Below are 288358 nucleotides of genomic sequence, written 5' to 3'. Positions count from 1 at the left end.
CATCCTTTTTGGGCACCAACAACACTGGCACAGCACATGGGCTTAGGCTCTCTTGGACCCAGCCCTTCTCCAACAATTCTTTAACCTGAGACTCTATCTCCTTAGTCTCCTGAGGGTTAGTCCTATAGGCTGGCCTATTAGGAAGGCTTGCTCCTGGGACTAAATCTATTTGGTGTTCTATTCTCCTTAAAGGAGGTAGCCCAGGGGGTATCTCTTTGGGAAATATATCACCAAATTCATGTAAGAGTTCTTGGACCTTTGGGGGTAAGGTCTCAAATGTAGGAATTGTGGCAGTGCTAAGGGATGTTTCCCTTGATAGGAGAAGGTAGAAAGATTGTTTAAGAAGGAGTGCTCTTTTAATATCACCTTTTGTTGCAAAATGATTTTCCTTCTTAACAATCTTCTTGGAGGAATCCTTTCCCTCTTTTTCCTTCCCCCTGGCCTTTGAAGACAAGGCCTTACTATCCTTCTTTTTCTTTTGTTTTTCTAATTTTTCTTCCTCATCCCTCTTATCTTTCATAGTTAGTTGATCTTTGGCCACCTGTGAAGGTGTTTGAGGATGCAACACAAATTTAGTGCCAAGATGGGTGAGGGTAATCTCATTAGTTAGGCCATTATAAATGATCTTCCTATCAAATTGCCACGGCCTTCCTAAATGAATATGTCCTGCCTCCATGGGAACTATATCACAATTAACTTCATCCTTATATGTCCCAATGGAGAAAGGTACCTTCACTTGTTGGTTAACTATCATTTCCCCTTGCTCATTGAGCCATTGAAGTTTATAAGGTTTTGGGTGGGGAATGATAGTGAGGTTCAACTTGGAAACTAATCTTGTGCTACAATAGTTGCAACAAGATCCACTATCCACAATGAGAGAACAAGTTTTATCTAAAATTTTGCATCTTGTATGAAAGATGTTCTCTCTTTGGGATTGAGATAGATCACAAGATTGACCTCCAAGGAGCCTTCTAACAATTAAGAGGTCACTTTCTTCATGGGGGTAGACTTCCTCACTAGACTCTTCACCCCTTACTTCATCTTCACTCCCACTAGAGGAAGGGCAAGAAGTAGTCTCCTCTTGACTACTATAAATGTCTTGACCCCTCATGATCATGGTTTTCTTTGTGGGGCATTGAGAGGCAATGTGACCTCTCCCAAGACATTTGAAGCATTTAATGTTGCTAGTCCTTTCTTGGGAACTAGTCTTAGGGGTGTATTTCTCTATGGTCTTACCCTTATCTTCCTTGGGTTTTGAAGGTGCAGCCCCTAAAATTCCATGGGCTTGGTCCTTCCTTGGATAAGAGTGAGAGCCATAAGATTTTGAGGAAGGCTTTCTTTTAAGTTGTTGCTCCACTCTTATACAAAGTTGGACTAGCTCATCTAGGTCCCTATATGGAAGGAGTTCAACCTTGTCCCTGACTTCCATATTGAGCCCACTAAGGAACCTAGCTATGCTTATTCTTTCCTCCTCCCTAAGTCCAGCTCTTAAAAGGAGTAGTTCCATTTGTTGTCTATATTCTTCAACACTCATACTCCCTTGTCTAAGCCTTTGGAGCTTGTCCATAAGCTCCCTTTCATAGTAGGAGGGAATGTGCCTCTTCCTAAGGGAACTCTTAAGATCATTCCAATACTCTACTGGAGGATCCCCATGAATCCTTCGTTCTTTAACAAGGGAAGTCCACCAATAAAGGGCATACCCTTGAAAGCTAAGGGTAGCCAATGGAACTTTTCTCTCTTCGCTAATATGATGGCAAGCAAAGAGTTGTTCAACCTTCATTTCCCAATCTAAGTAGGCCTCAACATTATCTTTTCCGTGGAAATATGGGAGGCTAATGTTAACCTCTTGAGGCCTTCTATCCTTTTCTCTTCTTTGGGAGTGATGTTTAGTATGCGAACTATGACGCCCTCTATAATAGTCGCTAAGTTCTTCACTTAAACTCTTGCAAGAGTCATGACTACTATAGGAGGCATATTTTTCTCTTTTCATTTCTTTCATTATTTTTCTTCTTTCTTCGTCTCTTATTTTCTCTCTTTCATCTTGACTTATTTCTTCCACTCTTTTTTTACCTTTTTCTTTTCTCTCTTGTTTTTCTTTCCACAACTTAAGGGATCTCAACTCATCTAATATCTTATACAAGGGGTCCTTAGGAGTAGAACCCTCACCATTAACACTAGATGAAGAATGAAGACTCATGTTGGTTCCTAAGTTATGGCTCTTTCTTGTTGGGGGTTTGAAAACAAAAGGTAAAAGAAACTATGGTTGAAACTAGCCAAAATAACACTAAAAGAGGTGTGAAAGATAAGGTAAAAACTAATTGGTAAAAGGTAAGCTATCTAGGTGGTTTGACAATGAAGGGTAAAGGAAATAAGCTATGAAAATAAGCAAGAAATTAAAGTGCAAGAAATGCAAACTAGGCGGATCCTAAGAGTGTTTGGATGACCTCATTTAAGGTTCCCAACAAAACACTCACTATCCTAAGGGTAAATTGCCTAAAATTATTACACATAAATGGAAGTAGGGTGACCTAGCGGAGGCTCCCAACTTACTTCCAATGAAAGGCCTTTTTGTTACAAAATTTGAAAGCAAAGCAAATTGCCAATTACAAAATTACAAAGAAAAAAAGTCCTCAATTGTGGTGGCTATTCTCTCTTTAGTGTTTCACTCAATTTGGAGTGCTTCTTAGTCCAATAGCTCTTAAGGTGGTTGGCCCCTTGCTTCTTGACTCAAATTCTTCAAGATATGGCACCAATCCTCCTTTCCAATTCCCTATATGGCAACTCACAAGCAAGGAAACAAAGAGACAAGCAATAACCAAAGACCAAAAAAAATGAAATGAAAGATAAAGCAATAGAGTTTTAACAAGACAAATTTCCAAGGATTATTCAACAATTAAGCAATGAAAAGCACAAAAAAGCAAGCTAGGACTCAAAGAGAAACCTAGAATGGCTCTAGAGTAGAGTAGAAAAACTCTAAAAAAAAAGACTCAAGAAACCTCTAGTTTTGGCACTTGTTTTCACAATAATTTTCAATTGAAATTTCAGAACTAGGATTGGTATAAAATAGGCACCAATTATAGAACAAATTTTGAGCCAAAACAACAAGCACACTTTCCTTTCACCTTTTTTTTTCCTGGACACTGATTTTTCTGCGAACTTGTGCAATTTTTCTTATTTTTTCCTTTAATCCAAATCTCTTGGTTATTTTTTAATAATTTTTGTCCAGATGTCTAGAAAATTCAGTAAAAGTTTCAGCACAAAAAACATAGTGACCAATTCCCAGTAATTTATACAAGTTCATATGTTCAAGCTGCCGGCACCAGCGATTTCAACCTAGAAATCAAGAGTAGTGTTAATGTTGCTTAAGGCTTGGATAGTTAAAATTTGTGTTTGCTTATGCTCAATTATCTTGAATAACACAATTCAAGAGAGCTTAAGACTTATTTGATTCACAAGTCCAGCAAAAACTCAGCACCACAACTCAACTTCATCATAGGCATCATGTAGAAATCTTAGAAAACAAAAAAGAGTTCAAGAACAAGACTACTTCTAGGAATTGATTTAGAACATGTTATGAACTAAATAACATGCATGAATTAGACTCAAAATTCAAAAGATAGGCTAAGAATGACAAGAATACATGAAAAAATGTATCTAGAATTCAATAAACAAAATAAAAATTCAACACAAACTTAGAGCATAATGTGACAATTACTATGACTAAACAAGACTCTAAGACAACATGGATTAAGTGATTTACACTTAGATTTTTGTGTTTTTTTTTCTAATCAATATTTTGGAACAAAATTTAGATCTAAAGGTTCAGCACAAGAATATTATGAATGAAAATTGATAGAACCTAAAATCAACACAAAAACAAGATTCAAGAGTAGATCTACAAAATTTGAACCATAGAAATGCAAGAACAAGTGTAGATCTAAAATTTAATCGGTTTATTTTTTTAAAATCCACTCTAAACAGCACCAAACCACAAGAAAATGGAGGATATACATGGAGAATAAGATGAGGAACAAGGAATTAAAGAGAATTCACCGAACAAAAAGATAGAGGAAGCAAAAGAACATCACCTAGATGAAGATGCTCTGATACCACATGATGCAAGCTCCATTGGAGCTTGTAGGCCTAGGATCTTCTTCATCAATGGATTCCTTTGCTTCTTGGAAGATAAATGGCAGCGGAATGGAGAAGGAAGAGAGAGAGGAGACGCCACTTCAAGGAGAAGATGAGTCTAGAAGAAGCTCACCACCATAGGAGGCCATGGATAAGAGCTTGGAGGAAGAAGGAGATGAATGAAGGGAGAGGGAAAGAAGAGCACGAAATTTTGTGCTCAAAAAGAGCTCTGAAATCTGAAGTTAATATTCAAATGATCAAAGTTCAAAAAAAAAAATGCACACACATGACCTCTATTTATAGCCTAAGTGTCACACAAAATTGGAGGGAAATTCAAATTTCACTTGAATTTGAAATTGAATTTGTGGAGCCAAACTTTGGAGCCAAAATTTCACTAATTATGATTAGTGAATTTTAGTTATGGTTCAGCCCACTAATCCAAGATCAATTCCAAGATTCTCCACTAAGTGTGCTTAGGTGTCATGAGGCATGAAAAGCATGAAGGACATGCACAAAGTGTGACTATATGATGTGGCAATGGGGTGTAGTAAGCAAATGCTCACCTCCCCCTCTAAAATTTAATTGGATTGGGCTTCTACCAATTCAATTAAATTTATTTCCAACCACACACATCAAATATCCACTTAGTGTATGTGAAATTACAAAACTACCCCTAATACAAAAACTAGTCTAGGTGCCCAAAAATACAAGGGTTGAAAAATCCTATATTTCTAGGGTACCCTACCTACAATATGGAGCCCTAAATACAAGGACCAAATATAATGACATCCTAGTCTAATATGTACAAAGATAATTGGACCCAACCTTGGCCCATGGGCTCAGAAATCTACCCTAAGGTTCATGAGAACCCTAGGGCCTTCTTCAGCAGCTCTAACCCAATCTTCTTGGAGCCTCTTGCTCATGGTTCTAGTGATTGGTCCCTTCCTAGGGAGGATTGCATCAACATCTTTCATACAAAATGCAAAATTTTAGATAAAAATTGTTCTCTCATTGTGGACAGTGGATCTTGTAGCAATTGTTGTAGTACAAGATTAGTTTCCAAGTTGAACCTTACTATCATTCCCCACCCAAAACCTTATAAACTTCAATGGCTCAATGAGAAAGGGGAAATGATAGTTAACCAACAAGTGAAGGTACCTTTCTCCATTGGGACATATAAGGATGAAGTTAATTGTGATATAGTTCCCATGGAGGCAGGAAATATTCTTTTAGGAAGGTCGTGGCAATTTGATAGGAAGATCATTTACAATGGCCTAACTAATGAGATTACCCTCACTCATCTTGGCACTAAATTTGTGTTGCATCCTCAAACACCTTTATAGATGGCCAAAGATCAACTAACTATGAAAGATAAGAGGTATGAGGAAGAAAAACTAGAAAACCAAAAGAAAAAGAAGGATAGTAAGGCCTTGTCTTCAAAGGCCAAGGGGAATGAAAAAGAGGAAAAGGATTGCTCCAAGAAGATTGTTAAGAAGGAAAATCATTTTGCAACAAAATGTGATATAAAAAGAGCGCTCCTTCTTAAAAAATATTTCTACCTTCTCCTATCAAGGGAAACATCCCTTAGCACCGCCATACCTCTTAAGCTTGAGGTTATTCCTCAAGTAAAGGAGTTGTTGGATGAGGATTTGGTTTGTAAGAGCTTAAATCCTTGTGCTTTGTTTGTGCCCAAAATAAGTATTATGAGGCACCAAATCCCTATGATAGGTGGTATGATGAATGTGTTGAGTGGTGCAACCCTCTTTTGTAAAATCACTCATGCACCCAGCATCTTCATGATATGTGTACATAGGGACTCATTAGGTAGGTTTGTTCTTATTTTTTGTTTCAATACAAACTTAGGTGCTCATATGGGACACCCTAGGTTTGTCATAATATTTTATAGGAATAATCAACATGAAAATAAAGAAAAAGGTATGTTTTATTCCATTACTTTCCTTAACTTTTTAAATAGTGATCATAGGCTTCCCATGGACCCTAAGAGAATGAAGGTCATTCCTGAGTGGCCTACTCCACCATGTATAAGGGAAATTTGGGGCTTCAATGACTTAACAAACTTTTACAAAAGGTTTGTCCCATATTTTTCTATACTTGTAGCACCACTCATTGAGTTGGTGAGGAACTATGTTCTCTCATGGGAAGATGGTCAGGAAAAGGGTTTTCAGTCCTTACCCTACTCGAACATACCCAACATCACTAATACATATGTTTTTACTCTTTTTAGAAGTGTTGAGGAAATAATCCCTGAGTTTCAAGAACCTATGGATTTGAGGTCAAATCCTTTTCAAGGGGGAAGGAATGATGCAATCCTACCCTCCAAGGGCATTGGATAGAAGACTCCAAGAAGATTGGGTCAGAGATGCAAGAAAAAGCCCTAAGGTTCTCATCAGCCTTTGGGTAGATTTTGGGCCCATGGGATCAGTATGAGCTTGTCGCAACCTACCCTTTTACGGGCGAGCAAGGTGAGGCTCACAGGAGCGTCTTCCAAAGGAGGAAAATGCACGGAGTCGCCACCAACGTTTATTTGTGGAAAACGTCAGAAAAACTGAAGGAACCGGTCATGAAGAATATTCCAGATTTGGGAGTTGTATTTACGTTTGAGGAAGGTATTAGCACCTCTCACGTTTGTCCCAAAGGACAACAGCCTTAGATTAGGATTGTGTGAAATTATGTATCTAAACTTTTATTTCTTTTTTATTTTTGAGGTCGACAAAAGCGGGGCTCTTGCTCCTACGTACCCTCCATCCAAGACGAAATCAGACCTACATAGTTCTTTCTGAAGGGCGAATCAAGCGATTCTTTTTACTTGGAAGGTGGTCCTTTTAAGGTGTTGGACCTTAAAATGATCCATTTTTACTTGGTGAGAAGAATTGAGGTATCGAACCTTAAAATCCTTTTTAGTGATTTTTTGCAGACGAGCTTGACTTTGCGAGTTGATTTTAGCCTTAGTTTCACTTTAGTTATTAGTCAATTCAATTAAGAAAGAGAAATCCCAAAGAGAAACGTCTGATTGATTTTTTTGGTTCATTTAACTAAAAGATATTTTTTGATTATTATATTATTATTTTAGCTCTTTTTGGTTTCCAACGTGGTTACAGCATGATCGAACGATCGGATTTCATTTTAACAGAAATTAACGGATATTACAAATCAAATGATCGGTGGAAATTTATTTTATTTTTTGATTAGGCGAGAAAATGACTTAAGTAAATGACTAAAGCACGTCAAAAGGGGGTACGGAAAGTAAATGAAACGAGACTAAAAGTACGTGAAACAAATGGGGACCACCAAGGGTACATAGAATGAATTGAAAAGTTCGATTTCGGGAACTTACCAGTTGAAGACCGAAGAACGACGAAGAACGAACGACAAATGACGAAGAACGGTTGAAAATCTTCGCGAAATCACCCACGGAAACGTTACGGAAGCGCCTCCGCTTGAATTTTCTTCATGGAAACAATTTTCCTCACTAATTTTAAGTGATTACGAAGTACCAGAAGGGCTGAACCCCTTTCTCCTTCACTCCTCCCTCTGTTTATAGGAAAATAGGGGAGGAGCTTGCCACCCAGCTCGCCCAGGCGAGCCAGGTTGCTTCCTCCAGAAGCAACCGCCTTCTAGAGGAACATCCTGGAAGGCCCAAGTGAGCTTGGTTGCTATTTGCACCCCTTTTAACTAAATACACCCCCTTTGCTTTTTTTGTGATTCTTTTTCCGTAACTTTACGAAACTTTATGAATTTCGTAACGATACTTGTTTTCTTTCCATAAGGTTACAGAACCTTACGGGTCATATAATTACTCCTTTTTTAGCTTTCGGAATGTTACAGAAACTCACAGATTGCGTAACAATACTTCCTTTTGATTTCCGGCATGTTTCGGAATTTCAAGGATTGCGTAACAGTGCTTCCTTTTGATTTTCGGCATGTCTCGAAACTTCACGTATTGTGCAACAAAGGGTGCCAAGTACATCAAAGCGGTCAACCAAAGGTTGCATGCCATCAAACAATAGTCCCCAGACGAAATTAGGGTATGACAGTTGCCCCTCTTTACTTACCTTATATCGGAGATAAGAGGAAAGCAAAGATAAAACACTGATTTTGTCCGTCTTTGCCCTTTCCGTGATTAGTCTATGACGACTTCAGTCTCTCCTTCTTTCTCTACACAACACAAAACAAACACAAACAACAAAAAACACCAATAGCATAATATACACATATACACATGTTTGGCGAAGGAACCAATCGGGAAAATAGCAAAAAACCATATTTCCCAGTCACCGGAGGCTCCGTGCTTGATAACGGAGGACACATGAACAGCGCTAGGCAATCAATTCATGGGGCTCCGAATAGGAAAGTGGAGGATACACGAACAGCGCTAGGCAATCAATTCATGGGACTCCGAATAAGATTTGAGGGTGGAGGATAGACGAACAGCGCTAGGCAATCAATTCGTGGGGCTCCAAACTCGATGGTGGAGGATGCATGAATAGTGCTAGGCAATCAATTCATGGGGCTCCGGATAAGATTTGAGGGTGGAGGATAGACGAACAGCGCTAGGCAATCAATTCGTGGGGCTCCAGACTCGATGGTGGAGGATGCATGAATGAAAATCAATTCATGGGGCTCCAAATAAGATTTGAGGGTGGAGGATAGACGAACACTGCTAGGCAATCAATTCGTGGGGCTCCAGACTCGATGGTGGAGGATGCATGAATGACAATTGTCATACCCTAATTTCGTCCGGGGATTATTACTTGATGACATGCAACCTTTGGTTAGCTGCTTTGAGATACTTGGCGTCCTTTGTTGCACAATAAATGAAGTCCTGAGACGTGTCAGAAATCAAAAGGAAGCAGGCTTGCGCGATCCGTGAAATTCCGTGATGTGGCGGAAATCAAAAAGATGTGTTTTTGCGCGATCCGTGAGTTTCCGTAACTTCTTCGAAAGCTAAAAAAGAGTAAATACATAATCCGTAAGGATTCGTAACCTTGCGGAAGGAAAATAAGTATCGTTACGAAATTCGTAAAGTTTCGTAACGTTACGGAAAAAGAATTACCAAAAAAAATAGAAGGGGGGGTGCATTTAGTAAAAGGGGGGTACAAATAGCAATCTGGCCCACTTGGGCCTTCTAGATCCTTCCTCCAGAAGGCTGTTGCATCTGGAGGAAGCAACCTTGCTCGCCTGGGCGAGCTGAGCTCGCTTGGGCGAGCTGGGTGGCAAGCTCCTCCCCTATTTAGCTATAAATAGGGGGAGGAGTGAAGAAGAAAAGGGGTCAGCCTTCTTGGCACTTCTCTCTCTCTCGAAATTGCTGAGGAAAATTATTTTCGTGAAGAAAATCCAAGCCGAGGTGCTTCCGTAACGTTTCCGTGAGTAATTACGCGAAGATTCTTGGCCGTTCTTCAACATTCATCATTTGTTCTTCGTTTCCTTCAGTCTTCAACGGGTAAGTACCTCAAACCGAGCTTTTCAATTCATTCTATGTATCCGTGGTGGTCCACATTTTGTTTCATGTATTTTTATTCTTGTTTTCATTTGCTTTTTATACCACCTTTTGACGTGCTTAAGCCATTTATTTAAGTCATTTCTCGCTTAATCTAAAAATAAAATAAATTTCCACCGATCGTTTGAATTGTATCATCCGTTAATTTTGGTTAAAATGAATTCTGACCGTTCGGTCGTGCCGTAACCACGTTGGAAATAAAAAAAAAGGTAAAATAATAATATAATAATAAAAAAATACCTTTTAGTAAAGTAAAGCGAAAAATCAATCAGACGTTTTCTCTTTGGGATTTCTCATTCTTAATCGAATTGACTAATAACTAAAGTGAAACTAACGCTAAAATCAAACTCGCCTAGTCAAGCTCGCCCACAAAAATAGGTTTTTGAAAGTTTATCATTTCAGTTTCTTACTAAGTAAAAAGGATCATTTTTAAGGTCCAACGCCTTAAAATGATCACCCCTCAAGTAAAAAAATCAATCACTTGATTCACGCATAAAAAAGAACTACGTAGGTCTGATTTCCTCTCCAAAGGAGGGTACGTAGGAGCAAAAGCCCCGCTTTTGTCGACCTCAAAAATAAAAAAGAACTAAAAGTTAAGATAACACACTTTCCACAATTCTGAAAAATAGGCTGTTGTCCTTCGAGACAAACGTGAGAGGTGCTAATACCTTCCTCAAACGTAAATACAACTCCCGAACTTAGAATTTTCATTTTGACTGGTTTCCTTCGATTTTCCCGACGTTTTCCACAAATAAACGTTGGTGGCGACTCCGCGCATCTTTCTTCCTTTGGAAAGCGCACCCGGGAGCCTCGCCCTCGCTCGCCCGCGAAGGGCACGTTGCGACAGTTGGCGACTCCACTAGGGACTATTTTTGTGAGTTAGGCCTATTTTAAGGAATTGTGGATTTGTGAAACTTCGTGTGTGCATTTGTTGAACTGTGTAAAATGTAATTAACTGTTGTCTATTTCGCATTCTTTACACTGCATTCTAAGCACCCACGGGTTTGAGTAAAAAAGGGGCCCTATACCCTATACCCGGGTTCATGGGAATTTAAGGAGTGGAGGTGAATCTATCGTCATGCTAGGTCTCCGACTTGCTTGATAATAGTGAAACCTCGTCTAGAGCTTTCTCTCTTTATAATGTGTTGTCGCTGGTATTCCATACCGCCACAATATTATTATCTTGAGTGATGATTCCTCTAGAGAACGGCCGTGTGAGTTATAAATTGTTGGGAAGTAGTTATTAGAGACCCCTAGATATTATCCTATAGGTTCCCAAATAGGGGCAAAGAGCAAACACGCTCCGTGCCATTTGTTCTCATGCATCTTTTGATAAATAACACTAGTTATAGTTTTTGCTAGTGGTGTTTGGTTTCTTTAGAGTAATACGTAACCTTTTTAATGCTACGTCGAGGCGCCATCATGCCCGAACGTAGCATTAAAATTGGATCTCCGTGGTCTCGTATGTGTGAATTACCCTTTTGTGTTGTTTTCTTTTTATTTCATGCATACGCATTGCATCATTCGTGTCGGAGTCTTGATCCACCCCTTTTTTAGGTAAATGATGGGGACAAATCCAAACGGCAAAAGGTTTTATCAAGTCAAGGTTAAAGGTCTAGATGTCTCTAGTCTCAAGGAATTGGGACAATTGATGGGACCCCTCCAAAGGCAAGCCTTCCGCAAAGTTTACGGGAAGATTCTAGATTTGACCGTAGCGGAGGTATTTACGGAAGCTGTTGTATCCCTCGCCCAATACTATGACCATTCGTTGAGGTGTTTCACATTAGGGGACTTCCAAATGGTGCCAAGTATTGAAGAGTTTGAAGAGATATTAGGATGCCCTCTCGGGGGGGAGAAAACTGTATCTTTTCGCCGGCTTTCTTCCTTCCTTGAGCAAGATTGCAGCTGTGATTGGAGATTCAGCAAAAGAGTTGGATCGCATGAAGCAAATTCGCAATGGAATAGTGGGCCTGCCACGGAAATACTTGGAAGGCAAGGCAAGGGATATGGCGAGCCAAGAGAAGTGGGGCCCGTTTGCGGATATTTTAGCTTTGCTGATTTTTGGGGTTGTCCTCTTTCTGAACGTTGACGGTTTGGTAGACTTAGCTGCCATTGATGCTTTCCTCGCATGTCACCATAGCAAGGAAAGTCCAGTGGTGGCTATCTTGGCAGATTTGTTTGACACCTTTGACCGGAGGTGTGAGAAAAACAGTGCACGGATTGTCTGTTGTTTACCCGCTCTCTGTGTGTGGTTGATTTCACACCTATTCCGACAAGACACGAGACACCCGTGTCCGCTTCAAAGCTGTCGCTCATGCGCCAAAAAAGGAAGAGTCGATTGGGACCAACATTTGGCTGGGATAGGGGGCATCGCGATCAATTGGTTTCCTCATTGGAAGGAAGGCAAGGAAGGAGTTCTTTTCTCGTGTGGGGACTACCCTAATGTTCCACTCATAGGGACTAGGGGTTGTATTAATTATAATCCCGCACTCGCCATAAGACAGCTAGGGTATCCCATGAGGGGAGCGCCAACCGAAGAAAGTCTCTCGCCTTTCCTTGTGAGGGATCTAGGCGCGCAAGGTCTCAAGGTTATACAAAGAATCCACAAGGTGTGGAGGAGTCCGTTGAAGAAAGACAAGGAGCTTAGGGGCATCCGAAATGGCGTCATCGGAGGTTATCATGGATGGCTAAGAATTCATGCGCAAGGGTTAGATTGGCTCTCCAAATTGAAAGTTATCGATGAGGAGAACTTCAAATCTCCAGAGGAAGATGAAGAAGTCCAAGCTCTAAAATTAGAGCTAGGGAAGGCAAGACTCGCCAAGGAGAAGTTCAAATCAGCTGCTACACACATCCGGAAGGAGTGCACCGAGTTATAAGAGGAAAATGCGGCCACTGCAAGAGCCCTTGAACAAGAAACCAAAAGGGCCCGCAAGGAGGAATATGGCTGAGAGAAATTCCGAGGAGCATTGTGGGGTAGCAACAATGAGCTCAAGCTCCGAAGAGAGGAGAGAGATCGGTCACGGGTGCATGGCATGATCTTAAAAGAGGAGTTAGTTGCTTGCGCGAGGTCCAAAAGGAGTTTGGCTCAACACTTGGAAGCCACGGAGCAAAGCATGCTAGCTATCATAGGGCAATACAAGGAAGAGTTGAACCAGTCTGTGGCCCATGAACAAAAGCTAGTGGAGGATTTTGCACAAGTGTACGCCGAACAAGAAGCAAGAGGGAGAGTGATTGATGCATTGCATCAAGAAGTGACTATGTGGATGGATAGGTTCGCCTTGACCTTGAATGGAAGTCAAGACCTCCCGCGTCTATTAGCCAAAGCAAAAGCCATGGCCGAAGTGTGTACGACCCCCGAGGAGATTCATGGGCTAATCAATTACTGTCAACACATGATAGATTTGATGGCCCATATAATTAGGAATCGTTAGGTTCTCTTGTAACACCTTTGTATAATCTTGGCTAGATGAAAGCTTTGTTCTTTTTATAAAATAAGAAGTTCTGGACTCATTACGTTATCTAAAAACCTTGGGGTGGATCCAAGTGCTCCGATCATCCATTGGCATACTCATGTTTTGGTGGCATACTCACCGTTGTTTATTTCTTTAGGAATTTCATCATAACTAAGAAAACACCAAGGCACCCCTATAACACTCGATCCAGAAAAATGGATAATGAAGAGGGCGTGCAGGAACAGATGACGGCCGATCTATCGGCCTTAAAAGATCAAATGGCTTCCATCTCGGAGGTCATGTTAAAACTCCAGAAAACCATAAAGGATAAAGCCACTGCAACCGCCTCCAGTATAGTTAGGGAAGCGGAGCTGGTGCTGCAGCCCGCCTTGAATCCAGGCCTAGATAGAAACACGGTCGTGTTCGGTCGAAGGTATAGTCTACAAGCTTATCCTCATGGCCTGCCTCCGGACTTCACCCCCCGTGCCACCCCGGAAGATTTAAGCCAAGCCCCTACTTTCGAGGGGCAACTCCCACCTTATGAAGACTATCCCGGGCAAGACGATGGGGAAGGAGATACCCATCTTGGCCCCCTGCTCCACCTCAAAGATCCGTCCCCACATGAACTACCCCAACCGAACATAGTCCGCCATATCCCGGCCTCACCCACACCCGTAAAAGAATCTGTTCCCTTTATGGAAGATAAGGGAAAGATTGAGGCGCTTGAAGAGAGGTTAAGAGCAGTCGAGGGCCTTGGCAATTACCCATTCTCGGATTTGGCGGATTTATGTCTTGTGCCCAACATCGTCATCCCTCCCAAGTTCAAAGTACCAGACTTTGATAAGTACAAAGGGACGACATGTCCAAAAGGGCATCTCCGGATGTATTGCCGGAAGATGGGGGCGTATTCCGCGGACGAAAAGTTGTTGGTCCATTTCTTTCAAGACAGCTTGGCCGGAGCAGCAGTGGCTTGGTATACCAATCTGGAAGCTTCCCAGATCCGATCATGGAAGGACTTGGCAACTGCTTTCATTAGGCAATATCAGTACAATACGGACATGGCTCCCGATCGGAACCATCTTCAGGGTATGACTAAACGAGAGCATGAGTCCATTAAGGAATATGCCCAAAGATGGAGAGATCTCGCAGCCCAAGTCGTACCGCCCATGACGGAGAGGGAGATGATCACAATTATGGTAGATACGTTACCCACGTTCTACTACGAAAAGCTGATAGGCTACATGCCAGCTAACTTTGCGGATCTCGTCTTCGCCGGAGAAAGGATTGAATCCGGACTACGAAAAGGCAAGTTCGAATATGCTGCCAATATGGCCCCCAACAACAACAGAAGAGCCCCAGTAGTGGGCACGAGGAAAAAGGAAGGAGATGCCCACGTGGTCACCACCGCCCCAACATCGATGAAAGCACCCCAAAATATCCAAAGCTCATACCAGCCCAATCCCCCAAATTTTTTAATCCGAGCCGGGAATTCCCTCCCGACTCAAGTAAAAGGACCACCCGCAGCAGAAAGAGCACCGGCCCAACGCACAGCTCCAGCCGCACCCCGGCCAGTTAATAATACAGCCCCCGGCGCGACCTATAAATATGCACAGCACCCGCCCCCGAAAGACAACTTCCCTCCTATTCCCATGGCATACTCCGAGTTATGGCCTTCATTATTGGAGAATCATTTGGTGGTGGCCATACCCGGGAAGGTTCTCCAGCCACCCTACCCCAAGTGGTATGACCCGGGTGCCAAGTGTGTGTACCATAGTGGAGTTCCTGGACACAATATTGACTCCTGCATCCCGTTCAAGTATAAGGTGCAGCACCTGATTAGTGCCGGCTGGCTATCATTTCAGGAGGAAGGCCCAAATGTTAAAACCAACCCGCTAGCTAGTCATGGAGGGGCTAGCGTGAACGCCGTCAAAGAGGATGGGCCATCGCGGGCAAAGAAATTAGGAGACGTAGCTACTTCTACACGCTTCATCTATCAATCACTGCAAGCGGAGTGCATGGTCTCCCGTGGCGGAGGCGAAAGGGACGAATGTTTATTTCACCTCGGGGAGTTGCACGACATGGAAACCTGTCCCGCGGTAGCAGAATTGCTTCAGCGGCTCATGGACTGGGGGCAGCTTGAAGTGTCCATAGGAGGGAGGGAAGAACCACAAATTTGCATGCAGTCGGAAGAGAAGAAGGTTCCTCTAACCCCCAAGGCCCTAGTGATATGTTTTACTAGGAAGGGGACCGGCTCCACACCCATATACCCCCGAACGGCACCCAAGCCAACACCATTTGCATATCAAAGTAATATGGCCGTTCCGTGGAAGTATACCTCTCCCGCGTCCAGCGAAAGAATTACAACCGAAGTTGACTCCCTATCAGCTAAGGTAACCAACATCACCGGTCTCAGTGGCGTAACCCGCAGTGGTTGGGTGTTCGCTTCCCCTCACCCGGCGGAATTGCCCTCTAAAGGGAAAGCGCCCATGGTCCAAGAGCCCACAGATATAGCCACCCCCTCGAAAGAAGCAGATCCTCCAGTGGTAAGAGGGGCTGAAAAGAAAGAGGGACTTCAAGGAAAAACAGTGACTTTGGAAGAGGCCCATGAGTTCCTCCGCCTCATCTAACAAAGCGAGTTTAAGGTAGTCGAGCAACTGAATAAAACTCCAGCAAGGATCTCTTTGCTTGAACTACTCATAAACTCCGAGCCTCATCGTGCACTGTTGATGAAGGTCCTTAACGATGCCCATGTAGCACATGATATCTCAGTGGAGGGTTTCGAAGGCATCGTTAATCATATAACCACCAACAATTATATCGCGTTTGTGGAAGAAGAGATTCCCGTTGAGGGGAGAGGACACAACAAGGCTCTACATGTGTCGGTGAGATGTATGGACCACGTTGTCGCAAAGGTACTTATCGATAATGGATCGAGCTTAAATGTAATGCCGAAGACCACTTTGGAAAAGCTTCCTTTTAGTGCGTCACATTTAAAACCAAGCTCGATGGTGGTGCGAGCCTTTGATGGTACTCGGCGGGAAGTGATGGGGGAAATCAACATTCCCATTCAGATAGGCCCCCACACTTGCAACGTGGTGTTTCAAGTAATGGATATAAATCCCGCCTATAGCTGCCTCTTGGGAAGACCGTGGATTCATGCCCTGGGAGTGGTCCCTTCAACGCTTCATCAGAAATTGAAGTTCGCAGTGGGTGGACTTTTAGTGATAGTGTCGGGTGAAGAGGATATGTTAGTGAGCTGCCCCTCCTCCGTACCGTACGTAGAAGCGGCGGAAGAATCATTGGAAATGGCTTTCCAATCCTTTGAGGTGGTGAGCTGCGCCTCGGTGGAACCAAGTCCGTCGCTACCTTCTCTCTCCAACGCAGCCATAATGGTGGCACGTGTTATGCTCAGGAACGGATTTGAGCCCGGAATGGGTCTAGGCAAGGACTGCCTCGGGAATGCCGACGTGGTCGATATCAAGGGAAATACATACAAGTAGGGATTAGGGTACGAACCAGGGATGCCGGGGAGGAGGAACGTGCCGTCAAGATTTCGGGCGGATAGGGTATGGCCCGGCCGTATTAGCCAGTGTTTCACCAGCGCTGGAATGGTGTCCGAGGAGGAGGTGGCCGCAATAGAAGAGTTTCCTCAAGACCCACCAAGTTTTGTGCAACCATGCCACCCCGATTCCCAGGTGGGGAACTGGCGCGTGATAAGCCAGTCAAAAGTCTATACCGCTGATTCAATGTAATTAGAGCCTATAGATTTCCATTCTCTTTTGTTTTGTGAAACCTACCTTATTAAATAAACAAAGAGATCTTGTTTCATCTGTTCTTGCAGTACCACCCTTTCTCATATCATTTTGCATGTTTTTTGTTTCTTTTGTCTTGTTCGGTATAGATATGAGGGTCGATTCTTTGAGGATCCTAACAACGAGGGTTTGACAATCGATTTCGATCGAGATATAAGCCAAACGATAAACGAGGAAGAGGAAGAGGACGTCCTGTCACCAGAGTTGGAGAGGCTGGTCGCTCAGGAAGAACGTGAAATGAAGCCTCACCAAGAAGAAACTGAATTGGTAAACTTGGAGACCACGGAGGAAAACCCTTCTTGAAGAGTATCAAGATGTCTTTGCGTGGTCGTATCAAGACATGCCCGGTCTGGATTCCGACATTGTGCGGCATAAGTTGCCTTTGAATCCTGGGTCTTCCCCGGTTAAGCAAAAGTTACGAAGAATGAAACCTGAGATGTCCTTAAAAATTAAAGAAGAAGTAACGAAGCAGTTTGATGCAGGTTTCTTAGCTGTGGCGCGGTACCCGGAGTGGGTGGCCAACATTGTCCCAGTCCCGAAAAAGGACGGCAAGGTTCGAATGTGTGTAGACTACTGGGACTTGAACCGAGCCAGTCCTAAAGACAATTTTCCCCTGCCACACATTGATATATTCGTAGATAATACAGCCAAATTCGCCCTTTTCTCATTTATGGATGGTTTCTCGGGGTATAATCAAATAAAGATGGCACCCGAAGATGTAGAGAAGACCACTTTCATCACCCTATGGGGGACATTCTACTATAAAGTGATGGCCTTCGGGCTGAAAAATGCTGGGGCAACCTATCAGCATGCCATGGTGACGTTGTTCCATGATATGATGCATAAGGAAATAGAGGTCTACGTAGATGACATGATTGCCAAGTCTCGGACTGAGGACGAACACCTTGTCAATCTGCGTAAGCTGTTTGGAAGGTTGCGGAAATACCAATTAAAACTGAACCCAACCAAGTGCACCTTTGGGGTGAAGTCGGGGAAGCTGCTAGGATTTATCGTAAGTCAGAAAGGGATAGAGATAGATCCCGAGAAAGTGAAGGCCATCCTTGAAATGCCGGAACCACGCACGGAGAAGCAGGTTCGGGGATTTTTGGGCAGGTTGAATTATATCGCGAGATTTATCTTGCAACTCACCCCTACCTGTGAACCCATTTTTAAGCTTTTACGTAAGAACCAGGCGGTCCTGTGGAACAGTGACTGCCAAGAGGCCTTCGAGAAGATCAAACAGAGTCTCACGAATCCCCCAGTGCTCATGCCACCTGTAACAGGAAGACCTTTTTTCCTGTACATGATCATGTTGGACGAGTCTATGGGGTGCGTGTTGGGTCAGCATGATGATTCTGGGAAAAAGGAGCAAGCCATCTACTATCTGAGCAAGAAGTTTACCGCATGTGAGATGAATTACTCAATGCTGGAAAGGACGTGTTGTGCTCTGGTGTGGGCATCACATCGGCTTAGGAAGTACATGCTCAGCCACACCACGTGTCTTATTTCCAAAATGGATCCCGTGAAATACATCTTTCATAAACCGGCCCTCACGGGACGAATCGCTAGGTGGCAGGTACTGTTATCTGAATTCGATATCGTTCACGTCACCCAAAAAGCGGTAAAGGGAAGCGCTTTGGCGGATTATTTGGCCCAGCAACCCCTCCAGGATTATCGACCGATGCACCCCGAGTTCCCAGATGAAGATATCATGGCCCTGTTTGAAGAGAAGCGGACCCACGAGGACATAGACAAATGGATTGTTTGCTTCGATGGGGCATCCAATGCTTTGGGCCATGGAGTAGGGGCAGTCCTTGTATCCCCGGATGATCAGTGTATTCCTTTCACGACTAGGCTAGGTTTTGATTGTACCAACAATATGGCCGAGTACGAGGCATGCGCCCTCGGGGTTCAGGCGGCCATTGATTTTGATGTAAAACTACTCAAGGTGTATGGAGACTCAACTTTGGTGATACTCCAATTGAAAGGAGAATGGGAAACTAGGGATTCGAAGTTGATACCCTATCAAACTCACATCTTGAGGTTAGCCAAGTACTTTGACGACATTTCCTTCCACCACATACCTCGGGAAGAGAATCAAATGGCTGATGCACTAGCCAGCCTGGCATCCATGTTTCAACTTGCCCCACACGGGGATCTGTCGTACATCGAATTCAAATCTCAAGGCAGGCCGGCATATTGTTATGCAATAGAGGAAGAGCGGGATGGGAAATCGTGGTATTTCGACATCAAGCAGTATGTCGAGAACAAAGAATACCCACAAGGGATTTCTGACAATGACAAAAAGGCGTTGAGGAGATTGGCTACTGGTTTCTTTGTAAGTGGTACTATCCTATACAAACGAAACCACGACATGACCCTCCTACGATGCGTAGATGCCAAAGAGGCGAACTTCATGATTGAGGAGATCCACGAGGGTTCCTTTGGGACACATGCCAATGGGCATGCTATGGCCAGAAAAATCCTTAGGGCCGGTTATTATTGGCTCACTATGGAAAGCGATTGCTGCACTCATGTCAGGAAATGTCATAAATGTCAGGCATACGCGGACAATGTCAATGTTCCGCCACATCCTCTGAATGTTATGTCCGCCCCTTGGCCTTTTTCTATGTGGGGAATAGATGTCATTGGGGCCATCGAACCCAAAGCGTCGAATGGTCACCGCTTCATTCTTGTGGCGATAGATTACTTCACCAAATGGGTCGAAGCAGTTTCTTATACTAATGTCACAAGGAATGTGGTAGTTAGATTCATAAAGAAGGAGTTGATTTGTCGATACGGACTCCCCAGGAAGATCATTACTGACAATGGCACCAATCTGAACAATAAGATGATGCAGGAGATGTGCGAAGGCTTCAAGATCCAGCATCACAACTCTACCCCTTATCGGCCAAAGATGAATGGGGCTGTAGAGGCTGCAAATAAGAATATTAAGAAGATTGTTCAAAAAATGACAGTTTCATACAAAGATTGGCATGAGATGTTGCCTTTCGCCCTACACGGATACAGAACCTCGGTACGAACTTCTACTGGGGCAACGCCGTATTCCTTGGTTTATGGGATGGAAGCAGTGCTCCCATTTGAGGTAGAGGTTCCTTCTCAGAGGATAATGGCGGAGTCAGGCCTAGAAGAGTCAGAATGGGCTCAAGCACGCTACGACCAACTTAACCTTATTGAAGGTAAGCATTTGGCCGCCATGAGCCATGGGCGTTTGTATCAACGAAGGATAAAGAGCGCATTCGACAAGAAGGTACGCCCGCGCAAGTTCAACGAGGGGGACCTCGTGCTGAAGAAGATGTCCCACGCTGTTAAAGATAATCAAGGCAAGTGGGCCCCGAATTATGAAGCACCTTTCGTGGTGAAAAGAGCTTTTTCTGGGGGTGCTCTGATACTCACCCACATGGATGGCGAGGAATTGCCTTCGCCCGTGAACTCCGATGTAGTTAAACGATATTACGCTTGAAGTCTGGGGCAATCGAGGGGACCGTTGCAGTTTCTTTTAATTCTGAGTTTTTGTTCTTCTTGGTTTCCTCCAGGGATTCCCTTCCTCTGTATTTGTCTCGTTCTTTTAAAAGAAGAAAAGATGGGCGAGGTTTTTTTCCTCCCTTTGGTTTCAAACCTTGTGTTTTAGATTTGTTATAACTTGAGCCCTCTTCGCTCGGTGTATGGGGTGCCCCAAACACTTATTTAAAATTGAATCTAACCAGCCTTCAGTAAAATAAAATCATCGCATTAGAAACATTCATACATGCACATGCATATCTTGTGATAGCAAGGAGCAGAATTGTTTCAGGCCACGGTCAAAAGTCAAGACAAGTCAATGGCAGAAATCAACCAAGGTAAGACGATGACCGGTCACGATTGGTCGCATATCATTTGGCTCTTACTTGCAGGTACTTAGGGATGGAAGCGAATGAAGGATAGGATTGCGACCGACCAAGCGCCACCCCTTCCCGGCGCTAAACAAGCAGAGAACGTCGCTGCAAGGCAGCCCAGTATCCTTTGCGTTCGCAGTTTCTTTTACTATTGTTTGTTTTAAATAAGTAATCGACACCTAATTCTAATTTAAGTAGGTTCAAGTGGGCAAACGCTAACCCATAAGGAAGGAGAGGACATGGTTAATGTTCCCCTCAAAAAAAAAAATGTGGCAGGTTAGCTCGCCTGGGCGAGCAACCCCTGCATTCAAAATATAAAAACGAGGGAGGGGAACATTTTTGCATCCAAAAACTCCCCCCCCCGCCCCCTCATTCAAAAGAGAGGACTTACGAAGGCTTGCGGTTCTTGCTCCCTCAAGCCACTTTTGGTTGCCTTTTGATTTCATTTTTGGTGTTATTGTTCACTCCAACAAGTAAGTATTCAATCCTTGATGTTTTCAGCTTCCCATTGGTATATTTTCTTCATCTTTCGGTGCTTCAAATTGTGGGAATATGCTTGTATTTGTGGGGCAGCTTTGGTTTGTTTTTATGCTTGTTTTCTTGAATTGAGGATTTGAATGAGAAGGCCTTAGGCCTATGCTGTATTCCGAAGCAATGGGGCGTGTCACATTGTCCCCATCCTCTTGCAATTTGTGTCCAAACATGCGCTCACCAAGTGCTCGGTGAAATGCCCCAATGATGTATGAATATGATTTTGTAAAGTTGGGAGAGTGGGACTGTTTCTTATATGTAGGTACGACATATGAGATTCAAAATAGGTACCCAAATGCAATTCCGAGCTTAGGAACCCAAACTTGTAGCTTCAATGCAAGGAAACATGCTTATGGCTAGGAATCCAAAATTTGGTTTTAGAATTAGAAAAACATGAAAATTAGGACTTGCTTGTGAGAGTTTTTGCTCGATTTTGAGCTGCCCCATGTTTGATACTTTACATAGGGGTAGCGTGGAAAAAGCCTTGCAATAGTATGTATACATAGGTGAATATAAGGAGCATGAAATTCCTAGCAAAGTGTGAATGATTGTCTTCCTAAATGAATGTATGATAGCACGGAATTCCCTTTTGAATGCAAGTGTGTGCATAATGTAAATAGCTTGCCAATATGAATAAATGTGAATGAAACAATAAAAAAAATTGTATGATATATATTTCAAACATATGTAGGTAGTTTGTAAATAGCAAATGTTTAGGATATAAATTAGGTGTAAAGTTTGACGCAACACTTTGAGCATGAAAGTGTGTTTTCTTTTTCAGAATGTATATAGGTGTATGGCAGTTAGAATATGTTGGATGTTCTTGTATGTTGACATGAGTAATAGGATATTTTCTACAAATACGTATGTGCATGAATGGATCATATGAGTTTGGTCTAAATCAGAGGGATTAGCACGACATTTTTGCGTTAAAGATAAGCATTATCTTGTAAAACTAACTTCCAAATGTTTTGTTCTTGCAGGAGATGGCCCCAAGGAAACTTGCCTCAAAGAGATCCAGGAATGATAAAGCGGCCGAAGGAACCAGTTCCGCTCCCGAGTATGACAGTCATCGCTTTAGGAGCGCTGAACACCAGCAGCGCTTCGAGGCCATCAAGGGATGGTCATTTCTCCGGGAGCGACGCGTCCAGCTCAGGGACGATGAGTATACCGATTTCCAGGAGGAGATAGTTCGTCGGCGGTGGGCATCACTGGTCACCCCCATGGCCAAGTTCGATCCAGACATAGTCCTCGAATTTTATGCCAATGCTTGGCCTACAGAGGAGGGCGTGCGAGATATGAGGTCCTGGGTGAGGGGTCAGTGGATCCCGTTTGATGCAGATGCTATCGGCCAGTTCCTGGGATACCCTTTAGTGCTGGAAGAGGGCCAGGAGTGCGAGGATGGCCAGAGGAGGAACCAGTCTGATGGGTTCGATGAGGAGGCCATCGCCCAGTTGCTATGTATACCGGGGCAAGATTTTGCCCGGACTGCTGCCGCGAGACGGGTGCGGATCATGCACACCAACATGACCACCCTGACTTAGATCTGGATGACTTTGTTGCTCAGCAACATCCAGCCCAGCGACCATAATTCCGACCTCCCCCTGTCGAAGTGTCAGTTGGTGTACGCCATCCTGACGCGGATGAGCATTCACGTGGCTCAGTTAATCGCTGATGCCATCTATATATTTGCAGGTATGGCGCCTACCAGGCACCCTCTGGACCCGGATAAGTCCAACAGGGCCCTGGGTTTTCCCGCCTTGATCACAGGACTCTGCCAGTCGTTCGGAGTCCCTGTCGCACCTAGCAAGGTAATTCGGCCGCCCATCACCCGAGCTTTTATTGAGAAGTATTGCACGCAGAGACAGGCCCAGGGGGATGCTCCGCAGGCCGCAGACGCGCCGCCACCTCATCAGGCCGGTCCAGCCGGATCGTTTGATACGGAGCAGTATTTGCGGCATTTGGTTCGCCAGCAGGCGGCCAACCACCGGGCACATGTACAGACCAGTTCAGGGCAGAGGTCGCATGGCCTGGAGATTGGCCTGAGGCCCGGGCAGGAGAGGCACCAGCAGAGGCACCAACAGAGGCTCCCGACGAGGCAGATGAGGCCTGCGAGGACGAGGAGATGATCGATTTACTTGATTTCTTAGGAGGGAGCGGGGCCACATGATTAGGAGATCCCTTGATCCATATTTCTTTTTGTTTCTATTTTTCCAATTATATATTTTTGTTTGACTAAGGGACTAACGTTTGTTTCATGTTTTGACTTTTGTTTTGTACATACATATCATTTGAGTTGTAACGTCGGTGCTTGTTTCATTGTTGTCAATAGTGTTTGTTGAAATTCCGGAACCGTGTAGAGGTTTTCATTTAGGAACGTCGTCCTAAAAATAAAATGAACCAAAAATCCTAATAAAAAGAAAGAAGCGTTGTGAATAAAAGTCATGTTCATAAAGAAAAGAAAAAGGTTTTTATCTATACATGTATGTAAAAGGAAAATGTGTATAGAAGGTCTTTGTGTGTAAATGATGCGTGGAAAGGAATTCTTGTGTGTGTGAGCAACGAGTGTATATGAAGAAACTTTTGTGTGAACTATAAGTGTGTGTTGGGAAAAATGAAAAATATTTGAATGTAAATAGGGTTTGTATATAGACCGTGTGACGTAAAGAGAAGAGTTCTAATGCGTGTACAGAAAAAGTTTGTCATGTATAAAAATATAGATGTACAAAGAAAGGTTTTCCTCATAAAGGACCACAGGTGTATAGTTTTAGTGAACATATATAAAAAAAAAAAGTAAAGAGAAAGAAAGACCGCAAAGGTCGACATGTTATAGTTAAGAAGTATAAATCATTCGTAAAGAGCAAACGTATCTTCTGGAAACAAGGGACTGATGCTAAGAGTTTATTTTCCGGAATGAACTGAGATGAGGATGGATGAATTCATTGAACTGATGAAAGAACATAACTTGGAAACGTTGGGTCTGTCTGTGTAAATTCTCAACCGTAGTATCACAATGCCATAAACGGGATGCTTGAGGGCCCACCTGGCTGTAGCCATGACTAATTTTGCACGTTGTTTTCAAATCATCATTGTCACGCGTGCCTTATGGAACAATATGGAAGCTCGGCCCGAAATCGACACCTTGACACCCAAATTTGTTTCGCCCCAGATATCAAGATTGGGTTCACACGATAAAAGACCCCATTGAAAGACAACCTTAGACCTTTTTGAACCTTAGATCTTGAGTGATGATACCTCTAGAAAACAGCCATGTTAGATATAGATCATTGGGAGTAGTTATTAGAGACCCCTAGATATTATCCTATAGGTCCATAAAATAGGGGCACAGAGCAAACACGTTGCGTGCCATTTTTAACACTGCCATGCATGTAGACCTAAATGTCATGTACGCCTTTGCTGTATGATTATTTGTGGATATTGCCATGCTATGTGCATCCCTGTGTTATGCTTTTGCGCGTCTACATCATGTCGTCACGCACTCATTGTATGTTGGTCTCGTCTTTTGTCATGGGAAGCCGAAAGGTCCATATCACCTTCTTAACTGTACACATGAGGCACTACACCCCCAAGTGTCCAAGTAATAAGAGATAATTTTTCGGGCTCTCGTGTCCGTAAATACATTTATATCATGCATAAGCGTCTCTTCATGGCATCATAATGAACATATCGTTCATGCATTTGTCCGTTATCACATTCCAGCCTCACATTTTGCATGAGTCATTGCATCATCATGCATATGCGTTCAACTGTCTTTTTTTATCTACAAATTGCATACCTTTTGTTTTCATGTTTGCTCATACATGATCCTTGTGTTTTCCTCTACAAAACAAAAACAAAAAGAAAGGAAGCATGAAAATTCATGATGCATTCTTAGTTGCATGTGTTAGGTACCATGAGCCAACCATGTTGGGATCATAAACCCATTTCTAAAATATAAAAAAACACAAACAGCAAAACAAAATGATTGAGCATGGTACCTAATGCGTGGTTAACTAAGAAAGGATGTCTCTTCGGGCATCTCAATCTCATAATTACATTTTCCATGCATAGCATGCGTATTCCCGAGTCTTTCATCCCTATGAAATGTTGTTGAAGTATTGGCGATCAAAATTCCCATTCCCTAGGTTATGGGGTTGAACCAAGCTCATGCTTTTACGAAAAGGTTCATCGGGTCAAGTTGAAGTATGGAAGTAACCATCTTGCAAAAAATTGGGGCAAGGGATGGATCGTGTTACATCATTGCTTCGTCTACTGCAAAACACGTTTAGGATTGTTGATATCCTTGTTACTTCCAATTTCACCTTGACAAAGATGTCATGGACCATGTTGAAAATCTAAATTGATTCAACCCCATGTCCTGCGTAAAAATTCGCAATACTTCAAATGCATCATTCGCATACATCCATGCTTTTCATTGGTTGCATTGCTCATTGCATTCTTTCCTTGAAAAAAGAAAAAAAATGAACTTAATCATTGTTATAAAAAAGAAAAAAAAAACATGCTTTACGGTGCCCTTACCGAACCCGTGCTAGAGCTAGAGTAATGGGTAGAGCGGAGGGGGTACAAGAGAAGATGAAGGACGACATGGAGGCCATGAAAGAGCAAATGGCCACGATGATGGAGGCCATGATGAGCATGAGGAAGATAATGGAAGCCAATGCAGTTGTAGTTGCCGCTACCAGCGCTGTCACTAAGGTGAACTCGATGCCCCCGTCTGGCCTTAACCAAATGAATCATACAACCTTAGCTATGGTAGGCAAAGATTTGGGAAGTACGAATGGCCCCATGATGTGCAAATTCAAAACGAGCACGCCTTCCCGCCATATGGCTTGCCTCCCAACTTACACCAGCCAATGTGGCGTACACTCCCAATGAGAATGTCAATAACTCCACTCATATACTCATTAAGAGCCAACAACCTCAATCTGATCATGCACATGTCTCTTGACCCATGGGGGAGGCACATAAAATGCCCCACCACAATCTAGCCAACTTCGAGCCTTTCCTTGGATATGCCACTGAAGGGCAAGCAGTTGGTGATATACCCCTGCAAAACACTTTGTAGGGCCCTCAGTATCACCCACAACCACACCTCTTGCATTCCACAACAAGTAAAAACCCTCATGCTATGGAAGAAATGGGAAAGTTGGATCATCTAGAGGAAAGGCTCAGGGCCATTGAAGGAGGTGAAGATTATGCCTAGGAGAGTTGTTCCTAGTACCCAATATCATCACCCCTCCCAAGTTCAAGGTGCTGGACATTCACAAGTACAAGGGGACTACTTGCCCCAAGAACCATCTAAAGATGTATTGTCGGAAGATGGGGGCATACGTAAAAGATGAGGAATTGCTGATGCATTCCTTCCAAGAAAGTCTTACTGGGGTAGCTGTTACCTGGTACACTAACTTGGAACCTTCCCGAGTCCATGCTTGGAAGGACCTAATGGTTGCCTTCGTTAGGCAGTGTCAGTATAATGTCTTCGGATAGGATGCAACTACAAAACATGTGCAAAAAGGGGGCACGGATCTTTCAAAAGAATACGCCCAAAAGTGGAGAGACCTGGCAGCTCAAGTGGCACATCAATGACGGAGAAAAAAATGATGACAATGATAGTAGATACATTACTAGTATTCTACTATGAAAAGATGGTGGGCTACACACCTTCAAGCTTTGATGATTTAGTTTTCATCGACGAAAGGATCAAAGTGGGTCTAAAAAGAGGCAAATTTAATCATCTTGTTTGAATGAATGAGAAAAAACTGGGGCAAATGAAGAGGGTGAGAATGAAGGAGAAACCCATGCTGCAATTGTCATTCCTACATGGCCAAACTTCCCACCAAACCAACAATGTCATTACTCAACCAATAACAAACCTTCTCCTTACCCACCACCCAATTATCCACAAAGGCCATCCCTAAATCAACCACAAAGCCTGTCTACCGCACTTCCAATGACGAACACCACCTTTAGCACAAACCAAAACACCAACCAAGAAATGAATTTTGCAGCGAAAAAACCTGTAGAATTCACCCCAATTCTGGTGTCCTATGCTGACTTGCTCCCATATCTACTTGATAACTCAATGGTAGCCATAACCCCAGCCAAGGTTTATCAACCTCCATTTCTCTGAGAATACGACTCGAACGCAACATGTGCATATCATTGAGAAGCCCCGAGACATTCCATTGAGCATTGTAGGGCCCTGAAGCGTAAGGTGCAAGGTTTAATTGATGCGGGCTGGCTGAAATTTGAGGAGGATCGCATGTAAATCCTGACATTGACAAGAGATGCCACACATGGGGCAATTTTGAAAGTTGTTGTTAGATGTCTCTAATGACTCATCAGGATTTTCAAGTTTATACCATTATCGTAAACCACAATTACAATGCTAAACAAAATGGATAAATTTGATATCTTTGTCCCTCATCCTCTCACAAACGCATCTTTGCTTATTCAACTTTCACCGGAATGTGGGTGCAAGCCATTGGTCTATTTGCTCAAGCGACATGCGCTCCTGAGTGTTAACTTCCGAGACCGTTCAATAAGAGATTACTCGTCCTGCACGTTGGTGGGGGTGCCGTGAAACAATGAGTAAAGTTCAAAACAAATAAGTTTCAAAATAAAAAAAGGGTTCAAAAAGAAAAAGAAAAAAAAAAGCATTTGATTGACTATGTTTTCAAGACGTTCATGTGACCTCATTTTATCATTCCGGAAAGTTTGTCTTTTTAGAGAGAAGTAGTTATCAAGAATAGGATGTTGGACAAATGGCCTTAGTTATCTTAAGAAAGGGGGTTGAGTTAAGATACAAAGACTATTCCCCAATTAAACTTTCACTCTCTCTTTTTGGATTAACAATGCACCCTTAACATGAATTACTCAAAAGGCAATTCAAAATAAACTTCTCTAAAGCAAAAGATAAATAGCAATAAATAAAAGAAGTTTAAGGGAAGAGAGGAATGCAAACTTGATTTATACTGGTTCGGCCACTTCCCGTGCCTACGTCCAGTCCTCAAGCAGCCCACTTGAGATTTTCCACTCTCTTGGTAAAACTCCTTTTACAAAGTCTGAACCACACAGGGACAACCCTTCCCTTGTGTTCAGGAATCCTCTACAACAAGAGACCCACGGTCTCTTAATCCCTTTTCAGAAATAAGAAGAAGAGAAGAAGAAATCTCTCTTAAAAGAGATAGATTGTACAATGAAGATCAATCAAAATTCCTTATTGAATATGCAAGTGGTTGACCAAGGAATCTTTTTGAGAGGATAAGACATTTCAGTTCAGAAAAACTCTTAATCTTTTGAGAGGATAAAACTTTTTGGGCAATGAAAACTCTCTTTAAATTCGTGTTTCCAAGTCACCTTTGATGGCCATTCATAAACCATTTGAATAGATGTGACTCTTGGAAATTATTTTTTGAAAATCTCCTCTGGTAATCAATTACACATTATAAATTTTTGAATTTCTAGTGACTGTTATAAACATTTTCAGTTGCTGGTAATCGATTACCAGAGAGTAAATCTCAATTTAAAATGATTTAGATAGAATTATTTGGCCAAACCTTTTGATTTTTCAATTTGGAAACTTCTTCCTAAGATTCTAGAGATCAACTTGATCATATATCTTGATTTTCTTGGATTCTTGGATTCTTGTCTTGAATAAAACTTAGAAGCACTTGATCCTTTGGCATCATCAAAACATCAAACCATCTTGCTTCTACATAGGAGTCATTTGACTTAATCCATCAACTAAAAAAAATCCTTCAAACTATTTCTCGTCCTTGGAAAATTCTTTTTGCAAGAATCAACCGCTTCTTTCATTCTACGCTGCTACAAGGTTGTGAAAACAAAACAACGATGGATACCTTAGAGCCCTACACTGGGGCAATGAAAGGCACCATGCATAAACCTCAAGCGAACCTAAGGGAAGATTAGAAGTTCTCACCCAATGGGTTCCCAGCTACAAGGTCATGACGAAAGACAATCATTGGTACCTCAAAACCTTACACTGGGGCAATGAGGGGCACCGTGCATGAACCTCAAGCAAACCTAGAGGTAGATTAGAAGTTCTCACCCAATAGGTTCCCTGCTACAAGGTCATGACGAAAGACAATGATTGGTACCTCAAAGCCCTACGCTGGGGCAATGAGGGGCATCATGCATGGGCCTCAAGTGAACATAGGGGCAGATCAAAAGTTCTCACCCGTCGATGCTGTTAAACACAGAAAAAAAGGGGGGGGGGGGGACAAACCCTGGAATTTCAATGGATTGATTAAACGTCAAACGGCTCCATCGCCGTCACTCCAAAATGGTCAAGTGACTAAATCAAACAGAACATACACTCTGAGGGAATTCCCGGAGAGATTTGCAAAAGATAGGATAAGGTTGCATGGACTATCACCTCTTTCAAAAGGACAGTCAATCTATGTTTTCCAAAAAAAATCAAATCAAAATCAAAATCACAAAATAGGGAAAGAATGTCATGAACATTGTACAACTTTCCATTACATTGCATTGTTGCATATGAAGTTCGCATTTACCGCATTTCAAGTCAAAGGTTGCATGCATCTGCATCCCTAAAAATCATGTCAACTGCATAGATTTCCTACATCTAATCTTTTGAATTTGGGATGATCGACCCTCTCAATGAGTAGATCTCTTGCTTTCTCATAAAAGTGGACCCTTGGGTACTAGTACCTATCACCTTTAAAGGACTACATGTCCTCGCCTTCAAAAGGGTTGTACGCCTTCGCCATCAGAGGGCTACACGCCCTCACCTTCAGAGGGCTACACGCCCTTACCTTAAGAGGACTATACGTCCTCCCCTTGAGAGGACTACACGTCCTCACCTTTGGAGGGCTACATGCCCTCGCCTTTAGAGGACTACATGTCCTCGCCTTCAAAGGGTTGTACGCCTTCGCCATCAGAGGGCTACACGGCCTCACCTTTAGAGGACTGCACGTCCTCACCTTTAGAGGGCTACACGCCCTCGCCTTCAGAGGACTGCACGCCCTCGCCTTCAAAGGGCGACACGTCCTAAACTTCAGAGGGCTGCACGCCCTTGCCTATAGAAGACTACGTGTCCTCACTTTCAGTGGGCTCCATAGCCACACCTTAAGAGAATTTAAGGTCCTCTACCCTTAATTCTTAACCGAGACTTGCGCTCTAGGTTAAGGGATGAGTAGTTTCCTTTTATCAGTTCTTGCGCCACCCCCTGATATTGGAGGGTGACCAACTGTGCAAGCACAACCAGAGAGGGAGGCTATCACGCAGCTACTATGCATACCGGGGCAAGATTTCACCCGTGCCGCTGCAAAGAGACGAGTGCAGATCATGCGCACCAACATGACCACTCTTACACAAATATGGATGACATTGCTACTTAGCAACATTCCACCCGGAAATCGCAATGCCGAACTCCCCCTGCGGAAATATCAGTTGGTTTGTGTCGTTCCGACATAGGTAAGTATGCACATTGCTCAACTGATTTCTGATGTCATCTATTGTTTGCAGGGATCGCGCCCGCAAGACACCCCGTGGACCCGAAGAAGTCCAATAGGGTCCTAGGGTTTCCAGCCCTGATTACGGGCCTCTGTCAGTTCTACGGAGTGCCCGTCGCCCCCAGCAAGGTCATGCCATCATGACATAGGTAAGTATGCACATCGCTCAACTGATTTCTGATGTCATCTATTGTTTGCAGGGATCGTGCCCGCAAGACACCTAGTGGACCCTAAGAAGTCCAACAGGGTCTTGGAGTTGCCAGCTCTAATTACGGGCCTCTGTCAGATCTACGGAGTGCCTGTCGCCCCCAGCAAGGCCATCATGCCCCCTACTAATCGAGCTTTCATCAAGAAGTACTGCGCCCCCCGACAGGTGCAGGGCGAAACACCACAACAGCCTGGGGATGGCCGGCAGCGGGCAACAGACACACCGCCACCACCTCTAGAGTTCACCTCAGCTCATCCATAAAAAGGTTAGAGCGTTGCTTACGACACATGGCAGACCAATAGGTGACCAAGTCCAAAGCCAAAGGTAAGCAAAGTACTAGGTCCGTGACCGTCAAGTCATCATGCGTCCAGCTCAAGACGTTAATGAAGCGCTACTAGGAAGCAACCTAGTACCTTTTAAATCTTTGCTTGTTATTTGATCACTTTTATTTTTCAAGTCATAGTAGGACACACCTAGTTGCTCATGATCCTAGGAATTTAAATAAAACAAGCACAAGCTCGGAGGGTAGTCATACCTCACAAAATATATGTATGTGTGTTTAGGTAGTGAAAATACCTTAGATATGCATGTATGTAGCAAAAAAATACTTCACAAAATATATACATGTATGTTTAGGTAGCAAGATACCTTTGATACGCATGTATATAGCAAAAATACCTCACAAAAATATACATATGTTTAGGTAGAAAAATACCTCATGAAAAAGAAAAAAAACAAAAACAAACAAGAAAAAGAACAAAAAATATATCTTTTGGCTGAAAAGCCAACACGCTTTTGAAAAGAGATAACTTCTAGCTTTTCTTTGAAAATAATTTTACTGATCATAACCAGTTTCTGAAATAAAATGTGTGTAATACACCTGAAGGGTGAATGCTGTGAAAATTTTCCCGAACACCCAAAATGGACAAGGATGAATGCATGAATTGATAAAAGAACATATTTTGGAAACACTAGGTTGACTTAAATAGGGAAAATGAATCTTGAGCCCTAGTGTCACATAACCATAAAAACTTTATGCTTGAGTGTCTGCATGGGTGCATGCATGACCAGTTTTGCATAAAATTTCCTAATCATCATTGTTGCATGTGTATCATGGAAATAATGTGGGACATCCCCTTTATCCCCGAACCGCTGGCCAAACCCTGACATATATCATGACCAGGCATTCTACAAGCCTTGAGCCAAAATCGCAACTTATCATAAACCTTGACCCAAGGTGAGAATGTCAATCCTTTCCCTCGGAAGAAAACAAAAAAGGAAAATTCTCAATCAAAGAGTGGGAGAAAAAAAAAGAGAAAAGAGAAAGAAAATTCCAATCAAAGAGTGAGAGAAAGCAAAAAAGAAAGAAAGTTCCCGATCAAAGATCGGAAGAAAACAGAAGAAATATGCAGAAAGGTCTTTGGACCAGACAATATCTGATCAATACAGATTTGTCACCAAGTAAACAAGAAAAGAAAGGAAACCACGACCTAAAGTGGTCCTCTCCTTTTGATTGCCAACCAAAAATCCCGTGCGCTTGTGACTTTCTCGCCCCGCACTAAACAAAAACAGAAAAGGAAAAGGCAAAAACACTCAAAGCCAAATTCCCCACCAAAAAACCATTCCCAAGAAAAAGTCCTATTGATCCATGATCACGCATGTAATCTTTGATTTGATAGGAAATGGTTTGCAAAATCAAGTCATGACATATCTATGGTTCAGAATTAGGATAAAACACTTACCTGTGTGAGATTGATACACTTTGAGTGATTTTCTTTTATTTTTGTTGAACCCAGTGCTTCCTCTAAATGGTCATTTAGAAACGAAATCCTAACATCCAGAATCTCATTTATGGTTATAAGAAAATTTCATCAGCATACTCTCCTTCCCCAATAGACACGTTGTTTTTCATCAAAAAATCATATGTTGCTCTGATCAGTTGGAGGTTTTGTTTCATTACTAAAGCATGTTCGCATTTTAGTGAAGAAAACACCGAGACTATTTTTTAGTCTCACAGTTATCAAGAACTACGTAGGTCTGAGTTCCTCATCACAAATTGAGGATACGTAGGAGCAAAAGCCCTGCTTTTGTCGAGCACCCCACCTTTTGTTACCGTGACCCAAGAGTCTGGTGGCATGCAGAGCCACATGACTATGGGATCCCCAAATTCGTATGTTCCATCATTTATCATTTGTATGTTATCTTGTTTTTATAACTTGAGGGGCTAATGTTTGTTTTGTTTTTTCGATTGTCTTCTGTGCATACATTTTGTTTGGACTATTACGTTAGTGCTTACTTTATTGTCGATAATGTTTGTTGAATTTCCAGAACCTTGTAGAGTTTTCCTTTAGGAATGTCGTCCTAAAATAAAATGAACAAACATCATGATAACACCAAGAATTGAAAAAGAAAGAGGCATTGTGAACAAATGTCGTGTCTATATATAAAGAAAAGAAAAGAGTTTTTTACATGTAAAAAATGTATGGAAAGATTTTGTGTGTATGTAAATAAATTCTTGTGTGTGAGCAACGAGTATATATAAAGAAATTTTTGTATAAACCACGAGTGTATGTTGAAAACATGAAAAAGAAATCTTTGAACAGGAATAGAGTTTGTATATAGACTGTGTTGATATAAAGAGAAAGAGTTTTTAATGCGTGTGTATACAGAAATAGTTCGTCGTGTATAGGAATGTAGGTGTACAAAGAAAAGCTTTTCTCATAGATGGCGATGGATGTATAGTTTTTGCAAACGTAAAAAATGAAACAAAAAGAAAAAGAAAGAAAGACCATGAAGGTCGACATGTTATGGTCATAGGAAGCATAAATCATTCGTAGAGAGCAAACATATCTTTTGGAAACAAGAGACTGACGCTAAGAGTTTATTTTCCGGAATAACCAAGATGAGAATGGATGGATTCATTGAACCGATGAAAGAACATAATTTGGAAATATTGGGTCTACTTGTGTAAATCCCAAGCCTTAGTATCACAATGCCATAAATTGGATGCTTGAGTACCCACCTAACTGTAGCCATGACTAATTTTACACGTTGTTCCCAAATCATCATTGTTACACGTGCCTCGTGGAAATGATATGAAAATTCAACCCGAGACCGACGCCTTGACACACGAATTTGTTTTGCCCCAGATATCAAAATCGGGCTCGCACAATGAAAAGACCATGTTGAGACATAACCTTAAGCTACTTTGAATCTTGGCCCATGAAAAGAATCCTCATCCTTTCCCCCGAAGAAAAGGATAGCAGAATCTGCTCGAGGGAGAGTGAATAACGAATGCTAAAATCTGAATTCCCAATCAAAGATCGGAAAGGAAGAAATGAAAAGAAAGAAAAGAAAAGGAAAAGAAGGATTCCCGATCAAAGATCGAAAGAAAGTAAAAAGAAAAAGATTGAAGGAAAAATAGAATAATTCCCGATCAATGCAGGAAACCAGGAAAGAAAATAGAAGATCTTTTGACCAGATAAATTTTTTCGGTAGGGTAAATGACTGCCGGCAAAGGAAAACCCATTTTTGAAGTAGTTCTTCCTTTGGGATTGCCATTCAAAGTCGCTCTCGACTAGCGATATCCCGCCCCACATAAACAAAGAGGAAAAGACTGACACACCCAACTTCCTCTCCAAAAACACTACCCTCGAGAAAATCCTATTGATCCGTGATCGTGCGTGTGATCTTTTGGTTCGATAGGAAATCATGTGCAAAATAAATTCATGGTGTAGCTATGGTTTGGAATTAGGGTAAAACACTTACCTGTGTGAGTTTTTATACACTATGATTGATTTTTTATTCCCAGTTTCAGTTTGATCCGACATTTCCCCTGAATGTTCATTTAAAAGCTAAATGTTGACATCCTACCCTTCATTTTCGGATACAAGGAAAATTACATTTGGCATGGGTATATTGTTTCTCTAAAATATGGTGCTCTCGTGAATGATTTATTTTTCCTTGCTAAAGCATGTTCTCCTTTCAGGTGAAAGAACCCAGTGGACCATTCGGTCCTACCCTCAAATCCTATCCGGAGCCCCATGAATTGATTGTCATTCATGCATCCTCCACCATCGAGTCTGGAGCCCCATGAATTGATTGCCTAGCGCTGTTCGTCTATCCTCCACCCTCAAATCTTATCTGGAGCCCCATGAATTGATTGTCATTCATGTATCCTCCACCATCGAGTCTGGAGCCCCACGAATTAATTGCCTAGCGCTGTTCGTCTATCCTCCACCCTCAAATCTTATTCGGAGTCCCATGAATTGATTGCCTAGTGCTGTTGATGCGTCCTCCACCATCGAGTCTGGAGCCCCACAAATTGATTGCCTAGCGCTGTTCGTCTATCCTCCACCCTCAAATCTTATTCGGAGTCCCATGAATTGATTGCCTAGCGTTGTTCATGCGTCCTTCACCATCGAGTCTGGAGCCCCACGAATTGATTGCCTAACGCTATTCGTCTATCCTCCACCCTCAAATCTTATCCGGAGCCCCATGAATTGATTGTCATTCATGCGTCCTCCACCATCAAGTCCAGAGCCCCACAAATTGATTGCCTAGCGCTGTTCGTCTATCCTCCACCGTCCTATTCAGAGCCCCATGAATTGATTGTCTTGCGCTATTCATGTGTCCTCCATTATCAAGCGCAGAGCCTCCGGTGACTGGGAAATATGGTTTTTTGTTATTTTCCCGACTGGTTCCTTCGCCAAACATGTGTATATGTGTATATTATGTTATTGGTGTTTTTTTTGTTGTTTGTGTTTGTTTTGTGTTGTGCAGAGAAAGAAGAAGGAGAGACGGAAGTCGTCATAGACTAATCACGGAAAGGGCGAAGATGGACGAAATCAGTGTTTTATCTTTGCTTTCCTCTTATCTCTGATAAAAGGTAAGTAAAGAGGGGCAACTGCCATACCCTAATTTCTTCCGGGGACGACCATTGTTTGATGGCATGCAACCTTTGTTTGACCGCTTTGAGGTACTTGGCACCCTTTGTTGCACAATACGTGAAGTTCCGAGACATGCCAGAAATCGAAAGGAAGCATTGTTACGCAATCCGTGAAATTCTGTAACATGCCGGAAATCAAAAGGAAGTATTGTTACGCAATCTATGAGTTTCCATAACATTCCATAAAAAAGGAGTAATTACATGACCCGTAAGGTTCCGTAACCTTACGGAAAGAAAACAAGTATCATTACAAAATTCATAAAGTTTCGTAACGTTACGGAAAAAGAATCACCTAAAAAAGCAAAAGGGGGTGTATTTAGTAAAAAAATGGTGCAAATAGCAACCAGGCCCACTTGGGCCTTCCAGGATGTTCCTCCAGAAGGCGGTTGCTTCTGAAGGAAGCAACCTGGCTCGCCTGGGCGAGCTGGGTGGCAAGCTCCTCCCTTATTTTCCTATAAATAGAGGGAGGAGTGAAGGAGAAAGGGGTTCAGCCCTTCGGGTACTTCGTAATCACTTAAAATTAGTGAGGAAAATTATTTTCGTGAAGAAAATCCAAGCCGAGGCGCTTCTGTAACGTTTTCGTGGGTGATTTCACGAAGATTTTCAACCGTTCTTCGTCGTTCGTCGTTCGTTCTTCGTCGTTCTTCGGTCTTCAACCGGTAAGTTCCCGAAATCGAACTTTTCAATTCATTCTATGTACCCTTGGTGGTCCCCATTTGTTTCGCGTACTTTTATTCTCGTTTCATTTACTTTCTGTACCCCCTTTTGACGTGCTTTAGTCATTTACTTAAGTCATTTTCTTGTCTAATCAAAAAATAAAATAAATTTCCACCGATCATTTGAATTGTAATATCCGTTAATTTCTGTTAAAATGAAATCCGACCGTTCGGTCATGCCGTAATCACGTTGGAAACCAAAAAGAGGTAAAATAATAATATAATAATAAAAAAATATCGTTTAGTAAAATAAACCAAAAAAAATCAATCGGACGTTTCTCTTTGAGATTTCTCTTTCTTAATTGAATTGACTAATAACTAAAGTGAAACTAAGGCTAAAATCAACTCAAAAAGTGAAGCTCGTCCGCAAAAAAATAGTAAAAAGGATTTTAAGATTCGATACCTCAGTTTTTCACACCAAGTAAAAATGGATCATTTTAAGGTCCAACGCCTTAAAAGGACCACGTTCCAAGAAAAAAGAATTGCTTGATTCCCCCTTTAGAAAGAACTACGTAGGTCTGATTTCCTCTTCGATGGAGGGTACGTAGGAGCAAGAGCCCCGCTTTTGTCGACCTCAAAAATAAAAAAGAAATAAAAGTTTAGATACACAATTTCACACGATTCTAATTTAAGGTTGTTGTCCTTTGGGACAAACGTGAGAGGTGCTAATACCTTCCTCAAACGTAAATACAACTCCCGAATCTGGAATATTCTTCATGATCGGTTTCCTTCGGTTTTTCTGATATTTTCCACAAATAAACGTTGGTGGCGACTCCGCGAATTTTCTTCCTTTGGAAAACGTACCCGTGAGCCTCACCTCGCTCGCCCGCAAAAGGGCAGGTTGCGACAGCTATGGAGCCCACTGAAAGTAAGGACACATAGCTTTCTAAAGTCGGTGACGTGTCACCCTTTGAAGGTGAGGGTGTCCAGCCCACTAAAAGAGAGGGTGTGCAGCCCTCTGAAGGTGAGAACGTGCAACCCTCTAAAGGTGAGGATGTGTAGTCCTCTGAAGGTGAGGACGTGTAGTCCTCTGATGGCGAGGACGTGTAGTCCTCTAAAGGTGAGGACGTGTAGTCCTCTGAAGGTGAGGGCGTGTAACCCTCTGAAGGTGAGGACTTGTAGTCCTCTGAAGGTGAGGGTACTAGTACCCGAGGGCCCACCCTTATGAGAAAGCAAGAGATTGACTCATTGAGAGGGCCGGTCATTCCAAATTCAAAAGATTGGACATTAGATGTAGGAAATCTATGTAGTTAACATGAATTTTAGGGATGCAGATGCATGCAACCTTTGTTGTGAAATTTGGTAAATGCGGACTTCATATGAAACGATGCAATGTAATGGAAAGTTGTACAATGTTCATGACATTCTTTCCCTATTTTGTGATTTTGATTTTGATTTTTTTTTTTTTGGAAAACACAGATTGATTGTCCTTTTGAAAGAGGTGATAATTCACGCAACCTTATCCTATCTTTTGCAAATCTCTCCGAGAACTCCCTCAGAGTGTATGTTCTGTTTGATTTAGTCACTTGACCATTTTCGAGTGATGACAATGGAGCTTTTTGAAGTTTAATCAATCCATTGAAATGCCAGGGTTTGTCCCCCCTCTTTTTTTTGTTTAAAAACATCGACGGGTGAGAACTTTTGATTTGCCCCTAGGTTCGCTTAAGGCTCATGCACGATGCCCCTCATTGCCCCAGTGTAGGGCTTTGAGGTACCAATCGTTGTCTTTCGTCATGACCTTGTAGCAGGGAACCTATGGGGTAAGAACTTCTAATCTTCCCCTAGGTTTGCTTGAGGTTCATACACGGTGCCCCTCATTGCCCCAGTGTAAGGCTTTGAGGTACCAATTGTTGTCTTGTTTTCATAACCTCGTAGTAAGGAAGAATGAAAGAAGCAGTTGATTCTTGCAAAAATAATTTTCCAAGGACGAGAAATAGTTGAAGGATTTTTTAGTTGGTGGATTAAGTCAAATGACTCCCATGTAGAAGCAAGATGTTTTGATGTTTTGATGATGCCAAAGGATCAAGTGCTTCTAAGTTTTACTCAAGACAAGAATCCAAGAATCCAAGAAAATCAAGATATATGATCAAGTTGATCTGTAGAATCTTAGGAAGAAGTTTCCAATTGAAAAAGCAAAAGGTTTGGCCAAAGAATTCTATCTAAATCATTTTAAATTGAGATTTACTCTCTGGTAATTGATTACCCGTAGCTAAAAATGTTTATAACAGTCACTAGAAATTTGAATTCAAAATTTATAATGTGTAATTGATTACACATGGATGGTAATTGATTACCAGCAGTTTATTGAACGTTTTAATTCAAATTTTAAAGCATGTAATCGATTACACAAGTCTTGTAATCGATTACCAGAGGAGATTTTCAGAAAATAATTTCCAAGAGTCACATCTATTCAAATGGTTTATGAATGGCCATCAAGGGTCTATTTATATGTGACTTGGAAACACGAATTTAAAGGGAGTTTTCATTGCCCAAAAATTTTTATCCTCTCAAAAGATTAAGAGAGTTTTTCTGAACTGAAATGTCTTATCCTCTCAAAAAGATTCCTTGGTCAACCACTTGTATATTCAATAAGGAATTTTGATTGATCTTCATTGTACAATCTATTTCTTTTAAGATAGATTTCTTCTTCTCTTCTTCTTATTTCTGAAAAGGGATTAAGAGACCGTGGGTCTCTTGCTGTAGAGGATTCTTGAACACAAGGGAAGGGTTGTCCCTGTGTTGTTCAGACTTTGTAAAAGGAATTTTACAAAGAGAGTGGAAAATCTCAAGTGGGTTGCTTGAGGACTGGACGTAGGCATGGGAAGTGGCTGAACCAGTATAAATCAAGTTTGCATTCCTCTCTTCCCTTAAACTTCTTTTATTTATTGCTATTTATCTTTTGCTTTAAAGAAGTTTATTTTGAATTGTCTTTTGAGTAATTCATGTTAGGGGTGCATTGTTAATCCAAAAAGAGAGAGTGAAAGTTTAATTGGGGAATAGTCTTTGTATCTTAATTCAACCCTCCCCCCTTCTTAAGATAACTGAGGCCATTTGTCCAACATCCTATTCTTGATAACTCACTTCTCTCTAAAAAGACAAACTTTCTGGAATGATAAAATGAGGTCACATGAACATCTTAAAAACACAGTCAATCAAATGTTTTTTTTTTCTATTTTGAAACTTATTTGTTTTGAACTTTACTCGTTGTTTTACGGCACCCCCACCGATGTGCAAGATGAGTAATTTCTTATTGAACGGTCTTGGAAGTCAGCACTCAGGAGCGCTTGTCACTCGAGCAAACAAACCAATGGCTTGCACCCATATTCCAGTGGAAGCAAAGATGTAATTACGAGAGGATGAGGGACAAAGATGTCAGATTTATCCATTTTATTTAGCATTGTAACTATGGTTTACAATAAAGGGATAAACTTGAAGATCCTGATGAGTCATTAGAGACATCTAACAACAGCTTTCAAAATTGCCCCATGTGTGGTGTCGCTTGTCAGTGTTAGGATTCAACAAGTGATTCTCCTCAAATTCTCGCCAGCCCACATCAATTAGACCTTGCACCTTCAGGGCCCTACAATGCTCAATGGAACGCCCCGGGGCTCCTCCATGATATGCACATGTTGCGTTCAAGTCGTATCCTCGGAAAAATGGAGATTGAGGAAACCTAGCAGAGGTTATGGCTACCATTGAATTATCGAGTAGATATGAGAGCAAGTTTAGCATATGACACCGGAATTTGGGGTGAATCCTACAGGCTTTTTCGTTGCGAAATTCCTTCCTTGGTTGGTGTTTTGGTTTGTGCTAAAGGTGGTGTTTAGCATTGGTTGTGTGGTAGACAGGTTTTGTGGTTGATTTAGGGATGACTTTTGTGGATAATTGGGTGGTGGGGAAGGAGAAGGTTTGTTATTGGCTGAGTAACGACATTGTTGGGTTGGTGGGAAACTTCGCTGTATAGGAATGGCAGTCACAGCATGGGTCTCTCCCTCATTCTCACCCTCTTCATTTGCCCGTTTTTTTTTTTTTGCATTTATCAAAGCATGACGATCAGATTTGCCTCTTTTTAGACCCATTTCGATCATTTCATGCGTCTCCCCCATGGTTTAAGAGACATGTGCATGATCAATTTGGGGTTGTTGGCTCTCAATGGGTATAGGAGTGGAGTTATTGACATTCTCATTAGGAGTGTACGCCACATTGGGTGGCGTATAGTTGAGAGGCAATCCATATGGCGGGAAGGCGTGCTCGTTTTGAATTTGCACATCATGGGGGCCGCCCGTACTTCCTTAATCTTTGCCTACTATATCTGAGGTTGGATGATTCATTGGGTTGAGATCAGATGGGGGCATCGGGTTCACCTTAGCAACAGCCCTGGTAGCGGCAACTGCAACTGCATTGGCTTCCATTATCTTCTTCATGCTCATCATGGCCTCCATCATTGTGGCTATTTGTTCTTTCGTGGCCTCCATGTCGGCCTTCATCTGCTCTTGCACCTCCTCTACTTCACCCATTACTCTAGCTCTAGCACGGGTTTGGTAAGGGCGCAGTAAAGCGTGTTCTTTTCTTTTTCATAACAATGATTAAGTTCTTTTTTTTTAAGGAAAGAATGCGATGAGCAATGCAACCAATGAACAACATGGATGTATGCGAATGATGCACAGTTGAAGTATTGTGAATTTTTACGCAGGATATGGGGTTGAATCAATTTAGATTTTCAACATGGTCCATGACATCTTTGTCAAGGTGAAATTGGAAGTAACAAGGACATCGACAGTCCTAAATGTGTTTGGCAGTAGACAAAGCAACGATGTAACTCGATCCATCTTTTGCCTTAATTTTTTGCAAGATGGTTACTTCAATACTTCAACTTGACTTGATGAACCTTTTTCTAAAAGTACGAGCTTGGTTCAACCCCATAATCCAAGGAATAACAATTCTGATTGCCAATACTTCAACAATATTTCATAGAGATGAAAGACTCGGGAATACTTTAAGCTATGCATGGAAAATGTAATTATGAGATTGAGATGCCCGAAGAGACATCTTTTCTTAGTTAACCACACATTAGGTACCATGCTCAATCATTTTGTTTTGTAGTTTGTGTTTTTTATTTATTTTAGAAATGGGTTTATGATCCCAACATAGTTGGCTCATGGTACCTAACACATGCAACTAAGAATGCATCATGAATTTTCATGCTTCCCTTTTTTTCTTTTTGTTTTGTAGAGGAAAACACAAGGGTCATGTATAAGCAAACATGTAGAACAAAAAGTATGTTGAACGCGTATGCATGATGATGCAATGACTCATGAAAAATGTGAGTCTGAAATGTGATAATGGAAAAATGCAGGAACGATATGTTCATTATGATGCCGAAGAGATGTTTATGCAATGCATGATATGAATGCATTTACAGACACGAGAGCCCGGAAAATTATCTCTCCTTACTTTTGCATTTGGGGGCGCAGTGCCCTATGTGTGCAGCTAAGAAGACGATATGGATCTTCCGACTTCCCATGACAAAAGACGAGACCGACATACAACGCATGTGTGACGGCATGACGAAGATGCACAAAAGCGCGACAGGGGGATTTACACAGCATGGCAATATCCTCAAATAATCATACAACAAAGGCGTACATGACATTTAGGTTATATGCATGACAATGTTTAAAATGGCACGCAACGTGTTTGCTCCGTTCCCCTATTTGGGGACCTATAGGATAATATCTAGGGGTCTCTAATAACTACTCCCAACGATCCATATCTCACATGGCTGTTTTCTAGAGGTATCATCACTCAAGATAATAATATTGCGGTGGTATGGAATACCAGCGACAACAAATTATAAAGAGAGAAAGCTCTAGACGAGGTTTCACTATTATCAAGCAAGTCGGAGACCTAGCATGACCAAAGATTCACCTTCACTCCTTAGATTTCCATGAACCCGGGTATAGAGCCCCTTTTTACTCAAACCCGTGGGTGCTTAGAATGCGGTGTAAAAATGTGGAAAAGACAGCATTTATTATTTTTACACAGTTCAAGAAAAAGTGCACACACAAAGTTTCATAATTCCACACTTTCCTAAAATAGGCCTAACTCACAAAAACAGTTCCCAGCGGAGTCGCCAACTGTCGCAACCTACCCTTTTGAAGGCGAGCGAGGCAAGGCTCACGGGAGCGTGATGTGCCATCATTTTCTTCTATTTTCTAAACCCTTTTTGCAGCATTTTAATTACTGATTGGTCTTAATTGTCAATTAATCAGGCAGTTTTATTATTTGGGCTCATTTAGCTAATTTGATGTTTTAAATCTAATTTCAGGAATTAATGAAACATTGGGCTTAATCCGGATTTTGGTTATGGACTTGAAGAAGGCAAATAAAGCTGCGCTTACCTTAGTTAATTTCTAATTAGGAAATTTTGCAGTTTTATTTTATGTTGTTCAGTGTTTATTTCGTTTTAGGCTAGAGTATTGTAATAGGGCCCAGTGACTTTGAGTGACTCTTTTTAAATAGCAGCCTTGGGATTCGTGGAAGGCTATTCTGTGATGCTATTCATTATTCGGAGCTTTTGTTTTAGGGTTTTACGTTTTCTGCTTTGATGCTACTGTTCACGTAATGCAATTTTACATTTTCTGCTTCTAATTACAATTTCGTTCTTGTTTCTTCTTCTACTTTCAATTTCGTTTCTGTCCTATTTATGTTTCTGTTCATTTACATTTCTGTTCGTTTACGTTTCTGCTTCATGTTTCATTTACGTTTTCTGTTTCAATCTATGGAAGGCTAAATATTTTGGTGTTGTTTCCTTTTGAGGACGAAGCCCAGCTCTCTTTGAGGTTTCGTTTATAATGTGGTTTCCTGGCAGTTTTCCCTTCACCAGTTAACCCAAATTCGTGAACATTAATCAGTGCACGCTTCGTGTTCGATTAATTGCCTCTAAGCCTAACTTGTGTTCATGCTTAATGGACGAAGGGCTAACTGGTGTATGTGGTGTTTAATCACGTATTGACAACCCTAAGTTGATTTTCGCTTAGTAAATTGAAATAGGGTTGGATTAAGTGGTTAACTGTTAGGGACAAATTCTCCATGACCCAGGATAAGAGAATGGCTTCTGAATCAGAGGAAACAACCCGTTTTTAATATTAGTAGTTTCATATTCCAGTTTACTTATTCTGCTCTTTAGTCACAAAACAAACAAGCCCCCCCCCCAATCGTTACTGTTACTGTGCAAGTATATTATGAACATTTGGTTTGTCATTGCTCGTTGGGAAACGACCTAGGATCACTTCCTAGTTACTGCATTTTCATGTTTATTTGATTTGGGTACGGCCTCGATCAAATTTGGCGCCGTTGCCGGGGAGCAGTGTCCAAAGGTTCATAATAGCTAGCTAGTGTTGTGTGTTTAATCCTTTCGTGTTTTATGTTTAATTGTTAGTATTGTGTTAGTATGTGTGTTAGTGTTGTTTAGTGTCCGGGTATTTTGTTTAGTGTGTGTTCTATTTCAGTTTTCCCATTAAGCGTTTCCCCTGTTTCAGTCTTGGGTGTTTTGCTGTGAATAGTGTTTTGCGATGGACTTAACAACCACTTTTGCTTGCGGCAAAACAGAGTAGTAGTAGAAATCAAGTAGAGACGGATTTTAGCGACCACCCATGCTGAATTATTTGAGATTTTTTGTTTTAGTAGCTAGGGTTGTTATTTTTGGCTGAATTTTTTTGTGGTAACTTCTTTTAACCTATATTTTGTGGGGAAAATAGCTAGAGCCTTTAGTTTGGTCAGATTTGAAAGTTCCAAAAAAGTAGCAAATTTTGTGTTTGTCGAAACTTCAAACGGCCATAACTTTTGCTCTGGTTATCAGAATCGTAATTATTATATATGTATTTGGGGTAGAAAAAATTTCCTATGCCGTGGCAGCCCTCCGTAGGCCGGCTGAGGTCTCCATCGTCCAAAAATAGTGATTCTGTCAAAAGTTTTTTATTTTTCAAGTTTTATTCACTTATTTTTCTTAACCTACCATTTTTAGCTTCCATAGTTAGACTTTGAATTTTTGCCTGAAATTTTTTGTGCTATCTTCTCATCATTTTATAAGGTTGCTCACAAAATTTCAAGTCATTTGGATATCATTTGAGGGTAGCTGTAGTTCAAACCTGCACCTTTATTTACATGACAAGGCAACTAGTTGTGCATGCTGAATGTAGTGTATGACTAGAGGCAATCCATCTGACTTACAACCCTTTGACCCTGAGATAGATAGGACATTTCATAGATTTGTTAGGCATCATTTTATACCTTTTGATCATCCTGAGCATTCCATTACTGGTGAATCTGTGCATTCTGTTATTGGTGATTTTGAACATCCTAATTTGGAGCATTATAATTTTGAGCATTCTGATTCTGCACATTCTGAGAACATGGCACAACCTCCACCCCGTGAGAGGACTCTAAGGGAAATGGCTGCACCTGATTTCACCTACGAAAGCTTGTGCATCCAATACCCTGATGAGGATGTCCCATATGTTCTTAAAATTGGACTCATTCATTTGCTTCCAAAGTTTCATGGCCTTGCAGGTGAAGACCCACACAAACATTTGAAGGAATTTCATATTGTCTTCTCCACCATGAAAACCCCAGATGTCCAAGAGGATCACATATTTCTGAAGGCTTTTCCTCATTCATTAGAGGGAGTGGCAAAGGACTGGTTGTATTACCTTGCTCCAAGGTCCATCACGAGCTGGGATGACCTTTAGAGAGTATTCTTAGAAAAAAATTTCCCTACTTCCAGGACCATAGCCATCAGGAAAGATATCTCAGGTATTAGACAACTCAGTGGAAAGAGCCTGTATGAGTACTGGGAGCGATTTAAAAATCTATGTGCCAGTTGCCCTCACCATCAGATTTCGGAGCAGCTTCTTCTCCAATATTTTTATGAAGGACTCAGTAATATGGAGAGAAGTATGATAGATGCTGCCAGTGGTGGAGCCCTTGGAGACATGACTCCTGCTGAAGCCAAAAATTTAATTGAGAAGATGGCTTCCAACTCCCAGCAGTTTAGCGCCAGAAATGATGCCATAGTCATTAGAGGAGTGCATGAGGTAGCTACAAACTCAGCTGCATCATCTGAGACTAAGAAGCTTGAAGGAAAACTGGATGCATTGGTTAACTTGGTAACCCAGCTGGCCTTGAATCAGAAATCTGTACCTGTCGCAAGGGTTTGTGGTTTGTGCTCCTCTGCTGACCACCATACAAACCTTTGCCCTTCCATGCAGCAACCTGGAGCAATTGAGCAGCCTGAAGCTTATGCTGCAAACATTTACAATAGACCTCCTCAACCTCAGCAACAAAATCAACCTCAGCAGAACAATTATGACCTCTCCAGCAACAGATACAACCCTGGATGGAGGAATCACCCTAATCTCAGATGGTCCAGCCCTCAACAACAACAACAGCAACCTGCTCCTTCCTTCCAAAATGTTGCTGGCCCAAGCAGACCATACATTCCTCCACCAATCCAACAACAGCAACAACCCCAGAAATAGCCAACAGTTGAGGCCCCTCCACAACCTTCCCTCGAAGAACTTGTAAGGCAAATGACTATGCAAAACATGCAGTTTCAACAAGAGACCAGAGCTTCCATTCAGAGCTTGACTAATCAGATAGGACAATTAGCTACACAATTGAATCAACAACAGTCCCAGAATTCTGACAAGCTACCTTCTCAAGTTGTCCAAAATTCCAAAAATGTCAGTGCCATTTCATTACGGTCGGGAAAGCAGTGTCAAGGACCTCAACCCGTAGCACCTTCCTCATCTGAAAATGAACCTGCCAAACTTCACTCTACTCCAGAAAAAGGTGATGACAAAAATTTACCTAACAATTTCTGTGCAGGTGAATCTTCTTCCACAGGTAATTCTGATTTGCAGAAGCAGCACATTCCCCCTCTTCCATTCCCTCCAAGAGCATTTTCCAACAAAAAAATGGAAGATAAACATACCTCTGTTGGATGCAATAAAGCAAATTCCAAGATATGCTAAATTCTTGAAGGAGCTGTGCACTAATAAGCAGAAGCTTAAAGGAAGTGAACGAATTAGCATGGGCAGAAATGTCTCCACATTGATTGGTAAATCTGTTCCTCAAATTCCTGAAAAATGCAAAGATCCAGGTACATTCAGCATACCTTGTATTATAGGGAATAGTAAGTTTGACAATGCCATGCTAGATTTAGGAGCTTCTGTTAGTGTTATGCCTCTGTCTATTTTTAATTCTCTATCTCTAGGTCCCTTGCAGTCAACTGATGTGGTAATTCATTTAGCTAATAGAAGTGTTGCCTACCCTGTTGGTTTCATAGAAGATGTCTTAGTTAGAGTTGCTGAACTGATTTTCCCTGTTGATTTTTATATTTTGAATATGGAAGATGGATTTTCTCAAGGATCAGTTCCCATCATTCTACGCAGACCCTTTATGAAAACTGCTAGAACTAAGATAGATGTTTATGCAGGCACACTGTCCATGGAGTTTGGTGATATAACTATTCATTTTAATATTTTGGATGCTATGAAATACCCATCTGAAGATCTTTCTGTATTTCGTGCTGAAATAATTGACCATGTTGTTGATGAATACATGATTGATCTTTATTCTAATCTGCATGCCTCTCACTCTTCATGCATTGAGTCTGAAATTGTACTTGATCATATGTCTGAATTTGATGCTGAGAGTGAATCTGAGAGTGATATTGATTGCATGTCTGGTGGTGGTGTTTTACCTCTCGAGATTGATTTTATAGAGTCAGATAGGACTAACCATGTTTCAGGAAGTACACATACCTCTGACTTTCTTTATGAGGTAAAGGCTGAGAAACCATCTCCTTCTACCACTGTCCAGCCGACCACACCAGAATTGAAGCCTCTATCATCAAATTTAAAACACGCTTACTTCGATGATAGCAAGAGTTTTCCAGTGATTATATCTGCCTCCCTTGCTGATGAGCAAGAGGAGAAGTTGTTGTCAGTTCTCAAGAAGCATAAGAAGGCTATAGGCTGGACCCTGGCGAACATTCCTGGTATTAGCCCATCCACATGTATGCATCGAATAAATTTAGAGGATGGAGCTAAATCAGTAAGACTGCCACAGAGAAGACTCAACCCGGTGATTCTTGATGTAGTGAAGAAGGAGATAACCAAGCTTTTGCAAGCTGTAATCATTTATCCTATCTCCGACAACCAATGGGTGAGTCCCGTCCAGGTAGTCCCGAAGAAGACCGGCCTCACAGTGATAAAAAATGAGAAGGAGGAGCTGATTCCTACTCGGGTGCAGAACAGTTGGAGAGTCTGCATTGACTATAGGAGGCTGAACCAGGTTACCAAAAAGGACCATTTTCCCCTGCCATTCATTGACCAGATGCTTGAACGCCTGGCAGGTAAGTCCCACTACTGTTTCCTTGATGGGTTTTCTGGTTATATGCAAATTACTATTGCTCCTGAGGATCAGGAAAAGACCACATTCACCTGCCCTTTCAGCACTTTTGCCTATAGGAGGATGCCTTTCGGCCTATGCAATGCCTCTGGTACCTTCCAGCGGTGCATGATTAGTATTTTCAGTGATTTTTTAGAAAATTGCATAGAGGTGTTTATGGATGATTTCACTGTATATGGATCCTCTTTTGATGGTTGTTTGAATAGTTTGGAAAAAGTTTTGAATAGATGCATTGAAACTAACCTTGTTCTAAATTTTGAAAAATGTCATTTTATGGTTGAGCAAGGTATAGTTTTAGGCCACATTATTTCCGATAAGGGTATTGAAGTAGATCCTGCAAAAAATTATGTTATTTCACAATTGCCTTACCCCTCTTGTGTGCGAGAGGTGCGATCTTTTCTTGGTCATGCAGGATTCTACAGGCGCTTTATAAGGGATTTTAGCAAAGTAGCTCTTCCACTGTCCAACTTGTTGCAAAAGGAGGTGGAGTTTGACTTTAATGACAGATGCAAAGAGGCTTTTGATTGCCTCAAAAGAGCGCTGACTACCACCCCCATCATCCAGGCATCCGATTGGACAACCCCTTTTGAGCTTATGTGTGATGCATCAAATTATGCATTGGGGGCTATCCTTGCTCAGAAAATTGATAAATTGCCCAGGGTGATATATTATGCTTCTAGGACTTTAGATGCTGGCCAAGCGAATTATACTACTACTGAGAAAGAGCTTCTAGCCATAGTTTTTGCTCTTGAAAAATTTCGATCTTATTTGCTTGGTACCCGCATTATTGTTTATACTGACCATGCAGCTCTAAAGTACTTGTTGAAGAAGGCTGATTCTAAGCCTAGGTTGATCCGATGGATGCTCTAGCTCCAAGAGTTTGACTTGGAGATCCGTGATAGGAGCGCAGCACAAAATCTAGTTGCTGATCATTTAAGTCGGATCGAAAGTGTATCAAATGCGGATTCACCCATTCGGGATGATTTCCCGGATGATCATTTGTATATACTGTATAGTATTTCTGACTCTCTTTCTACTCCCTGGTTTGCCAACATTGTCAATTATTTAGTTGCCTCTGTTTTTCCTCCCTTAGCATCTAAGGCCCAAAAAGATAAAATTAAAAGTGATGCTAAGCATTTTATTTGGGATGACCCCTACTTATGGAAATTGTGCAGTGATCAGGTAATTAGACGATGCATTCCAGATCATGAGACTGACTCAGTCATGCAGTTCTATCATTCTTCCGCACCGAGAGGTCATCTGGGTGTTCAAAGGACAGCTCGCAAAGTGCTTGATTGTTGTTTTTATTGGCCCACCATCTTTAAAGATGCGTGGAAGATCTGCAGCACTTGTGAGCAGTGTCAGAGAGCAGGAAATACACTTACATGGCGACAACAAATGCCTCAGCAACCTATCCTATTCTGTGAGGTGTTTGATGTCTGGGGTATAGATTTCATGGGCCCTTTTCCTGTCTCTTTTGGTTATGTTTACATTCTCCTTGCAGTTGACTATGTTTCAAAATGGGTGGAAGCCAAACCTACTAGAACTAATGATGCTAAAGTTGTTGCAGACTTTGTCAGGTCTAATCTGTTTTGCAGGTTTGGAGTACCTAAAGCAATTGTTAGTGATCAAGGAACCCATTTTTGCAATAGGATAATGCATGCCCTGCTTAAAAAGTACGGGGTGGTACACAGGGTATCCACACCATACCACCCCTAGACCAATGGACAGGCTGAAATTTCTAACCGGGAAATCAAGAGAATTTTAGAGAAGATTGTGCAGCCAAGCAGGAAAGATTGGAGTACCAGGCTTGATGATGCTCTCTGGGCACATCGGACTGCCTACGAAGCACCCATAGGAATGTCTCCTTATCAGGTTGTCTTTGGAAAGGCATGTCATCTTCCAGTGGAAATTGAGCACAAAGCTTACTGGGCAGTGAAGACTTCCAACTTCTCTATGGATCAAGCTGGTGAGGAAAGAAAGTTGCAACTGAGTGAGTTAGATGAAATCCGCCTAGAAGCCTACGAGAATGCCAAGTTCTACAAAGAAAAGACCAAGAAGTTCCATGATAGCATGATAGTTAAGAAGGACTTCATGGTTGGGCAAAAAGTGTTATTGTATAATTCTAGGCTTGGACTCATGAGTGGTAAGTTGAGGTCTAAGTGGATTGGTCCTTCTGTTGTTACTAATGTTTTTCCTTATGGTACAGTTGAGATCAAAAGCGACTCCACAAACAAGAGCTTCAAGGTCAACGGACATCGACTTAAGCCATTCCTCACGAACCTTTCTTTAGTGGACGTAGTGGTGGAAGAGACTTCCTTACTCCACCCTACTCTTCCTCCACCATGACTTAGGGAGTTTTTCTTTTCCTATCTCCTTCTTTGCTTTTATTACACTTGTCCGATTCTATTTCATGATTTAATTGTTTTTAATCTTTTAATTGTGCTACATTGAGGACAATGTGTTGTTTAAGTATGGGGGGGGGGGAGTGTTCTTTGGTTTTGCTAGTTTTGTTGGTTTTGTTAATTTGTTAGTTGTGTTAATTTGTTAATGTTGTTAGTTTCGTCGGATTTTTAGTTTAATATTTTGGGTCAATTTTGTGTGCATGTACGACTTTGCATGTTTTTCTTTGAATTATAGGATATGTTCAAGAAATGGGTAATTGTTTTGAAAATAAAAGTTCTTGACATTTTGTGACTTGAAATCCTTGATTCTCCTCTACATGTCATGATAGTTTTGAAAGCTCAATTTGAAAGTGATGAGTTTACCTTTGTGAGAATTTGAGCCATCCATCATCATAATCATTTGGTGTGTTTTGCCCTATTGATTGCTTGCACAATAGCCTTGGCTTGATTCTTGTTGATGCTTCCTAATTCACATGTGTCGCAACCTACCCTTCGGCGGGAGGGCGACGCGTGACTCGCGGGATGCGTGTTCCACGAAAGGAATACGCGCGGAGTCGCCACCAACGTTTATTTGAGGAAAACGTCGGAAAAACCAGAAAAGACGCGATCTACGAACTTTTAAGTAAAAGGCTCAGGAGTTGTATTTACGCACGGGGAAGGTATTAGCACCCCACATGTCCGTCCCAAGGGACGGCAGCCTTTAATCGAATGTGCAAACATGACTTTGATTTTTACGTTCCCTTTTTATGTCTTTATATCCTTTATACCCTTTTTATATTTTTTCTCTTTTTGTGGTCGACAAGGGTGTTTCCCTGTGCTCCTACGTATTCCTCAATTGCGATGAGGAAATCAGACCTACGTAGTTCTTTCTTATGTGTGAATCAAGTGATTCTTTTTTACTTGAAAGGTGATCATTTTAAGGCGTTGGACCTTAAAAATGATCCATTTTACTTAGTAAGAAATTGAAATGATAAACTTCCAAAAACCTATTTTTGTGGACGAGCTTGACTAGGCGAGTTGATTTTAGCCTTAGTTTCACTTTAGTTATTAGTCAATTCGATTAAGAATGAGAAATCCCAAAGAGAAAACGTCCAATTGATTTTTCGCTTTATTTTACTAAAGGGGTATTTTTTTATTATTATATTATTATTTACTTCTTTTTTTGGTTTCCAACGTGGTTGCGGCACGACCGATCGGTCGGAATTCATTTCAACCAAAGTTAACGGATAATACAATTCAAACGATCGGTGGAAATTTATTTTATTTTTAGGTTAAGCGAGAAATGACTTAAATAAAATGGCTTAAGCATGTCAAAAGGGGGTATAAAAAGTGAATGAAACGAGAATAAAAATACATGAAACCAAATGTGGACCACCACGGGTACATAGAATGAATTGAAAAGCTTGGTTTGAGGTACTTACCCGTTGAAGACTGAAGAACGAATGAAGAACGTCGAAGAACGGTCGAAAACCTTCGCGAAATCACTCACGGAAATGTTACGGAAACGTTACGGAAGTGCCTCGGCTTGGATTTTCTTCACATAAACAATTTTCCTAAGCAAATTCGAAAGAGAGAGAAGTGCCAAAGGGGCTGAACCCTTTTCTACTTCACTTCTCCCCCTATTTATAGAAAATTGGGGGAGAAGCTTGCCACCCAGCTCGCCCAGGCGAGCAAGGTTGCTTCCTCCAGAAGCAACAGCCTTCTGGAGGAATCTTCTGGAGGGCCCAAGTAGGCCTGGTTGCTATTTGCACCCCCATTTTTACTAAGTACACCCCCTGCCTTTTTTGGTGATTCTTTTTTCGTAAAGTTACGGAAACTTACGAATTTCGTAACGATACTTGTTTTCTTTCCGTAATGTTACGGAACCTTGCGGATTACATAATCATCCCTTTTTTTGACTTACGGAATGTTACGGAACCTCACTAATTGTGCAACGATGCTTCCATTTGATTTTCGGTGTGTCACGGAACCTTACGGATTGTGCATCAATATTTTCTTTTGTTTTCCGGCATGTCCCGGAATTTCACAAATTGCCTAATGATGGGTGCCAAGCACCTCACGAGGACCAAACAAAAGTTGCATGTCATCAAGCAAATGTCCCCGGACGAAATTAGGGTATGACAGTTGCCCCTCTTTACTTGTCTTTTATTGGAGATAAAAGGGAAGTAAAGATAAGACACTAATTTCGTTCCTCTCGGTTGACGAGAGTCGCGGGTGACCATAAAATACCTCCGCATGTAAATGACTTGATGTCCCCGGGGGAACAAAAGGTGCAGAAGACGATGTCAGTCTCTGCATGCTATCAAGCGTTCTGTCTTACAGATAGCAAAAGAATGTTTATACGGATAACCACTCGGGTATTTCCGCCAGTCAGCGTGACTCAAATGTCAGTATGACAGATCTTGTGAGCGCGGAAGATGACGTAAATCTCCGCGTGTCAACAGGCTTGTCGACCGCGATTGACGAAGGGCGCAGAATGACCATAATTTGTCTCTGCGTGCCATCGGACACAACTGTGTCTGAATGGCAAAAAGGTGTGCAGAATGACCATAATTTGTCTCCGCATGTCATCGAGCCCGCCACCTCTGGATGACAAAAGGGCGGAGAATGACCATAATTTGTCTCTGCGTGCCATCGGACACAACTGTGTCTGAATGGCAAATATGTGTGCGGAATGACCATAATTTGTCTCCGCATGTCATCGGGCCTGCCGCCTCTGGATGACAAAAGGGCGCAGAATGACCATAATTTGTCTCTGCGTGCCATCGGACACAACTGTGTCTGAATGGCAAAAAGGTGTGCGGAATGACCATAATTTGTCTCCGCATGTCATCGGGCCCGCCGCCTCTGGATGACAAAAGGGCGCAGAATGACCATAATTTGTCTCTGCGTGCCATCGGACACAACTGTGTCTGAATGGCAAAAAGGTGTGCGGAATGACCATAATTTGTGTCCGCATGTCATCGGGCCCGCCGCCTCTAGATGACAAAAGGGCGTAGAATGACCATAATTTGTCTCTGCGTGCCATCGGATACAACTGTGTCTGAATGCCAAAAAGGTGTGTGGAATGACCATAATTTATCTCCGCATGTCATCGGGCCCGCCGCCTCTAGATGACAAAAGGGCGCAAACTGACCATAATTTGTCTCTGCGTGCCATCGGACACAACTGTGTCTGAATGGCAAAAAGGTGTGCGGAATGACCATAATTTGTCTCCGCATGTCATCGGGCCCGCCGCCTCTGGATGACAAAAGGGCGTAGAATGACCATAATTTGTCTCTACGTGCCATCGAACACAACTGTGTCTGAATGGCAAAAAGGTGTGCGGAATGACCATAATTTGTCTCTGCGTGCCATCGGACACAACTGTGTCTGAATGGCAAAAAGGTGTGCGGAATGACCATAATTTGTCTCCGCATGTCATCGGGCCCGCCGCCTCTGGATGACAAAGGGGCGCAGAATGACCATAATTTGTCTCTGCGTCCCATCGGACACAACGGTGTCTGAATGGAAAAAAGGTGTGCGGAATGACCATAATTTGTGTCCGCATGTCATTGGGCCCGCAGCCTCTGGATGACAAAAGGGCGCAGAATGACCATAATTTGTCTCTGCGTGCCATCGGACACAACTGTGTCTGAATGGCAAAAAGGTGTGCGGAATGACCATAATTTGTCTCCGCATGTCATCGGGCCCGCCGCCTCTGGATGACAAAAGGACGTAGAATGACCATAATTTGTCTCTGCGTGCCATCGGACACAACTGTGTCTGAATGGAAAAAAGGTGTCCAGAATGACCATAATTTGTCTACGCATGTCATCGGGTCCGCAGCCTCTGGATGACAAAAGGGCGCAGAATGACCATAATTTGTCTCTGCGTGCCATCAGACACAACTGTGTCTGAATGGCAAAAAGGTGTGCGTAATGACCATAATTTGTCTCCGCATATCATCGGGCCCGCGCCTCTGGATGACAAAAGGGCGCAGAATGACCATAATTTGTCTCTGCGTGCCATCGGACACAACTGTGTCTGAATGGCAAAAAGGTGTGCGGAATGACCATAATTTGTCTCCGCATGTCATCGGGCCCGCCGCCTCTGGATGACAAAAGGGTGTAGAATGACCATAATTTGTCTCTACGTGCCATCGGACACAACTGTGTCTGAATGGCAAAAAGGTGTGCGGAATGACCATAATTTGTCTCTGCATGTCATCGGGCCCGCCTCCTCTGGATGACAAAAGGGCGCAGAATGACCATAATTTGTCTCTGCGTGCCATCGGACACAACTGTGCCTGAATGGCAAAAGGGTGTGGGGAATGACCATAATTTGTCTCCGCATGTCACATGACCTCAGGTTCAGTATGACAGAGATTGTGGGTCGGCCGACAAAAGCAAGGCTCTTGCTCCTACGTATCCTCAATGAGGAACTCAGACCTACGTAGTTCCAGATAACTTGTGAGACTAGAAATAGTCTCGGTGTTTTCTTCGCTAAAATGCGAACATGCTTTAGTAAAGAGACAAAACTTCCAACTCTTCTCCTACCCTGGTTCCTCCCACTGTTCAGCCACCACCCACACCAGAGTTGAAGCCCTTACCAGCAACCCTCAAATATGCTGTCATACCCTAATTTCGTCCGGGGACCTTTGCTTGATGACATGCGACCTTTCTTTGGTCCTTGTGAGGTGCTTGGCATCCATCATTAGGCAATTTGTGAAATTCCAGGACATAACGAAAAAAACAAAAAAATATTGATGCACAATCCGTAAGTTTCCGTGACACACCGGAAATCAAATGGAAGCATCGTTGCATAATTAAGTGAGGTTCCGTAACATTCCGTAAGTCAAAAGGGGGATGATTATGTAATCCGCAAGGTTCTGTAACATTACGGAAAGAAAACAAGTATCGTTACGAAATTCGTAAGTTTCCGTAACTTTACGAAAAAAGAATCACCAAAAAAACAGCAGAGGGGGGTGTACTTAGTAAAAATGGGGGTGCAAATAGCACCCAAGCCCACTTGGGCCCTCCAGAATATTCCTCCAGAAGGCTGTTGCTTCTGGAGGAAGCAACCTGGCTCGCCTGGGTGAGCTGGGCGGCAACCACCTCCCCTATTTTGCTATAAATAGGGGAGGAAGTGAAGAAGAAAAGGGTTCAGCCCCTTAGGCACTTTTCTCTCTTTCGAATTTGCTTGGAAAAATTGTTTCCGTGAAGAAAATCTAAGCCGAGGCACTTCCGAAACGTTTCCATAACGTTTTCCGTGAAGAATTTCGCAAAGGTTTCAACCGTTCTTCGACGTTCTTCATTCGTTCTTCATCGTTCTTCGATCTTCAACGGGTAAGTACCTCGAACCAAGCTTTTCGATTCATTCTATGTACCCGTAGTGGTCCACATTGTGTTTCGTGCATTTTTATTCTCGTTTTGTTTACTTTTTATACCCCTTTTGACGTGCTTAAGCCATTTTACTTAAGTCATTTCTCGTTTAACTTAAAAATAAAATCAATTTCCACCGAACGTTTGAATTGTATTATCCGTTGACTTCGGTTAAAATAAATTCCGACCGTTCGGTCGTGCCGTAACCACGTCGGAAATCAAAAAGAGGTAAAAAATAATATAATAATAAAAAAAAACATCTTTTAGCCAAATAAAGCGGAAAATCAATCGGACGTTTTCTCTTTGGGATTTCTCATTCTTAATCGAATTGATTAATAACTAAAGTGAAACTAAGGCTAAAATCAACTCGCCTAGTCAAGCTCGTCCACAAAAATAGGCTTTTGAAGTTTGTCATTTCAATTTCTCACTAAGTGAAATGGATCATTTTTAAGGTCCAACGCCTTAAAATGATCACCACTTAAGTAAAAAAGAATCACTTGATAAGAAAGAACTACGTAGGTCTGATTTTCTCATCGCAAATTGAGGAATACGTAGGAGCAAAGGGAAACACCCTTGTCGACCACAAAAAAGGAAAAATATAAAAAGGGTATAAAGGATATAAGGACATAAAAGGGAACGTAAAAATCAAAGTCATGTTTGCACATTCGATTAAAGGCTGTCGTCCCTTGGGACGGACGTGTGGGGTGCTAATACCTTCCCCGTGCGTAAATACAACTCCCGAACCTTTCACTTAAAAGTTCGTAGATCGCGTCTTTTCCGGTTTTTCCGACATTTTTCTCAAATAAACGTTGGTGGTGACTCCGCGCGTATTCCTTTCGTGGAACACGCATCCCGCGAGTCTCGCGTCGCCCTCCCGCCGAAGGGTAGGTTGCGACAGTTGGCGACTCCACTGGGGACTGTTTTTTAGAGAGTTAGGCCATTTAATCTTGTGCAATGTTTTATCATGACTTTCTCCTTTGTTGGTTTCCCTTTATTTGTTTTATGTTCTTGTGTATATAAACTATTTGTTGCTTTTAGTGTGTTTTAGAATGTATGCATGAGGTAAATATTTATTCATTTGATGCATACAAACACTAACACTATTTGCACACACTGTGAGTGAAAAAGGGCCCTATACCCGGGTTCATGGGAACATAAGGAGTGGAGGTGAATCTGTGATCATGCTAGGTCTCCGACTTGCTTGATTACAGTGAACCCTCATCTAGAGCTTTTCTCTTTGAAAACTTATTGTTTCTAGTAGTCCCTACTGCTGCAATATGTTCTTCGAAGGGGATGATACCTCTAGAAACCATCAAGAGAGATATGATTACCTTGGGGATTATTACTAAAAGCCTAGTTAGCTCTTTCCCTTATAGGTCCCTTAAATAGGGGCACGGAGCAAACACGCTGCGTGCCATTTCTCACATTGCCATGCATAAGTATCATATACCCTTTTGCTTATATTTGTTTGTGAATATTGTCGTACTATGTACATCCCCGTGTTGTGCCTTTCGCATATGCATCATGCGTGGGTTTCGTCTTTGATCCCCTCACTTTAGCAAACCGACGGAGGGTCCGTGTCGCCTTCTTAAAAAACATACGTTGGGTGCCATGCTGCCCAAACGTTGTATCCAAGAAGGAAACAATTTCTCGGGCTCCTGTATTCGTAAATTGCATCTGTGTCATATGCATTTCTTCATGCATTCATCCATTCCACCCATGATAGATGTAGGAGTTTTGTTTCGCACTAGATTTTATTTCACTTTAGTAAAACATGGGATCAAGTCAAAAGCCTTCGCTTAAAAAGAGGTTCTATCAAGTCAAAATCAAGAGCTTAGAGGTCACCAGTTTACGAAAGTTGGGGCAATTAATGGGTCAACTTCAACGGCAAGCCTTCCGCAAAGCCTATGGTAAGATTTGGGACCTAGCTAGGGTAGAAGTCTCCATGGAACCGATTGCATCCCTTTCCCAGTATTATGACCAGCCCCTAAGGTGCTTCACATTTGAGGACTTCCAGCTAGTGCCGACTGTGAAAGAGTTTGAAGAAATCCTGGGATGCCCACTGGGAGGAAGGAAGCCATATCTTTTCTCTGGGTTCTATCCCTCCACGACAAGAGTTGCCAAGGTGGTGAAAATCTCAGCACAAGAGTTGGACCGTGTAAAGCAAAACAGGAATGGGGTAGTCGGAGTACCAAGGAAGTGTTTGGAGGAAAGGGCAAAGGCCTTGGCAAATCAAGGCGAATGGGCTTTCTTTTATTGACATCTTGGCGCTTTTGATCGTTGGAGTTGTCCTCTTTCCGAATATGGAAGGGTTAGTGGACCTAGCAGCGATTGACGCTTTCCTCGCCTTTCATCATGGCAAGGAAAGCCCGGGCGTCGCCATTTTGGCCATGTATGACACGTTCGACCGGGGATGTGAAAAGAGCGGCGCAAGAATTGTTTGTTGTGCACCAACTCTTGGCTAGCATGGAGGGGCGTCTGTTAAATGGTTCCCTCGCTAGAAGGAAGGAAGAATCAGGATTCTATCTTCATGCGAAGGATGTCCCATGAGAGGAGTGCCATCAGACGAAAGCATCACGCCTTTCATCGCACGAGGTTTCAGTGACCACAACGCGAGGGTACTCCAAGGAGTTCGCAAGGCATGGGATGCGGCGTGAAGAAAGGACAGAGAGCTTAGGGGAAGCAGTAATGGGATCATCGGCGGCTATCATAAGTGGCTGAGAGTCCGAACACAAGGACTGGATTGGCTCCCAAATCTAAATACTGTGAGAGACGATGAGGTTAAAGCTTCGGAAGAAAGTGATGAGGTACAAGCCCTAAAGGCAGAGCTTGAAAGAGCCCGAGTAGTCGAAGAGAAGTTCAAGTCCATAGCCATCAAAGTCTGAAAAGAGTATGATGAACTAAGGGACGTCAATATGGCCACCGCTGAAGCCTTGGAACGAGAAACCAAGAAGGCCCGAAAGGAAGAACACGTTCCAGCAAAGTTTTGAGGGGCTTTATAGGGCAGCAATAGTAAGCTCAAGCTCCGAAGAGGTGAAAGGAATCATCACGGGTCAAAGGCATGATCTTGAAGGACGAGCTAAAGGCTTACCTTAGGTCGAAAAGAAATTTGTCCCAACAGTTAAGCGAGATTGAAGGGAATATGTGGGCCGTCATCGATGAGTGCAAAGAGAAGCTAAATCTAGCGGCGACTCACGAGCAAAGGCTAGAGGATGAGTACGCCAAGATATCAGCAGAAAGCGAAGCAAGGGAGAGGGTAATTGATTCATGGCACCAAGAGGCAACAATGTGGACGGACCGATTTGCTCTTACTTTGAACAGGAGTCAAGAACTTCCCCGATTGCTAGCCAAGGCCAAAGCAATGGCGGACACCTACTCCGCCCCCAAGAAGATCCACGGACTTCTCAGCTATTGTCAACATATGATAGACTTAATGGACCATATGATTAGAAACCGCTAGGAAGTTTGTATTGTCGCTCAGATCTTGACTAGTTATAACTTTTTGAATAAAATGAGTTTATCCCACGTTTTTACTCCAAAAATCAGTGCGAATCAAGTCACTCCCGCATTTTATCTCTAGCATGCATTGTATGTTGGTCTCGTCCTTTGTCACGGGAAGCCGGAAGGTCCATATCACCTTCTTAATTGTACACATGGGGCACTGCGCCCCCAAATGCGCAAGTAAGAAGAGATAATTTTTCGGGCTCTCGTGTCCGTAAAATGCATTCATATCATGCATCACATAAGCATCTCTTCATAAACATCATAATGGACATATCCTGCATTTGTCCGTTATCATATTCCAGCCTCACATTTTGGATGAGTCATGGCATCATCATGCATATGCGTTCAACAAACTTTTTGATCTGCAAAATTGCATACCATTTGTTTTCATGTTTGCTCATCCTTGCGTTTTCCTCTACAAAACAAAAACAAAAAAGGGGGAAGCGTGAAACTTCACACTACATTCTTAGTTTCATGTGTTAGGCACCACGAGCCAACCATGTTGGGATCATAAACCCGTTTCACTTAAAAACAAAATAATTGAACATGGTACCTAATGCATGGTTAACTAGGAAATGGTGTTTCTTCGGGCATCTCAATTTCATAATTACATTTTCCGTGCATAAGCTTAAAGTATGCCCGAGTCATTCATCCCTATGAGATGTTGTTGAAGTATTGGCGATCAGAATTGCCATTCCTTGGATTACAGGGTTGAACCAAGCTCATGCTTTTACAAAAAGGTTCATCAAGTCAAGTTGAAATATGGAAGTAACCGTCTTGCAAAATTGGGGCAAAAGATGAATCGAGTCACATCACTGCTTCGTCTACTGCCAAACATATTTAGGATTATTGATGTCCTTGTTACTTCCAGTTTCACCTTGACAAAGATGTCATGGACCATGTTGAAAATCTAAATTGATTCAACCCCATATCCTGCGTAAAAATTCGCAATACTTCGACTGTACATCATTCGCATGCATCCATGCTTTTCATTGGTTGCATTGCTCATTGCATTCTTTCCTTGAAAAATAAAATAAAATGAACTTATAAAAAAGAAAAGGACACGCTTTACGGCGCCCTTACCAAACTCGTGCTAGAGCTAGAGTAATGGGTGAAGCAGAGGAGGTGCAAGAGAAGATGAAGGCCGAAAATGGAGGCCATAAAAGAGCAAATGGCCACAATGATGAAGGCCATGATGAGCGTGAAGAAGATAATGGAAGCCAATGCGGTTGCAATTGCCGCTACCAGCGTTGTTGCTAAGGTGAACCTGATGTCCCCATCCGGCATCAACCAAATGAATCATCCAACCTCAGATATGGTAGGCAAAGATTTGGGAAGTACGGGCAGCCCCCATAATGTACAAATTCAAAACGAGCACGCCTTCCCGCCATATGGCTTGCCTCTCAACTATACGCCACCCAAAGTGGCGTACACTCCCAATAAGAATGTCAATAACTCCACTCCTATACCCATTGAGAGCCAACAACCCCAAACTGATCATGCACATGTCTCTTAAACCGTGGGGGGGACACATGAAATTCCCCACCACAATCTAGCCGACTTCGAGCCTTGCCTCGGATATGCCACGGAAGGGCAAGCAGTTGGTGGTATACCCCTACAAAACCCTTTGGAAGGCCCTCAGTATCACCCACAACTACACCTCTTGCATTCCACGACAAGTAAAAACCCTCATGCTATGGCAGAAATGGGAAAGTTGGATCATCTAAAGGAAAGGCTCAGGGCCATTGAAGGAGGTGAAGATTATGCCTTTGCTAAGCTAGAAAAGTTGTTCCTAATACCCAAACATGGTCATTCCCAAGTTCAAGGTGCTGGACTTTGACAAGTACAAGGGGACTACTTGTCTCAAGAACCATCTAAAGATGTATTGTCAGAAGATGGGGGAATACGCAAAAGATGAGGAATTGCTGATACATTCCTTCCAAGAAAGTCTTACTGGGGTAGCTGTTACCTGGTACACTAACTTGGAACCTTCCCGAGTCCATTCTTGGAAGGACCTAATGGTTGCCTTTGTTAGGCAGTATCAGTACAATTTTGATATGGTTCCGGATAGGATGCAACTACAGAACATGTGCAAAAAGGGGGACGGATCTTTCAAAGAACACGCCCAAAAGGTGGAGGGATCTGGCGGCCCAGGTGGTACCCCCAATAATGGAAAGGGAGACGATGATCGTGATGGTAGACACATTATCGATACTCTACTATGAAAAAATGGTGGGCTGCGCACCCTCAAAGCTTTGCGGATTTGGTCTTCGCCAATGAAAGGATCAATGTGGGTCCGAAAAGAGGCAAATTTGATCATCCTACTAGGACGACTGAGAAAACTGGGGCAAATAAAGAGGGTGAGGATGAGGGAGAAACCCATGCTGTGACTGCCATTCCTGTACGGCCAAGTTTCCCACCAACCCAACAATATCTTTACTCAGCCAATAACAAACTTTCTCCTTACCCACCACCCAGTTATCCACAAAGGTCATCCCTAAATCTACCACAAAGTCTGTCTACCGCACTTCCAATGACGAACACCACCTTTAGCACAAACCAAAAACACCAACCAAGAAGTGAATTTTGCAGCGAGAAAGCCTGTAGAATTCACCCCAATTCCAGTGTCCTATGCTGACTTGCTCCCATATCTACTTGATAATTCAATGGTAGCCATAACCCTAGCCAAGGTTCATCAACCTCCATTTATCCGAGAATACGACTCGAACGCAACGTGTGCTTGTCACGGAGAAGCCCCGGGGCGTTCCATTGAGCATGGTAGGGCTCTGAAGCGTAAGGTGCAAGGTCTAATTGATGCGGGCTGGCTGAAATTTGAGGAGAATTGCGTGTAAATCCTGACATTGACAAGAGATGCCACACATGGGGCAATTTTGAAAGCTGTTATTAGGTGTCCCTAATGACTCATCAGGGTTTCCAAGTTTATGCCATTATTGTAAACCACAGCTACAATGTTAAATGAAATGGATAAAGTTGATATCTTTGTCCCTCATCCTCTCAAAAACGCATGTTTGCTTATTCAACTTTCACCGGAATGTGGGTGTAAGCCATTGGTCTGTTTGCTCAAGCAACCTGCGCTCCTGAGTGTTGACTTCCAAGACCGTTCAATCAGAGATTACTCATCTTGCACGTTGGTGGGGGTGCCGTAAAACAACGAGCAAAGTTCAAAACAAATAAGTTTCAAAATAAAAAATAAGTTTCAAAATAAAAGATAAAAAGGCATTTGATTGACTGTGCTTTCAAGTAAAAATATAGACGTTCATGTGACCTCATTTTGTCTTTTTAGAGAGAAGTGAGTTATCAAGAATAGGATGTTGGACAAATGGCCTCAGTTACCTTAAGAAAAAGGGGGGTTGAATTAAGATGCAAAGACTATTCCCCAATTGAACTATCAATCTCTCTTTTCGGATTAACAATGCACACAGGGATAACCCTTCCCTTGTGTTCAGGAATCCTCTACAACAAGAGACCCACGGTCTCTTAATCCCTTTTCAGAAATAAGAAGAAGAGAAGAAGAGGTCTCTCGTAAAAGAGGTAGATTGTAAAATGAAGATCAATCAAAAATTCCTTATTGAATAAGCAAGTGGTTGACCAAGGAATCTTTTTGAGAGGATAAGACATTTCAGTTCAGAAAAACTCTTGATCTTTCGAGAGGATAAAACTGTTTGGGCAATGAAAACTCTCTTTAAAACATTTGAATGGCCATTCATAAAACATTTGAATAGATATGTCTCTTGGAAATTATTTTCTGAAAATCCCCTCTGGTAATCAATTACAAGACTTATGTAATCGATTACAGGTTTTAAAAATTTGAATTAAAACATTTTCAAACTGCTAGTAATCGATTACCAGAGAGCAAATCTCAATTTGAAAGGATAGAATTCCTTGGTCAAACCTTTTGGTTCTTCAATTTGGAAACTTCTTCCTAAGATTCTAGAGATCAACTTGATCATATATCTTGATTTTCTTGGATTCTTGTCTTGAATAAAACTTGGAAGCACTTGATCCTTTGGCATCATCAAAACATAAAAACATCTTGCTTCTACATAGGAGTCATTTGACTTAATCCATCAACTAAAAAAAATCCTTCAACTATTTCTCGTCCTTGGAAAATTCTTTTTTGCAAGAATCAACTGCTTCTTTCATTCTTCCTCACTACGAGGTGGTGAAAACAAGACAACAATTGGTACCTCTAAGCCCTACACTGGGGCAACGAAAGGCACCATGCAAAAACCTCAAGCGAACCTAGGGGCAGTTTAGAAGTTTTCACCCAATAGGTTCCCAGCTACAAGGTCATGACGAAAGATAACAATTGGTACCTCAAAGCCTTACACTGGGGCAATGAGGGGCATCGTGCATGAGCCTCAAGTGAACATAGGGGCAGACCAAAAGTTCTCACCCGTCGATGTTTTTAAACAAAAAAAGGGGGGACAAACCCTAGGATTTCAATAGATTGATTAAACGTCAAACAGCTCTATCGCCATCACTCCAAAATGGTCAAGCTACAAGGTCATGACGAAAGATAACAATTGGTACCTCAAAGCCTTACACTGGGGCAATGAGGGGCATCGTGCATGAGCCTCAAGTGAACATAGGGGCAGACCAAAAGTTCTCACCCGTCGATGTTTTTAAACAAAAAAAGGGGGGACAAACCCTAGGATTTCAATAGATTGATTAAACGTCAAACAGCTCTATCGCCATCACTCCAAAATGGTCAAGTGACTAAATCAAACAGAACATACACTTTGAGGGGGTTCCCGGAGAGATTTGCAAAAGATAGGATAAGGTTGCATGCATTATCACCTCTTTCAAAAGGACAGTCAATCTGTGTTTTCCAAAAAAAATTAAACAAAAATCAAAATCACAAAACAAGGAAAGAATGACATGAACATTGTACAAACTTTCCATTTCATTGCATTATTTCATATGAAGTCCGCATTTACCAAATTTCACAACAAAGGTTGCATGCATCTGCATCCCTAAAAATCATGTTGACTACATAGATTCCCTACATCTAAATGTCCAAATCTTTTGAATTTAGGATGATCGGCTCTCTCGATGAGTCGATCCCTTGCTTTCTCATAAGGATGGACCCTTGGGTACTAGTACCCTCGTCTCCAGAGGACTATACGTCCTCGCCTTGAGAGGACTACACGTCCTCACCATCAGAGAGCTGCACGCCTTCACCTCCAGAGGACTATACGTCCTCGCCTTGAGAGGGCTACACGTCCTCACCTTGGGTACTAGTTACCCTCACCGTTAGAGGACTACACGTCCTCGCCTTGAGAGGACTACATGTCCTCGCCTTGAGAGGGCTACACGCCCTCACCTTGGGTACTAGTTACCCTCACCGTCAGAGGACTACACGTCCTCGCCTTGAGAGGACTACACGTCCTCACCACCAGAGGGCTGCACGCCCTCACCTCCAGAGGACTATACGTCCTCGCCTTGAGAGGACTACACGTCCTCACCATCAGAGGGTTGCACGCCCTCACCTCTAGAGGACTACATGTCCTCGCCTTGAGAGGACTACACGTCCTCGCCTTGAGAGGACTACACGTCCTCACCATCAGAGGGCTGCACGCCCTCACCTCCAGAGGACTACATGTCCTCGCCTTGAGAGGGCTACACGCCCTCACCTTGGGTACTAGTTACCCTCACCGTTGAGAGGACTACACGTCCTCGCCTTGAGAGGACTACACGTCCTCACCATCAGAGGGCTGCATACCCTCACCTCCAGAAGACTGCATGTCCTCACCTTCATAGGGCTACACGCCCTCGCCATCAAAGGACTGCATGTCCTCACCTTCGTAGGGCTACACGCCCTAACCTTCGGAGGGCTACACGCCCTCGCCATCAGAGGACTGCATGTCCTCGCCTTCAGAGGGCTACAAGCCCTCACCTTGAGAGGACTACGCGTCCTCGCCAACAGAGGGCTGCACGCCCTCACCTTGAGAGGATTACACGTCCTCGCCATCAGAGGGCTGCACGCCCTCACCTCCAAAGGACTACACATCTTCGCCTTGAAAGGGCTGCACGCCCTCACCTTTAGAGGGCTACGTGTCCTCATTTTCAGTGTGCTCCACATCCACACCTTAAGAGAATTTAAGGTCCTCTGCCCTTATATGCTTAACCGAGACTTGCACTCCCGGTTAAGGGGCCAGTAGTTTCCTTTTAACGATTCTTGGGCCACCCCCTGATATTGGAGGAGGGCCAACTGTGCGAGCACAACCAGAGAGGGAGGCTATTACACTGCTACTATGCATATCGGGGTAAGATTTCACCTGTGCCGCTGCAAGGAGACGAGTGTGGATCATGCGCACCAACATGACCACTCTTACATAGATATAGATGACATTGCTACTTAGCAATATTCTACCCAGCGACCGCAATGCCAATCTCCCCCTGCAAAAGTATCAGTTGGTCTGTGTCGTCCCGACATGGGTAAGTATGCATATGGTTCAACTGATTTCTGATACCATCTATTGTTTGCAGGGATCGCACCCACAAGACACCCAGTGGACCCGGAAAAGTCCAACAGGGCCCTGGGGTTTCCAGCTCTGGTTACGGGCCTCTATCAATCCTACAGGGTGCCCGTACCCCCCCGGCAAGGTCACGTCATCATAGATAAGTATGCACCTCCCCCAACTTATTTCTGATTTATCTATTGTTTGCAGGGATCGCGCCTGCAAGACACCCAGTGGACCCGAAGAAGTCCAACAGGGTCTTGGAGTTGTCAAGCTCTAATTACGGGTCTCTGTCAGTTCTACAGAGTACCTGTCACCTCCAGCAAGGGCATCAGGCCCCCTACTAATCGAGCTTTCATCAAGAAGTACTGCGTCTCCAGGAAGGCGCAGGGCGAAACACCACAGCAGCCTGGGGATGGCCGGCAGCGGGCAACAGACGCACCGCTATCACCTCTAGAGTTCACCTCAGCTCATCCACAAAAAGGTTAGAGCGTTGCTTACGACCCATGGCCGACCAATAAGTGACCAAGTCCAAAGCCAAAGGTAAGCAAAGTACTAGGTCAATGACCGACAAGTCATAAGGCGTCCAGCTCAAGACGTTAAAGAAGCGCTACTAGGAGGCAACCTAGTACCTTTTGAATCTATGCTTGTTATTTGATCACTTTTTATAGTAGGACGCACCTAGTTGCTCATGATCCTGGGAATTTAAATAAAACAAGTGCAAGCTCGGAAGGTAGTCATACCTCACAAAATATATATATGTATGTTTAGGTAGTGAAAATGCCTTAGATATGCATGTATGTAAACAAAAAAATACTTCACAAAATATATATATGTATGTTTAGGTAGAAAGATACCTTGGATATGCATGTATATAGCAAAAATACCTTACAAAACATATATAGATATGTTTAGGTAGCAAGATACCTTGGATATGCGTGTATATAGCAAAAATACCTCACAAAAATATACACATGTTTAGGTAGCAAAATACCTCATGAAAAAAAAAACAAACAAGAAAAAGAAATAAACAAATGATAAAAAAGGAAAAGAAAAATAAGTTGTTTAGCTGAAAAACCGATATGCTTTTGAAAAGAGATGACTTCCAACTTTTCTTTGAAAAAAATCACTGATCATAACTAGTTTTTAAAAATGTGTATACACCTGAAGGGTGAATGCTGTGAAATTTTCCCGAGTACCCAAGATGGACTAGGATGAATGCACAAATTGATAAAAGAACATATTTTGGAAACATTGGGTTGATTTAAAATAGAGGAAATGAATCCTGAGCCCTAGCATCACATGACCATAAAAATTTGACACTCGAGTGTCCACATAGGTGCATGCATGACCAGTTTTGCATGAAGTTTCCAAATCATCATTTTTGCATTTGTGTCATGGAAATAATGTGGGGCATCCCTTTTATCCTTGAACCAAACCAAACCCTGACATGTACCATGCCTAGCCATTCTACAAGTCTTGAGCCAAGATCCTGACTCACGATAAACCTTGACCCAGGGTGAGAATGTCAATCCTTACCCTCGGAAGCAAAAAAGAATAGAAGGGAAATTTCCAATCAAAGAAAAAGAGAAGGAAAATTTCCAATCAAAGGAAAAAAGGAAACAAGGAAATTCCCAATCAAAGAGAGGGAGAAAGAAAAAAGAAAAGAAAGAAAAGTTCCAACCAAAGAATGGGAGAAAGTAAAGAAAAAAAAGAAGAAAGCTCCTGGTCAAAGAAACCAGAAGAAATGTGCAGAGAGGTATTTAGACCGGACAATATCTGAACAATACAGAATTGTCACCAAAAAGAAGGAAAGGAAACCATGACCTAAAATGGTCTTCTCCCTTTAATTGCCAACCAAAATCAGTGCGCTAGCGACTTTTTCGCCCCACACTAAACAAAAACAGAAAAGGAAAAGGCAACAAAAAATCAAAAGCCAAAAACACACAAAAGCCGAAAAAACCATCAAGAAAACCCATTCCCAAGGGAAGTCCTATTGATCCATGATCACGCATGTAATTTTTGATTTGATAGGAAATAATTTGCAAAGTCAAGTCATGACATATCTATGGTTCGGAATTAGGATGAAACACTTACCTGTGCGAGATTGATACACTTTGAGTGATTTTCTTCTATTTTTGTCGAACCCAGTGTTTCCTCTAAATGTTCATTTAGAAACGAAATGCTAACATCCAAAATCTCATTTATGGTTATGGGGGGGTTTCATCAGCAGACTCTCCTTCCCCGGTAAACGCATTGTTTTTCACTCAAAAAAAAAAAGGAAGGAGCGTATGCTGCTCTAATCAGTTGGAATATTTATCTCTTTACTAAAGCATGTTGGCATTTTAGCGAAGAAAACACCGAGACTTTTTCAAGTCTCACAAGTTGTCCAGAACTACGTAGGTCTGAGTTCCTCATTGGAGGATACGTAGGAGCAAGAGCCTCGCTTTTGTCGACCGCACCGCTTTTTGTTACCATGATCCAAGAGCTGGTAACCCGCGGAGACACCTTACGGTTATCCGCACCTCGTCATTCAGTCACCCCAAGTGTGATTGACGAGCAGAGGCCAATATGGTCATCTGCGCCCTTTCCGGAGATGTCAGCATTTTCCGATGGAGACTTTTCAAGTCTCACAAATTATCCAGAACTACGTAGGTTTGAGTTCCTCATTGGAGGATACGTAGGAGCAAGAGCCTTGCTTTTGTCGGCCGCCCCATAATCTTTGTCATACTGACCCTGAGGTCATGTGACGTGCACCCTTGTATCATCCAGAGGCGGCGGGCCCGATGATACGCGGAGATACCTTACGGTTATCCGCACCCTTTTGTCATCCAGAGGCGGCGGGCCCGATGACAAGCAGAGACCAAGTTTGGTCATTCTGCACCCTTGTATCATCCAGAGGCGGCGGGCCCGATGATACGCGGAGATACCTTACGGTTATCCGCACCCTTTTGTCATCCAGAGGCGGCGGGCTCGATGACAAGCAGAGACCAAGTTTGGTCATTCTGCACCCTTGTATCATCCAGAGGCGGCGGGCCCGATGATACGCGGAGATACCTTACGGTTATCCGCACCCTTTTGTCATCCAGAGGCGGCGGGCCCGATGACAAGCAGAGACCAAGTTTGGTCATTCTGCACCCTTGTATCATCCAGAGGCGGCGGGCCCGATGATACGCGGAGATACCTTACGGTTATCCGCACCCTTTTGTCATCCAGAGGCGGCGGGCCCGATGACAAGCAGAGACCAAGTTTGGTCATTCTGCACCATTGTATCATCCAGAGGCGGCGGGCCCGATGACAAGCAGAGACAAAATTTGGTCATTCTGCACCCTTGTGTCATCCAGAGGCGGCGGGCCCGATGATACGCGGAAACACCCGAGTGGTTATCCGTATAAACATTCTTTTGCTATCTGTAAGACAGAACGCTTGATAGCATGCAGAGGCTGACATAGTCTTCTGCACCTTTTGTTCCTCTGGGAACAACAAGTCATTTACATGCGGAAATTTCATGGTCGCCCGCGACTCTCGTTAACCGAGAGGAGCGAAATTAGTGTCATACCCTAATTTTCGTCCGGGGACCTTTGCTTGATGACATGCGACCTTTCTTTGGTCCTTGTGAGGTGCTTGGCACCCATCATTAGGCGATTTGTGAAATTCCGGGAACGACAAGTCATGGTCACCCGCGACTCTCGTCAACCGAGAGGAGCGAAATTAGTGTCATACACCAATTTTCGTCCGGGGACCTTTGCTTGATGACATGCGACCTTTCTTTGGTCCTTGTGAGGTGCTTGGCATCCATCATTAGGCAATTTGTGAAAATCCGGGAACAACAAGTCATTTGCATGTGGAGATTTTATGGTCACCCGCGACTCTCGTCAAATCGAGAGGAACGAAATTAGTGTCTTATCTTTACTTTCCTTTTATCTCCAATAAAAGACAAGTAAAGAGGGGCAACTGTCATACCCTAATTTCGTCCGGGGACCTTTGCTTGATGACATGCGACCTTTCTTTGGTCCTTGTGAGGTGCTTGGCATCCATCATTAGGCAATTTGTGAAATTCCAGGACATGCCGAAAAAAACAAAAAAATATTGATGCACAATCCGTAAGTTTCCGTGACACACCGGAAATCAAATGGAAGCATCGTTGCATAATTAAGTGAGGTTCCGTAACATTCCGTAAGTCAAAAGGGGGATGATTATGTAATCCGCAAGGTTCCGTAACATTACGGAAAGAAAACAAGTATCGTTACGAAATTCGTAAGTTTCCGTAACTTTACGAAAAAAGAATCACCAAAAAAACAGCAGAGGGGGGTGTACTTAGTAAAAATGGGGGTGCAAATAGCATCCAGGCCCACTTGGGCCCTCCAGAATATTCCTCCAGAAGGCTGTTGCTTCTGGAGGAAGCAACCTGGCTCGCCTGGGCGAGCTGAGCTCGCCTGGGCGAGCTGGGCGGCAACCACCTCCCCTATTTTGCTATAAATAGGGGAGGAAGTGAAGAAGAAAAGGGTTCAGCCCCTTAGGCACTTTTCTCTCTTTCGAATTTGCTTGGAAAAATTGTTTCCGTGAAGAAAATCTAAGCCGAGGCGCTTCCGAAACGTTTCCATAACGTTTTCCGTGAAGAACTTCGCAAAGTTTTCAACCGTTCTTCGACGTTCTTCATTCGTTCTTCATCGTTCTTCGATCTTCAACGGGTAAGTACCTCGAACCAAGCTTTTCGATTCATTCTATGTACCCGTAGTGGTCCACATTGTGTTTCGTGCATTTTTATTCTCGTTTTGTTTACTTTTTATACCCCCTTTTGACGTGCTTAAGCCATTTTACTTAAGTCATTTCTCGTTTAACTTAAAAATAAAATCAATTTCCACCGAACGTTTGAATTGTATTATCCGTTGACTTCGGTTAAAATAAATTTCGACCGTTCGGTCGTGCCGTAACCACGTTGGAAATCAAAAAGAGGTAAAAAATAATATAATAATAAAAAAAAACATCTTTTAGCCAAATAAAGCGGAAAATCAATCGGACGTTTTCTCGTTGGGATTTCTCATTCTTAATCGAATTGATTAATAACTAAAGTGAAACTAAGGCTAAAATCAACTCGCCTAGTCAAGCTCGTCCACAAAAATAGGCTTTTGAAGTTTGTCATTTCAATTTCTCACTAAGTGAAATGGATCATTTTTAAGGTCCAACGCCTTAAAATGATCACCACTTAAGTAAAAAAGAATCACTTGATAAGAAAGAACTACGTAGGTCTGATTTTCTCATCGCAAATTGAGGAATACGTAGGAGCAAAGGGAAACACCCTTGTCGACCACAAAAAAGGAAAAATATAAAAAGGGTATAAAGGATATAAGGACATAAAAGGGAACGTAAAAATCAAAGTCATGTTTGCACATTCGATTAAAGGCTGCCGTCCCTTGGGACGGACGTGTGGGGTGCTAATACCTTCCCCGTGCGTAAATACAACTCCCGAACCTTTCACTTAAAAGTTCGTAGATCGCGTCTTTTCCGGTTTTTCCGACGTTTTCCTCAAATAAACGTTGGTGGCGACTCCGCGCGTATTCCTTTCGTGGAACACGCATCCCGCGAGTCTCGTGTCGCCCTCCCGCCGAAGGGTAGGTTGCGACAACCACAAATGAGATTTTGGATGTTTAGCATTTCGTTTCTAAATGACCATTTAGAGGAAACACTGGGTTCGACAAAAATAGAAGAAAATCACTCAGAGTATATCAATCTCACACAGGTAAGTGTTTCATCCTAATTCTGAACCATAGATATGTCATGACTTGACTTTGCAAATTATTTCCTATCAAATCAAAAATTACATGCGTGATCATGGATCAATAGGACTTCCCTTGGGAATGGGTTCTTCTGGTGGGTTTTTCGGCTTTTGATTGATCTGATTTTTTTTCTAGCTTTTGATTTTTTTGGCTTTTGATTTCTTTGGCTTTTTCCTTTTCTGTTCTTGTTTGACGCGAGGCGAACAAGTCACCGACGCACAGGATTTTGGTTGGCAATCAAAGGGAGAAGACCACTTTAGGTCATGGTTTCCTTTCCTTCCTTTTGTTCATTTGGTGACAATTCTGTATTGTTCAGATATTGTCTGGTCAAAAGACCTTTCTACACATTTCTTCTGCTTCTTTGATCAGGAACTTTCTTTCCTTCCTTTTACTTTCTCCCATTCTTTGGTTGGGAATTTTCTTTCTTTTCTTTTCGCTTTCTCCCACTCTTTGATTGGGAATTTCCTTTCCTCTTTTTTTTCTTTGATTGGAAATTTTCCTTCTCTTCTTTTTTGCTTCCGAGGGTAAGGATTTATGGTGAGTTAGGATTTTGGCTCAAGGCTCGTAGAACGGCTAGACATGATACATGTCAGGGTTTGGTTTGGTTCAAGGATAAAAAGGGATGCCCCACATTATTTCCATGACACAAAATGCGAAAATGATGATTTGGAAACTTTATGCAAAACTGGTCATGTATGCACCTATGTGGACACTCAAGTGTCAAATTTTTATGGTCATGTGATGCTAGGGCTCAGGATTCATTTCCTCTATTTTAGTCAACCCAATGTTTCCAAAATATGTTCTTTTATCCATTTGTGCATTCATCCGAGTCCATTTTGGGCGTCCGGGGAAATTTCACAGCGTTCATCCTTCGGGTGTACACACCTTTTTTCAAATACTAGCTATGATCGGCGAATTTTCCTTTCAATCAAAAGTCGGAAATCATCTCTTTCAAAAACATGTTTGGTTCTTTATCTTCTATTTTCCTTCTTTTTCTCCTTACTTGCTCTCTCTTTCCTCCTTTTTTTATTATTTTTATCATGATTTTTGTTTGTTTTATTTTTTTGGACGATGTTCCTAAACGAAAAACTCTACACGGTTCCAGAATTTCAAACATCATTGATAGTAATGATATAAACACTAATGCAACAATCCAAACAAAAATGTATGCGCTGTACAAATGACAATCGAAACAACAAAAACAAAAATTAGTCTCTCATAACATAAAAATGATAAAAGAAATATGAAAGAAAACATGAATCTGGGGATCTCCCAGTCATGTAGCTCCACTCCCTCCCAAGAAGTCAAGCAAATCAGCCATCTCCTCGCCCTCGTGGGCCTCCTCTCCATCGCCGGGAGCCTCTGGGGGCACCTCTCCTGCTTGGGCCTCGGGCCAATCCCCGGGCCATGCGACCTCTGCCCTGAACTGGTCTGGAGTAGGGCATGAAAAAGAAGCGAAGCCCTGACTCTGCATGCTGAGGCTCAGCTGGTAAAGACAATCATGGGTCTGTACATGTGCCCGGTGGTTGGCTGCCTGCTGGCGAACCAAATGCCGCAAATACCGCTCCGTATCAAACGATCCAGCCTGGCCCGCCTGATGAGGTGGCGGTGCGTCTGCGGCCTACGGAGCATCCCCCTGAGCCTGTCTCTGGGTGCAGTACTTCTCAATAAAAGCCCGGGTGATGGGTGGCCGAATCACCTTGGTAGGTGCAACGGGGACTCCAAACGACTGGCAGAGTCCTGTGATCAGCGCGGGAAATCCCAGGGCCCTGTTGGACTTATCTGGATCCAAAGGGTGCCTGGTAGGCGCTATACCTGCAAAAATATAGATGGCATCAGCGATTAACTGAGCCACATGGATTCTCATCCGTGTCAGGATGGCGTACACCAGCTGACACTTCGGCAGGGGGAGGTCGGAATTATGATCGGTGGGCAGGATGTTGCTGAGCAGCAAAGTCATCCATATCTGAGTCAGGGTGGTCATGTTGGTGCGCATGATCCGCACCCGCCTCCCGACAGCAGTCCGGGCAAAATCTTGCCCCGGTATACATAGCAACTGGGCGATGGCCTCCTCATCGAACCCATCAGACCGGTTCCTCCTCTGGCCATACTCGCACTCCTGGCCCTCTTCCAGCACTAACGGATATCCCTGGAGTTGGCCGATAGCATCTGCATCAAACGGGATCCACTGACCCCTCACCCAGGACCTCATGTCACGCACGCCCTCCTCTATTGGCCAAGCATTGGCATAAAATTCGAGGACTATTTCTGGATCGAACTTGGCCATGGGGGTAACCAGTGATGCCCACCGCCGGCGACCTATTTCTTCCTGGAAATCGGTATACTCATCGTCCCTGAGCTGGACGCGTCGCTCCCGGAGAAATGACCATCCCTTGATGGCCTCGAAGCGCTGCTGGTGTACAGCGCTCCTAAAGTGGTGACTGTCATACTCAGGAGCGGAACTAGTTCCTTCGGCCGCCTTATCCTTCCTGGACCTCTTTGAGGCAAGCTTCCTCGGGGCCATTTCCTGCGAAGGCAAACATTTGGAAAGTTAGTTTTACCAAGAAATGCTACTCTTAAAACAAAAATGGCATACAACCTCCTCCAATAAACACAAACATCAATGTAAATTTAGAGAAAACTCATGCACATACTTCCTTACGAACATTCACTCGCACAAGATATTCTTCTAACTAAGAAAAATGCACCCATGCACAATCAAGGCACCTTCGTTACCTAGATCACTTATATGTACTTCCAAGGCGTATTTGCTACCTACATCACATGCATTTCCTTTGCTAAATTTACATACATGCATACTCAAAGCACTTTGGCTATCAAAAATTGCATACGTGCACATTCTGGTATTTCTAATACCTATACATACACAAACTTCATGATGAATCTTGGCTACCTACACAATAAGGTGCTACATTTCATGCTTTATTCAAGTGTTTTTGCTACCTAAAGCCGCATGCAAATTCAAGTATATTTTCTTTTGTTGACTAAAATGGCATTCAAATTAAAAAGTATCTCTGTAAGGTATTTTCTTTACATAAAAAAGCAACATATATATATTTTTTGTGAGACATTTTGACTACCAAAAATTACATGTACATACATCCAAGTATTTTGCTACCACGCCCCAAAGTGTAAATTGCCAAAGGTATTTTGCTACCTATTCTAAACCTACACATTTATGATGAACAAAATTCCTAAACATCTAGGCGTAGGGAAATTATTGTAGCGTGGCTCATAGCTGATTGCTGGACAAAAAGGGTAACTTTACCTAATATGCACCCATTCTTGTGTTCTCTTGCATAAAAAACTTTGGTTCCTAGGCCTAGTATATATGGGGGGCAATTACTATAGCCCTTACGAAACCGAATACATGCCCCCAAAAAATAGAAAACATGTGCAGACCTAATTGTCCCATAGGTTATTTCCCTACAAAAATCACGCGCTAATGCCATTGAGGCATTTCACCGAACACTTGGCGGGCGCGCGTTTAGGCATCAATAGCAAGAGAATGGGGACAATGTGGCATGTCCCATTGCTTCAAAATGCATTATAGGCCTAGGGCCATCTCATACAAAACCCCAATTCAACCCAATCAGGCAAGAAAACAAACCAAAATTGCCCCACATATTTGAGCACATTCCCACAATTTAGAGCACCAAAAGGAGATCAAAATACACCAATGAAAAGCTAGAAAGCTTAGGGATGGAATACTTACTTGTTGGTGATGAATAAAAGCGCAAAACGGAATCGAAAAATGCAAAAAGTAGAGATCCTAGGGCTGCAAACTCGTAAATTCCGTGGGTATGGCTTTTGAATGGGGGGAAAAGAAGTTTTTGAATGCAAAAACGTCCCCCTTTCTTCGTTTTTTATATTTTGGTGTAGGGGTTGCTCGCCCAGGCGAGCTAACCTGCACTTTTTTTTTTTTTGAGAGGAACATTAACCATGTCCCCTCCTTCCTTATGGGTTAGCGTTTTGCCTATTTGAGCCTACTTAAGTTAGAATTAGGCGTTAATTACTTAAAAAAAAACAAACAATGGTAGTAAAATACTGCGAATTCAAAGGATACTGGGCTGTCTTGCAGCGACGTTCTCTGCTTGTTTAGCGCAGAGAAGGGGCAACGATCGGTCGGTCGTGACCCCACCCCCACTCGCATCCGTCCCTATGTACCTGCAAGTAAGAAACAACCAGGTGTGGCCAATCTTGACCGCGTCGTTGTCTTACCTTGATTGGTTTCTGCTGTTCATGTTTTGTCTCTACCCCAGAAGGTAGCTCAAGATGATCCTGCCCCTGCTTTACCACAACAATATGCATGCGTATGCGTATGCATGAATGTTTTCAAATGCAGCAAATTTTAGTGAAAGTTGGTTTAGGTTCAATTTAAATTAAGCGCTTGGGGCATCCCATGAACTGAGCGGAAGGGCTCAGGTGATCACAAATTAACGCAAGGTTTGAAACTAACGTGAGGACTAAAGCCTCAAACCTACGTTCACTTCTTTAAAAGATTGTAACGAGAGATACAGTAGACGGGGAATCCCTAGGGGAAATCTAGAAAACACATAAAGATAAAGAACATGCAACGACATCCTTAATTGCCCCAGATTCTAAGCATAATATCGCTTGACGACATCAGAATTCACGGGTGAAGGTAGCTCTTCGCCATCCATGTTGGTAAGCACCAGGGCTCCTCCGGAAAAAGCCCTCTTCACAACAAAAGGCCCTTCGTAGTTTGGGGCCCATTTTCCTCGATTGTCCTTGACAGCATGGGACATTTTCTTTAGCACAACGTCTCCCTCATGGAACTTGCGCAAGCGTACCTTCTTGTCGAATGCACTCTTCATTCTTTGCTGGTACAAGCGCCCATGACTCATGGCCGTTAAGCGCTTACCCTCAATGAGGTTGAGCTGGTCATAGCGCGTTTGAGCCCACTCTGATTCCTTTAATCCGGATTCTGCCAAGATCCTTAATTACGGGACTTCTACCTCAAACGGTAACACAGCCTCCATCCCATATACCAATGAGAACGGCGTTGCCCCAGTTGACGTTCGCACTGAAGTTCGGTAAACGTGTAACGCGAATGGGAGCATCTCGTGCCAATCTCTATACGACACGGTCATCTTTTGGATAATCTTTTTTATATTCTTATTGGCCGCTTCCACGGCTCCATTCATCTTTGGCCGGTAGGGCGTGGAATTGTGATGCTGGATTTTAAACTCCTCGCACATTTCCCCCATCATCTTGTTATTCAGGTTGGTGCCGTTGTCCGTGATAATCTTCCTTGGCAAACCATATCGGCAGATGATCTCTTTCTTAATGAACCTGACCACCACACCCCTCGTGACATTGGTGTAGGAGGCCGCCTCGACCCACTTGGTAAAATAATCTATCTCTACGAGGATGAAGCGATGACCATTCGAGGCCTTGGGCTCAATGGCCCCGATGACATCTATCCCCCACATGGAGAAAGGCCAAGGGGCGGACATGACATTCAGAGGATGCGGTGGAGCATTGACATTGTCTGCAAACACTTGACATTTGTGGCATTTCCTTACATGGACACAACAATCACTTTCCATGGTAAGCCAGTAATAACCTACTCTTAGGATCTTCCTGGCCATAGCATGCCCGTTGGCGTGCGTTCCAAACGAGCCCTCATGGACTTCCTCGATCATGTGATTCGCCTCCCTGGCATCCACGCATCGCAGGAGTGTCATGTCGTGGTTTCTCTTATACAGTATGTTTCCGCTCATGAAGAAGCCGGCCGCCAACCTTCTCAATGTCCTCTTATCATTGTCGGCAATCTCTGGCGGGTATTCTTTGCTTACGACATATCACTTGATGTCGAAATACCAAGGCTTACCGTCCTGTTCCTCTTCTACTTGGCAACAATGCGCGGGTTTGCCACGACACCAAAATTCAATGTATGGTAGGTCTCCGTGCGGCATTAGCTGGAACATAGACGCCAAAGTAGCAAGCGCATCCGCCATTTGATTTTCCTCGCGGGGAACATGATGGAAAGAGATCTCATCAAAGGTTTTAGCCAATTCCTTGAATAGGCTTTGTAGGGTATCAGCTTGGGATCTCTAGTTTCCCATTCCCCTCTCAGCTGATGGATTACCAACGCTGAGTCGTCGTATACCTTGAGTAGTTTGACATTGGAGTCAATCGCTGCCTGGACGGCCAGGGCACATGCTTCATATTCAGCCATGTTGTTGGTGCAGTCGAATCCTAATCTGGCTGTGAAAGGCACGCATTGATTGTCCGGAGAGACCAATACTGCTCCAACGCCATGGCCTAGAACATTCGACGCTCCGTCAAACCATACGGTCCATTTGTCCCGATCTTCGTCCAATTTTTCCTCAAACAAGGCCATGATGTCCTCATCCGGGAATTCGGGATGCATGGGCTGATAGTCGTTAAGAGGCTGCTGAGCCAAATAATCTGCTAAGGCGCTTCCTTTTATCGCCTTTTGGGTGACGTAAACTATATCAAACTCGGATAGCAGGACTTGCCACCGGGCGATTCGTCCCGTAAGAGCTGGCTTCTCAAAGATGTACTTAACTGGGTCCATCTTGGATATCAACCAGGTAGTATGGCTCAGCATGTACTGCCTTAGGCGATGGGATGCCCATACTAAAGCACAACACGTTCTTTCGAGCAAGGAGTAATTCATTTCACAAGTCGTGAACTTCTTACTTAGGTAGTAAACAGCGCGCTCTTTCTTTCCGGATTCGTCATGTTGCCCTAGCATACACCCCATTGACTCGTCCAAGATTGTCATGTACAAGATGAGAGGCCTTCCAGGTATTGGTGGCATAAGCACAGGGGGATTCATGAGGCACTTCTTGATCCTTCCGAAAGCCTCTTGGCAACCCTCATTCTAGCGGTCAGTTTGGTTTTTGCGTAAGAGTTTGAACAATGGCTCACAAATGGCGGTGAGCTGCGATATGAATCTGGCAATATAATTCAAGCGTCCCAGGAAACCTCGGACTTGTCTCTCAGTACGGGGTTTCGGCATCTCAAGGATGGCCTTCACCTTTTCGGGGTCTACCTCTATCCCTTTCTGGCTTACGATGAAACCAAGCAATTTCCCTGATTTGACCCCAAAGGTACACTTGGCGGGGTTCAACCTTAACTGATATTTCTTAAGCCTTTCGAACAACTTCCGCAAGTTGACAAGGTGTTCTTCCTCGGATTTAGATTTAGCAATTATGTCGTCCACGTAGACCTCGATCTCTTGATGCATCATATCAAGGAACAAAGCTACCATGGCCCGTTGATAAGTTGCCCCGGCATTCTTGAGTCCAAAGGACATCACCTTGTAACAGAATGTTCCCCACAGGGTGACAAAGGTAGTCTTTTCCATATCCTCTGGCGCCATCTTTATCTGATTGTAACCGGAGAAACCGTCCATGAAGGAAAATAAAGCGAAATTGGCCGTATTATCTACGAGGATATCAATGTGTGGCAAAGGAAAATTGTCCTTGGGACTGGCCCGATTCAGCTCCCGATAATCCACACACATTCGTACTTTCCCATCCTTCTTAGGGACCGGTACAATGTTGGCAACCCATTCTGGGTACCGAGCGACGGCCAGAAAACCAGCGTCAAATTGCTTCTTCACTTCTTCTTTTATCTTCAAGGATGTTTTGGGCTTCATCCTTCTCAGTTTCTGCTTTACCGGGGAACACTCGGGATTTAGAGGTAATCAGTGCTGTACAATGTCAGAACTCAAACCGGGCATATCTTGGTATGACCAAGCAAAGATGTCTTGGTAGTCCCTTAGCAGGATTATTAATTCTTCACGGATAGGTGCGGTAATACCCGTGCCTATCTTTACTTCCCTTTTTCCACTGCCAATTCCCAAGTCTACTAGTTCTGTTTCTTCTTGATGAGGCCCCATTTCTTGGTCCTCATGGGCGACCATCCTTTCTAATTCTGGGGGAAGTCCCACATCCTCGTTCCCTTCATCTTCCGTTTGATTCGTCTTTTGCTCGAAGTTGATAGGCGGGTCCCAGGTATTAGAACCTTCGAGGGACTTGTCATCGGATCTGCCGTTTTAAAAAGTAAAGAAGTAAACATGCAAATGGATGAGAATGGGTAGAGACATAGGAACAGATGAAGAAAGATCCTTGTATTATAAATTCAAAACAAAAGACACAAAGCCTTAACAAAAGAAACTCTAAAGCCTAGGCCTAACTATAGAGTTTTTAAAACCGTAAAGGTTTACATTATGCTCGTTGCGTAAATGTCGGGGCGTTCCTCCACTCGCCAATTTCCCAGCTGGAAATCAGGAGGGCATGGTCGTACCAAATCCAATGTACTCGGAACATCATCTTCGTATATCGCGACCACTTGACCTTCGTCCCCCAGACCCGCGCTTATAAAGCTTCTACTTATGTGGCAGGGCGGGCTTCCTTCACTTTCTTGTCTCAACCGTGAGCTTTGACTACCGCTCTTCCTTCTCGCAATGCTTCTCTTTATATCTGCCTGAGTGGGCTTATAGTCTAAACCATACTTCCCACGATTTCCTCTGGCATTTATCAGGCTAGTTATGCCGCCGTTGTCTTTTCCTAAACCCATTCCGGGTTCGTAACCGTTCCCCAACATAACTCGGGCCATCATTACTGCTGCATCGGACAGGCAAGGCTGCCCAGAGAAGGAGTCCACGGAGGAAATGCTTACCACCTCAAAAGACTGGAAAGCGGTTTCTAATGACTCCTTTGCGGCTTCCACATAAGGCATAGAGGATGGGCAGCTCACCAAGATGTCTTCCTCGCCTGATACGATGACCAGATGCCCTTCCACTACGAATTTCAACTTTTGGTGGAGTGTAGAGGGAACAACTCCCACTGAGTGGATCCACGGCACCCCAACAGACAGCTGTAGGGGGGGTTAATATCCATTATTTGGAAAGTAACTTGACAGGTGTGAGGGCCTATCTGTACTGGGAGATCGATCTCTCCCCTAACCTCTCGGCGGGTGCCGTCGAAGGCACGAACCACCATTGAACTCGGCTTTAAGTGGGAAGCATTGAATGGTAATTTCTCCAAAGTGCTCTTAGGCATCACGTTTAAACTGGAACCATTATCGATGAGCACTTTGGCTACGTTATGGTCCATACACTTGACTGATACGTGCAAAGCTTTATTATGCCCTCTCCCCTCGGCGGGGATTTCTTCTTCGGCGAAGGCGAGATAGTTGTTGGTAGTGATATTATTGACCAGCCCTCTGAAACCTTCTACCGAGATATCTTGGGCCACGTGGGCCTCGTTCAAAACCTTCACTAGCAGAGCCCAATGAGGCTCGGAGCTCATGAGTAACTCCAATAGCGAGACCCTGGCCGGGGTTTTGTTGAGCTGTTCGATAACCTTGAATTCGCTCTGCTGAATTATACGGAGGAACTCGCTGGCTTCCTCTAGTGATACCTCCTTTTTACCATCCTTTTTCTCTAGAAGACCTTTTGCCGGAATATCTTTATTCGAAGCGAGGGGTATTTCATCATCTTGTTCCTCCACCACCTTTGCTTTCCCCTTGACATTCGCGGGTTGGACTGGTAGATCCGGGGGTGCAAACACACGACCGCTACGGGTCACACCACTCAGTCCCATGATATTTGTTACCTTAGCCGACAACGAGCTGACGTCGGTGGCTTCTTCTTCCTTCCCCCTCGGAGGTGTATATCTCCATGGGACTGCGTGGCTATTTTGGTATGGGAAAGGAACAGGTTTAGCTGCTAAGGGGTGTCCGGGCTTTTGCGAAGCTGTGCCTTTGGTGAAGTATATCACCAAGGGTTTGGGCTTCGCAACACTGCTCCCATCCGTGGACTGCATGCATATATGCTGCTCCTCTCTTCCTTCACTGCTAACTTCCAGTCGACCTTGATCTATCATTCGCTGTAACAATTCCTCTACTCCCAAACACGTTTCCATGTCATGCCGCTCACCGGAATGCAGCAAACAGGAATCCTCCTTACACCCACTATGAGGAATCACACCTCCCTTTTGTAGGGCCTCAAAGATAAACCTCCTAGGAGTTGCCACATCCTTTAAAGGTTTAGACCTGCGCGGCCTATCGAACTCAACGGCATTAACCGCTCCCCCTCCATGATTGGCGAGCGGGTTGGTTTTCACATTGGGCCGATCCTCTTGGAAAGTCAGCCATCCAACATCTATCAAATGTTGGACCTTGTATTTAAAGGACAAGCATTTTTCAAGGGAATGCCCCGGGACACCCCCATGGTACTTGCAAGTTGCGTTAGGGTCATACCACTTTGGGAAAGGGGGTTGGAGGACCTTTTCGGGAGTTACCACGGCCAAATGGTTGGCGATGAGGGACGGCAAGAGGTCTTCGTACGTCATTGGGAGTGGGGTGAATTCTTGAAATGGCCTCGGAGAGAAGTTCCTTGTTGCGTTGGAATTACCGGCCGGGCGAGTTGTGTTCGGAGTTGGAACTTGGGGAACTTCCCTCTGGGTGGATGCCTTAGGCTGCACAGGTGCTGAACTAGAGGCGCTCCCGGTATGAGCCGAGAAGCTCGGGTGATGTTGCGCGTACTGATGGGTACCATAAGGTGTCTGCGGGGGTTTGACCCACGCGAGCGTTGAAGAGACAGCATGGGCATCTCCTTCCTTCCTTTTTGCCCCCGTTGTCCCGATTCTTTTGGCATTCGTACTCGTGGAGGAAACGTAATCGAACTTTCCTCTTTTCAACCCTACCTCGATTCTTTCCCCGGCGAACACTAGGTCCGCGAAGCTGGACGGCATGTAACCTACTAGCTTCTCATAGTAGAACACTGGCAAAATGTCTACCATCATGGTGATCATCTCCCTCTCAACCATGGGAGGAGCCACTTGTGCTGCCAGGTCTCTCCACCGCTGTGCGTATTCTTTAAAGGTTTCGCCCTCTTTCTTGAACATATTCTGCAGCTGAGTGCGATCGGGAGCCATATCGGAATTATACTGATATTGCCTTAGGAAGGCAGTAATCAGATCCTTCCAAGTACGGATACGGGAAGCTTCCAAATTAGTGTACCAAACTACCGCGGCTTCGGCCAAGCTATCTTGAAAAAAGTGTATTAATAGCTTCTCATCCTTAGAGTGTGCGCCCATCTTGCAACAGTACATCTTGAGATGGTTCTTGGGACAAGTCGTCCCTTTATACTTGTCGAAGTCCGGTACTTTGAACTTCGGGGGGATAACAACATCGGGTACTAAGCAAAGATCCGTCATGTCTGCGAACGGATAGTCCCCAAATCCTTCCATGGCTCTCAATCTCTCCTCGAGGAGATCAAGCTTCCTCCTTTCTTCAGTTGCCGGGGGCGGTCCTTCCATGGACAAAACTATTGGTTGTGTCGTGATGTTGGGCTGAGGCAACGTGCTGGGTGCCGGCCCTTCGGGGATCGGGGGATAGAACTTGACATCCCTTCGAGCATAGTCTTGAGGGTCTTCGTGGACCTGGTCGGGCTGTTGAGGAGGCTCTCTTTCAAGGACGGGAGAAGCAATATGGCCCGCATCGTCTTGTAGGACGGGTGGTGAGTAGTTGGGCGGCAATCCATAAGGGTAAGCCGCTAGGTTGTATCCCAGATGAGGGTTGCCGTCGTGCCCCAGCGTGTTCCTTCCCCGTCCTACTATGTTTGAGGGAGGATGGCGTGCGGTTGCCAAGAGAGTTGGGTCTGCTTCGGCAGCCGTACTGACAGCGGCAGCGGTGGCCACGTTTTTCTCCATGAGCTGCCTCATCCCTAACATGGCCTCCATCATGGAAGCCATCTGTTCTTTCAGAGTCGACATGTCGGCTTTCATCTGTTCCTGTGTCTCCTCTTGATCACCCATCGTTCTAGATTTGGATCTGGTGCGATAGGGATGCCTTGTGGCGCGTTTAGTTATGGTGTTTTTCCCTAAAAAACCAAACGTGAGGAGTGGGTAAAGAAAGAAAGAATGCATGCTAGAGATAAAATGCAGGAGTGATTTGATTCGCACAAGCTTTTTTGGAGTAGAAACATGGAACCAACTCATTTTATTTCAGAAAGTCGTATCTAGTCAAGGTCTGAGAGACCATACAAGTTTTCTAGCGATTTCTAATTATGTGGGCCATTAAGTCTATCATATGCTGACAATAGCCGAGAAGCCCATGAATTTCTTTGGGGGCGGAGTAGGTGTCCGCCATTGCCTTGGCCTTGGCTAACAATCGGGGAAGTTCTTGACTCCCGTTCAAGGTAAGAGCAAACCGATCCATCCACATGGTTGCCTCTTGGTGTAAAGAGTCGATCACCCTTCCTCTAGCCTCTTTTTCCGTGTATACTTGGGCATACTCGTCCGCGACCCTATGCTCGTGGGCTGTGGTTAGACCTAACTCTTCTTGGTACTTGGCGATGATAGCTAGCATGTTGGTCTCCGTCTCGCATAAACGTTGAGACAAGCTCCTTTTGGACCTTGAACAGGCAACTAACTCCTCTTTCAAAACCATGCTATGTGCTCGCCTTTCCTAACTCGCTTTTGAGAGCTTGGACTTCTTCGTCCTCTTCCGGTGCTTCGAAACTCTCTTCGCTGACGACTTTTAACTTGGCGAGCCAATCTAAACCTCGTATATGAACTTTCAGCCATTCATGGTAACCACCAATGATGCCATTACGAATGCCCCTAAGTTCTTGATCTTTCCTTAACGGGGTTTCCCATGCCTTATGGATTCTTTGTATAGCCTTGAAATTTTGCGCGCCGAAATCCCTCACAAGGAAAGGAGACATGCTTTCTTCCATCGGTGCTCCCCTCATGGGGTACCCTACTTGTCTTATAGCGAGCGCGGGATTGTAGTTAATACAACCCCTCGTCCCTATTAGCGGAATGTTTGGGTACCCTTTACATGAGAAAAGGACTCCCTCTTTTCCTTCCTTCCATCGGGGGAACCAATTGATTGTTCTACCTCCTACACCAGCCAAAAGTTGGTCCCAATTTATTCTCCTCTTTTCAGCACACGAGCGATGGCTTTGGAGCGGACTTGGATGCCTAGTGTCTTCCAGGAACAGGTGCGAAACCAACCAAACACAGAGAGCAGGCAAGCAACAGATGATCCGTGCGCTACTCTTCTCGCACCTTCGGTCAAATGTGTCAAATAAATCTACCAAGACAGCTACCACCGGACTTTCCTTGCTATGGTAGTATGCAAGGAAAGCGTCGATTGCTGCTAGGTCCACCAAACCATCTACGTTTGGAAAGAGGACGACCCCAAAAATTAGCAATGCTAACACATCCATAAACGGGACCCAATCTCCCTGATTGGCCATACCCCTCACCTTGTCTTCTAGGTACTTCCGTGGTAGGCCCGCTATGCCGTTTCGAGTCTGTTTTACGTGGTCCAAACCTCTTGCTGAATCCTTGACCATAGTTGCAATTCTGCTCAAAGAGGGGAGACAACCGGAGAAAAGATATGGTTTTCTTCCCCCGAGAGGACATCCTAGAATCTCCTCAAATTCTTCAATGGTCGGTACCAATTGGAAGTCTCCGAACGTGAAGCATCTCAAAGGCTGGTCATAGTATTGGGTGAGTGATGCAATGGCTTCTATGGATACCTTTGCTATGGTCAACTCTAAGATCTTTCCGTAAGTCTTGCGGAAGGCTTGCATTTGGAGAGGTTCCATCAACTGCCCTAATTCCTTGATGCTGGTGGTATCTAGGCCTTTAACCTTGACTTGGTAAAACCTCTTGCCGGTTTGATTTGTCCCCATGCTTACTAAAGTGAGACAAAAAGCTGGTGCAAATCAAAACTCCAATATCTCATGGGTGGAATGGATGAATGCATGAAGGAATGCATATGACACAGATGTAAAGAATGCGGGTGCCCGGGACATTGTCTCCTTCTTAGACACAACGTCTAGGGGTAGCAAAGTGCCCCAACATATGTATTTAAAACGGTGACCCGGACCCTCCGTTGATTTGTCTATAGAGGGGATCAAGACAGAACCCGTATGCGATGCATATGCAAAAGGCGCAATGCGGGAATGTACATAGTATGAAAATATTCACTGAACATAAGCAAAAGGGTATATGATACTTATGCATGGCAGTGTGAAAAATGGCACGCAGCGTGTTTGCTCCGTGCCCCTATTTAAGGGACCTACAAGGGAGAGAGCTAACTAGACATTTAGTGATAACCCCCAAGGTAGTCATATCTCTCTTGATGGTTTGTAGAGGTATTATCCCCTTCGAAGAACATACAGCAGCAGTAGGGACTACTAGCAACAATATGTTTTCAAAGAGAAAAACTCTAGATGAGGGTTCACTGTAATCAAGCAAGTCGGAGACCTAGCATGATCACAGATTCACCTCCACTCCTTATGCTCCTATGAACCTGGGTATAGGGCCCTTTTTCAACTCACAGTGTGTGCAAATAGTGTTGGTGTTTGTGTGCATCAAATGAATAAATATTTACCTCATGCATACATTTTAAAACGCACTAAAAGCAACAAAGAGTTTATATACACAAGAACATAAGACAAATAAAGGGAAACCAACAAAGGAGAAAGTCACGGTAAAACATTGCACAAGATTTAAATGGCCTAACTCTCTAAAAACTAGTCCCCAGTGGAGTCGCCAACTGTCGCAACCTACCCTTCGGCGGGAGGGTGACGCGTGACTCGCGGGATGCGTGTTCCACGAAAGGAATACGCGCGGAGTTGCCACCAACGTTTATTTGAGGAAAACGTCGGAAAAACCGGAAAAGACGCGATCTACGAACTTTTAAGTGAAAGGCTCGGGAGTTGTATTTACGCACGGGGAAGGTATTAGCACCCCACATGTCCGTCCCAAGGGACGACAGCCTTTAATCGAATGTGCAAACATGACTTTGATTTTTATGTTCCCTTTTTATGTCTTTATATCCTTTATACCCTTTTTATATTTTTTCTCTTTTTGTGGTCGACAAGGGTGTTTCCCTTTGCTCCTACGTATTCCTCAATTGCGATGAGGAAATCAGACCTACGTAGTTCTTTCTTATGTGTGAATCAAGTGATTCTTTTTTACTTGAAAGGTGATCATTTTAAGGCGTTGGACCTTAAAAATGATCCATTTTACTTAGTAAGAAATTGAAATGATAAACTTCCAAAAACCTATTTTTGTGGACGAGCTTGACTAGGCGAGTTGATTTTAGCCTTAGTTTCACTTTAGTTATTAGTCAATTCGATTAAGAATGAGAAATCCCAAAGAGAAAACGTCCAATTGATTTTTCGCTTTATTTTACTAAAGGGGTATTTTTTTTATTTTTTTATTATTATATTATTATTTACCTCTTTTTTTGGTTTCCAACGTGGTTGCGGCACGACCGATCGGTCGGAATTCATTTCAACCAAAGTTAACGGATAATACAATTCAAACGATCGGTGGAAATTTATTTTATTTTTAGGTTAAGCGAGAAATGACTTAAATAAAATGGCTTAAGCATGTCAAAAGGGGGTATAAAAAGTGAATGAAACGAGAATAAAAATACATGAAACCAAATGTGGACCACCACGGGTACATAGAATGAATTGAAAAGCCTGGTTTGAGGTACTTACCCGTTGAAGACTGAAGAACGATGAAGAACGAATGAAGAACGTCGAAGAACGGTCGAAAACCTTCGCGAAATCACTCACGGAAATGTTACGGAAGCGCCTCGGCTTGGATTTTCTTGACGGAAACAATTTTCCTAAGCAAATTCGAAAGAGAGAGAAGTGCCAAAGGGGCTGAACCCTTTTCTACTTCACTTCTCCCCCTATTTATAGAAAATTGGGGGAGAAGCTTGCCACCCAGCTCGCCCAGGCGAGCAGGGCTGCTTCCTCCAGAAGCAACAGCCTTCTGGAGGAATCTTCTGGAGGGCCCAAGTGGGCCTGGTTGCTATTTGCACCCCCATTTTTACTAAGTACACCCCCTGCCTTTTTTGGTGATTCTTTTTTCGTAAAGTTACGGAAACTTACGAATTTCGTAACGATACTTGTTTTCTTTCCGTAATGTTACGGAACTTTGCGGATTACATAATCATCCCCCTTTTGACTTACGGAATGTTACGGAACCTCACTAATTGTGCAACGATGCTTCCATTTGATTTTCGGTGTGTCACGGAACCTTACGGATTGTGCATCAATATTTTCTTTTGTTTTCCGGCATGTCCCGGAATTTCACAAATTGCCTAATGATGGGTGCCAAGCACCTCACGAGGACCAAACAAAAGTTGCATGTCATCGAGCAAAGGTCCCCGGACGAAATTAGGGTATGACAGTTGCCCCTCTTTACTTGTCTTTTATTGGAGATAAAAGGAAAGTAAAGATAAGACACTAATTTCGTTCCTCTCGATTTGGCGAGAGTCGCGGGGGACCATAAAATCTCCACATGCAAATGACTTGTTGTTCCCAAAATATCACAAATTGCCTAATGATGGGTGCCGAGCACCTCACAAGGACCAAAGAATGGTCGCTTGTCATCAAGCAAAGGTCCCAAAAATCAGTGTATGACACTAATTTCGTTCCTCTCGGTTGACGAGAGTCGCGGGTGACCATGACTTGTCGCTCCTAGAATTTCATAAATTGCCTAATGATGGGTGCCAAGCACCTCACAAGGACCAAAGAATGGTCACATGTCATCAAGCAAAGGTCCCCGAAAATCAGTGTATGACACTAATTTCGCTCCTCTCGGTTGACGAGAGTCGCGGGCGACCATGAAATTTCCGCATGTAAATGACTTTGTTGTTCCCGGAGGAACAAAAGGTGCAGAAGACTGTGTCAGCCCCTGCATGCTATCAAGCGTTCTGTCTTACAGATAGCAAAAGAATGGGTGCGAATAACCATAAGGTATCTCCGCGTATCATGGGTGCAGAATGACCAAACTTGGTCTCTGCTTGTCATCGGGCCCGCCGCCTCTGGATGACAAAAGGGTGCGAATAACCATAAGGTATCTCCGCGTATCATGGGTGCAGAATGACCAAACTTGGTCTCTGCGTGCCATCGGACACGACTGTGTCTGAATGGCAAAGGGGTGCGGATAACCGTAAGGTATCTCCGCGTATCATGGGTGCAGAATGACCAAACTTGGTCTCTGCTTGTCATCGGGCCCGCCGCCTCTGGATGACAAAAAGGGTGCGAATAACCATAAGGTATCTCCGCGTATCATGGGTGCAGAATGACCAAACTTGGTCTCTGCTTGTCATCGGGCCCGCCGCCTCTGGATGACAAAAGGGTACGAATAACCATAAGGTATCTCCGCGTATCATGGGTGCAGAATGACCAAACTTGGTCTCTGCTTGTCATCGGGCCCGCCGCCTCTGGATGACAAAAGGGTGCGAATAACCATAAGGTATCTCCGCGTATCATGGGTGCAGAATGACCAAACTTGGTCTCTGCTTGTCATCGGGCCCGCCGCCTCTGGATGACAAAAGGGTGCGAATAACCATAAGGTATCTCCGCGTATCATGGGTGCAGAATGACCAAACTTGGTCTCTGCTTGTCATCGGGCCCGCCGCCTCTGGATGACAAAAGGGTGCGGATAACCGTAAGGTATCTCCGCGTATCATGGGTGCAGAATGACCAAACTTGGTCTCTGCTTGTCATCGGGCCCGCTGCCTCTGGATGCCAAAAGGGTGCGGATAACCGTAAGGTATCTCCGCGTATCATGGGTGCAGAATGACCAAACTTGGTCTCTGCTTGTCATCGGGCCCGCCGCCTCTGGATGACTAAAAGGGTGCGAATAACCGTAAGGTATCTCCGCGTATCATGGGTGCAGAATGACCAAACTTGGTCTCTGCTTGTCATCGGGCCCGCCGCCTCTGGATGACAAAAGGGTGCGAATAACCATAAGGTATCTCCGCGTATCATGGGTGCAGAATGACCAAACTTGGTCTCTGCTTGTCATCGGGCCCGCCGCCCTCTGGATGACAAAAGGGTGCGAATAACCATAAGGTATCTCCGCGTATCATGGGTGCAGAATGACCAAACTTGGTCTCTGCTTGTCATCGGGCCCGCCGCCTCTGGATGACAAAAGGGTGCGAATAACCATAAGGTATCTCCGCGTATCATGGGGTGCAGAATGACCAAACTTTGGTCTCTGCTTGTCATCGGGCCCGCCGCCTCTGGATGACAAAAGGGTGCGGATAACCGTAAGGTATCTCCGCGTATCATGGGTGCAGAATGACCAAACTTGGTCTCTGCTTGTCATCGGGCCCGCTGCCTCTGGATGCCAAAAGGGTGCGGATAACCGTAAGGTATCTCCGCGTATCATGGGTGCAGAATGACCAAACTTGGTCTCTGCTTGTCATCGGGCCCGCCGCCTCTGGATGACAAAAGGGTGCGAATAACCATAAGGTATCTCCGCGTATCATGGGTGCAGAATGACCAAACTTGGTCTCTGCTTGTCATCGAGGCCGCCGCCTCTGGATGACTAAAGGGTGCGAATAACCGTAAGGTATCTCCGCGTATCATGGGTGCAGAATGACCAAACTTGGTCTCTGCTTGTCATCGGGCCCGCCGCCTCTGGATGACAAAAGGGTGCGAATAACCATAAGGTATCTCCGCGTATCATGGGTGCAGAATGACCAAACTTGGTCTCTGCTTGTCATCGGGCCCGCCGCCTCTGGATGACAAAAGGGTGCGAATAACCATAAGGTATCTCCGCGTATCATGGGTGCAGAATGACCAAACTTGGTCTCTGCTTGTCATCGGGCCCGCCGCCTCTGGATGACAAAAGGGTGCGAATAACCATAAGGTATCTCCGCGTATCATGGGTGCAGAATGACCAAACTTGGTCTCTGCTTGTCATCGGGCCCGCCGCCTCTGGATGACAAAAGGGTGCGCGTCACATGACCTCAGGGTCAGTATGACAAAGATTATGGGGCGGCCGACAAAAGCAAAGCTCTTGCTCCTACGTATCCTCCAATGAGGAACTCAGACCTACGTAGTTCTGGATAACTTGTGAGACTTGAAAAAGTCTCGATGTTTTCTCCACTAAAATGCAAACATGCTTTAGCAAAGAGACAAATATTCCAACTGATTTAGAGCAGCATATGCTTTTTTGAGTGACAAACAATGCGCCTACCAGGGAAGGAGAGTCTGCTGATGGGATCCCCCATAACCATAAATGAGATCTTGGATGTTAGCATTTCGTTTCTAAATGACCATTTAGAGGAAACACTGGGTTCGACAAAAATAGAAGAAATCCACTCAAAGTGTATCAATCTCGCACAGGTAAGTGTTTCATCCTAATTCCGAACCATAGATATGTCATGACTTGACTTTGCAAATTATTTCCTATCAAATCAAAAATTACATGCGTGATCATGGATCAATAGGGCTTCCCTTGGGAATGGGTTTTTTTGGTGGTTTCTTCTTTCGGTTTTTGTGTGTTTTTGGCTTTTTCTTTTTCTGTTTTTTGTTTAGTGCGGGGCGAGAAAAAAAAGGGTCGCTAGCGCACGGGATTTTGGTTGGTAATTAAAGGGAGAAGACCATTTTAGGTCGTGGTTTCCTTTCCTTCTTTTTTGTTCATTTGGCGACAATTCTGTATTGTTCAGATATTGTCTGGTCAAAAGACCTTTCTGCACATTTCTTCTGGTTTCTTTGACCAGGAGCTTCCTTCTTTTTTACTTTCTCCCATTCTTTGGTTGGGAATTTTCTTTCTTTTCTTTTTTCTTTCTCCCACTCTTTGATTGGGAATTTCCTTTCTTTTTCTTTTTGCTTTCTCCCACTCTTTGATTGGGAATTTCCTTTCTTTTCTTTTTGCTTTCACTTTGATTGGGAATTTCCTTTCCTTCCTTTTTTGCTTCCGAGGGTAAGGTTTATGGTGAGTCAGGATTTTGGCTCAAGGCTTGTAGAATGGCTAGACATGATACATGTCAGGGTTTGGTTTGGTTCAAGGATAAAAAGGGATGCCCCACATTATTTCCATAACACAAATGCAAAAATGATGATTTGGAAATTTTATGCAAAACTGGTCATGCATGCACCTATGCGGACACTCAAGTGTCAAATTTTTATGGTCATGTGATGCTAGGGCTCAGGATTCATTTCCTCTATTTTAAATCAACCCAATGTTTCCAAAATATGTTCTTTTATCAATTTGTGCATTCATCCGAGTCCATTTTGGGCGTCTGGGAAAATCTTACAGCATTCACCCTTCAGGTGTATACCCATTTTTTCAAAAACTAGTTATGATCAGTGAATTTTTTTTCAAAGAAAAGTTGGAAATCATCTCTTTTCAAAAGCATGTCGGTTTTTAGCTAGACAACTTATTTTTCTTTTTTCTCCTTCTTTTTTTTTTTTTTTTTATCATTATCATTTGTTTATTTCTTTTTCTTGTTTGTTTTTTTTTTCCCCCCCTTTTTTTTTTTTCATGAGGTATTTTTCTATATACATGCATATCCAAGGTATCTTGCTACCTAAACATACATATATATGTTTTGTAAGGTATTTTTGCTATATGCATGCATATCCAAGGTATCTTTCTACCTAAACATACATATATATTTTGTGAAGTATTTTTTGTTTACATACATGCATATCTAAGGTATCTTTCTACCTAAACATACATATATATATTTTGTGAAGTGTTTTTTGTTTACATACATGCATATCTAAGGTATTTTTCTACCTAAACATACATATATATATTTTGTGAAGTGTTTTTTTGTTTACATACATGCATATCTAAGGTATTTTCACTACCTAAACATACATATATATGTTTTGTAAGGTATGACTACCTTCCGAGCTTGCTTGTTTTATTTAAATTCCCAGGATCATGAGCAACTAGGTGCGTCCTACTATGAAAAGTGATCAAATAACAAGCATAGATTCAAAAGGTACTAGGTTGCCTCCTAGTAGCGCTTCTTTAACGTCTTTAGCTGGACGCGTTATGACTTGTCAGTCACTGACCTAGTACTTTGCTTACCTTTGGCTTTGGACTTGGTTGCCTATTGGTCGGCCATGTGTCGTAGGCAACGCTCTAACCTTTTTATGGATGAGCTGAGGTGAACTTTAGAGGTGGTGGCGGTGTGTCTATTGCCTGCTACCGGCCATCCCAATGCTGCTGTGGTGTTTCGCCCTGCGCCTGCCTAGGGACGCAGTACTTCTTGATGAAAGCTTGATCAGTAGGGGGCCTGATGCCCTTGCTGGAGGTTACAGGTACTCTGTAGAACTATGATGACATAACCTTGCCGGGGGGTACGGGCATCCTGTAGGACTGATAGAGGCCCGTAACCAGAGCTGGAAACCCCAGGGCCCTGTTGGACTTTTCCGGGTCCACTGGGTGTCTTGTGGGTGCAATCCCTGCAAACAATAGATGGTATCAGAAATCAGTTGAACTATATGCATACTTACCCATGTCGGGACGACACAGACCAACTGATACTTTTGCAGGGGGAGATTGGTGTTGCGGTCGCTGGGCAGAATGTTGCTAAGTAGCAATGTCATCTATATCTATGTAAGAGTGGTCATGTTGGTGCGCATGATCCGCACTCGTCTCTTTGCAGCGGCACGGGTGAAATCTTGCCCCAGTATGCATAGTAGCAGTGTGATAGCCTCCCTCTCTAGTTGTGCTCGCACAGTTGGCCCTCCTCCAATATCAGGGGGTGGCCCAGGAACCGTTAAAAGGAAACTACTGGTCCCTTAACCGGGAGTGCAAGTCTCGGTTAAGCATTTAAGGACAGAGGACCTTAAATTATCTTAAGGTGTGGATATGGAGCCCACTGAAAGTGAGGACGCGTAGTCCTCTAAAGGCGAGGGCGTGTAGCCCTCTGAAGTTCAGGACGTGTCGCCTTTCGAAGGCGAGGGAGTGTAGTCCTATGATGGCAAGGACGTACAATCCTCTGAAGGTGAGGGCATGCCCCCCCTTTGAAAATGGGGAACATGTAGTCCTCTGATGGCGAGGACGTGTAGTCCTCTAAAGGTGAGGACGTGTAGTCCTCTGAAGGTGAGGGCATGTAGCCCTACAAAGGTGAAGGCACATGACCCTTTGACGGCGAGGACGTGTAGTCCTCTGAAGTTGAAGGTACATGACCCTTTGAAGGCGAGGACGTGTAGTCCTCTCAACGGTGAGGGTAACTAGTACCCAAGGTGAGGGCGTGTAGCCCTCTCAAGGCGAGGACATGTAGTCCTCTGGAGGTGAGGGCATGCAGCCCTCTGATGGTGAGGACGTGTAGTCCTCTCAAAGCGAGGACGTGTAGTCCTCTCAACGGTGAGGGTAACTAGTACCCAAGGTGAGGGCGTGTAGCCCTCTCAAGGCGAGGACATGTAGTCCTCTGGAGGTGAGGGCGTGCAGCCCTCTGATGGTGAGGACGTGTAGTCCTCTCAAGGCGAGGACGTGTAATCCTCTCAACGGTGAGGGTAACTAGTACCCAAGGTGAGGGCGTGTAGCCCTCTCAAGGCGAGGACATGTAGTCCTCTGGAGGTAAGGGCGTGCAGCCCTCTCAAGGCGAGGACATGTAGTCCTCTGGAGGTGAGGGCGTGCAGCCCTCTGATGGTGAGGACGTGTAGTCCTCTCAAGGCGAGGACGTTTAGTCCTCTCAAGGTGAGGGCGTGCAGCCCTCTGTTGGCGAGGACGTGTAGTCCTCTAAAAGTGATAGGTACAAGTACCCAAGGGTCCACCCTTATGAGAAAGCAAGAGATCGACTCATCGAGAGGGCCGGTCATCCCAAATCCACAAGATTTGGACATTAGAGGTAGGAAATCCATGCAGTTAACATGATTTTTAGGGATGCAAATGCATGCAACCTTTGTTGTGAAATTTGGGTAAATGCGGACTTTATATGAAACAATGCAATGTAATGGAAAGTTGTACAATGTTCATGGCATTCTTTCCCTATTTTGTGATTTTGATGTTGATTTGATTTTTTTTGGAAAACATAGATTGACTGTCCTTTTGAAAGAGGTGATAATTCATGCGACCTCATCCTATCTTTTTTGCAAATCTCTCCGGGAACTCCCTCAGAGTGTGTGTTTTGTTTGATTTAGTCACTTGACCATTTTGGAGTGACGGCAATGGAGTCGTTTGATGTTCGATCAATCCATTGAAATCCTAGGGTTTGTCCCCCTTTTGATCGGCCCCTATGTTCACTTGAGGCTCATGCACGGTGCCCCTCATTGCCCCAGTGTAAGGCTTTGAGGTATCAATCGTTGCCTTTCGTCATGACCTTGTAGGAGGCAACCTATTGGGTGAGAGCTTCTAATCTGCCCCTAGGTTCGCTTGAGGTTTTTGCATGGTGCCTTTCGTTGCCCCAGTGTAGGGCTTAGAGGTACCAAGTGTTGTCTTGTTTTCACGACCTCGTAGTGAGGAAGAATGAAAGAAGCAGTTGATTCTTGCAAAAAGAATTTTCCAAGGACGAGAAATAGTTGAAGGATCTTTCAGTTGATGGATTAAGTCAAATGACTCCTATGTAGAAGCAAGATGTTTTGATGTCTTGATGATGCTAAAGGATCAAATGCTTCTAAGTTTTATTCAAGACAAGAATCCAAGATATATGATCAATTTGATCTCTAGAATCATAGGAAGAAGTTTCCAAATTGAAAAACAAAAGGTTTGACCAAAGAATTCTATCATTTCAATTTGAGATTTGTTCTCTGGTACTCGATTACCAGCAGTTGAAAATGTTTTAATTCAAATTTTTAAAACCTGTAATCGTTTACATAAGTCTTGTAATTGATTACCAGAGGGGATTTTCAGAAAATAATTTCCAAGAGACATATCTATTCAAATGTTTTATGAATGGCCATTCAAATGTTTTAAAGAGAGTTTTCATTGCCCAAACAGTTTTATCCTCTCGAAAGATCAAGAGTTTTTCTGAACTGAAATGTCTTATCCTCTCAAAAAGATTCCTTGGTCATCCACTTGCTTATTCAATAAGGAATTTTTGATTGATCTTCATTTTACAATCTACCTCTTTTACGAGAGACCTCTTCTTCTCTTCTTCTTATTTCTGAAAAGGGATTAAGAGACCGTGGGTCTCTTGTTGTAGGGGATTCTTGAACACAAGGGAAGGGTTGTCCCTATGTGCATTGTTAATCCGAAAAGAGAGAGTGAAAGTTTAATTGGGGAATAATATTCGTATCTTAATTCAATCCCCTCTTCTTCTCAAGGTAACTGAGGCCATTTGTCCAACATCCTATTCTTGATAATTCACTTCTCTCTAAAAAGACAAACTTTCCAGGATGATAAAATGAGGTCACATGAACGTCTTGAAAGCACAGTCAATCAAATGTTTTTTTTTTTTTTTTTTTTTTTTGAACACTTTTATTTTATTTTATTTTGAAACTTGTTTGTTTTGAACTTTACTCGTTTTTTTTTTTTTACGGCACCCCCACCAACGTGCAAGACGAGTAATCTCTGATTGAACAGTCTTGGAAGTCAACACTCAGGAGCGCAGGTCGCTTGAGCAAACAGACCAATGGCTTGCACCCACATTCCGATGAAAGTTGAATAAGCAAACATGCGTTTGTGAGAGGATGAGGGACAAAGATATCAACTTTATCCATTTCATTTAACATTGTAGCTGTGGTTTACAATAATGGCATAAACTTGGAAACCCTGATGAGTCATAACAACAGCTTTCAAAATTGCCCCATGTGTGGCATCTCTTGTCAATGTCAGGATTTACACGCAATTCTCCTCAAATTTCAGCCAGCCCGCATCAATTAGACCTTGCACCTTACGCTTCAGAGCCCTACAATGCTCAATGGAACGCCTCAGGGCTTCTCCGTGACAAGCACACGTTGCGTTCGAGTCGTATTCTCAGAGAAATGGAGGTTGATGAACCTTGGCTAGGGTTATGGCTACCATTGAATTATCAAGTAGATATGGGAGCAAGTCAGCATAGGACACTGGAATTGGGGTGAATTCTACAAGCTTTCTCGCTGCAAAATTCACTTCTTGGTTGGTGTTTTTGGTTTGTGCTAAAGGTGGTGTTCGTCCTTGGAAGTGCGGTAGACAGACTTTGTGGTAGATTTAGGGATGGCCTTTGTGGATAACTGGGTGGTGGGTAAGGAGAAAGTTTGTTATTGGCTGAGTAAAGATATTGGTGGGAAATTTGGCCGTACAGGAATGGCAGTCACAGCATGGGTTTCTCCCTCATCCTCACCCTCTTTATTTGCCCCAGTTTTCTCAGTCGTCCTAGTAGGATGATCAAATTTGCCTCTTTTCGGATCCACTTCGATCTTTTTGCTGGCGAAGACCAAATCTGTAAAACTTGAAGGTGTGTAACCCACCATCTTTCCATAGTAGAGTATCGATAATGTGTCTACCATCACGATTATCGTCTCCCTTTCCATCATTGGGGGTACCACTTGGGCCGCCAGATCCCTCCACCTTTTGGGCGTGTTCTTTGAAAGATCCGTCCCCCTTTTTGCACATGTTCTGTAGTTGCATCCTATTCAGAACCATATCAAAATTGTACTGATACTGCCTAACACAGGCAACCATTAGGTCCTTCCAAGAATGGACTCGGGAAGGTTCCAAGTTAGTGTACCAGGTAACAGCTACCCCAGTAAGACTTTCTTGGAAGGAATGTATCAGCAATTCCCCATCTTTTGCGTATTCCCCCATCTTCTGACAATACATCTTTAGATGGTTCTTGAGACAAGTAGTCCCCTTGTACTTGTCAAAGTCCAGCACCTTGAACTTGGGAATGACTATGTTTGGGTATTAGGAACAACTTTTCTAGGTTAGCAAAGGCATAATCTTCACCTCCTTCAATGGCCCTGAGCCTTTCCTTTAGATGATCCGCCTTTCCCTTTTCGGCCATAGCAGGAGGGGCTCTTCCCACCGCAAAATGAAATGGTTGTGGTTGTGGGCGAAACTGAGGGCCCTCCAAAGTGTTTTCAAAGGGTATACCACCAACTGCTTGCCCTTCAGTGGCATATCCGAGCCAAGGCTCGAAGTCAGCTAGATTGTGGTGGGGAATTTCATGTGTCTCCCCCATGGTTTGAGAGATATGTGCCTGATGAGGTTATTGGTTCTCAATGAGTATCGGAGTGGAGTTATTGAGATTTTTATTGAGAGTGTATGCCACATTGGGTGGTGTATAGTTGGGAGGCAAGCCATATGATGGGAAGGCGTACTCGTTTTGAATTTGCACATCATGGGGTCATCCGTACTTCCCAAATCTTTGCCTACCATATTTGAGGTTGGATGATTCATTTGCTTGAGGCCAGATGGGAGCATCGGGTTCACCTTAGCGACAGCGCTAATAGCGACAACTATAACCGCATTGGCTTCCATTATCTTCTTCACGCTAATCATGGCCTCCATCATTGTGGCCATTTTCTCTTTAATGGCCTCCATGTCGGCCTTCGTCTTCTCTTGTACCTCCTCTGCTTCACCCATTACTCTAGCTCTAGCACGAGTTCGGTAAGGGCGCCGTAAAGCGTGTCCTTTTCTTTTTGATAAGTTCATTTTATTTTATTTTATTTTATTTTTCAAGGAAAGAATGCAATGAGCAATGCAACCAATGAAAAGCATGGATGCATGCGAATGATGTACAGTCGAAGTATTGCGAATTTTTACGCAGGATATGGGGTTGAATCAATTTAGATTTCCAACATGGTCCATGACATCTTTGTCAAGGTGAAACTGGAAGTAACAAGGACATCAACAATCCTAAATATGTTTGGCAGTAGACGAAGCAGTGATGTGACTCGATTCATCTTTTGCCCCAATTTTGCAAGACGGTTACTTCCATATTTCAACTTGACTTGATGAACCTTTTTGTAAAAGCATGAGCTTGGTTCAACCCTATAATCCAAGGAATGGCAATTCTGATCGCCAATACTTCAACAACATCTCATAGGGATGAATGACTCGGGCATACTTTAAGCTTATGCATGGAAAATGTAATTATGAAATTGAGATGCCCGAAGAAACACCATTTCCTAGTTAACCATGCATTAGGTACCATGTTCAATTATTTTGTTTTTAAGTGAAACGGGTTTATGATCCCAACATGGTTGGCTCGTGGTGCCTAACACATGAAACTAAGAATGTAGTGTGAAGTTTCACGTTTCCCCCTTTTTTTGTTTTTGTTTTGTAGAGGAAAACGCAAGGATGAGCAAACATGAAAACAAATGGTATGCAATTTTGCAGATCAAAAAGTTTGTTGAACGCATATGCATGATGATGCCATGACTCAGGCAAAATGTGAGGCTGGAATATGATAACGGACAAATGCAGGATATGTCCATTATGATGTTATGAAGAGATGCTTATGCGATGCATGATATGAATGCATTTTACGGACACGAGAGCCCGGAAAATTATCTCTTCTTACTTGCGCATTTGGGGGCGCAGTGCCCCATGTGTACAATTAAGAAGGTGATATGGACCTTCCGGCTTCCCGTGACAAAGGGCAAGACCAACATACAATGCATGCTAGAGATAAAATGCGGGAGTGACTTGATTCGCACTGATTTTTGGAATAAAAACGTGGGATAAAGTCATTTTATTCAAAAAGTTATAACTAGTCAAGATCTGAGCGACAATACAAACTTCCTAGCGGTTTCTAATCATATGGTCCATTAAGTCTATCATATGCTGAAAATAGCTGAGAAGTCTGTGGATCTCCTCGGGGGCGGAGTAGGTGTCCGCCACTGCTTTGGCCTTGGCTAGCAATGGGGGAAGTTCTTGACTCCTGTTCAAAGTAAGAGCAAATCGGTCCGTCCACATTGTTGCCTCTTGGTGCAATGAATCAATTACCCTTTCCCTTGCTTTCCTTTCTGCTGATATCTTGGCGTACTCATCCTCTAGCCTTTGCTCGTGAGTCGCCGCTAGATTTAGCTTCTCTTTGCACTTATCGATGATGGCCCACATATTCCCTTCAGTCTCGCTTAACTGTTGGGACAAATTTCTTTTCGACCTAAGGCAAACCTTTAGCTCGTCCTTCAAGATCATGCCTTTGACCCGTGATGATTCCTTTCACCTCTTCGGAGCTTGAGCTCACTATTGCTGCCCTATAAAGCCCCTCAAAACTCTGCTGGCACGTGTTCTTCCTTTTGGGCCTTCTTGGTTTCTCGTTCCAAGGCATCAGCGGTGGCCATATTGACGTCCCTTAGTTCATCATACTCTTTTCAGACTTCGATGGCTATGGACTTGAACTTCTCTTCGACTACTCGGGCTCTTTCAAGCTCTGCCTTTAGGGCTTGTACCTCATCACTTTCTTCCGAAGCTTTAACCTCATCGTCCCTCACAGTCTTTAGATTTGGGAGCCAATCCAATCCTTGTGTTCGGACTCTCAGCCACTTATGATAGCCGCCGATGATCCCATTACTGCTTCCCCTAAGCTCTCTGTCCTTTCTTCACGCCGCATCCCATGCCTTGCGAACTCCTTGGAGTACCCTCGCGTTGTGGTCACTAAAACCCCGTGCGATGAAAGGCGTGATGCTTTCGTCTAATGGCGCTCCTCTCATGGGGTAGCCAAGCTGTCTTATGGTGAGAACGGGATTATAATTAATACAACCCCTTGTTCCCATCAAGGGAACATTTGGACATCCTTCGCATGAAGATAGAATCCTGATTCTTCCTTCCTTCTAGCGAGGGAACCAATTAACAGACGCCTCCCCATGCTAGCCAAGAGTTGGTCCCAATTCGCCTTTCCTTTTTCGACGCACGAGCGGTAACCTTGTAGCGGATAGACGGGCCTACCTTCTTGGAGAAAAAGGTGTGAAACCAGCCCCACATAGAGAGCTGGAGTACAGCAAACAATCCTTGCATTGCTTTCTTCACATCTTCGGTCGAAGGTGTCATATAGGTCGGCTAGCATAGCGACAACCGGACTTTCCTTTATGATAGGCGAGAAAAACGTCGATCGCTGCCAGGTCCACCAACCCATCCACATTTGGAAAGAGGACTCCCTCGAAAATCAACAGTGTGAGAATATCTATGAATGGGGTCCACTCGCCTTTATCTGCCAAGATTCTTGCTTTTACCTCCAAATATTTTCTCGGTATTCCGACCACCCCATTTTCGACTTGCCTTTGGCGGTCTAATTCCTACGCCGAGATTTGGACTTTTTTAGAAATTCTGGCCAATGAGGGGTAGAACCCTGAGAAGAGGTATGGTTTCCTTCCCCCTAGAGGACATCCTAGGATCTCTTCAAATTCTTCCACCATTGGTGATAGCTGGAAGTCCCCAAAGATGAAGCACCTCAACGGCTGATCATAATACTGGGCGAGGGAGGCAATTGGTTCCATGGAGACTTCTACCCTAGCTAGGTCCCAAATGCTTACCATAGGCTTTGCGGAAGGCTTGCCGTTGAAGTTGACCCATTAATTGCCCCAACTTTCGTAAACTGGTGACCTCTAAGCTCTTGATTTTGACTTGATAAAACCTCTTTTTAAGCGAAGGCTTTTGACTTGATCCCATGTTTTACTAAAGTGAAATAAAATCTAGTGCGAATCAAAACTCCGACATCTATCATGGGTGGAATGGATGAATGCATGAAGAAATGCATATGACACAGATGCAATTTACGAATACGGGAGCCCGAGAAATTGTTTCCTTCTTGGATACAACGTTTGGGCAGCATGACACCCAATGTATGTTTTTTAAGAAGGCGACACGGACCCTCCGTCGGTTTGCTAAAGTGAGGGGATCAAAGACGAAACCCACGCATGATGCATATGCGAAAGGCACAACACGGGGATGTACATAGTACGACAATATTCACAAACAAATATAAGCAAACGGGTATATGATACTTATGCATGGCAGTGTGAAAAATGGCACGCAGCGTGTTTGCTCCGTGCCCCTATTTAAGGGACCTATAAGGGAGAGAACTAACTAGGCTTTTAGCAATAATCCCCAAGGTAGTCATATCTCTCTTGATGGTTTCTAGAGGTATCATCCCCTTCGAAGAACATATTGCAGCAGTAGGGACTACTAGCAACAATAAGTTTTCAAAGAGAAAAGCTCTAGATGAGGGTTCACTGTAATCAAGCAAGTCGGAGACCTAGCATGATCACGGATTCACCTCCACTCCTTATGTTCCCACGAACCCGGGTATAGGGCCCTTTTTCAACTCACCGTGTGTGCAAATAGTGTTAGTGTTTGTGTGCATCAAATGAATAAATATTTACCTCATGCATACAAAAAAAATGCACTAAAAGCATCAAAGAGTTATATATACAAGAACATAATAAGGGGAAGCCAACAAAGGAGTAAGTCATGGCAAAATTTGCACAAGATTAAATGGCCTAACTCTCTAAAAATAGTCCCCAGTGGAGTCGCCAACTGTCGCAACCTACCCTTCGGCGGGAGAGCGACGCGTGACTCGCGGGATGCGTGTTCCACGAAAGGAATACGCGCGGAGTCGCCACCAACGTTTATTTGAGGAAAACGTCGGAAAAACCGGAAAAGACGCGATCTACGAACTTTTTAGTGAAAGGTTCGGGAGTTGTATTTACGCACAGGGAAGGTATTAGCACCCCACACGCCCGTCCCAAGGGACGGCAGCCTTTAATCGAATGTGCAAACATGACTTTGATTTTTATGTTCCCTTTTATGTTCTTATATCCTTTATACCCTTTTTATATTTTTTTTCTTTTTTGTGGTCGACAAGGGTGTTTCCCTTTGCTCCTACGTATTCCTCAATTTGGGATGAGAAAATCAGACCTACGTAGTTCTTTTTTATCAAGTGATTCTTTTTTACTTAAGTGGTGATCATTTTAAGGCATTGGACCTTAAAAATGATCCATTTTACTTAGTGAGGAAATGAAAGGACGAACTTCAAAAGCCTATTTTTTATGGACGAGCTTGACTAGGCGAATTGATTTTAGCCTTAGTTTCACTTTAGTTATTAATCAATTCGGTTAAGAATGAGAAATCCCAAAGAGAAAACGTCCGATTGATTTTCCGCTTTATTTTACTAAAAGATGTCTTTTTGATTATTATATTATTTTTTACCTCTTTTTGATTTCCAACGTGGTTACGGCACGACCGAACGGTCGGAATTTATTTTAACCGAAGTTAATGGATAATACAATTCAAACGTTCGGTGGAAATTTATTTTATTTTTAGTTTAAGCGAGAAATGACTTAAGTAAAATGGCTTAAGCACGTCAACAGGGGGTATAAAAAGTAAACAAAACGAGAATAAAAATGCACGAAACACAATGTGGACCACTACGGGTACATAGAATGAATCGAAAAGCTTGGTTCGAGGTACTTACCCGTTGAAGATCGAAGAACGATGAAGAACGAATGAAGAACGTCGAAGAACGGTTGAAACCTTTGCGAGATTCCTCACGGAAAACGTTACGGAAACGTTTCGGAAGCGCCTCGGCTTAGATTTTCTTCACGGAAACAATTTTTCCAAGCAAATTCGAAAGAGAGAGAAGTGCCTAAGGGGCTGGACCCCTTCCTTCTTCATTTCCTCCCCTATTTATAGCAAAATAGGGGAGGTGGTTGCCGCCCAGCTCGCCCAGGCGAGCAGGGTTGCTTCCTCCAGAAGCAACCGCCTTCTGGAGGAATCTTCTGGAGGGCCCAAATGGGCCTGGGTGCTATTTGCACCCCCATTTTTACTAAGTACACCCCCCTCTGCTTTTTTTTGGTGATTCTTTTTTCGTAAAGTTACGGAAACTTACGAATTTCGTAACGATACTTGTTTTCTTTCCGTAATGTTACGGAACTTTGCGGATTACATAATCATCCCCCTTTTGACTTACGGAATGTTACGGAACCTCACTTAATTATGCAACGATGCTTCCATTTGATTTCCGATGTGTCACGGAAACTTACGGATTGTGCATCAATATTTTTTTGGTTTTCCGGCATGTCCTGAAATTTCACAAATTGCCTAATGATGGGTGTCAAGCACCTCACGAGGACCAAAGAATGGTCGCACGTCATCGAGCAAAGGTTCCCGGACGAAATTAGGGTATGACACTACACATTTGGTGAGGATGCCGTGAACATTTTTGTGGATGAGCAGAGGTGAACTCTAGAGGTGATGGCGGTGCGTCTGTTGCCCGCTGCCGGCCATCCCCAGGCTGCTGTGGTGTTTCGCCCTGCGCCTGCCTGGAGACGCAGTACTTCTTGATGAAAGCTCGATTAGTAGGGGGCCTGATGCCCTTGCTGGAGGTGGCAAGTACTCCGTAGAACTGACAGAGACCCGTAATTAGAGCTTGACAACTCCAAGACCCTGTTGAACTTCTTCGGGTCCACTGGGTGTCTTGCAGGCGCGATCCCTGCAAACAATAGATGAAATCAGAAATCAGTTGAGCGATGTGCATACTTACCTATGATGACGTGACCTTGCCCGGGGGGGGGGTACGGGCACCCTGTAGGACTGATAGAGGCCCGTAACCAGAGCTGGAAACCCCAGGGCCCTGCTGGACTTTTCTGGGTCCACTGGGTGTCTTGTGGGTGCGATCCCTGCAAATAGTAGATGGCATTAGAAATTAGTTGGAGATCGGCATACCTACCTATGTCGGGACGGCACAGACCAACTGATACTTCCGCAGGGGGAGATCGGCATTACGATCACTGGGCAGAATGTTGCTAAGTAACAACGTCATTTATATCTGTGTAAAAGTGGTCATGTTGGTGCGCATGATCCACACTCGTCTCTTTGCAGCGGCCCGGGTGAAATCTTGCCCCGGTATGCATAGTAGCTGCGTGATAGCCTCCCTCTCTGGTTGTGCTTGCACAGTTGGTCACCCTCGAATATTAAGGGGTGGCCCAGGAACCGTTAAAAGGAAACTACTGGTCCCTTAATCGGGAGTGCAAGTCTCGGTTAAGCATTTAAGGATAGAGGACCTTAAATTCTCTTAAGGTGCGGATGTGGAGCACACTGAAAATGAGGACACGTAGCCCTCTAGAGGTGAGGGCGTGCAGCCCTCTCAAGGCGAGGATGTGTAGTCCTCTGGAGGTGAGGGCGTGTAGTCCTCTCAAGGTGAGGGCGTGCAACCCTCTGTTGGCGAGGACGTGTAGTCCTCTAAAGGTGAGGGCGTGTAGCCCTACGAAGGTGAGGACATGCAGTCCTCTGATGGCGAGGGCGTGTAGCCCTCTGAAGGTGAGGACATGCAGTCCTCTGATGGCGAGGGCGTGTAGTCCTCTCAAGGTGAGGGCGTGCAGCCCTCTGTTGGCGAGGACGTGTAGTCCTCTAAAGGTGAGGACAGGCAGTCCTCTGATGGCGAGGGCGTGTAGCCCTCTGAAGGTGAGGACGTGTGGTCCTCTGAAGGTGAGGGCGTGTAGCCCTACGAAGGTGAGGACATGCAGTCCTCTGATGGCGAGGACATGTAGTCCTCTGGAGGTGAGGGTACTAGTACCTAAGGGTTCACCCTTATGAGAAAGTAAGAGATTGACTCATCGAGAGGGTCGGTCATCCCAAATCCACACGACTGGATATTAGATGTAGGAAATCTATGCAATTAACATGATTTTTTAGGGATGCAGATGCATGCAACTTTTGTCTTGAAATGCGGTAAATGCAGACTTCATATGAAACAATGCAATGTAATGGAAAGTTTGTACAACGTTCATGACATTCTTTCCCTGTTTTGTGATTTTGATTTTGATTTAATTTTTTGGAAAACACAGATTGACTGTCCTTTTGAAAGAGGTGATAGTCCATGTAACCTTATCCTATCTTTTGCAAATCTCTCCGAGAACTCCCTCAGAGTGTGTGTTCTGTTTGATTTAGTCATTTGACCATTTTGGAGTGACGGCAATGGAGTCGTTTGATGTTTAATCAATCCATTGAAATTCCAGGGTTTGTCCCCTCTTTTTTTTTTGTTGAAAACATCGATGGGTGAGAACTTTTGATCTGCCCCTATGTTCACTTAAGGCTCATGCACGATGCCCCTCATTGCCCCAGTGTAAGGCTTTGAGGTACCAATTGTTATCTTTCGTCATGACCTTGTAGCTGGGAACCTATTGGGTGAAAACTTCTAATTTGCCCCTAGGTTCGCTTGAGGTTTTTGCATGGTGCCTTTCGTTGCCCCAGTGTAGGGCTTAGAGGTACCAATTGTTGTCTTGTTTTCACAACCTCGTAGTGAGGAAGAATGAAAGAAGCAGTTGATTTTTGCAAAAAGAATTTTCCAAGGACGAGAAATAGCTGAAGAATTTTTTTCAATTGATGGATTAAGTCAAATGACTCCTATGCAGAAGCAAGATGTCTTGATGATGCCAAAGGATCAAGTGCTTCTAAGTTTATTCAAGACAAGAATCCAAGAAAATCAAGATATATGATCAAGTTGATCTCTAGAATCTTTAGGAAGAAGTTTCCAAATTGAAAACAAACAAAAGGTTTGACCAAAGAATTCTATCATTTCAAATTGAGATTTGCTCTCTGGTAATCGATTACCAGCAGCTGAAAATGTTTATTCAAATTTTTAAAACCTGTAATCGTTTACACAAGTCTTGTAATCGATTACCAGAGAGGATTTTCGGAAAATAATTTCCAAGAGTCACATTTATTCAAATGGTTTATGAATGGGCATCAAAGGTGGCTTGGAAGCACGAATTTAAAGAGAGTTTTCATTGCCCACAAAGTTTATCCTCTCAAAAGATTTCTTGGTCAACCACTTGCATATTCAATAAGGAATTTTGATTGATCTTCATTGTACAATCATCTCTTTTAAGAAAGATTTCTTCTTCTTATTTCTGAAAAGGGATTAAGAGATCGTGGGTCTCTTGTTGTAGAGGATTCCTGAACACAAGGGAAGGGTTGTCCCTGTGTGGTTCAGACTTTCTAAAAGGAGTTTTACAAAGAGAGTGGAAAATCTCAAGTGGGTTGCTTGAGGACTGGACGTAGGCGCGGGAAGTGGCCGAACCAGTATAAATCAAGTTTGAATTCCTCTCTTCCTTTAAACTTCTTTTATTTATTGCTATTTATCTTTTGCTTTAAAGAAGTTTATTTTGAATTGTCTTTTGAGTAATTCATGTTAAGGGTGCATTGTTAATCCAAAAAGAAAGAGTGATAGTTCAATTGGGGAATAGTCTTTGCATCTTAATTCAACCCCCCATTTCTTAATATAACTGAGGCCATTTGTCCAACATCCTATTCTTGACAACTCGCTTTCCGGAATGATAAAATGAGGTCACATGAACGTCTATATTTTTACTTGAAAACACAGTCAACCAAATGCCCCCTCTTTTTTTTTTTTTTTTACTTTACTCGTCGTTTTACGACACCCCCACCAACGTGCAAGATGAGTAATCTCTGATTGAACGGTCTTGGAAGTCAACACTCAGGAGCGCAGGTTGCTTGAGCAAACAGACCAATGGCTTACACTCACATTCCGGTGGAAGTTGAATAAGCAAAGATGTGTTTGTGAGAGGATGTCCATTTTATCCATATCATTTAGCATTGTAACTGTGGTTTATGGCATAAACTTGGAAATCCTGATGAGTCATAACAACAGCTTCCAGAATTGCCCCATGTATGGTGTTGTTTGTCAATGTTAGGATTCAACAAGCGATTCTCCTCAAATTTCAGCCAGCCCGTATCAATTAGACTTCACACTTTATGCTTCGGGGTCATACAATGCTCAATGGAATGCCCCGGGGCTCCTCCATGATAAGCACACGTTGCGTTCGAGTCGTATCCTCAGAAAAATGGAGGTTGAGGTTATGGCTACCATTGAATTATTGAGTGTATATGGGATCAAGTTTAGCATATGACAACGGAATTTGGGGTGAACCCTACAGGCTTTTTGCTGCAAAATTCCTTTTTGTTGGTGTTTTTTGGTTTGTGCTAAAGGTGGTCTTCGTCATTGGAAGTGCGGTAGACAGGCTTTGTGGTTGATTTAGGGATGGCCTTTGTGGATAACTGGGCGGTGGGTAAGGAGGAGGTTTGTTATTGGCTGAGTAATGACATTGTTGGGTTGGTGGGAAACTTGGTCGTATAGGAATGGCAGTCACAGCATGGGTTTCTCCCTCTTTCTCACCCTCTTCATTTGCCCCAGTTTTCTCATTCGTCCAAGCAGGATGACTAAATTTGCCTTTTTTCAGACCCACATTGATCCTTTCACTGGCAAAGACCAAATCCTCAAAGCTTTGAAGGTGCGTAGCCGACCATTTTCCATAGTAGAATACTGGTAATGTGTCTACTATCATTGTCATCGTTTTTTTGTCATTGAGGTGCCACTTTGAGCTGCCAGGTTCTCCACCTTTGGGCGTATTCTTTGAAAGATTTGTGCCCCCTTTTTGCACATGTTTTGTAGTTGCATCCTATCCGAAGACATTATACTGACACTGCCTAACGAAGGCAACCACTAGGTCCTTCCAAGAATGGACTCGGGAAGGTTCCAAGTTAGTGTACTAGGTAACAGCTACCCAGTAAGACTTTCTTGGAAGGAATGTATCAGTAATTCCTTATCTTTTGCGCATGCCCCCATCTTCCGATAATACATCTTTAGATGGTTCTTGGGGCAAGTAGTCCCCTTGTACTTGTCAAAGTCCAGCACCTTGAACTTGGGAGGGGTGATGATATTGGGTTCTAGGAACAACTCTTTTAGGTTAGCAAAGGCATAATCTTCACCTCTTTTAGGAACAACTCTTTTAGGTTTTTACTTCTTGTGGAATGCAAGAGGTGTAGCTGGGGGTGATACTGAGGGCCTTCCGAAGTGTTTTCAAGGGGTATACCACCAACTGCTTGCCCTTCAGTGGCATATCCGAGCCAAGGCTCGAAGTCGGCTAGATTGTGGTGGGGAATTTCATGTGTCTCTTCCACGGTTTAAGAGACATGTGCATGATCAGTTTGGGGTTGCTGGCTCTCAATGGGTATAGGAGTGGAGTTATTGACATTCTTATTGGGAGTGTACGCCACATTGGGTGGCGTATAGTTGAGAGGCAAGCCATATGGCGGGAAGGCGTGCTCGTTTTGAATTTGCAATTCATGGGGGCCGCCCGTACTTCCCAAATCTTTGCCTACCATATCTGAGGTTGGATGATTCATTTGGTTGATGCCGGATGGGGACGTCGGGTTCACCTTAGCAACAACGCTGGTAGCGGCAATTGCAACCGCATTGGCTTCCATTATCTTCTTCACGCTCATCATGGCCTCCATCATTGTGGCCATTTTCTCTTTAATGGCCTCCATGTCGGCCTTCATCTTCTCTTGTATCTCCTCTACTTCACCCATTACTCTAGCTCTAGCACAAGTTCGGTGAGGGCACCGTAAAGCATGTGGTTTTTTTCTTTTTTATAACAATGATTAAGTTCTCTTTTTTTTTTTTCAAGGAAAGAATGTAATGAGCAATGCAACCAATGAAAAGTATGGATGTATGCGAATGATGCATAGTTGAAGTATTGCGAATTTTTACGCAGGACATGGGGTTGAATCAATTTAAATTTTCAACATGGTCCATGACATCTTTGTCAAGGTGAAGCTGGAAGTAACAAAGATATCAACAATCCTAAACGTGTTTGGCAGTAGACGAAGCAATGATGTAACACGATCCATCTTTTGCCCCAATTTTTGCAAGATGGTCACTTCCATGCTTCAACTTGACTCGATGAACCTTTTCGTAAAAGCAGGAGCTTGGTTCAACCCCATATCCCAGGGAATGGCAATTTTGATCGCCAATACTTCAACAACATTTCATAGGGATGAAAGACTCGAGAATACGCATGCTATGCATGGAAAATGTAATTATCAGATTGAGATGCCTGAAGAAACATCCTTTCTTAGTTAAACATGCATTAGGTACCATGTTCAATCATTTTGTTTTTAAGTGAAATGGGTTTATGATCCCAACATGGTTGGCTCATGGTACCGAATATATGAAACTAAGAATGCAACGTGAATTTTCGTACTTCCCTTTTTTTTGTTTTTGTTTTGTAGAGGAAAATACAAGGATCATGTATGAGCAAACAAAAAGTATGTTGAACGCATATGATGATGCAATGACTCATGCAAAATGGGAATGTGATAACGGACAAATGCAGGAATGATATGTTCATTATGATGCTGAAGAGATGTTTATGCGGTGCATGATATAAATGCATTTTACGGACACGAGAGCCCGGAAAATTATCTCTTCTTACTTGCGCATTTGGGGGCGCAGTTCCCCATGTGTTCAATTAAGAAGGTGATATGGACCTTCCGGCTTCCCGTGACAAAGGACGAGACCAACATATAATGCATGCTAGAGATAAAATGCGGGAGTGACTTGATTCGCATTGATTTTTGGAGTAAAAACGTGGGATAAACTCATCTTATTCAAAAAGTTATAACTAGTCAAGATCTGAGCGACAATACAAACTTCCTAGCGGTTTCTAATCATATGGTCCCTTAAGTCTATCATATGCTGACAATAGCTGAGAAGTCTGTGGATCTCCTCGGGGGCGGAGTAGGTGTCCGCCACTGCTTTGGCCTTGGCTAGCAATCGGGGAAGTTCTTGACTTCTGTTCAAACTAAGAGCAAATCGGTCCATCCACATTGTTGCCTCTTGGTGCAATGAATCAATTACCCTTTCCCTTGCTTCCCTTTCTGCTGATATCTTGGCGTACTCATCCTCTAGCCTTTGCTCGTGAGTCGCCGCTAGATTTAGCTTCTCTTTGCACTCATCGATGATGGCCCACATATTCCCTTCAGTCTCGCTTAACTGTTGGGACAAATTTCTTTTCGACCTAAGGCAAACCTTTAGCTCGTCCTTCAAGATCATTCCTTTGACCCGTGATGATTCCTTTCACCTCTTCGGAGCTTGAGCTCACTATTGCTTCCCTATAAAGCCCCTCAAAACTTTGCTTTGGTCGTGTTCTTCCTTTCGGGCCTTCTTGGTTTCTCGTTCCAAGGCTTCAGCGGTGGCCATATTGACGTCCCTTAGTTCATCATACTCTTTTCAGACTTTGATGGCTATGGACTTGAACTTCTCTTCGACTACCCGGGCTCTTTCAAGCTCTGCCTTTAGGGCTTGTACCTCATCACTTTCTTCCGAAGCTTTAACCTCATCGTCTCTCACAGTCTTTAGATTTGGGAGCCAATCCAATCCTTGTGTTCGGACTCTCAGCCACTTATGATAGCCGCCAATGATCCCATTACTGCTTCCCCTAAGCTCTCTGTCCTTTCTTTATGCCGCATCCCATGCCTTGCGAACTCCTTGGAGTACCCTCGCGTTGTGGTCACTGAAATCCCGTGCGATGAAAGGCGTGATGCTTTCGTCTGATGGCACTCCTCTCATGGGGTAGCCAAGCTGTCTTATGGCGAGGACGGGATTATAATTAATACAACCCCTTGTTCCCATCAAGGGAACATTTGGACATCCTTCACATGAAGATAGAATCCTGATTCTTCCTTCCTTCTAGCGAGGGAACCAATTAACAGACGCCCCTCCATGCTAGCCAAGAGTTGGTCCCAATTCGCCTTTCCTTTTTCGACGCACGAGCGGTGACCTTGTAGTGGATAGACGGGCCTACCTTCTTGGAGAAAAGGGTGTGAAACCAGCCACACATAGAGAGCCAGTGCACAACAAACAATTCTTGCGCCGCTCTTTTCACATCCCCGGTCGAACGTGTCATACATGGCCAAAATGGCGACGACCAGGCTTTCCTCGCCATGATGAAAGGTGAGGAAAGCGTCAATCACTGCTAGGTCCACTAACCCTTCCATATTCGGAAAGAGGACAACTCCAAAGATCAAAAGTGCCAAGATGTCAATAAAAGAAAGCCCATTCGCCTTGATTTTCCAAGGCCTTTGCCCTTTCCTCCAAACACTTCCTTGATACTCCGACTACCCCATTCCTATTTTGCTTTACCTGGTTCAACTCTTGTGCTGAGATTTTCACTACATTGGCAACTCTTGTCGTGGAGGGATAGAACCCAGAGAAAAGATATGGCTTCCTTCCTCCCAGTGGGCATCCCAGGATTTCTTCAAACTCTTTCACAGTCGGCACTAGCTGGAAGTCCTCGAATGTGAAGCACCTTAGGGGCTGGTCATAATACTGGGAAAGGGATGCAATCGGTTCCATGGAGACTTCTACCCTAGCTAGGTCCCAAATCTTACCATAGGCTTTGCGGAAGGCTTGCTGTTGAAGTTGACCCATTAATTGCCCCAACTCTCGTAAACTAGTGACCTCTAAGCTCTTGATTTTGACTTGATAGAACCTCTTTTTAAGCGAAGGCTTTTGACTTGATCCCATGTTTTACTAAAGTGAAATAAAATCTAGTCCGAATCAAAACTCCGACATCTATCATGGGTGGAATGGATGAATGCATGAAGAAATGCATATGACACAGATGCAATTTACGAATACGGGAGCCCGAGAAATTGTTTCCTTCTTGGATACAACGTTTGGGCAGCATGGCACCCAACGTATGTTTTTTTAAGAAGGCGACACGGACCCTTCGTCGGTTTGCTAAAGTGAGGGGATCAAAGACGAAACCCACGCATGATGCATATGCGAAAGGCACAACACGGGGATGTACATAGTACGACAATATTCACAAACAAATATAAGCAAAAGGGTATATGATACTTATGCATGGCAGTGTGAAAAATGGCACGCAGCGTGTTTGCTCCGTGCCCCTATTTAAGGGACCTATAAGGGAGAGAGCTAACTAGGCTTTTAGTGATAACCCCCAAGGTAGTCATATCTCTCTTGATGGTTTCTAGAGGTATCATCCCCTTCGAAGAACATACTGCAGCAGTAAGGACTACTAGCAACAATATGTTTTCAAAGAGAAAAACTCTAGATGAGGGTTCACTGTAATCAAGCAAGTCGGAGACCTAGCATGATCACGGATTCACCTCCACTCCTTATGTTCCCACGAACCCGGGTATAGGGCCCTTTTTCAACTCACCGTGTGTGCAAATAGTGTTAGTGTTTGTGTGCATTAAATGAATAAATATTTACCTCATGCATACAAAAATGCACTAAAAGCATCAAAGAGTTAAATATACAAGAACATAATAAAGGGAAACCAACAAAGGAGTAAGTCATGGCAAAACTTTGCACAAGATTAAATGGCCTAACTCTCTAAAAACATTCCCCAGTGGAGTCGCCAACTGTCGCAACCTACCCTTCGGCGGGAGGGCGACGCGTGACTCGCGGGATGCGTTTTCCACGAAAGGAATATGCGCGGAGCCGCCACCAACGTTTATTTGAGGAAAACGTCAGAAAAACCGTAAAAGACGTGATCTACGAACTTTTAAGTGAAAGGTTCGGGAGTTGTATTTATGCACGGGGAAGGTATTAGCACCCCACACGTCCGTCCCAAGGGACGACAGCCTTTAATCGAATGTGCAAACATGACCTTGATTTTTATGTTCCCTTTTTATGTCTTTATATCCTTTATACCTTTTTTATATTTTTTTTCTCTTTTTGTGGTCGACAAGGGTGTTTCCCTTAGCTCCTACGTATTCCTCAATTGCGATGAGGAAATCAGACCTACGTAGTTCTTTCTTATCAAGTGATTCTTTTTTACTTAAAAGGTGATCATTTTAAGGCGTTGGACCTTGAAAATGATCCATTTTACTTAGTAAGAAATTGAAATGATAAACTTCAAAAACCTATTTTTATGGACGAGCTTGACTAGGCGAGTTGATTTTAGCCTTAGTTTCACTTTAGTTATTAGTCAATTCAATTAAGAATGAGAAATCCCAAAGAGAAAATGTCCAATTGATTTTTCGTTTTATTTTACTAAAAGACGTTTTTTGATTATTATATTATTATTTTACCTCTTTTTTGATTTCCAACGTGGTTACGGCACGACCGAACGGTCGGAATTCATTTTAACCGAAGTTAACGGATAATACAATTCAAACGATCGGTGGAAATTTATTTTATTTTTAGGATAAGCGAGAAATGACTTAAATAAAATGGCTTAAGCACGTCAAAAGGGGGTATAAAAAGTAAATGAAACAAGAATAAAAAACACGAAACACAATGTGGACCACCACGGGTACATAGAATGAATCGAAAAGCTTGGTTCGAGGTACTTACCCGTTGAAGATCGAAGAATGATGAAGAACGAATGAAGAACATCAAAGAACGGTCGAAACCTTCACGAAATTCCTCACGGAAATGTTACGGAAACGTTTCGGAAGCGCCTCGGCTTGGATTTTCTTCACGGAAACAATTTTTCCAAGCAAATTCGAAAGAGAGAGAAGTGCCTAAGGGGCTGAACCCCTTTTCACTTCACTTCTCCCCCTATTTATAGAAAATTGGGGGAGAAGCTTGCCACCCAGCTCGCCCAGGCGAGCAGGGTTGCTTCCTCCAGAAGCAACAGCCTTCTGGAGGAATCTTCTGGAGGGCCCAAGTGGGCCTGGTTGCTATTTGCACCCCCATTTTTACTAAGTACACCCCCCTCTGCTTTTTTTGGTGATTCTTTTTTCGTAAAGTTACGGAAACTTACGAATTTCGTAACGATACTGGTTTGCTTTCCGTAATGTTACGGAACCTTGTGGATTATGCATCAATATTTTCTTTTGTTTTCCGGCATGTCCCGAAATTTCACAAATTGCCTAACGATGGGTGCCAAGCACCTCACAAGGACCAAACAAAAGTTGTATGTCATCAAGCAAAGGTCCCCGGACGAAATTAGGGTATGACACAGATGAAACAAGATCTCTTTGTTTATTGGTAGGTTTCACAAAACAAAAGAGAACGGAAGTCTATAGGTTCTAATTACATTGAATCAGCGGTATAGACCTCTGATTGGCTTATCACGTGCCAGTTCCCCACTTAGGAATCGGGATGGCATGGTTGCACGAAATTTGGCGGGTCTTGAGCGAACTCCTCTCCTACTGCGGCCACTTCTTCCTCGGACACCATTCCGGCACTGGTGAAAGATTGGCTCAGACGGTCGGGCCATGCTCTGTCTGCCCGAAATCTTGACGGCACATTCCTCCTCCCCGACATCCCGGGTTCATACCCCAATCCATACTTGTACGGATTTCCCTTAACATCGACTACGTCGGCATTCTCGAGGCCGTCTTTGCCTAGACCCATTCCGGACTCAAATCCGTTCCTGAGCATAACTCGGGCCACCATTATGGCCGCGTTGGAGAGAGAAGGTAGCAACGGACTTGGTTCCACAGAGGCGCAGCTCACCACCTCGAAGGATTGGAAAGCCGTTTCCAATGATTCTTCCGCCGATTCTACGTATGGTGCGGAGGAGGGGCAGCTCACCAACATATCCTCTTCACCCGATACTATCACCAAAAGTCCACCCACTGCGAACTTCAATTTCTGGTGAAGCGTTGAAGGGACCACTCCCAGTGCATGAATCCAAGGTCTCCCCAAGAGACAACTATAGGTGGGATTTATGTCCATTACTTGAAACACCACATTGCAAGTGTGAGGGCCTATTTGAATGGGAATGTCGATTTCCCCCATCACTTCCCGCCGAGTACCATCAAAGGCTCGTACCACCATCGAGCTCGGTTTTAAACGTGACGCACTAAAAGGAAGCTTTTCCACCGCGGGACAGGTTTCCATGTTGTGTGACTCCCCGAGGTGAAACAAACATTCATCCCTTTCGTCTCCACCACGGGAGACCATGCACGCCGCTTGCAGTGATTGGTAGATGAAGCGTCTAGAAGTAGCCACCTCTCCTAATCTCTTTGCCTGCGATGGCTCATCCTCTTCAACGGCATTCACACTAGCCCCTCCATGACTAGCTAGCGGGTTGGTTTTAACATTTGGGCCTTCCTCTTGAAACGATAGCCAGCCAGCACTAATCAGGTGCTGCACCTTATACTTGAATGGGATGCAAGAGTCAATGTTGTGTCTGGGAGCTCCACTATGGTATGCACACTTGGCACCCGGGCCGTACCACTTGGGGTAGGGTGGCTGGAAGACCTTTCCGGGTATGGCCACCACCAAATGATTCTCCAATAATGAAGGCCACAACTCGGAGTATGCCATGGGAATAGGAGAGAAGTTATCTTTCGGGGGTGGGTGTTGTGCATATTTATAGCTCGCGCCGGGGGCTGTACTATTGACTGGCCGGGGAACGACTGGAGCTGTGTGTTGGGCCGGTGCTCTTTCTGCTGCGGGCGGTCCTTTTACTTGAGTCGGGAGGGAATTCCCGGCTCGGATTGAAAAATTCGGGGGGTTAGGCTGGTATGAGCTTTGGATATTTTAGGGTGCTTTCATCCATGTTGGGGCGGTGGTGACCGCGTGGGTATCTCCTTCTTTTTTCCTCATGCCCACCACTGGGGCTCTTCTGTTGTTATTGGGGGCCGTGTTGGAGGCATATTCGAACTTGCCTTTTCTCAGTCCAGATTCAATTCTTTCTCCGGCGAAGATGAGATTCGCAAAGTTAGCTGGCATATAGCCTATCAGCTTTTCATAGTAGAACGTAGGCAACGTATCTACCATGATTGTGATCATCTCCCTCTCCGTCATCGGCGGGACGACTTGGGCTGCGAGATCCTTCCACCTTTGGGCATATTCCTTAATGGACTCATGTTCTCACTTGGTCATACTCTGAAGCTGGTTCCGATCGGGAGCCATATCCGTATTGTATTGGTACTGCCTAATGAAGGAAGTCGCCAAGTCTTTCCATGATCGGATCTGGGAAGCTTCCAGATTGGTATACCATGCCACAGCCGCTCCGGCCAAGCTGTCTTGAAAGAAATGGACCAACAGCTTTTCGTCCGCAGAATATGCCCCCATCTTTCGACAATACATCCGAAGATGCCCTTTCAGACATGTCGTCCCTTTGTACTTATTGAAATCCGGTACTTTGAACTTGGGAGGGATGACGATGTTAGGCACGAGACATAGGTCCGCTAAATCCGAGAACGGGTAATTGCCGAGGCCCTCTACTGCTCTTAGCCTCTCTTCAAGCGCATCAATCTTTCCCTAATCTTCTATGAAGGGAACAGATTCTTTTACGGGTGCGGGTGAAGATGGGACATGGCGGACTATGTTTGGTTGAGGTAATTCATGGGGGGATGGATCCTTGAGGGGAAGCCGCGGGCCTAGATGGGTATCTTCTTCGTCGTCTTCTTGCAGGGGGTAATCGACATAAGGAGGAAGTTGCCCCTCGAAGGTAGGGGCTTGGCTCACATCTTCCGGAGCGGCACGGGGAGTGAAGTCCGGAGGCAAGCCATAAGGGTAAGCTTGTGGACTGTACCTCCGACCGAACACCGTCGGGTTTCTATCTCGGCCTAAGTTTATCGTGGGCTGCAGCACTGGTTCCGCTTCCCTAACTGCATTGGAGGCGGTTGCCGTGGCATTATCCTCTAGAGTTTTATGGAGTTTTAGCATGGCCTGCTTGATAGAAGCCATTTGATCTTTTAAGGCCGATAGATCGGCCTTCATCTGCTCTTGCATGCCCTCTTCATTATCCATTTTTCTGGATCAAGTGTTATAGGGGTGCCTTTGTGCTTTCTTAGTTATGGTGAATTCCCTAAAGAAACAAACAACGGTGAGCATGCCACCAAAACATGAATATGAAAATGAATGATCGGAGCACTTGGATCCACCCCAAGGTTTTTTAGATAACGTGATGAGTTCAGAATTTCTCATTTTATAAAAAGAACAAAGTTTTCATCTATCCAAGATTATACAAAGGTGTTACAAGAGAACCTAACGGTTTCTAATTATATGGGCCATCAAATCTATCATGTGTTGACAGTAATTGATTAGCCCATGAATCTCCTCGGGGGCTGTACACACTTCGGCCATGGCTTTTGCTTTGGCTAATACTCACGGGAGGTCTTGACTTCCATTCAAGGTCAAGGCGAACCTATCCATCCACATAGTCGCTTCTTGATGCAATGCATCAATCACCCTCCCTCTTGCTCCTTTTTCGGCGTACACTTGTGCAAAATCCTCCACTAGCTTTTGTTCATGGGTCACAGACTGGTTCAACTCTTCCTTGTACTGCCCTATGATAGCTAGCATGCTTTGCTCTATGGCTTCCAAGTGTTGAGCCAAACTCCTCTTGGACCTTGCACAAGCAGCTAACTCTTCTTTTAAGATCATGCCATGCACCCGTGACCGGTCTCTATCCTCTCTTCGGAGCTTCAGCTCATTGTTGCTACCCCACAAAGCTCCTCGGAATTTCTCTCGACCATGTTCCTCCTTGCGGGCCCTTTTGGTTTCTTGTTCAAGGGCTCTTGCAGTGGCTGCGTTTTCCTCTCGTAACTCGGTGCACTCCTTCTGGATGTGTGTAGCAGCTGACTTGAATTTTTCTTTGGCGAGTCTTTCCTTCCCTAGCTCTAATTTTAGAGCTTGGACTTCCTCATCTTCCTCCGGAGCTTCGAAGTTCTCCTCATCGATAACCTTTAATTTGGATAGCCAATCTAATCCTCGCGTGTGAACTCTTAGCCATCCATGATAACCACCGATGACGCCATTACGGATGCCTCTAAGCTCCTTGTCTTTCCTCAACGGACTTCTCCACGCCTTGTGGACTCTTTGTATCACCTTGAGACTTTGCGCGCCTAAATCCCTCACAAGGAAAGGCGAGAGACTTTCTTCTGTTGGCGCTCCCCTCATGGGGTACCCTAGTTGTCTTATGGCAAGTGCGGGATTATAGTTAATACAACCCCTCGTCCCTATCAATGGAACATTAGGGTAGTCCCCACACGAGAAAAGAACTCCCTCCTTGCCTTCCTTCCATCGAGGAAACCAATTGATTGCGCTGCCTCCTATCCTAGCCAAGTGTTGGTCCCAATCGACTCTTCTTTTTTCGACACACGAGCGATAACTTTGAGGCAGACATGGGTGTCTTATGTCTTGTTCGAATAGGTGCGAAACCAACCACACACAGAGAGCGGGTAAGCAACATACAATCCGTGCGCTGTTTTTCTCGCACCTTCGGTCAAAGGTATTAAATAAGTCCGCCAAGATAGCCACCACTGGACTTTCCTTGCTATGGTGATATGCAAGGAAAGCATCAATCGCGGCTAAGTCCACCAAACCGTCCACGTTCGGAAAGAGGACAACCCCAAAAATCAACAAAGCTAGTATATCCGCAAACAGGCCCCACTTCTCTTGGCTCACCATATCCCTTGCCTTGCCTTCCAAGTATTTCCGTGGCAGGCCTACTACGCCGTTGCGAGTTTGCTTCATGCGATCCAACTCTTTTGCCGAATCCCCGACCACAGCTGCAATCTTGCTCAAGGAGGGAAGAAACCCAGAGAAAAGATACGGTTTTCTTCCCCTAAGAGGGCATCCTAGTATTTCCTCAAACTCTTCAATAGTCGGTACCATTTGGAAGTCCCCAAACGTGAAGCACCTCAACGGCTGGTCATAGTATTGGGCGAGGGATACGACAGCTTCCGTAAATACCTCCGCTGCGGTCAAATCTAGAATCTTTCCGTACACTTTGTGGAAGGCTTGCCTTTGGAGAGGTCCCATCAATCGACCCAATTCCTTGAGGCTGGTGACATCTAGACTCTTAACCTTGACTTGATAAAACCTTTTGTCGTTTTGATTTGTCGCCATCATTTACCTAAAAAAGGGGTGGATCAAGACTCCGACATGAATGATGCAATGCGTATGCATGAAATGGAAAGAAAACAAAACAAAGGGATAATTCACATATACGAGACCGCAGAGATCCAATTTCAATGCTACGTTTTGGGCATGATGGCGCCTCAACGTAGTATTAAAAAAAGTTACGTATTACTCTAAAGAAACCAAACATCACTAGCAAAACTATAAGCTAGTGCTATTTACCAAAAAATGCATGAGACCGAAATGGCACGGAGCGTGTTTGCTCTTTGCCCCTATTTGGGAACCTATAGGACAATATCTAGGGGTCTCTAACAACTATTCCCCAACAATTCATAACTCACACGGCTGTTTTCTAGAGGTATCATCACTCAAGATAATAATATTGTGGCGGTATGGAATACCAGCGACAACACATTATAAAGAGAGAAAGCTCTAGACGAGGTTTCACTATTATCAAGCAAGTCGAAGACCTAGCATGATGATAGATTCACCTCCACTCCTTAAATTCCCATGAATCCGGGTGTAGGGCCCCTTTTTTACTCAAACCCGTGGGTGCTTAGTGTAAAAATGTGGAAAACACAACAGTTATTACATTTTACACAGTTTAATAAATGCACACACAAGGTTTCATAATTCCATAATTCCTTTAGAATAGGCCTAACTCACAAGAAGATCCCCAGTGGAGTCACCAACTGTTGCAACATGCCCTTTTGCGGGCGAGCGAGGCGAGGCTCACAGGTGCACTTTCCAAAGAAGGAAAGATGCGCGGAGTCGCCACCAATGTTTATTTGTGGAAAACGTCGGAAAAACCGAAGGAAACCAGTCAAAATGAAAATCCTAAGTTCGGGAGTTGAATTTACGTTTGAGGAAGGTATTAGCACCTCTCACGTTTGTCTCAAAGGACAACAGCCTATTTTTAGAATTGTGAAATTGTGTTATTTTACCTTTTATTTCTTTTTATTTTTTGAGGTCGACAAAAGCGGGGCTTTTGCTCCTACGTACCCTCCATCGAAGAGGAAATCAGACCTACGTAGTTCTTTCTTTAAGCGTGAATCAAGCGATTCTTTTTACTTGAAAGGTGATCATTTTAAGGCGTTGGACCTTAAAAATGATCCATTTACTTGATAAGGAAAAAACTGAAATGATAAACTTTCAAACCCTTTTTAGTGACTTTTTTGTGGACGAGCTTGACTAGGTGAGTTGGTTTTAGCCTTAGTTTCACTTTAGTTATTAGTCAATTCGATTAAGAATGAAACAATCCCAATGAGAAAAACGTCCGATTTGATTTTTTCGATTCATTTTACTAAAAGGTATTTTTTGATTATTATATTATTATTTTACCTCTTTTTTTTATTTCCAACGTGGTTACGGCACGACCGAACGGTCGGAATTCATTTTAACAAAAATTAACGGATATTACAAATCAAATGATCGGTGGAAATTTATTTTATTTTTTGATTAGGCGAGAAATGACTTAAGTAAATGACTGAAGCACGTCAAAAGGGGGTACGGAAAGTAAATGAAACCGAGAATAAAAATACATGAAACAAAATGGGGACCACCACGGGTACATAGAATGAATTGAAAAGCTTGATTTGGGGTACTTACCAGTTGAAGACCGAAGAAAACGAAGAACGAACGATGGATGTCGAAGAACGGTCGAGAATCTTCGCGTAATTACTCACGGAAACGTTACGGAAGCGGCTCGGCTTGGATTTTCTTCACGGAAACAATTCTCCTCAGCAAATTTAAGAGAATACGAAGTGCCAAGAAGGCTGAACCCCTTCCCTCTTTACTCCTCCCCCTATTTATAGCAAAATGGGGGAGGAGCTTGCCACCCAGCTCGCCCTGGCGAGCAAGGTTGCTTCCTACATAAGCAACAGCCTTCTGGAGGAAGAATCTGGAAGGCCCAAGTGGGCCTGATTGCTATTTGTACCCCTTTTTTACTAAATGCACCCCCCTTCTATTTTTTTGGCGATTCTTTCTCCGTAACGTTACGAAACTTTACGAATTTCGCAACGATACTTATTTTCTTTCCGTAAGGTTACGAATCCTTACGGATCATGTATTTACTCTTTTTTAGCTTTAGAAGAAGTTACGGAAACTCACAGATTGCGCAACAACACCTCCTTTTGGTTTCCGCCACACTACGGAATTTCACGGATCGCATAACCCTGCTTCCTTTTGACTTCCGGCGCGTCTCGAGACTTACATATTGTGCAACAAAGGGTGCCAAGTATCTTGAAACGACCAATCAAAGGTTGCATGCCATCAAGTAATAATCCCCGGACGAAATTAGGGTATGACTGTTTTCACGTACTTTTATTTTCATTTCATTTACTTTCCGTACCCCCTTTTGACGTGCTTTAGTCATTTACTTAAGTCATTTTCTCGCCTAATGAAAAAATAAAATAAATTTCCACCGATCATTTGAATTGTAACATCCGTTAATTTCTGTTAAAATGAAATCTGACCGTTCGGTCATGCCGTAACCACGTTGGAAACCAAAAAAGAGGTAAAATAATAATATAATAATCAAAAAATATCTTTTAGTAAAATAAAACAAAAAAATCAATCGGATGTTTTTCTTTAGGATTTCTCTTTCTTAAATTGAATTGACTAATAACCAAAGTGAAACTAAGGCTAAAATCAATTCATAAACCAAACTTTTGTCTTCGCCTAAAAAAGCCATTTTCACAGGTCCAACGCCTTGAAATGGTCTTTTCCGCTTTTATTGGTTAAGTGTAGATTTCTAAAAAGCCTAAAATCAATATGTAACTTTGTTACCTCTTTCAAAAATAAAGAAATCATTAATGGTCCAATGCCTTAATGTTTTCTCACTTTTCAAAAGAATCGAAAGATTGTCTAATGGTCCAATGCCTTAAATGACCTTTCATTAAAAAAAACATATCTTGCAAAAAAGGATAAAAAAATAACTTAACCAAAACGCTTTGTTCACAAAAGAACTACGTAGGTCTGATTTCCTTATCACGATTGAGGAATACGTAGGAGCAAGGGAAACACCCCTGTCGACCACAAAAAAATAAAAACATAAAAAGGCATAAAAAAGACATAAGAACGTAAACAGGGAAAATAACATAAAATGGAAGTCATATTTGCACATTTGATTAAGGGCTGTCGTCTCTTGTGACGAACGTGTGGGGTGCTAATACCTTCCCTGTGCGTAAATACAACTCCCGAACCTTTGACTTAAAGTTTGTAGATCACGTCTTTTCCGGTTTTTCTGACGTTTTCCTCAAATAAACGTTGGTGGCGACTCCGCGCGTATTCCTTTCTTGGAACATGCACCCACGAGTCACGGGTCGCCCTCCCGCCCAAGGGTAGGTTGCGACAGTTGGCGACTCCACTGGGGACTGTTTTTAGAGAGTTGGGCCATTTAATCTTGTGCAATGTTTTATCATGACATACTCCTTTGTTGGTTTCCCTTTATTTCTCTTATGTTCTTGTGTATATAACTCTTTGATGCTTTTAGTGCGTTTTAAAATGTATGCATGAGGTAAATATTTATTCATTTGATGCACACAAACACCAACACTATTTGCACACACGGTGAGTTGAAAAAGGGCCCTATACCTGGGTTCGTGGGAACATAAGGAGTGGAGGTGAATCTGTGATCATGCTAGGTCTCCGACTTGCTTGGTTATAGTGAACCCTCATCTAGAGTTTTTCTCTTTGATAACATATTGTTGCTAGTAGTCCCTACTGCTGCAATATGTTCTTCGAAGAGGATGATACCTCTAGAGACCATCAAGAGAGATATGACCACCTTGGGAAATATCACTAAAAGCCCTTTTAGCTCCTTCCCTTGTAGGTCCCTTGAATAGGGGCACAAAGCGGACACGCTGCGTGCCATTTTTTCACACTGCCATGCATAAGTGTCACGTACCCTTTTGCTTATATTTTGTGAATATTGTCATACTGTACATTCCCGTGTTGTGCCTTTTCACATAGGCATCACGCACGGATTTTGTTGTGATCCCCTCTTTGGCAAACCAACGGAGGGTCCGTGCCACCTTCTTAAATACATACGTCGGGCACTTTGCTACCCCAAGACGTTGTATCTAAGAAGGAGACAATTTCTCGGGCTCCCGTATTCATAAATTGCATCTGTGTTATATGCATTTCTTCATGCATTCATCCATTCCACCCATGATAGGTGTCGGAGTTTTAATTCGCACCGATTTTAGTTCACTTTAGTAAAACATGGGATCAAGTCAAATGCCTTCACTTAAAAGGAGGTTCTATCAAGTCAAGGTCAAGAGCCTAGGGACCACCAGTCTAAAGGAGTTAGGGCAGTTAATGGGTCAGCTCCAGCGGCAAGCTTTTCGCAAAGCTTACGGTAAAATCTGGAACTTAGCCATGGTAGAAGTCTCCACAGAGGCCATTGCCTCCCTTGCCCTGTATTATGATCGGCCGATGAGGTGCTTCACCTTTGGGGACTTCCATCTATCACCTATGGTATAAGAATTTGAAGAGATCCTAGGATGCCCTCTAGGGGAAGGAAACCCTACGTCTTCTCAGGTTCTATCCCTCATTAGCTAGAATTTCCAAGATAGTCCAAATCTCAGCGCAGGAATTAGACCACAGGAAGCAAGTCGAAAATAGGGTGGTTGGAATACCGAGAAAATATTTGGAGGCAAAAGCAAGAATCTTGGCAGGTAAAGGCGAGTGGGCCCCGTTCATAGATATTCTCGCACTGTTGATTTTCGAAGGAGTCCTCTTTCCGAATGTGGATGGGTTGGTGGACCTGGCAGTGATCGACGCTTTTCTTGCCTATCATAACCACATGGAAAGCCCGGTTGTCACTATGCTAGCCAACCTATATGACACCTTCGACCGAAGATGTGAAAAGAGCAATACAAAGGATTGTTTGTTGTACTCCAGCTCTTTATGTATGGTTAGTTTCACACCTTTTTCACCAAGAGGTGAGGCATGCTTGCCCGCTAGAAAGCCACCGTTCATGCATAGAGAAAGGTGGGGCAAATTGGGACCAACTCTTAGCAAACAAAGAAGGAGCGTCTATCAACTGGTTCTCTCGATGGAAAGAAGGAAGAACCGGAGTTCTTTTTTTGTGCGGAGGATTTCCGAATGTTCCCTTGATGGGGACAAGGGGTTGCATCAGTTACAATCCCGTTCTTGCTATAAGACAACTTGGCTACCCTATGAGAAGGGCGGCACTAGAGGATGAGCTCGCGCCTGTCATTTCACGAGGCTTCAATAAGACCAACGTGGAGACACTTCAGAAGGTCCGCAAGGCATGGGAGGTGTTGCAAAAGAAGGACAAGGAACTCAAGGGCAATAATAATGGGCCCATCGGTGGCTATCGTAAGTGGTTAAAATCCCACGTGCAAGGTTTGGATTGGCTTCCAAGTTTGAGAACTGAGGAAGTTGAGGCACCGGAGGAAGATGAAGAAGTGCAGGCCCTTAGGGCGGAACTCGAGCAAGCCCAAACAGTTAAAGAAAGGTTCAAATCAACAGCTCTGAAAAACAGTAAAGAGAATACTGAACTGAGAGATGTAAATGTGGCTACCACCAAAGCCTTGGAACGAGAAACCAAGAGGGCTTGTAGGGAAGAACATGGCCGAAACAAGTTCCGAGGGGCTCTGTGGGGTAGCAACAGCGAGCTTAAACTCCGATGAGAGGAAAGGGACCAATCACGTGTAGACAGTTTGATCTTGAAAGATGAATTGAAGGCTTGCTCGAGGTCCAAAAGAAGTTTGTCTCAGCGGTTATGCGAGACAGAGACAAACATGCTAGCCATCGTCAGCAAGTACCAACAAGAGCTAAATCTAGCCACGGTCCACGAGAATAAAGTGGCGGACGAATATGCCCAAGTATACGCAGAAAAGGAGGCTAGAGGAAGGGTGATCGACTCATTACATCAAGAGGCAACAATGTGGATGGACTGATTTGATCTTACTTTGAACGGGAGTCAAGAACTTCCCCGATTTCTAGCTAAGGCGAAAGCGATGGCAAACACCTACTCCGCCCCCGAGGAGATCCACGGACTTCTCGGCTATTGTCAGTATATGATAGATTTAATGGCCCATATAATTAGAAACCGCTAGGAAGTTTGTATTATCACTCAGATCTTGACTAGTTAAACTTTCTGAATAAAATGAGTTTATCCTGTGTTTTTACTCCAAAAATCAGTGCAAATCAAATTACTCCCGCATTTTATCTCTAGCATGCATCGCATAAGCATCTCTTCATGGCATCATAAATGAACATATCGTTCCAGCATTTTTTGCATTGCATCATCATGCATACGCGTTCAACATAATTTTTGTTCTACAAACTGCATACCTTTTGTTTTCATGTTCGCTCATGCATGATCCTTGCATTTTCCTCTACAAAACAAAAACAAAAAGGGAAGCATGAAAATTCATGATTGCATATATTCGGTACCATGAGCCAACCATGCTGGGATCATAAACCCATTTCACTTAAAAACAAAATGAGTGAACATGGTACCTAATGCATGGTTAACTAGGAAATGATGTTTCTTCGAGCATCTCAATTTCATAATTACATTTTCCATGCATAGCTTAAAGTATGCCCGAGTCATTCATCCCTATGAAAGGTTGTTGAAGTATTGGCGATCAGAATTGCCATTCCTTGGATTATAGGGTTGAATTAAGCTCATGCTTTTTCGAAAAATGTTCATCAAGTCAAGTTGAAGTATGGAAGTAACCATCTTGCAAAAATTGGGGCAAGAGATAAATCAAGTTACATCGTTGCTTCGTCTATTGCCAAACACATTTAGGATTGTTGATGTCCTTGTTACTTCCAGTTTCACCTTGACAAAGATGTCATGGACCATGTTGAAAATCTAAATTGATTCAACCCCATGTCCTGCATAAAAATTCGCAATACTTCAACTGTGCATCATTCACATACATCCATGCTTTTCATTGGTTGCATTGTTCATTACATTCTTTCCTTGAAAAAAGAAAAACGAACTTAATCATTGTTATAAAAAAGAAAAGAACATGCTTTACGGTGCCCTTACCGAACCCGTGCTAGAGGTAGAGTAATGGGTAAAGTAAAGGAGGCGCAATAGCAGATGAAGGCCGACATAGAGGACATGAAAGAGCAAATGGCCACAATGATGGAGGCCATGATGAGCATGAAGAAGATAACGGAAGCCAATGCGGTTACAGTTGCCACTACCAGCGCTATTGCTAAGGTGAACCCGATGCCCTCATCTGGCCTTAACCAAATGAATCATCCAACCTCAGATATGGTAGGAAAAGATTTGGGAAGTACGGGCGGCCCCCCGATATGTGCAAATTCAAAACAAGCATGCCTTCCCACCATATGGCTTGCCTCCCAACTATACACCACCCAATGTGGCATACACTCCCAGTGAGAATGCCAATAACTCCACTCCTATACCCATTGAGAGCCAACAACCCTAAACTGATCATGCACATGTCTCTTAAATCGTGGGGGAGACACATGAAATTCCCCACCACAATCTAGCCGACTTCGAGCCTTGCCTCGGATATGCCACTGGAGGGCAAGCAGTTGGTGGTACCCATGCCAAACACTTTGGAGGGCCCTTAGTTTCGCCCACAACCAAAACCCTTGCATTTTGCGATGGGAAGAGCCCCTCCTGCTATGGTTGAAAAGGGAAAGTTGGATCATATAGAGGAAAGGCTCAAGGACATTGAAGGAGGCGAAGATTGTGCCTTTGCTAACCTAGAAGAGTTTTTCCTAGTACCCGAACATGGTCATTCCCATGTTTAAGGTGCTGGACTTTGACAAGTACAAGGGGACTACTTGCCCCAAGAACCATCTAAAGACGTATTATCGGAAGATAGGGGCATACGCAAAAGATGAGAAATTGCTGATACATTCCTTCCAAGAAAGTCTTACTGGGGTAGTTGTTACCTGGTACACTAGCTTGGAACCTTCCTGAGTCCATTCATGTAAGGACCTAATGGTTGCCTTCCTTAGGCAGTATCAGTACAATTTTGATATGGTTTCGGATAGGATGCAACTACAAAACATGTGCAAAAAAGGGCACGAATCTTTCAAAGAATACGCCTAAAGATGGAGAGACCTGGCAGCTCAAGTGGCACCTCCAATGACGGGGAAAGAGATGACCCCAATAATGGTAGACACATTACCAGTGTTTTACTATGAAAAATGGTGGGGTACACACCTTCAAGCTTTGCGGATTTGGTCTTCGCCGGGGAAAGGGTCGAAGCGGATCTGAAAAGAGACAAATTTAATCATCCTGCTTGGACGAATGAGAAAAACTGGGGCAAATGGAGAGGATAAGAATGAAGGAGGAACCCATGCTGCGACTGCCGTTCCTACATGGCCAAGTTTCCCACCAATCCAACAATGTCATTACTCAACCAATAACAACCATTCTCCTTATCCACCACCCAGTTATCCACAAAGGCCATCCTTAAATCAACCACAAAACCCACCTACCACATAACCAATGCCCAAACACCACCCTTAGCGAAAACCAAAAAGGAATTTTGCAGCAAAAAGCCTATGGGATTCACCCCAAATTTCGGTGTCCTATGCTAACTTGCTCCATTATCTACTTGATACTGCAATGGTAGCCATAACCCCTGCTAGGTTTCCTCAACCTCCATTTTTCCGAGGATACAACTTGAACGCAACATGTGCATATCATGGAGGAGCCCTGGGGCATTCCATTGAGCACTGTAAGACCCTGAAGCATAAGGTGCAAAGTCTAATTGATATGGGCTGGCTGAAACTTGAGGAGAATCGCTTGTTGAATCCTAACACTGACAAGCGACACCACACATAGGGAAATTTTGAAAGCTGTTGTTAGATGTCTCTAATGACTCATTAGGATCTTCAAGTTTATGCCATTATTGTAAGGCATAGTTACAATGCTAAATAAAATGGATAAATATGACATCTTTGTCCCTCATCCTCTCGTAATTACATTTTTGCTTCCACTGGAATGTGGGTGCAAGCCATTGGTTTGTTTGCTCGAGCGACATGCGCTCCTGAGTGTTGACTTCCAAGACCATTCAATCAGAAATTACTCGTCTTGCACGTTGGTAGGGGTGCCGTAAAACAACGAGTAAAGTTCAAAACAAATAAGTTTAAAAAAAACAAAAAAAAACAAAAAAAAAGTTCAAAAAGAAAAAGAAAAAAAAACATTTGATTGACTGTGTTTTCAAGACGTTCATGTGACCTCATTTTATCATTCCGGGAAGTTTGTCTTTTTAGAGAGAAGTGAGTTTTCAAGAATAGGATGTGGGACAAATGGCCTCAGTTATCTTAAGAACGGGGGTTGAATTAAGATACAAAGACCATTCCCCAATTAAACTTTCACTCTCTCTTTTTGGATTAACAATGCACCCTTAACATGAACTACTCAAAAGACAATTCAAAATAAACTTCTTTAAAGCAAAAGATAAATAGCAATAAATAAAAGAAGTTTAAGGGAAGAGAGGAAAGCAAACTTGATTTATATTGGTTCGGCCACTTCCCGTGCCTACGTCTAGTCCTCAAGCAACCCACTTGAGATTTTCCACTCTCTTTGTAAAACTCCTTTTACAAAGTCTAAATCACACAGGGACAACCCTTCCCTTGTGTTCAAGAATCCTCTACAACAAGAGACCCACGGTCTCTTAATCCCTTTTCATAAATAAGAAGAAGAGAAGAAGAAATCTCTCTTAAAAGAGATAGATTGTACAATGAAGATCAATCAAAATTCCTTATTGAATATACAAGTGGTTGACCAAGGAATCTTTTTGAGAGGATAAGACAGTTCAGTTCAGAAAAACTCTTAATCTTTTGAAAGGATAAAACTTTTGGGCAATGCAAACTCTCTTTAAAACATTTGAATGGCCATTCATAAAACATTTGAATAGATGTGTCTCTTGGAAATTTTTCTGAAAATCCCCTCTGGTAATCGATTACAAGACTTGTGTAATCGATTACAGACTTTAAGATTTGAGTTAAAATGTTCAATAAACTGCTGGTAATCAATTACCATCCATGTGTAATCAATTACACATTATAAATTTTGAATTCAAATTTCTAGTGACTGTTATAAACATTTTCAGCTGCTGGTAATCAATTACCAGAGAGTAAATCTCAATTTAAAATGATTTAGATAGAATTCTTTGGCCAAACCTTTTGCTTTTTCAATTTGGAAACTTCTTCTTAAGATTCTAGAGATCAACTTGATCATATATCTTGATTTTCTTGGATTCTTGGATTCTTGTCTTGAATAAAACTTAGAAACACTTGATCCTTTGGCATCATCAAAACATCAAAACATCTTGCTTCTACATAGGAGTCATTTGACTTAATCCATCAACTGAAAAAAAAAATCCTTCAACTATTTCTTGTCCTTGGAAAATTCTTTTTGCAAGAATCAAACTTCTTTTTCATTCTTCCTCACTACGAGGTTGTGAAAAGAAAACAACGATGGATACCTTAGAGCCCTACACTGGGGCAATGAAGGGCACCGTGCACGAGCCTCAAGTGAACCTAGGGACATATTAGAAGTTCTCACCCAATAGGTTCCCAGCTACAAGGTCATGACAAAAGATAACAATTGGTACCTCAAAGCCTTACACTGGGGCAATGAGGGGCATCGTGCATGAGCCTCAAGTGAACATAGGGGCAAATCAAAAGTTCTCGCCCGTCTATGTTTTTAAACAAAAAAAAAAAGGAGAGAGGGGACAAACCCTGGAATTTATATGGATTGATTAAACGTCAAACGACTCCATTGCCATCACTCAAAAATGGTCAAGTGACTAAATCAAACAGAACTAACACTCTGAGGGAGTTCCCGGAGAGATTTGCAAAAAAGATAGGATGAGGTTGCATGAATTATCACCTCTTTCAAAAGGACACTCAATCTGTGTTTTCCAAAAATATTAAATCAAAATCAAAATCACAAAATAGGGAAAGAATGTCATGAACATGGTACAACTTTCCATTACATTGCATTGTTTCATATGAAGTCCGCATTTACCAAATCGCATGGCAAAGGTTGCATGCATCTCATCCCTAAAAATCTTGTTAACTGCATAGATTTCCTACATCTAATGTCCAATCTTTTGAATTTGGGATGACCGGCCCTCTCCATGAGTCGATCTCTTGCTTTCTCATAAGGGTGGACCCTTGGGTACTAGTACCTATCACCTTCAGAGGACTACACGTCCTCGCCTCCAGAGGACTACATGTCCTCGTCTTCAGAGGACTACACGTCCTCGCCATCAGAGGACTACACGTCCTTGCCTTTAGAGGGCTACACGCCCTCACCATCAGAGGACTACACGTCCTCGCCTTCGTAGGGCTACACGCCCTCACCTTCCGAGGACTACATGTCCTCACCTTCAGAGGACTACACATCCTCGCCTTCAGAGGACAACACGTCCTCGCCTTCACCTTCAGAGGGCTACACGCCCTCACCATCAGAGGACTATACGTCCTCACCTTCGTAGGACTACACGCCTTCACCTTTCGAGGACTACATGTCCTCACCTTCAGAGAACTACACGTCCTCACCTCCAGAGGACTACATGTCCTCACCTTTAGAGGACTACACGTCCTCGCCTTCAGAGGGCCACACGCCCTCACCTTCAGAGGACTACATGTCCTCACCTTCAGAGGACTACATGTCCTCACCTTCAGAGGACTACACGTCCTCGCCTTCAAAGGGTCATATACCTTCGCCTTTGTAGGGCTACAGGCCCTCACCTTCAGAGGAGTATACGTCCTCACCTTCAAAGGACTACGCGTCCTCACCTTCAGAGGAGTATACGTCCTCGCCTTCAGTGGACTGCACGCCCTCACCTTCAAAGGGCGACACGTCCTCAACTTCTGAGTGCTGCACGTCCTCACCTTTAGAAGGCTACGCGTCCTCACTTTTAGTGGGCTCCATATCCACACCTTAAGATAATTTAAGGTCCTCTGCCCTTAAATGCTTAACCAAGACTTGCACTCTCGGTTAAGGGGCCAGTAGTTTCCTTTTATCAGTCCCTGGGCCACCCCTTGATATTGGAGGGCGCCAACTGTGCGAGTACACCCAGAGAGGGATGCTATCACACAGCTACTATGCATACCGGGGCAAGATTTCACCCGTGCCGTTGAAAAGAGACGAGTGCGGATCATGCGCACCAACATGACCACTCTTACACAAATATAAATGACGTTGCTCTTAGCAACATTCTGCCCAGCGACCACAATGCCGATCTCCCCCTGCGGAAGTATCAGTTGGTCTATGTCGTCCCGACATAAGTAAGTATGCATATGGTTCAACTGATTTCTGATACCATCTATTATTTGCAGGGATTGCACCCACAAAGACACCCAGTGGATCCGGAGAAGTCCAACAGGGGCCCTGGGGTTTCCAGCTCTGATTACGGGCCTCTGTCACTTCAACGGAGTGCCCGTCACCCCCAGCAACGTCATCAGGCCTCCTACTAACCGAGCTTTCATCAAGAAGTATTGCGCCCCCAGGCAGGCAGAGGGCAAGACACCACAACAGCCTGGGGATGGCCAGCAACAGGCAACAAATGCACCGTCGCCACCTCCAGAGCCCCTCAGCTCATCTACAAAAAGGTTAGAGTATTGCCTACGACACATGGCCGACAAATAGGCGACCAAGTCCAAGGCCAAAGGTAAGCAAAGTACTAGGTTCGTGACCGACAAGTCGTCATGCAAAGCGCTACTAGGAGGCAACCCAGTAACTTTTAAGTTTCTGCTTGTTATTTTGATCACCTTTTGTTTCTCAAGTTATAGTAGGACACACCTAGTTGCTCAAGACCCTAGGAATTTAAGTAAAACAAGCATAAGCTCGAAAGGTAGATACCTCACAAAATATATATATGTTTGTTTAGGTAGAAAGATACCTTGGATATGCATGTATGTAACAAAAAAATACTTCACAAAACATATATATGTATGTTTAGGTAGCAAAATACCTTGGATATGCATGTATATAGCAAAAATATCTCACAAAACATATATATGTATGTTTAGGTAGCAAGATACCTTGGATATGCATGTATATAGCAAAAATATCTCACAAAAAATATATATGTATGTTTAGGTAGCAAGATACCTTTGATATGCATGTATATAGCAAAAATACCTCACAATGTTTAGGTAGCAAAATACCTCATGGAAAAAGGAAAAAGAAAAAAGAATAAAAAGTTGTCTAGCTAAAAAACAACATGCTTGTGAAAAGAGATCATTTCCAACTCTTATTTGAAGAAAAAAATTCGCGGATCATAACTAGTTTTTGAAAGAAAAAATGTGTATACACTTGAAGGGAGAATGCTGTGAAAGTTTTCCGAACACCCAAAATAGACTCGGATGAATGCGCAAATTGATAAAAGAACATATTTTGGAAACACTGGGTTGAGTAAAATAGAGAAAATGAATTATGAGCCCTAGCATCACACGACCAAAAGTTTTTCAACACTTGAGTGTCCGCATAGGTGCATGCATGACTAGTTTTGCATACAATTTCCAAATCATCATTGTTGCATTTGTGTCATGGAAATAATGTGGGACATTCCCTTCTATCCTTGAACCGAACCGAACCCTGACATATATCATGTCCGGCCGTGCTACAAGCCTTGAGTCAAAATCCCAATTTACCATAAACCTTGCCCTCAGAAGAAAACAAAAAAAAAAGAAAGGAACTTCCCAATCAAAAGAGCGGGAGAAAAAAAAAGAGAAAATTCCCAATTGAAGAGTGGGAGAAAGCAAAAAAGGAAAGAAAATTCCCGATCAAAGATCGGAAGAAAACAGAAGAAATATACAGAAAGGCCTTTGGACCAGACAATATCTGAACAATACAGATTTGTCACTAAGAAAACATGAAAAGAAAGGAAATCACGACCTAAAGTGGTCCTCTCCCTTTGATTGCCAACCAAAATCCTATGTGTCGGTGGCTTGTTCACCTCACACTAAACAAAACCAAAAAAGGAAAAGGCCAAGAACACTCAAAGCCAAAGTTCCCACCAAAAAAAACCCATTCCCAAGAAAAGTCCTATTGATCCATGATCACGCATGTAATCTTTGATTTGATAGGAAATAATTTGCAAAATCAAGTCATGGCATATCTATGGTTCGGAATTAGGATGAAACACTTACCTATGTGAGATTGATACACTTTGAGTGATTTTCTTCTATTTTTGTTGAACCCAGTGTTTCCTCTAAATGGTCATTTAGAAACAAAATGCTAACATCCAAAATCTCATTTGTGGTTATGAGAAGATTTCATCAGCATACTCCCCTTCCCCGGTAGACACATTGTTTTTCATCCGAAAAGCATATGTTGCTCTGATTAGTTGGAAGTTTTCTCTCTTTACTAAAGCATGTTCGCATTTTAGTGAAGAAAACACCGAGACTATTTTTAGTCTCACAAGTTATCCAGAACTGCGTAGGTCTGAGTTCCTCATTGAGGATACGTAGAAGCAAGAGCCTCGCTTTTGTCGGCCACCCCCATAATTTCTATCATACTGACACTGGAGTCACGTGACATGCAGAGACACCCGAGTGGTTATCCGTTTAAACTTTCTTTTGCTATCTCTAAGACTCAAAGCATGATAGCACGCAGAGACTAACGTCGTCTTCTGCACCCTTTGTCAATCGCGACCAACAAGCTCGTTGACACGCGGAGATTTACGTCATCTTCCGTGCAGACAATTTCTGTCATACTGACACTGGAGTCACGTGACATGCGGAGATACCCGAGTGGTTATCCGTTTAAACTTTCTTTTGCTATCTCTAAGACTCAAAGCATGATAGCACGCAGAGACTAACGTCCTCTTCTGCACCCTTTGTCAATCGCGGCCAACAAGCCCGTTGACATGCGGAGATTTACGTCATCTTCCGCGCAGACAATTTTTGTCATACTAACACTAGAGTCACGTGACATGCGGAGATACCCGAGTGGTTATCTGTTTAAACTTTCTTTTGCTATCTCTAAGACTCAAAGCATGATAGCACGCAGAGACTAACGTCGTCTTCTGCACCCTTTGTCAATCGCGGCCAACAAGCCCGTTGACACGCGGAGATTTACGTCATCTTTCGCGCAGACAATTTCTGTCATACTGACACTGGAGTCACGTGACATGCGGAGATACCCGAGTGGTTATCCGTTTAAACTTTCTTTTGCTATCTCTAAGACTCAAAGCATGATAGCAAGTTGGGTGGTAAACGCGCATAGACGAATTTTGCGCCCTTTATCATTCAGGAACAACAACCTGAGTGGGTAAACGCACAGAGACAGATTCTTCGCCTTTTATCATTCAGAAACAACAACCTGAGTGGGTAAACGCGCAGAGATAGATTTTGCGCCCTTTATCATTTGGGAACAACAACTTGAGTGGGTAAACGCGTAGAGATAGATTATGCGCCCTTTATCATTCAAGAACAACAACCTGAGTGGGTAAACGCGCAGAGACAGATTCTGCGCCCTTTATCATTCAGGAACAACAAGCTGAGTGGGTAAACACGCATAGAGGAATTCTGTGCTCTTTATCATTCAAGCACAGCAACCTGAGTGGGTAAACACGCAGAGACAGATTCTGCGCCCTTTATCATTCAGGAACAACAAGCTGAGTGGGTAAATGCACAGAGATAAATTCTGCGCCCTTTATCATTCAGGAACAACAAGCTGAGTGGGTAAATGTGCACACAGATTCTGCGCCCTTTATCATTCAGGAGCAGCTAGGCGGGTGATAAACGCGCAGAGGCAAATTCTGTGCCCTTTGTCATTCAAAAACAGCAAGTTGAGAGCTGGGCGGAGGCGAATTATGGTCATTCCGCACACCTTTTCACCATCCAGAGGCGATCGTGTTCGGTGGCACACAGAGACAAATTATGGTCATTTTGTGTCTCGCCGCCCAGGCTCGATCGTGTCCAACAAAACGCAGAGACAAATTATGGTCATTCTGCGTCTTGTATCAACCAAGAGGAGCAAATTTGACAGTATCAGGATGATGTTTTGGTACTGATCATTTTCAAATTTTTGCAGGTTCTGCTGACAGGGAGGTTCACTGGCCGAATGGTGTTTCGCTCGAACGAAATTAGTGTCTTATCTTTACTTCCCTTTTATCTCTTCTAAAAGACAAGTAAAGAGGGACAACTATCATACCCTAATTTCGTCCAGGGACCATCCGTTGTTGGGATGCAACCCTCGTTTGACCACTTCGAGGTACTTGACACCCATCGTTAGGCAATTCATGAAGTTCCGTGACAGGTCGGAAGTCAAAAGAAAGCATTGTAGCACAATCCGTGAAGTTTCGTGACATGTCGGAAATTAAAAGGAAGTGTTAGTGCACAATTTGTAAAGTTCTGTAACATTCCGGAAGGCAAAAAGGGGATGATTACGTAACATTACGGAAAGGAAACAAGCATCGTTACATTACGGAACATTACGAAAAGGAAACAAGCATCGTTACGAAATTTGTAAAGTTTTGTAATATTACGGAAAAAGAATCACCAAAAAAGAGCAAGGGGTGTATTTAGTAAAAATGGGGGTGCAAATAGCAATCAGGCCCACTTGGGCCTTCCAGAATATTCCTCCAGAAGGCGGTTGCTTCTGGAGGAAGCAACCTAGCTCGCCTGGGCGAGCTGGGTGGCAAGCTTCTCCCCCATTTTCCTATAAATAGTGATGCAATCCTATCCCGCAAGGGCATTGGGTAGAAGACTCCAAGTAGATTAGGCTAGAGATCCAAGGGAAGGCCCTAGGGTTCTCATGAGCCTTAGGGTAGATTTCGAGCCCATGGGCTAAGTATGGGCCCGCTTGTCTTTGTAAATATTAGAATAGGTTTTTCCTTCGTTTGGGCCTTGTATTTTGGCCATTCTAGTAGTATAGGGTTTTAGCCTTGTATTTCGGGGCATTTTGAGTAGTCTTTGTAGTAAGGACTTTTTTTTATATTTTCATGTATTTTGTCATGGGGGTGAGCTTAGCTATTATAGGGGGTGTGTGTTGCTAAGCTCTAGCTTCTTTAGGAATCTTCTCAAGGAAGCTTCTCAAGGGGGTGAGCTTAGTTATTAGAGGGGTGTATGTAGCTAAGCTCTAGCTTCTCAAGGAAGTTTTCTCAAAGAAGCTTCTCAAGGAAGTTTTCTCAAGAAAGCTTCTCAAGGAAGCTACCTAGTCCATAAATAGAACCATGAGCAAGAGGCTCCAAGAAGATTGGGCTAGAGCTGCTGAAGAAGGCCCTAAGGTTCTCATGCACCTTAGGGTAGATTTCTGAGCCCATGGGCCAAGGTTGGGTCCAATTATCTTTGTACGTATTAGACTAGGATGTCATTATATTTGGTCCTTCTATTTAGGGCTCCATATTGTAGGTAGGGTACCCTAGAAATATAGGATTTTTCAGCCCTTGTATTTTTGGGCACCTAGACTAGTTTTTGTATTAGGGGTAGTTTTGTAATTTCACATGCACTAAGTGGATATTTGATGTGTGTGGTTGGAAATAAATTTAATTGAATTGGTAGAAGCCCAATCCAATTAAATTTTAGAGGGGGAGGTGAGCATTTGCTTACTATACCCCATTGCCACATCATATAGTCACACTTTGTGCATGTCCTTCATGCTTTTCATGTCTCATGACACCTAAGCACACTTAGTGGAGAATCTTGGAATTGATCTTGGATTAGTGGGCTGAACCATAACTAAAATTCACTAATCATAATTAGTGAAATTTTGGCTCCACAAATTCAATTTCAAATTCAAGTGAAATTTGAATTTCCCTCCAATTTTGTGTGACACTTAGGCTATAAATAGAGGTCACGTGTGTGCATTTTTTTCAACTTTGATCATTTGAATATTAACTTCAGATTTTAGAGCTCTTTTTGAGCACAAAATTTCGTGCTCTTCTCTCCCTCTCCCTTCATTCATCTCCTTCTTCCTCCAAGCTCTTATCCATGGCCTCCTATAGTGGTGAGCTTCTTCTAGACTCATCTTCTCCTTGAAGTGGTGTCTCCTCTCTCTCTTCCTTCTCCATTCTGCTGCCATTTATCTTCCAAGAAGCAAAGGAATCCATTGATGAAGAAGATCCTAGGCCTACAAGCTCCGATGGAGCTTGCATCAAATAGGGGGAGAAGTGAAGGGAAAAAATTTTCAGCCCTCCTGGTAATTCGAGATCACTTGAAATTAGTCAAAAAAATTGTTTCCATGAAGAAAATCCAAGCCGAGGCCCTTCCGTAATGTTTCCGTGGGTGATTTCGCAAAGATTTTCAACCGTTCTTCGACGTTCTTCGTCGTTCTTCGGTCTTCAACCGGTAAGTTCCTAAAATCGAACTTTTCAATTCATTCTATGTACCCTTAGTGGTCCTCATTTCTTTTCACGTACTTTTATTTTCATTTCATTTACTTTCCGTACCCCCTTTTGACGTGCTTTAGTCATTTACTTAAGTCATTTTCTCGTCTAATCAAAACATAAAATAAATTTCCACCGATCATTTGAATTGAAACATCCATTAATTTTTGTTAAAATGAAATCCGACCGTTCGGTCATGCCGTAACCACGTTGGAAACCCAAAAAGAGGTAAAATAATAATAATAATCAAAAGATATCTTTTAGTAAAATAAAACAAAAAAATCAATCGGACGTTTTTCTTTGGGATTTCTCTTTCTTAAATTGAACTGACTAATAACCAAAGTGAAACTAAGGCTAAAATCAATTCATAAACCAAACTTTTGTCATCGCCTAAAAAAGCCATTTTCAAAGGTCCAACACCTTGAAATGGTCTTTTCTGCTTTTATTGGTTAAGTGTAGATTTCTAAAAGGCCTAAAATCAATATGTAACTTTGTTACCTCTTTCAAAAATAAAGAAATCATTAATGGTCCAATGCCTTAATGTTTTCTCACTTTTCAAAAGAATGAAAAGATTGTCTAAAGGTCCAATGCCTTAAATGACCTTTCATTAAAAAAAAACATATCTTGCAAAAAAGGATAAAAAAATAACTTAACCAAAACGTTTTGTTCACAAAAGAACTACGTAGGTCTGATTTCCTTATCACGATTGAGGAATACGTAGGAGCAAGGGAAACACCCCTGTCGACCACAAAAAAAATAAAAACATAAAAAGGCATAAAAAAGACATAAGAACGTAAAAAGGGAAAATAACATAAAATTGAAGTCATATTTGCACATTTGATTAAGGGTTGCCGTCTCTTGTGACGGACGTGTGGGGTGCAAATACCTTCCCCGTGCGTAAATACAACTCCCGAACCTTTCACTTAAAGTTCGTAGATCACGTCTTCTCCGGTTTTTCCGACGTTTTCCTTAAATAAACGTTGGTGGCGACTCCGCGCATATTCCTTTCTTGGAATACGCATCCGCGAGTCACGCGTCGCCCTCCCGCCCAAGGGTAGGTTGCAACACATTCCACTACTAATTTTCATACTGAGAACATGGCTCAACCTCCACCTCCTGAGAGGACTCTTAGGGAGATGGTTGCACCTAATTTCACTTATGAAAGCTTATGCATTCAATATCCTGATGAGGGTGTTCCATATGTTCTCAAGACTGGACTAATACATTTGCTGCCAAAGTTTCATGGTCTTAAAGGTGAAGATCCTCATAAGCATCTTAAGGAGTTCCATATTGTTTGTTCCACCATGAAGCCCCCTGATGTCCAGGAAGATCATATCTTTCTAAAGGCTTTTCCTCATTCTCTGGAGGGAGTGGCAAAAGATTGGTTGTATTACCTTGCTCCTAGATCCATCTCTAGCTGGGATGACCTTAAAAGGGTGTTCTTGGAGAAATTCTTCCCTGCATCTAGGACCACTGCCATCAGAAAAGACATTTTAGGCAACAGGCAACTTAGTGGAGAGAGCTTGTATGAGTACTGGGAAAGATTCAAGAAATTGTGTGCAAGCAGCCCTTACCACCAGATTTATGAGCAACTCCTTCTTCAATATTTCTATGAGGGACTTAGCAACATGGAGAGGAGTATGATTGATGCTTCCAGTGGTGGAGCCCTTGGTGATATGACTCCTACTGAGGCTAGAAATTTGATTGAGAAGATGGCTTCTAATTCCCAACAATTCAGTGCAAGAAATGATGCTATTGTCCTTAGAGGAGTCCTTGAGGTGGTCACGGATTCATCTTCATCTACTAAAAATAAAAAGCTTGAGGGAAAACTTGATGCCTAGGTCAACCTAGTAACTCCGCTTGCCATGAATCAGAAATCTGCACCTGTTGCAAGAGTCTGTGGTCTATGTTCTTATGCAGATCACCATACAGATCTTTGCCTTTCTTAGCAGCAATCTGGAGTCAATGAGCAACCTGAAGCTTATGCTGCAAACATTTATAATAGACCTCTTCAGCAGCAAAACCAACAGCAGCAGAATAATTATGACCTTTCAAGCAACACATACAATCCAGATTGGAGGAATCATCCAAATCTGAGATGGACGAGTCCTCCATAACAAGAATAGCCTATCCCTCCTTTCCAGAATGTTGTTGGTCCAAGCAAGCCATATGTTCCTCCTCCAATGCAGCAACAGCAGTAGCAGTCACAACAAAGACAACAAGCAGCTGAGACTCCTCCTCAACCTTCCTTAGAAGAGTTAGTGAGGCAAATGACCATCCAGAATATGCAATTTCAGCAAGAGACAAGAGCCTCCATTCAGAGTCTGACAAATCAGATGGGGCAGATGGCTACTCAGTTGAACCAAGCTCAGTCCCAAAATTCTGACAAATTGCCTTCACAGACTGTGCAGAATCCAAAAAATGTGAGTGTCATCACCTTGAGGTCTGGCAACCAAATTCAAGTGCCTCCAATAGTAGCACCACCTGTACCTGAACCTGTCAAGCTTCATTCTACACCTGAAAAAAGAGGACGAGATAGTTGCACAAAAGAGAAAGCTTCCTAACAAAAATTTTCATGCAGGTGGACCTTCTTCTTGTAATTCTAACTTACAGCAGCCTTTTATCCCTCTTCCAATCCCACCTAGAGCAATTCCAAACAAAAAAATGGAAGAAGTGGAAAAGGAGATCTTGGAGACCTTCAGGAAAGTAGAGGTGAACATACCTCTGCTAGATGCCATCAAGCAAATTCCAAGATATGCCAAGTTTCTAAAGGAGCTGTGCACCCACAAAAGGAATCTCAAAGGCAATAAAAGCTCGGGTTGGTGAACTTATTTTTCCTGTTGATTTTTATGTTCTTAATATGGAAGAGGGATTTTCCCATGGTTCAGTTCCAATTATTTTAGGCAAGCCATTTATGAAAACAGCCCGAACCATGATAGATGTTTATGCTGGCACATTGTCTATGGAATTTGGTGATACTGTTGTTCATTTTAACATTCTTGATGCCATGAAACATCCATCTAAGGATCATTCTATTTTTCATGCTGAGATAATTGATCAGATTTTTGATTATATGTTTGATTTTGATTATGTTCTTCATGGTAGGAAACATCCATTTTTATCTGATCTGCATACTTGTCATAACTTATGCATTGAATCTGAATCTGAGTTTGAATTTGATCCTGTATTTGATTTTTATGCTGAGAGTGAATTTGAATTTGAGTCTGGTTTTGATTTTCTAGGTGTTGTACCTCTTGATGTTGATTTTTTAGAGTCAGAATGCACTAACCATGTTGCAGGAAGTACATATACTTCTGACTTGCTTTATGAGGTACAGGCTGAGGAACCTTCCTCTTCTCCTACTTGTTGGATCGAGTGGCCTCAAAATAATTAAGAAGGGGGGGTTGAATTAATTATTCCTAAACCTTTACTAATTAAAAATTTACTCTTCTAAGGCTTTTACTATGTTATTAAGAGAATAAGGAGTGGAAGAGAAACTTAACTAAAAGTAAAAGCGGAAATTAAAATGCGCAGCGGAAAGTAAAAGAGTAGGGAAGAAGGAGACAAACACACAAGAGTTTTTATACTGGTTCGGCAACAACCCGTGCCTATATCCAGTCCCCAAGCGACCTGAGGTCCTTAAGATTTCTTTCAACCTTGTAAAAAACCTTTTACAAGCATAGATCCATAAGGGATGTACCCTCCCTTGTTCTCTTTGAACCTAGTGGATGTACCCTCCACTAGAACTGATCCACAAGAGATGTACCCTCTCTTGTTCTCAGTCAACAACCCAAGTATATATACCCTCTACTTGTACCACAAAGGATGTACCCTCCAATGTGTTAAGACAAAGATCTCAGGCGGTTAAACCTTTGATACTTTGTGAATGGGGATACAAAAGAATTCTCAGGCAGTTAGTCCTTTCAAATCTTTTGTATATGGGAAAGGGAAGAATCAAAAGAATTCTCAGACTGTGTCATTTTGAATTCTTTGACAAGGGAGAAGGGAGACACAAAAGAATTAAGGCGGTTAGTCCTTTGTTCTTTTGGAAAAAAGAGAAGAGAGACACAAAAAGAATTCAGGCAGTTAGTCCTTAGCGAATTCTTTTTGTCAAAGGGAGAAGAGATGAAAAGAATGAATAGCACAAGTTTTCAAGGTTTAGAAAACCAGAAAACTTTGGAAAGCTTTTTGGCACAAAGAAGAAGAAGTTCAAAGAGATTCAAGGCTTGTATAGGATTGCAATAGATTGATTGTATTGTTATTAAATGCAAAACAAAGCCTTGCTTTTATAGACTCTTCATGTTTGGTCAAGAGGACCATTTAGAAGAGTTATGACTTTTAGAAAAACTTAAAACCAATTTGAAAAAGTAAAAAACTATTTGAAGAGTTACATCTTTTGATTTATTCAGAAACAATCACTGGTAATCGATTACCAAATCAGTGTAATCGATAACACAAAGCTTTTATGTGAAAGGATGTGACTCTTCATATTTGAATTTGAATTTCAACGTTCAAAGGCACTGGTAATCGATTACCAAAACATTGTAATCGATTACAGCTTTTTTGAAATCAATTGGAACGTTGTAAATTCATTTAAAAACTTATTCAAATTCATTTTGCTACTAGTAATCGATTACAACAATCTGGTAATCGATTATCAGAGAGTAAAAACTCTTTGGTAAACATGTTTTGAGAAAAATCCATGTGCTACTCAGTTTTTGAAAAAAAAATTTCATACTTATCTTGATTAAGTCTTCTCTTGATTCTTGAATCTTGATCTTGATTCTTGGAAGCTTGATCCTTGAATCTTGATTCTTGATTCTTGAAATCAACTTTTATCTTGAATCTTGATGTGTTCTTGATTCTATCTTCAACATCTTGAACTCATTCTTTGATTGACCTTTGAGCTTTTTATCATCACCTTTGTTATCATCAAAACATCTTTGAATCAATCTTGATTCATCAAGAAGCTTTGCTTCTACACTACCCTAGTTCCTCCCACTGTTCAGCCACCACCCACACCAGAGTTGAAGCCCTTACTAGCAACCCTCAAGTACGTTTAGTAGACATTCCTAGTATTAGCCCATCTACCTGCATGCATAGGATATTTTTAGAGGATAGAGCTAAGCCAGTGAGGCAGCCACGGTGACTCAACCCCGTCATTCTAGATGTGGTGAAAAAGAAAGTGACCAAGCTCTTACAAGCTAGAATCATCAACCTCATTTCTGATAGCCAGTGGGTGAATCCAGTCCAAGTGGTTCCTAAGAAGACAAGCCTCACAGTGATTAAGAATGAAAGGGAAGAGCTTATCCCCATAAGAGTGCAGAACAGCTGGCGAGTCTGCAATGACTATAGGAGGCTGAACCAAGTAGCCAGAAAAGATCATTTTCCCCTGCCTTTCATTAACCAAATGCTTGAGCACTTGGCAGGTAAGTCCCATTACTGTTTTCTTGATGGTATTTCTGGTTATTTACAAATTCATATTGCTCATGAGGATCAAGAAAAGACCACATTCACCTGTCCCTTTGGCACTTTTGCCTATAGGAGGATGCCCTTTGGCCTATGCAATTCCCCTGGTACCTTCCAGCAGTGTATGCTTAGCATTTTCAATGATTTTCTAGAGAGTTGCATAGAGGTGTTTATGGATGATTTTACTGTTTATGGATCCTCTTTTGATGCATGTTTGGATAGTCTAGATAGAGTTCTTAGTAGATGCATTGAAACTAACCTTGTGCTGAATTTTGAAAAATGTCACTTCATGGTAAAACAAGGTATAGTTTTAGGGCATATCATTTCCAGTAGGGGCATAGAGGTAGACCCTGCAAAAATAGTAGTTATTTCACAATTGCCTTACCCCTCTTGCGTGCGAGAGGTTCATTCTTTTCGTGGTCATGCAGGGTTTTATAGGCGCTTTATCAAGGATTGTAGCAAAGTGGCCCTTCCACAATCCAATCTGCTGCAAAAGGAGGTGGAGTTTGATTTTGATGACCAGTGCAAAGAGGCTTTTGATTGCCTCAAGCGTGCGATGACTACCACTCCTATCATTCAGGCACTTGATTGGACAACCCCATTTGAGCTAATGTGCGATGCATCCAATTATGCATTGGGGGCTATCCTTGCTCAAAAGATTGATAAGCTGCCTCGGGGGATCTACTACGCTTCCAGAACTTTGGATATTGCTCAAGCAAATTATACCACCATAGAGAATGAGCTATTAGCAATAGTTTTTGCTCTTGAGAAATTTCGTTCATATTTACTTGGTACTTGTGTTATTGTTTATACTGACCATGCAGCTCTGAAGTACCTGTTGAAGAAGGCTGAATCAAAGCCTAGATTGATCAGGTGGATGCTTTGGCTCCAAGAGTTTGACTTGGAGATCCGTGATCTAAGTAGGATTGAGCGTTCGTCTGAGGACTCACCCATTCGGGATGATTTTCCGGATGACCATTTGTACATTTTGTATAGTATTTTTGATTCCTTCCCCACTCCCTAGTTTGCAAATATTGTGAATTATTTGGTTGCTTCTATTTTTCGTCCCTTAGCATCTAAAGCTCCAAATGATAAAATTAAGAGCGATGCTAAGCATTATATATGGGATGACCCCTATTTGTGGAAGTTGTGTAGTGACCAGGTTATTAGGAGATGCATTACAGACCATGAGATTGACTCAGTCCTACAATTTTGTCATTCTTCCACATCAGGTGGCCATCTTGGCATACAAAGGACAGCTCATAAGGTGCTTGACTACGGTTTCTATTGGCCCACCATCTTCAAGGATGCGTGGAGAATCTATAGCACTTGTGAGCCTTGTCAGAGAGCAAGCGGCTCACTTTCATGGAGACAGGTAATGCCTCAACAACCTATGTTATTCTATGAGGTGTTTGATGTCTAGGGTATAGATTTTATGGGGCCTTTCCCTGTCTCTTTTGGTTTTGTTTATATTCTCCTTGCTGTTGATTATGTTTCAAAATGGGTGGAAGCCAAACCCACCAGAACTAACGATGCTAAGGTTGTTGTAGATTTTGTTAGATCTAATCTGTTTTGCAGGTTTGGAGTCCCTAGAGCCATCATTAGTGATCAAGGCACCCATTTTTGTAACAGTTCCATGTATGCCTTGCTCAAAAAGTATGGGGTCGTGCACAGAATTTCCACACCTTACCACCCCCAAACTAATGGGCAGGCTGAGATTTCAAACAGGGAGATAAAAAGCATCTTCGAGAAGATTGTGCAGCCGAACAGAAAAGATTGGAGCACCAAGCTGGATGATGCTCTTTGGGCACATAGGACTGCCTACAAAGCACCCATTGGAATGTCTCCTTATCGGGTTGTCTTTGGCAAGGCATGTCATCTTCCTGTAGAGATAGAGCACAAGGCCTACTGGGCTGTAAAGACCTGCAACTTCTCTATTGATCAAGCTGGAGAGGAAAGGAAGTTGCAACTAAGTGAGCTAGATGAGATCCGTTTAGAAGCCTATGAGAATTCCAAATTCTACAAGGAGAAGACCAAGAGTTCCATGACAGCTTGATAGCTAAGAAGGACTTCGTGGTTGGACAAAAATTTTTATTGTATAACTCTAGGCTCGGACTCATGAGTAGTAAGTTGAGGTCAAAGTGGATTGGTCCTTTTGTGGTGACTAATGTTTTTCCTTATGGTACAGTTGAGATCAAAAGTGAATCCACAGATAAGAGCTTGAAGGTCAATGGACATCGGTTGAAACCATTCCTCACAAATCCCTCCTTAGTGGATGTAGTGGTGGAGGAGACCTCCTTACTTCACCCTACTTCTCTTCCGCCATGACTTATGGATTTTTCTTTTTCTATCTCCTTCTTTACTTTTATTGTACTTGTCCAATTTTATTGATTGTTTTGATTTCTCTTGATCTTGTGATTGTGCTACATTGAGGACAATGTGTTGTTTAACTGTGGGGGGTGGGGGGAGATTGTTCTTTAATTTTGTTGATTTTGTTGGGTTTTCGAGTTTAATTTTTTATAGGTTTTCTTGGTTAATTTTGTTATTTTGGTTTTATGTTTTGTGTACAACATTGCATGTTTCTCTTTGAATTATAGGTTATGTACAGGTAATGGGTAATTGTTTTTGAAATAAGAGTTTCTTGGCATTTTGTGAATTGAAATCCTTGTTTTTCTCTACATGTCAAGTTAGTTTTTAAAGTTCGAATTGGAAGTTATAGATTTACCCTTGGTGAGAATTTGAGCCATCATCATCTATTTCATTCAGTGTGTTTTGCCCCATTGATTGCTTGCACAATAGCCTTGGCTGGACTCTTGTTGATACTTCTTGCTTCACATGCATGTTGGGAGATGATTTAGGCATTTTGTTCTTATAAGCCTCTAGCCAAATGAGCCTACCTTGAATTAATTCCGTTGATATCCCTTTGGAGCCTATGTTCCCCTTTCTTTGTTTTGAAGCTCATTACAAGCCTTAAGTGAAAAACCGTGATCTCACCCTACCCTTAAGGAATTTTGGAGCTTTGGAATTGTTTTTGGAATAAGTGTGGGGGGGGGGGGGTATGTTTCATTGGATGATATGTTTTTGTTGGTCATGCTTGATGATGTATTTTGGCCATGCTTGATGTATATACATATATTGCCTAATTGTTGCTTTATTTTTCAAATGCTTTCAAATGCTACTGTTCATGTTCAAAAAAAACAAACAGAAAAAAAAAAAGAGAATGAAGTTGAATAAATGAGGTCTTGGTTTGAAGACTTGGATTGGTTTGAGGACTTGGTTGATTTTGTTTTGGGTTACTTTTTATGCTTAATTTTTAATTTTGGTTTTGGGGTTTACTACTTTTACTTAGTTTCCACTTATTCCCCATTGCTCCTATATTCCTTTGGGTTTTAGCTACTTATCTCATACTTTCCTCTACCTTGTCTTTGGCCCCATTACAACCTTAAAAGACCTTTTGATCCTTATGTGTATGTGTTTGGCGAGTTTGGTTGTCGATTTTAGAGTTTTGCCAAGTCTATGTGGTGTTTGTTTTTCATGGGTGCTCTGAGAGTAAACAGTAGCCTAGACACTTGAGAGATAGAGTGCATATCTTATGAGGCTTTCTTGCCATGTTTGAGATGCTTGGATGATTTTCATGACTGTCTAGATTTTTTAACTCTCTACGTGTTGGGTGTTTCCCATTCCTTTCATTCCTTGAGATTCATTGAGAAATATGTAATTGTTTTTGTGTTTGTTTGTTTCTCTTTAATATCTTGGATTTGTTCCTTGCTTTGCTTTTTGATTTTGCCCAGGAGTGCAAAAGGCTAAGTGTGGGGGGATTTTATGTGTCATTATTTTCTCTTATTTCTTAACCCTTTTTGTCACCATTTTAATTACTGATTAGCCTTAATTGTCAAATTAATTATGCAGTTTTATCACTTGGGCCTACTTGACTAATTTTGTGTTTTTAATTTAATTTCAGGAGAATTATAAGCAATTGGACTTGAATCCAGAATTGGGCTTGGACTTGAAGAGAGCAGAAAATTTTATTTTATCAAATCTTATCCAAATTTTATTTCATCTAGATTTTATTTTGTCCAGATTTTATTTCATCCAATCTTATCTTATCATGTCCAAATTTTATTTTATTTCATTTATGGGCTTGGACTTAAAGTAGATTTGTAAGCTTTGGGGCTGAGGACCTAAATAACAGCACCAGGGTTTTAGTTTAGGGAGTTTTTTCGAGAGGAGAATAATTCTAGGGTTTTAGAATTCCAGTTTTTACTGTTCATACGCACTATTCACGTAGAATAAAATTCGTTTTCTGCAATTTCATTTCTACTTCAATCTACAATTTCGTTTTCTACTGATTAATGGAAGGCTAAGTCTCCAGCGTTGTTTTCTCTTGAGGATCAAGCACAGCTCTCTTTGAGGTTTTGTTATTACTATTGAATTTTGATCAGTTTTTCCTCTTCACCAATTACTCTGTATTTGTTGCTATTAATCCATGTATGCTTAGTACTTGATTAATTGTCTCTGCGCTTAATTTACGTTCATGCTTAATGATCAGTTTCGTTCATGATTAATTGGTGTATGTGTTGCTTAATCACATAATGACAGCCTTATGTTAATTTTTGCTTAGTAATTTAATTTAGGGTTGGATTAAGTGGTTGAATTGATTATGGATAAATTCTCGTAACCTTGGATAAGAGACTTGCTTGTGAATCATTCTATGCACCCTTAGGGGTCCATTCTTGCTTTGTATGTTTTCATCTTCATTCTTCTACTTTCGGTATTCTTTTTCTTCGTTTTAAGCGAGTTTCGATCAATTGTTTAAGCCGTAACCTCACTTAATTAATGTTTAAATGAATTTCAACCTATTTTTTGTGTTGTAATCTCGTTTAATCGCCTTTAAAATGAAATTCAACCAATCGTTCATGTCGTAACCTCAGTTAAATCAAAAAATAATAAAATAAGTGTCAACCGGACATTTTACTTTGAAAGTCCTCTTTAATGAGTTGAGAAATAACCAAGTGAAACTAAGGCTAAAATCAACTCACAAATCAAGCATTTTCCCGCAAAAAGGTCAATTGAAACCGTTTCAAGGTCCAACGCCTTAACGGTCCCTTTTTACTTTTATTGGTGAAAACGAACCGTTTAAAAAGTCTAAAATCAACACCCCGCATAACTTCCTTTCTTTCTAAAGAACTATGTAGGTCTGAGTTCCTCATCGCAATTGATGATACGTAGGAGCAAAAGCCCTACTTTTATCAACCCCGAAAGATAATAAAATGTAAACAAGGGAAAATAAAAGTCATGATTTTGCACATTTGATTAAAGGTTGTCGTCCCTTGTGACGGACGCGTGGGGTGCTAATACCTTCCCTGTTTGTAAAAACAACTCCCGAACCTTTTACTCTTAAAGTTCGTAGACCCACATTTGGTTTTTCTAACGTTTTCCTCAAATAAACGTTGGTGGCGACTCCGTGAGTTTTCCTCCCTTGGAAGATGCACCAGTAAGTCTCACGTCGCCCTCCTGCCGAAAGGTAGGTGGCGACAGGATCGAACTAATAAGGTTTGTCTGTCCTTATGATATACTTTGCTTAGTATTTGCATTTTTAGTTGTGATTCTAGAGTACTAATAACTTCATTACTTGTGTGATATGCTTGAAAGATCAAGCTTCCTTGATTTTTGTCTTGAAAATACATACGTAGTAACTTCTATTTCTACATTGTATAACTTTTATTTCATATAAAAATAAGTGGATTTATTAAAAATATTCAAATCAAAAGAATATGTTATGTTACATTATATTGTAATTATAATAATATAATAAAGTTGTCTAGGGATTGATTATTTGATTTACTCGTTGATTTTCTGCTTTTGTCACTACTACAAAAATTATATTTTAAGACACGAGGTGCAGAGCTCAGTGAGCTTGATGTGGAAGAGGAAGACACGGCGGAGGAAGATTCTAACTCTAAGGATCCTTTTTTTTTTATCATCATTTGCACTTGGTGGTTATTGTTGTTTCAGCAAAGTACTGTTGATTTTCTTTTTTTGTTTTTACTAACATTTGTTCAGATGAATCAGACATGTAATCCAATCACAGAAATTAAATGTTGTAGAAAATAGAGAAAACAACTATTGCACTAAAAATATAAATCAATTTGGATATAGATGTTTTCTTCATGTCTAGAATTTCCAAGGGACTTTTTGGTTATTGCTTAGAGGAAATGTTTTCTATTTTTTATTTTTTAGTTTCACTTTGTTTTCTGTTTTTTTGAAGTTTGTACAAGAAAAAGTGAATACAAAATGATGAATGTTAGGTTGGTATTTGGTTTGGGTAATTTGTTTCAGAAAGCTTAATTTTTATGTTCTAATTTTAAGGGATTTAAGATTTAATTGTGTTTCTTATTTTTTTGAGAAAAATGATGAATGTTCCTTACCTGAATGCGTTTGTCTTTTTTTTTTTTATAAAAAAATCACCACCTTTCAGGTAGCTTAGTGACGAGACTTGTCTTCTTACCTTTTGAAGAAAGTTCATATGCAACATATGCCAGGTCCGCTTCAGGTTCTATTTCTCTCTTGTTTACTTGATGTTTGGACCCGAAAACCTGCATGTCTAGCATTCATTTAACTATTATTTGCTTCTTCTTTAGTTTTGTTTCTTTGTTTTGTCTGTTTCTTCATATTGCATATTTCTTTCGAGGTTTAATTCTTAATTTGCCCCTTATTTCTCTCTCCTTCATTTACCTCGGTAGTTGTATTTGTCTATGAGGTTTAAGTATCAGTACACTCATATATTTGGGCCATAAAAGAATTTCAATTTAATCCTACATAATATATTAAGAGGTAAAAAACTTTAAGTATGACACAGATCATAAATTAACCCGATAAGTGATATGGGCCAAACGTTTGTGAGAATATTCACATTTCATCGAAAAACCAAATTTATAATTATATTTAAGTAATTGAAGAAATTTATTTATTTGTATGACATAAATTAAAGCAATTAAGGCATCCAAGATATTTTTTTTATAAATTTATATGTTATCACAATATATATTAAATAAGTAAGTAGAATAGAAAAAAATAGGCTATGTACTTATAATAGATTAAATCTACCAATAGTAGATTATTTTAGAGCAAGTTATTTTTTCTAAAAAGCATTCCACGAAGCTTGTAATTGAATACCTTAATGATAACCAACTATCCTGTTTCACAGTTCTTAAAACATAACCAAGAACAATTTAACATATTACAACACCTCATAATCCATTATAACATGTTATCAAATACAATTTTAAGCATAAAAAATCAACTTTGTTCATACAACTATAAGTACACAAAGATTACAAAAATATTAATGCTATGTCCTATTCTATTACTTTTATTAATAAAAATTAATTACTTTAAAATCATATAAATAATAAGATCTAATTAATTGATAATATAATTTTTAGTCACTAATAAATGCATTGGAAAGTCACTTTTTTTCTTCTTCTGAAAATCACCAGCCATTATATATATTTTTTTGGGTTTCTATTCTACATTAAAACATAGTACCCAATTTATACTAATCACTGGCTATTATATTGATATAGTGAACCCAATTTATACTAATCACTTAAAATGGTCCACTAGTAATTTCGCCAATATATATTATGAGCAAGGTCAACTGCACCTGGTTGCATTTGACTCCAGCTTTTTGGAAGCTTACAATAACTTGGTTGGTTTCTTCTTGTGTCATAATTGGTTTAAAAAACCTGAATATGCAATTTTATGTGCAATTATATAATATTTTATTTGATAAGGTATGCTCTAAAAGATGTTGGCAGAGTGAAGGAAGCAATCCAGTGATATAATATATGTTCTTTCCTTACACTGATTGGTAATGTAGTGCTTTTACCCTCAAGTCTTGATTTTTGTATATGATTTTATTGCAATATCTATAGGAATTAGTTTTTGAAAATATTGGTTTGTTATTTTTAGGTAATGTTAAAGTATTGGTCATAGAATTAAATTCTTTTTAGAACACTATGGATTAGGAAAGTTCTATAAGATTTTTTACTTGCCGATGAAGCTTTAATATGCATATAAAAGGGTCTGTAACGTACAATTTATATTTTTGCTGGCGAAATTTTAATTTTTTTTAAAAGCACATTCTAAGGCGGTTCTCTGAAAAATCGTCTTAGATTCCTTAAAATATTTTTAATTTTTTTTATAAAAAAAATCATTCTAAGATAGTTCTATAGAGAACTGTCTTAGAAAGTGCACCCTTCTAAAACGGTTTTCAACTACTAAGACGGTTCTTAGTTGAAAACCGTTTTAGAAGGGTGCACTTTCTAAGACGGTTCTTTATAGAACCGTCTTAGAATAATATCATTTTCTAAGATGGTTGTTTGTGGAACCGTCGTAGAAAGTGCAAAATTTTTACAACTTTATATGACATCTCTTAAAACGATGGTTAATAACCGACGTAAAATGTATAATTTAACCGATGTAAAAAGTACTTTTTGCAGTAGTGTAGGACTTTATATATGCGACATGTCTCATCAAAGAAAGAATAATCTTTTAAGATACTTAATGGTTGCTTCAGTGCAAGTTCGAATCGACCAGTACTAGTCCAACCAGAAATACGACCTATCGTTAACGTTAGTTTGAGTTAAATTTTAGATTAGACCTCTCTCCTAGTACAGTGTTGTTCGAGAACAAACCAAGCGGAAGCTGGTGGGGATGTAACCCCCCGATCGAATCACACCAGAATAAGAGGGATCCAGAGACTATATATGTATGGGACTGTGCAATTGAGGATGACTTAAAGAAATTAATTGTTATTACCTATACTAAAAAGATGTATCTACTTTTCGGTAGCATATCACTTAAGAATTCCACAATTAAACGTGTTTGACTTGGATTAGTTATGGGATGAACGATCTTCTGGGAAGTGTGGGTGAGGACAAAGCACGCTAAAAAGTCTTAGGTATGTTTGAGGGTATAGCCATTGATCCTAAAAGCAATCAAAGCAAAATTGTCAAGGTCTCAGAAAGAACTACTTATGGAGAGTTCTAACTAGTGGAGAGTTCTAACCAACAAAGGAGTTGAGTGAAGTGTTACAGTGTGAAATGTCAGTGTGAGAGCCACTGAGAAGTCAAAAATCAGGGGCGATACATTAGACCCTTTAGGTTAATTATGAAACTAATCCTCACTCTGGAGTTTAGTTACATTTAAAGCTCATCGTCCCTCTCCAATAATATATACGTCAGAATCAAACTCAATTTTTTTTCACAAACTCAATATGCATTATCAATTGAGTTACACAATATTATATATAGACTTTAATAACCAAGTACTATTAGTATAAATTTTTTGATTCTCAATCAATAAAAACTTATCGTTAATGAGAGTATAACATTACATTATTTTTTTTATATGTATTCTTTCTCTTACTATCTGTTACATAGGGTAGTAATGTCAATATTTTTGTTTTATATGTAGCAGTCTATCATGAAGTGCAGGGCCGGTCTAGTGCAGTCGTTGACCACTCTAGTATTATTCAAAGAGAGTATTAAAACACCCTAGCGACCAAATCGTCAAAGGAGACCCGATTTAATAAACGAATGAAAGTATAGATTCCGTTCACCGTTATTGATTTGCATGGGAGTTGAATTTGATGTTTAAATGTAGAATGATATCTCGATCGGTTCACTAATAGTTTGAATCTAAACTTTGTATCGTATACAATATGCAACAAATAATTGAAATGGTACTCAACATTAATAATTTCCAAGTCAAATAAGAAGACAGATGAAATTGATTAAAAAAAAACCCCAAAAAAAAAATAATCATGGAGCACCATCTGATCTATGATTCTTGCCGATCTTTTTATATAACATATGATCAAGTATCGATAACGCTAATCAATCTCTACGAGACACATAACTTAGATATTATTCAGCATTAAAAACAAATAATAATTTAAAACTATCTAATAATTTTCCTTATATAGAGTCATGGACGAAGGTAGAATAACATATTTATAGATCAAGGACATCAAATTAGAAAACTTTCTGCTGTAGAAAAACCAATCCTGAGTAGAAGAATAATGACACAGCACACAGGTCATTATCACTTCTAAACTTGCAACCATGAGTCCATGGTGTTAGTCAAATTTTAGGCTTTTCTTCTTTTTTTCGACTGCAAGACTTAGTGTTCCGAACACCAAGAATCATCGAACTAATATAGAATAAAAATATACTAAAGTAATCAATCAATCAAACTAAGAAATAAAACTAGAAAACTCGTGTTATGCATTTTAAATTAAGGTTTATTTTTTTTTTAAAATTATTTTATCCATTTAATTTTTTTCATTTTTATATGTATACATTTTTTTGACAGTTAACAATTTTATATTAGTGATTAGATTTTTATAAGTACAAATAAATAAATGATTAAACTATTAAAAAGTTAAATTAAATTCAAAAAAATTTAAAATTTTTATGATATTCACTTAAAATAATTTATTTATAATATTTATTTATGTTTCTTAATTTTACAAAAAGTAAAACAAAAAAAAGAAGCAAATGCAACAAACATTTTCCTCACTTTAGGGTTTTTTATGTGATATTCACTAAAAATATCTTATTTTATTTATTTATTTCTCAAATAAACAGTAAAAAAATGATATTTTTATTGTATCTCACTCTTCTTTATTTAGTTTTATTCTTTACATTAAATTTTGTTTCGATAGCAAAGTGAAATAGGGGAATGAAATAAGAAGAAAAAAAAATAAGAATGATATAAATAAAATAAAAAAATAGAGTAAAAGATATGTTATTAGAATGGATAGAAATAAGAAACAAAAACGAATAATTTTTTCACCTATTTGGTTGAGTAGATAAGAGAGTAGAAATAAATAAATAAATGAAACAATTTTTTTATGCTAACTAAAACTTATGTTTTGCTCAATTATTCTTTTTTTTTTTAATGAATGAAAGATTTATTCATGGAGGCTAAGTCTCTAGGCAAAGATACTTGAGCTATACCAACTCTTAACTCAGATACAATAAAATCCGGTGCAAAATAAAAGAAAAAAATTTATGAAAATCATCATCAATCAATAATGTTTGCTCTTCCATAATTTGTCGGCAACTTGATTGCCTTCTCTCAAGATATGATTCCAAGTAACCTATCAAGAGTGAGCATGAATAATATGGATAGCTTGCACGATATTAAAGCACGGATGCAATCTGCAAGATTCTTTTGTTAACAAGATATAGCCCATATATAGTTACGAATCTGAGTCCACACGTATCCTTCTAAAGCCTCTAGACCCAGCTAACTTAAGGCCCAACAATATGCTTTTAATTCATCAATCAACACCGATAACCCTTAAGCACTATTAGAAAGAATGGTTTTAACATCAGTGTTTTATAAAATTAATGTTAACAAAGTGACATATTCATAAATAACATAGTTTGCTAACATTGATTTTTAAAAAAACTAATGTTAATATGAATCTGTTAACATCGATTTTTTAAAAATTGATGTTAGTGTGACAATTTTTAACATCGATTTTTAACAAACTAATATTAATGAACTCATGTTAACATTGGTTTTTCAAAAATCGATATTGTGCTTTGATGTTAACATTGATTTTCATAAAAATCGATGTTGCGTTTGTCCTACTTAGAATCTATTTTCCCTCTTCTCGCATTCACTCTTACCTCAAATCCTCACTCTCGCTCTTCGCAGCGGCCATTCAACTCTTGGAGCAACATCGTGACCTCAAATCCTCACTCTCACTCTCCGTGGTGGCACTTCTCAACTCTCACTCTCTGCAGCAACGACAAGGGTGTCTACATAATTGATCTCAAGAAAAGAGAGGTCACGAAAGGTTAGTCAAGTCTTTCTACTTTTTTTAAATTTCAATATCTTCTAACTAGTATTAACCATTATTAAGTTGTTTTTAGTTTTATTTCTTGATTGATATATGACATATATAAACAAATGTCAGATTTGGATATATCCTAATCCATTATTAACCATTATTAGGTTGTTTTTAGTTTTATTTCACACATACATGACAGCGCACACATGCATAGTTAACAATTAATAGCCACTCATGTAATTGCATAGAAAAAGAAAATATTGTTTTTTTTTTGTTACAAGTGCTTTGAAGGGGTGGCTTTTAAGATATGGATTTGAGTTCTAAGCAGGTTTTTAAGAGAACCCATGTTAAGGTATTTTGAGTTTCTTATTTTTTCCTGTTATGGTAATTGTAATTGTAATTGTAATTTGTAGGTACTTTTTCTTTTTTTGTTTCCATCGTGATCATGACATTCATTATTGGAGATTGTTATTGAGCATCATCACAGGTACAAATTTCTGTCATACTTTTTTTAAGATTTTTTTTATTATGAATGCTTTTATAACTTGTATTATGTGATTGATGACATACTATTGCTTTATATTCAAGTTATGTTGATTATGAGTGAACCTTAGTTTCCCGTTTGAGATTCAATTCAATGATTCTTCTCGATAGTTTGGATTAAATGTTGTATTAAATCTTGAATTGTCTGTTTGGATAGTTTAGGAAGAGCCATTTTTTATAATAGATTCATATGTATAGGTTAAGTCTTTTTTCTTAAATTTAATGAAATTTAGATACAATGCATTTCACTATGTTCTCCAGGTGCATACTTGATTGTGGTGAAATTAATCTCACCACTTTCATGTCTAGTATTTAGAGATCAATGCAAAATGCTGCCGATATTTCATCAAATTTAAGAAAAGATAATTAACCTTTACGTATGAATCTACTATAAAAAATGTCTTTTTGAATGGGATACGACCACACCTTTTGTGAGTATCATAGTTATTAATTAGATGGATCGAAGTTGGATGAATGCAAGTCACATGAGACAAGCATGTGAGGAAGACGTTGAACAATTCTTGGAATTTTCCTTCGAAAGAAGTCGGTCGGATGAGAATGAAAAATATTTTTGTCCTTGTATAAACTATTTGAATGGGAGACAACAAGTACTAGATGACATACGGGAACATCTTCTGTGTGATGGGATTAAGAAGAATTATACGACATTAATATGGCATGGTGAATTGACAAACATGTGGACGGGGTCCCAAACTAAACTGGTTGATGAAGAAATGGGAGATCAATTAGATGATATGATTCATGATATTGGACAAGAGTCTTTTCAACAAGCACACGCCCCTATGTATGTGATGTGTCATTATTTTCACCTATTTCTTAACCCTTTTTATCACCATTTTAATTACTGATTAGCCTTAATTGTCAAATTAATTATGCAGTTTTATCATTTGGGCCTACTTGACTAATTTTGTGTTTTTAATTTAATATCAGGAGATTTATAAGCAATTGGGCCTGGATCCAGAATTGGGCTGAACTGGCTTGGACTTGCAGAGAGCAGACAATTTTATTTTATTTCATCTAATTTTATTTTATTTCGTCTAGTTATATTTTATTTCGTTTTGGGCTTGAACTTAAAACAGATTTATAAGCTTAGGGCTGAGGACCTATATAACAGCACCAGGGTTTTAGTATTAGGGAGCGTGGACTTAGGAGAAGAAGTTTAGGGTTTTGCATGTTACTGTTCATGCGCACTGTTCACATAGCAATAAATTTTGTTTTCTGCTTCAAATTGCAATTTCGTTTTCTGCTGACTAATGGAAGGCTGAGTTTCCAGTGTTGTTTTCTCTTGAGGATCAAGCACAGTTCTCTTTGAGGTTTTGTTATTACTATTGAATTCTGTTCAGTTTTTCCCCTTCACCAATTGCTTTGTATTTGTTGCTATTAATCCATGCATTCTTAATGCTTGATTAATTGTCTTTGTGCTTAATTTACGTTTATGCTTAATGGACATGTGAGAGGGATTAATTGGTGTATGTGTTGCTTAATCACATAATGACAACCTTATGTTAATTTTCGCTTAGTCAATTAATTTCGGGTTGGATTAAGTGGTTGAAATGATTAGGGAAAAATTCTTGTAACCTAGGATAAGAGATTTGCTTTTGAATAAAGGGGAAACAACATGTTTTAATTCTGTTATTTTCTTATTCAAGTTTGCTTGTTGTTTAATTTACAAAAACAAACAACCCCCCCCCCCAATTTGTTACTGTTTGATTAACATATGTTATGAACGTTTGGTTAATCATTGCTCACTGAGAGACGACCTAGGATCACTTCCTAGATACTGCATTTTTAATGTTTATTTGATTCGGGTACGGCCTCGATCAAATTTGGCGCCGTTGCCGGGGAGTAGTGGTCCAAAGGTTCATAATAGTGTTTAGTTGTTTAGTGTTGTGAGTGTGTGTTGCTTTTTTTTTGTGTAGTGTTCTGTTTTGCATTTCAGTCGCGTCCCCTGTTTAGCACTTCCCTATTTTAGTTTTGTGTAATGCTGTGAATAGTGATTAGCGACTGAGAATTAGCGGCTGATTTTGCAATTTAATTGGAGATTTTTGTTTTGATAGTTAGAGTTGTTATTTTTGGTTGATTTGTTGTGTGGTAGTTTCTTTTGGTCCATATTTTGCGTGAAAAATACCAAAAGCACTTGGTGTGGCTGAATTTGAGAGGGACAACAAATTTGGGAACTTGTATTTAGCTAAACATAAAACGGACAACAAATCTGGAGTCAATGAGCAACCTGAAGCTTATGCTGCAAACATTTATAATAGATCTCCTCAGCAGCAAAACCAACAACAACAAAATAATTATGATCTTTCAAGCAACAGATACAATCTAGGTTGGAGGAATCATCCAAATCTGAGATGGGCAAGTCCTCCACAACAACAACAGCCTGTCCCTCCTTTCCAGAATGTTGCTGGTCCAAGCAGGCCATATGTTCCTCCTCCAATGCAGCAGCAGCAACAACAACAAAGACAACACGCAACTGAGGCCCCTTCTCAACCTTCCTTAGAGGAGTTAGTGAGGCAAATAACCATCCAAAATATGCAATTTCAGCAAGAAACAAGAGCCTCCATTCAGAGTCCGACAAATCAAATGGGGCAGATGGCTACTCAGTTGAACCAAGCTCAGTCCCAAAATTCTGACAAATTACCTTCACAAACTTTGCAGAATCCGAAAAATGTGAGTGCCATCACCTTGAGGTCTGGAAAGCAAAATTGAAGTGCCTCCACCAGTAGCAGCACTTGCACCTAAACTTGTCAAGCTTCATTCTACACCTGAAAAAGAGGATGAGATAGTTGCACAAAAGAGAAAGCTTCCTGATCATGAGGGAGCTAACAAAAATTTTCATGCAGGTGAACCATCTTCTAATAGTTCTGACTTGCAGCAGCCTCTTATCCCTCTTCCATTTCCACCCAGAGCAATTCCAAACAAAAAGATGGAAGAAGTGGATAAGGAGATCTTAGAGACCTCCAGGAAAGTAGAGGTGAATATACCTCAAGCAAATTCCAAGATATCCCAAGTTTCTAAAGGAGTTGTGCACCCACAAAAGGAAGCTTAAAGGCAATGAAAGGATTAGCATGGGCAGAAATGTGTCAGCATTAATAGGTAAATTTGTTCCTCATATTCCTAAGAAATGTAAGGACCCAGGTACTTTCTGTGTACCTTGCATTATTGGGAACACCAAATTTAAGAATGCCATGCTAGATCTAGGAGCATCAGTTAGTGTCATGCCTCTGTCCATTTTCAATTCTTTATCTCTTGAACCTTTGCAATCTACAGATGTGGTGATTCATTTGGCAAATAGAAGTGTTGCTTACCCCGCAGGTTTCATAGAGGATGTGTTGGTTGGGGTTGGTGAACTTATTTTTCCTGCTGATTTTTATGTTCTTGATATGGAAGAGGGATTTTCCCCTGGTTCAGTTCCAATTATTTTAGGCAGGCCATTTATGAAAATAGCCAGAACCAAGATAGATGTTTATGCTGACACATTGTCTATGAAATTTGGTGATATTGTTGTTCATTTTAACATTCTTGATGCCATGAAACATCCATCTTATGATCATTCTGTTTTTCGTGCTGAGATACTTGATCAGATTGTTGATGATTATATGTTTGCTTTTGATTCTCTTCATGGTAAGAAACATCCATTTTTATCTGATCTGCATACTTGTGATTCCTCATGTAATGAATTTGAATCTGAGTTTGAATTTGATCTTGTATCTGATTTTTATGCTGAGAGTAAATTTGAATTTGAGTTTGGTTCTGATTTTCTGGGTGTTGTACCTCTTGATGTTGATTTTTTAGAGTCAGAATGCACTAACCATATTGCAGGAAGTACATATACTTCTGACTTGCTTTATGAGGTACAGGCTGAGGAACCTTCTTCTTCTTCTCCTACCCTAGTTCCTCTCACTATTCAGCCACCACCCACACCAGAGTTGAAGCCCTTACCAGTAAACCTCAAGTATGCTTACTTGGAGGACAAGGAAAATTTTCCAGTGATCATCTCTGCCTCCTTTGCTGTTGAGCAAGAGGAGAAGTTGTTGCTAGTGCTTAAGAAGCACAAGAAAGCCATTGGATGGACTTTAGCAAACATTCCTAGTATTAGCCCATCTACTTGCATGCATAGGATACTTTTAGAGGATGAAGCTAAGCCAGTGAGGTAGCCACAACGGTGAGTCAACCCTGTCATTCTAGATGTGGTGAAAAAGGAGGTGACCTAGCTCTTACAAGCTAGAATCATCTACCCCATTTCTGACAGCCAGTGGGTGAGTTCAGTCCAAGTAGTTCCTAAGAAGACAGGCCTCATAATGATCAAGAATGAGAAGGATGAGCTTATCCCCACAAGAGTGCAGAACAGCTGGCGAGTCTGCATTGATTATAGGAGGCTGAACCACGCAACCAGAAAAGATCATTTCCCCTGCCATTCATTGATCAAAGGCTAGAGCGCTTGGCAGGTAAGTCTCATTACTGTTTTCTTGATGATTTTTCTGGTTATTTGCAAATTCATATTGCTCCTGAGGATCAAGAAAAGACCACATTCACCTGTCCCTTTGGCACTTTTGCCTATAGGAGGATGCCCTTTGGCCTATGCAATGCCCCTGGTACATTCCAACGGTGTATGCTTAGCATTTTCAGTGATTTTTTAGAGAGTTGCATAGAGGTGTTTATGGATGATTTTACTGTTTATGAATCCTCTTTTGATGCATGTTTGGATCGTCTGGATAAAGTTCTTAATAAATGCATTGAAACTAAAGCGTGCATTGACTACCACCCCTATCATTCAGGCACCTAATTGGACAGCCCCATTTGAGCTTATGTGCGATGCATCCAATTATGCATTGGGGGCTGTCCTTGCTCTAAAGATTGACAAGCTGCCTCGGGTGATCTTCTACGCTTCCAAAACTTTGGATGCTGCCCAAGCAAATTACACTACCACAGAGAAGGAGTTGTTGGCGATAGTTTTTGCTCTTGAGAAATTTCGTTCATATTTGCTTGGTACTCGTGTTATTGCTTATACTGACCATGCAGCTCTGAAGTACCTATTGAAGAAGGCTAAATCAAAGCCTAGATTGATCAGGTGGATGATTTGGATCCAAGAGTTTGATTTGGAGATCCATGATTGGAGCGGTGCACAGAACCTCATGGCTGACCACCTGAGTAGGATTGAGCGTGCGTCTGAGGACTCACCCATTCGGGATGATTTTCTGGATGGCCATTTGTACATTCTGTATAAGATCTCTGATTCCTTTCCCACTCCTTGGTTTGCTAATATTGTGAATTATTTGGTTGCTTCTATTTATCCTCCCTTAGCATCTAAAGCTCAAACTGATAAAATTAAAAGTGATGCTAAGCATTATATTTGGGATGACCCCTATTTGTGGAAGTTGTGCAGTGACCAAGTTATTAGGAGATGCATTTCAGACCATGAGATTGACTCAGTCCTGCAATTTTGTCATTCTTCCACACCAGGTGGCCATCTTGGCATACAGAGGACAGCTTGTAAGGTGCTTGACTGCGGTTTCTATTGGCCCACCATCTTCAAGGATGCGTGGAGAATCTGTAGCACTTGTGAGCCTTGTCAGAGAGCAGGCGGCTCACTTTCATGCAGACAACAAATGCCTCAACAACCCATGTTGTTCTGTGAGGTGTTTGATGTCCGGGGTATAGACTTTATGGGGCCCTTCCCTGTCTCTTTTGGTTTTGTTTATATTCTCCATGATGTTGATTATGTTTCAAAATGGGTGGAAGCCAAAGCCACCAGAACTAACGATGCTAAGGTTGTTGTGGATTTTGTTAGATCTAATATGTTTTGCAGGTTTGGAGTCCCTAGAGCCATCGTCAGTGATCAAGGCACCCATTTTTGTAACAGATCCATGTATGCCTTGCTCAAAAAGTATGGGGTCGTGCACAAAATTTCAACACCTTCCCACTCCCAAACTAATGGGCAGGCTGAGATTTCAAATAGGGAGATAAAAAGGATCTTGGAGAAGATTGTGCAGCCGAACAGAAAGGATTGGAGCACCAAGCTGGATGATGCTCTTTGGGCGCATAGGACTGCCTACAAAGCACCCATAGGAATGTCTCCCTATCAGGTTGTCTTTGGCAAGGCATGTCATCTTCTTGTAGAGATAGAGCATAGAGCCTACTGGGCTGTAAAGACCTGCAACTTCTCTATTGATCAGGCTAGAGAGGAAAGGAAGTTGCAACTAAGTGAGCTAGATGAGATCCGGTTAGAAGCCTATGAGAATTCCAAATTCTACAAGGAGAAGACCAAGAAATTCCATGATAGCTTGATTGCTAAGAAGGACTTCGTGGTTGGACAGAAAGTTTTACTGTATAACTCTGGGCTCGGACTCATGAGTGGTAAGTTGAGGTCAAAGTGGATTGGTCCTTTTGTGGTGACTAACGTTTTGCCTTATGGTACATTTGAGAGCAAAAGTCAATCCACAGATATCAAGGTCAATGGATACTGGCTAAAACCATTCCTCACAAATCCCTCCTTAGTGGATGTAGTGGTGGAGGAGACCTCCTTACTTCACCCTACTTCTATTCCGCCATGACTTAGGGTGTTTTCTTTTTTTGTCTCCTTCTTTACTTTTGTTGCACTTGTCCAGATTTATTGATTGTTCTGATTGCTCTTGATCTTATGATTGTGCTACATTGAGGACAATGTGTTGTTTAAGTGTGGGGGGGAGATTGTCCTTTGTTTGGGGTTTTCTAGGTTAATTTTTTTATTTTCTAGGTTAATTTTGTTATTTTGGTTTTATGTTTTGTGTACAACATTGCATGTTTCCCTTTGAATTTTGGGATATGTATAAGTAATGGGTAATTGTTTTTGAAATAGGAGTTTCTTGGCATTTTGTGAATTGAAATCCTTGTTTTTCTCTACATGTCAGGTTAGTTTTGAAAGGTCGAATTGAAAGTGATAGATTTACCCATGGTGAGATTTTGAGCCATCATCATCTATTTTATTCGGTGTGTTTTGCCCCATTGATTGCTTGCACAATAGCCTTGGCTTGACTCTTGTTTGTAGAAGCAAGCTTCATGATGATGAATCAAGTATGATTCAAGTAGTTTTGATGATGACAAAAAGCTCAAAAGAATGATGTCAAGATTGAGTCAACAAGTTCAAGATCAAGATTAAAGAAAAGACATCAAGAAGAATCAAGATTCAAGAATAATCAAGATCAAGACTCAAGATTCAAAAATCAAGAGAAGAATCAATCAAGATAAGCATTAAAAAAGTTTTTCAAAACATTGAGTAGCATAAGAAGTTTTCACAAAATCATTACCAAAGAGTTTTACTCTTTGGTAATCGATTACCAGAATGTAGTAATCGATTACCAGTGTTTTTAAAACGTTAAGATTTTCAAAATTCAAAATGAAGAGTCACATCTGTTGATGTGTAATCGATTACACCTTAATGGTAATCGATTACCAGTGACTGTTTTTGAAAAATACATTTCCAAAAGTCACAATTCTTCAAGTGACTTGTTTCTGAAGATTCTTTCAAAAGTCACAACTTTTCTAAGTGACTAGTTTTAAAAGAAATTGCCAAGAGTCACAAACTTTGACTTGAGTCATCAAGAAATTATAAATATGTGACCATAGCATGAATTTAAACAACAATCAAGAAATCTATCTTTCAATCTTATCTTTCAACATCATTCAACTCTTTCAACAAATTTTTTTTGATTCATCTTTTCTTCATCTTTCTAAAAGTTTTTGTTCAAAACTTTTTCTTTCAAGAAAAATTCTTTGATCAAAAACTTGTGCTATTCATCTTTTTCATTCTCTTTTCCCTTTGCCAAAAAGAATTCAATAAGGACTAATCGCCTGAATTCTTTTTGTGTCTCTCTTCTCCCTTTTCCAAAAGAAGGAAGGACTAACCGCCTGAATTCTTTTGTCATGTAAGCTCCATTTGAGCTTGTAGGCCTAGGATCTTCTTCATCAATGGATTCCTTTGCTTCTTGGAAGATGAATGGCAGCAGAATGGAGAAGGAAGAGAGAGAGGAGAAGCCACTTCAAGGAGAAGATGAGTCTAGAAGAAGCTCACCACCATAGGAGGCCATGGATATGAGCTTGGAGGAAGAAGAAGATGATTGAAGGGAGAGGAAGAGAAGAGCACGAAATTTTGTGCTCTAAAAGAGCTCTAAAATCTGAAGTTTAATATTCAAATGATCAAAGTTAAAAAAATGCACACACATTACTTCTATTTATAGCCTAAGTGTCACACAAAATTGGAGGGAAATTTGAATTTCTATTCAAATTTCACTTGAATTTGTGGAGCCAAATTTTGGAGCCAAAATTTCACTAATTATGATTAGTGAATTTTAGGTATGGTTCAGCCCACTAATCCATGATCAAGTCCAAGATTCTCCACTAAGTGTGCTTAGGTGTCATGAGGCATGTAAACCATGAAGGACATGCACAAAGTGTGATTATATGATGTGGCAATGGGGTGTAGCAAGCAAATTCTCACCTCCCCCTCTAAAATTTATTTGTATGATGCTTCTCCCAATTCAATTAAATTTATTTCTCAACAGACACATCAAATATTCACTTAATGCATGTGAAATTTCAAATCTACCCCTAATACAAAAACTAGTCTAGGTGCCTTAAAATATTAGGGCTGAAAATCCTACATTTCTAGGGTACCCTACCTACATTATGGAGCCCTAAATACAAGACCCAAAATTAATGAAACCTTAATCTAATATTTATAAAGATAAGTGGGCTCATACTTAGCCCATGCCCGAAATCTACCCTAAGGCTCATGAGAACCCTAGGGCCTTCTCTTGCATCTTTGGCCCAATCATCTTGGAGTCTTCTATCCAATGCCCTTGGGGGGTAGGATTGCATGTTTCCCTCCCCCTTGAAAAGGATTTGACCTCAAATCCAAAGGTTCTTGAAACTCGTGGATTCTTTCCTCTACACATGTAAAAAGAATAAAAACATATGTATTAGTGATGTCGGGTATGTTAGAGTACGGTAAGGACTGAAAACCCCTTTCCTGGCCATCTTCCCATGAGAGAATATAGTTCCTCACCAACTCAATGAGTGGTGCTACAAGTATAGAAAAATATGGGACAAACCTTTTGTAAAAGTTTGTTAAGATATTGAAGCCCCAAATTTCCCTTATAGTTGGTGGAGTAGGTCACTCAGGAATGACCTTTATTCTCTTAGGGTCCATAGGAAGCCCTTGATCACTATTTAAAAAGTTATGGAAAGTAATGGAATAAAACATACCTTTTTCTTTATTTTCATGTTGATTATTCCTACAAAAAATTACGACAAACCTAAGTTATCCCACATGAGCACCTAGGTTTTCATTGAAACAAAAAATAAGAACAAACCTACCTAAAAAGTCCCTATGTACACAAATCATGAAGATGTTGGGTGCATGAGTGATTTTACAAAAATTCATCATACCACCTTGTTGGATCGAGTGGCCTCAGAATAATTAAGAAGGGGGGTTGAATTAATTATTCCTAAACCTTTACTAATTAAAAAATTACTCTTCTAAGGCTATTACTAAGTTGTTAAGAGAATAAGGAGTAGAAGAGAAACTTAACAGAAAGTAAAAGCGGAAATTAAATGCACAGCGGAAAGTAAAAGAGTAGGGAAGAAGGAGACAAACACACAAGAGTTTTTATACTTGTTCGGCAACAACCCGTGCCTACATCCAGTCCTCAAGCAACCTGCGGTCCTTGAGATTTCTTTCAACCTTATAAAAATCCTTTTACAAGCAAAGATCCACAAGGGATGTACCCTCCCTTGTTCTCTTTGAACCTAGTGGATGTACCCTCCACTAGAACTGATCAACAAGAGATGTACCCTCTCTTGTTCTCAGTCAACAACCCAAGTAGATGTACCCTCTACTTGTACCACAAATGATGTACCCTCCAATGTGTTAAGACAAAGATCTCAGGCGGTTAAACCTTTGATACTTTGTGAATGGGGATACAAAAGAATTCTCAGACAGTTAGTCCTTTGAACACTTTTGTATAAGGAAAAGAGAAGAATCAAAAGAATTCTCAGACTGTGTCATTTTGAATTCTTTGACAAGGGAGAAGGGAGACACAAAAGAATTCAGGCAGTTAGTCCTTTGTTCCTTTGGAAAAGGGAAAAGAGAGACACAAAAAGAATTCAGGCGGTTAGTCCTTGGTGAATTCTTTTTGGCAAAGAGAGAAGAGAATGAAAAGGATGAATAGCACAATTTTTTCAAAAAAGAACTTTTCTTGGAAGAGAAAGTTTTGGACAAAAACTTTTAGAAAGATGAAGAGAAGATGAAACAGAAAAACTGTTGAAAGAGATGAAAGAAAATATTGAAAGATGATTGAAAGAAATGATTGAGATGAATTGTAATTATTAAAATGTTTCATGCCAAGGTCACATATTTATAGTTTCTTGATGACTCAAGTCAAATCTTGTAACTCTTGGCAATTCCTTTAAAACTAATCACTTAAAAAGATATGACTTTTGAAAGAATCTTCAGAAACAAGTCACTTGAAGAAATGTGACTTTTGGAAATGAATTTTTCAAAAATAGTCACTGGTAATCGATTACCATAAAGGTGTAATCGATTACACATCAACAGATGTGACTCTTCATTTTGAATTTTGAAAATCTTAACGTTTTAAAACCATTGGTAATCAATTACTATAATCTGGTAATCGATTACCAGAGAGTAAAACTCTTTGGTAATTATTTTGTGAAAACTTCTTGTGCTACTCAATGTTTTGAAAAACTTTTTAATACTTATCTTGATTGAGGCTTCTCTTGATTCTTGAATCTTGAGTCTTGAATCTTGATCTTTAAAACTTGATTCTTGAATCTTGAAACTTGATTCTTGAATCTTGAATCTTGAAACTTGAAACTTGATTCTTGAATCTTTGCTTGAAACTTTGCTTAACTCTTGATTCTTTGGCATCATCAAAATAACCTTGGAAGGCATTGCTTCCACACACCTATCATAGGGATTTGGTGTCTAATATTACCTATTTTGGGCACCAACAAAGCACAAAGGTTTAAGCTCTTGCGAACCAAACCCTCATCAAACAACTCTTTTACTTGAGGAATAAACTCAAGCCCAAGAGGTGTGGCAATGCTAACAAGTGTCTTTTTACAAAGGAGAAAATGTGGAAGTTGTCTAAGAGGGGAAAATTATTTAATATTTGTCTTTATTTCAAAATGTCTTTCCTTCTTAGCTAACCTCTTGGAGGAGACACTTACCTCCTTACACTCCTCCTTAACCATTAAAGGTTGTCCTTCTTCTTGGGGGTAGATTTCTTCACTAGATTCTTCCTCTTTTGCTTCTTCACTTTCACTAGAGGAAGGTGAAGTACTTGCCTCATCTTGGCTACTATAAATGTCTTGGCCCCTAATAATCATGATTTTCTTCGTGGGGCATTGAGAAGTAAAGTGTCCTCTTCCAAGACATTTAAAGCACTTCATGGAGCTAGTCTTCTCTTGCATACTAGCCTTAAGGGGTTGCTTTTCTATTGTCTTCCCCTTATCATCTTTGGGCTTAGAAGGAGTCACCCCTAAGATGCCTTGACCTTGGTCTTTCTTTGGATAAGAGTTAGAGCCATAAGATTTTGAAGTAGAGTTCCTTTTAAGTTGTAGCTCTACCCTTATTTCCAAATCTAAGTTAGCCTCTGCATTGTCCTTCCCATGGAAGTATGGGAGGTTAATGTTAGCCTCTTGAGGCTTTCTTTCCTTGTCTCTCCTATGGGAGTGAGGTCTAAGATGTGACCTATGCCTTCCTTCGTAATAGTCACGAAGTTCTTCACTTAGGCTCTTGCAAGAGTTATGACTACTATAGGAGGCATGTTTTTCTCTTTTCATTTCTTTCATTATTTTTCTTCTTTCTTTCTCTCTTATTTTCTTTCTTTCATATTGACTTATTTCTTCCACTTTTGTTTTTCTTTCCACAACTTAAGGGATCTCAACTCATCTAATATCTTATACAAGGGGTCCTTAGGAGTAGAACCCTCACCATTAACACTAGATGAAGAATGAAGACTCATGTTGGTTCCTAAGTTATGGTTCTTTCTTGTTGGGGGTTTGAAAACAAAAGGTAAAAGAAACTATGGTTGAAACTAGCCAAAATAAACACTAAAAGAGGTGTGAAAGATAAGGTAAAAACTAATTGGTAAAAGGCAAGCTACCTAGGCAGTTTGATAATGGAGAGTAAAGGCAATAAGCTATGAAAGAAAGCAAGAAATTAAAGTGCAAGAAATGCAAACTAGGCGGATCCTAAGAGTGTTTGGATGACCTCATTTAAGGTTCCAAACAAAACACTCACTATCCTAAGGGAAAATTGCCTAAAATTATTACACACAAATGGAAGTAGGGTGACCTATTGGAGGCTCCCAACTTACTTCCAATGAATGGCCTTTTTGTTACAAAATTTAAAAGCAAAGCAAATTGCCAATTACAAAATTACAAAAAGAACCTTAATTGTGGTGGCTATTCTCTCTTTGGTGTTTCACTCAATTTGGAGTGCTTCTTAGTCCAATAGCTCTTAAGGTGGTTGGCCCCTTGCTTCTTGACTCAAATTCTTCAAGGTATGGCACCAATCCTCCTTTCCAATTCCCTATATGGCAACTCACAAGCAAGGAAACAAAGAGACAAGCAATAACCAAAGACAAAAAAAAAATGAAATGAAAGCTAAACCAATAGAGTTTTAACAAGACAATTTTTCAAGGATTATTCAACAATTAAAGCAATGAAAAGCACACAAAAGCAAGCTAGGACTCAAAGAGAAACCTAGAATGGCTATAGAGCAGAGTAGAAAAACTAAAAAGAAAAAAAGACTCAAGAAACCTCTAGTTTTGGCACTTGTTTTCACAATAATTTTCAATTGAAGTTTCAGAACTAGGATTGGTATAAAATAGGCACCAATTATAGAACAAATTTTGAGCCAAAACAACAAGCACACTTCCCTTTCACTTTTTTTTTCCTGGACACTGATTTTTCTGCAAAGTTGTGTGATTTTTCTTATGTTTTCCTTTAATCCAAATTGCTTGGTTCTTTTTTTATATATATATATAATTTTGGTCCAGATGTCTAGAAAATTCAGTAAAATTTCAGCTCAAAACATGTAGTGACCAATTCCCAGTAATTTATACAAGTTCGTATGTTCAAGCTGCCAGCACCAGCGATTTCAACCTAGAAATCAATAGTAGTGTTTGTGTTGCTTAAGGCTTGGATAGTTACAATTTGTGTTTGCTTATGCTAAATTATCTTGAATAACACAATTCAAGAGAGCTTAAGACTTATTTGATTCACAAATCCAGCCACAACTCAACTTCATCATAGGCATCATGTAGGAAACTTAGAAAACAGAAAAAAAGAGTTCAACAACAAGACTACTTCTAGGAATTGATTTAGAACATGTTATGAACTAAATAACATGCATGAATTAGACTCAAAAATCAAAAGATAGGCTAAGAATGAAAAGAATACATGAACACATGTATCTAGAATTCAATCAACAAAATAAAAATTCAACACAAACTTAGAACATAATGTGACAATTACTATGACAAAACATGACTCTAAGACAACATGGATTAAGTGATTTACACTTAGATTTTTGTGTTTTTTTTTCTAATCAATATTTTGGAAGAAAATTTAGATCCAAGGTTCAGCACTAGAATATTATGAATGAAAAATGCTAGAACCTAAAATCAACACAAAAACATGATTTAATCATTTTTTTTTAATCTACTCTAAACAGCACCAAACCATAAGACAATGGAGGACATACATGGAGAATAGGATGAAGAACAAGGAATTAAAGAGAATTCATCGAACAAAAAGATAGAGGAAGCAAAAGAACATCACCTAGATGAAGATGCTCTGATACCACATGATGTAAGCTCCATTGGAGCTTGTAGGCCTAGGATCTTCATCATCAGTGGATTCCTTTGCTTCTTGGAAGATGAATGACAGCGGAATGGAGAAGGAAGAGAGAGAGGAGACGCCACTTCAAGGAGAAGATGAGTCTAGAAGAAGCTCACCACCATAGGAGGCCATGGATAAGAGCTTGGAGGAAGAAGGAGATGAATAAAGGGAGAGGAAGAGAAGAGCACAAAATTTTATGCTCTGAAAGAGCTTTGAAATCTGAAGTTTAATATTCAAATGATCAAAGTTGAAAAAATGCATACACATTGTCATACCCTAATTTCTTCTTGGGACCATTGTTTGGTGGCATGCAACCTTCGTTTGACCATCTCGAGGTACTTAACACCCATCTTTAGGTAATCCGTAAAGTTCCGCAACATTCCAGAAGTAAAAAAGAAGCATTGTTGCGCAATCTGTAAAGTTCCGCAACATTCCGAAAGTCAAAAAGAAGCATTGTTGCGCAATCCATAAAGCTCCACAACATTCCAGAAAGAAAAATTGATGTCATTACGGAATCCGTAAAGTTTCATGAGATTTCGGAAAGAAAACAGCCAAAAACACAAAAACGGGGGGGGGTGAACTTATCAAGATAGGGGTGTAAATAGCAATTTAAGTTAGGCCATTCCGGAACATTTTGGAAGTTGGGTTGCTTAAGGAGGAAGCAACTGGGTGGCAAGCTCCTCCATGTTTTTGAAAAATGGTTTCCGGGGCTTCCGTGGCTTCCGTGGCTTCCGTAATGCTTCCGTGAAATTTCCGAAAACCTTGGGTAAGCATATTTCACTTACCATTGGTGAAAGGGAAGAGAAAAAAAGATGAAAATCAAATCCGAAACACTTCCGTAAGGCTTCCGTAAAATACGAAAAGGAGGGTGAACTTAGTAATTCGGGTGCACTTAGAAATCTTCTTCATTAAGTCTCTGGGCGGCAAGCACCTCTCTTTTTCCCGATAAATAGGGGAGGGGGGTTGTTTCAAAAATATTCAAAAAACCCCTTGGCTATGCATTTCGGTTATTTTGGGCAAAAAACACATTTTCGTGAAGAAAAATCGATTCGCAGTGCTTTCGTAATGCTTCCGTAAGCGATTCAGTGGAAATTCTTCATCGTTTTTCGTTCGTTCTTTGCCGTTCTTCAGTCTTCAACCGGTAAGTTCCCGAAATCGAATCTTCCAATTCATTCTATGCACCCTTAGTGGTCCCTACTTGTTTTTTGTACTTTCACTTTAACTTCGCTTACTTTCAGTTTTCTTTTCTTCCGCTTTAACGAGCTTTTAACCATTTATTTAAGCCGTTTTCTCACCTAATAAATGATAAAATGAATTTCAACCAATCATTTTTGTTGTAATCTCGTTTAATCACTGTTAAAATAAAATCTAACCGATCGTTCACACTGTAACCACGGTTAAGCAAAAAAATGGCAAAATAATAATAAAATAATCATAATTTCTTGAAAAATAATAATAAAATAATCAAAATATCTTTGAATAAAATAATCAAAAAAATCAATCGGACGTTTTTCTTTGGAAGTTTCCTTGAATGAATTGACTAATAACCAAAGTGAAACTAAGGCTAAAATCAACTCACAAATCAAGCTTTGTCCGCAAAAGTCACTCAAAACCGTTTTAAGGTCCAACGCCTTAAACGGTCCTCTTTGCTTTTATCGGTTAATATGGATCGTTCAAAAGCATAAAATCAACCCATAACTTTACCGCTTTTGCAAGAACTACGTAGGTCTGATTTCCTCATCACAATTGAGGATACATAGGAGCAAAAGCCCCGCTTTTGTCGACCACCCCAAGAGATCGTTAATGGTCCAACGCTTTAACGTTTCTCTCCTTTCAAAAACCAAGAGATCGTTAATGGTCCAATGCCTTAACGTTTCTCTCCTTTCAAAACCAAGAGATCGTTAATGGTCCAACGCCTTAACGTTTCTCTCCTTTCCAAAAATCAAAAGATCGTTTAATGGTCCAACACCTTAAATGACCTTTTGTTCAGTCAAAATATATCTTGCAAAAAAAGGATAAAAACAACTTAACCAATGTTCAGTTCTCAAAGAACTACGTAGGTTTGATTTCCTCATCGCAATTGAGGATACGTAGGAGCGAGGGAAACACCCTTGTCGACCACACCAAAATTAAAAACATAAAACGCATAAAAACACAAAAAGACATAAAAAGGGAAAATAAAACATTTTGAAGTCATATTTGCACATTTGATTAAAGGCTTCCGTCCCATGTGATGGATGCGTGGGGTTCTAATACCTTCCCCGTGCGTAAAAACAACTCCCGAACCTTTCACACTTAAAGTTCGTAGACCACACCTTTTCGGTTTTTCCGACGTTTTCCTCGAATAAACGTTGGTGGTGACTCCATGCATTTTCCTTTCTTGGAAGACGTACCCGCGAGCCCCGCGTCGCCCTCCCATCGAAGGGTAGGTTACGTCGCACATGACCTCTATTTATAGCCTAAGTGTCAAACAAAATTGGAGGGAAATTTGAATTTCAATTCAAATTTCACTTGAATTTGAAATTGAATTTGTGGATCCAAACTTTCGAGCCAAAATTTCACTAATTGTGGATCTCAAGGACCGTAGGTTGCTTGGGGACTGGATGTAGGCACGGGTTGTTGTCGAACCAGTATAAATTCTTGTGTTTGTCTTCTTCTTCCCTACACTCTTTAATTTCCACTGTGCACTTAATTATCGCTTTTACTTTTGGTTAAGTTTCTTTTTCTATTCTTTACTTAGTAGTAAAGGCCTAATTGAATCTAGTAACATTAAGAAGGATAGTTTTTTTAATTAGTCAAGGTACATTAATAATTAGTTCAACCCCCCCTTCTTAATTATTTCGAGGTCACTTGATCCAACATTGTTGATACTTCTTGGTTCACATGTATGTTGGGAAATGATTTAGGCATTTTTATTCTTATAGGCCTCTAGCCAAATGAGCCTACCTTGAATTAATTCCTTTGATAGCCCCTTTGAGCCTATGTTCCCCTTTCTTTGTTTTGAAGCTCATTACAAGCCTTAAGTGAAAAACCATGATCTCACCCTACCCTTAAGGATTTTTGGAGCTTTGGAATTGTTTTGGGAATAAGTGTGGGGGGGTATGTTTCATTGGATGATATGTTTTTGTTGGCCATGCTTGATGATGTATTTTGGCCATGCTTGATGTATATACATATATTGCCTAATTGTTGCTTTATTTTTCAAATATTCAAAATGCTTTTAAATTTTCGTTATCTGCTTCAAAAAAAATTGAAAAAAAATAGAAAAAGAATGAAGTTGAATAAATGAGGTCTTGTTTTGAGGACTTGGATTGGTTTGAAGACTTGGTTGTTTTTGTTGATATTGGAGGTTTTGGGTTTACTACTTTTGCTTAATTTCCACTTATTCCCCATTGCTCCTCTATTCCTTTGGGTTTTAGCTATTTATCCCATACTTTCCTCTACCTTGTCCCTGGCCCCATTACAATCTTAAAAGACCTTTTGATCCTCATATGTATGTGTTTGTCGAGTTTGGTTGTTAATTTAAGAGTTTTTCCAAGTCTATGTGGTGTTTGTTTTCATGAGTAAACAGTAGCCTAAACACTTGAGAGACAGAGTGCATATCTTGTGAGGCTTTATCACTTTTCATTCTTGAGCTGGTTGACTATCTTGCCATGTTTGAGGTGCTTAGATGAATTTCATGACTGTCTTGATTCTTTAACTATTTACGTGTTGGATGTTACTCATTCCTTTCATTTCTTGAGATTCATTGAGAAATATGTAATTGTTTTTGTGTTTGTTTGTCTCTCTTTAATGTCTTTGGATTTGTTCATTGCTCTGCTTTTCGATTTTGCCCAGGAGTGCACGATGTGCCATCATTTTCTTCTATTTTCTAAACCCTTTTTGCACCATTTTAATTACTGATTGGTCTTAATTGTCAATTAATTAGGCAGTTTTATTATTTGGTCTCATTTAGCTAATTTGATGTTTTTAATCTAATTTCAGGAATTAATGAAACATTGGGCTTAATCCGGATTTTGGTTGTGGACTTGAAGAGGGCAAATAAAGCAGCGCTTACCTTAGTTAATTTTTAATTAGGAAATTTCGCAATTTCATTTTATGTGGTTTAGTGTTTATTTCGTTTTGGGCCAGAGTATTGTAATAGGGCCCAGTGATTTTGAGTGACTCTTTTTAAATAGCAGCCTTGGGATTCGTGCAAGGCATTCTGTTATGCCATTCATTATTCAGAGCTTTGTTTAGGGTTTTAAGTTCTTTCTGTTCTAATGTTACTGTTTTCGTTCTTAATGCAATTTCCCATATCCTGCTTCTGATTACAATTTCGTTCTTGTTTCTTCTTCTACTTTCAGTTACGTTTCTGTCTCATTTACGTTTCTGTTATTTACGTTTCTGTTTCATGTTTCATTTACGTTTTCTGTTTGAATCTATGGAAGACTAATTATTTTGGTGTTGTTTCCTTCTAAGGAAGAAGCCCAACTCTCTTTGAGGTTTCATCTATAATGTGGTTCCCTGGCAGTTTTCCCTTCACCAGTTAACCCAAATTCGTGAACATTAATCAGTGCACGCTTCGTGTTCGATTAATTGCCTCTGAGCCTAACTTGCGTTCATGCTTAATGGATGAAGGGCTAACTAGTGTATGTGGTGCCTAATCACGTATTGACAACCCTAGGTTGATTTTCGCTTAGTAAATTGAAATAGGGTTGGATTAAGTGGTTACTGTTAGGGACGAATTCTCCATAACCCAGGATAAGAGAATGGCTTCTGATTCAGAGGAAACAACCCATTTTTAATATTATTAGTTTCGTATTCCAGTTTACTTGTTATGCTCCTTAAATCACAAAACAAACAAACCCCCCCCCAATCGTTACTGTTACTGCAAGTATTTTATGAACATTTGGTTTATCATTGCTCGTTGGGAAACGACCTAGGATCACTTCCTAGTTATTGCATTATCATGTTTATTTGATTCGGGTATGGCCTCGATCAAATTTGGCGCCGTTGTCGGGGAGCAGTGTCCAAAGGTTCATAATAGCTAGCTAGTGTTGTGTGTTTAATTCCTTCGTGTTTTATGTTTAATTGTTAGTATTGTGTTAGTATGTGTGTTAGTGTTGTTTAGTGTCCTGGTATTTTGTTTAGTGTGTGTTCTGTTTCAAATTTCCTATTAAGCGCTTCCCCTGTTTCAGTTTTGGGTGTTTTGCTATGAATAGTATTTTGCGACGGACTTAGCGACCACTTTTGCTTGCGGCAAAATAGAGTAGTAGTAGAAATCAAGTAGAGACGGATTTTAGCGACCACCCATGCTGAATTATTTGAGATTTTTTGTTTTAGTAGCTAGAGTTGTTATTTTTGGCTGAATATTTTTGTGGTAACTTCTTTTCATCTATATTTTGTGGGAAAAATAGCTAGGGCCTTTAGTTTGGTCAGATTTTAAAGTTCCAAAAAAGTAGCAAATTTTGTGTTTGTCGAAACTTCAAACGGCCATAACTTTTGCTCCGGTTATCAGAATCGCAATTATTATATATGTATTTGGGGTAGAAAAAAATTTCTTACGCCGTGGTAGCAGACCGTGGGCCGGCTGAGGTCTCCATCGTCCAAAAATAGTGATTCTGTCAAAAGTTTTTTATTTTTCAAGTTTTATTTACTTACTTTTCTTAACCTACCATTTTTAGCTTCCATAGTTAGACTTTGAATTTTTGCCTGAAATGTTTTGTGCTATCTTCTCATCATTTTATAAGGTTGCTCACAAAATTTCAAGTCATTTGGATATCATTTGAGGGTGGCTGTAGTTCAAACCTGCACCTTTATTTACATGACAACGCAACTAGTTGTGCATGCTGAATGTAGTGTATGACTAGAGGCAATCCATCTGACTTACAACCCTTTGATCCTGAGATAGATAGGACATTTCATAGATTAGTTAGGCATCATTTTATACCTTTTGATCATCCTGAGCATTCCATTACTGGTGAATCTGTGCATTCTGTTATTGGTGATTTTGAACATCCTGATTTTGAGCATTACAATTTTGAGCATTCTGATTCTGAGCATTCTGATTTTGAACATACTGAGAACATGGCACAACCTCCACCTTGTGAGAGGACTCTAAGGGAAATGGCTGCACCTGATTTCACCTACGAAAGCTTGTGCATCCAATACCCTGATGAGGATGTCCTATATGTTCTTAAAATTGGACAGATTCATTTGCTTCCAAAGTTTCATGGCCTTGCAGGTGAAGACTCGCACAAACATTTGAAGGAATCTCATATTGTCTGCTGTCGCAACGTGCCCTTTTGCGGGTGAGCGAAGGCGAGGCTCACAGGTGCGCTTTCCAAAGGAGGAAAGATGCGCGGAGTCGCCACTAACGTTTATTTGTGGAAAACGTCGGAAAAACCGAAGGAAACCGGTCAAAATGAAAATTCGAAGTTCGGGAGTTGTATTTACGTTTGAGGAAGGTATTAGCACCTCTCACGTTTGTCTCAAAGGACAACAGCCTATTTTTTAGAATTGTGGAAATTGTGTTACCTTAACTTTATTTCTTTATTTTTTGAGGTCGACAAAAGCGGGGCTTTTGCTCCTACGTACCCTCCTTTGGAGAGGAAATCAGACCTACGTAGTTCTTTCTTATGCGTGAATCAAGTGATTCTTTTTACTTGAAAGGTGATCATTTTAAGGCGTTGGACCTTAAAAATGATCCATTTTACTTGGTAAGAAACTGAAATGATAAACTTTCAAAATCCTATTTCTTGTGGACGAGCTTGACTAGGCGAGTTGATTTTAGCCTTAGTTTCACTGTAGTTTATTAGTCAATTCAATTAAGAATGAGAAATCCCAAAGAGAAAACGTCCGATTGATTTTTTCGCTTTATTTTACTAAAAGGTATTTTTTGATTATTATATTATTATTTTACCTCTTTTTTTATTTCCAACTTGGTTACGGCACGACCGAACGGTCGAAATTCATTTTAACCAAAATTAACGGATGATACAATTCAAATGATCGGTGGAAATTTATTTTATTTTTAGATTAAGCGAGAAATGACTTAAATAAATGGCTTAAGCACGTCAAAAAGGGGTATAAAAAGCAAATGAAAACGAGAATAAAAATACATGAAACAAAACGTGGACCACCACGGGTACATAGAATGAATTGAAAATCTCGGTTTAAGGTACTTACCCGTTGAAGACTGAAGAAAACAAAGAACGAACGATGAATGTTGAAGAACGGTCGAGAATCTTTGCGTAATTACTCACGGAAACGTTACGGAAGCGCCTCGGCTTAGATTTTCTTCACGAAAATAATTTTCCTTAGCAATTTCGAGAGAGGGAGAAGTGCCAAGAAGGCTGAACCATTTTCTTCTTCACTCCTCCCCCTATTTATAGCAAAATAGGGGAGGAGCTTGCCACCCAGCTCGCCCAGGCGAGCAAGGTTGCTTCCTCCAGAAGCAACAGCCTTCTGGAGGAAGGATCTGGAAGGCCCAAGTGGGCCAGATTGCTATTTGTACCCCCCTTTTTACTAAATGCACCCCTTCTATTTTTTGGTAATTATTTTTCCGTAACGTTACGAAACTTTACGAATTTCGTAACGATACTTGTCGCAACGTGCCCTTCGCGGGCGAGCGAGGGCGAGGCTCACGGGTGCGCTTTCCAAAGGAGAAAAGATGCGCGGAGTCGCCATCAACGTTTATTTGTGGAAAACGTCGGAAAAACCGAAGGAAACCGGTCAAAATGAAAGTTCTAAGTTCGGGAGTTATATTTACGCTTGAGGAAGGTATTAGCACCTCTTACGTTTGTCTCGAAGGACAACAACCTATTTTTTAGAATTGTGGAATTGTGTTATCTTAACTTTTATTTCTTTTTTATTTTTTGAGGTCGACAAAAGCGTGGCTTTTGCTCCTACGTACCCTCCTTTGGAGAGGAAATCAGACCTACGTAGTTCTTTCTTATGCATGGATCAAGTGATTCTCTTTACTTGAGGGGTGATCATTTTAAGGCGTTGGACCTTAAAAATGATCCTTTTTACTTAGTAAGAAACTGAAATGATAAACTTCCAAAAACCTATTTTTGTGGACGAGCTTGACTAGGCGAGTTTGATTTTAGCCTTAGTTTCACTTTAGTTATTAGTCAATTCAATTAAGAATGAGAAATCCCAAAGAGAAAAACGTCCGATTGATTTTTCGCTTTATTTTACTAAAAGGTATTTTTTATTATTATATTATTATTTTACCTCTTTTTTGATTTCCAACGTGGTTACGGCACGACCGAACGGTCAGAATTCATTTTAACCAAAATTAACGGATGATACAATTCAAACGATCGGTGGAAATTTATTTTATTTTTAGATTAAGCGAGAAAATGACTTAAATAAATGGCTTAAGCACGTCAAAAGGGGGTATAAAAAGTAAATGAAAACGAGAATAAAAATACATGAAACAAAACGTGGACCACCACGGGTACATAGAATGAATTAAAAAGCTTGGTTTGAGGTACTTACCCGTTGAAGACTGAAGAAAGCGAAGAACGAACGATGAATCTTGAAGAACGGTCGAGAATCTTCGCGTAATTACTCAGCAAATTCGAGAGAGAGAGAAGTGCCTAAGGGGCTGAACCCTTTTCTTCTTCATTTCTCCCCCTATTTATAGCAAAATAGGGGAGAAGCTAGCCGCCCAGCTCGCCCAGGCGAGCAAGGTTGCTTACTCCAGAAGCAACAACCTTCTGGAGAAATCTTCTGGAGGGCCCAAGTGGGCCTGATTGCTATTTGCACCCCTATTTTTACTAAATACACCCCCTGCCCCCTTTTTTGGTGATTCTTTTTCCGTAACGTTACGAAACTTTACGAATTTCGTAAGGATACTTATTTTCCTTCTGTAAGGTTACGAATCCTTACGGATTATGTATTTACTCTTTTTTAGCTTTCGAAGAAGTTACGGAAACTCACGGATTGCGCAAAAACAACTCTTTTCGATTTCCGCCACATTACAGAATTTCACGGATCGTGCAAGCCGGCTTCCTTTTGATTTCTGAGACGTCTCGGGACTTCATTTATTGCATGTCATCAAGTAATAATCCCCGGACGAAATTAGGGTATGACAGTTGCCCCTCTTTACTTACCTCTCATCGGAGATAAGAGGAAAGCAAAGATAGGACACTGATTTCGTCCGCCCTGCCCTTTCCGTGATGACGACTCTCATCTCTACTTCTTCTTTTTTCTTCTGTACAAAACAAAATACAAACAACAACCAGAACAACGAATATAATACATATATACACATATACACATACTTGGCGAAGGAACCGATCTGGAAAACAACAGAATAACGTGCTTCCCAATCACCAGAAGCTTCGCACTTGATAATGGAGACACATGAACAACGCTAGGCAATGACATTCATGGTGCTCCCAACAAAGGTGGAGTATGAAGGATTGCCTTGAGGGTCCTCTCTTAGGCAATCATGGAACACAGCTCCAAACTCAAAAGTGGAGGACACATGAACAGCCCTAAGCAATAACATTCATGTGGCTCCGGAACAGGATGAGAATGGACGATTGCCTTGAGGGTCCTCTCTTAGGCAATCATGGAACACAGCTCCAAACTCGAAAGTGGAGGACACATGAACAGCCCTAAGCAATAACATTTATGTGGCTCCGGAACTGGATGAGAATGGAGGATTGCCTTGAGGGTCCTCTCTTAGGCAATCATGGAACACAGCTCCAAACTCGAAAGTGGAGGACACATGAACAGCCCTAAGCAATAACATTCATGTGGCTCCGGAAAAGGGTGAGAATGGAGGATTGCCTTGAGGGTCCTCACTTAGGCAATCATGAAACACAGCTCCAAACTCGAAAATGGAGGACACATGAATGACAATGCAATTCATTCATGGGGCTCCGGAACAGGATGAGAATGGAGGATTGCCTTGAGGGTCCTCTCTTAGGCAATCATGGAACATAGCTCCAAACTCAAAAATGGAGGACACATGAATAGCCCTAAGAAATAACATTCATGTGGCTCCTGGAAAAGGATGAGAATGGAGGATTGCCTTGAGGGTCCTCTCTTAGGCAATCATGAAACACAGCTCCAAACTCGAAAGTGGAGGACACATGAATGACAACGCAATTCATTCATGTGGCTCCGGAAAAGGGTGAGAATGGAGGATTGCCTTGAGGGTCCTCTCTTAGGCAATCATGAAACACAGCTCCAAACTCGAAAGTGGAGGACACACGAATGACAATGCAATTCATTCATGTGGCTCCGAAAAAGGATGTTGGCGGGACCGAATGGTCCACCGGGTTTTTCCACCTAAAAGGATAACATGCTTTTTGCAAAGAAAAATGAATCATTCGCGAGAGCACCACATCTTAGAGAAACAATATACTTGTGCCAAGGGTAATCTTCCTTGTAACTGAGAAACAATATACTTGTGCCAAGGGTAATGCTTTTTTCAAAGATGTATTTCACGGGATCCATTTTGGAAATAAGCCACGTGGTATGGCTGAGCATGTACTGCCTAAGCCGATGTGATGCCCATACCAGAGCACAACATGTCCTTTCCTGCATTGAGTAATTCATCTCACATGCGGTAAACTTCTTGCTCAGATAGTAGATGGCTTGCTCCTTTTTCCCAGAATCATCATGCTGACCCAACACGCACCCCATAGATTCGTCCAACACGGTCATGTACAGGAAAAGAGGTCTTCCTGTTACAGGTGGCATGAGCACCGGGGGATTTGCGAGACTCTGTTTGATCTTCTCGAAGGCCTCTTGGCAGTCACTGTTCCACAGGACCGCCTGGTTCTTACGTAATAGCTTAAAAATGGGCTTACAGGTAGGGGTGAGTTGCGAGATAAATCTCGCGATATAATTCAACCTGCCCAAAAACCCCCGAACCTGCTTCTCCGTGTGTGGTTCCGGCATTTCAAGGATGGCCTTCACCTTCTCGGGATCTATCTCTATCCCCTTCTGACTTACGATAAATCCTAGCAGCTTCCCCGACTTCACCCCAAAGGTGCATTTGGTTGGGTTTAGTTTTAATTGGTATTTCCGCAACCTTCCAAATAGCTTACGCAGATTGACAAGGTGCTCATCCTTAGTCCGAGACTTGGCAATCATGTCATCTATGTAGACCTCTATTTCCTTATGCATCATATCATGGAACAATGCCACCATGGCACGCTGATAGGTTGCCCCAGCGTTTTTCAGCCCGAAGGCCATCACTTTATAGTAGAATGTCCCCCATAGGGTGACGAAAGTGGTCTTCTCTACATCTTCGGGTGCCATCTTTATTTGATTATACCCCAAGAAACCATCCATAAATGAGAAAAGGGCGAATTTGGCTGTATTATCTACCAATATATCAATGTGTGGCAGGGGAAAATTGTCTTTAGGACTGGCTCGGTTCAAGTCCCGGTAGTCTACACACATTCGAACCTTGCCGTCCTTTTTCGGGACTGGGACAATGTTGGCCACCCACTCCGGGTACCGCGCCACAGCTAAGAATCCTGCATCAAACTGCTTCCTTACTTCTTCTTTAATTTTTAAGGACATCTCGGGTTTCATTCTTCGTAACTTTTGCTTAATCGGGGAATACCCAGGATTCAACGGCAACTTATGCTGCACAATGTCGGAATCCAGACCGGGCATGTCTTGATACGACCACGCAAAGACATCTTGATACTCTTCAAGAAGGGTTATCAAGCCTTGGCGGATAGGCACGGTCATACCGGTTCCTACCTTTACCTCTTTCTTTTTCTCCGGGGTCACCAAGTTTACCAATCCGGTTTCTTCTTGGTGAGGCTTCATTTCACGTTCTTCCTGAGTGACCAATCTCTCCAATTCTTGTGACTGGACATCCTATTCCTCTTCCTCGTTTACCGTTTGGCTTATATTACGATCGAAATCGATTGTCAAACCCTCGTTGTTAGGTTCCTCAAAGAATCGACCCTCACATCTATACCAAACAAGACAAAAAAAACAAAAACATGCAAAATGATATGAGAAAAGGTGGAACCGCAAGAACAGATGAAACAAGATCTCTTTGATTATTTAATAAGGTAGTTTTCACAAAACAAAAGAGAACGGAAATCCATAGGCTCTAATTACATTGAATCAGCGGTATAGACTTCTGACTGGCTTATCACGCGCCAGTTCCCCACTTGGGAATCGGGGTGGCATGGTTGCACAAAACTTGGTGGGTCTTGAGGGAACTGCTCTTCTATTGCGGCCACCTCCTCCTCGGACACCATTCCAGTGCTGGTGAAACACTGGCTAATACGGCTGGGCCATACCCTATCCGCCCGAAATCTTGACGGCACGTTCCTCCTCCCCGGCATCCCGGGTTCGTACCCTAATCCATACATGTATGGATTTCCCTTGATATCGACCACGTCGGCATTCCCGAGGCAGTCCTTGCCTAGACCCATTTCGGGCTCAAATCCGTTCCTGAGCATAACACGTGCCACCATTATGGCCGCGTTGGAGAGAGAAGGTAGCGACGGACTTGGTTCCACTGAGGCACAGCTCACCACCTCAAAGGATTGGAAAGCCGTTTCCAATGATTCTTCCGCCGCTTCTACGTACGGTGCGGAGGAGGGGCAGCTCACTAACATATCCTCTTCACCGGACACTATCACTAAAAGCCCACCCACTGCGAACTTCAATTTCTGGCGAAGCGTTGAAGGGACCACTCCCAGGGCATGAATCCACGGTCTTCCCAAGAGACAGCTTTAGGCAGGATTTATATCCATTACTTGAAACACCACATTGCAAGTGTGGGGGCCTATCTGAATGGGAATGTCAATTTCCCCCATTACTTCCCGCCGAGTACAATCAAAGGCCTGCACCACCATCGAGCTTGGTTTTAAACGTGACGCACTAAAAGGAAGCTTTTCCAAAGTGGTCTTTGGCATTACAGTTAAACTCGATCCATTGTCGATAAGTACCTTCGCGACAACGTGGCCCATACATCTCACCGACACATGTAGAGCCTTGTTGTATCCTTTCCCCTCAACGAGAATCTCTTCTTCCGCAAACGCGATGTAGTTGTTGGTGGTTATATGATTAACGATGCCTTCGAAACCCTCCACTGAGATATCATGTGCTACATGAGCATCGTTAAGGACCTTCATCAACAGCGCACGATGAGGCTCGGAGTTTATGAGTAGTTTAAGCAAGGAGATCCTTGCTGGAGTTTTATTCAGTTGCTCGACTACCTTAAACTCGCTTTGTTGGATGAGGAGGAGGAACTCATGGGCCTCTTCCAAAGTCACTATTTTTCCTTGAAATCCCTCTATGTTTTCGGCTCCTGTTGCCACAGGAGGATCTAGTTCTTTCGAGGGGGTGGCTATATCTGTGGGCTCTTGGACCATGGGCGCCTTCCCTTTAGAGGGCAATTCCGCCGGGTGAGGGGAAGCGAACACCCGACCACTACGGGTTACGCCACTGAGGCCAGTGATGTTGGTTACCTTAGCTGATAGGGAGTCAACTTCGGTTGCAACTCTTTCGCTGGACGCGGGAGGGGTATACTTCCACGGAACGGCCTTATCACTTTGATATGCAAATGGCGTTGGCTTGGGCGCCGCCTGCGGGTATATGGGTGTGGAGCCGGTCCCTTTCCTAGTAAAACATATCACTAGGGCCTTGGGGGTTAGAGGAACCTTCTTCTCTTCCGACTGCATGCAAATTTGTGGTTCTTCCTTCCCTCCTATGAACACTTCAAGCTGCCCGCAATCCATGAGCCGCTGAAGCAATTCTTCCACCACATGACAGGTTTCCATGTCATGCGACTCCCCGAGGTGAAACAAACATTCATCCCTTTCATCTCCACCTCGGCAGACCATGCACGCCGCTTGTAGTGATTGATAGATGAAGCGTCTAGAATTAGCCACCTCTCCTAACCTCTTTGTCCGTGATGGCCCGTCCCCTTCGACGGCGTTCACGCTAGCCCCTCCATGACTAGCTAGCGGGTTGGTTTTAACATTTGGGCCTTCCTCCTGAAACGCTAGCCAGCCGGCACTAATCAGATGTTGCACTTTATACTTGAACGGGATGCAGGAGTCAATATTGTGTCCGGGAACTCCACTATGGTACACACACTTGGCACCCGGATCATACCACTTGGGGTAGGGTGGCTGGAGAACCTTCTCGGGTATGGCCACCACCAAGTGATTCTCCAATAATGAAGGCCATAACTCGGAATATGCCATGGGAATAGGAGGGAAGTTGTCTTTCGGGTGCTGTGCATATTTATAGGTCGCGCCAGGGGCTGTATTATTAACTGGCCGGGGTGCGGCTGGAGCTGTGCGTTGGGCCGGCGCTCTTTCCGCTGCGGGTGGTCCTTTTACTTGAGTCGGGAGGGAATTCCCGGCTCGGATTAAAAAATTTGGGGGATTGGGCTGGTATGAGCTTTGGATATTTTGGGGTGCTTTCATCCATGTTGGGGCGGTGGTGACCGCGTGGGCGTCTCCTTCCTTTTTCCTCACGCCCACTACTGGGGCTCTTCTGTTGTTGTTGGGGGCCATATTGGCAGCATATTCAAACTTGCCTTTTCGTAGCCCGGATTCAATCCTTTCTCCAGCGAAGACGAGATCCGCAAAGTTAGCTGGCATGTAGCCTATCAACTTTTCATAGTAGAACGTGGGTAACGTATCTACCATAATTGTGATCATCTCCCTCTCCGTCATGGGCGGTACGACTTGGGCTGCGAGATCTCTCCATCTCTGGGCATATTCCTTAATGGACTCATGCTCTCGTTTAGTCATACCCTGAAGCTGGTTTCGATCGGGAGCCATGCCCATATTGTACTGGTACTCCCTAATGAAGGCAGTTGCCAAGTCCTTCCATGATCGGATCTGGGAAGCTTCCTGATTGGTATACCATGCTACAGCTGCCCCGGCCAAGCTGTCTTGGAAGAAATGGACCAACAACTTTTCGTCCGTAGAATACGCCCTCATCTTCCGGCAATACATCCGGAGATGCCCCTTTGGACATGTCGTCCCTTTGTACTTATCAAAGTCCGGTACTTTGAACTTGGGAGGGATGACGATGTTGGGCACAAGACATAAATCTGCCAAATCCGAGAATGGGTAATTGACGAGGCCCTTGACTGCCCTCAACCTCTCTTCAAGCGCCTCAATCTTTCCCCTATCTTCCACAAAGGGAACAGATTCTTTTACGGGTGTGGGTGAGGCCGGGATATGGCGGATTACGTTTGGTTGGGGTAGTTCATGCGGGGATGGATCTTTGAGGTGGAGCAGGGGGCCAAGATGGGTATCTCCTTCCCCATCGTCTTGTCCGGGATAGTCTTCATAAGGTGGGAGTTGCCCCTCAAAAGTGGGGGCTTGGCTTAAATCTTCCGGAGTGGCACGGGGGATGAAGTCTGGAGGCAGGCCATAAGGATAAGCTTGCGGACTATACCTTTGACCGAACACGGTCGTGTTTCTGTCTAGGTCCGGATTCAAGGCGGGCTGCAGCACTGGCTCCGCTTCCCTAACTGTACTGGAGGCGGTTGCGGTGGCTTTATCCTCTATGGTTTTCTGGAGTTTTAACATGACCTCCGAGATGGAAGCCATTTGATCTTTTAAGGCCGATAGATCGGCCTTCATCTGTTCCTGCACGCCCTCTTCATTATCCATTTTTCTGGATCGAGTGTTATAGGGGTGCCTTGGTGTTTTCTTAGTTATGATGAAATTCCTAAAGAAATAAACAACGGTGAGTATGCCACCAAAACATGAGTATGCAAATGGATGATCGGAGCATTTGGATCCACCCCAAGATTTTTAGATAACGTAATGAGTCCAGAACTTCTCATTTTATAAAAATAACAAAGCTTTCATCCAGCCAAGATTATACAAAGGCGTTACAAAAGAACCTAACGATTCCTAATTATATGGGCCATCAAATCTATCATGTGCTGACAGTAATTGATTAGCCCATGAATCTTCTCGGGGGCAGTACACACTTCGGCCATGGCTTTTGCTTTGGCTAACAGATGCGGGAGGTCTTGACTTCCATTCAAGGTCAAGGCGAACCTATCCATCCACATAGTCGCTTCTTGATGCAACACATCAATCACCCTTCGTCTGGCTTCTTTTTCGGCATACACTTGTGCAAAATCCTCCACAAACTTTTGTTCATGGTCCGTGGACTGGTTCAATTCTTCCTTGTATTGCCCTATGATGGCTAGCATGCTTCGCTCTGTGGCTTCCAAGTGTTGAGCCAAACTCCTTTTGGACCTCACGCAAGCAACTAACTCTTCTTTTAAGATTATGCCATGCACCCGTGACCGATCTCTCTCCTCTCTTCGGAGCTTGAGGTCATTGTTGCTACCCCACAATGCTCCTCGGAATTTCTCTTGGCCATATTCCTCCTTGCAGGCCCTTTTGGTTTCTTGTTCAAGGGCTCTTGCAGTGGCCGCGTTTTCCTCTTGTAACTCGGTGCACTCCTTCCGGATGTGTGTAGCAGCTGATTTGAACTTCTCCTTGGCGAGTCTCGCCTTCCCTAGCTCTAATTTTAGAGCTCGGACTTCTTCATCTTCCTCCGGAGCTTCGAAGTTCTCCTCATCGACAACTTTCAATTTGGAGAGCCAACCTAAGCCCCGCGTTTGAATTCTTAGCCATCCATGATAACCTCCGATTACGCCGTTTCGGATGCCTCTAAGCTCCTTGTCTTTCCTCAACGGACTCCTCCATGCCTTGTGGATTCTTTGTATAACTTTGAGACCTTGCGCGCCTAGATCCCTCACAAGGAAAGGCGAGAGACTTTCTTCGGTTGGCGCTCCCCTCATCGGATACCCTAGTTGTCTTATAGCGAGTGCGGGATTATAATTAATACAACCCCTAGTCCCTATCAGTGGAACGTTAAGGTAGTCCCCACATGAGAAAAGAACTCCTTCCTTGCCTTCCTTCCAACGAGGAAACCAATTGATCGCGCTGCCCCCTATCCTAGCCAAATGTTGGTCCCAATCGACTCCTCCTTTTTCGGCGCATGAGCGATAGCTTTGAAGCGGACACGGGTGTCTCGTGTCTTGTCGGAATAGGTGTTAAATCAACCATACACAGAGAGCGGGTAAACAACAGACAATCCATGCACTGTTTTTCTCACACCTCCGGTCAAAGGTGTCAAACAAATCTGCCAAGATAGCCACGACTGGACTTTCCTTGCTATGGTGATATGCGAGGAAAGCATCAATGGCGGCTAAGTCTACCAAGCCGTCAACGTTCGGAAAGAGGACAACCCCAAAAATCAGCAAAGCTAAAACATCCGCAAACGGGCCCCACTTCTCTTGGCTCGCCATATCCCTTGCCTTATCTTCCAAGTATTTCCGAGGCAGGCCCACTACGCCGTTCCGAATTTGCTTCATGAGATCCAACTCTTTTGCTGAATCTCCAATCACAGCTGCAACCTTGCTCAAGGAAGGAAGAAATCCGGAGAAAAGATACGGTTTTCTCCCACCGAGAGGGCATCCTAATATCTCTTCAAACTCTTCAATAGTTGGTACCATTTGGAAGTCCCCAAACGTGAAACACCTCAACGGCTGGTCATAGTATTGGGCGAGGGATATGACAGCTTCCGTAAATGCCTCCGCTATGGTCAAATCTAGAATCTTCCCGTAAACTTTGCGGAAGGCTTGCCTTTGGAGGGGTCCCATCAATCGTCCCAATTCCTTGAGGCTAGTGACATCTAGACCTTTAACCTTGACTTGATAAAACCTTTTGCCGTTTTGATTTGTCTCCATCATTTTACCTAAAAAAGGGGTGGATCAAGACTCCGACATGAATGATGCAATGCGTATGCATGAAACGGAAAGAAAACAACACAAAGGGGTAATTCACGCATACGAGACCGCAGAGATCCAATTTTAATGCTACGTTTTGGGCATGACGGCGCCTCAACGTAGCATTAAAAAGGTTACGTATTACTCCCAAGAAACCAAACATCACTAGCAAAACTATAAACTAGTGCTATTTACCAAATATGCATGAGAATGAAATGGCACGGAGCGTGTTTGCTCTTTGCCCCTATTTGGGAACCTAGGACAATATCTAGGGGTCTCTGATAACTACTCCCCAACAATTCATAACTCACACGGCTGTTTTCTAGAGGTATCATCACTCAAGATAATAATGTTGTGGCGGTATGGAATACCAGCGACAACACATTATAAAGAGAGAAAGCTCTAGACGAGGATTCACTATTATCAAGCAAGTCGGAGACCTAGCATGATGATAGATTCACCTCCACTCCATAAATTCCCATGAACCCGGGTATAGGGCCCCTTTTTTACTCAAACCCGTGGGTGCTTAGAATGCAGTGTAAAGAATACGAAATATACAACAATTATTTACATTTTTACACAGTTCAACAAATGCACACACGAAGTTTCACAAATCCACAATTCCTTAAAACAGGCCTAACTCACAAAAAGATCCCTAGTGGAGTCGCCAACTGTCGCAACGTGCCCTTCACGGGCGAGCGAGGGCGAGGCTCACGGGTGCGCTTTCCAAAGGAGGAAAGATGCGCGGAGTCGCCACCAACATTTATTTGTGGAAAACGTCGGAAAAACCGAAGGAAACCGGTCAAAATGAAAGTTCTAAGTTCGGGAGTTATATTTACGCTTGAGGAAGGTATTAGAACCTTTTACGTTTGTCTCGAAGGACAACAACCTATTTTTTAGAATTGTGGAATTGTGTTATCTTAACTTTTATTTATTTTTTATTTTTTGAGGTCGACAAAAGCGGGGCTTTTGCTCCTACGTACCCTCCTTTGGAGAGGAAATTAGACCTACGTAGTTCTTCCTTATGCATGGATCAAGTGATTCTCTTTACTTGAGGGGTGATCATTTTAAGGCGTTGGACCTTAAAAATGATCCTTTTTACTTAGTTAGAAACTGAAATGATAAACTTCCAAAAACCTATTTTTGTGGATGAGCTTGACTAGGCGAGTTTGATTTTAGCCTTAGTTTCACTTTAGTTATTAGTCAATTCAATTAAGAATGAGAAATCCCAAAGAGAAAAACGTTCGATTGATTTTTCGCTTGATTTTAGCCTTAGTCTCATGGCGGCCAAACGCTTACCTTCAATAAGGTTAAGTTGGTCGTAACGTGCTTGAGCCCATTCTGACTCTTCTAGGCCTGACTCCACCATTATCCTCTGAGAAGGAACCTCTACCTCAAATGGGAGTACCGCCTCCATCCCATAAACCAAGGAATACGGCGTTGCCCCAGTAGAAGTTCGCACCGAGGTTCTGTATCCGTGTAGGGCGAAAGGCAACATCTCATGCCAATCTTTGTATGACACTGTCATCTTTTGAACAATCTTCTTAATATTTTTATTTGCAGCCTCTACAGCCCCATTCATCTTTGGCTGATAAGGGGTAGAGTTATGATGCTGGATCTTGAAGTCCTCGCACATTTCCTGCATCATCTTGCTGTTCAGATTGGTGCCATTGTCAGTAATGATCTTCCTGGGGAGTCCGTATCGACAAATCAGCTCCTTCTTTATGAATCTAACTACCACATTCCTTGTGACATTAGTATAAGAAGCTGCTTCGACCCATTTGGTGAAATAATCTATCGCCACAAGAATGAAGCGGTGACCATTCGACGCCTTGGGTTCGATGGCCCCAATGACATCTATTCCCCACATGGAAAAGTGCCAAGGGGCGGACATAACATTCAGAGGATGTGGCGGAACATTGATATTGTCCGCGTATGCCTGACATTTATGACATTTCCTGACATGAGCGCAGCAATCGCTTTCCATGGTGAGCCAATAATAACCGGCCCTAAGGATTTTTCTGGCCATAGCATGCCCATTGGCATGTGTCCCAAAGGAACCCTCGTGGATCTCCTCAATCATGAAGTTCGCCTCTTTGGCATCTACGCATCGTAGGAGAGTCATGTCGTGGTTTTGGTTGTACAGGATGGTACCATTTACAAAGAAACCAGTAGCCAATCTCCTCAACGTCCTTTTGTCATTGTCAGAAATCCCTGGTGGGTATTCTTTGTTCTCGACATACTGCTTGATGTCGAAATACCACGGTTTCCCATCCCGCTCTTCCTCTATTGCATAACAATATGCCGACCTGCCTTGAGATTTGAATTCGATGTACGGCAGATCCCCATGTGGGGCAAGTTGAAACATGGATGCCAGGGTGGCTAATGCATCAGCCATTTGATTCTCTTCCCGAGGTATGTGGTGGAAGGAAATGTCGTCAAAGTGCTTGGCTAACCTCAAGATGTGAGTTTGATAGGGTATCAACTTCGGATCCCTAGTTTCCCATTCTCCTTTCAACTGGCGTATCACCAAAGCTGAGTCTCCATACACCTTGAGTAGTTTTACATCAAAATCAATGGCCGCCTGAACCCCGAGGGCGCATGCTTCGTACTCGGCCATATTGTTGGTACAATCAAAACCTAGCCTAGTCGTGAAACGAATACACTGATCATCCGGGGATACAACGGCTGCCCCTACTCCGTGGCCCAAAGCATTAGATGCCCCATCGAAGCAAACAATCCATTTGTCAATGTCCTCGTGCGTCCGCTTCTCTTCAAACAGGGCCATGATATCTTCATCTGGGAACTCGGGGTGCATCGGTCGATAATCCTGGAGGGGTTGCTGGGCCAAATAATCTGCTAAGGCACTTCCCTTTACCGCTTTTTGGGTGACGTAAACGATATCGAATTCAGATAATAGTACCTGCCACCTAGTGATTCATCCCGTGAGGGCCGGTTTTTCAAAGATGTATTTCACGGGATCCATTTTGGAAATAAGCCATGTGGTATGGCTGAGCATGTACTGCCTAAGCCGATGTGATGCCCATACCAGAGCACAACATGTCCTTTCCAGCATTGAGTAATTCATCTCACAAGCAGTAAACTTCTTGCTCAGATAGTAGATGGCTTGCTCCTTTTTTCTAGAATCATCATGCTGACTCAACATGCACCCCATAGACTCGTCCAACACGGTCATGTATAGGAAAAGAGGTCTTCCTGTTACAGGTGGCATGAGCACCGGGGGATTCGCGAGACTCTGTTTGATCTTCTCGAAGGCCTCTTGGCAGTCACTGTTCCATAGGGCGTGGTTCCGAGATAAATCTCGCGATATAATTCAACCTGCCCAAAAACCCCCAAACCTGCTTCTCCGTGCGTGGTTCCGGCATTTCAAGGATGGCCTTCACTTTCTCAGGATCTATCTCTATCCCTTTCTGACTTACGATAAATCCTAGCAGCTTCCCCGACTTCACCCCAAAGGTGCACTTGGTTGGGTTCAGTTTTAATTGGTATTTCCGCAACCTTCCAAACAGCTTACGCAGATTGACAAGGTGTTCGTTCTCAGTCCGAGACTTTGCAATCATGTCATCTATGTAGACCTCTATTTCCTTATGCATCATATCATGGAACAATGCCACCATGGCACGCTAATAGGTTGCCCCAGCATTTTTCAGCCCGAAGGCCATCACTTTATAGCAGAATGTCCCCCATAGGGTGACGAAAGTGGTCTTCTCTACATCTTCGGGTGCCATCTTTATTTGATTATACCCTGAGAAACCATCCATAAATGAGAAAAGGGCGAACTTGGCTGTATTATCTACCAATATATCAATGTGTGGCAGGGGAAAATTGTCTTTAGGACTGGCTCGGTTCAAGTCCCGGTAGTCTACACACATTCGAACCTTGCCGTCCTTTTTCGGGACCGGGACAATGTTGGCCACCCACTCCGGGTACCGCGCCACAGTTAAGAAACCTGCATCAAACTGCTTCCTTACTTCTTCTTTAATTTTTAAAGACATCTCGGGTCTCATTCTTTGTAACTTTTGCTTAACCGGGGAAGACCCAGGATTCAAAGGCAACTTATGCTGCACAATGTCGGAATCCAGAGCGGGCATGTCTTGATATGACCATGCAAAGACATCTTGATACTCTTCAAGAAGGGTTATCAAGCCTTGGCGGATAGGCGCGGTCATACCGGTTCCTACCTTCACTTCCATCTTTTCCTCCGTGGTCCCCAAGTTTACCAATTCGGTTTCTTCTTGGTGAGGCTTCATTTCACGCTCTTCCTGAGCGACCAACCTCTCCAACTCCGGTGACAGGATGTCCTCTTCCTCTTCCTCATTTATCGTTTGGCTTATATCTCGATCGAAATCGATTGTCAAACCCTCGTTGTTAGGATCCTCAAAGAATCGACCTTCATATCTATACCAAACAAGACAAAAGAAACAAAAACATGCAAAATGATATGAGAAAAGGCGGAACCGCAAGAACAGATGAAACAAGATTTCTTTGTTTATTTAATAAAGTAGGTTTCACAAAACAAAAGAGAAAGGAAATCTATAGGCTCTAATTACATTGAATCAGTGGTATAGACTTCTGACTGGCTTATCACGCGCCAGTTCCCCACTTGGGAATCGGGGTGGCATGGTTGCACAAAACTTGGTGGGTCTTGAGGGAACTCCTCTTCTATTGCGGCCACCTCCTCCTCGGACACCATTCCAGCGCTGGTGAAACACTGGCTAATACGGCCGGGCCATACCCTATCTGCCCGAAATCTTGACGGCACGTTCCTCCTCCCCGGCATCCCGGGTTCATACCCCAATCCATACTTGTATGGATTTCCCTTGATATCGACCACGTCGGCATTCCCGAGGCAGTCCTTGCCTAAACACATTCCGGGCTCAAATCCGTTACTGAGCATAACACGCGCCACCATTATAGCCGCTTTGGAGAGAGAAGGTAGCGACGGACTTGGTCCCACAGAGGCGTAGCTCACCACCTCAAAGGATTGGAAAGCCATTTCCAATGATTCTTCCGCTGCTTCTACGTATGGTGCGGAGGAGGGGCAGCTCACTAACATATTGTCTTCACCCGACACTATCACTAAATGTCCACCCACTGCGAACTTCAATTTCTGGTGAAGCGTTGAAGGGTCCACTCCCAGGGCATGAATCCACGGTCTTCCCAAGAGGCAGCTATAGGCGGGATTTATATCCATTACTTGAAACACCACGTTGCAAGTGTGGGGGCCTATCTGAATGGGAATGTTGATTTCCCCCATCACTTCCCACCGAGTACCATCAAAGGCTCACACCACCATCGAGCTCGGTTTTAAACGTCACGCACTAAAAGGAAGCTTTTCCAGAGTGGCTACATGGGCATCGTTAAGGACCTTCATCAACAGCGCACGATGAGGCTCGGAGTTTATGAGTACTTCAAGCAAAGAGATCCTTGCTGGAGTTTTATTCAGTTGCTCGACTACCTTAAACTCGCTTTGTTGGATAAGGCGGAGGAACTCTTGGGCCTCTTCCAAAGTCACGTTTTTCCATGAAGTCCTTCTTTCTTTTCGGCCCCTCTTACTACTGGAGGATCTACTACTTTCGAGGGGGTGGCTATATCTGTGGGCTCTTGGACCATGGGCAATTTCCCTTTAGAGGGCAATTCCGCCGAGTGAGGGGAAGCGAACACCCGACCACTGCGGGTTACGCCACTGAGGCCGGTGATGTTGGTTACTTTAGCTGATAGGGAGTCAACTTCGGTTGCAACTCTTTCGCTGGACGCGGGAGGGGTATACTTCCACGGAACGGCCTTATTACTTTGATATGCGAATGGCGTTGGCTTGGGCGCCACCTGGGGGTATATGGGTGTGGAGCCGGTCCCTTTCCTAGTAAAACATATTATTAGGGCCTTGGGGGTTAGAGGAACCTTCTTCTCTTCCGATTGCATGCAAATTTGTGGTTTTTCCCTCCCTCCTATGGACACTTCAAGCTGCCCGTAATCCATGAGCTACTGAAGCAATTCTTCCACCACGAGACAGGTTTCCATGTCATGCGACTCCCCAAGGTGAAACAAACATTCATCCTTTTCGTCTTCGCCACGGGAGACCATGCACGTCGCTTGTAGTGATTGTTGGGAACTGCTCTTGGAGGGAATGGAAGAGGAGGAATGTGTTGCTTCTGCAAATCAGAATTACCAGTGGAAGATTCACCTGCACAGAAATTGTTAGGTAAATTTTTGTCGTTACCTTTTTCTGGAGTAGAGTGAAGTTTGGCAGGTTCATTTGCAGATGAGGAAGGTGTTATGGGTTGAGGTCCTTGACACTGCTTTCCCGACCTCAGTGAAATGGCACTGACATTTTTTGGATTTTGGACAGCTTGGGAAGGTAGCTTGTTAGAATTCTGGGACTGTTGTTGATTCAATTGTGTAGCCAATTATCCCATCTGATTGGTTAAGCTTTGAATGGAGGCTCTGGTCTCTTGTTGAAACTGGATGTTCTGCATAGTCATTTGCCTCACAAGTTCTTCGAGGGAAGGTTGTGGAGGAGCCTCAACTGTTAGCTGTTTCTGGGGCTGTTGCTGTTGTTGGATTGGTGGAGGAATGTATGGTCTGCTTGGGCCAGCAACATTTTGGAAGGAAGGAGCAGGCTGCTGTTGTTGTTGCTGAGGGCTAGACCATCTGAGATTAGGGTGATTCCTCCATCCAGGGTTGTATCTGTTGCTGGAGAGGTCATAGTTGTTCTGCTGAGGTTGATTTTGCTGCTGAGGTTGAGGAGGTCTATTGTAAATATTAGCAGCATATGCTTCGGGCTGCTCAATTGCTCCAGGTTGCTGCATGGAAGGGCAAAGGTCTGTATGGTGGTCAGCAGAGGAGCACAAACCACAGACCCTTGCAACAGGTACAGATTTCTGGTTTAAGGCCAGATGGGTTACCAAGTTAACCAATGCATCCAGTTTGCCTTCAAGCTTCTTAGTTTCAGATGATGCAGCTGAGTTTGTAGCTACCTCATGCACTCCTCTAATGACTATAGCATCATTTCTGGCGCTAAACTGCTGGGAGTTGGAAGCCATCTTCTCAATTAAATTTTTGGCTTCAGCAGGAGTCATGTCTCCAAGGGCTCCACCACTGGCAGCATCTATCATACTTCTCTCCATATTACTGAGTCCTTCATAAAAATATTGGAGAAGTAGCTACTCTGAAATCTGATGGTGAGGGCAACTGGCACATAGTTTTTTAAATCTCTCCCAATATTCATACAGGCTCTCTCCACTGAGTTGTCTAATACTTGAGATATCCTTCCTGATGGCTGTGGTCCTGGAAGCAGGGAAATTTTTTTCTAAGAATACTCTCTTTAGGTCATCCCAGCTCGTGATGGACCTTGGAGCAAGGTAATACAGCCAGTCCTTTGCCACTCCCTCTAAAGAATGAGGAAAAGCCTTCATAAATATATGATCCTCTTGAACATCTGGGGGTTTCATGGTGGAGCAGATGCCATACCCTAATTTCGTCCGGGGAATATTATTTGATGATATGCAACCTTTGGTTAGCCGCTTTGAGATACTTGGCGTCCTTTGTTGTACAATAAATGAAGTCCCGAGACGTGTCAGAAATCAAAAGGAAGCAGGCTTGCACGATCCGTGAAATTCCGTAATGTGGCGGAAATCGAAAAGAGGTGTTTTCGTGCAATCCGTGAGTTTCCGTAACTTCTTCGAAAGCTAAAAAAGAGTAAATACATAATCTGTAAGGATTCGTAACCTTGCGGAAGGAAAATAAGTATCGTTACGAAATTCGTAAAGTATCGTAACGTTACGGAAAAAGAATTACCAAAAAATAGAAGGGGGGGTGCATTTAGTAAAAAGGGGGGGTACAAATAGCAATCTGGCCCACTTGGGCCTTCCAGATCCTTCCTCAGAAGGATGTTGCTTCTGGAGGAAGCAACCTTGCTCGCCTGGGCGAGCTGGGTGGCAAGCTCCTCCCCTATTTTGCTATAAATAGGGGGAGGAGTGAAGAAGAAAAGGGTTCAGCCTTCTTGGCACTTCTCCCTCTCTCGAAATTGCTGAGGAAAATTATTTCCGTGAAGAAAATCCAAGCCGAGCCGCTTCCGTAACGTTTCCGTGAGTAATTACGCGAAGATTCTCGACCGTTCTTCAACATTCATTATTCGTTCTTCATTTTCTTCAGTCTTCAACGGGTAAGTACCTCAAACCGAGCTTTTCAATTCATTCTATGTACCCGTGGTGGTCCACGTTTTGTTTCATGTATTTTTATTCTTGTTTTCATTTGCTTTTTATACCCCCTTTTGACGTGCTTAAGCCATTTATTTAAGTCATTTCTCGCTTAATCTAAAAATAAAATAAATTTCCACCGATCATTTGAATTGTATCATCCATTAATTTTGGTTAAAATGAATTCCGACCGTTCGGTCGTGCCGTAACCAAGTTGGAAATCAAAAAAGAGGTAAAATAATAATATAATAATAAAAAAATACCTTTTAGTAAAATAAAGCGAAAAAATCAATCGGACGTTTTCTCTTTGGGATTTCTCATTCTTAATTGAATTGACTAATAAACTAAAGTGAAACTAAGGCTAAAATCAACTCGCCTAGTCAAGCTCGTCCACAAAAAATAGGATTTTGAAAGTTTATCATTTCAGTTTCTTACCAAGTAAAATGGATCATTTTTAAGGTCCAACGCCTTAAAATGATCACCTTTCAACTAAAAAGAATCACTTGATTCACGCATAAGAAAGAACTACGTACGTCTGATTTCCTCTCCAAAGGAGGGTACGTAGGAGCAAAAGTCCCGCTTTTGTCGACCTCAAAAAATAAAGAAATAAAGTTAAGGTAACACAATTTCCACAATTCTAAAAAATAGGCTGTTGTCCTTTGAGACAAACGTGAAAGGTGCTAATACCTTCCTCAAACGTAAATACAACTCCCGAACTTAGAATTTTCATTTTGACCGGTTTCCTTCGGTTTTTCCGACGTTTTCCACAAATAAACGTTGGTGGCGTCTTCGTGCATCTTTCCTCCTTTGGAAAGCGCACCCGTGAGCCTCGCCTTCACTCGCCCGCGAAAGGGCACGTTGCGACAGTTGGTGACTCCACTGGGGACAATTTTTGTGAGTTAGGCCTATTTTAAGGAATTGTGGAATTGTGAAACTTTGTGTGTGCATTTTGTTGAACTGTGTAAAATGTAATAACTGCTGTCTTTTCCACATTTCTACACTGCATTCTAAGCACCCACGGGTTTGAGTAAAAAAGGGGCCCTATACCCGGGTTCATGGGAATTTAAGGAGTGGAGGTGAATCTATCATCATGCTAGGTCTCCGACTTGCTTGATAATAGTGAAACCTTGTCTAGAGCTTTCTCTCTTTATAATGTGTAGTCGCTGGTATTCCATACCGCCACAGTATTATTATCTTGAGTGATGATACCTCTAGAAAACAGCCGTGTGAGTTATGAATTGTTGGGTAGTAGTTATTAGAGACCCCTAGATATTGTCCTATAGGTTCCCAAATAGGGGCAAAGAGCAAACACGCTCTGTGCCATTCGTCCTCATGCATTTTTTGGTAAATAGCACCAATTTATAGTTTTGCTAGTGATGTTTGGTTTCTTTAGAATAATATGTAACCTTTTAAAATGCTACGTCGAGGCGCCATCATGCCCAAACGTAGCATTAAAGTTGGATCTCTGCAGTCTCGTATGTGTGAATTACCCATTTGTGTTGTTTTCTTTCCGTTTCATGCATACGCATTGCATCATTCATGTCGGAGTCTTGATCCACCCCTTTTTTAGGTAAATGATGGGGACAAATCCAAACGGCAAAAGGTTTTATCAAGTCAAGGTTAAAGGTCTAGATGTCACTAGCCTTAAGGAATTGGGACGATTGATGGGACCCCTCCAAAGGCAAGCCTTCTGCAAAGTCTACGGGAAGATTCTAGATTTGACCGCAGCGGAGGTATTTACGGAAGCTGTCGTATCCCTCGCCCAATACTATGACCAGTCGTTGAGGTGTTTCACGTTAGGGGACATCCAAATGGTACCAATTATTGAAGAGTTTGAGGAGATATTAGGATGCCCTCTTAGGGGGAGAAAACCGTATCTTTTCTCCGGCTTTCTTCCTTCCTTAAGCAAGATTGCAGCTGTGATTGGAGATTCAGCAAAAGAGTTGGATCGCATGAAACAAACTCGCAATGGAATAGTGGGCCTGCCATGGAAATACTTGGAAGGCAAAGCAAGGGATATGGCGAGCCAAGAGAAGTGGGGCCCGTTTGCAGATATTTTAGCTTTGTTGATTTTTGGGGTTGTCCTCTTTCCGAACGTTGACGGTTTGGTAGACTTAGCCGCCATTGATGCTTTCCTCGCATATCACCATAGCAAGGAAAGTCCAGTGGTGGCTATCTTGGCAGATTTGTTTGACACCTTTGACCGGAGGTGTGAGAAAAACAGTGCACGGATTGTCTGTTGTTTACCTGCTCTCTCTGTGTGGTTGATTTCACACCTATTCCGACAAGACACGAGACACCCGTGTCCGCTGCAAAGCTATCGCTCATGCGCCGAAAAAGGAAGAGTCGATTGGGACCAACATTTGGCTGGGATAGGGGGCAGCGCGATCAATTGGTTTCCTCGTTGGAAGGAAGGCAAGGAAGGAGTTCTTTTCTCATGTGGGGACTACCCTAACGTTCCACTGATAGGGACTAGGGGTTGTATTAATTATAATTCCGCACTCGCCATAAGACAGCTAGGGTATCCCATGAGGGGAGCGCCAACCGAAGAAAGTCTCTCGCCTTTCCTTGTGAGGGATCTAGGCACGCAAGGTCTCAAGGTTATACAAAGAATCCACAAGGCGTGGAGGAGTCCGTTGAAGAAAGACAAGGAGCTTAGGGGCATCCGAAATGGCGTCATCGAAGGTTATCATGGATGGCTAAGAATTCATGCGCGAGGGTTAGATTGGCTCTCCAAATTGAAAGTTATCGATGAGGAGAACTTCGAAGCTCCGGAGGAAGATGAAGAAGTCCGAGCTCTAAAACTAGAGCTAGGGAAGGCAAGACTCGCCAAGGAGAAGTTCAAATCAGCTGCTACACACATCCGGAAGGAGTGCACCGAGTTACAAGAGGAAAACGCGGCCACTGGAAGAGCCCTTGAACAAGAAACCAAAAGGGCCCGCAAGGAGGAATATGGCCGAGAGAAATTCCGAGGAGCACTGTGGGGTAGCAACAATGAGCTCAAGCTCCAAAGAGAGGAGAGAGATCGGTCACGGGTGCATGGCATGATCTTAAAGGAAGAATTAGTTGCTTGCGCGAGGTCCAAAAGGAGTTTGGCTCAACACTTGGAAGCCACGGAGCAAAGCATGCTAGCTATCATAGGGCAATACAAGGAAGAGTTGAACCAGTCTGTGGCCCATGAACAAAAGCTAGTGGAGGATTTTGCACAAGTGTACGCCGAGAAAGAAGCAAGAGGGAGGGTGATTGATGCGTTGCATCAAGAAGCGACTATGTGGATGGATAGGTTCGCCTTGACCTTGAATGGAAGTCAAGACCTCCCGCGTCAATTAGCCAAAGCAAAAGCCATGGCCGAAGTGTGTACGGCCCCCGAGGAGATTCATGGGCTAATCAATTACTGTCAACACATGATAGATTTGATGGCCCATATAATTAGGAATCGTTAGGTTCTCTTGTAACACCTTTGTATAATCTTGGCTAGATGAAAGCTTTGTTCTTTTTATAAAATGAGAAGTTCTGGACTCATCACATTATCTAAAAACCTTGGGGTGGATCCAAGTGCTCCGATTATCCATTTGCATACTCATGTTTTGGTGGCATACTCACCGTTGTTTATTTCTTTAGGAATTTCATCATAACTAAGAAAACACCAAGGCACCCCTATAACACTCGATCCAGAAAAATGGATAATGAAGAGGGCATGCTGGAACAGATGAAGGCCGATCTATCGGCCTTAAAAGATCTAATGGCTTCCATCTCGGAGGTCATGCTAAAACTCCAGAAAACCATAGAGGATAAAGCCACAGCAACCGCCTCCAGTACGGTTAGGGAAGCGGAGCCGGTACTGCAACCCACTTTAAAACCGGGCCGAGACAGAAACACGGCCGTGTTTGGTCGAAGGTATAGTCCGCAAGCTTATCCTTATGGCTTGCCTCCAGATTTCACTCCCCGTGCCGCCCCGGAAGATTTAAGCCAAGCCCCTACTTTTGAGGGGCAACTTCCACCTTATGACGACTATCCCGGGCAAGACGATGAGGAAGGAGATACCCATCTTGGCCCCCTGCTCCACCTCAAAGATCCGTGCCCACATGACCTACCCCAACCGAACATAGTCCTCCATATCCCGGCCTCACCCACACCCGTAAAAGAATCTGTTCCCTTCGCGGAAGATAAGGGAAAGATTGAGGCGCTTGAAGAGAGGTTAAGAGCAGTCGAGGGCCTTGGCAATTACCCATTCTCAGACTTAGCGGATTTATGTCTCGTGCCCAATATCGTCATTCCTCCCAAGTTCAAAGTACCAGACTTTGATAAGTACAAAGGGACGACATGTCCAAAGGGGCATCTTCAGATGTATTGCCGAAAGATGGGGGCGTATTCTGCGGACGAAAAATTGTTGGTCCATTTCTTTCAAGACAGCTTGGCCAGGCCAGCGGTAGCATGGTATACCAATCTGGAAGCTTCCCAGATCCGATCATGGAAGGACTTGGCAACTGCCTTCATTACGCAGTACCAGTACAATACGGATATGGCTCCCGATCGGAACCAGCTTCAGAGTATGACTAAGCGAGAGCATGAGTCCATTAAGGAATATGCCCAAAGATGGAGAGATCTCACAGCCCAAGTCGTACCGCCCATGACGGAAAGGGAGATGATCACAATTATGGTAGATACGTTACCTACGTTCTACTATGAAAAGCTGATAGGCTATATGCCAGCTAACTTTGCGGATCTCGTCTTCGCCAAAGAAAGGATTGAATCTGGACTACGGAAAGGCAAGTTCGAATATGCTTCCAATGTGGCCCCCAACAACAACAGAAGAGCCCCAGTAGTGGGCACGAGGAAAAAGGAAGGAGACGCCCATGCAGTCACCACCGCCCCGACCTGGATGAAAGCACCCCAAAATATCCAAAGCTCATACCAGCCCAATCCCCCAAATTTTTTAATCCGAGCCGGGAATTCCCTCCCGACTCAAGTAAAAGGACCACCCGCAGCAGAAAGAGCGCCGGCCCAACGCACAGCTCCAGCCGCTCCCCAGCCAGTTAATAATACAGCCCCCGGCGCGAGCTATAAATATGCACAGCACCCGCCCCCGAAAGATAACTTCTCCCCTATTCCCATGGCATACTCCGAGTTATGGCCTTCATTATTGGAGAATCATTTGGTGGTGGCCATACCCAGGAAGGTCTTCCAGCCACCCTACCCCAAGTGGTACAACCCGGGTGCCAAGTGTGTGTACCATAGTGGAGCTCCCAGACACAATATTGACTCCTGCATCCCGTTCAAGTATAAAGTGCAGCACCTGATTAGTGCCGGCTGGCTAGCGTTTCAGGAGGAAGGCCCAAATGTTAAAACCAACCCGTTAGCTAGTCATGGAGGGGCTAGCGTGAACACCGTCGAAAAGGACGGGCCATCGCGGGCAAAGGGTTTAGGAGAGGTGGCTACTTCTAGACGCTTCATCTATCAATCACTGCAAGCGGCGTGCATGGTCTGCCGAGGTGGAGATGAAAGGGATGAATGTTTGTTTCACCTTGGGGAGTCGCATGACATGGAAACCTGTCCCGTGGTGGAAGAATTGCTTCAGCGGCTCATGGATTACGGGCAGCTTGAAGTGTCCATAGGAGGGAGGGCAGAACCACAAATTTGCATGCAGTCGGAAGAGAAGAAGGTTCCTCTAACCCCCAAGGCCCTAATAATATGTTTTACTAGGAATGGGACCAGCTCCACACCCATATACCGCCGGGCGGCGCCCAAGCCAACGCCATTCGCATATCAAAGTAATAAGGCCGTTTCGTGGAAGTATACCCCTCCCGCATCCCGCGAAAGAGTTGCAACCGAAGTTGAATCCCTATCAGCTAAAGTAACCAACATCACCGGCCTCAGTGGCGTAACCCGTAGTGGTCGAGTGTTCGCTTCCCCTCACCCAGCGGAATTGCCCTCTAAAGGGAAAGCGCCCATGGTCCAAGAGCCCACAGATATAGCCACCCCCTCGAAAGAAGTAGATCCTCCAGTAGTAAGAGGGGCCGAAAAGAAAGAAGGACTTCAAGGAAAAACAGTGACTTTGGAAGAGGCCCAAGAGTTCCTCCGCCTTATCCAACAAAGCGAGTTTAAGGTAGTCAAGCAACTGAATAAAACTCCAGCAAGGATCTCTTTGCTTGGAGTACTCATAAACTCTGACCTTCATCGTGCGCTGTTGATGAAGGTCCTTAACGATGCCCATGTAGCACATGATATCTCAGTGGAGGGTTTCGAGGGCATCGTTAATCATATAACCACAAACAATTATATCGCGTTTGCGGAAGAAGAGATTCCCGTTGAGGGGAGAGGACACAACAAGGCTCTACATGTGTCGGTGAGATGTATGGACCACGTTGTCGCAAAGGTACTTATCGACAATGGATCGATTTTAAATGTAATGCCGAAGACCACTCTGGAAAAGCTTCCTTTTAGTGTGTCACATTTAAAACCGAGCTCGATGGTGGTGTGAGCCTTTGATGGTACTCGGTGGGAAGTGATGGGGGAAATCGACATTCCCATTCAGATAGGCCCCCACACTTGCAACGTGGTGTTTCAAGTAATGGATATAAATCCCGCCTATAGCTGCCTCTTGGGAAGACCGTGGATTCATGCCCTGGGAGTGGTCCCTTCAACGCTTCACCAGAAATTGAAGTTCGCAGTGGGTGGACTTTTAGTGATATTGTCGGGTGAAGACGATATGTTAGTGAGCTGCCCCTCCTCCGCACCATACGTAGAAGCGGTGGAAGAATCATTGGAAACGACTTTCCAATCCTTTGAGGTGGTGAGCTGTGCCTCTGTGGGACCAAGTCCGTCGCTACCTTCTCTATCCAAAGCGGCTATAATGGTGGCGCGTGTTATGCTCAGGAATGGATTTGAGCCCGGAATGGGTTTAGGCAAGGACTGCGTCGGGAATGCCGACGTGGTCAATATCAAGGGAAATCCATACAAGTATGGATTAGGGTATGAACCCGGGATGCCGGGGAGGAGGAACGTGCCGTCAAGATTTCGGGCGGATAGGGTATGGCCTGACCGTATTAGCCAGTGTTTCACCAGCGCTGGAATGCTGTCCGAGGAGGAGGCTGCCGCAATAGAAGAGGAGTTCCCTCTAGACCCACCAAGTTTTGTGCAACCATGCCACCCCGATTCCCAAGTGGGGAACTGGCGCGTGATAAGCCAGTCAGAAGTCTATACCGCTGATTCAATGTAATTAGAGCCTATAGATTTCCTTTCTCTTTTGTTTTGTAGAACCTACCTTATTAAATAAACAAAGAGATCTTGTTTCATCTGTTCTTGCAGTACCACCTTTTCTCCTATCATTTTGCATGTTTTTGTTTCTTTTGTCTTGTTTGGTATAGATATGAGGGTCGATTCTTTGAGGATCCTAACAACGAGGGTTTGACAATCGATTTCGATTGAGATATAAGCCAAATGGTAAATGAGGAAGAGGAAGAGGACGTCCTGTCACCAGAGTTGGAGAGTTTGGTCGCTCAGGAAGAACGTGAAATGAAGCCTCACCAAGAAGAAACCGAATTGGTAAACTTGGGGACCACGGAGGAAAAGAAGGAAGTAAAGGTAGGAACCAGTATGACCGCGCCTATCCGTCAAGGCTTGATAACCCTTCTTGAAGAGTATCAAAATGTCTTTGCGTGGTCATATCAAGACATGCCCGGTCTGGATTCCGACATTGTGCAGCATTAGTTGCCTTTGAATCCTGGGTCTTCCCCGGTTAAGCAAAAGTTACAAAGAATGAGACCCGAGATGTCTTTAAAAATTAAAGAAGAAGTAAAGAGGCAGTTTGATGCAGGTTTCTTAGCTGTGGCGCGGTACCCGGAGTGGGTGGCCAACATTGTCCCGGTCCCGAAAAAGGACGTCAAGGTTCGAATGTGTGTAGATTACCGGGATTTGAACCGAGCCAGTCCTAAAGACAATTTTCCCCTGCCACACATTGATATATTGGTAGATAATATAGCTAAATTCGCCCTTTTCTCCTTTATGGATGGTTTCTCGGGGTATAATCAAATAAAGATGGCACCCGAAGATGTAGAGAAGATGCTGGGGCAACCTATCAGCATGCCATGGTGGCATTGTTCCATGATATGATGCATAAGGAAATAGAGGTCTACGTAGATGACATGATTGCCAAGTCTCGGACTGAGGACGAACACCTTGTCAATCTGCGTAAGCTGTTTGGAAGGTTGCGGAAATACCAATTAAAACTGAACCCAACCAAATGCACCTTTGGGGTGAAGTTGGGGAAGCTGCTAGGATTTATCGTAAGTCAGAAAGGGATAGAGATAGATCCGGAGAAAGTGAAGGCCATCCTTGAAATGCTAGAACCACGCACGGAGAAGCAAGTTCGGGGGTTTTTAGGCAGGTTGAATTATATCGCGAGATTTACCTCGCAGCTCACCCCTACCTGTGAGCCCATTTTTAAGATGTTACGTAAGAACCATGCGGTCCTATGGAACAGTGACTGCGAAGAGGCCTTCGAGAAGATCAAACAGAGTCTCGCGAATCCCCCGGTGCTCATGCCACCTGTAACAGGAAGACCTCTTTTCCTGTACATGACCGTGTTGGACGAGTCTATGGGGTGCGTGTTGGGTCAGCATGATGATTCTGGGAAAAAGGAGCAAGCCATCTACTATCTTAGCAAGAAGTTTACCGCATGTGAGATGAATTACTCAATGCTGGAAAGGACATGTTGTTCTCTGGTATGGGCATCACATCGGCTTAGGCAGTACATGCTCAGCCATACCACGTGGCTTATTTCCAAAATGGATCCCGTGAAATACATCTTTGAAAAACCGGCCCTCACGGGACGAATCGCTAGGTGGCAGGTACTATTATTTGAATTCGATATCGTTTACGTCACCCAAAAGGCGGTAAAGGGAAGTGCCTTAGCAGATTATTTAGCCCAGCAACCCCTCCAGGATTATCGGCCGATGCACCCCGAGTTCCCAGATGAAGATATCATGGCTCTATTTGAAGAGAGGCGGACGCACCAGGACATAGACAAATGGATTGTTTGCTTCGATGGGGCATCTAATGCTTTGGGCCATGGAGTAGGGGCAATCCTTGTATCCCCGGATGATCAGTGTATTCCTTTCACAGCTTGGCTAGGTTTTGATTGTACCAACAATATGGCCGAGTACGAAGCATGCACCCTCGGGGTTCAGGCGGCCATTGATTTTGATGTAAAATTACTTAAGGTGTATGGAGACTCAGCTTTGGTGATACGCCAGTTGAAAGGAGAATGGGAAACTAGGGATCCGAAGTTGATACCCTATCAAACTCACATCTTGAGGTTAGCCAAGTACTTTGACAACATTTCCTTCCACCACATACCTCGGGAAGAGAATCAAATGGCTGATGCGTTAGCCACCCTAGCATCCATGTTTCAACTTGCCCCACACGGGGATCTTCCGTACATCAAATTCAAATCTCAAGGCAGGCCGGCATATTGTTATGCAATAGAGGAAGAGCGGGATGGGAAATCGTGGTATTTCGACATCAAGCAGTATGTCGAGAACAAAGAATACCTACCGGGGATTTCTGACAATGACAAAAAGACGTTGAGGAGATTGGCTACTAGTTTCTTTGTAAGTGGTACCATCCTGTACAAACGAAACCACGACATGACTCTCCTACGATGCGTAGATGCCAAAGAGGCGAACTTCATGATTGAGGAGATCCACGAGGGTTCCTTTGGGACACATGCCAATGGGCATGCTATGGCCAGAAAAATCCTTAGGGCCGGTTATTATTGGCTCACCTTGGAAAGCGATTGTTGTGCTCATGTCAGGAAATGTCATAAATGTCAGGCATACGCGGACAATGTCAATGTTCTGCCACATCCTCTGAATGTTATGTCCGCCCCTTGGCCCTTTTCCTTGTGGGGAATAGATGTCATTGGGGCCATCGAACCCAAGGCGTCGAATGGTCACCGCTTCATTCTTGTGGCGATAGATTACTTCACCAAATGGGTCGAAGCAGCTTCTTATACTAATGTCACAAGGAATGTGGTAGTTAGATTCATAAAGAAGGAGCTGATTTGTCGATACGGACTCCCCAGGAAGATCATTACTGACAATGGCACCAATCTGAACAACAAGATGATGCAGGAAATGTGCGAGGACTTCAAGATCCTGCATCATAACTCTACCCCTTATCGGCCAAATATGAATGGGGCTGTAGAGGCTGCAAATAAGAATATTAAGAAGATTGTTCAAAAGATGACAGTGTCATACAAAGATTGGCATGAGATGTTGCCTTTCGCCCTACACGGATACAGAACCTCGGTGCGAACTTCTACTGGGGCAACGCCGTATTCCTTGGTTTATGGGATGGAGGCGGTACTCCCATTTGAGGTAGAGGTTCCTTCTCAGAGGATAATGGTGGAGTCAGGCCTAGAAGAGTCAGAATGGGCTCAAGCACGTTATGACCAACTTAACCTTATTGAAGGTAAGCGTTTGGCCGCCATGAGCCATGGGCGTTTGTATCAACGAAGGATAAAGAACGCATTCGATAACAAGGTACGCCCGCGCAAGTTCAACGAGGGGGACCTCGTGCTGAAGAAAATGTCCCATGCTGTTAAAGATAATCGAGGCAAGTGGGCCCCGAATTATGAAGGACCTTTCGTGGTGAAAAGAGCTTTTTCTGGGGGTGCTCTAATACTCACCCACATGGATGGCGAGGAGTTGCCCTCGCCTGTGAACTCCGATGTAGTTAAACGATATTACGCTTGAAGTCTGGGGCAATCGAGAGGACCGTTGCATGTTTTTATTTCTGAGTTTTTTCTCGTTCTTCTTGGTTTCCTCCAGGGATTCCCTTCCTCTGTATTTATCTTGTTCCTTTAAAAGAAAAGGAAAAATGAGCGAGGTTTCAGTCCTCCCTTTGGTTTCAAACTTTGTGTTTTAGATTTGTTATAGCTTGAGTCCTCTTCGCTCGGTGTATGGGGTGCCCCAAACGCTTATTTAAAATTGAATCTAACCAGCCTTCACTAAAATAACACCATCGCATTAGAAACATTCATACATGCACATGAATATGCATATCTTGTGATAGCAAGGAGCAGAATCGTCTCAGGCCATGGCCAGAAGTCAAGACAAGTCAATGGCAGAAATCAACCAAGGTAAGACGATGACTGGTCACGATTGGTCGCATATCATTTGGCTCTTACTTGCAGGTACTTAGGGATGGAAGCGAATGGAGGATAGGATCGCGAGCGACCAAGCGCCACCCCTTCCCGGCGCTAAACAAGCAGAGAACGTCGCTACAGGGCAGCCCAGTATCCTTTGCGTTCGCAGTTTCTTTTGCTATTGTTTGTTTTAAATAAGTAATCGACACCTAATTCTAATTTAAGTAGGTTCAAGTGGGCAGACGCTAACCCATAAGGAAGAAGGGGACATGGTTAATGTTCCCCTCAAAAAAAAAATGGCAGGTTAGCTCGCCTGGGCGAGCAACCCCTGCATTCAAAATATAAAAACGAGGGAGGGGAACGTTTTTGCATCCAAAAACTTCCCCCCCCCCCCTCATTCAAAAGAGAGGACTTACGAAGGCTTGCGGTTCTTACTCCCTCAAGCCACTTTTGGTTGCCTTTTGCTTTCATTTTTGGTGTTATTGTCCACTCCAACAAGTAAGTATTCAATCCTTGATGTTTTCAGCTTCCCATTGGTATATTTTCTTCATCTTTTGGTGCTCCAAATTGAGAGAATGTGCTTGTATTTGTGGGGCAGTTTTGGTTTTTTTTATGCTTGTTTTCTTGAATTGAGGATTTGAATGAGAAGGCCTTAGGCCTATGCTGTATTCTGAAGCAATGGGGCATGCCATATTGTCCCCATCCTCTTGCAATTTATGTCCAAACATGCGCTCACCAAGTGCTCGGTGAAATGCCCCAATGATGTATGAATATGATTGTGTAAAATTGGGAGAGTGGGACTGTTTCTTATATGTAGGTACAGCATAGGAGATTCAAAATAGGTGCCCAAATGCAATTCCAAGCTTAGGAACCCAAACTTGTAGCTTCAATGCAAGGAAACATGCTTATGGCTAGGAATCCAAAATTTGGTTTTAGAGTTAGAAAAACATGAAAATTAGGACTTGCTTGTGAGAGTTTTTGCTCAAATTTGGGCTGCCCCATGTTTGATACTTTACATAGAGGTAGCGTGGAAAACACCTTGCAATAGTGTGTATACATAGGTAAATATAAGGAGTATGAAATTCCTAGCAAAGTGTGAATGATTGTCTTCCTAAATGAATGTATGATAGTGTGGAATGCCTTTTTTGAATGCGAATATGTGCAGGATGTAATTAGCTTTCCAATATACATATAAGTAAATATGAGTGAAACAGTAAAAATTTGTATGGTGTATTTCAAATGTATGTAAGTAGTTTGTGATAGCAGATGTTTAGGATATAAATTAGGTGTAAAGTTTGACGCAACTCTTTGAGCATGAAAGTGTGTTTTCTTTTTAGAATGTATATAGGTGTATGGCAATTAGAATATATTAGATGTTCTTGTATGTTGACATGGGTAATAGGATACTTTCTACACATGCGCGTGTGCATAAATGGATTTCATGAGTTTGGTCTAAATCAGAGGGGCTAGCACGACAGTTTTTGCGTTAATATAAGCATTATCTTGTAAAATTAACTTCTAAATGTTTGTTCTCGCAGGAAATGGCCCCGAGGAAACTTGCCTCAAAGAGATCCAGGAAGGATAAAGCGGTCGAAGGAACCAGTTCCGCTCCCGAGTATGACAGTCACCGCTTTAGGAGCGCTGAACACCAGCAGCGCTTCGAGGCCATCAAGGGATGGTCATTTCTCCGGGAGCGACGCATCCAGCTGAGGGACGACGAGTATACCGATTTCCAGGAAGAGATAGCTCGCCGGCGGTGGGCATCACTGGTCACCCCCAATTGCCAAGTTCGATCCAGACATAATCCTCGAATTTTATGCCAATGCTTGGCCTACAGAGGAGGGCGTGCGAGTTATGAGGTCCTGGGTGAGGGGTCAGTGGATCCCGTTTGATGCAGATGCTATCGGCCAACTCCTGGGATATCCTTTAGTGCTGGAAGAGGGTCAGGAGTGCGAGTATGGCCAGAGGAGGAACCGGTCCGATGGGTTCGATGAGGAGGCCATCGCCTATTTGCTATGTATACCGGGGCAGGATTTTGCCCGGACTGCTACCGGGAGACGAGTGTGGATCATGCGCACCAACATGACCACCCTGACTCAGATCTGGATGACTTTGCTGCTCAGCAACATCCAGCCCAGCGACCATAATTCCGACCTCCCCCTGCCGAAGTGTCAGCTGGTGTATGCCATCCTGACGCGGATGAGCATTCACGTGGCTCAGTTAATCGCTGATGCCATCTATATATTTGCAGGTATGGCGCCTACCAGGCACCCTCTGGACCCGGATAAGTCCAACAGGGCCCTGGGATTTCCCGCCTTGATCACAGGACTCTGCCAGTCGTTCGGCGTCCCCGTCGCACCTAGTAAGGTGATTCGGCCGCCCATCACCCGAGCTTTTATTGAGAAGTATTGCACACAGAGACAGGCCCAGGGGGATGCTCCGCAGGTCGCAGACGTGCCGCCACCTCATCAGGCTGGTCCAGCCGGATCGTTTGATACGGAGCAGTATTTGCAGCATTTGGTTCGCCAGCAGGCGGCCAACCACCGGGCTCATGTACAGACCCATGATTGTCTTTACAAGATGAGCCTTAGCCTGCAGAGCCAGGGTTTTACTTCGTTTCCGTGCCTTACTCCAGACCAGTTCAGGGCAGAGGTCGCATGGCCTGGAGATTGGCCTGAGGCCCGGGCGGGAGAGGCACATGCGGAGGCACCAGCAGAGGCTCCCGACGAGGCAGATGAGGCCCGCGAGGACGAGGAGATGACCGATTTACTTGATTTCTTAGGAGGGAGCGGAGCCACATGATTGGGAGATCCCTTGATCCATATTTCTTTGTGTTTCCATTTGTTTTTTCTGTTACATATCATCTTATTTTTGTTTGACTAAGGGACTAAGGTTTGTTTCATGTTTTGACTTTTGTTTTGTACATACATATCATTTGAGTTGTTACGTCGGTACTTGTTTCGTCGTTGTCAATAATGTTTTTCCGGAACTGTGTAGGGTTTTTCATTTAGGAACGTTGTCCTAAAAATAAAATGAACCAAAAATCCTAATAAAAAGAAAGAAGCGTTGTGAATAAAAGTCATGTTCATAAAGAAAAGAAAAAGGTTTTTATTTATACATGTATGTAAAAGGAAAATGTGTATAGAAGGTTTTTTTGTGTAAATGATGCGTGGAAAGGAATTCTTGTGTGTGTGAGCAACGAGTGTATATGAAGAAACTTTTGTGTGAACTATAAGTGTGTGTTGGGAAAAATGAAAAATATTTGAATGTAAATAGGGTTTGTATATAGACCGTGTCACGTAAAGAGAAGAGTTCTAATGCGTGTACAGAAAAAGTTTGTCATGTATAAAAATATAGATATACAAAGAAAAGTTTTCTTCATAAAGGACCATAGGTGTATAATTTTGTGAATATATAAAAATGAAACAAAAAAAAGAAAAAAGAAAGAAAGACCGCGAAGGTCGACATGTTATAGTTAAGAAGTATAAATCATTCGTAATGAGCAAACGTATCTTCTGGAAACAAGGGACTGATGCTAAGAGTTTATTTTCCAGAATGAACCGAGATAAGGATGATGAAAGAACATAACTTGGAAACGTTGGGTCTGTCTGTGTAAATTCCCAACTGTAGTATCACAATGCCATAAATTGGATGCTTGAGGGCCCACCTGGCTGTAGCCATGACTAATTTTGCACGTTGTTTTCAAATCATCATTGTCATGCGTGCCTTATGGAATAATATGGAAGTTCGGCCTGAAATCGACACCTTGACACCCAAATTTGTTTCGCCCCAGATATCAAGATTAGGGTTCCCGCGATAAAAGACCCCATTGAAACACAACCTTAGGCCTTTTTGAACCTTGGCCTGTAAAAAAGAAATCCTCATTTTTTCCCCTGAAGCAAAGGACAGCGGAATCTCCTCAAGGGAGAGCAAATAGAATGCTAAATCCGATTTCCCAAAGAAAGGGATGGGGAAGGAAAAGTGAAAAGAAAAAGAAGGAAGAAATGGAAAGAAAAAAAAAAGAAAAATGAAAATAAAGAAAAGAACAGAAGAAAGGAAAGAAGGATTCCTGATCAAAGATAAAAAAGAAGTGAAAAGGGAAAAGAAGCAATTCTCGATCATTGAAAGAAAGAGGACAGAAATTCTTCAAAGCCAGATTGTCACTCAGAATCATTCTTGACTAGCAATATTCCACCCCACATGAACAAAGAGGAAAAGACCGAAACACCCAGCTTCCTCTCCAAAAAACATTATCCTCAAGAAAATCCTATTGGTCCGTGATCGTACGTTTGATCTTTGATTCGATAGGAAATCGTGTGCAAAATGAAGTCATGGTACAGTTATGGTTTGGGAATAGGATAAAACACTTGCCTTGTGAGTTTTATACACTATGAGTGATTTATTTTCAGCTTAGCCCGATGTTTCCCCTGCATGTTCATTTGAAAGTAAAAGTTGACATCCTACCCTTCATTCTTAGTTACAAGGAAGATTACCCTTGGCACAAGTATATTGTTTCTATAAGATGTGGTGCTCTCGCGAATGATTTATTTTTCAAAGCAAAAAGCATGTTTGCTTTTGTAGGTGGAAAGACCCGGTGGATCGTTCGGTCTTGCCAACCCTTTTTTCGGAGCCCAATGAATTGCGTTTTCGTTCATGCGTCCTCCACCTTCGAGTTTGGAGTCATGCGTAGTGATTGCTTAGTGCAATTCTCCATTCTCACCCTTTTCCGGAGCCCCATGAATTGTGTTTTCGTTCATGTGTCCTCCACCTTCGAGTTTGGAGCCATGCGTAGTGATTGCTTTATGCAATTCTCCATTCTCAACCCTTTTTCGGAGCCCCATGAATTGCGTTTTCGTTCATGTGCCCTCCACCTTCGAGTTTGGAGCCATGCGTAGTGATTGCTTAGTGCAATTCTCCATTCTCACCCTTTTTCGGAGCCCCATGAATTGCGTTTTCGTTCATGTGTCCTCCACCTTCGAGTTTGGAGCCATGCGTAGTGATTGCTTAGTGCAATTCTCCATTCTCACCCTTTTCCGGAGCCCCATGAATTGTGTTTTCGTTCATGTGTCCTCCACCTTCGAGTTTGGAGCCATGCATAGTGATTGCTTAGTGCAATTCTCCATTCTCACCCTTTTCCGGAGCCCATGAATTGCATTTTCGTTCATGTGTCCTCCACCTTCTAGTTTGGAGCCATGCGTAGTGATTGCTTAGTGCAATTCTCCATTCTCAACCCTTTTCTGGAGCCCCATGAATTGCGTTTTCATTCATGCGTCCTCCACCTTCGAGTTTCGAGCCATGCGTAGTGATTGCTTAGTGCAATTCTCCATTCTCAACCCTTTTTCGGAGCCCCATGAAGGTTATTGCCTATCGCTGTTCATGTGCCCTCCACCTTCGAGTTTGGAGCTATGTTTCATGATTGTCTAAGTGCGGAACCTCAAGGCAATCCTCCATTCTCCACCTTTTTTCGGAGCCCCATGAATGTCATTGCCTAGCGCTGTTCATGTGTCCTCCATTATCAAGTGCGAAGCCTCTGGTGACTGGGAAATACGTTCTTCTGTTGTTTTCCAGATCGGTTCCTTCGCCAAATACGTGTATATGTGTATATGTATATTATATTCATTGTTCTTGTTGTTGTTTGTATTTTGTTTTGTGCAGAAGAAAAAGAAGGAGTAGAGACGAGAGTCGTCATCACGGAAAGGGCAGGACGGACGAAATCAGTGTCCTATCTTTGCTTTCCTCTTATCTCCGATGAGAGGTAAGTAAAGAGGGGCAACTGTCATACCCAAATTTCGTCCGGGGAATATTATTTGATGATATGCAACCTTTGGTTAGCCGCTTTGAGATACTTGGCGTCCTTTGTTGCACAATAAATGAAGTCCCGAGACGTGTCAGAAATCAAAAGGAAGCAGGCTTGCGCGATCCGTGAAATTCCGTAATGTGGCGGAAATCGAAAAGAGGTGTTTTCGCGCAATCCGTGAGTTTTCGTAACTTCTTCGAAAGCTAAAAAAGAGTAAATACATAATCCGTAAGGATTCGTAACCTTGCGGAAGGAAAATAAGTATTGTCATACCCTAATTTTGTCCGGGGATTATTACTTGATGACATGCAATAAATGAAATCCCGAGACGTCTCAGAAATCAAAAAGAAGCAGGCTTGCGCGATCCGTGAAATTCCGTAATGTGGCGGAAATCGAAAAGAGGTGTTTTTGCGCAATCCGTGAGTTTCCGTAACTTCTTCGAAAGCTAAAAAAGAGTAAATACATAATCCGTAAGGATTCGTAACCTTGCGGAAGGAAAATAAGTATCGTTACGAAAGTCGTAAAGTTTCGTAACGTTACGGAAAAAGAATTACCAAAAAAATAGAAGGGGGTGCATTTAGTAAAAAGGGGGGTACAAATAGCAATCTGGCCCACTTGGGCCTTCCAGATCCTTCCTCCAGAAGGCTGTTGCTTCTGGAGGAAGCAACCTTGCTCGCCTGGGCGAGCTGGGTGGCAAGCTCCTCCCCTATTTTGCTATAAATAGGGGGAGGAGTGAAGAAGAAAAGGGTTCAGCCTTCTTGGCACTTCTCCCTCTCTCGAAATTGCTGAGGAAAATTATTTCCGTGAAGAAAATCCATGCCGAGGCGCTTCCATAACGTTTCAGTGAGTAATTACGCGAAGATTCTCGACCGTTCTTCAACATTCATCGTTCGTTCTTCGTTTCCTTCAGTCTTCAACGGGTAAGTACCTCAAACCGAGCTTTTCAATTCATTCTATGTACCCGTGGTGGTCCACATTTTGTTTCATGTATTTTTATTCTCGTTTTCATTCGCTTTATATACCCTCTTTTGACGTGCTTAAGCCATTTATTTAAGTCATTTCTCGCTTAATCTAAAAATAAAATAAATTTCCACCGATCATTTGAATTGTATCATCCGTTAATTTTGGTTAAAATGAATTCCGACCGTTCGGTCGTGCCGAAACCAAGTTGGAAATCAAAAAAGAGGTAAAATAATAATATAATAATCAAAAAATACCTTTTAGTAAAATAAAGCGAAAAAATCAATCGGACGTTTTCTCTTTGGGATTTCTCATTCTTAATTGAATTGACTAATAAACTAAAGTGAAACTAAGGCTAAAATCAACTCGCCTAGTCAAATACCTCTGACTTTCTTTATGAGGTACAGGCTGAGAAACCATCTCCTTCTACCACTATCCAGCCGACCACACTAGAATTGAAGCCTCTGCCATCAAATTTAAAATACGCTTACTTGGATGATAGCAAAAGTTTTCCAGTGATTATATCTGCCTCCCTTGCTAATGAGCAAGAGGAGAAGTTGTTGTCTGTTCTCAAGAAGCATAAGAAGGCTATAGGCTGGACCCTGGCGGACATTCCTGGTATTAGCCCATCCACATGTATGCATCGAATAAATTTAGAGGATAGAGCTAAACCAGTAAGACAGCCACAGAGAAGACTCAACCCAGTGATTCTTGATGTAGTGAAGAAGGAGATAACAAAGCTTTTGCAAGCTGGAATCATTTATCCTATCTCCGACAGCCAATGGGTGAGTCCCGTCCAGGTAGTCCTGAAGAAGACCGGCCTCACAGTGATCAAAAATGAGAAGGAGGAGCTGATTCCTACTCGGGTGCAGAACAGTTGGAGAGTCTGCATTGACTATAGGAGGCTGAACCAAGTTACCAAAAAGGACCATTTTCCCTTGCCATTCATTGACCAGATGCTTGAGCACCTGGCAGGTAAATCTCACTACTGTTTCCTTGATGGTTTTTCTGGTTATATGCAAATTACTATTGCTCCTGAGGATCAGGAAAAGACCACATTCACCTGCCCCTTCGGCACTTTTGCCTATAGGAGGATGCCTTTCGGCCTGTGCAATGCCCCTGGTACCTTCCAGCGGTGCATGATTAGTATTTTCAGTGACTTCTTAGAAAATTGCATAGAGGTGTTCATGGATGATTTCACTATGTATGGATCCTCTTTTGATGGTTGTCTGGATAGTTTGGAAAAAGTTTTGAATAGATGCATTGAAACTAACCTTGTTCTAAATTTTGAAAAATGTCATTTTATGGTTGAGCAAGGTATAGTTTTAGGCCACATTATTTCCAATAAGGGTATTGAAGTAGATCCTGCAAAAAATTCTGTTATTTCACAATTGCCTTACCCCTCTTGTGTGCGAGAGGTGCGATCTTTTCTTGGTCATGCAGGATTTTACAGGCGCTTTATAAGGGATTTTAGCAAAGTAGCCCTTCCACTGTCCCATTTATTGCAAAAGGAGGTGGAGTTTGACTTTAATGACAGATGCAAAGAGGCTTTTGATTGCCTCAAAAGAGCACTGACTACCACCCCCATCATCCAGGCACCCGATTGGACAACCCCTTTTGAGCTTATGTGTGATGCATCAAATTATGCATTGGGGGTTGTCCTTGCTCAGAAAATTGATAAATTGCCCAGGGTGATATATTATGCTTCTAGGACTTTAGATGCTGCCCAAGCGAATTATACTACTACTGAGAAGGAGCTTCTAGCCATAGTTTTTGCTCTTGAAAAATTTTGATCTTATTTGCTTGGTACCCGCATCATTGTTTATACTGACCATGCGGCTCTAAAGTACTTGTTGAAGAAGGCTGATTCTAAGCCTAGGTTGATCCGATGGATGCTCTGGCTTCAAGAGTTTGACTTGGAGATCCGTGATAGGAGCAGAGCACAAAATTTAGTTGCTGATCATTTGAGTCGGATCGAATGTGTATCAGATGCGAATTCACCCATTCAGGATGATTTCCCGGATGATCATTTGTATATACTATATAGTATTTCTGACTCTCTTTCTATTCCCTGGTTTGCTAACATTGTCAATTATTTGGTTGCTTCTGTTTTTCCTCCATTAGCATCTAAGGCCCAAAAAGATAAAATTAAAAGTGATGCTAAGCATTTTATTTGGGATGACCCCTACTTGTGGAAATTGTGCAGTGATCAGGTCATTAGACGATGCATTCCAAATCATGAGACTGACTCAGTCCTGCAGTTCTGTCATTCTTCCGCACCGGGAGGTCATCTGGGTGTTCAAAGGACAGCTCGCAAAGTGCTTGATTGTGGTTTTTATTGGCCCACCATCTTTAAAGATGCGTGGAAGATCTGCAGCACTTGTGAGCAGTGTCAGAGAGCAGGAAATACACTTACATGGCGACAACAAATGCCTCAGCAACCTATGCTATTCTGTGAGGTGTTTGATGTCTGGGGTATAGATTTCATGGGCCTTTTTCCTGTCTCTTTTGGTTATGTTTACATTCTCCTTGCAGTTGACTATGTTTCAAAATGGGTGGAAGCCAAGCCCACTAGAACTAATGATGCTGAGGTTGTTGCAGATTTTGTCAGGTCTAATCTGTTTTGCAGGTTTGGAGTACCTAAAGCAATTGTTAGTGATCAAGGAACCCATTTTTGCAACAGAACAATGCATGCCCTGCTTAAAAAGTACGGGGTGGTACACAGGGTATCCACACCATACCACCCCCAGACCAATGGACAGGCAAAAATTTCTAACAGGGAGATCAAGAGAATTTTAGGGAAGATTGTGCAGCCAAGCAGGAAAGATTGGAGTACCAGGCTTGATGATGCTCTCTGGGCACATCGGACTGCCTACAAAGCACCCATAGGAATGTCTACTTATCGGGGTGTCTTTGGAAAGGCATGTCATCTTCCAGTGGAAATTGAGCACAAAGCATACTGGGCAGTGAAGACTTGCAACTTCTCTATGGATCAAGCTGGTGAGGAAAGAAAGTTGCAACTGAGTGAGTTAGATGAAATCCGCCTAGAAGCCTACGAGAATGCCAAGTTCTACAAAGAAAAGACCAAGAAGTTCCATGATAACATGATAGTTAAGAAGGACTTCATGGTTGGGCAAAAAGTGCTATTGTATAATTCTAGGCTTGGACTCATGAGTGGTAAGTTGAGGTCTAAGTGGATTGGTCCTTTTGTTGTTACTAATGTTTTTCCTTATGGTACAGTTGAGATCAAAAGCGACTCCACAAACAAGAGCTTCAAGGTCAACGGACATCGACTTAAGCCATTCCTCACGAACCCTTCTTTAGTGGACGTAGTGGTGGAAGAGACTTCCTTACTCCACCCTACTCTTCCTCCACCATGACTTAGGGAGTTCTTCTTTTCCTATCTTCTTCTTTGCTTTTATTACACTTGTCCAATTCTATTTGATGGTTTAATTGTTTTAATCTCTTAATTGTGCTACATTGAGGACAATGTGTTGTTTAAGTATGGGGGGGGGGGGAGTGTTCTTTGGTTTTTGTTAGTTTTGTTGGTTTTGTTAATTTGTTAGTTGTGTTAATTTGTTAATGTTGATTAGTTTCGTCGGATTTTTAGTTTAATATTTTGGGTCAATTCTGTGTGCGTGTACGACTTTGCATGTTTTTCTTTGAATCATAGGATATGTTCAAGAAATGGGTAATTTTTTTTAAAATAAAAGTTTTTGACATTTTGTGACTTGAAATCCTTGATTCTCCTCTACATGTCATGATAGTTTTGAAAGCTCAATTTGAAAGTGATGAGTTTACCTTTGTGAGAATTTGAGCCATCCATCATCATAATCATTTGGTGTGTTTTGCCCCATTGATTGCGTGCACAATAGCCTTGGCTTGATTCTTGTTGATGCTTCCTAATTCACATGCATATTTGGATATGATTGAGGCAATTTTGTTCTTATAAGCTTCTAGCCAAATGGACTTACCTTGACTTAATTCCTTTGATAGCCCTTTTGAGCCTTGTTTCCCTTTCCTTGTTTTGAAGCTCACTACAAGCCTTAAGTGAAAAAGCATGATATCACCATATCCTTAAGGAATTTTGGAGCTTTGGAATTGTTTTGGGAATAAGTGTGGGGGTTTTTGTTTCATTGGATAACATGTTTTGTTGGCCATGCTTCATGATATATTTTGAGCCATACTTGATATACATTGCATATTGGTTAAATGTTGGACATGCTGAATATGATGCTGTTTCTCAAAAGGCTACAGAGCAAAAAAAAAAAAAAATATTATAAAAAAAAATCGAAAAAGAAAAAGAAAAACAGTAAAGTTGAGTGAATAAGAAAAGAATGATGAGACTCTTGGTTCTACTCTTTATGTTTAAATTTTATCTTTACTTCTTTTTATTTTCTTATGTTTTCTTAATATGCACTTATTCCCCATTGCTCCTCTATTCCTTTGGGATTCAGCCACTTATTCCATATTTTTCCATACCTTGTCCTTGGCCCCATTACAACCTTAAAAGACCTTTTGATCCTCATGTGCTTGTGTTTATGGGTTGATTGTCAATTTTAGGATCTTGCCAAGTTTATGTGGTGTTTGTTTTCATGGGTGCTTTGAGGGTAAATAGTAGCCTAGACACTTGAGAGATAAAGTGTATATCTTGTGAGGCTTTATCACTTTTCATTCTTGAGTTGATTAACTATTTTTCCATGATTGGGTTGCTTGGATGATTTTCATGAATGTCTTGACTTTTCGGATCTCCTTATGTTAGATGTTACCCATTCCTTTCATTCCTTGATGTTCATTGAGAAATATGTGAATGTTTTCGTTTTCCTCTCTTTGATATCCTTGGATTTTGTTCTTTGTTTCATTTTGCCCAGGAGTGCAAAAGGCTAAGTATGGGGGGTTTTGATGTGCCATCATTTTCTTCTATTTTCTAAACCCTTTTTGCACCATTTTAATTACTGATTGGTCTTAATTGTCAATTAATTAGGCAGTTTTATTATTTGGTCTCATTTAGCTAATTTGATGTTTTTAATCTAATTTCAGGAATTAATGAAACATTGGGCTTAATCCAGATTTTGGTTGTGGACTTGAAGAGGGAAAATAAAGCAGCGCTTACCTTAGTTAATTTTTAATTAGGAAATTTCGTAATTTTATTTTATGTGGTTTAGTGTTTATTTTGTTTTGGGCCAGAGTATTGTAATAGGGCCCAGTGACTTTGAGTGACTCTTTTTAAATAGCAGCATTGGGATTTGTGCAAGGCATTCTGTTATGTCATTCATTATTCAGAGCTTTGTTTAGGGTTTTAAGTTCTTTCTGTTCTAATGCTACTGTTTTCGTTCTTAATGCAATTTCCCATTTCCTGCTTCTGATTACAATTTTGTTCATGTTTCTTCTTCTACTTTCATTTACGTTTCTGTTTTCATTTTCGTTTCTGTCTCATTTATGTGTCTGTTATTTACGTTTCTGCTTCATGTTTCATTTACGTTTTCTGTTTGAATCTATGGAAGGCTAATTATTCTGGTGTTGTTTCCTTCTGAGGAAGAAGCCCAACTCTCTATGAGGTTTTGTCTATAATGTGGTTCCCTGGCAGTTTTCCCTTCACCAGTTAACCCAAATTCGTGAACATTAATCAGTGCACGCTTCGTGTTCGATTAATTGCCTCTGAGCCTAACTTGCGTTCATGCTTAATGGACGAAGGGCTAACTGGTGTATGTGGTGCCTAATCACGTATTGACAACCCTAGGTTGATTTTCGCTTAGTAAATTGAAATAGGGTTGGATTAAGTGGTTACTGTTAGGGACGAATTCTCCATAACCCAAGATAAGAGAATGGCTTCTGAATCAGAGGAAACAACCCATTTTTAATATTATTAGTTTCGTATTCCAGTTTACTTGTTCTGCTCCTTAAATCACTAAACAAACAAACCCCCCCCCAATCGTTACTGTTACTGCAAGTATATTATGAACATTTGGTTTATCACTGCTCGTTGGGAAACGACCTAGGATCACTTCCTAGTTACTGCATTATCATGTTTATTTGATTCGGGTATGGCCTCGATCAGTGCAAAAAGCTAAGTGTGGGGGATTTTGATGTGTCATTATTTTCTCCTATTTCTTAACCCTTTTTGTCACCATTTTAATTACTGATTAGCCTTAATTGTCAAATTAATTATGCAGTTTTATCATTTAATTTCAGGAGAATTATAAGCAATTGGGCTTGGATCCGAAATTGGGCTGAACCGGCTTGGACTTGTAGAGAGCAGACAATTTTATTTTATTTCATCCAATTTTATTTTATTTCGTCTAGTTTTATTTTATTTCGTTTTGGGCTTGGACTTAAAATAGATTTGTAAGCTTGGGGATGAGGACCTATATAATAGCACCAGGGTTTTAGTATTAGGGAGCATGGAATTAGGAGAAGAATTTTAGGGTTTTGCATGTTACTGTTCACGCGCACTGTTCTCGTACCAATAAATTTTGTTTTCTGCTTCAATTTTAAATTTCATTTTCTGCTTCTCCCCTTGAATTCGTTTTCGTTTTCTGCTGATTAATAGAAGGCTGAGTTTCCAGTGTTTTTTTCTCTTGAGGATCAAGCATAACTCTCTTTAAGGTTTTGTTATTACTATTGAATTCTGTTCAGTTTTTCCCCTTCACCAATTGCTCTGTATTTGTTGCTACTAATCCATGCATGCTTAATGCTTGATTAATTGTCTCTATGCTTAATGTACGTTCATGCTTAATGGACATGTGAGAGGGATTAATTGGTGTATGTGTTGCTTAATCATATAATGACAACCTTATGTTAATTTTCGCTTAGTCAATTAATTTCGGGTTGGATTAAATGGTTGAACTGATTAGGGACAAATTCTCGTAACTTAGGATAAGAGACTTGCTTTTGAATCAAGGGGAAACATGTTTTAATTCTGTTATTTTCTTATTCAAGTTTGCTTGTTGTTTAATTTACAAAAACAAAACAAACCCCCTCCCCCAATTCGTTACTGTTTGATTAACATATATTATGAACGTTTGGTTGATCATTGCTCACTGAGAGACAACCTAGGATCACTTCCTAGATACTGCATTTTTAATGTTTATTTGATTCGGGTACGACCTCGATCAGTATGATACATTGGAAAGTGATTCGAATAAGCCTTTGTATCTGGGGTGCAAGAAGTCTTTGATGTTGTTGTCAACAGTGTTAAGTCTGGTTAATTTCAAGGCCAAATATGGGTAGAGTGACAAAAGTTTCACTTCACTGCATCAGGTATTGCAGGATATGCTTCTAGAGGAAAACATGCTACCAAAAAGTTACTATTAGGCAAAGAAGATATTGTGTCTGATAGGTATGGAGTATTAGAAAATTCATGCATGTCCATATGATTGCGTACTGGACAAACATGAGTTTGAGGAAATGCATAAATACTCCAGGTGTGGGGTATCACGGTACAAAGTGAAGGATAATGATGAGTGTAGCAGTGACGAAAGCACAAAGAAAGGCCCCCTAGCGAAGGTGTTATGGTATCTTTTGATCATTCTAAGGTTTAAGTGTCTGTTTGCTAATGAAGATGATGCAAAAGACCTTACATGGCATGCAAATGGGAGAAACTACGATGGAATGCTCCGCCATCCGGTTGATTCCTCCCAGTGGATGAAGATTAATCGTTTCTATCCAGATTTCGACAAAGACATAAGAAATCTTAGGCTTGGACTTGCCACTGATGGAATGAATTCATATGGTAGTTTAAGCACTCAACACAGTTCGTGGCCTATTTTGCTAGTAATTTACAACTTGTCTCCTTGGTTGTGCATGAAGCAAAAATACATAATGTTGTCTATGATGATATTAGGGCCAAGATAGCTAGAAAATGACATCAATGTTTATCTTAGTCCCTTGATCGAAGACTTGACAAAGTTGTGGGACGAGGGGGTTGCCATGTTTGACGGGCATCGAAATGAGACATTCAAGTTGCGTGCAATCCTATTTTGTACCAATAATGACTTTCCAACATACGAGAATTTGTGTGGATATAGTGTTAAGGGCCATCATGCATTATCTGTGAAGAGGACACAAGCTACGTACAACTGAAACATGGAAGAAAAACAGTATACACTCGACATAGACATTTTCTAAAACCTTATCACCCTTACCAAAGATTGAAAAAAGCTTTTAATGGAAGTCAAGAGCATGAAAGTGCACTAATACTATTAACAAGTCACCAGGTTCTTGAGTGGGTTGAGGACATCAATACTATATTTGGAAAGTCCCAAAAGAAGCTGACAAGTAAAACTTGCCTATGGAAAAAGAGGTCAATATTGTTTGATCTTCCATACTGGTTTGATCTACATGTTAGACACTGTATCGATGTTATGCATATGGAGAAAAGTGTGTGTGACAGTATCATTGGCGCTTCTTAACATTCAAGGTAGGACAAAGGATGGTTTGAATACTAGTCAAGATAGGTATAGGTGACCAGTTACATCCAAGGTCTGATGGTAACAAAATATACTTGCCTCCAGCGTATCATACTTTGTCAAGAAAGGGGAAGACAAGTTTCTGTCAGTGTCTACGCCGTGTCAAAGTGCCATAGAGATACTCTTCAAATATTAAGAGTCTTGTGCAGCTGAAAGCTATCAAATTAGTTGGCTTAAAGTCTTATGATTTCCATGTCTTGATGCAACAATTGTTAGCCGTGGAGATTTGAGACATTTTGCCTAACAAAGTGAGGCATGCCATAACTCACTTGTGCTGTTTCTTCAATGCCATCTGTAGCAAAGCCATTGACTTTGTAAAGTTAGATGAGTTGGAAAATGAGGCTGCTATTATCTTGTGTCAGTTACAAAATGTATTTTCCTCCTTCATTTTTCGACATCATGGTTCACTTAATTGTTCATCTGGTGAGGGAAATTAAATTGTGTGGTCCCATATATTTATGGTGAATGTACCCAGTTGAGCAATACATGAAGATATTAAAAGGGTATACAAAGGATCTACACTATCCTAAAGCATTCATTGTTGAAAGGTACATTGCAGAAGGAGCTATTGAATTTTGTTCAGAGTACATTGAAAAGGCAAAACCAGTTGGGCTTCTTGAGTCTCGGCATGATGAGAAAGTGGGAGGTTGTTAGTTGTCTTATACGACTAACTTTTGTATAGAAAACATTTTCCAAAACTTGTATAGTTCCCCCAATTTATAGTTATTTTGTAGGGATTTGTAAATAAATCTTATTTTCTTGTTATAACTGTCTCTAGAATACTTTCCATGTGATTTAATGATAAAATCTGTACAATTTCAGGTCAAAAGAGGCTAAATTGTGAAGTGTCAAAGTAGTTGTTGCACTAAGCGCAAGCATTGGGCTTAGCGCGCATCCTGGGCTAAGTGCAGCTTCAGCGCGCTTAGCATGACCAAGGAATCTGGAAGAGCACAGGAATCAAGGCCGCGGGCTAAGTGTGAGAGCAACTCACTAAGCGCGATGTTTGTCTCTTACCAGGCTCAGCACAACAATGGTGCTAAGCTCAAAATCACTAACTCGTGCTAAGCGCGACAGAGTTTATTTAAGGCCTGAATTGTCAGAATTAGGGTAGACACACTTGGGACCAAAGCTGATCATTGGCACAGATTTCGAAGTAGTGCTCTAGAGGTGTCGCAACCTACCCTTCGGCGGGAGGGCGACGCGTGACTCACGGGATGCGTGTTCCACGAAAGGAATACGCGCGGAGTCGCCACCAACATTTATTTGAGGAAAACGTCGGAAAAACCGGAAAAGACGCGATCTACGAACTTTTAAGTGAAAGGTTCGGGAGTTGTATTTACGCACAGGGAAGGTATTAGCACCCCACACGTCCGTCCCAAGGGACGGCAGCCTTTAATCGAATGTGCAAACATGACTTTGATTTTTTATGTTCCCTTTTTATGTCTTTATATCCTTTATACCCTTTTTATATTTTAACTCTTTTTGTGGTCGACAAGGGTGTTTCCCTTTGCTCTTATGTATTCCTCAATTGCAATGAGGAAATCAGACCTACGTAGTTCTTTCTTATCAAGTGATTCTTTTTTACTTAGGTGATCATTTGAAGGCGTTGGACCTTGAAAATGATCCATTTTACTTAGTAAGAAATTGAAATGATAAACTTCAAAAACCTATTTTTATGGACGAGCTTGACTAGGCGAGTTGATTTTAGCCTTAGTTTCACCTTAGTTATTAGTCAATTCGATTAAGAATGAGAAATCCCAAAGAGAAAACGTCCAATTGATTTTTCGCTTTATTTTAATAAAAAGATGTTTTTTGATTATTATATTATTTTTTACCTCTTTTTTTGATTTCCAACGTGGTTACGGCACGACCGAACGGTCGGAATTCATTTTAACCGAAGTTAACGGATAATACAATTCAAACGATCGGTGGAAATTTATTTTATTTTTAGATCAAGCGAGGAATGACTTAAATAAAATGGCTTAAGCACGTCAAAAGGGGGTATAAAAAGTAAATAAAACGAGAATAAGAATACACGAAACACAATGTGGACAACCACAGGTACATAGAATGAATCGAAAAGCTTGGTTCGAGGTACTTACCAATTGAAGATCGAAGAACGATGAAGAACGAATGACGAACGTCGAAGAACGGTCGAAAGCTTCACGAAATTCCTCACGGAAACGTTACGGAAACGTTTCGGAAGGGCCTCGGCTTAGATTTTCTTCACGGAAACAATTTTTCCAAGCAAATTTGAAAGAGAGAGAAGTGCCTAAGGGGCTGAACCCTTTTCCACTTCACTTCCTCCCCTATTTATAGCAAAATAGGGGAGATGCTTGCCGCCCAGCTCGCCCAGGCGAGCTCAGCTTGCCCAGGCGAGCAGGGTTGCTTCCTCCAGAAGCAACAGCCTTCTGGAGGAATCTTCTGGAGAGCCCAAGTGGGCCTGGTTGCTATTTGCACCCCTATTTTTGCTAAGTACACCCCCTTGCCTTTTTTTTGGTGATTCTTTTTTCGTAAATTTACGGAAACTTACGAATTTCGTAACGATACTTGTTTTCTTTCCGTAATGTTACGGAACCTTGTGGATTACATAACCATTCCCTTTTTGACTTACGGAATGTTACGGAACCTCACTAATTGTGCAACGATGCTCCCATTTGATTTTCGGTGTGTCACGGAACCTTACAGATTGTGCATCAATATTTTCTTTTGTTTTCCAGCATGTCCCGGAATTTCACAAATTGCCTAATGATGGGTGCCAAGCACCTCACAAGGACCAAACAAAAGTCGCATGTCATCAAGCAAAGGTCCCCGGATGAAATTAGGGTATGACAGTTGCCCCTCTTTACTTGTCTTTTATTGGAGATAAAAGGAAAGTAAAGATAAGACACTAATTTCGTTCCTCTCGGTTGACAAGAGTCGCGGGTGACCATAAAATTTCCGCATGCAAATGACTTGTTCCCGGCGGAACAAAAGGTGCAGAAGACGATGTCAGTCTCTGCCTGCTATTAAGCGTTCTGTCTTACAGATAGCAAAAGAATGTTTATACGGATAACCACTCGGGTATTTTCGCCCGTCAGCGTGACTCAAAAGTCAGTATGACAGATCTTGTAAGTGCGGAAGATGATGTAAATCTCCGCGTGTCAACGGGCTTGTCGGCCGCGATTGACGAAGGGTGCAGAATGACCATAATTTGTCTCTGCGTGCCATCGGACACAACTGTGTCTGAATGGCAAAGGGGTGCGGAATGACCATAATTTGTCTCCGCATGTCATCGGACCCACTGCCTCTGGATGACAAAAGGGTGCAGAATGACCATAATTTGTCTCTGCGTGCCATCGGACACGACTGTGTCTGAATGGCAAAGGGGTGCGGAATGACCATAATTTGTCTCCGCATGTCATCGGGCCCGCCGCCTCTGGATGACAAAAGGGTGCAGAATGACCATAATTTGTCTCTGCGTGCCATCGGACACGACTGTGTCTGAATGGCAAAAGGTGTGCGGAATGACCATAATTTGTCTCCGCATGTCATCGGGCCCGCCGCCTCTGGATGACAAAAGGGTGCAGAATGACCATAATTTGTCTCTGCGTGCCATCGGACACGACTGTGTCTGAATGGCAAAAGGTGTGCGGAATGACCATAATTTGTCTCCACATGTCACATGACCTCAGGGTCAGTATGACAGAGATTGTGGGGCGGCCGACAAAAGCAAGGCTCTTGCTCCTACGTATCCTCCAATGAGAAACTCAGACCTACGTAGTTCTAGATAACTTGTGAGACTTGAAAAAGTCTCCACCGGAAGATGCTGACATCTCCGGAAAGGGCGCAGATGACCACATTGGCCTCTGCTCATCAATCACACTTGGGGTCACTGAATGACGAGGTGCGGATAACCGTAAGGTGTCTCCGCGGGCTACCTGCTCTTGGGTCATGACAACAAAAGGTGGTGTGGTCGACAAAAGCGAGGTTTTTGCTCCTACGTATCCTCAAATGAGGAACTCAGACCTACGTAGTTCTGGATAACTTGTGAGACTAGAAATAGTCTCAGTGTTTTCTTCGCTAAAATGTGAACGTGCTTTAGTAAAGAGATAAAACTTCCAACTAATCAGATCAACATATGCTTTTCGGACAAAAAACAATGTGTCTATCGGGGAAGGAGAATCTGCTGATGAAATTTTCTCATAACCACAAATGAGATTCTGGATGTTTAGCATTTCGTTTCTAAATGACCATTTAGAGGAAACACTGGGTTCGACAAAAATAGAAGAAAATCACTCAAAGTGTATCAATCTCGCACAGGTAAGTGTTTCATCCTAATTCCGAACCATAGATATGTCATGACTTGACTTTGCAAATTATTTCCTATCAAATCAAAAATTACATGCGTGATCATGGATCAATAGGGCTTCCCTTGGGAATGGGTTCTTTTGGTGGGTTTTTTTCCGGCTTTTGTGGGTTTTTGGCCTTTTCCTTTTCTGTTTCTGTTTTGCGCGAGGCGAACAAGTCACCGACGCACAGGATTTTGGTTGGTAATCAAAGGGAGAAGACCACTTTTAGGTCATGGTTTCCTTTCCTTTCTTTTGTTCATTTGGTGACAATTCTGTACTGTTCAGATATTGTCTGGTCAAAAAGACCTCTCTGCACATTTCTTCTAGTTTCTTTGATCAGGAACTTTCTTTCCTTCCTTTTTTACTTTCTCCCATTCTTTGGTTGGGAATTTTCTTTCTTTTCTTTTTTCTTTCTCCCACTCTTTGATTGGGAATTTCCTTTCCCCTTTTTTTTCTTTCTCTTTGATTGGAAATTTTCTTTCCTTCTTTTTTGCTTCCGAGGGTAAGGATTGACATTCTCACCCTGGGTCAAGGTTTATGGTGAGTTAGGATTTTGGCTCAAGGCTTGTAGAATGGCTAGACATGATACATGTCAGGTTTTGGTTTGGTTCAAGGATAAAAAGGGATGCCCCACATTATTTCCATGACACAAATGCAAAAATGATGATTTGGAAACTTTATGCAAAGCTGGTCATGCATGCACCTATGTGGACACTCAAGTGTCAAATTTTTATGGTCATGTGATGCTAGGGCTCAGGATTCATTTCCTCTATTTTAAATCAATCCAATGTTTCCAAAATATGTTCTTTTATCAATTTGTGCATTCATTCGAGTCCATTTCGGGCGTCCGGGAAAATTTCACAGCATTCACCCTTCAGGTGTACACACATTTTTTCAAAAACTAGTCATGATCAGTGATTTTTTCAAAGAAAAGTTGGAAGTCATCTCTTTTCAAAAGCATGTCGGTTTTTCAGCTAAACAACTTATTTTTCTTTTCCTTTTTCCTCTTTTTTTCTTACTTGCTCTCTTTTTTTCTTACTTGCTCTCTTCTTTTCTCATTTGCTCTCTTTTTCCCTTTCTTTTTTTGATTTTTATTATTATTTTTTTTATTTTTTTGTTTTTATTTTTATGTTTGTTTTATTATTATTTTTTTTGGACGATGTTCCTAAACGAAGAACTCTACACGGTTCCAGAATTTCAAACATCATTGATAGTAATGATATAAACACTAACGCAACAATCCAAACAAAAATGTATGCGCTGTATAAATGACAATCGAAACAACAAAACAAACATTAGTCTCTCAAGTCAAAACATAACATAAAAATGATAAGAGAAATATGAAAGAAAACATGAATCTGGGGATCTCCCAGTCATGAAGCTCCACTCCCTCCCAAGAAGTCCAGCAAATCGGCCATCTCCTCGTCCTCGTGGGCCTCCTCTCCATCGCCGGGAGCCTCTGGGGGCGCCTCTCCGGCTTGGGCCTCGGGCCAATCCCCGGGTCATGCGACCTCTGCCCTGAATTGGTTTGGAGTAGGGCATGAAAAAGAAGCGAAGCCCTGGCTCTGCATGCTGAGGCTCATCTGGTACAAACAATCATGGGTCTGCACATGTGCCCGGTGGTTGGCTGCCTGCTGGCGAACCAAATGCCGTAAATACTGCTCCATGTCAAACGACCCAGCCGGGCCAGCCTGATGAGGTGGTGGTGGCGCGCCCACGGCCTGTGGAGCATTCCCCTGAGCCTGCCTCTGGGTGCAATACTTCTCAATAAAAGCCCGGGTGATGGGCGGCCGAATCACCTTGGTAGGTGCCACGGGGACTCCGAACGACTGGCAGAGTCCTGTGATTAGCGCGGGAAATCCCAAGGCCCTATTGGACTTATATGGATCCAAAAGGTGCCTGGTAGGCGCCATACCTGCAAAAATATAGATGGCATCAGCGATTAACTGAGCCATATGGATGCTCATCCGCGTCAGGATGGCGTACACCAGCTGACACTTCGGCAGGGGGAGGTCGGAATTATGATCGGTGGGCAGGATGTTGCTGAGCAGCAAAGTCATCCATATCTGAGTCAGGGTGGTCATGTTGGTGCGCATGATTCGCACTCGCCTCCCTGCAGCAGTCCGGGCAAAATCCTGCCCCGGTATGCATAGCAACTGGGCGATGGCCTCCTCATCGAACCCATCAGACCGGTTCCTCCTCTGGCCATACTCGCACTCCTGGCCCTCTTCCAGCACTAACGGATATCCCAGGAGCTGGCCGATAGCATCGGCATCAAACGGGATCCACTGACCCTTTACCCAGGACCTCATGTCACGCACGCCCTCCTCTGTTGGCCAAGCATTGGCATAAAATTCGAGGACTATTTCTGGATCGAACTTGGCCATGGGGGTAACTAGTGATGCCCACCGCCGGTGACCTATCTCCTCCTGGAAATCCGTATACTCGTTGTCCCTGAGCTGGAAGCTTCGCTCCCGGAGAAATGACCATCCCTTGATGGCCTCGAAGCGCTGCTGGTGTACGGCACTCCTAAAGCGGTGACTGTCATACTCAGGAGCGGAACTAGTTCCTTCGGCCGCCTTATCCTTCCTGGACCTCTTTGAGGCAAGCTTCCTCGGGGCCATTTCCTGCGAAGGCAAACATTTGGAAAGTTAGTTTTACCAAGAAATGCTACTCTTAAAACAAAAATGGCATACAACCTCCTCCAATAAACACAAACATCAATGTAAATTTAGAGCAAACTCATGCACATACTTCCTTATGAACATTCACTCGCACAAGATATTCTTCTACCTAAAAAAAATGCACCCATGCGCAATCAAGGCACCTTTGTTACCTAGATTTATTTATGTGTACTTCCAAGGTGTATTTACTACTTACATCACATGCACTTCCTTGGCTAAACTTACATACATGCATACTCAAAGCATCTTGGCTACCAAAAATTGCACACGTGCACATTCTGGTATTTCTAATACCTATGATATACAAACTTTGTGATGAATCTTGGCTATCTACACAATAAGGTGCTACATTTCATGCTTTATTCAAGTGTTTTTACTACCTAAAGCCGCATGCAAATTCAAGTATATTTCCTTTTGCTGACTAAAATTGTATTCAAATTAAAAGGTATTTTTGTAAGGTATTTTCTCTACATAATATGCAATATATATATATATATATATATATATATATATATTTTGTGAGACATTTTGACTACCAAAAAAATTACATGTACATACATCCAAGTATTTTGCTACCACACCCAAAGTGTAACTTGCCAAAGGTATTTTGCTACCTATTCTAAACCTACACATTTATGATGAGCAAAATCCCTAAACACCTAGGCGTAGGGAAATTGTAGTGTGGCTCATAGCTGATTACTGGCCAAAAGGGGTAACTTTACCCAATATGCACCTCCTCTTGTGTTCTTTTGCATAAAAACTTTGGTTCCTAGGCCTAGGATATATGTGGGGCAATTACTCTAGCCCTTTCGGACTGAATGCATGTCTCAAAGAATAGAAAATATGTGCAAACGAAAAATGCCCCATGGGTTGTTTCCCTACGAAAACCACGCGCTAATGCCATTGAGGCATTTCACCGAACACTTGGTGGGCGCGCGTTTAGGCATCAATAGCAAGAGAACGGGGACAATGTGGCATGTCCCATTGCTTCAAAATGCATTATAGGCCTAGGGCCATCTCATACAAACCCCCAATTCAACCCAATCAAGCAAGAAAACAAACCAAAATTGCCCCACATATTTGAGCACATTACCACAATTTAGAGCAACAAAAGGAGATCAAAATACACCAATGAAAAGCTAGAAAGCTTAAGGATGGAATACTTACTTGTTGGTGATGAATAAAAGCGCAAAACGGAATCAAAAAATGCGAAAAATGATGACCCTAGGGCTGCAAACTCGTAAATCCCGTGGGTATTGCTTTTGAAGGGGGGAAAAAGAAGTTTTTGAATGCAAAAGCGCCCCCCCTTTCGTCACCTTTATATTTGGGTGTAGGGGTTGCTCGCCCAGGCGAGCTAACCTGCATTTTTTTTTTTTTTTGTTGAGGGGAACATTAACCATGTCCCCTCCTTTTTCACGGGTTAGCGTTTACCTAACTTGAACCTACTTAAGTCAGAATTAGGCGTTGATTACTTATTTTTAAAACAAACAAATAGTAAAAGGAAACTGTGAATACAAAGGATACTGGGCTGCCTTGCAGCGACGTTCTCTGCTTGTTTCGCGCAGAGAAGGGGCAATGATCGGTCGGTCGTGACCCCACCCCCACTCGCATCCGTCCCTATGTACCTACAAGTAAGAAACAACCAGGTGTGGCCAATCTTGACCGCGTCGTTGTCTTACCTTGATTGGTTTCTGCTGTTCATGTTTTGTCTCTACCCCATAAGGTAGCCCAAGATGATCCTGCCCCTGTTTTACCATAACAATATGCATGCGTATGCGTATGCATGAATGTTTTCAAACGCAGCAAATTTTAGTGAAAGTTGGTTTAGGTTCCATTTTAATTAAGCGCTTGGGGCATCCCATGAACTGAGCGGAAGGGCTCAGGTGATCACGAATTAACGCAAGGTTTGAAACCAACGTGAGGACTAAAACCTCGAATCCACGTTCATTTCTTTAAAAGATCGTAACGCGAGATGCAGTAGACGGGGAATCCCTGGGGGAAATCCAGAAAACACATAAAGATAAAGAACATGCAACAACATCCTTAATTGCCCCAGATTCTAAGCATAATATCGCTTGACGACATCAGAATTCACGGGTGAAGGTAGCTCTTCGCCATCCATGTTGGTAAGTACCAGGGCTCCTCCGGAAAAAGCCCTCTTCACAACAAAAGGCCCTTTGTAGTTTGGGGCCCATTTTCCTCGATTGTCCTTGACAGCATGGGACATTTTCTTTAGCACAAGGTCTCCCTCATGGAACTTGCGCAAGCGTACCTTCTTGTCGAATGCACTCTTCATTCTTTGCTGGTACAAGCGCCCATGACTCATGGCCGTTAAGCGCTTACCCTCAATGAGGTTGAGCTGGTCATAGCGCGTTTGAGCCCACTCTGACTCCTTTAATCCGGATTCTGCCAAGATCCTTAATGACGGGACTTCTACCTCAAACGGTAACACAGCCTCCATCCCATATACCAATCAGAACGGCGTTGCCCCAGTTGACGTTCGCACTGAAGTTCGGTAACCGTGTAATGCGAATGGGAGCATTTCGTGCCAATCTCTGTATGACACGGTCATCTTTTGGATAATCTTTTTGATATTCTTATTGGCCGCTTCCACGGCTCCATTCATCTTTGGCCGGTAGGGTGTGGAATTGTGATGCTGGATTTTAAACTCCTCGCACATTTCCCCCATCATCTTGTTATTCAGGTTGGTGTCGTTGTCTGTGATAATCTTCCTTGGCAAACCATATCGGCAGATGATCTCTTTCTTAATGAACCTGACCACCACACCCCTCGTGACATTGGTGTAGGAGGCCGCCTCGACCCACTTGGTAAAATAATCTATCGCTACGAGGATGAAGCGATGACCATTCGAGGCCTTGGGCTCAATGGCCCCGATGACATCTATTCCCCACATGGAGAAAGGCGAAGGGGCGGTCATGACATTTAGAGGATGCGGTGGAGCATTGACATTGTCGGCGAACGCTTGACATTTGTGGCATTTCCTCACATGGACACAACAATCACTTTCCATGGTAAGCCAGTAATAACCTGCTCTTAGGATCTTCCTAGCCATAGCATGCCCGTTGGCGTGCGTTCCAAACGAGCCCTCATGGACTTCCTCGATCATGTGATTGGCCTCCCTGGCATCCACACAACGCAGGAGTGTCATGTCGTGGTTTCTCTTATACAGTATGCTTCCGCTCATGAAGAAGCCGGCCGCCAACCTTCTCAATGTCCTTTTATCATTGTCGGCAATTTCTGGCGGGTATTCTTTGCTTATAACATATCGCTTGATGTCGAAATACCAAGGCTTACTGTCCCGTTCCTCTTCTACTTGGCAACAATGCGCGGGTTTGCCACGACACCAAAATTCAATGTAGGGTAGATCCCCGTGCGGCGTTAGCTGGAACATAGACGCCGAAGTAGCAAGCGCATCCGCCATTTGATTTTCCTCGCGGGGAACATGATGGAAGGAGATCTCATCAAAGGTCTTAGCCAATTCCTTGATATAGGCTTTGTAGGGTATCAGCTTGGAATCTCTAGTTTCCCATTCCCCTCTCAGCTGATGGATTACCAACGCTGAGTCGCCGTACACCTTGAGTAGTTTGACATTAGAGTCAATTGCTGCCTGGACGGCTAGGGCACATGCTTCATATTCGGCCATGTTGTTGGTGCAGTCGAATCCTAGCCTGGCTGTGAAAGGTACACATTGATTGTCCGGAGAGACCAATACTGCTCCAACGCCATGGCCTAGAATGTTTGACGCTCCGTCAAACCATACGGTCCATTTGTCCCGATCTTCGTCTAATTTTTCCTCAAACAAGGCCATGATGTCCTCATCCGGGAATTCAGGATGCATGGGCTGATAGTCGTTAAGAGGCTGTTGAGCCAAATAATTTGCTAAGGCACTTCCTTTTATTGCCTTTTGGGTGACGTAAACTATATCAAACTCGGATAGCAGGACTTGCCACCGGGCGATTCGTCCCGTGAGAGCTGGCTTTTCAAAGATGTACTTAACCGGGTCCATCTTGGATATCAACCAGGTAGTATGGCTCAGCATGTACTGCCTTAGGCGATGGGATGCCCATACTAAAGCACAACACGTTCTTTCGAGCAAGGAGTAATTTATTTCACAGGTCGTGAACTTCTTACTTAGGTAGTAAACAACGCGCTTTTTCTTTCCGGATTCGTCATGTTGCCCCAGCATACACCCCATTGACTCGTCTAAGATTGTCATGTACAAGATGAGAGGCCTTCCAGGTACTGGTGGCATAAGCACAAGGGGATTCATAAGAAACTTCTTGATCCTTCCAAAAGCCTCTTGGCAACCCTCATTCCAGCGATCAGTTTGGTTTTTGCGTAAGAGCTTGAACAACGGCTCACAAATGGCGGTGAGCTGCGATATGAATCTGGCAATATAATTCAAGCGTCCCAGGAAACCTCGGACTTGCCTCTCAGTACGGGGTTCCGGCATCTCAAGGATGACCTTTACTTTTTCGGGGTCTACCTCTATCCCTTTCTGGCTTACGATGAAACCAAGCAATTTCCCTGATTTGACCCCAAAGGTACACTTGGCGGGGTTCAACCTTAATTGATATTTCTTAAGCCTTTCGAACAACTTCCGCAGGTTGACAAGGTGTTCTTCCTCGGATTTAGATTTAGCAATTATGTCGTCCACGTAGACCTCGATCTCTTGATGCATCATATCATGGAACAAAGCTACCATGGCCCGTTAATAAGTTGCCCCGGCATTCTTGAGTCCAAAGGACATCACCTTGTAACAGAACGTCCCCCACAGGGTGACGAAGGTAGTCTTTTCCATATCCTCTGGCGCCATCTTTATCTGATTGTAACCGGAGAAACCATCCATGAAGGAAAATAAAGCGAAATTGGCCGTGTTATCCACGAGGATATCGATGTGTGGCAAAGGAAAATTGTCCTTGGGACTGGCCCGATTCAGGTCCCGATAATCCACACACCTTCGTACTTTCCCATCTTTCTTAGGGACCGGTACAATGTTGGCAACCCATTTTGGATATCGAGCGACGGCCAGAAAACCAGCGTCAAATTGCTTCTTCACTTCTTCTTTTATCTTCAAGGATGTTTCGGGCTTCATCCTTCTCAGTTTTTGCTTTACCGGGGAACACTCGGGATTTAGAGGTAATCGGTGCTGTACAATGTCAGAACTCAAACCGGGCATATCTTGGTATGACCAAGCAAAGATGTCTTGGTAGTCTTTTAGCAGGATTATTAATTCTTCACGGATAGGTGCGGTAATACCTGTGCCTATCTTTACTTCCCTTTTTCCACTGCCAATTCCCAAGTCTACTAGTTCTGTTTCTTCTTGATGAGGCCCCATCTCTTGGTCCTCATGGGCGACCATCCTTTCTAATTCTAGGGGAAGTCCTACATCCTCGTTCCCTTCATCTTCCGTTTGATTCGTTTCTTGCTCGAAGTTGATAAGCGGGTCTCAAGTATTAGTACCTTCGGGGGACTCGTCATCGGATCTGCCGTTTTAGAAATAAAGAAGTAAACATGCAAATGAATGAGAATGGGTAGAGACGTAGGAATAGATGAAGAAAGATCCTTGTATTATAAATTCAAAAACAAAAGACACAAAGCCTTAACAAAAGGAAAAACTCTAAAGCCTAGGCCCAACTATAGAGCTTTTAAAACCGTAAAGGTTTACATTATGCTCGTTGCGTAAATGCCGGGGCGTTCCTCCACTCGCCAATTTCCCAGCTGGAAATCAGGAGGGCATGGTCGTACCAAATCCAATGTACTCGGGACATCATCTTCGTATATCGCGACCACTTGACCTTCGTCCCCCAGACCCACGCTTATAAAGCTCCTACTTATGTGGCAGGGCGGGCTTCCTTCACCTTCTTGTCTCAACCGCGAGCCTTGACTACCGCTCTTCCTTCCCGCGATGCTTCTCTTTATATCTGCCTGAGTGGGCTTATAGCCTAACCCATACTTCCCACGATTTCCTTTGGCATTTATCAGGTTAGTTATGCCGCCGTTATCTTTGCCTAAACCCATTCCGGGTTCGTAACCGTTCCCCAACATAACTCGGGCCATCATTACTGCTGCATCGGATAGGCAAGGTTGCCCAGAGAAGGAGTCCACGGAGGAAATGCTTACCACCTCAAAAGACTGGAAAGCGGTTTCTAATGACTCCTCTGCGGCTTCCACATAAGGCATAGAGGATGGGCAGCTCACCAAGATGTCTTCCTCGCCTGATATGATGACCAGATGCCCTTCCACTACGAATTTCAACTTTTGGTGGAGTGTTGAGGGAACAACTCCTACTGAGTGGATCCACGGGCACCCCAACAGACAGCTGTAGGGGGGGTTAATATCCATTATTTGGAAAGTAACTTGACAGGTGTGAGGGCCTATCTGTACTGGGAGATCGATCTCCCCCCTAACCTCTCGGCGGGTGCCGTCGAAGGCACGAACCACCATTGAACTCGGTTTTAAGTGGGAGGCATTGAATGGTAATTTCTCCAAAGTGCTCTTAGGCATCACGTGTAAACTGGAACCATTATCGATGAGCACTTTGGCTACGATATGGTCCATACACTTGACTGATACGTGCAAAGCTTTATTATGCCCTCTCCCCTCGGCGGGGATTTCTTCTTCGGCGAAGGCGAGATAGTTGTTGGCAGTGATATTATTGACCAGCCCTCCGAAACCTTCTATCGAGATGTCTTGGGCCACGTGGGCCTCGTTCAGAACCTTTACTAGCAGAGCCCGATGAGGATCGGAACTCATGAGTAACTCCAACAGCGAGACCCTAGCCGGAGTTTTGTTGAGCTGTTCGATAACCTTGAATTCGCTTTGCTGAATTATACGGAGGAACTCACTGGCTTCCTCTAGCGACACCTTCTTTTTGCCATCCCTTTTCTTCGGAAGACCTTTCGCTGGAATATCTTTATTCGAAGCGAGGGGTGCTTCGTCATCTTGTTCCTCCACCACTTTTCCTTTCCCCTTGACGTTCGCGGGTTGGACTAGTAGGTCCGGAGGCGCAAACACACGACCGCTACGGGTCACACCACTCAGTCCCGTGATATTTGTTACCTTAGCCGACAACGAACTGACATCGGTGGCTTCTTCCTTCTCCCTCGGAGGTGTATATCTCCATGGGACTGCGTGGCTATTTTGGTACGGGAAAGGAACAGGTTTAGCTGCTAAGGGGTGTTCGGGTTTTTGCGAAGCTGTGCCCTTGGTGAAGTATATCACCAAGGGTTTGGGCTTTGCAACACTGCTCCCATCCGTGGACTGCATGCATATATGCTGCTCTTCTCTTCCTTCACTGCCAACTTCCAGTCGACCTTGATCTATCATCCGCTGTAACAATTCCTCTACTCCCAAACACGTTTCCATGTCATGCAGCTCACCGGAATGCAGCAAACAGGAATCCTCTTTACGCCCACTATGGGGAATCACACCTCCCTTTTGTAGGGCCTCAAAGATAAACCTCCTAGGGGTTGCCACATCCCTTAAAGGTTTAGACTTGCGCGGCCTATCGGACTCAACGGCGTTAATTGCTCCCCCTCCATGATTGGCAAGCGGGTTGGTTCTCACATTGGGCCGATCCTCTTGGAAAGTCAGCCATCCTGCATCTATCAAATGTTGGACCTTGTATTTAAGGGCCAAGCATTTTTCAATGGAATGCCCCGGGACACCCCCATGGTACTTGCAAGTTGCATTAGGGTCATACCACTTTGGGAAAGGGGCTTGGAGGACCTTTCCGGGAGTCACCACGGCCAAATGGTTGGCGATGAGGGACGACAAGAGGTCTTCGTATGTCATTGGGAGTGGGGTGAATTCTTGAAATGGCCTCGGAGGGAAGTTCCTTGTTGCGTTGGAATTACCGGCCGGGCGAGTTGTGTTCGGAGTTGGAACTTGGGGAGCTTCCCTCTGGGTGGGTGCCTTAGGCTGCAGGGGTGCTGAACTAGAGGCGTTCTCGGTATGAGCCGAGAAGCTCGGGTGATGTTGTGCGTACAGATGGGTACCATGAGGTGTCTGCGGGGGCTTGACCCATGCGGGCATTGAAGAGACGGCATGGGCATCTCCTTCCTTCCTTTTTGCCCCCGTTGTCCCGATTCTTTTGGCATTCGCACTTGTGGAGGAAACGTAATCGAACTTTCCTCTTTTCAACCCTACCTCGATTCTTTCCCCGGCGAACACTAGGTCCGCGAAGCTGGACGGCATGTAACCTACTAGCTTCTCATAGTAGAACACTGGCAGAGTGTCTACCATCATGGTGATCATCTCTCTCTCAACCATGGGAGGAGCTACTTGTGCCGCCAGGTCTCTCCACCGCTGTGCGTATTCTTTAAAGGTTTCACCCTCTTTCTTGAACATATTCTGCAGCTGAGCGCGATCGGGAGCCATATCAGAATTATACTGGTATTGCCTTAGGAAGGCAGTAATCAGATCCTTCCAAGTACGGATACGGGAAGCTTCCAAATTAGTGTACCAAACTACCGCGGCTCCGGCCAAGCTATCTTGAAAAAAGTGTATTAATAGCTTTTCATCCTTAGAGTGTGCGCCCATCTTGCGACAGTACATCTTGAGATGGTTTTTGGGACAAGTCGTCCCTTTATACTTGTCGAAGTCCGGTACTTTGAACTTCGGGGGAATAACAACATCGGGTACCAAGCAAAGGTCCGTCATGTCTGCGAACGGATAGTCCCCAAATCCTTCCACGGCTCTCAATCTTTCCTCGAGGAGATCGAGCTTTCTCCTTTCTTCAGTTGCCGGGGGCGGTCCTTCCGTGGACAAAACTATTGGTTGTGTCGCGATGTTGGGTTGAGGCAACATGTTGGGTGCTGGCCCTTCGGGGATCGGAGGGTAGAACTCGACATCCCTTCGAGCATAGTCCTGAGGGTCTTTGTGGACCTCGTCGGGCTATTGAGGAGGCTCTCTTTCAAGGACGGGAGAAGCGATATGGCCCGCATCGTCTTGCAAGACGGGTGGTGAGTAGTTGGGCGGCAATCCATAAGGGTAAGCCGCTCAGTTGTATCCCAGGTGAGGGTTGCCATCGTGCCCCAGTGTGTCCCTTCCCCCGTCCTACTATGTTTGAGGGAGGATAATGCGCAGTTGCCAAGAGAGTTGGGTCTGCTTCGGCAGCCGAACTGACAGCGGCAGCGGTCGCCGCGTTTTTCTCCATGAGCTGCCTCATTCCTAACATGGCCTCCATCATGGAGGCCATCTGTTCTTTCAGAGCCGACATGTCAGCTTTCATCTGTTCTTGTGTCTCCTCTTGATCACCCATCGTTCTAGATTTGGATCTGGTGCGATAGGGATGCCTTGTGGCGCGTTTAGTTATGGTGTTTTTCCCTAAAAAACCAAACGTGAGGAGTGGGTAAAGAAAGAAAGAATGCATGCTAGAGATAAAATGCAGGAGTGATTTGATTTGCACAAGCTTTTTGGAGTAGAAACATGGGACCAACTCATTTTATTTCAAAAAGTTGTATCTAGTCAAGGTCTGAGAGACCATACAAGTTTCCTAGCGATTTCTAATTATGTGGGCCATTAAGTCTATCATATGCTGACAATAGCCGAGAAGCCCATGAATTTCTTCAGGGGCGGAGTAGGTGTCCGCCATCGCCTTGGCCTTGGCTAACAATCGGGGAAGTTCTTGACTCCCGTTCAAGGTAAGAGCAAACCGATCCATCCACACGGTTGCCTCTTGGTGTAAAGAGTCGATCACCCTTCCTCTAGCCTCTTTTTCCGCGTATACTTGGGCATACTCGTCCGCGACCCTATGCTCGTGGGCCGTGGCTAGACCTAACTCTTCTTGGTACTTGGCGATGATAGCTAGCATGTTGGTCTCCGTCTCGCATAAACGCTAAGACAAGCTTCTTTTGGACCTTGAACAGACAACTAACTCCTCTTTCAAAACCATGCTATGTGCTCGCGACTGGTCCCTCTCTTCCCTTCGCAGCTTGAGTTCATTGTTGCTACCCCACAGAGCTCCGCGAAATTTGTTCCGGCCATACTCTTCCTTGCGAGCTCTCTTGGCCTCTTGTTCAAGGGCTCTCGCGGTAGTTGCATTCTCTTCCCGTAATCCGGCACACTCCTTCCGGATGTGTGTAGCGGCCAACTTGAACTTCTCCTTGGCAAGTTTCGCCTTTCCTAACTCGCTTTTGAGAGCTTGGACTTCTTCGTCCTCTTCCGGTGCTTCAAAACTCTCTTCGCTGACGACTTTTAACTTGGCGAGCCAATCTAAACCTCGTACATGAACTTTCAGCCATTCATGGTAACCACCAATGATGCCATTACGAATGCCCCTAAGTTCTTGATCTTTCCTTAACGGGGTTTCCCATGCCTTATGGATTCTTTGTATAGCCTTGAAATTTTGTGCGCCGAAATCCCTCACAAGGAAAGGAGACATGCTTTCTTCCGTCGGTGCTCCCCTCATGGGGTACCCTAGTTGTCATATAGCGAGTGCATGATTGTAGTTAATACAACTCCTCGTTCCTATCAGCGGAATGTTTGGGTACCCTCCAAATGAGAAAAGAACTCCCTCCTTTCCTTCCTTCCATCAGGGGAACCAATTGATTGTTCTACCTCCTATCCCAGCCAAAAGCTGGTCCCAATCTATTCCTCTCTTTTCAGTACACGAGCGATGGTTCTGGAGCGGACATGGATGCCTCGTGTCTTGCTGGAACAGGTGTGAAACCAACCAAACATAGAGGGCGGGCAAGCAACAGATGATCCGTGCGCTACTCTTTTCGCACCTTCGGTTAAATGTGTCAAATAAATCGGCCAAGACAGCTACCACCGGACTTTCTTTGCTATGGTGGTATGCAAGGAAAGCGTCGATTGCGGCTAGGTCCACCAAACCATCTACGTTTGGAAAGAGGACGACCCCAAAAATTAGCAAAGCTAACACATCCATAAACGGGACCCAATCTCCTTGATTGGCCATACCCCTCGCCTTGTCTTCTAGGTACTTCCGTGGTAGGCCCGCTATGCCGTTTCGAGTCTGTTTTATGCGGTCCAAACCTCTTGCTGAATCCTTGACCACAGTTGCAATTCTGCTCAAAGAGGGGAGACACCCGGAGGAAAGGTATCGTTTTCTTCCCCCGAGAGGACATCCAAGAATTTCCTCAAATTCTTCAATGGTTGGTACCAATTGGAAGTCTCCGAACGTGAAGCATCTCAAAGGCTGGTCGTAGTATTGGGTGAGTGATGCAATGACTTCTATGGATATCTCTGCTATGGTCAACTCTAAGATCTTTCCATAAATCTTGCGGAAGGCTTGCATTTGGAGAGGTTCCATCAACCGCCCTAATTCCTTGATGCTGGTGGTATCTAGGCTTTTAACCTTGACTTGGTAAAACCTCTTGCCGGTTTGATTTGTCCCCATGCTTACTAAAGTGAGACAAAAAGCTGGTGCAAATCAAAACTCCAATATCTCATGGGTGGAATGGATGAATGCATGAAGGAATGCATATAACACAGATGCAACTTAGGAATGCGGGGGCCCGAGAAATTGTCTCCTTCTTAGATACAACGTCTAGGGTTAGCAAAGTGCCCCAACGTATGTTTTTTTTTTTTTTAAAAAAAAGAAGGTGACACGGACCCTCCGTTGGTTTGTTTACAGAGGGGATCAAGACAGAACCCGTATGCGATGCATATGCAAAAGACGCAATACGGGAATGACAATATTCACTGAACATAAGAAAAAGGGTATATGACTATTTATGCATGGCAGTGTGAAAAAATGGCATGCAGCGTGTTTGCTCTGTGCCCCTATTTAAAGGACCTATAAGGGAGAGAGCTAACTAGGCATTTAGTGATAACCCCCAAGATAGTCATATCTCTCTTGATGGTTTCTAGAGGTATCATCCTCTTCGAAGAACATATTGCAGCAGTAGGGACTACTAGCAACAATAAGTTTTCAAAGAGAAAAGCTCTAGATGAGGGTTCACTGTAATCAAACAAGTCGGAGACCTAGCATGATCACAGATTCACCTCCCATGAACCCGGGTATAGGGCCCCTTTTCACTCACAGTGTGTGCAAATAGTGTTGGTGTTTGTGTGCATGAAATGAATAAATATTTACTTCATGCATATATTTTAAAACGCACTAAAAGCAACAAAGAGTTTATATACACAAGAACATAATGAAGGGAAACCAACAAAGGGGTAAGTCATGGTAAAACATTGCACAAGATTAAATGGCCTAACTCTCTAAAAACAGTCCCTAGTGGAGTCGCCAACTGTCGCAACCTACCCTTCGGCGGGAGGGCGACGCGTGACTCGCGGGATGCGTGTTCCACGAAAGGAATACGTGCGGAGTCGCCACCAACGTTTATTTGAGGAAAACGTCGGAAAAACCGGAAAAGACGCGATCTACGAACTTTTAAGTGAAAGGTTCGGGAGTTTTATTTACGCACGGGGAAGGTATTAGCACCCCACACGTCCGTCCCAAGGGACGGCAGCCTTTAATCGAATGTGCAAACATGACTTTGATTTTTTATGTTCCCTTTTTATGTCTTTATATCCTTTATACCATTTTTATATTTTTACTCTTTTTGTGGTCGACAAGGGTGTTTCCCTTTGCTCCTACGTATTCCTCAATTGCGATGAGGAAATCAGACCTACGTAGTTCTTTCTTATCAAGTGATTCTTTTTTACTTAGGTGATCATTTTAAGGCGTTGGACCTTGAAAATGATCCATTTTACTTAGTAAGAAATTGAAATGATAAACTTCAAAAACCTATTTTTATGGACGAGCTTGACTAGGCGAGTTGATTTTAGCCTTAGTTTCACCTTAGTTATTAGTCAATTCGATTAAGAATGAGAAATCCCAAAGAGAAAACGTCCAATTGATTTTTCGCTTTATTTTACTAAAAAGATGTTTTTTGATTATTATATTATTTTTTACCTCTTTTTTTTATTTCCAACGTGGTTACGGCACGACCGAACGGTCGGAATTCATTTTAACCAAAGTTAACGGATAATACAATTCAAACGATCGGTGGAAATTTATTTTATTTTTAGATCATGCGAGGAATGACTTAAATAAAATGGCTTAAGCACGTCAAAAGGGGGTATAAAAAGTAAATAAAACGAGAATAAAAATACACAAAACACAATGTGGACCACCACGGGTACATAGAATGAATCGAAAAGCTTGGTTCGAGGTACTTACCAGTTGAAGATCGAAGAACGATGAAGAACGTCGAAGAACGGTCGAAACCTTCGCGAAATTCCTCACGGAAACGTTACGGAAATGTTTCGGAAGCGCCTCGGCTTAGATTTTCTTCACGGAAACAATTTTTCCAAGCAAATTCGAAAGAGAGAGAAGTGCCTAAGGGGCTGAACCATTTTCCACTTCACTTCCTCCCCTGTTTATAGCAAAATAGGGGAGATGCTTGCCGCCCAGCTCGCCCAGGCGAGCAGGGTTGCTTCCTCCAGAAGCAACAGCCTTCTGGAGGAATCTTCTGGAGGGCCCAAGTGGGCCTGGTTGCTATTTGCACCCCCATTTTTGCTAAGTACACCCCCTGCCTTTTTTTTGGTGATTCTTTTTTCGTAAAGTTACGGAAACTTACGAATTTCGTAACGATACTTGTTTTCTTTCCGTAATGTTACGGAAACTTGTGGATTACATAACCATTCCCTTTTTGACTTACGGAATGTTACGGAACCTCACTAATTGTGCAACGATGCTTCCATTTGATTTCCGGTGTGTCACGGAACCTTACGGATTGTGCATCAATATTTTCTTTTGTTTTCCAGCATGTCCCAGAATTTCACAAATTGCCTAATGATGGGTGCCAAGCACCTCACAAGGACCAAACAAAAGTCGCATGTCATCAAGCAAAGGTCCCCGGACGAAATTACGGTGTGACAAGAGGCAACAAAGAGGAGCAGCTTTGTAGAGAAACTTAGGGTTTTCCATTTCTAGAGAGATTAGTGTGTGTTAGAGTGATTGTGAGATGCTGAGTAGAGGAGGAGGGATCCCCCTTCTTGTGTAAGGAGCAGTTATTCTCTACTCTTAATTGATTGTGTTTCCCATGTTCAATGCTTCTTTCAGTGCTTAAATTTTGTATGCTCTTGGTCTGATCACCCATTTGTGTGCATAGTTAGGTGACTTTAGCATTGGGAAATGTACTATTGCCTTAGAACTTGATTGAAGCAGGATTGAAACTTAGTCTTAAATGAAGGATCTAAGGACTAAGTTTTGGTTGTAAATATGTTGTTACGATAATGTTGTTTGGTCTAAGTCTAGTCCAACAAGAGGGAGCTGAGGACAAAGCTTAGGTTAAATTAGTCTAAACTTTCGTAAGCTATTTAAGTTAAGCCTAGTCCAACAAGAGGGATCTGAGGACAAAGCTTAGTTTAAGTTAGTCTAAACCTACAAGGGCTATCTAAATTAAGCCTAGTCCAACAAGAAGGATCTGAGGATGAAGCTTGGATTGATTCAGCCTAACTAGGGATCAAGGTTTAGTAATTTAAGCTACAACATAGAACACAAAAGCATGATTGATTAGAGAAACATCTTTATATACATCAGCTTGTTTGTTAGAAAGACCCAACACTTTTACCTACTGTTGTCAATCTTACTTACTTGCATTTTTACTATTTTTAGCCTAGACTTAGTTTAATTTTGTCTAAACCATCAATTATCAATGTTTCCTTCAACAATGCCTTATTTATGAATTTAACCCTGTCTAATACTAGTTCCTTGAGTTCGATACTCGGATTCATCCATTTTAATTTTAAATACTTGATGATCCGGTGTGCTTTCCGGTGAATCGGATTTCCTTTGAACATATTTGTATAAAGAAAAATTAGACCAAAAAGTAACTGCAGGGGAAATCCAACAGAGGTTAGTGTTCATGAGGAATTGCAACAAGCTCATTTGTATATACTGAATAATAGTAATGAAGTTCTTTCATACATAGTTCATCATGAAGCCTTAGTCAAGGAAAGTAACCCAAAAATGACCAAGAATAGGGTGTTGAAAGAGCATAACAAGACTTTCCTAAATTGGTTTAAAGATACAATCTTTGGTGACGATAATGTATCTGAAACATGAAGAAAGTTAGCAAATAGGCCTAAAAGAAATGTTAGAAGTTGGCATGGATACGATATCAACAAGTATTTGTTCTACACCAAAATCACAAGGCGACAAGAGTACAATGCAAAACAGTGGGGTTACTCTTAGGGCTAAATCCCAACACTTTGCTACTATGCATGATGACAATGCATGTCTGGTGTCCATGCCTTACTTTGGAGTCATCGAAGAAATCTGGGAGCTTAAGTATGTTTAATTCACTGTGTGAGTTTTCAAGTGTAAGTGGGTTGATAGCAATATGGGAGTGCGAACCGATGATTTCAACTTTACTTTGGTAGATTTGAATAAGCTAGCTTATTAGAATGATCCTTTCATCATGACAAAACAAGCTAAATAGGTGTTTTATGTTCAAGATCCTTGTGATGAAAGGTAGTCAGTCGTTCTACACGGAAAAACCATTAGTCTTAATCTTCAAGATGATGATTCAACCCTTGATACTTGTCTCTACCCTTTCTCTTCACAAATGCTTAACATCAACAAAGAAGAAGAAGTTGACAATGTCCATGCAAATCGTAATGATCATAATGAAGGAGAATTAATTAACATTGAATAATGTAATTTTTTTTATGTATTTACTTGTTTCCATATTTACAATTACATAACTTACATATACTTTTGAGTTGATTTTAATTATTGTTGTTTTTTAGCAGGCACATGACTACACTATCGAGGTCCCCTCCTTTTCCTAAGTCAGCACCTTCGCCGTCTACCCTAAAGTAAACTAGAAAAGCAACACAACTCTGATTATTGGCTACTAGACCCGTCATGATGGAGAGACCAGTGATTCATGTAGATTCTGCCACTGGGAAAGCTGATGGTCTCCATAGAAGGAAATTAAGGATGCATTTGGGGATCGTCGCTCGAGACAAGGTAGATGTTACATTTGTTAACTGGAAAGAAGTTTCTACAGCTCAAAAGGATTTGATTTGGGAGGACATTCAGGTATTTGAATTAAATGTTAAATGATATTGTAATTGGTTGTACTAAAAATCTTATAATGTTGAATGTTGTTGACTAAGTATTAAATGTATTTTTTGTATCGCAAATGTTCCAGAAGTGTTTGACCAAAGGACGAAGAAGAAAATCCTTAAGATGGTAAAAGAACAATGGAGGTAGTTTAAGTCAGATTTGACCTCGAAATGGGCTTTGGCACAAGGCAAGGAGGAGGACGATGACACTGTCTACGAGAAGTACAGTATTAGCAAAGAAAAGTGGAACCAATTTTGTCAGAGTCGTAGAGATCCTTCATGGGAGGTTAGTTGACTTGCATTATTTATGAATTTGACAGTTATGCATTATTTTAAAGCGCATTTTGTTGACAATTTTTTGTCTAATTGTGACAAGATGTTAGAAAAAAGGCTCAAGCCATCCAAAAACTAAACACTGCCCCTCACATGTTGTCTCATGGAGGTTATGATTTACTAGAAGAAAAGTTAATGAAGGAAAAACAAAGAAAAATGATTGGAGCAAGAAGCTCAATCTGGGAGCACACAAACAATCCTTGATTCTCCATCTCCCATTAGACGACATATGAAGTTGAAGATGACTTGCACCAAAAACTCTGGAGAGATGACATCTGACACGGCATGCGAAGTTGCAGATAGGATTGTAGTTATTTTTTTATTGCAATGGTCAATTTTTATAATAACAATACTAGTCCGTAAACTCATGCAATATTTTGTTGACTGCAGGATTCCCTTGAAGAGCAGTTAGCACAGGGCAACTTTGTTGCCCATGGACATCAAGATTCCCTTCAATGGTCAATTTTTATAATAACAATAGTAGCCTGTAAACTCATGCAATATTTTTTTGACTGTAGGATACCCTTGAAGAGCGGTCAGCACAGGGCAGCTTTGTCACCCATAGATGACAAGATGACTGATATCATTGGGCAACCAAAGCACTCTAGCCGTGTTCGTGCTGCTGGAGTCGGTGCCACGATTAATCAATACTTAGCACTGGCTTCAGCAAGCTTCCACACCTCTATGTCAATCAACCCTGAAGAGTTGCATCGATTAACAAAAAATATTACGGAGCAACTAATAAAAAAAATTAGAGATGAGCTGGAGCAGTCGATCAATCAAAAAGTAACTAAACAACTAATGTTGTCCTTCAACTAGATGCAGTCCTAGATGCAATCCCAGGGACTCGTACTACCTCCTGAACCTGAGGTTGGTCTTTCTGCTTCTTGTGTCAGCACAATGGAAGGTCGTGTCAACCCCTCAGGGTAGGACCCAAACACGGGTGAATCAGACAAATATGGGTTGTATGTTGATGACAATCCTCCCCGCCTGGTTGCCCTTGGAAGAGTTTATGAAGGGTTGACAACCATCCACAGCATCCTTTTAGGCAATGATCAAGTGAAGGTCATTGTTGAGGAAGTTTGAGATGTTGATGCTCACGTCCCTGTTCCCACTCAAGAGGCTCAGTTAGTGGGGCAAGCCCTTAACACCTTCCTTGCTTAGCGGACTCATCTTGTACAACCTTTTTTAGAATATGTATTTCCTTTTGTTGTGTTTGTTATTATTAAAAAAGGACTTGTTAGAAATAAAGTGTTGAATGTCATTGACTTATGTTTATTAACTATATAGGATAAGCAAGGACCTAATGGACCAATTAAACCTATAAATAGGGTGGAACCTGATGACAATCCCCTATACCATATAACATTGGCATCCTGCAACTTTTTCTCAAGCCTATGCACGTGTCGTAGGATTCAACTGTGTTTGGGGGTGTATAATGATGATGTCCCTTTGTCCATAAAACATGAAGATCTTTCTGAAATAGCACACAATGGTCAATGTCTCAACATCTTTGTTATACAAGTATGAATTTTGTTAGTCACTTTACATTACAGTCTATTGCATAACTGATTTATTTAAATTGATGCATTACTTACTTTATTTTAACAATAATAGGAACATGAATGAGTTAAATCCGTGATCAAGAAATGCCTCTATGTATGGATTCCTTGATCCATAGTCCATACAATGATGTGGGCAATCACAATTTGAATATGAGAATTATATTAAGAAATGGATGCATAATTAACAGAGAGATGTCTACATAGGAGCCTCCTTGAATGGGTAAGTAAAACTGAACAAATCAATTTAAATAATGTATGCACTATAATAACTTAATGTTCTCCAATGCAGTGTATATTGGCAACTGGTCGTTATATGTCCTAAGGACCATGTTATCGTCTAGTTCTATCCCTTGCACAATGAGTCCAACAACTACTTGAAAGGAATTATTAACAGGTCAATTGTAATTTGTAAGACATTTACTTTATCATTTGTAAGACATCAATATTTTAATTGTACAATATGTATGCATGTTTCTCTTAAACCAATGCTTTGAAAGGATTCAACGATAACCAAGGAAGTAAATCCAAGGCTGCTACTAAATTTATTCCAGTTAAAGTAAGTAATTTAAACAATGGTTGATATCTTAAAAATTACATTTTATTACTGTGTACACTAATTTTCAGTTAACTTTGAATATCTTATTGAATTAAGTGTAATATGAAAATAGGAAACACTGAGTGAGGCTATTATGTGATGCATTGGATGTCAACGAAGGTTTCAAGGATAATGGAGAAATGGTAATTGTTTACTTCAAAACTAATTTCATTTGTTATACTTGTTATTATTTATACCGATTAAGTTATGGTTTACTATATCATGCAATATTTTATTGATCCAAGACCCTTGGAACCAGAGAGAATAAAGGCAATTCGCATTCAGTGGGCTAGATGTTATCTCAGAGGTAGAAATGAAACACTAGGTGTTTAAGGAACTTTACAGTTGTATAGTTATGTTTAATTAGATTCAGTTACAGTAGATGATTTTATGTATTGACATTATTGATTTGTTTTACTATTTCTTATAATTAATAGTAATTATTCAATAATAATATAAAAATTTGTACTATGAAACTGCCTGGATTGGTTTGTTTTTTAATTTGCAGGTTTGGGTAATATTAAAAAAACAGATAGGATATTAAAAAAATTGCAAAAAACATATATTTTTCTATAAACCGATGTTGTGGTGCATAAAAACTGATGTTGTCCCACACCATCGGTTTTTCTAAATACTGATGTTATGAGTGCTCCACAACATCAATTTTTCTAGAAATCGATATTGTCAGTGCACCACAACATCAATTTTTAGAAAAATTGATGGTTTCAGGTGTACCACAACATCATACATTATTGTTTTCCTTAACTATTTCTTATAATTGAAGGTAACTATTCAATAATAATATAAAAATTTGTACTGTGAAACTGCCTGGATTGGTCTATTTTTTAATTTGCAGGTTTGGGTAGTATTAAAAAACTAGACATGATATTAAAAGAATTGAAAAAAAACACCGATTTTTCTAAAAACTGATGTTGTGGTGCATAAATCAATATCGGTTTTTATCCGATGTTGATTTATGCACCACAACAATGATTTTTTGAAAAAACCAATGTTGTTTTATGCATATTATACATTTTTTTGGTTTATTTCTTTTTATACGACATCAATTTTCTTAAAACCGATGTTGTGTAGTGTATGTTAACATCAGTTTTCATAAAATCAATGTTAACATTGATACTTTTAACTTTAGTGGTTTCAACATCGGTTAAAAACTGATGTTGAAAGTCCAAAACAACCGATGTTAAAAACCTATTTTCTAGTAGTGAAGGTTTGAAACAAAAACCATATATAAAGGTCGGCACACGTGATCACAAACTAGACCTCCATACATTGACTTGCGTCCGTTCTCCATCACCGCTTTGTCACGGTTCAAAGGAACTTCCCCATCATTTGGAAAATTCCATTTGTACCATACCATGCTATCCTTATAAACTACAGCTAGGTGACAAACTTTTATATATGATATCTTGTGTTGTCCAATGTTCACCTTGGAATATAATTTGATTCCTCTTCCACCACAGGTAATTTAGAGTGATTACAAATAGTTAGCATCATTGCACCATGCACCATAATACAATTTGAAAGGTTATAGCTTAGCCCCAGAATCCAATCATATATTTAGAGTATACAACTCACCTTCTGCATCAATTCGGACAAAGAACTTCCATGCTAACTTTGACTCATGGAAATCCTTGAATAAATGCATAAAGGACTCGTCATGATCATCACAGAGTACAAATATTTGAAGAGCTCATACCAAAACACATCCTTCTAACATTTGTAAGAACACATTCATGATTGATCTTCCATAAGAAGCCTTTAAAACATTTTGGTCCTTCCCATTTACTTATTGCCTTGAAAATTACTTGTTTTCGAGAAACTAAAGGGTTACTAACAACCTTATACTTAGACTGTGTTGAAAATTCACCATCACTTATTTTGCTCTAGGCCATTATGTCACTCATATCAGATTGTTGTGGAATAACACCATTTACAATTTGCAACACAACATTTGAAGGTAAATAATCAATAAATTTGTTAATCATCCAACCTCTATTTGGACTCATGTAGTTAGCCACCATTTTCTGAAAATCATGTTCTAGAACATTGTTAGTTGACACCTCCACGAGTCTCCCACCCGAAGAGATCTAGTTATCCTTCCAAAATCTTATAGATTTTCCATCACCCACTCTCCAAATAATGTAGCCACAAAACTTATTCCATGTTGAGCACATAATCTCCAGTTTGCCTTTGTTAAAAAAAGCTTCATTCACTTGCCTTATTTTCCTTAAACCTAATCCTCCATTTTCCCTAAGAGTGAAAATTTTATCCCATGACACTAGATGCATTTTCTTCTTAGTGGAGGTACCCCTTTTCATACCCTAATTTTATCCAGGGACCATTGTTTGTCGGCATGCGACCTTCCTTTGACCACCTCAAAAAGTTTAACACCCATCGTTGTGGAATCCATAAAGTTTCGAGATGTTTCGTGAAGAAATCGGTCAAAAACACGAAAACGGGAGTGTATTTAGCAAAGTGGGGTGTGTGTAAATAAACTGTTACACTCTAATTTCATCCGAGGACCATTGTTCATCACTTCGAAAGGCTTAACATTCATCGCGGTGGAATCTGTAAAGTTTTGTTAGATTTCAGAAAGAAAACAGTCCAAAACACAAAACCGGGGGGGTGAACTTATCAAGATAAGAGTGTAAATAGAAATTTGAATCTAGGCCCTTCCGGAACATTTTGGAAGTTGGTTTGCTTAAGGAGTAAGCAATTGGGCAGCAAGCTCCTCCACGTTTTGTTGAAAAATGGTTTCTGGGGCTTTCGTGGCTTTCATAATGCTTCCGTAAAATTTCCGAAAACATTGGGTAAGCATATTTCACTTAACATTGGTGAAAGGGAAGAGAAAAAAAGATGAAAATCAAATCCGAAACACTTCCGTAAGGCTTCCGTAACGTTTTCGTAAAGTACGAAAAGGGGGTGAACTTAGTAATTGGGGTGCGCTTAGAAATCTTCCTCGAGAGGCCTCTGGGCAACAAGCACCTCCCTTTTTTCCCTATAAATAGGGGACGGGGGCTGTTTCAAAATGTTCATGACCCCTAGGCTATGCATTTATGCTATTTTGAGTAAAAAGCATGTTTCCGTGAAGAAAATCGAGTCGAAGTGCTTCTGTAACGCTTTCGAGACGTTTTCGTGAGCAAATCTGTGAAGATTTTTCCTCCGTTCTTCACCATTCTTCATCCTTTCTTCGTTCGTTCTTCATTCTTCAACCGGTAAGTGTTCGAATCCGAGACTTTCAATTCATTTCTTGTTTTGTTTGCTTTCATCTTCATCTCGTTCACTTTCGATTTTCTTTTCTTCCGTTTTTAACGTGTTTTAACCGTTTATTTAACCGTTATCTCGCCTAATAAATGATAAAATGAATTTCAACCGATCATTTGTGTTGTAATGTCGTTTAATCATTGTTAAAGCAAAATCTAACTGATCGTTCACGCTATAACCACGATTAAACCAAAAATAAGCAAAATAATAATAAAATAATCAAAATATCTTGAAAAAAATAATTATAAAATAATCAAAATATCTTTGAATAAAATAATCAAAAAAATCAATCGGACGTTTTTCTTTGAAAGTTTCCTTGAATTAATTGACTAATAACCAAAGTGAAACTACGGCTAAAATCAACTCACAAATCATGCTTTGTCCGCAAAAGTCACTTAAAACCGTTTTAAGGTCCAACGGCTTAAACGGTCCTCTTTGCTTTTATTAGTTGACATGGACTATTCAAAAACATAAAATCAACACATCGCTTTTGCAAGAACTACGTAGGTCTAATTTTCTCATCGCAATTGAGGATACGATAGCCCTGCTTTTGTCGACCATCCCAAGAGATCGTTAATGGTCCAACGCCTTAACGTTTCTCTCCTTTCAAAATCAAAAGATCGTTTAATGGTCCAACGCCTTAAATGACCTTTTGTTTGGTTCAAATATATCTTGCGAAAAAGGATAAAAACAACTTAATCAACGTTTAGTTCTAAAAGAACTACGTAGGTCTGATTTCCTCATCGCAATTGAGGATACGTAGGAGCGAGGGAAATACCCTTGTCGACCACAAAAAGATAAAAAATACAAAAAAACATAAAAAGCATAAAAACACCAAAAGACATAAAAAAAGGGAAAATAAAACATTTTGAAGTCATATTTGCACACTTAATTAAAGGTTGTCGTCCCTTGTGACAGACGCGTGGGGTGCTAATACCTTTCCCGTGCGTAAAAACAACTCCCGAACCTTTCACACTTAAAGTTCGTAGACCACACCTTTTCCGGTTTTTTCGATGTTTTCCTCAAATAAACGTTGGTGGCGACTCCACGCATTTTCCTTTCTTGGAAGACGGACTCATGAGCCCCGCGTCGCCCTCCTGCCGAAGGGTAGGTTGCGATACCCCCCATATAAAATTCCTACAAGCTTTGTCAATATACTCACAAATAGACTTAGGGTGAAACATAGACTGCATAACATAAGACGGTAATGCTTGCAAAACTGACTTTGTAACCATGACCATTGTTAGTCGTCATTTATGACTAACTTTTGTATTGAAAAGTTTAATAAAATGTATGTCTTTTCCTCAATTTATGGTTCTTTTTGTAGGTTTGTACATATTTTTATGTTTAGTTTAATTTTTTTCTCACTAGATACTCCCTATATTGTGAATTAATGTGGTTCAACTTCATTTTCAGGTGAAAAGATGAAGAATAAGAAGGTTGAAGCAGCTGGTGTCTCGCTAAGTGAGGCATATGCGCCTAGTGAGTTACATCCACTAAGCGAGGCACTCAGCTCGCTTAGCGGGTTGGGAGAATCTGGAAGAGAATCTGAAAATCATGCACGCGCTTAACGCGCCATCAGCTCACCCAACGAGTCATTTGTTTCTTCTGGCGCTCAGCGCGCCCAGCTCGCTAAGCCAAAATTCACTAACTCACGCTTAGCGCGAAAATGGCGCTAAGTGAGCCTTCAGGATCAGGAAGCCCTTTTAAAGGCTGAAGTTGGAGAAAATAGAAAAAAAAAAGAAGAACAACAAGAGCCTACCCGTAGAGCGTGAGAGACGTAGTAGAAGAGAAAACAGAGCAAAAGAGAACCAAAAATCTCAACTTTCAAGAGGATTCTAGGTTTATGAGTGATTTTTAGGTTTCTAGAGGTGGATGAGACATCCTCACCACTATGTAATCTTAATTTTACTTCAAACCCTCATCTTGTTGCTGAAAGGTGCTAACTTGCAATGGAAGGCTAAGTCTCTTGTTGGGGATTTCTTCTGAGCTTTGATGTAAAACTCTTCACTATCTATTTTGATGTTGTTTTTATGTGTTCATTGCTTCTATCTGCAATTAATTCTTGCATGCTTGTGGATTGATCACCCATTTGTGTGTAAAGTTAGGATTTTTAGCATTGGTAAATGTTTTAAATCCTTAGAACTGGATTGAGCAGGCTAGAGAATTGTATGTCTGGACACGGAGTGCATGGATTTAGTTTTTAATATGCTGTAATCTTAATGCAACTCGTTTAGGCTAAGTTCGACGAGGAATCCTAGAACGAAGTTTAAATAGAATTAGTCCATTTACGCAAGGAATTGGTGTTTGGGGTATTTGCTATCAGCATAGAACACAGAAACAACCTTAAATATAGAAAAACACATAATTACATCAACTTGTTTAGTAGAAGGACCCAACATTTTATCATTTGTTTATCTCTCACGATTAGATATCAAATTTTGTAGTTATTTTTAGAATTAAAGAAATTATCTTTTGTTATATTTTTGGGTTCCATACAAATGTCTGCTTATTAAACGAACACTTTTGTGAATGAAACAAACTCCTTGTGATTCGATACTCGGTTCTTACCATTTTATATTACTTGTGCGACTCAATACACTTGCTGATTAGTATTGTAGTTGGGCGAGTCCCGAACAAGTTTTTGGCGCCGTTGCCGGAGAGTTTCTTTCCATTTGGAAAGTTTATTTCAGTTTGTAAGCATTGATTCTTTATTCTTTGATTAATTTTTGTGTGAATAGTTAGTTGAAATTTATTTTTCTCTTGATTTGGTTAACTGTTGCTCTTGTTAGTGTTTTGTATGCGAGGTATCCCTTCTGCAGGTGATTTAGTTCCACTAGATTTGGAAATAGAAGCCACTTGTAGGAGGAACAACGCAGAGAGAAGAAGGAAAATAATGTAGGACAAGACAACACCACAAATTCTAGAGGAACCTCAATCATCCGAGTCGTCTTCTATTTTTCCAGAGCCAAGAGAATCAGAAACAGGTGCATCTGAGGCTGCCATAATGGCTAAAGATCAACCTAGGAGGGTTACTCTTGAGGATTACTCTAGCTCGTTTGTGCCGCAATTCTACACAAGTATAGCGCGGCCAGAAGTTCAAGCACACAATATTACATACCCTCACTCTTTGATACGGTTAATTCAAGGAAATCTATTTCATGGCTTGTCGAACGAAGACCCATATGCACACTTGGCCACTTACATTGAGGTATGTAATACAGCCAAGATTGCCGGTGTGCCTGAGGATGCTGTGAGTCTGAGTTTGTTCTCATTTTCATAATGGGGAAGCCAAGAGGTGGTTACATTCATTTAAAGGAAATAGCTTGAAGGCTTATGATGAAGTAGTTGAGAAATTTTTGAAGAAATATTTCCCTGAGTCCAAGACAGCTGAAGGAAAAGCAGCCATCTCTTCATTTCACCAGTTTCCGGATGAGTCTTTAAGCGAAGCATTAGAAAGATTTCGTAGTTTGCTGCGGAAGACACCGACTCATGGATTTTCATAACCAATTGGGTTAAGGCCGCAGTTTAAGCAGTTATTGGATGCGTCTGCTGGGGGAAAGATCAAATTGAAAATCCCAGAAGAGGCTATGGAGCTTATTTAGAACATGGCTGCAAGTGATCATGCCATCTTGCATGATCAAACTCATATTCCCACAAAAAGAAGTCTGTTGGAGCTTTCCTCTCATGATGCACTATTGGCACAGAACAAGTTGTTGTCTAAGCAGCTTGAGACTTTAACAGAAACATTGAATAAGTTGCCTGATCAATTGCAGGTTAATCAACCTTCACATTCAATTGTTTTGCAGGTTGGAGGTTGCAGCATATGCGGAGGAGCTCATGAGTCTGGATGCTGTATTCCCTTAGATGACACAGCCCAAGAGGTGAATTACATGGGAAATCAGCCCAAACCAGGATTTCATGCAGGTTGATTTGCAGGTTTTCAGCAAGGTTCAAATTATAATTAGAATCAAGGACAATGGAGGTCCCATCCTGGAAATCAGTTCAACAAGGACCAAGGTGGACCATCCAGTAGGCCTCAAAACCAAGGGCTTAGCCTTTATGAAAGAACAACCAAGCTGGAGGAGACTTTGGTGTAATTTATGCAGGTCACAATGTCAAATCATAAGAGCACCGAGTCTGCCATTAAAAACCTGGAAATTCAAGTGGGGTAGTAGGAAAAGCAAATAGCTGACAATTCTTCTAGCAGTTTTGGAGCAAACACAGAGAAGAATCCAAAAGAAGAATGCAAGGCTATCATGACTCGAAACAGAAAGGCAACCCTTGTTGAGGATGAGGGAAGAACAGGTGATGACAAACAACAGCTAGTGAGTGAAGATGAAGGAGACCAGTTGAAGGAGAAATCAATAAATGAGAAAGAAAAAGAGGTAGAAGAGAAAAATGATGGTGAGAAAGAAATAAATGAAGAAGAAAAACAAAAAGAAAAAGAAAAAATGAAAAAGAAAAAAATGAGAAAAATAGAGAAAAAGAGGAGAACGGGAAGACAAAGAGTGAGCTTGCAAGAGAGAAGAAGAAAGAGGTTGTTCCATGCTCAGGGATAGAGCTGTCATACCCTTTGGTGTAATCAAAGAAAGACAAGGAGCAACACTTAGCTCGATTCCTTGATATCTTCAAGAAATTGGAGATAACCATTCCCTTTGGAGAAGCCCTACAGTAGATGCCACTCTATTCAAAGTTTCTAAAGGATATGGTAACCAAGAAGAGCAAGTACATTTATAGTGATATTATTGTTGTGGAGGGAAACTGCAGTGTTGTGATTCAAAGAATCCTTCCACCGAAGCATAAGGATTCGGGGAGTGTCACAATCCCTTGCTCTATTGGTTCAGTGTTTGTTGGTAAAGCTCTCATTGATTTGGGGGCCAGTATAAACTTGATGTCTATCTCCATGTGTAGGAGAATTGGAGAGTTGGAGATTATGCCAACTAGAATGACACTACAGCTTGTAGATCGTTTTATAACAAGACCATATGGGGTGATTGAAGATGTTCTAGTAAGGGTGAAGCATTTTACTTTCCCTGCAGATTTAGTGGTTATGGATATTGAAGAGGACACTGAAATTCCCTTGATTTTGGGCCGTCCCTTCATGTTAACAGCCAGTTGCATGGTGGATATGGGAAAGGGTAAGTTGGAAATGGGCATAGATGATCAGAAGATCAGCTTTGACCTATTTGATGAAGAGAAGCACTTACTAGACCATAATGTCTATTCAAAGGTAGAGGAACTTAATAATGAGATGGTTCTGATGGCCAGAGCCAAGCTTGCTCCAGATCCATGAGGTAATATGCATCAAGCTAATGACGTTAAACGAGCGCTTACTGGGAGGCAACCCAACTCTCTCTTTTTATTTTCTTAATCATTGCACATAGTTAGGATTAACTTGTTTGTGATTGCTTGAGTGAGTTATCAGCATGTTTTGCATCTTGATATGGGGTTGATTAAGCTTCTTTGAAGCTGTGGATGAGATATAACTTAGGAATTTTTTCACTCATCCACTCGCTCAATGTGCCCTGTGCCCTAAGCAAATCATTGTGCATGCGCTGAGTGAGTCACTACTCGCACTAAGCGCACCAACCCCTACTCATTGGCTGATGGGGCCTCGCTAAGCCTAAAAAGCTCTCTAGAATTTCATCTTTTGGAATTGTGCTAAATGAGTCATCTCGCTAAGTGCACAACTTCATCTCATTAAGCACCTCAGTGCGCTAAGCGCAATTCCCTCTTTGTCTGGACCTTGTGAATTGGGCCCAGCGGGTCAGCTTGCTAAGCCCCAATCCCTCTCAGGTTTGGAATTGCGCTAAGCGAGACCATCTCGCTAAGCGCGCCTCATTACTGCGTCAGGAAGCATTTAATTCGCTAAGCCGACACATGGCCTGCTAAGCGAAAGTTGCAGACCAATCAGAGCTGCAGATCTCGCTAAGCACGTACCTTTCGTGTTATGCCCAAATCCTTCTCGGGTTTTCTAATTTTTGAATTGGGCTAAGCGAGATGTCCCGCTAAGTGCGTGAGTTTGAATTCTGAAAATTCAAAAGTCATTAAGTGCTCAGTTAGCGAGTGACCCGCGCTATGCGAGGCAATCGAAATTGCCAAAAATAAGACTTAACTGCTCTGGGCAGTTTCTCTTGTACAAATTTTATATCATTCCTCATCATTTGCATTCTTGCACTCCCTGCACTATACTCACCTTGCTTCCATTCTGCTTCTGTGCTCAGCAATCCAAGTAAGTGACTTACTTTACTTTTTAATTTTCATTATTGAACCTTAGGATAAAAGCCATGCTTGGGTTTTCAAAGCTTTGATTTTGTGTTGATTCTGCTATTATTAGGGTAGTTATTAGAAAGCATGTTCTTAGGGGTTTTGTTTCGCACATAATGTATGTTGTTTTGCTGTGAATTTCTTAGGTTTTGAGGCCTAATAGAGGCCTGTAGTTGGGGGCTGCAAAGCCCTAATTTTTTTGGAATTCTCGATGTTCTCGCCAAACGAGCCTGCTCGCTAAGCGAGTTCATCAATTTTTGGTGAATTTCTGGGTTTTTTGTTGAACTCGCTAAGCCAGCTCTGTCCCGCTAAGCGTGTTCATCATTTTTGTTTGAATGTTTGAATGTCTATACGAACTCACTAAGCAACTACACTTCGGCTTAGTGAGTGTTTAAATTTCCAGATTTTGTTTTTATGTTCATATGAACTCGCTAAGCCGACATGCCATGCTTAGCCAATTGTGTTGCTTAGGTCAGAGTCAACGAGGCTGTTGGTCTTCGGTTGGTGACTAAGCGAGTCAGTCTCGCTAAGCCTAAGGCAATTTAGTTTTTTGAGTTTTTGTTCATGCGCTAAGCGAGTCAGTCTCACTAAGTGCAATTTCTTCTCTATTTTGGAATTGGGCCTAGCGAGCCGGCTCACTAAGCCAATTATGTTCTAGTGGTCAAGTTTGGCTAAGCACCTGCTAGCGCTAAGTTTGTGTAGTGTGTCACGCTAAGCGAGTCAGTCTCGCTAAGCGTAATTGGCTCTCTGTTAGAGAATAAGGCTTAGAGAGCCATGCTTGCTTAGCCATTGTGCTGTGTCAGCTAAGCGAGTGTGTATCGCTTAGCCAGAATCTGTGTTTTTGTGATGTCACGCTAAGTGTGAGCTATTATTTTTATAAGGCACGCTAAGCGAGTCAGTCTTGCTAAGTGTCCATTCTATTTTTCTATTTTATTTTTCTACTTTTAGTTTGAAATAAAAACCTGTCTAACTTAATTGTTGTGACTATTTTTGATGCAGATGGCCTCCAGAAAGAGAAAAGTTACCACTTCCAGACCCAGGGAACCTTATGATACTACCAGGTTTACATCTGAGGGCGTCTGGGAGAGGTACGAGCAGAACATTCACTTCCGGAACATCCTTCCGGAAAGGAATGTGGTTTTGTACATATCGGAGTATGATGAGTTCCGCAGAGAACTTCAGAGGCGCTGTTGGCACAAGGCCTTGACTAGGCTGTTGGATGGGCATATTGATGTGACCCTGGTCAAGGAATTCTACACTAATCTCTATGATCGAGAGGACAAATCTCTGAGGCAGGTTAGGGTGAGGGGAAAATTAGTTAAGTTCGATGTTGAGTCCCTCAACGCATTTCTAGAGACACCACCAGTCTTGGAGCTTGGGGAGCAGTACACCACCTACACCAGATTCTATCATTCGCACCCAGACCCTCAGGAGTTTGCTGCCGGACTCTGTATTCCAGCGCACGGTTTTGTTCTTAATGCTGAAGGGGCACCTTGGAAGCTCCTGAGGAAGGACCTCACCACCCTCGCCCAGACATGCAGTGTGTTATCATACTCCAACCTCGCCCCCACCTCTCACATGTATGATCTTAACATGGACAAGGCGAGGTTAGTCTACGGGCTCATGATGAAGATGGATATGGACATGAGCTTGATCATCTCAGGCTAGATCTCACAGATGGCCCAGTCCAACTCCTCTCGGCTCGGCTTCCCAGCTCTCATCATCGCCTTGTGCGTGGCCAGAGGAGTCATATCCAACTCTTTTACCTTCGAGTCCCTGTGCCCTACCATTAATTTGGCATACATCAGGAAGAACTGCTGGAACTCGGATGATCCCACGATGATGTGCCATTATTTTCTCCTATTTCTTAAACCTTTTTGCACCATTTTAATTACTGATTAGTCTTAATTGTCGAATTAATTAGGCAGTTTTATTATTTGGGCTCATTAAGCTAATTTGATGTTTTTAATCTAATTTCAGGAATTAATGAAGCATTGGGCTTGGACTTGAAGAGGGCAGACTATTTTATTCTACCAAATTTTATCTTATCTAGATTTTATCTTATCTATATATTATTTAGATTTGATCTCATCTAGATATTATTTCATCGAGATCTTATCTTATCTAGATTTTATTTTATTTATGGGCTTCGATTTAAAACAGATTTGTAAGCTTTGGGGTTGAAAAACTATATAACAACACCAAGGTTCTAGTTTAGCCTCTTCTCTTCTCTTATCTCTCTCCTCGCCTCTCCTCTCTCTCTTTTTCGTTTTAGAGTGCTACTCTCTTTTTCGTTTTAGTCACTTTTCGTTTTAGCAATAAAATTTCATCCTTGCTTCAATCTACAATTTTGTTCTCTATTGATTAATGGAAGGCTAAGTCTCCAACGTTGTTTTCTCTTAAGGATCAAGCACAATTCTTTTTGAGGTTCTAGTATTACTATTAAATTCTGATCAGTTTTTCCTCTTCACCAATTACTCTGTATTTGTTGCTATTAATTCATGCATGCTTAGTGCTTGATTAATTGTCTCTATGCTTAATTTATGTTCATGCTTAATGATCGTTCATGATTAATTGGTGTATGTGTTGCTTAATCACATAATGAAAGCCTTATGTTAAATTTCGCTTAGTAATCTAATTTAGGGTTGGATTAAGTGGTTGAACTGATAAAGGATAAACTCTCGTAACCTAGGATAAGAGACTTTCTTGTGAATCAAGGGGAAGCTACATGTTTTAATTCTGATATTTTCTAATTCACATCTATTCGATGTTTAATTTACAAAGCAAACAACCCCCCCCCCCAATTCGTTACTATTTTCCTACTATAGAGTTATTAGTGCCGATGCTGCAGAGCCTGCACCATGGCTTATGCCTGGTGATGCAGAGTATCCATGATTTGGCTCAGCATCGGCCCATCATCAACATGGAGGATTTCGTGGCTTAAGTGGCCTGGCAAGAAGTCTAGCCTTCTTCTCTGGGGCAAGGTGACGCTCCTACAGCCCAGGATGATGCAATCCTACCCCCCAAGGGCATTGGATAGAAGACTCCAAGAAGATTGGGCCAAAGATGCAAGAGAAGGCCCTAGGGTTCTCATGAGCCTTAGGGTAGATTTCGGGCCCATGGGCTAAGTATGAGCCCACTTATCTTTGTACTTATTAGATTAAGGTTTCATTAATTTTGGGCCTTGTATTTAGGGCTCCATAATCTAGGTACGGTACCCTAGAAATGTACAATTTTCCAGCTCTTGTATTTTAGGGCACCCAGACTAGTTTTTGTATTGGGGTTAGTTTTGTAATTTCACATGCATTAAGTGAATATTTGATGTGTGTGTTGAGAAATAAATTTAATTGAATTGGAAGAAGCCCAATCCAATTAAATTTTAGAGTGGAAGGTGAGCATTTGCTTGCTACACCCCATTGCCACATCATATAGTCACACTTTGTGCATGTCCTTCATGATTTACATGCCTCATGACACACCTAAGCACACTTAGTGGAGAATCTTGGACTTGATCTTGGATTAGTGGGCTGAATCATATCTGAAATTCACTAATCATAATTAGTGAAATTTTGGCTCCAAAATTTGGCTCCACAAATTCAATTTCAAATTCAAGTGAAATTTGAATAGAAATTCAAATTTCCCTCCAATTTTGTGTGATACTTAGGCTATAAATAGAGGCTATGTGTGTGCATTTTTCCAACTTTGATCATTTGAAAATTAAATTTTAGATTTCAGAGCTCTTTTAGAGCACAAAATTTCGTGCTCTTCTCTTCCTCTCCCTTCATTCATCTCTTTTTTCCTCCAACCTCTTATCCATGGCCTCCTATGGTGGTGAGCTTCTTCTAGACTCATCTTCTCCTTGAAGTGTTGTCTCCTCTTTCTCTTCCTTCTCCATTCCACTGCCATTCATCTTCCAAGAAGCAAAGGAATCCATTGATGAAGAAGATCCTAGGCCTACAAGCTCCAATGGAGCTTACATCATGTGGTATCAGAGCATCTTCGTCTAGGTGATGTTCTTTTGCTTCCTCTTTCTTTTTGTTCGGTCAATTCACTTTAATTCCTTGTTCTTCATCTTATTCTCCATGTATATCCTCTATTGTCTTGTGGTTTGGTGCTGTTTAGAGTAGATTAAAAAAAATAAACCGATTAAATCTTAGATCTACACTTGTTCTTGCATTTCTATTGTTCAAATTTTATAGATCTACTCTTGAATCATTTTTTTGTGTTGATTTTAGGTTCTATCATTTTTCAGTTATAATCTTCTTGTGCTGAACCTTTAGATCTAAATTTTCTTCCAAAATATTGATTAGAAAAAAAAACAGAAAAATCTAAGTGTAAATCACTTAATCCATGGTGTCTTAGAGTCATGTTTAGACATAATAATTGTCACATTATGTTCTAAGTTTTGTGTTAAATTTTTATTTTCTTGATTTAATTCTAGATACTTTTGTTCATGTATTCTTGTCATTTTTAGCCTATCTTTCGAATTTTGAGTCTAATCCATGCATGTTATTTAGTTCATAACATGTTCTAAATCAATTCCTAGAAGTAGTCTTGTCGTTGAACTTTTTTTTTGTTTTCTAAGTTTCCTACATGAAGCCTATGATGAAGTTGAGTTGTGGTGCTGAGTTGTGGCTGGATTTGTGAATCAAAATAAGTCTTAAGCTCTCTTGAATTGTGTTATTCAAGATAATTGAGCATAAGCAAACACAAATTGTAACTATCCAAGCCTTAAGCAACATAAACACTACTCTTGATTTCTAGGTTGAAATCGCTGGTGCTGGCAGCTTGAACATATGAACGTGTATAAATTACTGGGAATTGGTCGCTACGAATTTTGTGCTGAAAGTTTTACTGAATTTTCTAGACATCTGAAAAAAAATTATAAAAAAAAGAACCAAGTGATTTGGATAAAAGGAAAAAATAATAAAAATCACACAAGTTGCCAGAAAAATCAATGTCCTGAAAAAAAGTGAAAGGGAAGTGTGCTTGTTGTTTTGGCTCGAAATTTGTTCTATAATTGGTGCCTATTTTATACCAATCTTATTTCTGAAATTTCAATTGAAAATTAGTGTGAAAACAAGTGCCAAAACTAGAGGTTTCTTGAGTCTTTTTTTTGTTTTTTTTACTCTACTCTAGAGCCATTCTAAGTTTCTCTTTGAGTCCTAGCTTGCTTTTATGTGCTTTTCATTGCTTTAATTGTTGAATCATCCTTGAAAATTTGTCTTGTTAAAACTCTATTGGTTTAGCTTTCATCTCATTTTTTGGTCTTCGGTTATTGCTTGTCTCTTTGTTTCCTTGTTTGTGAGTTGCCATATAGGGAATTGGAAAGGAGGATTGGTGCCATCCCTTGAAGAATTTGAGTCAAGAAGCAAGGGGAAAACCACCTTAAGAGATATTGGACTAAGAAGCACTCCAAATTGAGTGAATCACCAAAGAGAGAACAACTACCAAAATTGAGGACCTTTTTGTAATTTTATAATTGACAATTTACTTACTTTCATTGCTTTCAAATTTTGTAACAAAAAGGCCTTTCATTGGAAGTAAGTTGGGAGCCTCCAATAGGTCACCTTACTTCCATTTGTGTGTAATAATTTTAGGCAATTTTCCCTTAGGATTGTGAGTATTTTGTTGGGAACCTTAAATGTGGTCATCCAAACACTCTTAGGATTCGCCTAGTTTACATTTCTTGCTTACTTTCAAAGCTTATTTCCTTTACCCTCCATTGTCAAATCGCCTAGATAGCTTACCTTTTACCAATTAGTTTTTACCTTATCTTTCACACCTCTTTTAGTGTTTATTTTGGCTAGTTTCAACCATAGTTTCTTTTACCTTTTGTTTTCAAACCCCCAACAAGAAAGAACCATAACTTAGGAACCAACATGAGTCTTCATTCTTCATCTAGTGTTAATGGTGAGGGTTCTACTCCTAAGGACCCTTTGTATAAGATATTAGATGAGTTGAGATCCCTTAAGTTGTGGAAAGAAAAACAAGAGAGAAAAGAAAAAGGTAAAAAAGGAGTGGAAGAAATAAGTCAAGATGAAAGAGAGAAAATAAGAGAGGAAGAAAGAAGAAAAATAATGAAAGAAATGAAAAAAAGAAAAACATGTCTCCTATAGCACTCATAACTCTTGCAAGAGCCTAAGTGAAGAACTTTGTGACTATTATGAAGGAAGGCATAGGGCACATCCTAGACCTTACTCCCATTGGAGAGAAAAGGAAAGAAAGCCTCAAGAGGCTAACATTAACCTCCTATACTTCCATGGGAAGGACAATGTAGAGGCTAACTTAGATTGGGAAATAAGGGTAAAGCAACAACTTAAAAGGAAGTCTACTTCAAAATCTTATGGCTCTCACTCTTATCCAAAGAAAGACCAAGGTCGAGGCATCTTAGGGGTGATACCTTCTAAGCCAAAAGATGATAAGGGGAAGACAATATAAAAGCAACCCCTTAAGGCTAGTATGCAAGAGAATACTAGCTCCATAAAGTGCTTTAAATGTCTTGGAAGAGGGCACATTACTTCTCAATGCCCCACCAACAAAACCATGATTATGAGGGGGCAAGACATTTATAGTAGCCAAGATGAGACTACTACTTCACCTTCCTCTAGTGAAAGTGAAGAAGCAAAACAGGAAGAATCTATTAAAGAGATCTACCCCCAAGAAGAAGGACAACTTTTAATGGTTAAGGAGGAGTGTAAGAAGGCAAGTGTCTCCTCCAAGAGGTTAGCTAAGAAGGAAAGACATTTTGAAATAAAGACAAATATTAAAGAAATTTCCCCTCTTAGACAACCTCCACATTTTCTCCTTTGTAAAAAGACACTTGTTAGCATTGCCACACCTCTTAGGCTTGAGTTTATTCCTCAAGTAAAGGAGTTGTTGGATGAGGGTTTGGTTCGCAAGAGCTTAAATCCTTGTGCTTTGTTGGTGCCCAAAATAGGTATTATTAGGCACCAAATCCCTATGATAGGTGGTATGATGAATGTGTTGAGTGGTGCAACACTCTTTCGTAAAATCACTCATGCACCCAACATCTTCATGATTTGTGTACATAGGGACTCATTAGGTAGGTTTGTTCTTATTTTTTGTTTCAATGCAAACCTAGGTGCTCATGTGAGACACCTTAGGTTTGTCGTAATTTTTTGTAGGAACAATCAACATGAAAATAAAGAAAAAGGTATGTTTTATTCCATTACTTTCCTTAACTTTTTAAATAGTGATCAAGGGCTTCCCATGGACCCTAAGAGAATAAAGGTCATTCCTGAGTGGCCTACTCCACCAAGTATAAGGGAAATTTGGGGCTTCAATATCTTAACAAACTTTTACAAAAGGTTTGTCCCATATTTTTCTATACTTGTAGCACCACTCATTGAGTTGGTGAGGAACTATATTCTCTCATGGGAAGATGGCCAGGAAAGGGGTTTTTAGTCCTTACCGTACTCTAACATACCCAACATCACTAATACATATGTTTTTATTCTTTTTACAAGTGTTGAGGAAAGAATCCATGAGTTTTAAGAACCTATGGATTTGAGGTCAAATCCTTTTCATGGGGTAGGGAATGATGCAATCTACCCCCCAAGGGCATTGGATAGAAGACTCCAAGAAGATTGGGCCAAAGATGCAAGAGAAGGCCCTAGGGTTCTCATGAGCCTTAGGGTAAATTTCGGGCCCATGGGCTAAGTATGGGCCCACCTATCTTTGTACTTATTAGATTAAGGTTTCATTAATTTTGGGCCTTGTATTTAGGGTTCCATAATCTAGGTACGGTACCCTAGAAATGTAGGATTTTCCAGCCCATGTATTTTAGGGCACCTAAACTTGTTTTTGTATTAGGGGTAGATTTGTAATTTCACATGCATTAAGTGAATATTTGATGTGTGTGTTGAGAAATAAATTTTAGAGGGGGAGGTGATAATTTGCTTGCTACACCGCATTGCCACATTATATAGTCACATTTTGTGCATGTCCTTCATGCTTTACATGCCTTATGACACCTAAGCACACTTAGTGGAGAATCTTGGACTTGATCTTGGATTAGTGGGCTGAACCATATCTGAAATTCACTAATCATAATTAGTGAAATTTTGGCTCCACAAATTCAATTTCAAATTCAAGTGAAATTTGAATAGAAATTCAAATTTCCCTCCAATTTTGTGTGACACTTAGGTTATAAATAAAGGCTATGTGTGTGCATTTTTCCAACTTTGATCATTTGAAAATTAAACTTTAGATTTCAGAGCTCTTTTAGCGCACAAAATTTCATGTTCTTCTCTTCCTCTCCCTTCATTCATCTCCTTCTTCCTCCAAGCTTTTATCCATGGCCTCCTATGGTGGTGAGCTTCTTCTAGACTCATCTTCTCCTTGAAGTGGCATCTTCTCTCTCTTTTCCTTCTCCATTCCACTGCCATTCATCTTCCAAGGAGCAAAGGAATCCATTGATGAAGAAGATCCTAGGCCTACAAGCTCCAATGGAGCTTACATCACAGGAGCCATAGCCATAGGCCGAGGCCCAACCGAAGTCACACGAGAGGCCACTCCACGGACTTCGCCTGCTATGACACCACTTGTGGAGGTCTCCGAGGAGAAGGATGGTGCTGCAGACACAAATTATGTAGCTGATATGGTAGAAGCACATAGCACTTGGGATCCCTGGCCCGCTACAGCTCAAGAGACATCTCAGCCAGCCCAGGATGCTCCCTCCTCACTTCAGGATGAGCCTGCACCAGCACAGGAGGAGCCATGACAGGATTTTGATTTATTTTTCCTGTTTTTGATACATTTTATGTTCAATTTATGTTTTTAGTTTTAGTTTTATGTTTCAGTTTATTTATTTAGCAAACTTTATAGCTTTTTGAATAGTTTACAATTTTGATTTGATTATGCAGTGGTTTGCTTTGGTTTGAAAATTCTATGTTTGTGAATGATTTGAATTGATCAATTGCATGGATTGAGTGAATTGTGATGCCTAGATCATTTGCTTTAAATAAGTATGTGGTAATTAGAAGAGAAAGAACATGAATTAGGGACACAATTGAAAATTTTAGCGTGTTTGACAGATAAATTGTGAAGGTAATCATTAGCCACAACCCGGTGAGTTGTGTGAACTTTAATTGTGAGAGAACGACTAGCATTGGGTACCGATTTTTGCATGAATCTCTGAATACTGAATGAATGCATGATTTTGGAAATAATGAAGGCCATGATTGATTGAAATAGATACTTAGCCAAAAAGCTTACCCTGTTCATGAATGATGAATCCCTTGCACCCATGTTGAGCTTAATTTTTTTGATTGATTGAGCTGAACCTTGAGCCTGTTAAGTCATAATCTCCATCTACCTTTCCTTAGGTTGTAGGAGAGCATCATGGTTCAAAGAAAATTTGTCCCAAATTTGGGGGAGATTTTTGGGTGATGATAATAGTGGTAAGACAAATAACAACCACACAAAAATTTGTCTGGAAGCAGTAAATAAAAGCTGCTAAAATAAAAAAAAAAAGAAGAAGAAATTTCAAGAATAAAAAGTTGTGTGGGCTGTTATTTGAAGCTAAGTGCCTTAAATGTAAAAGGCAAGTAATTGAAGCTGGAATAAAAAGGAAAAGAGTTGATCTAAGGATGAATGCTCTCCTAGAACTTAAGCTTTTGCATCCTAGAAAAACCATGAATTGTTTGCAGCCCAGCCTCATTACAAGCCTAGAAAGTCCTTTAGATTCAAATTGTGTGTTTGTAATTGTATGTCATGAGATGAAATTCAAAAGTTGGGACTTGTGTTGGTTGTTGATTGAGAAATTTCCTAAACACTTGTGCTTGACTGAAACAGTGACCGTAAGGCATTGGCTTGATGAACCTTCCTTGATACTTGTCTTTCTTGCTAACTTATTTCACTTGTGTTGCTTAATAATCATTGTTCCTATCTTTGAAATTCTGCATATCGTTAGGAGAAGTTGTTGGTTGAAAGCATTGCTTGCGACTTGTGTTCATGCGATTGAATTCTTTGGAACAAACACAACTTTGAATAACCATTGTAATCTTATCACTTGAGGACAAGTGAACTATTCTTTCTTTGCTTGAGGACAAGCAAAACTGTAAATTTGGGGGATTTGTTAGTCGTCATTTACGACTAACTTTTGTATTGAAAAGTTTTATAAAATTTATGTCTTTTCCCCAATTTATGGTTCTTTTTGTAGGTTTGTACATATTTTTATGTTTAGTTTAATTTTTGCTCAGTAGATATTCCCTATATTGTGAATTAATGTGGTTCAACTTCAGTTTCAGGTGAAAAGATGAAGAATAAAAAGGTTGAAGCAGCTGGTGTCTCGCTAAGCGTGGCATATGCACTTAGTGAGTTACATCCGCTAAGCGAGGCACTCAGCTCGCTTAGCGGGTTGGGAGAATCTGGAAGAGAATCTGCAAAGCATGCACGCGCTCAGCGCGCCATCAGCTCGCCTAGCGAGTCATTTGTCTCTTTTTGCGCTCAGCGCGCCCAACTCGCTAAGCCAAAATTCACTAACTCGCGCTTAGCGCGAAATGGTGCTAAGCGAGCCTTCAGGATCAGGAAGCCCTTTTAAAGGCTGAAGTTGGAGAAAATAGAAAGAAAAAAAAGAAGAACAACAAGAGCCTACCCGTAGAGCGTGAGAGATGTAGCAGAAGAGAAAACAGAGCAAAAGAGAAACAAAAATCTCAGCTTTCAAGAGGATTCTAGTTTTATGAGTGATTTTTAGGTTTCTATAGGTGGATGAGGCATCCTCACCATTATGTAATCTTAATTTTACTTCAAAAACCTCATCTTGTTCCTGAAAGGTGATAACTTGCAATGGAAGGCTAAGTCGCTTGTTGGGGATTTCTGCTGAGCTTTGATGTAAAATTGTTAACCCATTTGTGTGTAAAGTTAGGATTTTTAGCATTGGCAAATGTTTTAAATCCTTAGAACTGGATAGAGCAGGCTAGAGAACTGTATGTCAGGACACGAAGTGCAGGGATTTAGTTTTTAATATGCTCTAATCTTAATGCAATTCGTTTAGGCTAAGTTCAACGAGGAATCCTAGAACGAAGTTTAAATAGAATTAGTCCATTTACGCAAGGAATTGGTGTTTGGGGTATTTGCTCTCGGCATAGAACACGGAAACAACCTTAAATAGAGAAAAACACATAATTACATCAACTTGTTTAGTAGAAGGACCCAACATTTTAATCATCTATTTATCTCTCACGATTAGATAGCAAATTTTGTAGTTATTTTTAGAATTACAGAAATTATCTTTTGTTATATTTTCTGGTTCCATACAAATGTCTGCTTATTGAACAAACACTTTTTTGATTGAAACAAACTCCCTATTATCCGATACTCGGTTCTTACCGTTTTATACTACTTGCACGACTCAGTACACTTGCTTATTAGTATCGCATTTGGGTGAGTCCCGAACAACCATTCCAGAAGAGGATAAATTGTTTGCCTTCCAAACAATCAAACGCCGGTGAACTTTGTCTATAATAAACTGGAAGGTAATTCATGAGGGCCTTTTATGAAAATTTGGGACACAAGGTAATTGCCTAGGTCCTCAGTCCACTGCATCCCTATAGCATCACTCAAATGTTGCTTGAGATTTCTTCCCACAATATTTAAAAATAACATGCGAGATTTCTCTAAGCTTAATTTCTACCTGGAGCTCTTGCAAAATAGATTTAGAATATTCTTCATCACATGGACATGCTCTAGGATAGCCTCCACAAATAGAATAACATCATATGCAAAGGCTAAATATGTTATAGGAGGGCCATGTCTACTAAGATGAATATGACGCTACACTCCTTGGTCCATAGCTATAGAAATAAGAAGGAAAAGCCTCTCAATGCACAATACAAAAATGTAAGTAGAAAGCATAACTCCTTGTTGAATTCCTCTAGAAGAAATACAATCCTCCAAAGCTTCACAATCCCACAACACCTTAATTGATGCAGTAGAAAAGAAATTCTAAATAAGATTAACAATATTCTCAGGCAAATCTGTTGGATCAAGTGGCCTCAGAATAATTAAGAAGGGGGGGGTTGAATTAATTATTCCTAAACCTTTACTAATTAAAAAATTACTCTTCTAAGGCTTTTACTAAGTTGTTAAGAGAATAAGGAGTAGAAGAGAAACTTAATAGAAAGTAAAAGCGGAAATTAAATGCACAACGGAAATTAAAAGAGTAGGGAAGAAGGAGACAAACTCCCTTGTTCTCTTTGAACAACCAAGTGGATGTACCCTCCACTTGAACTTATCCACAAGAGATGTACCCTCTCTTGTTCTCAGTTACAACAACCCAAGTAGATGTACCCTTTACTTGTACCACAAAGGATGTACCCTCCAATGTGTTAAGACAAAGTTCTCAGGCGGTTAGTCCTTTGAATCTTTGTAAAGGGGAAACAAAAGATATCTCAGGCGGTTAGTCCTTTGAAATATTTTGTTTAAGGGAAAGGGAAGAATAAAAAGAATTCTCAGACTGTGTCCTTTTGAATTCTTTGAAAAGGGAGAAGGGAGACACAAAAGAATTCAGGCGGTTAGTCCTTTGTTCTTTTGGAAAAGGGAGAAGAGAGACACAAAAATAATTCAGGCGATTAGTCCTTGTTGAATTATTTTTGGCAAAGGGAGAAGAGAATGAAAAGATATAGCACACTTTTGTTTTCTGTAGAAGAACAAAGTTTGGAAAATAGAAAACTTAGAAAGCTTTTTGGCAAAGGAAGAAGAAGAAAGATGAGAAGCAAAGGTTTCAAGATTTCTCAAAAGTTGTTCAAAGAAGTTCAAAAGTTGTAAAAGTTATTGTAATGCAAGTCAAGGTCTTGCTTTTATAGACTCTTCATGTCTAGTCAAGAGAACCATTGGAAGAGTTATAACCTTGAGAAAATCTTGAGAAAGCCATTGGAAGAGTTACATCTCTTGATTTTTTATTCATAACTTGTCACTGGTAATCGATTACCATAACCATGTAATCAATTACACAATGCATTTTATGAAAAGATGTGACTCTTCAAATTGAATTTGAATTTCAACGTTCAGATACACTGGTAATCGATTACCAATATATTGTAATCGATTACACCATTTAAAAAATATTTGGAACGTTGCAAATTCAGTTAAAAGCTTTTTGAAATCAAATTCTATCACTGGTAATCAATTACGGGTAATTGGTAATCGATTACCAGAGAGTAAATACTTTGGTAACTTAGAAAAATTTGGAAAAACTTTTCTTGTAAAACAAAACTCTGCTATGTTTGGTTTTCGAAAAATCTTTTTCAATACTTCCCTTGCGAAGTCTTGACTTGTTGCTTTTTGGTTTCTTCTCTTGAATCTTGAATTCATCTTCTCTTGAATCTTGATTCTTCTAGATGTCTTTTCTTTAATCTTGATCTTGAACTTGCTGACTCAATCTTGACATCATTCTTTTGGGCTTTTTGTCATCATCAAAACTACTTGAATCATACTTGATTCATCATCATGAAGCTTGCTTCTACAATTGGGGCTTTTTCAGCCCCCTCAACTTAGGCCTCTATTAGGCCATCAAATCCTAACGAAAATATGTCAAAATAAGATACATTGTATGCGAATCAAAACCCCTAACACTATTCTAACTAACAACTAACCTAACATCATGCAGTCAAAATGAAAAACAAGGTTAAATGAAGCTTACTTGGATCGCTGAAATTGGATGCAAAGAAGGAAGCAAGGAGAACAAGCAAAGAGTGAGAGCACAAAGAAGAGAGAAAGCTCCAACGAAATGCCAAAATGTAGTTTAAAAGCACAAATGAAAATGTAACTGCCAAAGGCAGTTATGCCTTATTTTTGGTGGTTTCGAATGCCTCGCTTAGTGCGTCAACTCGCTAAGTGAGCATACATGCCGTTTAAGTTTCCAAACACACGCGCTTAGCAGGCAAACTCGCTTAGCCCAATGCAAAAAATCAAATTTTCCAGAGAAGACTTCGGGCTTAGCGCGAAGAGTTGCGCTTAGCGAGTTCTGCAGCTCTGATTGGCCTGCAACTCTTGCTTAGTGGGCATTGGCCACGCTTAGCTAATAACATGTTCCTTAAATGTAGTAGTGGGCTACGCTTAGCATGGATGGCTCGCTTAGCACAATTCGAAAGAATAAAAATCCAGAGTAGTTTTTACGCTTAGTGAGTCCGTGCGCTTAGCCCAATTCGAAAGAATTAAAATCCAGAGAAGTTTTTGGGCTTAGTGCAAAGAGACGCACTTAGCGAGACCACAACAACTACTGATCAAGGGTCAAGGCGTTTAGTGCAAGCAAGAGCTCGCTCAGCGTAGGAAGGAAAATCTGCATTGCGTGGGATGTGCGCTTAGCGAGTGGACTACTGAAAATTTTTCTAAGTTAATTTTTTTCGTCCACTGCTTCAAAGAAGTTGTTCAACCCCTTTTATGCAATACAAAACATGCTTAAAATGATTTCATGCAACCTCAAATAAACCAACTCTAAAAACAATGCAATGAAAACAAAATTAAAAAGGACGGGGTTGCCTCCCAGGAAGCGCTCTTTTAACGTCATTAGCTTGACGCATGATACCTCAAGATTTCTGTAAGTATAGAATAATGGTTAAACTTTGTCCATTCATTACCCATGTTCTGTCTGGATTCTTAGATTGAGGGTCACAAAGCCCTACTGCTCCATATGGTCTGACTTCCTTGATGGTAAATGGTCCAGACCATTTAGATTTGAGCTTGCCAGGAAACAATTTCAACCTTTAATTGAACAGCAGCACCTATTGTCCTGGCTGGAAATCCTTCTTTAGCAGCTTTTTGTCATGATAAGTTTTAACCCTCTCTTTATACAACCTTGAAGATTCATATGCAGTCAATCTTATTTCTTCCAACTCCAAGAGCTGTAGCTTCCTTTGCTCTCAGGATGCGGCTTCATCAAAGTTCAGAAATTTTAAGGCCCAGTATGCTTTATGTTCCATCTCCACTGGTAATTGACAAGACTTTCCATAGACCAGTTGGAATGGGGATAAGCCTATCAGAGTCTTAAATGCAGTTCTATATGCCCATAAAGCATCATCCAGTTTGAGTGACCAATCCTTCCTAGTTGAAGCCACAGTCTTTTCTAAAATCTTCTTCAATTCCCTGTTTGATACTTTCGCTTAGCCATTAGTTTGAGGATGATAGGGTGATGCTACCTTGTGTGTTACATTATACTACTTCAACACCTTCTATAGCTGATTATTGCAAAAGTGTGTGCCTCCATCACCGATTAAGATTTTGGGCACCCCAAATCGTCCAAAGATGTTTTTCTTTAAGAACTTCACTACAGTCTTAGCATCATTCTGTGGGGCGGCCACTACTTCAACCCATTTAGACACATAATCTACAGCTACTAGGATGTATTCATTTCCAAAGGACAAAGGGAAGGGACCTACAAAGTCAATCCCCCAGCAGTCAAACACCTTAACCTCCATAATATTTTGTAGAGGCATTTCATTTCTTTTAGAGATGCCCCTCATCCTCTGACATTGATCACAATGCAACACATGCTGATGGGCATCCTTGAATAGCGTTGGCCAAAAGAACCCAGACTGTAGAACCTTAGCTGCTATCTTATCTCCACCATAATGGCCGCCACATGGTGAGTTGTGACAGTGTTATAATATGTTCTTGGCCTCCTCCTATGTCACACATCTTCGGAGAAGATTGTTAGCTCCTATCTTGAACAAGTGTGGGTCATTCCATATCATAGAGGAATTTCTTCCTTTGCTACCAAGTTAGATCCTTAGGGATGATTCCTGCTACTTTAAAGTTGGCCATATCAGCAAACCAAGGTCTTTCATTCACTATGAACAGGGATTCATCAGGGAATTCATCTCTGATCTCTGCTTCATTTGAAGTGACTTCCTCATTAACCAATCGTGATAAGTGGTTCACTACAACATTTTTCAGATCCCTTTTTATCATGAATAACCAAATCAAATTCTTGAAGCAGCAGAATCCATCTTATTAGTCGAGGTTTAGAATCAGCCTTGTTGAGCAAATATTTAATTGTTGATCAGTGTAAATGGTGACTTTTGATCCCACCAAGTAAGATCTGAACTTTTCAAGTGCATAGACAATTGCCAACATTTCTTTTTCAGTGGCGGCATAGTTAACCTGTGCATCATTCAAAACTTTGCTGGCATAATATATAACATGAAAGATTTTGCCTTTTCTCTGTCCAAGTACAGCACCTATGGCATAGTCACTTGCATCACACATCAATTCAAATTCTTGCCCCCATTTTGGTTCTGTGATCACCGGAGCAGATACTAGTCTGGTTTTTAGATCATTAAATGCTTCCACGCATTTTTCATTAAACACAAACACAACGTCCTTGTTCAATAGATTGCTGAGTGGTTAGGCGACTTTTCATAAATCTTTTATGAATCGCCTGTAGAACCCAGCGTATCCTAAAAAGCTTTTCACTCCCTTGACATTTATTGGAGGGGGGAGTTTCTCAATGACATCAATCTTTTCCTTGTCCACCTCAATCCCCCTCACTGAAATTTTATGCCCCAACATTATGCCCTCTTGGACCGTAAGGTGACATTTCTCCTAATTAAGCACCAAATTAGACTCTTCACATCTCTGCAATACTCTTTCCAAATTCGATAGACAACAATCAAAAGATGAGCCATAGACAGAGAAATCATCCATGAAAACATCAATACATTTCTCCACCATATCAGAAAAAATTGCCATCATGAACCTCTGAAACGTAGCTGAAGCATTACAAAGACCAAAAGGCATATGCCTATAAGCGAACATGCCAAATGGGCAAGTGAAAGTTGTCTTCTCCTGATCTTTGGGATCCACTGCGATCTGATTATAGCTAGAGTATCCATTCAGAAAATAGTAAAATGATTGTCCTGCAAGTCTTTCAAGCATCTAGTCCATGAAGGGGAGTGGATAATGGTATTTACGAGTAGCATCATTCAATTTCCTATAATCTATGCACATCCTCCATCCGGTGGCAGTCCTTGTGGAAATTAGTTCATCTTTCTCGTTTTTAATCACTGTCATACCCCTCTTCTTGGGAACAACCTACACAAGGCTAACCCACGCATTATCTGAGATGGGATAAATGAGTCTTGCTTCCAGCAATTTAAGTACTTCCTTGGGGCTGCCTCACTGGCTTGTAATCAGCTTCCATATTAATTTTATGCATGCAGTAAGATGGACTGATCCCTTTCAAATCAAAGATGTGCCATCCAATCGTTGCTTTGTGCTTCTTCAAAATCTGCACCAGCTGATCCTCTTTTGCCTTCTTCAAGGAGCTGCTAATTATGACTGGTTTGGCTTCATTGTCATCTAAGAATACATACTTCAAGTGTGTAGGTAGAGTCTTCAATTCCACTTTGGGTTTTTCTATTGGTCTACTGTTCTTCAATTCTTCAAACACAGTATGTCTAGCAAAATTTTCCCTTGCACCATCTAACTCTTCAACACAAGTCTACACTTCATCTTCTTCCTCCTTGGTAAAAAATTCTACATGATTATTCAGTGCTTTTTCCAAAGGACACTGCAGTACCATGGCTGTAGCTGCTAATTCTATCTCCCGTTCTACCTTCTCCACATCAAAACATGCATTTTGATCACTTGAGTGCTTCATTGCTTCAAATAAGTCGAATGAAATTTTCTGATCCTCCACACTCAGTTCTAATTTACCTTTCCCCATATCTACTACACAACTGGCGGTTGACATGAAAGGACGTCCCAAAATTATAGGGATTTCAATATCCTCCTCTATATCCATAACCACAAAATTTGCAGGGAAAGTAATATGTTTAACTCTGACCAAAACATCTTCTATCACTCCATATGGCCTAATGATGGAGCGATCAGCTAACTGCAAAGTCATTCTGGTTGGCATTATCTCCAGCTCTCCCATCCTCCGACACATAGAGAGCGGCATCAAATTTATGTTGGCTCCTAAATCAATAAGAGCCTTACCAACTGAGACTGCACCGATCAAGCAAGGTATAGTGACACTGCCTTGATCTTTGTGCTTGGGTGGAAGGATGCGTTGGATCACAGCACTACAGGTTCCCTCCTCTACAATTGTGTCACTGTGGATATACTTGCTCTTTCGGGTTAGCATATCCTTCAAAAATTTAGAGTAAAGTGGCATCTGCTATAAGGCCTCTCTGAAGGGCATGGTGATCTCTAGCTTCTTGAAGATGTCAAGAAAATGCACAAGATGTCTTTCTTTGTCCTTCTTAGAAGGTACCAATGGATATGGAACTTCTTTCCCCTCAGATGGAGCTACCTCTTTCTTCTTTTCTTTGGACTTCTCACTCTTACTCTTTTTCTTTTCATCTTTTTTTTTCATTTTTTTCAGTTTTTTCATTGTTTTCTTTTTCTTCTTCTTTTTCTTTTTTCTTTCTTTTTCTCATCATTTATTTCATTCTCATTCTTGCTTATTGTATTCTCATTCTCCTGGTCATCCTCTTCATCTTTTATCTCCTCAAGTTCACAAAAATTATCCTCCGGTTCAGATGCTGGTTCAGTTACCAACTATTGTTTATCTCCATCCATTATCTTCTCATCCTTCTGAGCTGAATCAAAGAATGTGGAAAACCATGAAATTGATTCCCTTGTATAAGCTGAATCAAAGAATGTGGATATGTGATATTTTGAGATTGAACCTCCAGCCGTGCAATACTAGTGAAAAATTGCAGCACTCTTGTACTTGAGTAGTCTTCAAGGGTTACTCGTCTAGGTTGCTCATCAACCATTGTGTTGGCTTCAAACAATGTTGTATCTGATTCCCTTGTCTCTGGAAAACTAGATGATGACTTTGAAGACTGAGGTTCTTCAAGAATTGTTGCTGCTTCTATATCCTGCAAAAAATTTCTACGCCTTTCTGCTTTGTTCCTTCTACAAGTTGCTTCGATTTCCAAGTTTATTGGAACCAAATTACCTGCAGAGGACTTTCTATGCATACACAACTAAGCATAAACAACAGTTAACCAATTCCGAAGAAAAATAAATTATGCAGTAAACATATATTCACAAAAACAAAACAACAAATCAAAGAATAAAGAATAAACACCTATAAACTGAACTAAACTTTTCCAAATAAAGAGAAGTTCCCCGGCAACGGCACCAAAATACTTGTTCACATCCTGGTACTACTTGCTTTTGTGGATGTGAAATCTAACCGACAAGTGCACTAGGTTGTCAAGTAAATAATTAAAATGGTGTGAACTGAGTATTGAACTCAGGGAACTTGTTTTACTTGGCAAAGCATCATTCAGTAAATAGGCATTTGCGTAAAGAATTGATTATCATGAAGTAAAAATAGAAGTAATTCTATTCTAAGTAAAAGCAGTAATTGTGAGCAAGTGAGTGTGAAAACAAAAGTGTAAAAGCGTTGGGTCCTTCTACTGAGATACTTGATGCAATTAGGGTTTTTCTCTACTTGAAATTATATCTGTGTTCTATGTTGAAGGCACAAATACCAAACACCGATGTCTCACGAGTTTGGCCTAATTCAAATTAAACTTCGTTCACAGATGTCTCTTGTTGAACTTAGCCTAACCGAACAGCATTACAATTACAACATGATAAAAACTAAATTACCGCACTCCGTGTCTGGCAATTTGATAACCTAGCCCTGCCCTATTCAGTTCTAAGGATGCAGTACATTTTCCAATGATAAAGCTCATAACCTTACACACAAATGGGTGATCAAGCCACAAGCATGCATAACATAAGCACAAATAGAAACATTGAACACATAAAAACAACTTCAAATAGATAGTAATAATATTTACATCAAGTACTCAGCAGAATTTCCCAACAAAGCATTCTAGCCCTTCATGACAAGGGAGTACTATTCGCTTCCGGCAAGTGCACCGAATCGCGCAAGTAGTATAAAATAGTAAGAACCGAGTATCGAACTCTCGGGGAACTTGTGTTACTTGGTAAAGCTATTTCAGTAAACAGGTGTCTAGTGTGAAAAGAGATGTATTTATGTGAACAGATGTGTAAACAAACTATTAAAAAGGGAAAATCACGTGAGAAATGATGGGTGAAAACAAGAAGGTGACACGTTGGTCTTCCTTGTAGGTTCCTGATGCTCAAAGTACATTCTCTATTTAACAATGCTTATGTGTTCTATGGTGTCTCCTGAAATGCTAAACCCCGATTCCTCATGATAGTCTAGCCTAATCCTGATCAAGCATTGTCCGCATATTCCTCTTGTTGGACTAAACTCAACCATGACTGCATTAAGACAAACATACAACAACTAGGTTACCGTACCCCGATTCCACATGAAAATACGACAAACTAGCCCCATCCTATCAAGTTATAAGAATCAGACTAGTTTCCACTGTTGAATGATCCAAAGGACACATGCATCTACGTGATCAAGGTAAGGGCATGGTAGAATGAAGTTCTGATAGCACAGTGAACACATAAAAAGATATTTACATCAAGTACCTAGAAGGAAGATCCAACAGAGGATTTAGCTTTCCATAACTGGGAAACTTCCTTTACAACAAAGAAAAGAGAAAGATGAAAGATTGTAGAAATACAAGTGATGGGGATGTCTCCTCCACCTCTAGGACCTCTCAATCACTCACAAAATCAGCTCACGCTCTCAGGATGGCTTCCTTTTCCAACTCTGGTCTCTACAGATCTTCACACAACAAAATCTCTCAAACTCTCTAGAATTTGGACCTCTCTCTCTCTAGAACTGAAGACATGCAAGAGCTCCTCAAGAAAAATGGCCAAACTCCCTCTCTAAATCTGATTACAGGCTTAAATAGGTGACTTTGTTCGTGCTCATGCGCTTAGTGCAACTCTGATCTGCTCAGCGCACATTAGTGAATATCGGCTTAACACGTGCTTTTCTCGCTCAGCGAATGAACTGAAGCGATGCGCTTAGCGGGATGACCCTTCGCTTAGTGAACATCCACAACTCATCCTTCTTCCAGATTCTTCCTCGCGCTCAGCCGAGGAGGGTTGCACTCAGCGGATGGCTCGCTAAGCCAGATGATTGGCTTAGCGAGATGGTGAAAATCAGCATTTCACAAACTTGCCTAATTGTCATGCCCTAATTTCGTCTGGGGATTATTACTTGTTGACATGCAACCTTTGGTTAGCCGCTTTGAGATACTTGGCGTCCTTTGTTGCACAATAAATGAAGTCCCGAGACATGTCAGAAATCAAAAGGAAGCAGGCTAGCACAATCCGTGAAATTCCGTGATGTGGCGGAAATCGAAAAAGAGGTGTTTTTGCGTAATCCGTGAGTTTCCGTAACTTCTTCGAAAGCTAAAAAAGAGTAAGTATATGTTCCGTAAGGATTCGTAACCTTGCGGAAGGAAAATAAGTATCGTTACGAAATTCGTAAAGTTTCGTAACGTTACGAAAAAATAATTACCGAAAAAATAGAAGGGGTGCATTTAGTAAAAAAGGGGGTACAAATAGCAATCTGGCCCACTTGGGCCTTCCAGATCCTTCCTCCAGAAGGCTGTTGCTTCTGGAGGAAGCAACCTTGCTCGCCTGGGTGAGCTGGGTGGCAAGCTCCTCCCCTATTTTGCTATAAATAGGGGGAGGAGTGAAGAAGAAAAGGGTTCAACCTTCTTGGCACTTCTCCCTCTCTCGAAATTGCTGAGGAAAATTGTTTCCATGAAGAAAATGTAAGCCAAGGCGCTTCCGTAACGTTTCCGTAACGTTTCCGTGAGTAATTACGCGAAGTTTCTCGACCGTTCTTCAAGATTCATCGTTCGTTCTTCGTTTTCTTCATCTTCAACGGGTAAGTACCTCAAACCGAGCTTTTCAATTCATTCTATGTACCCGTGGTGGTCCACATTTTGTTTCATGTATTTTTATTCTCGTTTTCATTTGCTTTTTATACCCCCTTTTGACGTGCTTAAGCCATTTATTTAAATCATTTCTCGCCTAATCTAAAAATAAAATAAATTTCCACCAATCGTTTGAATTGTATCATCCGTTAATTTCGGTTAAAATGAATTCTGACCGTTCGTTCATGCCGTAACCACGTTGGAAATCAAAAAAAGAGGTAAAATAATAATATAATAATCAAAAAATACCTTTTAGTAAAATAAAGCGAAAAATCAATCGGACGTTTTCTCTTTGGGATTTCTCATTCTTAATTGAATTGACTAATAACTAAAGTGAAACTAAGGCTAAAATCAATTCGCCTAGTCAAGCTCGTCCACAAAAATAGGGTTTTGAAAGTTTATCATTTCAGTTTCTTACCAAGTAAAAAGGATCTTTTTTAAAATCCAACGCCTTAAAAATGATCGCAATTCAAGTAAAAAGAATCGCTTGATTCACTCTTAAGAAAGAACTACGTAGGTCTGATTTCCTCTCCAAAGGAGGGTACGTAGGAGCAAAAGCCCCCGCTTTTGTCGACCTCAAAAAATAAAAAGAAATAAAATTTAAGATAACACAATTCCACAATTCTAAAAAATAGGTTGTTGTCCTTTGAGACAAACGTGAGAGGTGCTAATACTTTCCTCAAGCGTAAATACAACTCCCGAACTTAGAATTTTCATTTTGACCGGTTTCCTTCGGTTTTTCCGACGTTTTCCACAAATAGATGTTGGTGGCGACTCCGCGCATCTTTCCTCCTTTGGAAAGCGCACCCGTGAGCCTCGCCCTCGCTCGCCTGCAAAAGGGCACGTTGCGACAGTTGACGACTCCACTAGGGAGTGTTTTTGTGAGTTAGGCCTATTTTAAGGAATTGTGGATTTGTGAAACTTCGTGTGTGCATTTGTTGAACTGTGTAAAATGTAAATAATTGTTGTCTATTTCGCATTCTTTACACTGCATTCTAAGCACCCACGGGTTTGAGTAAGAAAAAGGCCCTATACCCAGGTTCATGGGAATTTAAGGAGTGGAGGTGAATCTATCATCATGCTAGGTCTCCGACTTGCTTGATAATAGTGAAACCTCGTCTAGAGCTTTCTCTCTTTATAATGTGTTGTCGCTGGTATTCCATACCGCCACAATATTATTATCTTGAGTGATGATACCTCTAGAAAACAGCCGTGTGAGTTATAAATTGTTGGGAAGTAGTTATTAGAGACCCCTAGATATTGTCCTATAGGTTCCCAAATAGGGGCAAAGAGCAAACACGCTCCTGTGCCATTCGTTCTCATGCATTTTTGGTTTATAGTTTTTGCTAGTGATGTTTGGTTTCTTTAGAGTAATACGTAACCTTTTTAATGCTACGTTGAGGCGCCATCATGCCCAAAACGTAGCATTAAAATTGGGTCTCTGCGGTCTCGTATGTATCAATTACCCCTTTTTCTTGTTTTCTTTCCGTTTCATGCATACGCATCGCATCATTCATGTCAGAGTCTTGATCCACCCCTTTTTTAGGTAAATGATGGGGCAAATCAAAACGGCAAAAGGTTTTATCAAGTCAAGGTTAAAAGTCTAGATGTCACTAGCCTCAAGGAATTGGGACGATTGATGGGGCCTCTCCAAAGGCAAGCCTTCCGCAAAGTGTACGGGAAGATTCTAGATTTGGCCACAGCGGAGGTATTTACGGAAGCTGTCGTATCCCTCGCCCAATACTATGACCAGCCGTTGAGGTGTTTCACGTTTGGGGACTTCCAAATGGTACCAACTATTGAAGAGTTTGAGGAGATATTAGGATGCCCTCTTGGGGGGAGAAAACCGTATCTTTTCTCCGGCTTTCTTCCTTCCTTGAGCAAGATTGCAGCTGTGATTGGAGATTCAGCAAAAGAGTTGGATCGCATGAAACAAACTCGCAATGGAATAGTGGGCCTGCCACGGAAATACTTGGAAGGCAAGGCAAGGGATATGGCGAGCCAAGAGAAGTGGGGCCCGTTTGCGGATATTTTAGCTTTGCTGATTTTTGGGGTTGTCCTCTTTCCGAACGTTGACGGTTTGGTAGACTTATCCGCCATTGATGCTTTCCTCGCATATCACCATAGCAAGGAAAGTCTAGTGGTGGCTATCTTGGCAGATTTGTTTGACACCTTTGACCGGAGGTGTGAGAAAAACAGTGCACGGATTGTCTGTTGTTTACCCGCTCTCTGTGTGTGGTTGATTTCACACCTATTCCGACAAGACACGAGACACCCGTGTCCGCTTCAAAGCTATCGCTCATGCGCCGAAAAAGGAGGAGTCGATTGGGACCAACATTTGGCTGGGATAGGGGGCAGCGCGATCAATTGGTTTCCTCATTGGAAGGAAGGCAAGGAAGGAGTTCTTTTCTCGTGTGGGGACTACCCTAATGTTCCACTGATAGGGACTAGGGGTTGTATTAATTATAATCCCACACTCGCCATAAGACAGCTAGGGTATCCCATGAGGGGAGCGCCAACCGAAGAAAGTCTCTCGCCTTTCCTTGTGAGGGATCTAGGCGCGCAAGGTCTCAAGGTTATACAAAGAATCCACAAGGCGTGGAGGAGTCCGTTGAAGAAAGACAAGGAGCTTAGGGGCATCCGAAATGGCGTCATCGGAGGTTATCATGGATGGCTAAGAATTCATGCGCAAGGGTTAGATTGGCTCTCCAAATTGAAAGTTATCGATGCGGAGAACTTCGAAGCTCCGGAGGAAGATGAAGAAGTCCGAGCTCTAAAATTAGAGCTAGGGAAGGCAAGACTCGCCAAGGAGAAGTTCAAATCAGCTGCTACACACATCCGGAAGGAGTGCACCGAGTTACAAGAGGAAAATGCGGCCACTGCAAGAGCCCTCGAACAAGAAACCAAAAGGGCCCGCAAGGAGGAATATGGCCGAGAGAAATTCCGAGGAGCATTGTGGGGTAGCAACAATGAGCTCAAGCTCCGAAGAGAGGAGAGAGATCGGTCACGGGTGCATGGCATGATCTTAAAAGAAGAGTTAGTTGCTTGCGCGAGGTCCAAAAGGAGTTTGGCTCAACACTTGGAAGCCACGGCGCAAAGCATGCTAGCTATCATAGGGCAATACAAGGAAGAGTTGAACCAGTCTGTGGCCCATGAACAAAAGCTAGTGGAGGATTTTGCGCAAGTGTACGCCGAAAAAGAAGCAAGAGGGAGGGTGATTGATTCATTGCATCAAGAAGTGACTACGTGGATGGATAGGTTCGCCTTGACCTTGAATGGAAGTCAAGACCTCCTGCGTCTATTAGCCAAAGCAAAAGCCATGGCCGAAGTGTGTACGGCCCCCGAGGAGATTCATGGGCTAATCAATTACTGTCAACACATGATAGATTTGATGGCCCATATAATTAGGAATCGTTAGGTTCTCTTGTAACACATTTGTATAATCTTGGCTAGATGAAAGCTTTGTTCTTTTTATAAAATGAGAAGTTCTGGACTCATTACGTTATCTAAAAACCTTGGGGTGGATCCAAGTGCTCCGATCATCCATTTGCATACTCATGTTTTCGTGGCATACTCACCGTTGTTTATTTCTTTAGGAATTTCATCATAACTAAGAAAACACCAAGGCACCCCTATAACACTCGATCCAGAAAAATGGATAATGAAGAGGGCATGCAGGAACAGATGAAGGCCGATCTATCGGCCTTAAAAGATCAAATGGCTTCCATCTCGGAGGTCATGTTAAAACTCCAGAAAACCATAGAGGATAAAGCCACGGCAACCGCCTCCAGTACGGTTAAGGAAGCAGAGCCGGTACTGCAACCCACTTTAACTCCGGGCCGAGACAGAAACACGGCCGTGTTTGGTCGAAGGTATAGTCCGCAAGCTTATCCTTATGGCTTGCCTCCGGATTTCACTCCCCGTGCCGCCCCGGAAAATTTAAGCCAAGCCCCTACTTTTGAGGGGCAACTCCCGCCTTATGACGACTATCCCGGGCAAGACGATGAGGAAGGAGATACCCATCTTGGCCCCCTGCTCCACCTCAAAGATCCGTCCCCACATGAACTACCCCAGCCGAACATGGTCCGCCATATCCCGGCCTCACCCACACCCGTAAAAGAATCTGTTCCCTTCGCGGAAGATAAGGGAAAGATTGAGGCACTTGAAGAGAGGTTAAGAGCAGTCGAGGGCCTTGGCAATTACCCATTCTCGGACTTAGCAGATTTATGTCTCGTGCCCAATATCGTCATTCCTCCCAAGTTCAAAGTACCGGACTTTGATAAGTACAAAGGGACGACATGTCCGAAGGGGCATCTTCGGATGTATTGCCGAAAGATGGGGGCGTATTCTGCGGACGAAAATTGTTGGTCCATTTCTTTCAAGACAGCTTGGCCGGGGCAGCTGTAGCATGGTATACCAATCTGGAAGCTTCCCAGATCCAATCATGGAAGGACTTGGCAACTGCCTTCATTAGGCAGTACCAGTACAATACGGACATGGCTCCCGATCGGAACCAGCTTCAGAGTATGACTAAGCTAAAGCATGAGTCCATTAAGGAATATGCCCAAAGATGGAGAGATCTCACAGCCCAAGTCGTACCGCCCATGACGGAAAGGGAGATGATCACAATTATGGTAGATACGTTACCCACGTTCTACTATGAAAAGCTGATAGGCTACATGCCAGCTAACTTTGCGGATCTCGTCTTCGCTGGAGAAAGGATTGAATCTGGACTACGGAAAGGCAAGTTCGAATATGCTTCCAATGTGGCCCCCAACAACAACAGAAGAGCCCCAGTAGTGGGCACGAGGAAAAAGGAAGGAGACGCCCACGCAGTCACCACCGCCCCGACGTGGATGAAAGCACCCCAAAATATCCAAAGCTCGTACCAGCCCACTCCCCCAAATTTTTTAATCCGAGCCGGGAATTCCCTCCCGACTCAAGTAAAAGGACCACCCGCAGCAGAAAGAGCGCCGGCCCAACGCACAGCGCCAACCGCTATGCACAACACCCGCCCCCGAAAGATAACTTCTCTCCTATTCCCATGGCATACTCCGTGTTATGGCCTTCATTATTGGAGAATCACTTGGTGGTGGCAATACCTGGGAAGGTCTTCCAGCCACCCTACCCCAAGTGGTACGACCCGGGTGCCAAGTGTGTGTACCATAGTGGAGCTCTCGGACACAATATTGACTCCTGCATCCCGTTCAAGTATAAAGTGCAGCACCTGATTAGTGCCGGCTGGCTAGCGTTTCAGGAGGAAGGCCCAAATGTTAAAACCAACCCGCTAGCTAGTCATGGAGGGGCTAGTGTGAACGCCGTCGAAGAGGATGGGCCATCACGGACAAAGAGGTTAGGAGAGGTGGCTACTTCTAGACGCTTCATCTATCAATCACTGTAAGCGGCGTGCATGGTCTCCCGAGGTGGAGATGAAAGGGATGAATGTTTGTTTCACCTCGGGGAGTCGCATGACATGGAAACCTGTCCCGTGGTGGAAGAATTGCTTCAGCGGCTCATGGATTGCGGGCAGCTTGAAGTGTCCATAGGAGGGAGGGAAGAACCACAAATTTGCATGCAGTCGGAAGAGAAGAAGGTTCCTCTAACCCCCAAGGCCCTAGTGATATGTTTTACTAGGAAGGGGACCGGCTCCACACCCATATACCCCCGAACGGCACCCAAGCCAACACCATTTGCATATCAAAGTAATAAGGCCGTTCCGTGGAAGTATACCTCTCCCGCGTCCAGCGAAAGAATTACAATCGAAGTTGACTCCCTATCAGCTAAGGTAACCAACATCACCGGCCTCAGTGGCGTAACCCGCAGTGGTCGGGTGTTCGCTTCCCCTCACCCGGTGGAATTGCCCTCTAAAGGGAAAGCGCCCATGGTCCAAGAGCCCACAGATATAGCCACCCCCTCGAAAGAAGCAGATCCTCCAGTGGTAAGAGGGGCCGAAAAGAAAGAGGGACTTCAAGGAAAAACAGTGACTTTGGAAGAGGCCCATGAGTTCCTCCGCCTCATCCAACAAAGCGAGTTTAAGGTAGTCGAGCAACTGAATAAAACTCCAGCAAGGATCTCTTTGCTTGAACTACTCATAAACTCCGAGCCTCATCGTGCGCTGTTGATGAAGGTCCTTAACGATGCCCATGTAGCGCATGATATCTCAGTGGAGGGTTTCGAAGGCATCGTTAATCATATAACCACCAACAATTATATCGCGTTTGCGGAAGAAGAGATTCCCGTTGAGGGGAGAGGACACAACAAGGCTCTACATGTGTCGGTGAGATGTATGGACCACGTTTTCGCAAAGGTACTTATCGACAATGGATCGAGCTTAAATGTAATGCCGAAGACCACTTTGGAAAAGCTTCCTTTTAGTGCGTCACGTTTAACACCAAGCTCGATGGTGGTGCGAGCCTTTGATGGTACTCGGCGGGAAGTGATGGGGGAAATCGACATTCCCATTCAGATAGGCCCCCACACTTGCAACGTGGTGTTTCAAGTAATGGATATAAATCCCGCCTATAGTTGCCTCTTGGGAAGACCGTGGATTCATGCCCTGGGAGTGGTCCCTTCAACACTTCACCAGAAATTGAAGTTCGCAGTGGGTGGACTTTTAGTGATAGTGTCGGGTGAAGAGCACATGTTAGTGAGCTGCCCCTCCTCCGCACCATACGTAGAAGCGGCGGAAGAATCATTGGAAACAGCTTTCCAATCTTTTGGTGGTGAGCTGCGCCTCTGTGGAACCAAGTCCGTCGCTACCTTCTCTCTCCAAAGCGGCCATAATGGTGGCACGTGCTATGCTCAGGAACGGATTTGAGCCCGGAATGGGTCTAGGCAAGGACTGCCTCGGGAATGCCAATGTGGTCGATATCAAGGGAAATCCATACAAGTATGGATTAGGGTATGAACCCGGGATGCCGGGGAGGAGGAACGTGCCGTCAAGATTTCAGGCGGATAGGGTATGGCCCGGCCGTATTAGCCAGTGTTTCACCAGCGCTGGAATGGTGTCCGAGGAGGAGGTGGCAGCAATAGAAGAGGAGTTCCCTCAAGACCCACCAAGTTTTGTGCAACCATGCCACCCCGATTCCCAAGTGGGGAACTGGCGCGTGATAAGCCAGTCAGAAGTCTATACCACTGATTCAGTATATGAGGGTCGATTCTTTGAGGATCCTAACAACGAGGGTTTGACAATCGATTTCGATCGAGATATAAGCCAAACGATAAACGAGGAAGAGGAAGAGGACGTCCTGTCACCAGAGTTGGAGAGGTTGGTCGCTCAAGAAAAACGTGAAATGAAGCCTCACCAAGAAGAAACTGAATTGGTAAACTTGGGGACCACGGAGGAAAAGAAAGAAGTAAAGGTAGGAACCGGTATGACCGCGCCTATCCGTCAAGGCTTGATAACCCTTCTTCAAGAGTATCAAGATTTCTTTGCGTGGTCATATCAAGACATGCTCGATCTGGATTCCGACATTGTGCAGCATAAGTTGCCTTTGAATCCCGGGTCTTCCCCGGTTAAGCAAAAGTTACGAAGAATGAAACCCGAGATGTCCTTAAAAATTAAAGAAGAAGTAAGGAAGTAGTTTGATGCAGGTTTCTTAGCTGTGGCGCGGTACCCGGAGTTGGTGGCCAACATTGTCCCAGTCCCGAAAAAGGACGACAAGGTTCGAATGTGTGTAGACTACCGGGACTTGAATCAAGCCATTCCTAAAGACAATTTTCCCCTGCCACACATTGATATATTGGTAGATAATACAACCAAATTCGCCCTTTTTTCTTTTATGGATGGTTTCTCGGGGTATAATCAAATAAAGATGGCACCCGAGGATGTAGAGAAGACCACTTTCGTCACCCTATGGGGGACATTCTGCTATAAAGTGATGGCCTTTGGGTTGAAAAACGCTGGGGCAACCTATCAGCGTGCCATGGTGGCATTGTTCCATGATATGATGCATAAGGAAATAGAGGTCTACGTAGATGACATGATTGCCAAGTCTCGGACTGAGGACGAACACCTTGTCAATCTGCATAAGCTATTTGGAAGGTTGCGGAAATACCAATTAAAACTAAACCCAACCAAATGCACCTTTGGGGTGAAGTCGGGGAAGCTGCTAGGATTTATCGTAAGTCAGAAAGGGATAGAGATAGATCCCGAGAAAGTAAAGGCCATCCTTGAAATGCCAGAACCACGCACGGAGAAGCAGGTTCGGGGGTTTTTAGGCAGGTTGAATTATATCGCGAGATTTATCTCGCAACTCACCCCTACCTGTGAGCCCATTTTTAAGCTGTTACGTAAGAACCAAGCAGTCCTATGGAACAGTCACTGCCAAGAGGCCTTCAAGAAGATCAAACAGAGTCTTGCGAATCCCCCGGTGCTCATGCCACCTGTAACAGGAAGACCTCTTTTCCTGTACATGACCGTGTTGGACGAGTCTATGGGGTGCGTGTTGGGTCAGCATGATGATTCTGGGAAAAAGGAGCAAGCCATCTACTATATGAGCAAGAAGTTTACCGCATGTGAGATGAATTACTCAATGCTGGAAAGGACGTGTTGTGCTCTGGTATGGGCATCACATCGGCTTAGGTAGTACATGCTCAGCCATACCACGTGGCTTATTTCCAAAATGGATCCCGTGAAATACATCTTTGAAAAACCGGCCTTCACGGGATGAATCGCTAGGTGGCAGGTACTATTATCTGAATTCGATATCGTTTACGTCACCCAAAAAGCGGTAAAGGGAAGTGCCTTAGCAGATTATTTGGCCCAGCAACCCCTCCAGGATTATCGGCCGATGCACCCCGAGTTCCCAGATGAAGATATCATGGCCCTCTTTGAAGAGAAGCGGGCGCGCGAGGACATAAACAAATGGATTGTTTGCTTCGATGGGGCATCTAATGCTTTGGGCCACAGAGTAGGGGCAGTCCTTGTATCCCCGGATGATCAGTGTATTCCTTTCACGGCTAGACTAGGTTTTGATTGTACCAACAATATGGCCGAGTATGAAGCATGCGCCCTCGGGGTTCAGGCGACCATTGATTTTGATGTAAAACTACTCAAGGTGTATGGAGACTCAACTTTGGTGATACGCCAGTTGAAAGGAGAATGGGAAACTAGGGATCCGAAGTTGATACCCTATCAAACTCACATCTTGAGGTTAGCCAAGTACTTTGACGACATTTCCTTCCACCACATACCTCGGGAAGAGAATCAAATGGCTGATGCATTAGCCACCCTGGCATCCATATTTCAACTTGCCCCACACGGGGATCTTCCGTACATCGAATTCAAATCTCAAGGCAGGTTGGCATATTGCTATGCAATAGAGGAAGAGCGAGATGGGAAACCTTGGTATTTCGACATCAAGCAGTATGTCGAGAACAAGGAATACCCACCAGGGATTTCTGACAATGACAAAAGGATGTTGAGGAGATTGGCTACTGGTTTCTTTGTAAGTGGTACCATCCTGTACAAACGAAACCACGACATGACTCTCCTACGATGCGTAGATGCCAAAGAGGCGAACTTCATGATTGAGGAGATCCAAGAGGGTTCCTTTGGGACACATGCCAATGGGCATGCTATGGCCAGAAAAATTCTTAGGGCCGGTTATTACTGGCTCACCATGGAGAGTGATTGTTGTGCCCATGTAAGGAAGTGTCATAAGTGTCAGGCATACGCGGACAATGTCAATGTTCCGCCACATCCTCTGAATGTTATGTCCGCCCCTTGGCCTTTTTCCATGTGGGGAATAGATGTCATTGGGGCCATCGAACCCAAAGCATCGAATGGTC

General features: G+C 42.1%; 2 protein-coding genes, 2 non-coding genes and 1 pseudogene across 4 annotated transcripts; 3 read left to right on the top strand and 2 right to left on the bottom strand.

Moving 5' to 3' along the window:
• Nucleotides 1-45522: 45522 nt before the first annotated feature.
• On the bottom strand, nt 45523-45629 carry LOC113000329 (small nucleolar RNA R71). Its single transcript, XR_003265619.1, has one exon. It is a non-coding gene; the product is annotated as a small nucleolar RNA R71 (small nucleolar RNA).
• Nucleotides 45630-49045: 3416 nt separating this feature from the next.
• LOC113000116 (uncharacterized) lies at nt 49046-215011 on the top strand (annotated as a pseudogene).
• On the top strand, nt 194204-194310 carry LOC113000317 (small nucleolar RNA R71). The gene has a single exon (XR_003265607.1). It is a non-coding gene; the product is annotated as a small nucleolar RNA R71 (small nucleolar RNA).
• Nucleotides 215012-255177: 40166 nt separating the features above from the next.
• On the top strand, nt 255178-255765 carry LOC102665830 (uncharacterized). The gene has a single exon (XM_006603320.1). The coding sequence runs from the start codon at nt 255178-255180 to the stop codon at nt 255763-255765; it is 588 nt and encodes a 195-aa protein (XP_006603383.1).
• An 18438-nt stretch (nt 255766-274203) lies between these two features.
• LOC102665966 (uncharacterized) lies at nt 274204-274881 on the bottom strand. Its single transcript, XM_006603321.1, has one exon. It carries the CDS (start codon nt 274879-274881, stop codon nt 274204-274206), a length of 678 nt encoding a protein of 225 aa, XP_006603384.1.
• Between the last annotated feature and the right edge of the window lie 13477 nt (nt 274882-288358).

This window comes from Glycine max, chromosome 18, assembly GCF_000004515.6.
Source record: "Glycine max cultivar Williams 82 chromosome 18, Glycine_max_v4.0, whole genome shotgun sequence".
Taxonomy (NCBI): domain Eukaryota; kingdom Viridiplantae; phylum Streptophyta; class Magnoliopsida; order Fabales; family Fabaceae; genus Glycine; species Glycine max.
This window is presented reverse-complemented; position numbering and strand designations above follow the sequence as displayed.

What these genes read in the sequence shown, in the direction of transcription:
- LOC102665830 (XM_006603320.1), top strand. Translation starts at nt 255,178, where the DNA reads ATGGTAACCAAGAAGAGCAAGTACATTTATAGTGATATTATTGTTGTG.
- LOC102665966 (XM_006603321.1), bottom strand. Translation starts at nt 274,881, where the DNA reads ATGCCACTTTACTCTAAATTTTTGAAGGATATGCTAACCCGAAAGAGC.